We start from the raw sequence: 288,358 nt of genomic DNA on the forward strand, positions 1-288,358 counted from the left end.
TGATACATATTTTATGAGCTTCATTAGCTAAAGAGACATCACGTCATGTCTCATCTAAACGAGTCAGATGTAAAAGACATTCCTCTTTGGTGGAAGTGGTAGGAAGAAGTTCTACAACTAGTTTTAGTGACATAATCTCACATTCGATTGGAAGGATTCCTTACATAGCATAAACCAATTGAAAGGGTGTAAATCTGGTAGCAGTCCTAAATGAGGTTTGGTATGCCCACAAGGCAGCATAAAGAAGCAAATTTCAGTCTAATTTATGGACCCCTACAACACATTGAAGCATATTTTTGAGAACTTTATTGATAACCTCAACTTTTCCATTAGCTTGAGGATACTAGGGAGTGGAACTTTCATGGGAATGTCCCAACATAGCAGTTAGTTTGTACATCATATGATTTCAAAAATTCTTTTTGTGATCTGCAACCATGGCTTGTGGAACACCAAATCATGTGATAACATGATTGAAGAAGAAATATGTAGTCGTTTCACTAGTATTGTTAAATGTAGGCATCGCCTCGGCCCATCATAGTAAAAAAATCTATTGTGACAATGATATAACCATGCTCCCCTACCGAGTTAGGGGTTTCACTAGTATTGTTAAATGTAGGCATCACCTCAGCCGATCATAGTAAAACAATCTATTGTGACAATGATATAACCATGCTCCCCTGCCGAGTTAGGGTTACATGTCATGAAGTCATTACTGTCAAAAGGACTGATAGTGATAATCGGATGTAATGGAACATGAGGATCATGGGCCTTACTGTCATAAATTTTTCATGCATGACACTTATGGACAACATGAATACAATCTCAAGAAAAAGTAGGCCAAAAGTAACCAGTGCATATAATCTTTTGTGCAGTATCATAACCATACAAATGACTGCCACATTCCCTTAAGTGGAACTCATTAAGTACTTTCTCGACCTCCTCATGTGTGAGGAAGCTTTGTAAAATTGTATCAATACTGTGTTGATAAAGGGTGTCACCAATAATGATTTAATTTATGGGTTGTTATGGAATACGTCACTACTCGGAGCGAGAGGTATCATGCCGAAAAGTCTGGGTCTAGAGATATATCATAATGTCTCCATACCATGGGTCAGAGGATGAAATTAGAAACAATGACTCGTTATGGATAGAATCTTCAGATGTCAATTCAGAATCAGGGGAAGGAAGGTTGCACATAACCTCAACAAAAACTAGGGATTTCTTTGACTTGATTTTGATGAACTCCAGGTAAAAATCTTGCTGGATGATGATACATTTAGAATATTTTCATCCCAGAAATTGACATGAAAAAATATATGTCATAGGGTTGCAATCTGAAACAACTGTATTTTCTGGAGCAAAATGTGATGGGGGGATATTTGGATAGCTTGAACAACCACCAAAGCCAACTTTTATATGTGGGTAGACCTGATTTTGGTATCATTGAGATTCTAACTCAGATAATATATGGGACGTTCAGTCCCTACATCGTCTTCCTAGACCAATATCGTTGCTACAATAGAAATGCTAGCAGTGAGATACAAGAAATAGTAACATTGGTAATCAGGGGGATATAAGAGAGATTCCCAAACCAGTACATCTTTCATCCTGGAAAAAAAACACATTTTGAGTAGAATTATCCCATGGAAGGGAACCCATTTCGTAATAAGGTGGGTGAATCCTTTTGCCAACTCAACGTAAATAGGGAAAAACCTTCGCAAGAAGTTAACCTTCCCTTGGAGTCATTGGAGCTAAACAAGAGAAGAAGGCGTGGGCAGATCGATGATTTCCTATACTTTCAAAGGATCGATATGAATTCCATGTTTTGAAATGACAAAATGAAGAAGTCGACCAAACCTAGAAAAACACACATTTGTGCAGATTTAGTTGAATATTATAGTGTCTACACTATAATAAAATGGCCCTATGATGCATCGAGTGATTAACCCAATTTTTAAAATGAGCGGGGAGGTTATCCAAATAAGGCTACCCATTGTATTCAATGTCACAGAAAGTGTAATTCATTTCCCATTGAAACATGGCCCCAACGTTCTTTGAACCAAATGGGAGTTTCCAATAGGTGAACGTACCCGAAAGACAGATAAATGTAGTTTTAGATTGATCTATTGAGAGAATGTTTATTTTATTACATCCATAGAAACCATCCATGAACGAATATATTTTGCAACCAGAACTATCATTAACAATCTGGTTCATGAACGGGGTCAGGTAATTGTTCTTTGGATAAGTGCAATTTACATCTCGATTATCGATGCATACAAAGATTGTCCCTTGTTTCTTCATGACAGGGAAAAAATTTAATACCCAATCGGTCAAAGGAATAGGGTAGATGAAACCAACACGAAGATGTTTTTCAACTTTAGTCTTTATCATGACGACCTTCTTTGGATGGACTAGATGGAGGTGATGTCAAACTAGTTTAGCATCGGGATACATTTTAATCTCATGCACCACTATATTTGGGTCAATACCTAGAATTTCTTCATAGGTCCAGGCAAAGACATCTCAAAATTCCTGAATTAAGGATTTATAGGTCTTAATCTCGGATGGAAAGCAAGACACACTAATGTGTAGATTTTCAACAATAACCAGTTTAACAGAGATATCAAGAGGTTTCGTCTCTTAATATTCGAGAGATTATTTTTAGAATCCCCTTTGTGAATAGAAACATAATTTGTAAAATACTTGATGATATTGGATAGACACACATCACTGAGATTATGCTCAATGGAATCTGTTAAGGAGGAATGATGGTGATGATCATCACATGGCACATCGCTTAGAATCACGATCTCCATGATGCTCTCATCAGTAGAGAATGTACAAGAGAACTGATCAGAGGATGTGCCATAATCCAATGATCGATCAACCCAGTTGATCAAAGAGAAGGCATAATTCAAATAAGATGAATAAACGACTTTGTAATCAATTTGAATGGGGCTAAGTGGCACCCGATTGCTAAAACTATGGAGTTTGGTTTCATCTATTACGGTCCATGGATCAATCGAGATTAGTAGAAGATTATATCCTATTGATATAAGAAACCGATGATTATGTATCAGGAAGTGAAGGAGGAGGGAGTGAAAAAATTCCCATGAGTGAGGATTCCTTCGGTAGTCCAATGGCGACACACTGATAAGAGTGTAGAGTTTCCCCTACAAGAGGGACACTTCCAGTAACATGAGAATCATATGTGAAGAAGCTGTGTTGGTCGATGGTCACAATCCCACCATTATGAGGAAAGGAAATCATATGAAATAAAGTTGAAGCGACAGTAGCCATGGCATAAACCAGCATGCTACCCAATAGAATACTATAATCAAGAGGTTCGTCAATAACCTAAACTTCTATGAATAGAAATTTTCCCTCTAATTATACTTGCAAGGATTTCATAATAGCACAAGGTTTATACATTATCCCATCAAAATATTTCAATGTGGTAGGTGAGTAACTCAGTTGAGGAGAACCAATCACTTTCCAGCAAGACATAGACATGATACAGGTCAAACCTCCCTTGTCTACAATAGACTAATGCATGTTCTTATTGCAGATGATGACCTGGATGATAAAAGGAAATTGAGTTGGAAGTCAAGGGGTATAGTTTTCATGACTGAAAACAACTAGCCATGGAATCCAAAGGATCCACACATCTGATAGCTAAAAGAAAATCCTTCTTTCAGGTGGAAGAGTTTTACAACACCTCAAGTGTTGACATAGCTGGTGGATAATGAGGCAAATCATCAACTACGTTATAATTTTGAGTAGCCCTCATACGAGGGATGAAATAATATTTATGAATAACTCCCTTGGAAGGCATAATATTTAACTCCGTAGGAATCATGGGTGGAGTGGGATCCAATGAAGGTGATGTCAAACTAGCAAGTTGATCAGTAGCCTGACCGTTCAGGGGATTCACATTACCATATTCCTTATTCTGAGTAGAGACCATAACATTAGATTTAGGCTTCATGGAGGAAAGAATTAAGATCGTGTTAGAGGAAGAAGGGTCCCGAGTATCCATGTTGGTCTCTTAAATGGGAAACAGGTCAGTCAACACAATGGAGAATTGGAGGATTTCAGGAATTGGTTCACTTATGCACGGTGAGGACATTCATGAGTAAATTTCTCCTCATTTCAAATCAAGCATGGGTAACGAGGCTTTCGTTTCTCATAAGAGGATTGATTTATTTGTTTATCTTGTGGTGAAGAATATTTATTCATTTTTCCTTTTCCTTTCTTCTTACTTCTTCATTGTTGTTGATATGACTTTATCAGATGAAATGACATTTATCTCAAAAGAGGAAGTCGCATGAGGATTGGATGGAGAGTTTTTAGCAAATGCAGTGAGAGCAGCACCCTATGGTTTAATCACCGTATGTGAATTGGAAAGACCAATGATATCATCAACAACATGTTATTATCTACTAGGAGCTCGAGCAAAAACATTCGAAGGTCTCGAAGCATGTGGTATCTTCTCATAAAGCATGTCAGAATGGGTATAGATGAGTTCCAAATACTGGGCAAGAGTATGCACTTGCTCTTCATTCACAACCCTGCCCTTAGCTACATCCTCTATGATAGATGGCAACATGGATTTAGTGAACCATTATGCTAACAATTGATCTAAAACATAGGCCTTAACCAACTGGTGACGACGACGCTACTCATGAATGTGATCCGAGATGTGAGTAGCCTTAGTTTGTTTAAAGTTGGTTAAAATTTATGTTCCAATTTCATACTGGATTCGCAACTGGAAATGTGTGAGGAAGGTTGTAGCTAAGGAGTCGAAATCGTGAAATGAAGCTTTAGGTAATTCAATGTAATATTTAGATGTGGTACCTGTAAGAGTACCTTGGAAAAGATGTAATCGAGTAGAATCATCATTAAGGGAGTTCAAAGAACACCACACCTGATACGTCATGACATGGGCCAATGTGTATTCTCTAGAATTCCCATTGAATTTTTGGATATTAGAAGGAAATTTGGTACAAGTTATTGGCCACCAAGGAAAATAAACAATGGGATCATTGGTGAGCCGATTCAAGTCTCGAAATTCGAGAGTCACCACAAAAGGTAAATGCCTATTAAAATTTGGTGGAGGATAGCCTGGATAGGAAGGGATACCCTTAGAAACAAGTACTTGCATTCTCAGATAAGTAGGGTGCTTATAAAGAGGAACCTAGGCACCATAATAAGGAGGACTCTGGAAGCCATCATATGCATGACCTTATTGACTAGCTCCAAGGTAACCATGTAAAGGCTAGAATGGCTAGGTTTGGATGTGTTGGCCTTGAAAAGGCACTTGAGGGATATTCTCATAAGGTTTATATTGTTTCCTTGGGGGATTTTGTATCATCCTAGCATAAGGTGGGTTCAATTTACTTTATTCCATACCATACACAGTTTGTCCTACTGGAATTTGAGGAATACCTTGCCCAAGCGGTTGAGACAGTAAGGTACCTTATAAAGGTTGGGTAAGTGGAACATGAGGGGTACCATATACAGATGGAATAGGTTCAGATGAAATAAAAACCTATAAAGGCTAACTTACATGTATTTGGGATTTTTGAGGTACAAATTGAAGGGTAGGAATTTGAGATGAATACAAAACGGGCTAAGAATTCAACAATGGGTCCAAAATCGAACCACGTTGGATGGGAAAAGTAAGTTTCCAAACACTAGCAACCATTTTAGGATAAGGAGGATTATAATAAGTCTAATTACCGATTTGAGGTATACCAATGATATGATTCCCCCTTGCCATACAAGGAGGGGATGATGGAGGCAACTGTACACCAAGTGGAGGGAACCCAACATAAGGAGATTTAGGTTGTTGAAGATATCCTTTCCCACTAACATAAGGGAGAACCTTTTGTTCAACTGTAGGTGTAAGCGGAGGAGAAGGAAAAAGTTGAGTACTGTTCATAAGGGAAGTACCAGATGAAATTCTCGAAATAGATGACATGGGAGAGGTCCAAGGACTAGAAGCTGCACCAAAGAAGGTACCAAATAAACATTGATATCTAGGTTGGACGGACAGGCCACCATAGAGATGTGCCTCTGGTGATGTTGCGAACATGGATGAGGAAGCAACATTTGATGTTTCAACCATAGTGGTGGACACAGGTTGGGAAGTAATATCAGATCTAGTAATGGTTAATATTCCCAATGAATATTGTCGCGAGAAATCCATAGGTGAGTCAAAAGAATCACGTAAAGGATTTTGTGTTGGTTTTTGAAGAGGAGGAAGAGAATGAGTTTGATAAAAATTAATTCCAATCTAATGAACAGGAGTAAAAGGACGAGAATCTTCTTGTGGGATCTCTTCAATACTCATAATACCATATGGAAGAGGTTCACCATCGGGTCCAATATATATGGATGGCAGTTTTGTTTGAGACAATGGAGGAGAAGGGAGAGGTCTTAAAGTAATAGGTGAATATGGTTCAGGCACCTCAGGTTCAACAACCTCTGGTAATAAAGCTTATGACTCAGGAAAGTGAAGCTCAATTAAATCAGGCAATAAGGTTTTAAGTACTTCTATTTTGATTGTGTCAGATTCACTGGCAACAGTAAAGGTGATCTCAGGCTCATTACTCAAAGGGAAATATGATTCTGGTTGATTGGATTCAGGGGGAGGACCAAAACTAGTTTCTGAATTTCCCAATTCAGTATTTTTCTTCTTCTTATGCTTATGACGATGGCCAAGAGTAGCCTCAAGTGGAAGATGAGGCTTATTTTGCATTCTACGTGAACGTCAGAGTGGGGGATTTTGTTCTTCCACGTTGTATAGTAAATTTTAGAAATTAACAAAAAAACAAATCAAAGAGAGGGTAATCTAGGCATAAAGGATTACCAAGAAACCATGAACTACAATATACACCTTGGCGAATGAAGGACTTAACGTACGTGCAAGAAATTTCCTTGAATGTTGTTTTTGGTGTATCACGATATACAAGGCAGCCGACTCGGTTGCCTATGGCAAGTATAGAAACCTATACGGGACTTCTAAAATATACTCGACAATATTTGGAAGTGCAGTCCATAGTAGTGTTGCCTAATGTGTAACTGTTTGATGAGAGCGTTACCATATACTTTATGTGCATGGAACATCATACAATATACTTGAACATATGTGGAGAATGATCCTATACACTCACATACGTGGAACTAGATTTCATCCTCGGGATACAATGCTGGAAAACAATGAAAACTCCTATGTTTAACGACAGTGGAACATGTCTCTATCCTGGACCTCTAAATGTTTGCATTAATGTTACAAATTCTCCTTAGGTTGATTGAAATAAATTTTAATGTTTATCTTTAATTAAGTTTCAGTTTTGAGGCTCACCATGAATTGCACCTGAATATCCTAAAATGCAAACTAGCATGAGGAAATGAATATTTTCTCATTCAATGAAAATCCATCTAAGGGAGGGAAGAGATAAAGAATATGCGGCAAACAATATGCATCAAATAATGTGCAAAGTACAATTCCCTTTTTAATGCAACTGTTCCAATGTTGATGCATACACAAAATCATAAAAGCCAATGCAAATATTTATCTTTTTAAAACACTTAATTGTCAAAAATGATGAAAACTAAGTTGCAAAGTTTAATCACTAATTCAAACAAACTTTTTAGAGTGATGACTAAAACATCAATTCATCTAAGCACTCAATGATCAAACAAAATCAGTTTGCAAATAACCTAATGATAACAACAAAGGAAAATATAAAAAAATCCTTACCAAAGGAACTAAAAAACTAATGCAAACCAAATGAAGGCTTTAGAGAGACCATAAGACACTCAAAGACTCAAGGAAGAGCAACTAGAATAAGGATGATCAGAGAGAACATCAAGAAAAAGGAAAATTTGTGCATGAACATGGGCCAACATAGGTGCAAAGGAGGCACTAGTGCTTTCAAACACAGGCATAGAGAAGGCTCAAGTGGGATGCAACACTCTGTCTCAAGACCAGAGGGTGCGTTGGTCAATGGATGCAAGTTTCTGACACAAATATTGCAATTGAAACTTAGTGAAAGGTCTTCTAAGTATGTTCTTAACTGAATACATCAGTAAAGGTTTGAAGAATAGGTAATACAAGCACAATGGACAAAGAATCGCCAAGGGAATACATTGTTCCCTAGTATGATCACCAATTTTTTTATATGGAATCTACGACTGCAGACAAAATTATATTCCCTAGGCCTGGTGCACTAACCTAGAACAACAGAGAGACAAAGAAGTTGATGTTTTACTTAAAGAAAATAGATAACATGATGAAGCCTACCTGGAATCCTTCATATGATTTTCCCGTTCCTTGGCTTGTATGCTCCAATCCTAGCTCTGATCATTATAATTAGAACATGCACAATGAGAGAAGACAATCCAATGATCTATGGGATCTTTTTAGAATCATCTAATCACATTGTACAATAGATCGACATGGTATTGAAATACATGAAATCATAACATCTATATAGGAAAACAAAGAACTCTTTTCATTAATATAAATGGAGTTAAAATATGAAATAGGTATTGATCTTGTAGAAGAGATCCTCCAAGTTTACATGTCCTTTCCTTTCCACACAGGGCACCTCCAATCAATCTAATGCATGGAATGATATCTCTCACATCAACAACATAAGGGTAGAATCAATATCCAAAAGCCAACCCTTTGCCTATGGATGGCTATAAATATATAGATGGGGGAGATAGTTCATGAGTTCTTATCCTTTTACCAATATAGGCTTGACTTCCACTCTTGATGGGAGGATGAGCTCAAGGGATAAGGGATGAAAACTCAAAAGTTGGATAGGATAGGATTTGAGACTTTTATCTAATGCAAATAGTTACAACAGATCTTGGAAATTTCTAGAAGAGGAAGCTTCGAGATTATTTTTTGTTTTCTCAAATTTCTAGAATCAACACACCCCCAAGACTGAACAACCTATTGATGATCAGTGTAGGTGTAGAGTAGGAAAATCTAGTAGCCAATGCCAGTGAATGAGGGGCCAGGGTCCATTGGTCTTAAAAATGACTGAAATGAGGCAATTTCAAGGAGAAACTTGGGGATATGAGAAAATAATAATTAGGGCTTTGTGTAGGGAGGATGAAAAAGTGTTCAATGAATGTGAATGATCCTATTCGAAGGCCTATTGACAAAATGTGAAAAAATGGCCTATAATAACATGGACCTCTCCCTCAAGCACTACGCATTGTGTAGTCACAATGCTTGATCTTGTTATCCTTTCATCTTGGACTTTCCTAATGCACAATTCATTTCCTATCTCTCCTTTTCCATTGTGCATTGTGTAATAATAATGTCCATACCATCACTCCTTTCCTCTTGAATTTACACATTACACTCAACATGGCCTCTTCCCTCAACCCCTACACATTGTCCCATCATAGTCAACATTTGCACATGATATAATAGGTGATTTATGGACTAATATTGTCTTTTCACAAGTGAACTAAATTTGCAGGTGATATCATCCTATCATGGAAAGATGATGATCAAGGAGGTCAACAACAATAGGTTACAAGTGTTGGAAATAATACTGAGAGGGGGGGGTGAATCAGTATTATCACATTAATAAAACTTTTTCATTTCCATAATCAGATTCATATATGCTACTTCCACAACTTCTTATGATTCAGTTAGTTGAGTGTATTAGAACATTATCAATCATATTAACAGTAAACTGGTGCAGTAAAATAGAACAGATCATCACACATAAGTCACACACATGAACACCATGATATAAGGTGGAAACCCAATGTGGGAGAAAACCACCTGCTGCAAGTCATCTCAATCTTCTTCTTAATAAGAAAATCCTTTTACAATATTTGTACTGGTGCAGTCTTATACCAGTACGGGAGCTACAACCCCCTTTGCTCTTGTACTAGCCGATTCATTTACTAGTATGCAGTCTGCTACCTACTACAATGCTCCATAGATTTCCCTTAGCTCTTGTACTAGCTTAGATACTAGTACGTAGGTGCTGGCCTACAATCTTCTCTCCTCCAGGTACCATGTTTCATCAATTTTCAGACTGGATACACTGAAGCACAACACATAATCTGAAAGGCCACATTTCATCCAATTTTCATACTGGACCCAACAACAACATTGAAGCTCATAATCAAACAACCTACTGAATCACCCAATCACCAGATCAATACATATACAATGAGAGTTATCAACCAGATCTAGTCCACCAGATCATATAAGGATAAGTCATTATGAACCTGATCCATTCATCTATCAATACTGAAGCTAATCATAATCATTCAATCAATCACTGCTGTTATCAGAACATAATACCAGACATCACTTCAAAACCCAGAACACGACAATAATAAACAGGGGCAGCTAAATAGATTTCATGAAAACTTCGCAGCTTCACCCATAGACCACCTGCGTACATCCGCACTGTTTCCAACTGCTTTCCTGCACACCCACGCACTGTGTCTCACGGACTTCCTGCGCACCTCCGCTCTGTGTCCAATGGAATGCATGCGCCCCTCTGCATCTTCTGTAATTCTAGGCCTACCAACCTGCGCACCTGCAGCGCTTCTACGCCTGCGTATCTGCGCACCTGCAACGCTTCTGCGCCTGCGTATCTCCGCACTTTTCTTTCACTGCACTTGCGGTCCTGCTGGTATAGACAATTTTCAGACTTCAAGGATAACCCAAACTATCAGATCTACAGATCTGATCATGCGTCGAGGAGATATCAACCCATTAGTAGATCCGACTTGTAATTATCATGTTTCTCCTTGATATTGATTCAACTCTCTCTCACAAACCGATTACAAGAATTTCAGATCTAGCTTCTCTTAAGATCTTCTAATTTCACAAGTGTCTAGCCAAATGATCTCCTTTGCTTTATATAGGCAAGCTCTTGCTAAAACCATGAATCAATACCATAGATAACCAATACAAGGGGCCCAAAAACATGGGGCTCAATAATAATAATAATAATATAAAACAATACCACTGACCAAACCATAGGATCAAATACGTCGAGCTAAATACTATGGTCCACCATTGGATTCCCACGTGAGAATACTTTTTCACTGCATGAAAGTGCGTGAACTAGGGTCCACACCTTTTACATGGTGTACCTGCGGGTATGTACGCACTTTATCTATGATATTCCTGCGGGTCCGCACCTTTTGTACAGTGTACCTGCGTACCTCTTATTTTCTTCATTCTTAGTGAGCTGATCATCAATCTCTGCTACTGACCTGTTGTACTGGGATCTATCACCTGTATAAGTTTCCATCAAGGACAACGCTTTAGCCATAATGCCAACAATCTCCCCCTTTGGACTTGATAGCAAAGCTTACTTGTGAACTGTCATCTGATCCCTTTGAGCTGTCCGGTACCCCATGCACTCTGTCACATCTGTTATCTCTTCTTTAGATTCATCTTTTTGTATATAAGAGAGATGGTCTTCTATGAGTGGGTTGCCATCAAGTGCAACACATGCATCATAATGCCAACAATCTCCCCCTTTGGACTTGATGGCAACAACACCAAATCACTCTCCCCCTTTGACATCAAGGGCAAAGGGTTTTGCTCCCCCTAAGAACATGCTCCTCTTGACTATAAACTAGATCTGCTGAAGTCTCTGAATGAGCTCCCCCTTTGTATATGCCATGGTGCACCAATCTGATCATGCTCTTTCTGAGAACAAGCTGAAATGTCTGCTCTGCTATATAGTGTTGTTTATGCTCAAGCTTCCCCTGACTGTAAGCAAGGTCTGCAAAAAGATGTTCTATAAGAAGAACATGACTCTATATATCATAAATGACCTTCCTATCACCAAAAGACTCAATACATAAATCCATCACCCAACCAAGTGGGGACACATCAGGAACTAAATACATTACATCTTCATCCCAGGCATAGTGGGGAAACCAACATAGGTCGTTACATGACCTGAAGAGATGACTACAATAGATAGAGACACACTATTACATCATGAGTCGTGATATGACATTTATAACAGAGACCAATCACCTAAGATAAACATCAGCAACAACACTGTATGATATGCTCCATAGTATCTGTCAACATCAACTAGATCAGCAACTTGCATTAGTGCATGAATCATCAAGGTATGTCCGCATCAACAGAATTTCACATTCTATGTGAGAAACACCATAGCCATCATGAACTAAGTATCATCATATGTATGAAACAATCCTATCATCATAAGAGCTCACAACGCAACTTTGAATAATCATCCCTGTATCCAGCCAACAATCCTCATCCATTTGTGCCAAGAATGAAAGGAATCATGCATCATAACTGTAATATATGATCTTTATGCATATGTCAATAGCAGCATATGAGTGACTCATCATCAAGAAGATGTGAATTCAAGCTAAGTGTTCTCCTTATCCTCATGAAAGTTACCATGTAAGCACCATTAGAGAATCAACCACAAATCTGATCCAAGAACCATGTGAACAACTCATAGCAAGATGAATCATTTATCTATATAAGCATCATCACCAAGGACTATTAACCATAATGCCAACAATGCATTAAAAGCATATGCTCCCCCTAAACTGGTGCCATCTGTCAGATCTTATCAACAAGAAAAGTCAGCCAATAAATGCCTTAAGACAGATCCGTAGTTTCTCATTATATGGCCTGCGTGGCTCCGCACTTCACCTTCCGCTCCTCTGCGTATCCCCGCACTTGACTTTCTGTGTTTCTGCGTATTCCCACAGAGAGCCTTCTACTACAACGCGTACCCACGCACTGTTTCTTCAATCACGCCGCGTACTACTACTGTGGCCACGCACCCTCAAATGCTATTGCGCCGCGTATCTACGCACCTGCGGCTTCTGTAGTGCCGCGTACTTTCACTGTGCCTCCGCACCTGAACCTCTGCCATGCCACGTACCTTTACTGTTCTTCCACACCTGAACCTCTATCACGCCGCGTACCTCCGCACTGGAACTGTGCCTTCTCTGTGTATGCTCGCACTTTCACTGTGTATCACCTGCGTTCCTCCGCACTGGAACTTTCGCTCTGCTGCGTGCACCCACACTTTCACAGAGAATCATCTGCGTACCTCTGATTTGAACCCAATTAAATGGTCCTCCAAGGTGCCTCTGATAGTCATTTACACATATCTGATCTTGTGCTCGAGAGATCATACTTCATAGATTCACTTCCAACTTCACTTTCCCTACTGCCTTTCTTCAAACAATCATATACACGATTGTGCAGTATCCAATTCGCGTATATACGCGACTTCCCTTTATGGAGTTTGCATATGAGATTCAGGACACTGAAGTTTTGTACCTTCATCTCCCTCTGATTCTGGTATGTCTGTACGTTGTGCTGTGCCGCCTTTTTCTGACTGTACTTCCTTTTTCCTCCATATCTTCAAGCGTGATGATGACATTTTCTCCTTTTGATATGGTGCCCACACTTTTTTCCTGCATTCCTTAGCTATATGTCCAAGCTTGTTACATGCATAACATCTTACATGTTTCATATTCCTCCTGTAACAGTCAGTAGCTTTATGACCATACATATTGCAAGCAAAGCAATATCCATTAAAGTACCTTGAATGTGATGATCTTTCTGCATAATGGTCTTGAACCCTTCTTCTTCTACATCTAGCTGCAACATGTCCAAGATTATGACATACATAACATTCAACATTATTCATAGGAGGAGTAAAGGATTTTCTTTGAGGAATCTCTTTCCTTGGTTGATGATGAGATTGATCTTTCATTTCTTCGTTGATCACTTTAGATTTCTCTTTAGAGTTCCTTGCCTCACCTTGTGAACTAGATTCACCTTCAACAGATTCATGGAAACCAAGACCAGTCTTTATAGCAGGAGACCTTTGACTACTAAGAATATCATCCAAGACTTTAGAACTATCTTGAAATCGTAAAAGCTTATCCTTTTCTTCTAATTTACCTTTCAAGATTTTTACCTCAACCTGAAGCTGTTCTTCCTTTTCAAAAGATTGCTTTTTCAAATCTTCTTCAGCTTTCCTTCCTTCTTCCATTTGTTCCCTTAGTTTGAGAATCTCCTTTTCTTGTTCTTCATTCAGATCCTGCTGCATTTGACGAACTCGGAAGACACATTCCAGCTGAGATTTTAAGCTGATGACTTCGTTGTCTTGTTTTTCAATTGCTTGATGTAGATCTTCATTCTGCTTCTTTGATTCTTCAAGATCTCCTTTTAGTGAGAGGATTGTAGCTTCAAGATTTTCATAGTAGCTGGATCTATCTTTGAGTTTCTTGATGGTTGTGCTTCTTTCGTTGACTTCTTTTCTTAATGATGTCACTTCATGCTGCAATTTTTGAAATTGGTCTTCCTTGTCCTTGAGTAGTTTTCTTACCTTATTTCCTTCTTCTAGTTGGGCCTTTAGTTTGGTAGCTTCTTCTTTGAAGTCACATTCCCTTTTCTTCAATAGATCTTGTTGATCTGTAATTTTACCTGTCAGCCTTTTAAATTTTGCCTCTATTTGATATCTTTCTTGTTCACCCATAAGAGCAAATTCAGTAGTTTCGCTATCACTTTCATCTCTTCCAAAAGGAAAGATAGCTGGAACATCAGAGGATAATATATTCATACCTGATAATGATTCTGAATCTGATTCTGAATCTGAAGAGCTTCTTATACCTAATCCCCAATCGATTCTCCCACTGTCATAGTTCTTCTGAGATGACTTCTTTTTCTTAGGTGCTTTCTTCTTAAGCTTCTTTCCCATTGTTCCATGGATCTCCTTCAAGCGATCAAGCTTCTATCAAAGGACCTGGCTCCGATACCAATTGTTGGAAATAATACTGAGAGGGGGGGGGGGGGGGGGGGTAAATCAGTATTATCACATTAATAAAACTTTTTCATTTCCATAATCAGATTCATATATGCTACTTCCACAGCTTCTTATGATTCAGTTAGTTGAGTGTATTAGAACATTATCAATCATATTAACAGTAAACTGGTGCAATAAAATAGAACAGATCATCACACATAAGTCACACACATGAACACCATGATATAAGGTGGAAACCCAATGTGGGAGAAAACCACCTGCTGCAAGTCATCTCAATCTTCTTCTTAATAAGAAAATCCTTTTACAATCTTTTTACTGGTGCAGTCTTATACCAGTACGGGAGCTACAACCCCCTTTGCTCTTGTACTAGCCGATTCATTTACTAGTACATAGGCTGCTACCTGCTACAATGCTCCATAGATTTTCCTTAGCTCTTGTACTAGCTTAGATACTAGTACGTAGGTGCTGGCCTACAATCTTCTCTCCTCTAGGTACCATGTTTCATCAATTTTCAGACTGGATACACTGAAGCACAACACATAATCTGAAAGGCCACATTTCATCCAATTTTGATACTGGACCCAACAACAACATTGAAGCTCATAATCAAACAACCTTCTGAATCACCCAATCACCAGATCAATACATATACAATGAGAGTTATCAACCAGATCTAGTCCACCAGATCATATAAGGATAAGTCATTATGAACCTGATCCATTCATCTATCAATACTGAAGCTAATCATAATCATTCAATCAATCACTGCTGTTATCAGAACATAATACCAGACATCACTTCAAAACCCAGAACACGACAATAATAAACAGGGGCAACTAAATAGATTTCATGAAAAGTCCGCAGCTTCACCCATAGACCACCTGCGTACATCCACACTGTTTCCAACTGCTTTCCTGCGCACCCATGCACTGTGTCTCACGGACTTCCTGCGCACCTCAGCTCTGTGTCCAATGGAATGCCTGCGCCCCTCCGCATCTTCTGCAATTCTGGGCCTGCGAACCTGCGCACCTGCAACGCTTCTGCGCCTGCGTATCTGTGCACCTGCAACGCTTCTGCGCATGCGTATCTCTGCACTTTTCTTTCACTGCACTTGCAGTCCTGCAGGTATAGACAATTTTCAGACTTGAAGGATAACCCAAACTATCAGATCTACAGATCTGATCATGCGCTTAGGAGATATCAACCCATTAGTAGATCCGACTTGTAATTTTCATGTTTCTCCTTGATATTGATTCAACTCTCTCTCACAAACCGAATACAAGAATGTCAGATCTAGCTTCTCTTAAGATTTTCTAATTTCACAAGTGTCTAGCCAAATGATCTCCTTTGCTTTATATAGGCAAGCTCTTGCTAAAACCATGAATCAATACCATAGATAACCAATACAAGGGGCCCAAAAACATGGGGCTCAATAATAATAATAATAATATAAAACAATACCACTGACCAAACCATAGGATCAAATACGTCGGGCTAAATACTATGGTCCACCATTGGATTCCCAAGTGAGAATACTTTTTCACTGCATGAAAGTGCGTGAACTAGGGTCCGCACCTTTTACATGGTGTACTTGCGGGTATGTACGCACTTTATCTATGATATTCCTGCGGGTCCGTACCTTTTGTACGGTATACCTGCGTACCTCTTATTTTCTTCATTCTTAGTGAGCTGATCATCAATCTCTGCTACTGACCTGTTGTACTGGGATCTATCACCTGTATAAGTTGCCATCAAGGACAACACTTTAGCCATAATGCCAACAATCTCCCCCTTTGGACTTGATAGCAAAGCTTACTTGTGAACTGTCATCTGATCCCTTTGATCTGTTCGGTACCCCATGCACTCTGTCACATCTGTTATCTCTTCTGTAGATTCATCTTGTTGTATATAAGAGAGATGATCTTCTATGAGTGGGTTGCCATCAAGTACAACACATGCATCATAATGCCAACAACAAGAAGGACACTTGTGGAGATGAGACACATAGATGTTTTCATGCTAGAGTAAAGGAATATTGAACTAAGACAGACAGATGGAAACTCATGTTAACTTAGAAGGTTCCAACACTTATCCAGACCCATTGGAGGATGAAGATGAAGTACAAGATAGATATATAATGAAGGATTGGAGACATATCAAAGAAAGAGGAGAACTTGGAACTGATACAAATGATGTCTCATGTCATAGTCACCAAGTCATGGCTTCTCAAAGTGTCACCACAAAAGTCTTATGCTGTCTATATATTTTGCCACAATTTGTGGAATGTAATTTTGTATTTCCATAAATGAGAAAAAATAAAATGTGTGGAAGCCCAAGGGTCACATATGGAATGTGGAAAGTCACTAGAAATTCCTCCAGTCATGTAGAATCTCAAAGGTCACACAGAAGTTCAAAATTCATAGGGGAGCTCAAGAGTCATGAGGGAGGTCAAGAATCAAATAGGAGGTGAAAGGTCACTTCATTTTTTATAAATAAAACTCTTGCCTCAAGCAAAAGGACTTTCCACCTTGGCTTGTTTGCCTTGGGATAGGAGAGAGTATCACTCTTTGAAGCTGCGAGTGGTGACTTAATGTTCCACTATTAGGGGTAGTGTTTCCACCATTGTAATTGTGTATCTTGGAACATTCACTTAACATCTAAATCTCTTGGATCAACTGCACTTTCATACATGTATCATGGATGTTGTAAGACCATTCCTTTACTATTTGTGGTATATTTTTATGTTCATACATACTAAAGAAAATGAACTTTTTTTTTCTCTTTGGTATACATATAGTTACATATGCATTGTTAATTTCTTTTATGATCATTGTCACCTTGTGACCTATTTTGCACGTTAATTAATGATTCTTTCTATGCTCATGTGTGTCTTTATTAGGATAGTACTATTACTTTTCATCTAAATACTGATTGTCTCTTCTCGTTAATAAAAGTACCTTATCTACATTGCAATTGTATGCATCACAGTGTCAACTTGCTTGTTTTAAAGGTTGTTTGCATACTCTCTTATGATGTTTATTGTAGCCGCAGAAAACCTTTAAGTTATGGTGGTCAAGACTATTACCCGAAAGGGGCTTCTATTCCAAATAATGTGAGGTCTAATTAGGACATCATACTAAGGACATCCCCTACTGTTGGCATCATCCAACACCGTTAACAACATCATTGCCCAATTTTTTACCAAACATGATCTTAACTCTAGTTATCACCAAATTTGTATGAAGGAGGATGATATTCTAAAGGCTAACTTTCATACTCATGAAAGTCAATATGATTCCTTGGTCATGCCTTTTGGCCTATGTAACACCGTCTCCACTTTCCAAAGCCTTATGAATCACATTTTTTTGTCCTTTTTTATGCCATTTTCACCTAGACTTCTTTGTTAGAACCCTTATTTAGAACAACCATAAGAAGTTGACCTCACCCATGTAAATATGGTCATCCAGTTACTCTCATCATCATCCTTTTCTTAGAAGGTATAAATGTACTTTTAGGGCCCAAAAAGTGGGATACATAGACCATATTGTTAGTATGTGTGGTGTATAAGTGGACCCCGTGAAAATAACTATGAAGGATTTACCACAACCTAAGACCCTTAAAAGCTTAAGGGGATTCCTAAGTTTAATAGGTTACTATAAAAATATTGTCCACAACTCTGTTAAAATTTTCCTTACATACAAAATTACTTAAGAAAATGTTTCGATTCGATTGAGGTCATTGGTCTTAAATTTCAATATTTTAAAGATATTATGTGCACCATTCTAGTCATTTCCCAACCTAATTTCACTAAGAATTTTTTCGTGGAATGTGATGCTGCTAGAAAAGCTATTAGTGTATTTCTCGTGAAATAAGGTTTCCCCTTGGCATTTTATGCTAAATAGTTCTCACAGAAACATTTGGGAAAATTCATATGAGAAAAAAATGATGGCCATTTTTCATGTTGTCAATATATGGCATTCCTACTTGCTTGGGAAATGTTTTAGTATTAAAATGACTCATCATAGTCTCAAATATATTTTGGAGATATGGATTCATCATAATGGAAACCAATATGGGTCAAAAATATGTTTGGTTGTTATTATGAGATCATATGTAGAAATCACAAAGAGAATGTGGTATGTGATGCTCTTCCTATAAAATATGAAGAGGATGGGTCTATTTTCTCCATCTCTTTCATTGTAGTCAATCACTTGTGAGTATTTTACTTAGAATGGTTCCAATATTTCAGTACTTTGACACTAATATACTAGCTTAAGTAGAATTCTCAAGCATTTCCTGACTTCACTTGGAAAAATTAGGAGCTCTCTTATAAAGGTTGCATGTATTTGCTTCCCTAATCTAGTCATAAATCCACTATGCTTTTAAAATTCCATGCTTCAACAATAGTGAAGCATACGAGATTTCATAAAAAAATGAGAGTGTATTTTGGGATGGCGTGCAAGAGGATATTTGCAAGTTTGTTATTGAATTTTATGCTTGTCGATGAATCAAGGGTGAAAACGTGAACACATTAGGAAAGCTACGACTTCTACCTACCTCACATACTATATTGACCAATATATCTATGGAATTTATTATAGGCCTCCCTATATCTAGTAATAAATTAGTCATCAGGTAGTGGTTGATATAATTTCAAATTATGCCCATTTTTTTGTTCTTTAACATCATTTTTAAATTTCCATAGTGATCCATATTTTCATTGTCAATATATTCAAACTACATGGGATTCCATAATTGATTGTCACTAACCATGATCCTAGTTTTATTGGTCGCATCTAGAAAGAATTATTCCAACTCTGAGGCACCCAATTACATCTTACATTACATATCATCCCCAAACTAATAGTTAGATAGATGTTTTCAAAAAATGCATGGAATTTTATTTTGTAACAACCAGGAGTTAAAATTTCATGTAATAAATTTAATAAAGCAAAAATAAGACTAAGGCCATGGGACATGTATTCCAATATGAATGTTGGGAAAAACATCCTAGTGGGCATCATTTCAATTTATTCTGGATAAGGAAATTGGAAAAGGCATTGGAAAAGGAGAAGAGGCATTATTTAGCATTTTATTTATGAAAATAAGGAAAAATAGGAGAAAAGGGATATCAAAGGTTATATATCTGCATGAGAGGAATATTGAAGGAAAAATAGAGGCCTCAATGATAAAAAGGCCTCTGAGGATTAGTTCACAACTTTTATTGGTTTACCTTTTGTCATTTTAGTTTTGGATCTCTCCCTTTATTCTATCATGCTATTCCACACTTAGAGAATTATTGGAGCACTCTATCATAGTAGAAAGCAAGCAAATGAAGGTAAAATGAGGACAAGGGAAGCAAAGGACAAGCAAGGAAGGTTGGATCAAGTAACTTTAGTAGGAGGACTTGCAGGTGACAGGTTGCATGTCTGATTTCCTAGTTGGTTGGTGAATGCATGGTACATTCATTTGTCTATTTGGTTATATTTTTTTCATTGGCATGGGGTTTTTCGTGTGTGACAGTGGTTTTAGCCTCGCCTTGTCATTTTCGGATAGCCATGGTGTGATGGGATTCTTTTATTTGGTTGAGCGTTGGATTTCCAGAATGTTTTTGAATCGGGTGAGGTGGCCTCAAGAAAATTACAAAGGGTTTGGGGTGGAGGTGGTTTAATCTCTTGGAAGACCTTAATAGGTGGGTGGAGATAGGAAAATTCCTCAAGGTATTGGTTAAGAAACTTTGAGGCATCCAAGCTTGTTTTGGGCTTAGTGATCTCTTGACTGATTTTGGTGGGATTGCAGTAGCCTAAGGGTGAACGTGGTTTAATTTTGGGAAGCCCTAGTTGTTTGTTTCTTGATATCCCACATTCATGCTTAAAATATGGCATGGGGGTGATTAGGTTGAAGAAAAATTTGGTTCAACCGAGTCTATGATCGAGTGGTACATGGAAGTCCCTAACTCGGTTGGCTTTTTCATTAATTAATAAGAATTATTTTCCTATTGTATTCTATGAGAATTTTTGCTTATTATTATGGTGATTTGATTGTTGTTATGTCATAGTTAGTAATTTGGTTATATTTTGGTTATAAACATGGATTTGCAATTTACTCTAGCTATGTCTTATTCAAGATTTGATAAGTATTTGATGGCTCATGAATGCATGGGCTAAAACGCGTTATAGAAACTATTATGAGAGGGAATTAGAACTTCTTGGTGATTCTCAGATAATTTTCAGACTCCTATGTTCAGATATGCATTCATGACCTTTAGATTACATATTTACCATATGTTTGGCGAATTGAATTTCATGGTTAGGCCTGGTCAGGTCAAATTTTAGATTCAATTTTGCATGTTTATCATTGTATTCAAGTATTTTATCATTCTGGAAAGCCTTAAGAAGTTATGGGCACTGCTCTAGAGGTTGGCCTAGAAGTGTGGCTCAGATGTCGGGACCGCGGGCACTAAGCTGAGGAATTTGGGTCACAACCACACTCAAGCAGGCTTGTGCATGCAGTTGGAGGGTCAAAACCACAGTCATCTAGGCTTATGCATGCAGCTGGGGTGTTAGGTCACTAAAAAAGTAGTTTAGCTCAACGTTTGGTCAACTAGGGTGGTCTTTTGGCCCCAGAGTGTCGTGTAAGCCTTGTAGGATGCTAGGTTGTGGTCAGTAAGTTTTAGTTGTCAACTCCATGTCCATAAGTGAAGCTTGGAGGTTATGTCATGTCATAATAACTCTTTGTTTCATGTTTACCATGGAAGACAGGTGAAATTAGGTAAATTTAGGATGGGGTAGTTACATATTGGTATCAGAGCTCTCAGGTTCAACACTTGGACTAGATGGGCATAATGTGTTTGTCATACATGCAGGTCAATGTCTATGTGGTTGTTATTCATGTATTTTCATGGTTATGGTTGCTATGCATGAGGTCACTGTATGTAGTTGGTGTTATCATGCATGATGTCGACATATTGATATGATTATATATATGCATGTATCGTACTAACTTGGATTTATTTCACAAACAAGACAGCCTCCCCTAAAATTCATTGAGGTATGTTGACTATGTTTATATTTCATTATCTAACATGGTACATTTTTAGGAAGAAGAGGATCAGAGATGACTAGAAAAATGGTAGATTATAGTTCACGAGACTCTCCTTATAGATCAAATGAGAATCAAAAAGATGATTACTCTCTTCACATATTAGATACCTTGAGAAGTCTAAACATAGAAATTAGAAGTTGCAAGGTGGATAACGAGAGGATCATTCAATCATAAGAAAGACTTGCTAGGTAACAGGAAATACAAGTAGAATTCAATGTAGTTATACTTTATAGATTATTAGATTTGTAGAGATAGGGACAACCATGGATCAGTTATGGAGAGTACAATAGGAATAATGGGGCAAATGGTAGTAGGTCTCATGGTGGGAATAGTTCAGATAGGGATGACATAGTCAAAGACGATAGGTTTTTAAATACACCTGACTAGAGAGGTAGTGGCCATACATTCTATTCTAGTTCTGGTTCAGACATGTATTATGGTCATCATCACTATCATCCTTATAGGAGGAGTTAGAGGATATACTTTCCATATGAGATCAAGAAAGCCAAGCCTCCTACATTTAATGGAGAATCAAAGAAATTGGTGCTCAGGCATGGTATCTTGGAATGAAGAAGTTCTTTGAGCTGCATGACTATATAGAGAACATGAAGGCCACGATAGTTATTTTTAGTCTCAAATGGAAAGCAAACATATAGTGGGAAGATGTGAAGCGTGTCAGAGACATCATGATAGAGGAATTGACTTAGCATGAATTCAAGATATTCTTCAAGAAGAAGTACTTGTCAAAGATATACTATGATGGTAAGCGAGGGAGTTCTATGAGCAGAAAATGGGATTTATGATAGATGAAGAGTACACGACCAAGTTCCTGGATTTTTTGAGGTATGTGCCTAATCTTATGAATGAGAAGGAAAACGTGTAGATATTTATCAGTGGAATCCCATTAGTGTTCAAATATTAGATTGAGTATGATGACAATTGGTTGTGGAAGAAGTCATTGGGAAGTTGAAGCACTATTATGTGAAATCAAAGTGTAAGTACGAGTATAAGAAAGGTTGGAAATGGAATGAAAATACTCAAGGAGCTTGGCCACTGAAGCGATGAATACCTTATGATGCAGGTGAGAAGGAAAATGTTGTTTCTTACAAGAAGTTTAATGTGATAGTGAAGGGACATTGATCTCAACCTAGATAGCTACAAATTAAAGGTAGTGGCATGGAACTATTGCAATTTTTTATATGTGGCAAGGATCATCGCAAGAAGGATTTTCTGTTGTATCAAAGTGGAAGATCTCAGATCTACAATGCTAAAGAGGCACAAATACTTGGGGATATTGGATAGATAATTCCTCAAACTTATGCAACATTTGATAAAAAGAAGGAAAATCATTGGGCATCCATTATTGAGATGTTAGGTAAGCTTTGTGATTGACTTGTTTCCATTTTGATTGATCCTAGATCTATTTATAGTTATGTTAACCCTAACCTAGTGTATAAGTGTGGCTTGATTAAAGAAGTACATGCAGAGTCTTGGTTGGTGCAGTTTGCTACAAGTACTAAGAAAAGAGTTCACCATTGGGTGAGAGCTCGTGAATTTGAGCATAATGGTATGGTTACATCAATGCATCTAAATGTGTGTCCATTAGGTTCATATAGTATGATTCTAGGTATGGATTGGTTGTACCTTCATAGAACTAAGGTGGATTGCTATGAGAAGGCTATTGAGTGCTTGGATGACGATGGAGAGAAGATAATATTGTAGGGTAAGAAGAAGCCTACATCATTGAGAATGGTTACATCTATGTAGGCAAAGAACAATTACATGAAAGGGTGTATAGTGTTTGCAGTGCATATTTCTAGTGATAAAGGTAAGGATGTTGAGGATGTTGAAGTATTGAAGAGGTGTCTAGTCTTGCAGCAATTTAAGGATGTATTTCCAACAAATATTTCAAAATTTCCTCCTCACATGGATGTGGACTTTTCTATTGAGTTGGTACTAGGAGAAACACCAACATCAAATGCACCTTGCGGGATGAGCACTCCAGAGCTAGTGGAATTGGAGTTGCAGTTGAAGGAAATGATTCACAACGGATACATTAGGCCAAGTGTGTTGTCTTGGGGTGCACCCATGTTGTTTGTGAACAATAAGGATGGTACTCTCAAGTTGTGTATTGATTACATGATATTGAATAAGGTGATGATCAAGAACAAGTATTTGTTTCCAAGGATTAATTATTTGATTGATCAGCTGAAATGAGAAACATTGTTCTCTAAGATTGATTTGAGATTAGGATATCATCAGGTATGCATCATAGAATATGAAATTTACAAGAGTGATTTTCATACCAGGTATGGGTATTATGAGTTTGTTGTGCTTCTTTTTGCTTTGACTAATGCTCTAGCTACTTTCATGTGTTTGATGAATAGTGTGTTGCATCCTTATCTGGACAAGTTTGTGATAGTATTTATTAATGATATATTGATATATTTTAAGAATGAGGAAGAGCATGAAGAAAACATGAAAGCGGTATTAATACTATTGAGAGAGCATTAGTTGTATGCCAAGCTTAGTTAGTGCAGTTTCTTTCAGATAGAAGTTTGTATTTGGGACATGTTGCTTACAAGGAAGGCATAGCAGTGGGCCTGGAAAAGATCAGAGCTATCATGGAATGCGAAGATAATAGGAATGTGGATGAGATTAGATCATTCATGGGGTTAGAAGGTTATTATAGAAGGTTAATTAGGAACTTCTCATGGATTACCTATCCTATTACATCATTGCAGAAAAAAAGAGAACTTTGAATGGACAAAGGAATCTGCAACCAATTTTGAGTGGTTGAAGAAGTTACTTACAAATGCTCCAATTATAAAGATTGTAGATCCATAAAAAAAAAGTTATTGATGTGTACATATGGTTGCAAGAGAGGACTTGGTGGAGTCTTGATGAAAGAGGGTTAGGTGGCATGCTACAAATCAAAGAAACTGGATGAGCATGTGGAGAATTATGTGATGCATGATCTTGAGTTGGCAGCGATCATTCATGCATTGAATATGTGGAGGCACTATCTTATTTGTTGGTGGATTTTTTGTATGAGTGATCATAGCAGGTTGAGATATTTATTTGACCAACCTAATCTGAAAGTCGGTCAAGCTAGATGGTTGGCAATGCTTAGTGAGTTTGACTTTGAGATTAGGTACATCAAGAGTAAGGAGAATAAGGTTGCAGATGATCTTAGTAGAAGAGTGCAGGTAAATCATAAAGCAACTATGAGTTCATTTGGTACAAATTTACAGGATCAGATCTTATTGGAAGGACAACAGGATGATAGGTACCAACAACTTAAGCTTATAGCAATAGGGAATAGGTGAACAAGATGTGTATTGTCATCTAACGGGAAATGGTTTGGTGAGATTTAAGGACAAATATATGTGTCGAACAATAGTGAGATCAAGAATATTATCTTGAGGGAATTTCATGTTAATCTGTATTTAGGTCATTTGGGATATCATAAGACGTTGACAATTGTGAAGAAGTTCTATTGTTGGGTGAATCTCAAGAAAGAGGTAGTTGCATTCATCATAAGGTGTTTGGATTTTCAACAGGTTAAATCAAAATGTAAGCATCCAGGTGGTCTATTGCATCTGATTTTGATTTCAGAATGGAAATGGTAGGTAATTTCCTATTGAAAATAGTAACAAGAAATGTTAAAAAAAAAAAAATAGCATCAAGAAAAAAAAATTAATTTGTCCTTGAATTAAATTATAATTCTAATTCTCATAGCAACTTGTAATAGTTAACTAAGTTAATTTTACTTAGTTGAATCAGTTAATTCGAGTTGGGAGTCTATCTAGAATCATGAGAGTGGTTCCTAAATTTTAAAGGCCCAGGTTGAGTTCTTTTGAGTTGTAATTATTTAATTCAGTTTAACTGAGTTAAATTAAGTTAAACTTGTTCCAACTGATGGAGGAATTAGTGGGGTGTAACATGTAGAAGTGGGGTGTAACCAACACTGCTCAACCAATAAACTGAAGATTCACTGATAATTAACTCATACATGTCAGATCAAAGAAAGACCCAGTTGATATTGGAGTTCAGGGACAATGTACTATCAGTGGTAAAATCATATAAATTAAACAGATGGTGCATACAATCAGAAGAAGGAATAAAATAAATCATTCCTTAATTAGAAAACTCACTAATTTTAGTCATTCGAATTTCCTTTAAAAGGAGGAATGAAGGCATGGGTTTAATCATTGTTTTGGTGAGCAAAAGTTGGTGAGATCAAGAAATAGGAAGCACAAGTTTGTGCGTGAAGCTTGTGAGAGAAAGGTGTGCCAAGAGAAGCTTGTGCACAGGTTGGTAGTGAGATAGATAGATATAGTGCAAAGGTTTCCTGGGCTTGAGAAAATAATTGTAACCTTCTCATATTTTTTGATTAAAGAAATATACAGATAGAAAGGGTTTTTAACTTTGTCTTTCCCCGTAAAATTATTGCGTTAAGTGTGATTGAATTCTTTCTCCTTTATTCTTCGTTATTTCATCGATCGTTTATTGTTTCCGCTAATGAGTAGAGTATATTCAAGTCAATTTTTTTAGCATATTACAATCTGCAGTTTGAATCTATAAGAAATTTCTGCATTTCCATGGATTTCATCATAGGTTTGCCAAGGACATATTGACAACACTATTCCATCATGGTTATGGTTGATAGGTTGACTAAGGTAGCTTAATTCATTCTAGTAAAGTCTAGTAATTCAGAAAGTGAGGTAGCTTAGGCCTTCATCAGTGAGATAGTGATATTGCATGGTATTCCTAAGAAAATTGTATCTGATAGAGATGAAAGTTAACTTCCAGGTTTTGGAAGGAGTTGTTTGCAGGTTTGGGGACAGATTTGGATTTAGTACAACTTACTATTCACAGAAATATGGATAGATATAGTGGCTTAACAATATTTTGGAGGACATGGTGAGGATGTATGTTATGCACCAATAGAGGAGGTGGGGGGAGTATATTCCACTGGTATATTTTTCTTACAATAATGGGTATCAAGAATATACGAATATGAGTCTGTTTGATGGACTTTGTGTATGAAGTTGTAATATTCCCATCAGCTAGAGTGACCTAGTGAATAAGGTAGTAATTAGACTAGGCATGTTGGTGGAGATGGAACATGAAATGAAAGTTATCAAGAAGAATATAAAGGTAGTAGAGGATAGGAAAAAGGGTTATGAAGATCAACATAGGGCATTTAAGGAGTTCCAAGTTGAGGAGCATGTGTACTTGAGCATCAAGCCCAATAAAATCTCCTTGAGTATTGGGTCATGTGCTAAGTTGGCACCTCAGTATTGTAGGCCTTTCAAGATGCTTAAGAGGATTAGACTAGTGGTCTAAAAACTTGCACTCCCACTAGCAGTGAATTTCCTTGATGTTTTTCATGTTTCATTCCTTAAAATATATGTGAAGGATGTTGATCATGTGATTGACTGGTATGTGTTGCAAGTGGATCTAGAAGGAGAATTCTAGCTAGTAACTCAATGCATATTGCAGCAGAAACAACTCATGCTCTAAAACTGAGCAATCGAGCAAGTTAAAGTGCAGTGGAAGCACTTTGGTCTTGATGAAGCTACATGGTAGATGGTTGTTCAGATGTGGGATTTGTATCCTTCATTTGTTTACCAATTGAGGCAAAAGAGTTTTGGTATATGTACATATTTATGTTTGGTTGTTATTGTAAATCCCAAAATGAGTTTTGTTATAAAGATCCAATAAGAAGTATGGTTTTCATGTTGTCATGTTTGTCATATTTGTTTTGATTGTCAGCAGGTTATTCATTGTAAATATTGCATTGAGCTAAGTTATAAAGCTTCATGGGTAGTATGTTTTGGTTTTAAATGGTTTTTCTCATCATTGGTGTTATAGAACACTGAGGATGGTGTTTACCCAATGGGGAGGGGTTTGTAACATCCCCGGATTAAAAGTTCATGCAATAAAGTTAATAAAGGAAAAATAGGATCAAGGCCATGGGACATGTATTCCAAGATGAATGTTGGGAAAAAGATCTTAGTGGGTGTCATTTCGGTTTACTAGTTTATTATGTCAAAGCAAACTAGCAAAGGCATTGGCGAAGGAAAAGAGGAATTATTTGGCATTTTATTTATGAAAATAAAGGAAAAAAGGAGAAAATGGAGATGAAATGTCATAGATTTAAATGAGAGGAAAATTGAAGGGAAAATAGAGGAAAATGAAGAAAATATAGACCTCAATGATGAAAAGGATTTTGAGGATCAGTTCATAGCTTTTGCTAGTTTACCTTTTGTTAGTTCAATTTTGGAGTTTTCTCTCTATTTTCTCATACTATTCCACACTTAGAGAATTATTGGAGCACTCTAGCATTGGAGAAAGAAATAAAAGGAAGGAAAAGGATGAACAAGGGAAGAAAAGGATAGGTAAGGAATTTTGGATCAAGAAACATTAGCAAGAGAACTTGCAGGTAACATGTTGCATATGTCATTTCCCAACTAGTTAGTGAATGCATGGTACATGAATTTTTGTATTTGGTTCTCTTTCTATCATTGGCATGGGGTTTTCCGAGTGTGATAGTGGTTTCAGCCTTGCCTTTTCATTTTCAGATACCCATGGCGTGATGGGATTCTTTTATTTGGTTGATCTTTGGATTGTTGGAAGTTTTTGGAACTGGGTGAGGTGGTGTCAAGAAAATTCCCAAGGGTTGGGGGTGGAGGTGGTTTAATCTTCGAGAAGCCCTGAATAGGTGGGTGGAAACAAGAAAATTACTAAGGATATTGGTGAATAAAATTTGAGGCATCTAATCTTTTTTTGTCTTAGTGATCTCTTTAACAAATTTTGCGGGATCACGAGAACCTGAGGGTGGAGGTGGTTTAATATCGGGGATGCCCTGGATGTTTATGTCTTGAGATCCCACATTCATGCTTGGATTATGGCACGAGGTTGATTGGCTAAAAGAAAGATTTGGTTCAACCCAATCTATGGTTGGGTGGTACAAGGAAGTCTTTGACTAGGTTGGTTGTTGCATCAATTAATAAGAGTTATTTTCCTATTATATTTTATGATAATTTGTGCTTGTTATTATGGTGATTTGATTGTTGTTATATCATGGTTATAAGCATGGATTTGGAATGTACTCTAGATATGTCGTGTTCAGGATTTGATAAATATTTGATGGTTAATGAAGGCATGGGCTAATAAGTGTTATGGAAGTTATTAAGAGAGGAAATTAGACCTTCCTAGTGATTCTTAGATAAGTTTCAGACTCCTATGTTCAAATATCCATTCATGACCTATAGATTACATGTTTACCATATGTTTGATGCAATGGATGTCATGGTTAGGCCTAGTTAGGTCAAGTTTTTTATTCAGGTTTGTAAATTTAGCATTGTCTTCAATTATTTTATCATTCTTGAAAGTCTTAGGAAGTTATGGGAAGTGGTCTAGAGGTTGACCTTGAATTATGGCTCAAAATGCGAGACCGCAACCACTGAACTGAGGATTTTGAGTCACGACCACACTCATGTAGGCTTGTGCATGTAGTTGGAGGGTCACAACCACACACATACATGATTTTTCATGCGGTTGGGGTGGTAGGTCACTGAAAAAGAAGTTTAGCTCAGGTTTTGGTCACATGGGGTGGTATTTTGGCCCTTGATTGTCCTCTAAGCCCTGTAGGATTTCAAGTTATGGTTAGTAAGTTTCATTTGTTGACCCCACTTCCATAAGAGAAGTTTGGAGGTCATGTCATGTCATAGTAACTCTTCGTCTCATGTTTACCCTAACATACTAGTGAAATTGGGTAAATGTGGGAGGGGGTGGTTACATATTTGAGGTATTTTACATTTGAAAGACGATCTCAATGGGTTCACTAGCTACCACTCACTGAATTGTGGCACAATACAACTAATCACGGTTCCACTTCAATGAATACCTTTGATATATATTATGGTCAAAAAGAAAATTCATTCCTATCTTGACAACAAAGTGTCTCCAACCTACAAGAGGTGTACAAAAATATTATATTTTAGCATGATATTCTTGACACAGTCAAATATAATTTTGTCATGGCACATAACTAGGTCAAGTAACAAACTAATAAATATACCTTAGACTTCAATTTGTTGATCGGTCTTAGAATTTTCATCATATCTGACAATATAAGAAAACCTACCTCAATTTTAACCATCAATAGAAGTTGGATCCAAAACTTTTAGCCCACATTCAATCATTTATGTATCATTTAACCTATTAGTTAAAAATTATGGCTTCCTCACCACTAAAAGATCCATCTAACTTTCCATGTGTTGGATCCACATAGGGAATTATGAGGATTCCTTGAGGGATGGCATGGTAAAGGAGGGGGTCCCAATATGATTTCCAATATTTGTTACCATGACAATATGATTTACAATGTACGTTACCATACATGTGTAATCCATCTTACTAGAAAAAGGAAGTCTTTTTGAAAACCCCAAGAAACCCCCTTCTAAGAGACAAGAAGGATTTGAAACCATAAAATACAAGTTGATCTATGAACCCTAGTTCTGAAGCCCTTAAGATAAATGCTACCAATCATTTCTCTAACAAATCATTGACTAGTTAAAATAACTCAGGATTTTTTTTTTACATACGTATGTGAAAGAAACAATCCATCTGGTTAGCAAAAGGAAGTCTTTTTGAGGACCTCAAGAACCCCCTTGAAGGAGACAAGGGTTTTAAACCATAGAATACAAGTTGATATGTGAACATAGTTCTGCAACCCTTACGAGAAATGCTACTAGTCAATAGTTTGATAGATCAATTGAATAACCTAGAAAATCCTTTTAAAAATCCTTGTATGGCATCAAGCAAGCACCATGAGCATGGTACGAGAAGTTGACTAAGAATATTCTGAAACACAATTTTAAACATTATGATCTTGATGATGCAACTTTTTTTCAAGAAAGTTGGAAAAATAGTTGTGTAGCTTGAGGTGTACGCAGATGATATTTTGATGATAAGGAGAAATGAGAACTACATTGAATCCATAAGGAAAGAACTGAGGAAAGATTTTGAAATGACAAATTTGGGCTATGTTCACTACTATATTAGTATTGAAGTAACCCAACATCTGAAGTTTATATTCGTCTCTCACAAGAAGTACATTGGAGATATGTTGAATAGGTTTGGCATGGATGAGTGCAATCCTTTACCTAATCCATTGGAACATAATTTAAATCTCACGTCCATTGAAGGAAAATAATTTGAGGATGCAACAAAGTATAGACAACTCGTAGGAAGTATTAGCTACTTGAATACTACCAGACCAAACATTTCATTTGTTGTTGGAATCCTCTCTAGGTTTATGCAAAAGCCTTATGAGGGTCATTGGTCTATTGCAAAAAGAGTTCTAAAGTACTTGAAAGGAACTCAAGACTTTGGACTCAAGTATGCATAGGTGGGTGACTTTAGCTTCATTGGATACTCTGATTCAAAATTTGATGGAGATAAAGAAACTAAAGTATCTACTCCAAGTTATGTTATGAGTCTTTGATTAAGAGTTGTCTCGTGGAGGTCATGCAAATAGTCAGTTCTAGTAGATTCCACAACTGAGGTAGAATATGTGGCAGCAGATGAAGCAACAAAGGAAATTGTGTGGCTCAGGAAAATTTTGGAAGATTTGTAGGAGAAAAAAGTACATTCAACTCCTCTTTTGATTGACAACACTTATGTAATAACTTTGGCCAAGAACCCAAAGTTCCCTGATCAAACGAAGAAAATAAATACAAAATACCATCTAGTTCGATATAATGTTGAGGCCAAAACAATACACCTACGACATTGTTCCACAAATGAGCAGATTGCAGACATATTCCCCAAAGTGCTTGGAAGGGAAAAGTATGAAATACTTAGAATGATGCTTGGATTCACCAATATCCCTTCAGATTAAGGAGGGGAATGTTGATAGCTAATCCTTGGGATTAGGAAAACTTATGTAAATATTGTAAATAGAAAATAATAAAGGAAGTTAGAAGATGAAGATACATAGGGAGATGAAACCCAATAGTCTCCCTCTCCTTGGATATATTCATATTCTCTCTTAATGCAAAACATAATTTAACTCGGATTTACAAACCTGGTCTGGCAGGAAAGACACTTAGAATAAGCATCTTAGGTAAAAGAGAGCAGTAAACATATTAGGGAATGATAACAAGAACAATCCTTAGACATTTGATTTCCCTTTTATGACATGCAAAGCATCAAGGGGCTCACAGAAGATGATTGAACAAGTCTAGTTTGAAGACAAGGGTAATGTGTAGCACATGGAATGAATGGATGAGAGTATCATCCAAACATGTCTAGAGGCACCCATTTGAATGATATGAATCAGCTAGAGTGGACATGGTGGGATATCGCATGATTCAGGTGAGCACATAGGAGGACATATGACTATTGAGACGGGCTGGGCCAAACTATCATTTGGGAAAAGCATGTAATAATGAACATTGAACCATTCAAAATGGAAGGATGTAACCTTCTTCAATGATCCAGATCTTTTACCTCAAGGACACATACAAAATTGCATTCAAAAGTGCATGTAACCAAGTTACATAAACACATAAAAGAAGTGGAATTCAAAGGAAACCATGAGATCAAAGGTACAAAAATAACTTGATCACAAAGTTCACCCAGTGTAGGCTACATCTCTAGGCCCTTCTCAATGTGGGGAGGCCTCTTTCATTAATTGCTAGTGAAATCAAATTACAAGAAATTATTAAATGACACCTTATACCTCCACTTTTGGGGATGGCCTCAAAATGTAGGCCTTTGCTGAAGAAACAAATTGCACGGTTGGATTCCTGGCACCAATCCATGAAGAATGATTGTAAATTTGACCTTGTTATAGACGATGACCTCTGGGGCCCTAGGGAATATTTTAGATTCCAAACAAATTCCCCCACAGGAATATTTCTAAAATATTCTAGGGAATATTCCCTCCTCAGCTCTCGTGCACACGAAGGGTTCTGTTAGCCATCGCAGTTTCGATCTTTGTCCCTCAACCCTCAGAAAATGAGTGCTTTAAATATTTGAATGTGGTACTTTGCTTGTATTGGGCCACTTGGCCTAGTGGAAACTGACCTAGTTGGTGGGCCGAAGGTTGCGGGATGGACCTGCCGGAACTCGTTATTGCTTTGTTTGATTTATATTGAAATGTATATATATGTGTGTATGTGTGAATTGGCCATTGTTTACTATTCCAACCACCCATAGTTCTGTGTTGTGTTATATGATATATATGTGTTAAACACCGTTGTCCACCCCACAAGGTTTGACCGCCTGCCAGTCAGCAGTTAATTTTTTTTTTGGTTTTAATTAATAAGCCCATGGGGTCATTTTTCCCGCTGATATTTTTAAGGGTCATTAGACATTTTAAGTAGACAATGAATTTTCCTTCGCCAGTTGCCAAACTAGTCCAATTTGTCATCTCCTTAGCGAAATCTGGAACGCTGACTGGGCTACCATGTGGTGTGTCCCAATTAGCCGGTATGGTTGACTGGGCTATTGAGGTCATGTTGAACTCAGCTGACACATGTCACTCTATGATTGGCTCTCCTCTAACTATACAACCATGTCACCCTGTTGATGTCAGCATTCGTACGGTTGATGTCAACATCCATACGGCTAATGTCAGCATTCGTACTACTGATGTCAGCATCCACACTACTGATGTCACTGCTTGCAAGTTTTTTAGCTATTTTGGAAAAACTTTAGTGGTCAATAACTTCTTCATACGATGTGGGTTTGATGTGCCGTTTGTTCCATTGGATTCAGAATGATGAGATCTTCAATTTTCAATTGGTTTCACTACATTTCGAGGACTTTGAAAATTTGGCCTTTTAGGATCCTCCTGGATCATTCCTCCCCACTAATGAGCTTTTGGACGACAAAAATCTTTATCAGTAAATTGAAAAGTGAGGGAATTTCTCCCTCACTTTATACTTTTCAATCCAATGGGCCTCATTTGGATGCATTCCGTTGAAACCAATATGAAAGTACTCCATGTCTCCCCGTTGTGAGGTCCTAGTTCTCTTATCAAGAATCATATCCTCAGCTAGCTTGTCGAAGTATTTTAGTGTAAATTCATCCACTGTAGGAACTTGTACAACCTCTTGGGTGTCCATGATCAAAGGAGGCTCATAAATATTCAAGTTTTCAACGTTCACCACTAAGTACATCTACATGTATGCTGGTAAATCGAGATGAAAGGCATTGTCTCCAGTCTTCTCTAATATGGTGAATGGGCCATATCAGATTGGTCTCAACTTATCTCCTTCCCATTTCATTCTGTATTTACTAATGTGGATCCACACCCTATCTCCAACCAAGAATTGGTGATCAACCTGGTGCTTGTCATGTCGAGCCTTGTATTGAGCTTGACTCTTCTCCAAATTTTCTTGCACTGTCGAGTAAATCATCTGAATTTGTTGAATGAAATTTTGTGCTTTGTCCCCATCATATTTCTCATTGGAGTCTTCATATATCCCAAAGACCATGTCTAAGGGACCCCTTGGAAAATATCCAAAGCATGTCTCAAACGGTAAGCGTTGAGTGGAAGAATGCACTTCCTTGTTATATGCATGTTGTATATAAGGAGTTATTCATCCCACAACTTGGGATGCTTACCACAATATACCAAAAGTAAATGTATTATTATGTGGTTGACAACCTATGTTTTTCCATCGGTTTGCGGATGAAATGTTGTGCTTCTCTTCAGTTTGGTGTCCATCATTCTCCACAAACTTATCCAAAACTCCCCAACGAAACAAGAGTCTTGATCAGAAATGTTGTCACCTTCTGAAAAAAGAGTTCCAGATGTACAAAGAGGGCAAAATAAATGAGAATTTTTCAGCCATATTCTAAGCCACAGAAGCTCTCAAAGAAAAATCAAACCCTCTCCACTGCATAGTGCTCAGAATAAGATTCCCAACAGTACATGGAAGTCCAAAAATGGACTTTTGGATCAAAAGTTAGAGAAGATTGAAGCTACCCTTTGAAAGCTAGAAAACAAAGAAAAAAAGACCAAGGGTAAGGCTCATCACAAATTGTAATCAGAGTTTCCAGTAGCACCAAGGGAGGGTAGTGATATCAAGGATCAAGCTATCACTGATATTGCAAATCATAGATCAGAGGTCCTGACAGTCAAGAGATATTGGCATATCAACAATCAATGATTGTTGATATCTCATATCAACGATCAGGGGTTTCAAGGTCCAAGCATACCAGTGATTGAGGCTTTAAGGGTTCAGAGCATCGCACATCGATGATCGGAAAATTGGCACCCTGACAGGGTTACAACTCCAAAAAGTTGTGATATCGCAAATTGCGATATGTGATTGGTAGAGCGTCAGGAGGACCGAAAACAATTTTACAAAGGATGGTAGTGAAAGGGCAAGGGTAGGTGGGACATTTCTCTCTCCTCTAGGGGGCCACATGGTAGAGCACTATTAGTCCCAATAAAGCCACATGACACTGATGTCATCATGACGTGGCAGTACGAAAGACATGTGGCACGCTGATCTGGAATTTTCAGGGACCTATGGGGGGCATATCCAGGTGAGGCATGTCACTAATCAGGAAGTGACATGTGGGAGTGATGATGGCATCAATCGACCATCCACGATCGGTGAAAAAATGCACCACTCTGAAGCATCTGATCACGATCCTCCGATTGAGGGTCTCCAAAATAGGGACTAGCACGCAATCAAAATAAGTCAAATAACCAAGGGCTAAGAAGTAGGGGGTGATCACATATTAGCAATTGCAACCATGAAGAAGCATGTAATTAATGTTCTATAAAGGCCCATATCAGGGAAACACTCAATATCATGGGCCCAAAGTGAGGCAGACAGGTGGCATAAGGCGGGTGGCATGATTATGTGCACTTTATGTTTCAAACCAACGGTTGGACGAAGAAGTTGCTAGAGGATTTTCATGTGTTAAATCCTTTGCTCTGGCCCTCCCTTATCCTCTTTCCACGTGGGAAAAACCACGTTGTATATCACAATCGCAAGGATTAGAGATTCTTGATCTCTAAGCGCTAATATTGCAAAAGGGGCCCAAGCGCATATGTAGTTTTGTCCTACATATTATGCATTTGGACCAGTTAAAATGTGATATATCAAAGAACCGGCCCCCATCCAAGCTAAAGGACTTTTAGCTCCATAAGTATTAGGCCTTGAGTCCCTAGGTTTCTACCATGCAGTTTTCACCTAAGTCCCCACAGCTAAGGCATAAGGGGCCAAAGGAGATCGGTGATTGCATATTTATGAATCATGTTTAGTTTAAAGTTCCCAAACTTCCTGATCCTCAATACACTTGCATAATTTTTTCACAGGGTGCGATTAGTTCCGTTGATTTAATAAAGAATGTAAGAAGGGATGGATGAGTTGGAAGCAGTGTTCAGAATTTGTTGTGACCATCATGGGTGATCACTCTCACTTCCTGTGAGAGAAGAAGAAAAACTATTAAGACCGAAAGTGATGGGGAGTCGACCAAGAGAGCATGAGGTGTGATTTAGCAGAAACTTGTTTGGACCAGAGGCCAACAAAGAAGAGTGGCGTGGAGTATTTACGGGACCATCATTTCAGATCACTTGTGAATTATGTTTTATTCTTTTTTATTGATATTGTTATGTTGTTTTATTTCCAAGAAAGGTATCTTTCTGTTGTAATAATTGGAGGCGACTGAGCCAACATGCTGAGATAGCTAGTCATGCAGGTAGCTAGAAGTTCAACTGAATTTTTTTGTAATTTTCCTATTCTCCCTCTCCCTATAAAAGGGAGGAAGAAACACTCAGAAAAGGTTCTGAATTCTAAAGAAAATGACATGTTATTTCTAAAATTGTATGACTTCCAGAGTTGCATATTACAATATATAAATGAAATAGTGGCGATTCCAACCTTCAAGTACTACAGTATGTTACCTCTCTATTAAATTCCATTATGTTCACATTTCCTCTCTGATTTCATGTCATTGTAGCTCCCAGAAATATTTCATATGTCCTTACAAATTCATTTGTATTTATTTGTTAATGCAGATGCATGTATGTATCTTTGAGATTATATCTTTAAAAGTGTGCTCCATGAGTCACAGTATCCAATCCTCTTTCATCCATTATGTCTATCTTTAAATAAGAAAACTGTAGATTTATTGATGTGTCAAGCTCTATGTGATGATTTAGTATATCTCCTTCTCTTCTTTCATTACTCTGCAAAATATGATTAAATTGTAGGTCCTCAAATTACTTGCCTTCACTAGTTTATACCTATATTCATGTGAGCTGTATATGTGAAAGGATACCAAAAATACATGGCTTATGTCCTTGGATGAAGGAACCAACCCATGTTATTTAATGCATATTTTTATTTACATATGTGTATAAAATGTATACGATGTATCTGGTTTCCTGAAGATCATATAAGACACATAAAAATCTAGATATTACGAGGCACTAGTCTTGTAAGCAATCTGAGTTTGTCTCTAGAAGTGACAACATCTTTTGGCGTCATTGCTGAGGAACTGTATTGAAGGATTTTTCCCATGGGATACGACAAGTTAAGCTCTCTGTGTAGGTGAGAAAATACATTTTGATTACATCCTCATCACCTTGGCGACTCCAAAAGTCCCAGCATCATTTATCATCCTGACTTTTAGAAAGCCTCACATTGACCCAAATATCTCTCAATAGAAAACTCCTTCTGTATCTGACCCAAAGAAATTAATTTTCAAGAGAGTCTGGAAAGAGAAAACTCCTACTACCTGTGCTACTATCTCATCCTTCTTTGAAGCTTCCTCCTCCAGCCTCAAACATGCTATCATCCACTACTCATATTTTACTCCTAAGGTCCTTACATACCTTGCAGAAGATGAGCTAGAGAATTGTGCCCCCAAATCAGACATCGAAGAGAAAGAAATCTTAGTTACGACTACTTTATTCTCATTTCCTCCTCCTCTTGATATTGGAAAAGGTAAATATATCCTCAATAATATCAATATCCACTATACACTCAGTCACACTACTCTCAACCTAGTTACTCCAACCACTGTGGTTTTGGCCCAAGTTCCTCCTGTAAATCTTAATCCTCCCCCATTAATCCAGATGGATGTTTTGGGTTTCTTACTAAATAAATATTCTCCTCTTGAGTTACCTCAACCCCTAAGTGCTATGCCTCAGGACTACCTAAAGATTTTTCCTAGATACAATGGGGAAGATGAAAACACTGCACGGAGACACAATGAAACCTTATGTGATTTTGTTGAGAATTTAAATGTAGAACAACTGGATGTGGTCTTGAGACTCTTTGTGCAATCCCTTGATGGAGAAGCTAGAAAGTGATTTAAAGCCCTACCCAATGCATCCATCACCACCTTGGAAGAACTCGAAAACTCTTTTACACAAAAGTGGGGTGAAAAGAGAGATCATGAGTATGTCCTCACAGAGTTAAATGTTATAAGGAAGAAGCCAAAAGAGGATATTTTAGAATTCATAAAAAGGTTCAATAAGAAGTATAATAACTCATCTATTGAGATAAAGTCTCCTCAATTTTCTGCTCATGTAGTATTTGCGGGAGACTTTGAGTCTGAATTTGGCTTTACCCTAAGGTAGAGGAAGTCTCGTACTTTGGATCTACTCCAAGTTGACCCACTTGAGGTGGAAGAAAAGTTCACCTCGGCAAGGAAGTCAAGAGGAAAGAATGAACCTAATGAGAAGAAAAATGGAAAGAAGAAACTTCCTCCTTTGGTCAAGCTAAATAATTACCAGATCCAAAGTGGGAAGGAATGGATAAACTCATTAAGAGTTTATCTCACAAGGTGGTGAAGCTTGAGCTTGAGAACAAGAGTCTCCCGAAACAGAATGCTCAAGGTAACCACCAAGGTTACAACCCACAGTACAAAAGGCCACCATTGAAAATACTTGGAAGGGAAATAAAATATCAACTCAATCAAATCCATCCTCCTCTATATATAGAAGATTATCTAGATGATCAATCATCGGATACACCTGAGATGCAAGGAAACTTGTATTCCTCCTTCTTTGAAGAGGAACAAAAAAACATGGCTCACCATGAGATGTGCCATGATAGAGAAGCATTAGTAAATGAGGAAGACATAGCGAATTATTGTAAGAAATTTGTGGACTTCATGCAAGCACATCTACATCGAAAGTATGACCTCAGATCTTCAAAAAATAGGTTGAGGGAACCTGAATAGCAAGAGGAAACTGCTCCCCAAAATGTTCCCCCAGTGTTAAATAAGGAAGAGGGAAGCTGAACCCTGACTTATCCAAAGTAAAAGTCTCCTTGACTAAGGAATGAAATAGCTCGGAGGAACACATAGAAGAGAAGGCACCCATTATGATAAAAGCTACCGGTGATAAAGAAAGAGGGGTAGAGTTGGGAGGCGTAGAAAAGGGCCAGTCTACATTCAATTTTCAGAAGGAACTCGAGAAGGTAAAAATCCATGTTCACCTAACTGAACTTCTAAAATAGACCACTTACAAAGCTCAAGTCTCCCAGTTCATGCTCGTATCTACCACGATACCGACCCATGATTATTTAAACCTTCAACAAGAGAGACCAATGGTTGTCTTTGGGCCTCATGTCGAATAACTCAATCATTCCATTACACCCTTCTATGGGACCCTGGTAATTCATGACCTCTTATTGCAAAACTGTATGTTGGACTCTAGACCCTCGCATAACCTCATGCCCTTAGTTGTGATGGAACAACTTGGCTTGCAAATCACCAGACCCTACAAGGACCTATACTCCTTTGACTGCATGTTACACAACATTTTGTCATTGTCCCTGTACTCCTCGTCTACGATCTCGAAGGACCTCTATAGTGTACCTGACATGCTTTCCCATCATGACGAAACTCCCTGTATGCCCCTCTTCATGAGCAGAATAATTCCCCTTTGCATCATTTCCCAAGGATCTTCCTTCTATCCCAGTTTACAATATCGGTGCTAATGGCCAATTTTCTCCTCACACCAATTTACAGAGGTTAAAACTAGACCTTTCACCATTTAGATCAACTAAGTCTTTTTCTAGTCACGTTGATCCTCTTTTGGAAGGTTTTTTTAAATAAGAAGTCGAAGCTTCCATGTCTAGAAGCTTCGCAATGGAAGTCTGGTAGATGGTTGGGTTGGATAGAGCCGAGGAGATCAATTTGGGTTCCTTTCCCATATTAGGATGGAACAACCTCAAGAGAGAAGACCTTCTCCCATGATGAGTGGAACCATCTCCCATCCATCCAAGCTATAAAAACCTCTTTTTTTCCCAAGTGAAATCTAGTTGGAGTTTTTGAGCAAGTTTGAATAACCAACAAGTCATTTATATCTTGTAGCTTTCTAGTGTATGTTTGAGGGAGAATAGTTTGATTTTGGTTTGGTTTGAGACTAGACGGAAAGAGGCCTTAAAACTTCCATTGTTGGGGCTATCCATGAAGTGCTAGCAGAAGTGTGGGAACCGAGATATGTTGGAGGACACCAGCAATGCCAAGGCACCGGTTGTAATCTCTTCCTGATTTATATAAATGCAACTATTGATTGATTTCCTACATGAAGTGTCATTTTACATCTTTATGGCTTAATGTTCCTTGACCTATTAAGTAGGTTTAATACAATATTGTATGGTATTACGTTTGTTGTTGTTGTTGTTTGCTTGTTTCAGGTATTCGAAGGAAGGAAATGGAAGATAGTTGGAGTGAGGAAGCAGGATCATCAGCAAGCGAAATAATGTTCTAAGACGTAGGCCCTCTTATTTGATTCTAGGTTCAGGAGATTTTCCATAGATTGTTTGTTTGTGGCTAGACCCACTTTCTCGGGCTAGAGGAATTGTTTGTGTCTGCATTGAGAATTTACTTGCACCAAAAATTCGCGACTCCACTGGGGACCCAATCCTTCTGTTTGATTAATTGTCATTTTCTGGTTTTCTGTGAACTTTTCTAGTATCACCATTCCCCTTTAGTGTTCTCTTCTTTGCTTGGTTTATTGCTCTGAGCCTCAAATTTACAGTGGAAAGTCTGGTCTTAGCCTTTGAAATTTTTTATTTTTTCCTTGAATCCTCGGTCAGCGCTTTTATTTTTTTGACAGTCATGTCGATCAGCGCAAGTTTCTCAAAAATAGTTGTACTAACCCCCTTTTGTCACGTGTTGTCAGTTAGGCAGTCATGCTGATTCCTATAGGTGAAGATCAGGGTTTACCCTAGATCATAGCTAGTGTGTCTTGCCCTTCTGATTTCTTCCTCTTAGCTTGTTTTGACTGTGTTCTCCCTGGCTGGAAAGCCATTTTAGCCTGGTTTGTATGATTAGTTGATTTTCATTTTCTTCACTTGGTTTCTCGAGTTCTTGGATGGTGTATAACCCAAGGGCATCTAGGTTTCCAACCATTCACTTGTTTGGCTACTCATAAAGTCAAATCAATAGTTAAATTTTCTCCTTGCATTTCATTTTATTAGTCCTTTTGTTGCTTTGATTTCCATATAACAAGTTTGAAAAGTTTTGTTAGTGTTTGAGCATCTCTTTTCAGGCACAGATCACATTGTCCATCTTGTTTTAGGTTCAATCTTTGCTTCATTAGTTTTTAAGGAATTCTCTTTCGTGCTTTATGTTTGCTTGTGATTGATTGTATTGGGAATATTTCATTGAAGTGTTTGTGAAAGCTTCATTCCATCATTTGATTGAAAAATACAAAATTCTAGTTTGTTGAATCAATATGTTACATTAGTTAGCATCATTGAAGGCTAGAGTTGCGTCGTCACTTGCATTGGAAAACAAATGAATTCTCTTTACTAGTGAAAGGGCTACTTGAAGTGAACTTGATAGGAAAGTTAGGAATTGGAAATATTCTTTTCATCACTTTTCTTTCAAAAAGCGAAATAGTGAAAAATTCATTTTTCTTTCAATTTCTTATTTTGTTGCATTTGAGTGTGTTTTCTACTCTCATTTGTGTAGACAATTCATCGAATTGAAAGGGTCTTGTCTCATTTAGCTACATATAGGTGTTTTTCGAGTCACATTGATAAGGCCTGAAAACCGAGACCTAATTTCAAGATAAACTCTAAAATGTACTCAACTAACCTAAGGCACATTTGAAATTTAACGATCACATCTTAGAAAGTGTAGGCTAGAGATGTGTTCCGGCATCTTAAAGCCTAGCAGTTGTCATTCGCTTTGGCACTAGATAATGCTAGTATGGACTTGTGCTCCCCGTACCGTTGATTATATAAAGGGAGATCTCACTAGGTTGCAATCCTTTATCCATGGGAAACCGATTCTGTCGCCTTGTAAACGTGATACACTAAACACATCATTCGGGGAGATTGTCTGCCCGTACTTCTCAGTTCACCTGGAGGTATTCTGTGGTTCAAGGTTACCTGGTAATCCTTTTTACCTAGATCATCATGAGTAGTCATTTTGATATTTTTAACTCCCTAAATATAAAATATCACCCAAGCGCTTGTCCTTTCGAGATCATTTCAAACCGAAAGTGCTAGAGTCATCTTTACTTCTTTCTCGACTCTTAAAAGATGAAAGAGAACCAGTTTGTTTTTGCATCTTAAAAAATTGTTGCCCACGATCTTATAAAATCCCTGTTAGTCTTTTTAGACCAAATCATGAATATACATTTAAATACATTTTAAATCCCTTGAAATAAATCTTTCTTTTGGTTATTTGAAACAAGATCATCATTGTTGAACTAACTGGTTCGCATAGTTCCTCTTCCTCTCCTCCATATGAAAGATTGTCTGAGGAGCCTTTTCCCGAATTGTTGCATTTGCTTGAGGACCAAGGTGTTGAGCTTGGAATTGTTCTGAGTATTCAACCTTTGTCATCTCGTCCTCCCCCTTCAGATACTGGGTCACTTTCTGACATTGGCTCAGAATCTCCAGATAACTCTATCCAGACTCCCAAGAGTCCACCGACTTCTGAAGGTCAGCTTCGACTAGTTATTTATCCTTTGAATCCTGTGTTCGATCCTGCTTTCATATCACTACAACATCTGTAAAATCCGTATGATTAGCTGGGTATTCCTTTGGAATTATCCCCTCAAACATGTTTAGTAGTTTTTCATCATTGGTTCTCACCCATGGAATCAAAAGGCGAAATCCCAGTCTCCTCTCTCGGTCACTCGGAGGTTTCCACTCCACACACAATCGAGGAGCTGGAATATCCCTTCCCTCCTGAAGGTTTCACTTACAAGGGAAGCATTTCGACTAGTATTAATCCTGAGTTACCATGTAATTACATGACTTTAGCTCAGTTGGTTTCAGGCATGCCTCCTACCTCATCATTGTATCATAACCCTATTTGGGCATCTAGTGCTATGCCTACCACAGGTCCGTTCATTCAGAACTTGACCTCCCAGAAGATGGTCATTTCTGTAGTTACTTCAGTCCCGGTGCAACCCACCATTCCCAATCCTCTTATTTCATCGGTCCAAGTAACCCACTCGATTCAACCGACGATCTCAAGTCATGTCGTTGTTAGTTCTTCAATTGCTCCAGTAAGTGGACAGGCTATCCCATTGCCTGGGGGGAAGAGTCTGAATGTTTCTATGATGTCTGGCACAACCAATGTGAGTGGCTCACAACCTCACATGGTTGGGATGAACCAACCCTCTTTGGGTGTAGGTCCTACTGGATCAAGTAATTTCTAGTACCAATAGCCCAATGTTGGTCCGTCTAGGTCAAGTCATGTCCAGTACCAACAACCCAATGTTGGTATGTCTGGGTCAAGTCACGTCCATTACCAGCAACCCAATATGGCTCAAGGTCAGTACCAACCTCCTTATGTTCCATATGGTTCACAAGCTATGGATAATCTTTCATACATCCCTCAACCTGGACCTTATGTCCATCCTAGTCCATCCGCCGCACCTGGTGTGTATGGCTAGATACAGTTCAGGAACTTTTAAGTTGTCATTCCATGAACTGTTCAAGTACCTTTGCAGCAGCAATGACAACTATAACAACTGCAAGGGAAACCCTTGCAATAGTTACAATAAACCATGCAACCGCAAATGTAGTATGCACTACAAGGTCAACCTCTACAATCGCAGGGACAACCTTTACAGCCACAAGGTCAGCCCTTGCAATCGCAAGGTCAACCCGGGTAGCAAAAACCCTTATACTCATATCAACAAGGTAAAGCCTTGCAAGGACAAGGCCAGTGTCAAGTCCTACAGCCGCAGGCACAAAATCCTTATGTCCAAGGGAAATAGGTTCAACCTCCTTTCGTCCAAGATAACAAGTCCAAAATCCTTATGTCCAAGGATGGCAAGTGTAGAATCCTTCTGTCCAAGGGTAGCAGGCTTAAAACCCGTTTGTTGAGGGGCAACAGGTCCAAAAAACTTATGCTCAAGGACATCAGGTGAAAAATCCATATGTCCAAGGTCAGCAGGCTCAATAGCCTTTTAACCAGTATGTTGATTATCAACATCATCAGCAGGATAGTTCCAAGGTTTTCAAGGTCAGAATCCTCCCTACAAGCAAGGTAACCTACAGTGGGGGGAAAATCAAATTCCTTATGGAAAGAAATCCTCCACTTTGGGGACAAAATACTTCCCAGTAGGGATGGGCCCCGCTAGTTGGGCCCCCTTATTGACCTCAAATTCCTTTCAATACTCAATTTCCATTCTTGGCCACACTGGAATTGCTAGATGTGTCTAGAGTCATGAGCGACCCGATTCTTCATTCGCCATACTAGCCTCCAGTTCCATCCAATATTTCGAGCAATTGTTTGAAGTTTAAGGGAAAATAGAAAGGGGATCCTCAAGCCCACGTGATGACATATCACCCCTGGTGCTCCTCGAATTCCTATGTTGATGATTCCGTCCCTCTTCGTCTTTTCCAATGAACTCTTACATGGGCTCCAGCAAAATGGTATATCAAGCTACCTTGGAATACCTATAATGACTTTAACACTCTCTCCATGCCCCTTCTCACACACTTCCAGCTGTTGGTTCGCTATGAAACTGGCACCCATCTGTTAATGTTGCTCAAGCAAGACATTGCGACCCACATCTCTGATCACATCCATGAATGGAGACGTAGGCATCATCTGATTAAGTTTGAAATTGTTGATCAGTTGTTGACCTAGTGGTTTACCAAATCATTTGTCAACAAAATTACTGAGGACATTGCTATGGGTGGATGTGTGTTTCTAGGAAAACTAGTATTCCTAAGGAATGCTAGCCCTCTAGGTTTGGTAGCTACCCTAGAAACAACAATTTAAAGCAATTCAACAATTTCTTCTATGTGTAACAGATAAGAGAAAGATAATAGAACCAACCTAGAACTTCCGCTTAATCCCTTGCTTGATCTCTCTCCCCTTTGATAGAACCCGCAACTCCTCCTTGTACTTAACACGCTAGGAGAGTACCTACACATGTACAGCAACAAAAAATAGTTAAAGCATCATGATCTATTACAACATAAACATTACAGAATCAGATATATAATGAACAAGTGATAGCATTCACAAATGATGACATTCACAATTGCACAATCATATGGAAGAAAACTTGAAGAACTTTATTAATAGAAGGGAGAATTACAACCCAGTTGTCTAATCTAGCATCATCCTCCCAGCTTCAATCCTTCTTCACCTCCTGAAATAGCAAGATCACTCCAACAATACAATTCTCTTTCCTCAATTACAAACTATCAGCCCTTACTTGCAATTCAACCCATTCCAGCCTCTAGATCTCTTGGATGAGGGATCCATTTATAGATGTGTGCAAGGGTGTGAGTCATCCATGGGGTTTGATTAGTTTCATTCCACTTGTTACAATTTGTTCCATGAGAGAAGGGATAATTGAAGGTTTAAGATCCCTTATTCATTCTTGGGCGAATTCAGAGAGGCAAGTGGCATAGGAGAAGTTTCTATAAGATTCCATGAGCATCCACTTATAAAATTGTCCCGGACATTTGTCCATCCTCGCCCATTGCACCCTATAAAAGGCCTAAATAGTATGAATCACACCCTGGTAGTGGAGCAGTTAGTATGCATCGCACTTTGCCAGTGGAGCAGTCAGTATGGTTTAGTTTAGGCAACTTCTGGATGGTTTCTCAGATGGAACTTTTGGGGAATGATGTATTCAGATGATTATGTTCCTTTACAGTATGAAACAACTCTTTTAGGGGTTGAATGAGCCCTTTACATCGACATATAAGTTGGGGTTGATGTGCATAAATATGTCTATAACAGTGGCCTCCTAAAGTATGAGGTCGTAAATATTCATTTCGGGTGAAATGCTTTATCATGAGGATCTGAAGTTTCGAATTGGAAGGTGACCTGCATAAGTTACAATACAATATGTCATCATAATATAATTCCATGATCTAGCTGAGGGAGGCATTCTCATGCTCAGCTTTATAAATTTCATTTCATGTACATAGATCAGATAGTCTTCTGGAGATACAGACTAGTGATTCTTCAGATATAGAGTCATCATTCATGGTTAGGATGACTATCTGTGTAGATTCTTTGTACATTTGATGTTTTTATATCCCTGAATATATCGCAGCCCAGATGGATGAAACTAGATCTGGGGTCTTCAAACTCGTTCAATCTTCACTCGATGTAAAAGTCAATCCATGTGAAAAGATGTTCTGGAGTCGAAGATGGAAAGACATCACTTGATTACTAGCCAATGATGTAAGTTGTTAACAGACGCGAGAGGAATCACCGATAATGATAATGACCCTCAAGGTACTATAGTACAATTCGTGTGGTGTGAATATATGATTCGATGTCGAACACCACACAAAATCTTTCGGTCGAAGGCCATTGATGTCAACCTGTCACCGGAAGTGAGAAACTTGCCATTGATGTATGCAAGCTTCAAAGCACTGAAAGGGTTGTTTCTAAGTCAATCTTCTTGGATAATGAGCTGATTTCGACAAGAAGCGACTCATCTTACAAAGGCATTGATGCATCCCACATCTACAACACAAAACAAAGCAAATGATTTCTAGAGGTGAAAAACAAACTGACGACACAAGGTTTAGGAATGGCGGTCATGAAAAAATGAAGGTTGGAGGTATTACAGTGGATGAGACATTAATTCGATGGTGATTTCTCAACTGAATGACTTCACTTGAACATGTCTATGACACTAGGATGAATTGGTAGCATTAACTCCAAAAGATGGATGGTATGAATACCAATGGTGAGATGACTGGTGAATGAAATAACCCAACCCAACTCAATAATGGAGATGAAGTGAAAGTGTCATGTTCAAGACCGACCTGCTACCATAAATTATTCAAGTTTTTTCCCCTTTTTCCCCAATCATTGCTGACCAGTACCTCTTTATTTTTGTCAAGCTTGAGGAGGATAACATATGCATGTTCTATAATTTTCCCTTCGGGCAAACCTATCGCTATTTTATGTTTTAACGAGTCTAGCGACAGTGAAACTCAGTCTCGTCTAGAATGGACAAGTTTGTCGCTAATTTTTTAACGAGTTTAACGACAAGGATAACTCGGTCCTTTTCATGCTTAGAGAGTTTGAAAAGGGATGAAAAGAAAACTCCATAAGTTCTTTTTCATAAAGTAATCCCTCAGGTGTGAAAAAGGATAAAATAATACAGGAGGGATGACATTTCCAATCACTTTAACGAGCTAAAAATGACAAGTGCTCGACAATCTTTTCATTTTTAACGAGTCTAAAAAGGGTTTAAAGAGGACTCTTTTTCTTTTTCATAAAATAATCCCTCAGGTCTGAAAAAGGATAAAATAATACCAAAGGGATGACTTTTCCAATCACTTTAACGAGCTGAAAAGGACAAGTGCTCAACAATGTTTTCATATTTAACGAGTCTGAAAAGGGTTTAAAGGAGACTCGATTTTTAGAAATGAGTGGTGTCTCGAGTAGCAACTGGTTCCAGTGATGTTGGAACTTCTCAAAACATTTTGAATTCTGTGAAGAGGCTGGCTAATAAGACCACTCGTTGCATCTGTTCCTCAAAAAGGGTAAAACAACCAAGTGAGAGCATATGATCAGCCAAAGGGATGGTGGTGATGGGAGGTACACAACCAAGGCTCAAAAGGCTGATAGAATGGCAATCACAAAGGTTAATGGGTTCATTTTTAGACAATATTGAACCATGGGGGAACTATGCTTTGATTCGGTTTCATTTTTACATAAGCTCGAAACAAAGAAACTATGCTTGAAGTCAGTTTCATTTTTACACAAGCTTGAAAGGACAAAACTATGCTTGAATTAAGTTTCACTTTTACACAAGCTCAAAACGACAAAACTATGCTTGAAGTCAATTGCATTTTTACACAAGCTTGAAAGGACAAAACTATTCTTGAATTAAGTTTCATTTTTACACAAGCTCGAAATGACAAAACTATTCTTGAATTAAGTTTCATTTTTACACAAGCTCGAAACGACAAAACTATGCTTGAAGTCAGTTTCATTTTTACACAAGCTTGAAACGACAAAACTATGCTTGAACTCAGGTTGCATGCCCCCAGCATGATGAAAAGGAGAGTCTCCTGTAACTAGATGGAAAGTCACTGCAGTGAAGCAATACAGCTATCCAACACCTTCTTGGTTTTGTCCAGAATAGACAAAGGTGGATGGTGTGATAGACCTACAGGGAAACTTTTCTTTACCATTAGGTGCATGCCCCCCAAGCTTCATTACATTCACCCTACTACTCATGGCTATTAGGTGGATGGAATGAAGGTTCAAGTGATATTGTTGATGTAAAATGACTATTTAGGGATGATGATTGACTCGGATCTAAGCTTGGACCAGGGAATGAAAGCTAGTCAATGGTGACAATCTTGCCTTCATGCAGGAAACACATTACTAGGAAGAGTGTTGAAACAATAACTTCCATGTTATAAACATAGTCATGCCCAAGAATTAAATTGTACTCTAAGGGTCCTGGGACTACCATCACATTCAGATAAACAGTCTTTCCTCCCAAAGTAATAGGTAATTTAGGAAGGATCCCTAACGGTCAACTGATTCCTTTGTTAAAGCCTAACAGATTTTGTGTAACAGGCATGAGCGGTGGTGAACCAAGCGCTTTCCAAGAAGTCGAGTAAAGGATACTCACTGATGCACCTTCATCTATAATAGTGCCAGACGTGATCATTTTACAAACTTGTACTATGATCCGGAAAGGTATATAAGAAGGAAGGCAGGATCTTGCTAGTCGATTCCAATCAAAGGAAGTGACTAGACTACTTGGAGGGGGTACCAAAAAAAGGGGAGAATTAACTCCTTGAGTTACGAGAACTGGAGGATTTTCCTCCTATCTTGAAGGTATAGGGAGATTGCCTCTAGGCTCATTAGAATCTGAAGTAACAAAAAGAACTTGAACAGTATCATTTTCATTCTCTTCAGGAAAGGTACGATTAGATGAAGGTGAAATTGGGTCAACTGTTACCTTGACCTGTTGACTTTGGTCGGGTATAGACTCATAAGATTCACTTTTAGAGAGAGTGGTTTTGACTGACGGTTGATTTAAGTCAGTTGGTTTTTCAACTAGTGAGGGATTTAGGGAGAGTTTCTTGTAACCAGATGGAAGTCGCTGTGGTGAAACAGGACGGTTATCCAACACTCTTTTGGCTTCATCAAAAAAAGGACAAAGGTGAAGGGAATGATTACCTTCACATAACCTACATGGAATCCTGACCTTTCCCTTTTGTCCATGAACTTTACTATCACTAGTTGATGGTGTGTTATCAACATGATCTCCAGAGGTTGATGACACAAGATGGTGTGAATAGGAAGACCATTCTTTCAAGATCCGAGGAAAGCAAGGACAATCTCGATGAAAATGGTCTCCCACAAAAATTATGCATGGAAATTTAGCTTTGGGAACATTAATGGATGGATTCTCATTAGACAATGCATTCAAAGCAATGGTTGCTTGGTTGTCCCCTTACTGAATTGGCTTCTTCTTCTTCTCCTTCCCTTTCTTCTTCTTCTTAGCCACTTGGTTCCTAGTATCACTACTTTCACCAAGCGAAGAGGAAGAAGTGGAGGGAGAAACAAACGAGGAAGAAAGCAAAGGGTCTATTTCAGGTTCATCTGGAGGCGTACTCGATTGCAGAGAAATCACGCATTTTTCACCACAGAAGTTGAGAACAGCCATACTGGCAGGCCAATGGTAAGTCCTCGAAGGGATAATGTAGCCATATAAGGAGCACCAATATTTCCCCAAGAAGGAAAAGGACTAGGATTCCCCTCAAAAGGGATTCCTTGATTAGTGGACTCTGTATTCATCACCATATGTCTCAACCTAAGATCAACTAAGGAACAGGGATGTTATATCGAATTCAATTAATTTTAAAGATGCTTGGACACAACTTTGATTTTTCAGTTTTTAAGAGTTGAGAAAAAGCTAAAGATGACTCTAGTCTCCTTCGATTTTTAATGAGCCTGAAAGGACAAGTGCTCAGATGGACCTTTTCTTTTAAAGAGTCGAAAAGGAACAAAAGTGACTAGTCTAGAATATCTAGACAGAGGGATTACCAAACCAATCACAAAACTGAAATATACACCTTCGTGATAAATTAAAGAGAAATTACCAAGGACTTATGTACGGTAGTCAATCTTCCCGAATGCTATGTTCAGTGCATTGCGATCAATAAGGCGGTAGACTCAGCTTCCTATGGATAAATGATTTAAGCCTATTGTGGTCTCCCAATATATACACGATGGTACAGGGAGCACAAGTCCGTGTTAGCACTTGTCGTATCCAGGAAGAGAAATCACCCAACCTTCAATGAAAATGATAGCCACTAGTTTTAACGACGCCGGAACACGTCACTAGCCTAGACCTCTAGATATGTTGTGTTAAGTTCCAAAGTGTTGTTAGGTTCATTGAAGTTCATTTTAGAGTTGATCTTATTTAGAGTTTGCCTTTCAATGGTTCACTGCGTGATGATGATCTGAAATTCCTAAGATGCAATCTATAATGATAAACAATCGTTGTTTATTTGAACAATGAAAATCCTAGCTACTAGGGAAAGAAGATAACAATGCTTTTAAGCAAAGAGCAAAGAGCACACACTAGTGCATTTCCATAAATCTTCTTTTAACACAAAAATAAAAAAAATATTCTAAATGCAAATACATGTATTTGTTTTCATTCTTCTTAATGTGAATATCTGCAAAGATCTGAAATATTTCACTCAAAATGACATTTTTGACAATTTCTTCTTCAAAAGAGAAAGGAAGACTTCACGACACTTTTCAATTTTGAATAAAATTGCTTTTCACACTTCGAATATAAACAAATTAAATCAAAAAAGGAAAAATAAATGCATGAAGAAAAAGTTCAATCGATTATCAAGGGAAGGAAGAATTCACGACACTTCTCTTTTTGACACAAAATGACAATTATGACACTTTTTGTACCAAAGCAACAAATCAATTTAAACAACTTTTCCACAAAAGGTTGCAAATTAAAAACAAATACACAAAAAAAAAATCATTAATCCTAATGTAACTGAGGTTGATCTAAGTGATACAAGGGAGTTTCAGTAAAGAGGCACTGTTCATTTGCTGCAAAACAACCAAACAAAACTGAAAACAAGGTCAAAACCCTCAATTTTTAGAATGGAAAAAGAGCTCAGTCAATCATCGCACCTAGGCTTTACAGAATATGATATTCATCGCACTTACTACACTCGGGAGGTGCTATGCATACTGAGTCACAGTGGGAGAGTGCGATGGTCCAGGGAGCGCAATTGAGATGGGTTTTGGCTCAACTATGGTGCTTTTTTCAATGAGTTAAGGTGGGCTTTGATGAAAAATGAAGAGAAAAGTATGATGGAGTGACTTGAGAGGTTACTGAGCTACCAAAAGGGCATCTAGATGTGCTTGCAAGTCAGATGTTCAATTCATAAACTAAACTAGAGATTGACTGAAGCAGCATTCATCTACTATGCAATTACAAAGCAAGAGCAGTTCAAAGGCTATCTAGCTGACTTCAAGCTCTCTCTATAGCTTATCAAATTGAACATAAAACAAACAATAACAAAAAACAAACATCTATTCATTCCCTAGCGGAGTCGCCAATTTATTTCTGGGAAAACTAGTATTCTTGAGGAATGCTAGCCCTCTAGGTTTGGCAACTACCCTAGAAACAATAGTTTAAAGCAATTCAAAGATTTCTTCTATGTGTAACAAATAAGAGAAAGATAATAGAACCAACCTGGAACTTCTGCTTGATCCCTTGCTTGATCTCTCTCCACTTTGACAGAACCCGCAACTCCTCCCTGTACTTAGCACGCTTGGAGAGTACCTGCACATGTACAACAACAAAGAACTGTCAAAGCATCGTGATCTATTACAACATAAACATTACAGAATCAGATATATAATGAACAAATGATAGCATTCACAAATAATGAAATTCACAATTGCACAATCATATGGAAGAAAACTTGAAGAACTTTATTAATAGAAGGGAGAATTACAACCCAGTTGTCTGATCCAGCATGATCCTCCCAGCTTCAATCCTTCTTCACCTCATGAAATAGCAAGATCACTCCAACAATACAATGCTCTTTCCTCAATTACAAACTATGAGCACTTACTTGCAATTCACCCCATTCCAACCTCTAGATCTCTTGGATGAGGGATCCATTTATAGATGTGTGCAAGGGTGTGAGTCATCCATGGGGTTTGATTAGTGTCATTCCACTTGCTACAATTGGTCCCACAAGAGAAGGGATAACTGAAGGTTTAAGATCGCTTATTCATCCTTGGGTGAATTCAGAGAGGCAAGTGGCATAGGAGAAGTTTCTAGAAGATTCCATGAGCATCCACTTAGCAAACTATCCTGGACATTTGTCCATCCTCGCCCATTGCACCCTATACAAGGCCTAAATAGTATGCATCACACCCTGGTAGTGGAGCAGTCAGTATGCATCGCACTTTTCCAGTGGAGTAGTCAGTATGGTTCAGTTTAAGCAACTTCTGAATGGTTTCTCAGATGGAACTTTTGGGGAATGATGTATTCAGATGATTATGTTCATTTGAATACATCAACTCTTTTATGGGTTGAATGAGACCTATTACATCGACATATAAGTTGGGGTTGATGTGCCTAAATATGTCTATAAAAATGTGTCACTAAGGAACAAGCCATTGCGCGTGCCCAGTACCTAGACCTTATCTATTCATAGTCCAACACGTTATATGATGTGTTACCCGATGCGCCCAGAGCATCATCTGATATGACAACATCTAAGTCTCTGGCTACCCCTCTTATTGATGGAGTAATTGGTTCAGGGACTTAATCCCCTACAAAATATTCTTCCAAACAGAAGTTGGTCTCCAACAATTCTCTGAATGATTCCTCTTGCAATGCATCTGGCCCTCGTAAAACCTCGGAGGTTCACGTTGTCTTGTCTACCGCAACCGATAAATCATCTAAAGGTAAGAAGAAAGGTAAAGGCAAGGGTAAATTCGCTACCCCAAAACAACATCCTCCTAAATCATCTGTTGGTGATGTTTCCCAATGGAAACCCAAGTATCCATACCTCATCTGTGAGGAGGATCACTATACTAAGGATTGTCCCAGATGGTCTGAAGCTAGTAGTTTCCTCAAAGGGACACCAGCTTTCTTGAAAGAGCCCTTTCTGTCCCATCAAACTCAAATGGTAGTCCAACCTCATTCATCCACTTCCTCGGGCTCACAAGTGTTCATGATGAGTACCCTGATCAACGTGGCTACTAGATCAAAATAGTATCAAACTCCTATCCTGTCGGTAGGGAAATAGAAAGATGGTACCCCTTCTTCTTCTACCCTATCCAGTTCTGGTCCTCTCCATAGAGAGCGACCTAATCTTGATTCCACCATTTGACCACCTTCTCAAGGTGTGCTTCGAAAGTCCTCATACAATCCTAACGCTTGAGCCGCTCAACATTATAACATTGTTGAAGATTTGGGTCAAACACTATCAACTTTGTCTACTCTTGAGGTCCTTTAAAGCTATCCTTCTCAATAGAAATAGTTATTGTTGACTATTGGGGGTATTGATCCAGCTGGCTCTAATCTCATCTGGTTTGACTTGGAAAACCACGTTTCGCATTTACCTCATCAAATTTCCTTTCTCATTCAAGTAATCATAAATGAGAAAACCATTCATAGGACCGTCATCGATGAAGGTGCTTCTACCTACATCATGTTTGTCACTTGTGGGAAAGAAATTGGTTCTCCTACTTTGAACTAGTCCCCTAACACTTTGGAAGCTTTTGACGGGTGCAATTCATGACCATTCAGTGTCCTTCCCAACCTTGCCATTACGTTGGAGGGCAAGACAGTACATGTTAAAGTAGAGATCGTTGACGCTAATCTTAACTACAATCTTCTACTCGGATGGAGCTAGACCCATGCCATGCATGTTGTAGCCTCCTCCCTTTTCTATGTGATTCATTTTCCCCATCAAGGGAATATAGTCACAGTTGACCAACTGTCCTTCTTTGCCTCTTCCTCCTCGGATGGAAATGTTCTATATGTCAAGCACACTGGTGCTCCTTATGAGAGTGCGCATGTAGGAATTTTCAAAGATCCTGCCTTGATGGGCATATTTCTGCTCCCACCTCCTCATGTTTCCTATGTCAACATGATTTCGGTCAAGTCTAATCCTTGGGTCATTCCTTTGCCAGATCTTGTTGATACATGGGGCGAGGTTATGCCGTTAATTCCCGTTGAAATTGATTACGTAGAAATTGTTTCGGCTTCACCTTCGGTATCCTCTGATCATCCTATTTCACGTTCATCTCTCGACATGTCTTCTCATTCCCTGTGGCTTGGTTCTAGCCCAGTGGTCATGTCTATGTGTCTTGAGAAGTTCTCTTCTCGACTATCTATTGACAGGTCAGTTTCTCCTGACATTGTCAAGATCTTTCAACTGAGGGCAAGTTTATCTCTTCATGGATTCAAGTTTTTTCTCCCTCCCCCAGTCTTTACCGATTGTCCATTATTGCAATGGGGTTGTCATCTTATGACTCGTAACCCTCCCTTGCCCAAGGGACATGGGGGCACAGCGTTATATGAGTTCTACTCTATTATTTGGCTGAGTCAATGCTTACTTGTCATGTCAATGGTAAAACCCTAGTTTTCATCTGTGTTGATTGATTCCTCGAGTTTGAGCATGGACTCTCTCAAAAAGTACTATGCTTAGGTCATCTTGCATGGTTACTTTTGTAGAATAGTTTGTCATTCATTTTTGTACAGTGTGGTTTGGTGTGTTATTTTGCAAGCAGCTTTCCTGCTTATTATGTTTTTTTCCTGCTTTGCAGATGTTGGTGTCTCCTCACATCAGTTCCGCTAATGGTGCTTTCCGTAGTACCCGGAATCTATCATCCGCGGCATGGACCATTTATGACCCCCATGGTGAGTTGATTGATCTTCAACATATATTTCTAGGTTGAACAACTAGTAACATTACTAAGTATAGCGCGGTTATAGAATTGATGCCAGAAGCTATTGCTCTTGATATCCGAGAATTGGTTGTCAACCTTGATTCACAACTTGTTGTTCTTCAACTTAGTGTGCAATATTCCATCAAAAACCCTCAGATATTGAGAATGTATCTATGTGTTCGTCTACTAGAGAGAAATTTTGATTACTCCTATACACATGAATACATTAACAGATGCATTAGCTAATTATGCATTGGATATACATTTGCAAAACATGTAAAAACTCAAACAAAAAAAACATTTGTACCATAGTAAGCAAGGAAGTACAACCTATATATATGTGTGTGCCGGTAATGTTTGTCATACATCAAAACCTCAAAAAATAATATGTGTTTTCAAAATACATCAGTGGCTCATAGACCTTATACATCCGTGGTTCGCAGGCCTAAAAAATGTGGAATGTTAGACATATGCACTAAACAGCAGGATGCTCATGATAGTATGTGACTGCCTGGACTAGGCGAGTCTATAGTCAACGGATCTGATCTGACACCCCCACTATATGCCTCTGGTACCGGTGTGGGACATCACCCATCCGAGTATACTCAGAGATCCCATGGGTCAAACCCTCAAGATCCCGCATAATCTCCTCCTCGTTGTTTCTTCCCTCCTGATAAGTAATAACATCAAACTTCTAAGTGACGTGCTTGGCGATTGGGGACATCATGACAGGGATTTCTGGTCCAACATCTGCATTCATAAAATCAAAATGTCATGAACACATATATCTAAAAAATAATAAAAAAAAATCAAAAAATCAAAAATTGTTTATTTTCTACCTCCATCATCAAAATCCTCCCCCTCTGGGAGCTGCATATCTGAATCTCCACAGAAGTTGGTACCACTTTAAGGCCAATCCTCCACTATGATCAGCTGTCATCATAGCCATGAGAAAAAGGTAGGCTTATAGGACATTTGCTGACACCCGGAAACCCTTGGCGTCAACTAACTCCAACGGACCATCTGTGGGTCTCGTGGCATCAACGGATCCACCTCAGTCAGCTAGTATTGGAACAACGGAACCTGCTCTAGGAAGAAGGTCACTAGCACAGACCCAAGGCAAAACTGCTTCAGGTTTCCCGCCTTAGCTTTTGATAATTGGCGCTTCATGTTGATTTCATAACTTCCGCCCAGTTAAAGATAGTGGCCTTCGTGTAGTCGATAACATACTAAAACTTTGATTTCTTGGTCTCATGCAGCGCTTGGGACCCAGCCGCTCCGTTTATGGTCAATAGTAACACTCTCAACATGAGATACCAAACAATCATAATCTCGATCTTGCCACTTTTTGATTTCAGAGCTTCTAGGAAATGTTCAGCAAGTAGAATGGTCACACTTTCCCCAATCGACCTCGATCGATATAGATTAACTAGTTCCCCTCTCCAGGATAGTTTTGTGATGAAATAAGTGTCTAAAGTTTCCAACTCCAGCTCTTGGTCACCAATGATGAAAATTTCCCGATTCACGCCCCAGAGAATGATCAAGTATTGTAGCAACTTAGGTTAAGACCGTAGACCTTGTGTAAGAAATAATTTGAGGAGCCCATAATTCCTCAAAGCCTCCAAGCAATTTGGGTCAACTATTTGTTGAGTGTCAATATGCTCATGCTCACGTTCTTTCCAATCCACCATTTTTCATGATTTTTTCCTACAAAAACAATATAATAAAGTAAATGATCATCTTTGGCCAAAAACATTTGGATTCAAACGATCGAATTGAGCAAAAAATATGAAAATTATTTTCTCACTGCACTGATGTGAATTTTAAAAATAGTGGCATGGACGACGTGGTTGGCAGTCTTAGCAACCCCTGATCGACGCGATTCCATTCCCTAAAATCGTCTTGACCGAGGGAAAAAAACGTTTTTCCAAAACTTCCCCGTGAAATCCAAAAAATGGATAAAAACAGGTAAAATTAGTATGAAAATGGAGCTTAAGGTCTTCGCTCTTACCTGCAACTGACGGCTCAGCGAATGACCTCTCAGATCTCCGGCAATCTACTCCAAAAAGATTAGGGCACAAGTGGGTAAAATACTCTTCACACAAAGGTAAAATGGAAAATGGTAAAAAATAATTACTTTTGCCTCATTTTATTCATTTTTTCATAAAATATTATAGTTTTGAGTATTTTTTGATCTATTTTGCCTCAGAATTGGATAATGCATTTATCTTTTTGTTCAGCGACAGGTGACAGATTGTTGATGATGATAATGGAGTTTTGTTTCAACTCTTTTCTCAACTCGTAAAACTCAAATGAAAATATTGCCGAGTATTTTTCCCTTTTTGGCTCATAAAAGAGAATAACAATGGGGGGTTCACTTTCAATCTCTTTTCCGACTCTTTAAACATGAAAAGGTTGTTGAGCTCTTGTCATTTAGAACTCGTTAAAGACTGTGAAACGTCGTGCACCCAACATATGTTTACCCCTTTTTCAGGTTGGGATGCACTATTTATGAAAAAGGTACTCCTTAACTGAAATGGTCGAGCGATTCTCTTTAAGTATCATTTTCTACCTTTTTAGGCTCAAGAGACACAAATGTACAAAAAGGGACCATGTGGAGTTTTTTTTCGGTGTCTTTTTGAAACTCTCTAAACATGAAAAAGATATCGAGTTACCCCTTTGTCGGACTCATTAAAACATTAAACGACATTGGATTCATCACCATGACGAACGTGATCTTCTCCTTCCTAGGGCTCATTTAACTTACTAGGTCGGATTTGTACGAAGGATGAACTTATAGTGCAAGCATATGCTATCCCCTTCAAGCCCATGATAAAAAATAATTGGGGTACCTGCCAGAAATGGTGGGGGAAAATTTGGAAATTCTATCAGCCATGTAGGCAGCTCACTCTTGAACATGACACTTTCTGCTTCATGTCAGATTGGGATATCCTCCTTTTCATTTGACCTTCCTGGGTTGGGCCACTCATTTTTTCCTTCCATTTGATCTCTTCCACGTCATCATGACCACCAATCCTATGGATCCAACAATTGCCAAACTCCGGAATCATGTCACTGATATGTTCAAGAGTCAGTCCCTCTCTAGTTACACTTACTCCTGATTCTTTGTATCATCTGAAATCATTCACATCCATTTGTCTCGTTTCGATGATGTGGGATACATCATGGCCCTCCTTCGACACGGTCGCTTCTTGTCGACTTTAGATCATTATCCAGGAAGCTGGCTGAGAGACTCCCTTCCAGTACTTTAGAGCTTGCATTCCATAATAACAGGTTCTTCGCACTCGACGACAAGTTCACATCATTAGCTTTCAATCGGGTGATTTCACGGGTGTTCGACATCAGTTCCTTTATTCACATTCCATGAACTGTGCTGCCAGTACCTTGAAAGCCATTGTCATTATTGGTGGTCTCTCTCGTGCTTGTTAACGATTCACGTCATTGACCAGTAATCAAGTGACTTCCTAGCCTGTTCAACTTCAACACATTCATTCACATATTAGGATTTGTACTTTTATCAGGTTGTTTGGAGTGCAAGACCCTAGGCTAAGATTACACAAGTCCAGGTTGCGAGGCAATGTGACATGGTCATGTTGATATACATGTCTCTTTCAGATGGATGGTTGTGACCATACCATGAGTTGTTATATGTGATCCTTCTCATTATTGGATGGTTCCGACCATACCTAGGTTTTGTTATGATCTTTTATGCTGGATGGTTGTGCCCATGCCTTGGATCCATTTACATGATCATTCTCTAGATGGTTGCATCCATACCACAATTCATGTATCATTATTCATAGTTTTCAGTGATGTATATGTATCTATGCTTGCTTGTAGGTTTTCTGATGATGGACTTTGGTTCCCCACTTCCACTTGTAAAGCATTTTACCCCACTCTAGTTCGGCCTTCACGCTTTAGGGGGCATCTATTACACAACATTTTGTCATGTCCCTGTACTCCCTGTCTATGATTTTGGAGGACCTCTAGAGTGCACCCGACATGCTTTCCCATCATGACGAAACTCCTAGTATGTCCCTCTTCATGAGCAAAATAATTCCCCTTTGCACCATTTCCCAAGGATCTTCCTTTTATCCTAGTTTACAGGACCAGCACTACTGACCAATTTTCTCCTCGCGTCGATTTACAGAGGTTAAAACTAGACCTCATGTCGTTCAGATCGACTAAGCCCTTTTCAAATCATATCAATCCTCTTTTGGAAGGTTTTTTTATGTAAAGAGCTGAAGCTTCCATGTCTAGAACCTTCATAACGGAAGTCTGGTAGATGGTTGGACTGGATAGAGCTGAGGAAATTAGTTTGGGTTCCTTTCCCCTATTAGGATGGAACAACTTCAAGAGATAAGACCTTCTACCATGATGATAGGAACCATCTTCCATCCATCCAAGCTATAAAAACCTCTTTTTTTCCCAAGAAAAATCTAGTAGAAGTTTTGAGGAAGTTTGAATAACCAGTAAGTCATCTATAGCTTGTAGCTTTCTAGTGTATGTTTGAGGGAGAATAGTGTGATTTTTGTTTGGTTTGAGACTAGAGGGAAAGAGGCCCTAAAACTTCCATTGTTGGGGCTATCTATGAAGTGCTAGTAGAAGTGTGGGAACCGAGATATGACGGAGGAGACCAACAATGTCAAGGCACCATTGTAATTTCTTTCTGATTTATATAAATGAAATTGTTGATTGATTTCCTACATGAAGTGTCATTTTACATATTTATGGCTTAATGTTCCTTGACCTATTAATTTGGATGAATACAATATTGTATGCTATCACATTTGCTCTTTTTGTTGTTTGCTTGTTTCAAGTTTTTGAAGGAAGCAAACGGAAGATAGCTGGAGTGAGGAAGTAGGATCATAACCAAGTGGAATAGTGTTCTTAAAGGTAGAAACTCTTAATTGATTCTAGCTTAAGGATATTTTCCATAGATTGTTTGTCTATGGCTAGACCCGCTCTCTTAGGCTAGAGGAATTGTTTGTGTCCACACTAAGAATTTACCTGTACCACACTCCAAGAGGGTCAAATACTTGATAATGATAAAATATTTGGTGGTAAACCTGGCTCAGATCCCTTTGAAGAGCATAGTGATGCACATAGTAGTGGAATATATTCCCCCTAGATTCAACATGCTCCTATATAGGTCTTGGGGTTCCAAGGTGTATGTTTGAGGGAGAATAGTGTGATTTTTGTTTGGTTTGAGACTAGAGGGAAAGAGGCCCTAAAACTTCCATTGTTGGGGCTATCCATGAAGTGCTAGTATAAGTGTGGGAACCCAGATATGTCAAAGGAGACCAACAACATCAAGGCACCGGTTGTAATCACTTTCTAATTTATATAAATGAAACTGTTGATTGATTTCCTACATGAAGTGTCATTTTACATAGTTATGGCTTAATGTTCCTTGACCTATTAATTAGGCTGAATCCAATATTGTATGCTATCATGTTTGTTCTTTTTGTTGTTTACTTGTTTCATGTATTCGAAGGAAGGAAATAAAAGATAGCTGGAGTGAGGAAACAGGATCATAACCAAGCGAAATAGTGTTCTTAGAGGTAGGACCTCTTAATTGATTCTAGCTTAAGGAGATTTTCCATAGATTGTTTGTTTGTGGCTACACCCGCTCTCTTGGGCTAGAGGAATTGTTTGTGTCCGCACTGAGAATTTACCTGCACCACACTCCAAGAGGGTCAAATGCTTGAGAATGATAAAATATTTGGTGGTAAACTTGGCTCAAATCCCTGTGAAGAGTTTAGTGATGCACATAGTAGTGGAATATATTCCCCCTAGATTCGGTATGCTTCTATCTAGGTCTTGGGTTTCCAAGGTGGGGAGCTCTATCAAACTAGATCTAAATTATGACACTATTGCCACATTTTGAGGTGAGAAAAGGAGTTTGTACAAAGAGTCCATATTTGTAAAATTTGTGACCCCAGCTGAAGGTTCTAGGAATTCTCCTGTGTATGGAAAACAAAGTGACCTATCCTGCCTATTCTTAGAAGAAGATGAGACCATCTTAGAAGAAACAAAAGTACATCTAACGATGCAGTTAGACAACCAACACACAGATAAAAACAAAGTATGGAAATTATACTTTGATGAAGTGAATTCAAAAGATGGAAATGGAGCATGAGTATTGTTGGTAAGTCCTTAGGGAAGCTTGATACCCCTCTCATTCAAGCTGGAGTTTGAGGAAACAAACAACGTGGTAGTATGAAGCATTGCTCCTTGGCTACAAACAGTGAGAAATATGAATATTGAATGCTTAACTGTGCATGGAGACTCTAAGATTATTGGAAAGAAGATCTGAAATCAATGCCAGGCTAAACACCCTAGATTCAGGACTTACCGGAATGAAGTATGGGATTTAATTGCTAACTTCTTCCTGGCCTTTAATATCCAATTTCTACCTAGAGAAGAGAATAGAATGGATGATTTCCTTGCTATAGCAACAAGCACTTTTAAATCTCCTCAAAATCCACTTCTTAAGTACGAGGTGGAGGTCAAACATAGACCCTCTATACCTGATAATGTCAAGAACTGGTAGGTATTTGAGGACGATGAGAAGATCAAATGGTTTATAGAAGTAGTTGGGGAGTTCACTAGCTCAACTATTGATCAGGAAGAGGAAAATTATGCGGATCAAGAACCAACTTCATGGGAGAACACGGTCGTCAAACTAAAAATTATACAAATGGAGGGGAATACTATTCCTCGTGGGTTAGTTCCACTTGAAAGATTATTTCACTAGAATGATGCAGCCTCCAAAACCATGGCTTCGGAGATGGACGAATAAGTAGAAGATTGCAATATCAACTCAGAAGATCAACACCAGATGGTCAAGCTATCAAAGGGAATCCCCTCATACTACAAACAAATGTATTTAAATCTCTTCCGAATCTATAGGGATGTTTTCGCTTGGTCTTATGAGGATTTAAAAGCATTTGATACTAACATCATACAACATAAGATACCTTTAAAGAGGGGAATAAAACCATGCAAGCAGAAGCTCGGGAAAATTAATCCACTCTTACTCCCCTCTATTGAAAAATAAGTGAGGAAACTTCTACAGGCTAAAATCATTGTGCCTTTAAGGTATGCAGAATGGATAGGCAACCTAGTCCTAGTCCGAAAAAAAATGGATAAATAAGGTTATGTGTAGATTTTCATAACCTTAACATGTCATGTCATCTTTGAAATACAATTACCCACTACCATAGATGGATTATATATTGCAGAAGGTAGTGCAATCAATTAGAATGTCTGTGATAGATGGGTTCTCTAGTTACAACCAAGTGGCAGTCCACCCTGATGATCAGAAGAAGACTGATTTCACCACCCCTTTGGGAACTTTCATGTATGTTCGCATGCCTTTCGTTCTTGTGAATGCAAGAGCCACTTTTCAGAGAGCTATGGATATAGATTTTGTAGGGGAGAAATACAAGTTTGTAGTGGTATATTTGGACAATATCATAGTCTTCTCTAAGATCGATGAAGAGCACATCCTCCACTTGAAGCTCATCTTTCAAAAATGTAGGAGGTGTGGACTATCTTTGAATCCCAAGAAATCTCAGTTTTCGCTGAGTGAGGGGAAGATACTAGGAAACATAGTAGCACAAGAGGAAGTGAAGATTGATCCTAAGCGAATCGAAGCTATCAGTCACATTCCTCTTCCCTTTTGGGGTAGAATCAATTTCTTGAGAAGGTTCATACCCAACTATGCTGAAATAGTGAAGGGTATTAAAAATATGCTTAAAAAGGAAAATGAAGTCAAATGGAGCCTTACCTCTCAAGATTCTTTTACTAGAATTAAAGAATCTTTTGTTGAAGCACCAGTACTAGTTAGCACTGACTACTTAATGCCTTTGTATATATTTTCTTTTGCTTCTCCGCATACTATTGCTACAGTTTTGCTACAGAAGAATAAAGATGGTTGTGAGCATCCCATCACCTTCTTCAGCCAAGTCTTGAGGGATGATGAGCTGAAATATAACATCTCAGAGAAATAAGAATATGCACTAGTCAAAGGTTTGAAGGCATTTCGAGTGTATGTGTTAAAGTCAGAATTCACAACATTTTTCCCAACGACAATGGTCAAGGACATCCTTGTGCAAGGAGACAGTGAAGGAAAAATGGGTAGGTGGATAACAAAGATACAAAAATATGATTTAGACATAAAACCCACTAAGCTCATAAAAGGTCAGGGGTTGGCTGATATTTTATCAGAATCTAACTACTAATCTTTGGGAATAAACTTGATAACAGAGGAAGAAAGAACAAAAGTTCAGTAGAATGGGATTAAAACAACAGAGTCAAAGATCTATGCTAAATATGAGGGATCACACTAGGATAAGAATATCATTCATTATCTCTTATTGCTAAGGTTCCCACTATGGCTGGACAAATCCAAATACACGACGTTGAGATTGCAAGCTCAAAAGTATATCATATCCAATGGTCAACTCTACTGGAAAGACCTAGTGGGATTTTTGTTGTTATGCTTAGTAGAAGGAGAAACTCATAAAGTGATTGAAGAATTTCATGGGGGAGTTTGTAGAGGTCATTACAACTGGAATACCACATCTCACAAAATCATCAAAGCGAGATTCTACTAGCCTACTTTTTTTGGAAATTTTCATTTACAAGTTAGGTCATGTCAGAAGCGCCAAGTCTTTTCTGAGAGACAAAAATTTTCTCCTCTTCCCTTGATCCCAGTGCATGTGGATGAACCCTTTCGATAGTGGGGACTAGACTTCATAGGAGAGATAAACCCACCTTCCAATGGCCAGCATAAGTGGATGCAAATCGCAATCAGAGTTTCCAGCAGCAGCAGAGGAGGGCAGTGAGATCAGCGATCAATCGATCATCGATATCACAAATCGCAGATCTGAGGTCCTGGTAGTCAAGGGATATCAGCATATTAGCGATCAGCAATCGTTGATATCGCATATAAGTGATCAGCGATCGTCGATATTGCATATCAGCGATCAACGATCGAGGGTTTCAAGGTTTAGGCATACCGGTGATTGGGGGTTTCAAGGTCCAAGCATATCGATGATCGGCGAGTCCAGGGCATCGCACATCGACGATCGGCGAATCGGCATGCCGACAGGGTTACAACTCCGAAAAGCTACGATATTTTGATTTGCGATATGTGACTGGTAAAGCATCGGGAGGGCCAAAAACAATTTTACAAAGGATGGCAGTAGAAAACTAAGGGCATGCAAGCCCTTTCTCTCTCCTCCATAATGCCACATGGCAGAGCACTATTGATCCCGATAAAGCCACGTGGCGTTGATGTCATCATGACGTGGCAATATGGAGGACATGTGGCACGCTGATCTTGCATTTTAAGGGACCTATGGGGGCATATCCATGTGACACGTGTCACCAATTCGGAATTGGCATGTGAAAGTGATGACATCATCAATCGGCCAACGACGATTGGTGAAACAATGCACCACTCAGTAGTAAAGCCTTCAATCACGATCCTCTAATTGAGGGGCTCTGATATAGGGACTGGCATGTGGTCAAAATGAGTCAAAGAACCAAGGGCTAAGAAGCAGGGGATATCACATATCGACGATCACAATGATGGAGCACGATGTAATCAACATTCTATAAAGGTGCATATCAGGGAAACACGAACACCCGATATCATGAACCCAAAGTAAGGCGGACAGGTGGCATAAGGTGGCTTGTATGATTATGTGTGCTTTATGTTTCAAACCAACAGTTGGGCAGAGAAGTTGTTAAAGGTTTTTTATGTGTTAAAGCCTTCACTCTGGCCCTCCCTTATCCTCTTTTGACATGGGCCAAACCACATCACATATCGCAATCGCAAGAATTGGGAGGGTGCATCCAGAGGCAAGGATTAGAGATTCCTGATCTTTGAGCACGATATTGCAAAAGGGGCTCAGGCACATACATAGTTTGGTCCTACGTATTATGTGTTGGGACCAGTTACAATGTGATATATCAAAGAATCGGACCTCGTCCTAGCTAAAGGACTTTTAGCTCCATAAGGCTTAGGCCTTGAGTCCCCAGGTTTCTACCATGCATTTTTCACCTAATTCCCCGAGGCTAAAGCATAAGGGTCCAAAGGAGGTAAGAAACCGTAGCTTTATGAATCCTGTTCAGTTTAAAGTTCCCGAACTTCCTGATCCCCAATACACTTGCATGATTATTTCACAGGGAATGATTGGTTCTCTTGGTTTAATAAAGAATGTAAGAAGGGATGGATGAGTTGGCAGCAGTGTTCAGAATTTGTTGTGACCGTCATGGGTGACCTCTCCCGCTTCCAATGAGAGAAGAATAAAAATGGTTAAGATCAAAAGCGACGGGGAATCGACTAAGAGAGCATGAGGTGTGATTTAGCATAAACCTATTTGGACCAAAGGCCAACAAAGAAGAGTGGCATGGAGATAATTACAGGACCATCATTTCAGTTCACTTGTGAATTTTGTTTTTCTTTTTTAATTGATATTGTTATGTTGTTTTATTTCCAAGAAAGGTATATTTTTATTATAATATTTGGAGATGACAGAGCCAACACGCTGTGACAAATAGTCATGTAGGCAACTGGAAGTCAGCCTGAGATATTTTGTAATTTTCCTATTCTCCCTGTCCTTATAAAGGGGAGGAAGAAACACTTAGAAAAGGTTCTGAATTCTAAAGAAAAACGACATGTTATTTCTGAAATTGTATGACTTCCATATTTGCATATTCAAAGATATAAATGAAATAGTGGTGATTCCAACCTATGAGTACTATAGTATGTTACATCTCTGTTAAATTCCATTATGTTCACATTTCATCTATGATTTCATGTAATTGTAGCTGCCGGAAATATTATATATGTTCTTACAGATTTATTTTTATTGATTTTCTAATGCACATGTCTATATGTATCTTTGAGATTATATCTTTAAAAGTGCGCTCCATGAATCACAACATCTAATCCTCTTTCATCCATTATGTCTATCTTTAACTCAGAAAAGTGTAGAATTCTTGATGTTTCAAGTTCTTTGTGATAAGTTGGTCTATATCCTTCTCCTCTTTCATTACTCTGCAAAAGTTGATTAAACTGTCATTCCTTGAATTACTCAGCCTTCACTAGTTTATACCTATATTCCTGTGAGTTGTATATGTGAAAGGATATCAGAGATACATGGCTTATGCCTTTGGATGAAGGAACCAACCCATGTTGTTTATTGTATATTTGTATTTACATGTGTATAAAATGCATATGATGTCTCTGGTTTCCCGAAGATCATATAAGACACATAAAATCTAGATGTTATGAGGAACTGGTCTTATAAGCAATCTGAGGCAGTCTCTGGAAGCGACAACAAGACACAATGGATGTGGGAAACCCAAAGTAGACCCATACAAATTGGAAGAAGAGATGAGAAGTATTCTCTACAATGATCTTCTTTTTACAAGGAATTAAGACACATTTTGCTAAATCGATCCACAATGACATACAAATAGTGATGACCTCTCCCAGACAAAGTAAACAACCAACAAAATCTATTGACAGACATTCCCATTGACGACTCGGAATAGGGGGTGGTGTGTAAAGCCCCAATTTTATATTAGTGGGTTTGCGAACTAAAATCAGCACACATCCCTTTACATATCGAGTCACAATTGTTTTTCATGTGTGGCCAAAAACAAAACCTCTCCAAATGACACAATTGTTTCCCTACACCAAAATGACCATACAGAAAATAGGTACGGGCTTCTCTGATTACATGTATTCTTTGGTGGGGATAAAAAGTTTTCCAAGATGGTACAACAATTTTCCCTACAAATGGTAATTATCTACCTGCGATCCATGAGTCAGTTTTTCATAAATTTCCTTAAAATATTCACCATTAGCATATTGTTCAACATAACTTTCTAAAGAAGCATTTTGAAAAACTATAGATGCAGAAATAAGAGGGAGATAAAGCATATATGGTACTTTGTTGCTAGTGCCCTTGTATTTTATTACCAAGTGAAATTGTTGGAGGAATCCCATACATATGAAATGACATGCTTGTTGAATCTTGGTTTGTGATTGGAGGTACTACAAGGGATGGTGATCTGTGTGAATGCTGGTCTCCTTGCTAATAAAATAGTGCTTCACAAAATCTTAGGAGAATGTCTCTAAATGGTAACATACAAGTTTCGTCTGTTGCATCAACACTGGCCCCATGGCGTACCCATTGGCATCTGTCTCAATCTCAAAAGGCTTCTAGAGGTCAGGTAAGGCCAAAACTGGTGTAGTATTGATCTTCTCTTTCAGTGTATCAAAGGCTCTTTGTTTCTTTCCTCCCCATTGAAAGTTTTTCTTCACACTTTTCAATGCATGAAAGGGGAATGAAATGATGGAGAAGTTGGTAATGAACCTTCTCCGATATTTTATTGCACCTAAAAAGCTACGAACCCCGATAACATTGGTGGGATTAGGCCACTTCACAATGACATCAACTTTAGAAGGATCTATTTTTAACTTTCCACCTCCAACAATGTGACCCAAGTAAACCAAATAGGTATTACCAAATTCACACTTAGACAATTTGACATAAAAAAAATTATTTTTGCAAAAACATCAAGTACCTTTTTAATATGACTCACATGATCTTCCCATGTCCTACTAAAAACAAGAATTCCATCAAGATACCCAAGTACAAAATCATCAAAAACAGCCCTGAAAATATCATTCGTCACCCTCAGGAATGTGGATGGAGCATTGCATAGTCTAAATGGCATAACCAACCATTCAAATAACCCTTGTTTTGTCTTGAATGTATTCTTCCATACATCTTGTTCTGCAATCTTGACCTGCTGATATCCACTGAACAAGTCCAATTTTGTGAAAAAGACAACAATTTTCAATTGGCCTAATAAATCATCAATGCGAGGGAGAGGGTACTGATTGTTCACCATTATTTTCTTGAGTTCCCTGTAGTCTATGAACATCCTTCATTTTCCATCCTTCTTTGGCACCAACAAAATGGTTGAACTGCATGGAGAGGAACTTAACCTTGTGACCCCTCCGTTTAGCAATTCCTGCCCCTATTTCTTTATCTCACCCATCTCAATGGATGACAACCTATACATACCAATATCTAATAAAGGAGCATCCTACTATAAGTGAATTTCAGGTTGGATCTCACACTTTGGAGGAAACCCACTTGGTTCTTGGAAAAGTCCATTATAGTTAGAAACAATTTCATACAATTCTTTTTATGAGTGGGATCACAACCTTGGAAAGATTCAGATGTGTCCGCATATTTTTATCTCACAACAATGAGCATGCACCCTTTCCTAGAATTGATCACTCTCTTCATTTGACTTGCACTTACAATACTGGCATTGATCTTGGCATGATGAACTCAAACAATTTATTCCACCTCAACTTTCGTGAGATAATACTCGTTTCAATGGCGACAGAAAATTGATTTTCTCTCATACAAATATGGACTCCCCAATCCAATGCCACAGATATCAAAAGGTACAACATCAAGGTCAACCTCATCTATTAGTTTAGATTCAACCACAAATCTGGCCCTACACTGTTTGGATACATGTAATTTGGCTTTGTCACATGCCCAACCAAGGGGCAGGGTTTCAAATGAGGCTTGGTCTCTAGCCCTAATTTATTAGAGATGGATTACGAAATCAAATTTTCTTGTGATCTTGGATCAAACAAGATTTCCACTGTAGTATGTTTCATTAGAACTTTAATAGGGAACACTTCAATCCTCTTTCGTTAATTAACGAGAGACTCATTTGAAGAACTTGTACTTGTATGCAATTCAGAATTTTCATTAGCATGAAGAGAAAGGGAACATTGTATTCCAACTGTTGTGGTCCATGTCTCATCACCAGAGTCAGATCTAACGTCTTATTGCACGTCTTCCACCGTCTTTTTCTTTCTCTTTCCACCAAATCTCTTTGGCTTCAACTATGGATGTAACTTCCAATAGTGTTCATCATCATGACCTTCCTTCTTACAATGTGTGCAAGATATATTTTCTCCTTCTTCCTTCTTGGTTGTAGTTTCCTTCTTGTCGTTTCCCTTGCCTCTTCCCTTGAACTTTCCATTATAAGATTTGAAAGACGATTTCATGAGTTGATATTATTTGTCATTCTTGCCCCTGATTTCAAGGTGAATGGCCTTCAAACTAGATGCATAAATACTAGTAGGCTCAAATAGAGACAAAGAATGCCTTATGTAACTATGTAAATCACCAATATACTTTGTTTCAGTTTCTCGTGAATCAAGTGAAATTCCCAAATTTAAAGTTTGTTTTCTAAACTCTTATGTGAATCTTTGTACATTTTGACATTTTCCTTGTCTGAAATATTTCCATTCCATTAAATCCTTTTGTCGATAACCCAAACGATAAAACTGACCTTTTAATGCAGAAACAAAATTGGACCAAGAAGAAAGGAGATTATCCAATTTTTTGCTTCCTTTCTGCAACTTTCTCTCCCACCAAACAAGAGTGGTGCCACTCAACATAAGAGATGCTAATTGGATCTTTGCCTCATATTCCTCGATCTGCTAAATCCAACAATAAATCTTGATCTGTCTAATCCAATTGTTTAACTTCTCTGCATTACATTCTCCATTATACGTGGGAAAATCATACTTTGCGTCTAACTTTAAAAATGGCTTTTTAGATGCATTCCTATCATGCATGTTAGAATTATGAGAAAAGGAAGAAGAAGAACTGTCCTTGGTGGATGGAGAGGGAGGGAGGTCTTCTCCTCCACCTCCATGGTTTACCGAGGCATGATCATCTGGATCTTTCTTCTCAGGATTAATTGTCTTCTCATATGCTGCAAACAACTTGTCAACATTCTTTGCCATGGTGAAGAAGATCTAGCTATAATTTTTCTCTTCCTCCATTTGAGCTTCCTCATCTGCCATGTTTCATCTTCGTGTTTCATGCCCCACTTTGGGATCAAAGGATTTGAGTTTTCCTTCTCCTCTTTGGTTCTTTATCCTTGTTATAATTCACTCATGCAACTGAAATCAAGAATGCCTTCTCTGGTATCAAACTTGATCCAAATATTTTACTTCAATGATGCATGCATAATTGAATTTAAAAGAGCATGTAACCAAGTGACATAAACACATAAAAGAAGAAGAATTAAAAAGCAACCATGAGATCAAAGGCAAAAAAAAAATTGATAATGAAGTTCACCCTGTGTGGGATACGTCTCTGGTCCCTACTCAATGTATGGAGGCCTCTTTCATTTATTGGCAGTGAAGTAAAATTACAAGAAATTATAAAATGACACCTTATACCTCCACTTTAGGCCTCTGCTTAAGAAACAAATTGCACGGTGGGATTCCAGGCAAAATAATGTGAAAATTGACTATAAAGTTGACCCAGTTCTATGCTAGTGACCTCTGGGGCTCTAGGGAATCTTTTAGATTCCTCGTATATTCCCTCATAGGAATATTCCATCCTCATCTCTTGTGCACGTGCAGGGTTCTGTCAGTCATAGTGGTTCCGCTCTTTGTCCCCTGACCCTTGGCGAATGAGCTCTTTAAATATTTGAATATGGTTCTTTGGTTATATCAGGCCACTTGGCCCAATGGTAACCAACTCGGTTGGCGTGTCAAGGTTCGGTCAACCCTCCATTGGTTTCTCTTTTTTGTATATATATATGAATTGGTTGTCATTTGTTGTTCCAATCGCTCATGGTTATCTGGTATGTCATATGACATATATGTTTTAGCCATCGTGGTTCGGTCGGTGGGGTTTGATTGCCCGCTGGTCGGTGGTTAATTTTTTTTGTTTTTAATTAATAAGGCCACAGGGCCATTTTTCCTGCCAAAATTTTTAAGGGTCATTATAAATTTTAAGTAGGTAACTGATTCGCCTCCACCAGTCACCATATTGGTCGAATTTGTTGCCTCCTTAGCGAAATCTGGCATGTTGATTCGGTTGCCACGTGGCACATCCTAATTGGTCCATATGGCTGACTAGGCTACTAATGTCATGTTGATGTCATATGACACTTGTCACTCTATGATTATCTCTCCTCTGACCATACAACCACATCACCCTGCTGATGTTAGCATCCATACGGATGATTTCATCATCTATACTGCTGACGACTACATGCCAAGTGTCACTGTGTGCAAAATTTTTAGTTGTTTTGGAAAAAATTTAGCGGGCCATAACTTCTTCATATGATGTTAGTTTGAGGTGTCATTCATGACATTGGATTCATAAAGAGGATCTGTTCTATTTGAGACTAGTTTCACTACATTTTCAGGACTTTGAAAAATTGGCCTTTTAGGATCCTCCTGGATCATTCAATTTGGAATAATTTCTTGTAATTGCAACAAGAGAGTTGGGTAAGGCAACAATAATTTTACCAAGTACCATTTCTAATATAAGTGCCAACATGAGATGAAAAGTTGGTGAAAGTGTTGGAGGCGCAAAACATACGTTTATATGGGTTTGGATAATGTGCAAGCACCCAATGTCTGGCATGATTGTGTGGGTCATTGCACAAGCCATGACAAAATTTTCTTACATGAAAAAGTTTAGGGAGATAAGTTTTTGTTAGTTAGAGGAAAAGATAAGCATTCAAACCTACGACAAATAATTACGCAAGCTTGTGCTTGAATAAAGAATTTCTATTCATTAATTATTCTCTCATATACATCCATTGAGCTATGACTATTCTCTCTTCTTGATTCACATTATAATGGCGCAACCACATGTATATAAAAACCAAAAATTTTAAATATGGAATCATGCAAACTCTAACATTCCTTTCCTCATGCAAACTAAGACTTAACACTTTAACTAAAATTTTCTAATTTTCCTTTAACCTAACTCAACATTTTTCTTTTTCTTGACTCAACTTTTCTAGGCAAGGCATTAACCTTCTACATCTGTATCACTTTACTTATAATATTATACTCGAATTGATTTCCTTAACATAACTCTACTATTCATGCATTTGGGAGGAACCACTGTTTGTAAAACTCCCCCTTAATTATGACCAGATGACTCAACATTAACTTAATAATGACTCAACTATGCATGCTATGCTTCCAATAAAAAATTGGCTCAAATATTTTTACAATGCAGCTTTTTCTTTTTCATTTCTTTCATATTCTATACCCTTGAAACTACTTCATTTTCAGTTGCACTTTCTTGATGTAAGCTCCATATTTCTTCACTTATTTCTACTGCAATTCTTTTTTGAATGCTATTATATTTATTCTAAAAAACAATTTAGGCTTTCAGAGCCTATCTTCTATAGCTTCGTCTTGAAATAATTGTCCACTCATGGACTACTACCACAACTCTTCATCTTCAAACTATGAACTTTTCCATGCTTCTTCCGCTTCATAATCCTGTTTTTCTTTCTGCCATATTTCTTGATAGTATAATTTTATCTCTTCTTGACTCCATTGTATAATGCTTTCTTCTTCATCTTCAAAAACTTCCATTCCCTTTCCTACATATTTTTCTTCATCTTCTCTTTTAACTCATGAATCACTTTACCCTCTTCTTAATCATTAATTGTTTCTATATCTTTCACTGATTCATGAGAAATTCTAACTATTACTTCATAACTTGCTACTACTGTCATAGCTTCAACATTCAATTCTTCATCAAACATGGTACTTTCCATATTTCCACAATCAGTCCTTGTTTCAAAAAAGAGACCACATATTCCATCAACATAATTTCCATCCACTTTATGGTGAAGTATTTGAGCATGCATGTGCTCATTAACAATTTCAACTTCACCAAATTCATCATTTGTTGATGGATTCATGAGAGATGAATTTTCATATCTACAAACCATTACTTCATATGAAAATTTATTTTTGTTATTCTCAAATTTAAATTCCTCAAACTCTGTTGCAAATAGGTCATCATCAACTACACTCATATCAACTAGATCACACATGTTATTCACTTATTTATTTGAAGCTTCACCATCATCAACAAGGTCTATTGTTGGATTCACCAATTCACAACTCACATTGCAGTCACCATCCACATGTGTCTTGTCATAGTGGGATTCACCATCATCTTCACCATCCATGTTACACTGGGGTTCTCGAGCATATATATGCTCTTGCTCTACTTCACACATAGAATCTTTCACTTCTCACTCTGTAATATTTTATGTGTCTTCTTCATCCATATGCATTTCTACATGATGGGGTTTCACTTTTATAGTATTTATGACCATCATCCACATTTGGGTGGGAGTCTCCTAGATTTTTTTCCTCCTAGAGTCTTTCTCATTTACTCTCAGGCCTAAAGTTGAATTTCTAGTAATTATTCAACAGACTGTAATATAATTTGTCGCTTTATGTCACTTTCCGTTACACCAAATTCTACTTCCAGGGTCTTTCATGCTTCCTAGGAAGATGTAGATTTTGCTACCTTGCACAAGGAATTCTCATCTAATGCATGTTTTATAAGATCCAATACTAAGGCATCACATACTTCATCATATGGGTTATTAGACCAATACTCAATCAACTCTTTACATTGAAGAAAAGTTTTCATTTTGACAGTTCATAAACTAATTTTTTTATTAGTAAATTTTGGAAGTGTTACCAGATTTATCCTGATCCATTCATCCTCTAATTTTTCTACTTCATCTCCTTGTGTTTTAGATGCCTGATTTTGGCAGTCATATCTATGATCTCTCCAAAATACTTTGGCTATTCCTTTCGATTTCTTTTCTCGGTATGATTTGGTCTTGATTTGTGAGCCATGACTATCGTCTTTCTTTTATCTTGTGTCTTCTTTCCTTATTGTGTCAATATTCTAGAAATGCATGTCACATACACTTGGTTATCTTTAAAACTAAACATTTTAACCTTCATTTTAATGGTGGCTCCCAACAACTACTAGCAACTTTTCTAATCTCTTCTATGCAAATTCTTATGGAGGCTCATGGCTACAACTTATGATGGAGCCTCCTTCTTTAGTCAGTGGTGGTGGCTCTTTCCTCTTGATACAGTGGTGGCTATGTATTCTACCCAGCCTAATGTTTTAGTATTTGGGTTTACATACTGTCAACAAGCTCTAGTTTCTACTTATGGACCAATGGATGCAAACTTTGATTTGGAGGCTACTCACAATAGCCAAGGCTCTTAGCATAAGTATCTCATGACCTTCTTAACTCCTTTGGCTATTTGAAACCTTGCTAAACCTTTCTCTAATAACACATGTTATTTAGAGGAAAAGATAAACATGCAAACACAAGACAAATAAGCACAAAAGATTTTGCTTGAATAAAGAAGTTCTATTCCTTAATTATTTTGCCATATATATCCTCCGAGTTACTATTCTCTCTTCTTACTTCAAATTACAATGATCCAACCATGAGTATATAAGCACTAAACTTTCTAAATATGGAATCATGTAAACTCTAAATTTCTTTTCCTCATGAAAACTATGACTTGACACTTTAACTAAACATTTCTAACATCACTTTAACATAAATTGACATTTTTCTTTTCCTTAACTTATCTTTTCTTGACAAGTCATTATCTTTTTAAGTTTGAGTCACTTGAATTCTAATATTAGACTTAACTTGTTCTCCTTCACCTAACTTAACTCTGCATGCATATGAAAGTACTTACTATTTCTATTAAGTGAAAAGATTTTGATCTATGACAAAGTTGCGATCGATGCAAGTAAATCAAATAGGAAATTTGGGGATAAGTTTGTATGAATTGTGTGCTCTTATAATTTTTAAATTTCTATATGAGACTAGAGTTCACTTGGTTGTAACACATTTGAATATTTGAAAAATATTAGGCAAGTTGGGTTGTTGATTCTACAAGATTACTTTCATTCATATAATTTGCATATTGGTTATCTTAAGGAATAATTGTATGTAATGATTATCTACATACTTCAATAATTGTTAAACTTATGAATTTTAATAAGCAAGGTGTATTTTGGAATCACCTAGTTTGAAATTGAGAAAATCGATGAGATAAAATTAGTCACATGAACAAAAAACCTAAAGTGATGGGCCATCTAGGTGTGCTAAGTCAACCTCCCATGTGGGTGACTACAGGGGCATGACGATGGATTTTTAGGTTAAATTAAAGTTTATGATAGAGGTACTCTTTCAAACTCCTTATATATATATATATATATATATATATATATATATATATATATATATATATATATATATATATATAAAGTGAGGAAGATAAATCAAATAGTTTTTATTCCCTTGTTTTAAATGATATCAATTACTAATATTACTTGGTTTCTTAATAATGTATTCATGGTTTTCTAATTACTAGATGAAAATATTTACCAAATTCTTAATACCTAACAATAAATTAATATACAAAAAATACTAAACTAGTACAACCACACTAAAAATATTAATGTCATTGATATAGCAGAAGGCTTTATAAATATAGCAAAACAAACTATTGCAACATGAAGAATGCCTTACCAATATACACATTTACCTAATTAACCATGTATAAGAAGGTTATGTGCCAACTTTAACTCAAGAGAAAAAAATAATTAGACATATTTTTGTAAAATAGACCATTTTTCTAAATAAAATTTGCTTATATATTAATTTCCCCATCTAATTAGAATATGAACTTATTAGAATTTGAATAATCTCAAATCCCTAGGAAATTGGTGGGGAATGAGCCATGTGGCATGCATCTAATTTAATTTTAGAAGAAAAGAAGAAGAAGGAATTACACATATTATTGTAAAATGTACCGTTTTGCTAAATAAAATTTGTTTATATATTAATTTCCCCATCTAATTAGAATATGAACTTATAAGAATTGGAATAGTCTCAAATCCCTAGGAAATTGGTGGGCAGGGAGCCAACATGGATCTACTTTTTAAAATTTATTAAAAGTCAATGCAACCTGGAAAGCACTGCAACAACAGTTGATAAGCATTAAGACTAAGTAGATACAAAAATATTATCTAAGAAATAATTACATTATTTTTATTCATCTCTTTGATATATTTCTTTAATAGTAAAAACAAAATTGAGATGTGAGTATAAAACATATGCAAGAATCAAATTTCTAACTTTTCATTTAAGAATAAGAAAAAATTTAAATACTAAAATATTATCTAAGAAATAATTAAATTATTTTTATTCATCTCTGCGATATATTTGTTCAAGAGTGAAAACAAAATTTGAGCTGTGAGTATAAGACATATGCAAGAATCAAATTTTTGACTTTTCATTTAAAAAGAAAAAATGAAAATTTAAAATGCATATATTGATGAATTTGTATCTTAATTTTTTTGGGTTTATATATCTATCTATCTATATATATATATATATATATAAACAATTGAGAAAATATTTTTTTTATATATCAATTTTTTAGTTGAACTAATTGAAAAATTTTCAAATATTTAAAAAAATAAATAATTTTAACTTAAGGAGTGTAAATTAATTGACAATCACCTTGTTCTGAAGTATTATGTAAAAACATGAGCTTCAAAGTTCAAATCACAGCCAACGAAAAAATAATAACTTTATCTATTTATTTATTATATTTTTAGAATGTGGTATGTATAGTGTATTTCTTTTGAAATCAATTATCCTTAATTTATTTCTTTTATGTAATTTTTTATATAATTTTCAAACAAATATACATTAAATTAAATACTTAAAAAATTGTTAAAAATATTTTAACTTTTCAAAATGTTATATTTAATTTTATAATTAATTAAAAAAATAATATAATTAGCATATTCTAATTTTATATTTCCTTAAAAATGATTAATGAAAAAATAAAAATATAATATAAAAGAAAGAAATGGATATGATTAAATTTGATGTGGTTTTAATATTTATTTTTAAAAATCGAAAATTTAATTATCCCTTATTCATTTATGGAATTTATGTGCAAACTTGCCGAATACAACAAGAGACAAGTTGTCTCTAATTCTATCAGCAGAGATCAAAGGAACTACAAAGGAATTGATATGTGTGGTGTTCTCCAGAGTCGGCTACCCCCACAAAATGAAGAGACCAAAAAATTATTGTCTCTATATAAGATAATGTGAATGGTAAGTGAAATAGCAGCCTCAGTATAGGTGCAAGACACTAGTAGTTGTGTAGTAGCCTCGATATAGGTGCAAGACAGTAGTAGCCTCGGTATAGGTGCAAGACAGTAGTAGCTGTGTAGCAGCCTCGGTATAGGTGCAAGACAGTAGTAGTCATGAAAGACAGTAGTAGCTTGCAAGCTGGCAGAGTTAAGGTGCACTGTCAGAGTCAATTTTGTAGGTGTTATATAATATTGTATGAAATTGATATGGTTTTGTCTTAATTATTAATTGTTTTAAATGGGTTTTTTCTTAATTGTCGTTGTCTTAAGTGGTCATTGTCTTAAATATAAAGTTTTGTCTTAGAATATTTTTGTTTAAAATATAAAGTTGTCTTAAAATATTTTTGTTTCAAACTGTTTTTGTCTTAGATTTTATATTTAAGAGAATTCAATTAATATTAAGACAATTCAATTGATGTTAATTTTTAATGTAAAATAACAAAAGTAAAAAGTGATTTTTTTGTCTTAAAAGTGTCTTTCCTGTAGTAGTGTGGGATTCCTGAAGCCTTTTAGGTTGTTTAGTGAGACAAATTTATGGATAGGCCTCATGAAAAGTTAAGCCTGGAAAGAAAATGTGTTGAGGGGAAGGAACCTTATCCTTAGATATATAGTTGTTTTGAGGTATCTAAATTCCCCATGATACTATGTGGGGAAGATTTTATGACTTTTGATATATTTTTTGTTGAGCCAATCTTTTAAATCATCCTCAATAGATGCACCCTCCCTACATAGATAGGCGTTGAAGACCAAATTTGCTTAAACCTCCTTTGCAAAGGAGCCTATGAGGAAAAAGTTGAGATTTCATCTTAATATCCTGACAACATAGACAACATCTACCATGCACATGAAATGATATCTTCTACAACCTGTCCCTCATAAGCATTTTATTGTGTAGGAAAAGTCACGTGAAGAATTATGATTTTGTTGGGCATTTTGCCTTCCATAATCATTTTCCCACCAAGGAGCAAAGTCTGGCCTATTTTCCTAAGCAGTGGATACGCATCTAATTATTAGAGCATATCCTCATATATAGTTGGGGGACGAGAGATTGCTCATTTTATTCCAAAAGAGAAACAAAGACCTATGAAGCACTCGAGTATAATTGTCCCACATGGGGGTAAGATCCTTCCTAGGTCATCCATTGTTAGACCATTTACATAGTATAATCACATCATGTTATTTAGATAGAACAAACCCTTCTTGTTAAGCCTTCTTACTAGGGGTAAAGGAAACAAGAATTTATTTAAACATGTTATCCCAGACTTCTTTTCTAAGTGGACTTGAGTCTCATTTTCACCATGCCAAACCAACCATTGTTTCGATGAGGGAAATCACTTTTATGATGGATTTGAAAAAGATGGACTAAATACTTGCTCTTTACATCTCATTATGAGGGAGAATTTGTAATTCAATCAATGTTTAACATGGATTTAGAAATAATTATTTATAACAAAAAAATATTTCAATGTTTGCCATAAATAAAAATATTCCATGTCATCTCTCTCTTTCTCCAGAGAGTTCACATGGCTAAATCATAGATATATAATTATTTTCTTCACCTCTAAGAATTTGATACATACTTAATTATGATGATGTTAGGAATTATTTTAAATTTTATTTCTATTCTCCAAAAGTATAAAAAAACATTTCAATAATGGTTTGTTTTGATTACTTAAATGGTCAAGAAAGTTGGTAGTGTGACAAATATTTAAATGGTCAAGAAAGTTGGTAGTGAGAGAGAGAAAGTTCATATGGCTAAATCATAGATCTATAATTCTTTTCATCTCCAACATTCTCTTAGCCAATTTAAATACATATAGACTGTAGAATTAAAATGTGCCTAAAGAAATCATATCGCTCAAAGCTCGAGATCTTTTCTCAATTTTTATTTTTATTAATTTTCTCTTCACCTCTAAGAAATTGATACCTATCAATACTTATTTAAAAATTTGATACCTATCAATACTTAATTATGATGATATTAGGAATTATTTAACATTTTATTTATATTCTCCAAAAATATAAAAAAAACAGTTCAACATCACTTAATTTTGATTACTTAAATGTTCAAGAAAATTGATAGCATCACAAAAATTTGAATAAATTGAATGTGAGTATAAATTAAACAATTTAAGAAAAATTATTTTTTATCAACTTTTTTAATTAGATATAAATTAGGTAAAAATAATACCATATTCTTTCATGACACCATATTTTAAGAATGGGCAAATATCTACTTTTCACTACAAAACTTATAAAAATAAAAAATTATTTTAATAATACTTATTTTCCTTTTCAAAAGTAAAGAAAAAAAAATATATTTTATAAAACTAACCATTTTATTTCCAACTTTAACAATTTTTAATAATTTACTTCTGGCAAGTGTTCTTGCAAACAAAGGCAATGGTACTGGTAGTGCGTTCTATGTGTATTTCATAGATTTTTAAATTTTTAAACACAGATTTTATTTTGATGATAGGTTTTGGGCAAAAGCAATATATAGCGTTGGTGGATAATGACTGCGGCGTTAGTGGATATGTTTTTTCAAGTTAGATATCTTCATTTTTCCTAATAATTCCTTGGCCATTCGGATAGAGGTAATCACAAGTAGCATAATTGCTTTTCGATATTATTTTTAAATCTTTACCGAGAAAACGAAAGATATGTGTGTGCTTTTGTCATTTCTTCATAAAATCAAGTGGCCCACTTCCCTCCCAGTCTTCCGTGTAGGCTTTTCCAACTTACATGTTTAGTGTCGCCTTTCTTGACTTTTTCATTGGGATTTGAAAAAAAAAAATCGTTGTTTTCTTGGTTACCAAATTTTTCTCTTTTTTATATTTTTAATAATATTTATGTAATTGGTTGGTTACCAAGTTCTTATTTTTTTATATTTTTAATAATATTTATTTAATTTTTTTATTAGCAAAATTTTGTTTTTATATATTTAACAATATTTATTTAATTAATGATATGATTAATCAAAAGTTATTAGTCTTTTATATTTTTAACAATTATCATTATCTAATTAATAATGTGATTAATTCAAAAAACACTATTATTTACAATATTTATTTAATTAATTATTTGATTAAATGTAATTCATTTTGTTTAATATTTTTTTAACTTTTTCAATATATATTTTTAATATAAAATAGCAAAATATTTATTTGATATTAAAAATACACTCACATTGATTATTATTTGTTATGGAGAAGATTTGAGAGTAAAAATTATAATTATTTTTCAGGGAAAATAAGACTTCACTCTCACAAATCATTAAATGTTCACCCAATATAATCATGATTCACACAATTTAAAGATGAAATGTTAACAATTCCACTTGTATAAAAGCCTTGTTCGTGGCTACAAACCAACCCTATAGGAGTCTAACTTAGATGACAAAGCATGAGGCATACAATTCCAGATGACACGCCTTCTCTGTCTATTTCCCCGAGGAAAGTTCTCAAATCTGTCTAGGGTTTACGGCACGTAAAAGCCAGCAATCACTGCAAGAATTTGAACCTAACCTTATCTTAAAATCAAGTTAGTTGCGTGACGTAATCGGATGTTTTTCCTTTGGAGAAAAAAATCGTTGTTTCCTTTGTTAAGTCTTTGCGTTTTTTATATTTTTCAACAATGTCTATCCAATTAATTATTTGATTAAGTGTACTTCCCTTTCGCTGGTGTTTAGTATTTTTAAGTCTTTTCAACATATTTTTTTAATATAAGTTGTCAAAATATTTATTTAATTAAATGTTGAAAGATTAAAAGTATACTCATATTGATTATTATTATCTTTGTGGCTTTTTAATGTAAGCTTTCAAAATATTTATTTAATTAAATATGGAAAGATTAAAAATATATTTATATTTATTATTATTATTATTTGATTGACAGTTAGATTGAACATGTTATTGTTAAGTAGTTTAAACTTAGTGCTTTGCATTTATGTTAATTGTATAATGATACAAGTAATTGTAATTGTCAAATTTTTAATATTTTGTTTTAGAGATTCATGTTATTAGTAAATTTCCCAAAATATTACATAAATGCAAAACTCAACCTTGTCATGTAAAGCGCTTTTATATCTTTCTCCAGTAAACATTTCTTTATATCTGTCTCCAGTGAACATGTTTGCACGCCAAAAGTGGTTTCCCTCTATTGTCCATTGACTTGCTTGAATGGAATACGTATTTCTTCAACAAATAGTTGTTTTCTTTAGATCCAAGAAACACATTATAACTGGTTTAAGAGTTGGGGATCGGTAGTAGAAATATTTTGCCAAATTTAGCTTTATTAAAATTGAATATATATGTGGGTACAAATGTAGCAACATAATTTTTTTATTAAGATTATATTATATATATTATTTTTATTCTAGATTTATAAAAAAGAGAAATTTTTGGTGGTTTATCATCAGGACCACATGAAGAGGCAGGACAAAGACTTAAATGGAGAGCAATGTAGAGACTATAATTTAAGTAACTGCTATGTTTGAACAATAATATTTAAATTTTTCTGATTTATATGGAAAGACTTTTCTTAATTTCTACTTTATCAATTTCTTTATATAAATCTTATATCAAATAGTATTTTCATTGATAATGTATTTAATTAATTTTAAATATAAATTAATTAATGATTTTTTTAATAAGTTTTCAAATTTAATAGAAATTACATTTTAAAACAAATATAAATTTAAAAAATAATTTGTTAATTTAATAAATTATTGGTATTTATATTATAGGTTTTAATTATTATTTTTATTATTTTTATAGTCAGTCATATATATATATATATATATATATATATTATTAATTTAATTATGTTTAAATTAGGTGTAATCTAACTCATAGATGAAATAGTCTTTTTTCAAGTTTAATTTTAATCAATTTGACAGGGATTTTTAAAAGCTTGAGTTTAAATTGTTTAATCTGCATAATTTCACTGCTCCAGGGATTTTAGCTATTTCGTCTATAAATTAGACTACACCTTTAAATTCAACACAAGAACCAACTAATATACAACACTAGTTATATATAATTTGGGTTTCCAATTCTTTTTCTAGTTTGAAAATAACACTTATAAATTAAAAATTATATATAATTTTCAAATACAAAATTATAAATTTTGCATTGATAATTCTGAGATACAACATTATTAACACAAGGACATTAAATGTTTGTCCATATACAATAATTTCTTCAAAATCTTGAAAAATTAAATGAGTAGAAGCTCTCCTCAATACGTGGAATGTTTAGGGCCTACATGATTTGAGTAATGTTTAAAAAGATAAAACCAAAATATATTTTTCCATGATTTAAGCTTTTGTGGTAGCACCTAATTAGTTTGTGAAGTGTTAGTCTTAAAACTTTATATATATATATAATTTATTTTAAAAATAAATATAATCTCTTAAACAAATTTACTCATTTATTATCTTTTAATTTAATTGTATTGTATTTAAAATAAAGGGCAAAGACTACCTCTATAGAACATGTTCGTTATGAATTAAATTTTTTTTCTTAATTCTAAAAGATAAATTAATAATCTAAAACTCAAATATTCACGGAAAATAAAACTTGGCTCTCACAAATCATTAAATATTCACCCAATATAATCATGATTAACACAATTTAAACGTGAAATGTTAACAATTGTACTTGTATGAAAGCGTTGTTCGTGGCTACAAACCAACACTATAGGAGTCCACTTAGATCACAAAGCATGAGTCATATAATTCGAGATGACCAGAAGGATTTCAAAGTTGTCAAAGATGTCCAAGGGTTACGGTACGAAAAAGCCAGCAATCACTAAAAGAATTTGAACATAACTTTATCTTAAAATCAAGTTAGTTACGTGACGCTTTCGGATGTTTTTCCCCTTCCACATTTAACTACTACATAAATAGATCGTCTCATACGGTGTGCATTTTTGGAAGTGTTCGGTTACGTGGTTGGACCTAGTCTAATTAGCTTAATTTCGGTAGCATTTTTATAAAATTTTGTGGAAATTTTTGGAAATGTAATTTACAGTTTTTAAACATCAAAATTTTAGTAGACACCTGATTTTTGAAAGTGGAGAATCTTGAAAAACAAGATTCAAGATTCAAAGACTGCTAGTATCCAATTTAAAAAAAGAAAAAACAAAATTCGGCAATTTTTAAAAGTACAAGCGCCTCGGTAAACGATGCCACTTTTTCATTCTTTTCATTAATGTGTTCCGGTTGGAATTTCAGATTGAATTATTTGATCACCAAATACCCTGGTGACAGACCAGTCAAATTCCGGCCCCATAGGAATCCATTCTTTCTTAGTCTCGTGTGCTTATGTGTTACTATGTGTTACTTATGTTAACGTCACAGCGTTTCAGGAAAATCAGAAGGCTGGTTTTTCATCCCTCAACTCAAATCTCTCCTCAGAGGGCTTCGCTACTTCAAATAAATATGGCAAAACGGATGCTGTGTATGGTCTTGCAGTGTGTCGGAAGTACTTAACCGCCAACGAGTGCTTGGAATGCGTAATGGAAGCGGAAACTCATGTAAAGGCATATTGCCCCAAATCTAATGGTGGTCGGGTTCATTTGGACGGTTGTTTCTTCCGCTATGAGAATACTAGTTTTTACGGTCAGGATGTCGACCCTGGGGCTTCCCATGTCTGTGGCTCCACAAATGACACCGATCCGCAGACGTTCTCTCAGAGAGCCACTGCCTTATCCGGGAACCTCATAGAAAACGCTTCTGCAAATAACGGTTATGCGACTGGCTCCATTGATGGCTCCCTATATGGTGTCACTCAGTGTTGGCCCACCCTTACAACCAGTAGTTGCCAAGGATGCCTGATAGAAGCTCAGAATGAACTACTAACCTGTCTTCCCAATCGTGAATCTCGGGGTCTCGAGGCAGGCTGTTTCATGCGCTACTCAATTTACTCGTTTTTCAAGGATAACCTGACTACGCGTATGAGCTTTCTAGATCTGCTGCGACTATTTGCTGTTTGATTCTGATATAACATCTATCTTGATTGCTTTGTTTTAATTCGAAACGCAGCATTGGCTAATCTGACACCGTCGTCGGGGAAATCGTCATCGAAACTAGTGCCTATACTGTTGGGATGCATTGGCTGAGCGGCGTTTGTTGGAGTACTACACACCTACATGTGGACACTTACTTAGAGCATGGGACTACATTCCTTCTGCATGATTTACTACCTGATTTGCTCCTTCTTTAACTCCGCAACTGGCTAGTTCTTCTGCATGATTTACTCCCTGATTTGCTCCTCCTTTAACTCTGCGACTGGCTACTTCTTCTCCATGATTTGCTCCCTGATTTGCTCCGCAACTGGCTAGTTCTCTCCGGAACTTGTTGTAGGTGTTGAGTCCTCTCATTGATCACCACTATGGTGCATTACCTTGGGATCTTCACCTAGTAATGCTATATTGTGAGCATTGTAACCTATTTTCTAATATATCATTCTTTTGTTTTTTCGATTTTCTTTTAGTGTTTTTGCTCTGCAAAGCTATGTGTTCAACATTTACTAGCTAGATTCATCTGTGCAGCTTTTCTAACACATTTACATGGTATTAGAGCCCACAGGTTGCTAGATAAAAGGTGCACCAGTACTTTATTTTGCAGGAATTATAGCTTGGAGATTGAAGATCGACAAAAAAATGGAGTTTCCCAAAGCATCGATCCTAACACCATACAACTCTCATGAATGAAAGGACCAAATGGCTCGATACCTTCGTCAAAAAAGGTTGTACAGGATTACCATGGCTGCAGAAGTGGAACCCACTTCATCCATAAAGAAATCCACGTACCTCAACCGCATTGATGAGGCACACGGATCCATATGCATGTGCATCTCCCCAGAGTTGCAGTTTCATCTATCTACCTGCAATACTCCCAATGAAATTTGGAAAAAGGTTGAAGAACTCTACGGGAAACAGGATGAGATGAAAGGACATCTGCTTGAAGTGGAGCTGCTGTCATTGGATCCATGGAACTATGATAGAATTCAAGACTTCTTCACCAAACATAATGATCTATTGCTGCAACTCAAGGGTTGTGGAATTGACAAATCCAAGGAAGTCGCCAAGTTCTCTCTATTATGTCAAAGCTCAAACCGGAATACTCTGTCTTTGTGTCTACATTTCATTCAGTAAGGCTCGCAACAGGTAAATCCTACACTGTGCCTTCTCTCAAAGAGTTCATGGAGTTCCTTACTTTTGAGCAAGATAAACTAATTGGCATGGGGAAAATCAAACCTCCAAAAGCGCATGCAGTTGCTGTGCATGATGGCAGCCACAATAAAAATTACAGATCTGATTTAAATCAGAAAAATCAGCAGCAAAAAGACAAAGGAAAAGCGCATTCCCATCCAAAGAAGGAAGGGTACACCAAGCCCTTCAATGACTCCTCTGACTCGAGAAATGAGAAAGGGAAGAAAGGAAACAAATGCACCTACTGTCAAAGAGGATTCCATCCAGAATCGTCTTACATGAAGAAACAAATTGACCAAATGGCAGAAATCCTTCAGAAGCACAACCTTGGGGACCACATCCCTCAGGATGCCAAGAAGAAAACTGAGGATCCGCCACACGGGAAAGGTAACAATTTTCATGCTTTAGTTGCAATTAATTCTTCCCCTGATGCATGGATTATAGATTCTGGTGCATCACATCATATGGCTGCTGCAAAGGAAGTCTATTCCTCTTTGGATGTATGCAAAGGACCTCCCATCCTCATGGGAGATGACTCACCTATTGAGGTCACCGGAAAAGGTAGAGTGGAACTTTTACACGGAAGCTTTGAAGATGTGCTTCATGTTCCAAAACTTTCGGTAAACCTGGTTTTAGTTTATCGAATCACTCATTTCGGCACCGGAAAGAGAGTGGAATTCACTCCAGATGCAGTGAACATATATGACCTACATAGCAGCTCCAAAATTGCAACCGGTGAGGTAAACAATGGAGCCAGACTGTATACATTTTCTGAATTTATTGAATCTGAATCCTCCTTATTACTTACACATGCTGATGATAGTAGTAGGCTTTGGCACGAGAGGTTTGGTCACTTAAATTACAGGTATATGCAGTAGCTAAGCAAGCATGAGATAGTGGAAGGCTTGCCAAATATCAATTTCTCCAAAGGAGTTTGTGAAGGGTGTGTCCTTGGCAAACATCCTAGAGAAAAGTTTGACACCGGTAAGACTCACAGAACATCCTCTCCTCTAGATCTAATCGATAGTCATCTCATGGGGCCTTTTCCTCACCCTTCCATCAACAAAGCAAGGTATGTGCTTACATTTATTGATGATTTCTCACGGTGTACTTAGGTGTATCTTCTTAGGGACAAATCTGAATTTTTTGCGCACTTTGAAGATTTCAAAGCACTAGTTGAGACACAGTCAAAGAGAAAGATCAAAGCCCTCCGTACAGAAAATGGGGGCGGAATATGTTAACACAACACTTCGGAACCTTTGCCTTGAGTCTGGTATATAGTTGCAGTACACAGTTCCATACACTCCACAGCAGAACAGAGTTGCTGAGAGAAAGAACCGATCTCTCAAAGAGATGGCTTCTTGCATGTTGCATGCTAAGTCACTGCCTCATAAGCTATGGGCTGAAGAACTTAATTGTGCTAACTACATCCAAAACAGATCTCCTCGTAGGTCTGTCAAGGATCAGACTCCCTTTGAGGCTTGGAGCGGCACTAAACCAGAGGTCACCCACTTCCATGTTTTCGGATCCCGAGCATGGGCTAGGATCCCCTCTGAAAAGAGGAAAGCTCTTGATCCACAGAGCATTGAGTGCATCTTTGTTGGATACCCTGATGGTGTGAAGGGATACCGACTCTTGATTTCCTCTACGGACAAGCTCATCATTGAGCGAAGTGTCAAATTTGAGGAAAGTCTCTCGCATGCACCTCAATTGTCGCATGCAGACACCTTTTATCTACCTCATGTCTGGGATGATGGCTCAGTACACTCAGATGCAGATACAGAGCATGCAAATGCTACAATAGAGCATTCAAATGTAGAGACAAAGTCTTGAAATACAAATCTAGTGCATGCATATGATGATCCACATCCAAGCCCGGATCGGGCTTCCAGCAGTGAATCAACTTCCCTTGTCATAAATTAGAGAACAAGGAGCTTATGTGAGATATATGCACAAGACCACCCAGCTGCTAGAAATGGTCTTGTGGGGGATAATTCTAATCCGTAGAGGACTAGCCCAGAGTTTATTGAGCCTCCTCTTGCCCTCACTGCCACTGAACCAACACCATCCTGGCATTGTCATCTGGTTCAGTCTTCTGATCCGCAATCCTATGTTGAGGTTGCTAGGCATCCATCTTGGGAGTTCGCCATGGAGGAGGAGTATAACTCCCTCCTCAAGAACCAGACCTGGGATCTGGTCCCCCTTCCTTCAAGAAGGAAACTTGTCCAACGCAAATGGGTCTACAGGACCAAGAGTGTTATAGATGGGCAAATCACCAGACATAAAGCTAGGCTAGTAGCCAAAGGCTTCTAGCAAGTGGATGGCATTGATTATGATGAAACCTTTGCTCCAGTAGCAAAGATGGATTCCATACGCCTTGCACTTTCCATTGCGGCTGCCCAGGGATGGGAAGTACATAATATGGATGTGAAGAATTCCTTTCTTCACGGAGACCTATCTGAGGAGATCTACATGTAGTAGCCATATGGTTTCATTCATGATTCATCTTTAGTCTACAGACTGAAGAAATCTCTCTACAGACTTAAGCAGGCCCCGAGAGCTTGGTACGCGAAGATGGATTCTTTTCTCTTATCACAAAACTTTGAAAGATGTAAGTCTGATCCGAATGTTTACATGCTCAAGACACATGATTCTCTTCTTATCTTAGTTTTGTATGTGGATGATCTCCTGATCACCGCCAGCTCGACTTTAGCTGTTGCTGCAGTCAAGAGGGCCTTGCATGATAGGTTCTTGATGACGTACATGGGTCCATTACACTTCTTTCTCGGTCTTGAGATCAGCCAGGATGCCACAGGCATCAAACTCTCTTAGGCTAAGTATGCATGGGATCTTCTCGAGAGATTTCACATGACTAACTGCAAGCCAGCTGTTATAGACATTTTTGTGCCCTACAACTCCAAGCATGAAATGTCCATAAACCAAGGGCTCCTAAGTACCTAAAAGTGTTGTTCTAACCCCTAAAGGAACAAGGTCAACAGATTACAGCTTCTCCCAGAAGTTCTCCATGAAAAACTACTCAAAATTGGTCAAAACAGGATCATTGCAGCTGCTCCACTGGCTAGGTGCGTTGCATCTCACCCAAATGCACTGTGAGGGTGCGTTGCATTTCAAAACTCCCTTCTATGGGGTGCGATGGGTGAGAAATGACAAATGGCAGTGTCATTCCGTGAGGTGGAGAGGCAATGGAAGATTCCAGAATCTTCTCTTGTGACACTTGCCTCACTGAATTCGACCAAGGATGAGTAAGAGGCCCTCAGTCTCCAAGTGGAAGCAAGAACTGACAGAGAGAAGACACTAATCAAATCACAAGCTGACTCATCCTCCTTACAGATATCTATATATGGATCCCTCATCCCAGAGATCCAGAGGCTGGAATTTTGCATATTGTAAGGAATTGCTGTTGGTTTCTAAAGACAAACATCAGACTGTTGGGTGATATATGCTTTGTTTGAGGTGAAGAGGGGCTTCTTTGCTGGGAGGTTGATGCTGGGTCGGAACCACTAGTTGTAACTCCTCCTGGATCTTTTCTTGTTTATCAATAAAAGCTATTTGAGTTCTCCTCCATGCTTTTGTATCATTGATGCTTGTTACATTTGTATGGTCAATTTAAATCTGATCCTAAGTTGTTTATGAATATAGATCCATGTCTTTGTATAGTGCTATGCTTCTGTGATCTTACAGGTACTTTGTGAAGCTGGGCGTGCTGGTGAGCAGGTAGCTGGAGACTATCAAAGAAGAGAGGGATCAAATCAAAGGATTAGCACAAGACACAGGTTGGTTCTTTCTATTCCTCTCTATCTATAATTCATAAAGGAAATACAAAAGTAGCTTTTCTCTGTTTGTTTCTAAGGTAGCTGTCACACCTTAGTGGGATAGAGCAGTTCTAAATAGACACTTTTCCCTGTAACAAAATGGCGACTCCACTGGGGACATAATTAGTTTGTTTGTTTATCATTCTTTGTTGTTTGTTTCATAAACTTATAAGTAGCATTCGAACTGCATTTGCCATAACAAATGCAAAGTAGATAACTGCTGCTTCAATCCATTCACTGGATCTGTTTATGATTTAAACAGCTGATTCACAAACTATCTGATTGCCCTTGTGATAGCTCTTAGATCCTCCTTAGATCTACCCCTGATTGTTGCATTACTGATTGCTTTTTACTCGGCCAAAAACCAAGGACTGAACTGCAAACTGTGACCCGGAACCCGGACAGAGTCTCGTTTCTGGCCCAGCACAGGTACTGTTCAGAGATTCTGAATTTCAGCGCACTTCCCAAAGGGACAACCTGCGCTGCATTTCAGATTCTCTGTGTTACAGGTGCGCTGATCAGACTAGCTCTGTGCAGCTGTGGTTCCTGTGCTTCATTCTTTCCAGTTCTATCCCTGAATTTTGCTGCCTGTGATCAGTATATGTCTGTTTGAAACCCCTTTTCCTTGCTGTTATTCTGCCTCCTTTGTACAAAAGAACTGTAGATGTTTTTGTGTGTTTGTTGAGTCGTTTACAGTTTTCCTTTGCAAAAGTAGCATAGTCGTACTGTCATCCTTTGATTTGAATCTGTCGCAAGTGTCGATTTCGATCATAGGAGAAAGTTTGATTGCTGTTGATGGTCGATTATCCTATTACTCTTGCCTTTGGTCTGAATTTCTAATTTTCTAAGTGTCAAGAACGAGTGTTCATTTCAAAATCGTAAGGTGTCGTAATCATCTCTATTTTTTATTTCGAAAAAGAGCTTGTTTATATTTGTCGCTTGAAAAGAAATTCAGATTTGTACATCAACTTTCTTTTTAGCATCAATACTAAGAAAGTCGAAAACAAATACATGCATGTGCATTTGCATATAGACAGTCTGTTTGGCTTGATTTAGGAAAGTGCATTTACAGTGTGCTCTTTGCTCTTTGTGAAAAGATTTTGTCTTTCTTTTCCCTAGTAGCTAGGATTTTCATTGCACAAAAGAGATAAAAAGTTTGTTTATCATCTTTAGATTGCATTTTAGGAATTACATCTACATCTCGTGGTGAACCCGAAAGGCAAACTTCATAAACAAGATCAACTTAAAATAAATTCAATGAATCTAACAACGCTTTGAAACTTAACGCACAACATTTAGAGGTCTAGGCTAGAGACGTATTCCGGCGTCGTAAAGCCTGGTAACTGTTGTCCTCACTGATGGTTGGGTGATTCCTCCACCTTGAGATGATAAGTGCCAGTACGGACTTGTGCTCCCACATATCGTCGAGTATATTTTGGGAGACCCCTATAGGCTTAAATCCTTTATCCATAGGAAGCCGTGTCTGCCGCCCTATCGATCGCAATGCACTGAACACAGCATTCGGGAAGATTGACTGCCGTACCGTAAAAAGTATTCTCCAGTTTTGCGATTGGTTTGGTACTCCCTCTACCTAGACCTCCAGAGCAGTCCCTTTCGTTCCTTTTTAGACTCCTTAACGGAAAAGGTCCATCTGAGCACTTGTCACTTCAGGCTCATTAAAAATCGAAGGCGACTAGAGTCATCTTTTGTTTTTTCTCGACTCTTAAAATCTGAAAAAACAAGTTGTGTCAAAGCATCTAAAAATTTATTTTAAACGGAAATATTCATTACCCCTTTCCTACGTTGATCTTGGGTTGAGAAAATGGAGTCCACCAACCAAGGAATTCCCCTTGGAGGAAATCCTAGTCCCTTCTCCTCTTGGGGAGATGTTGGTGCACCACATATGGCCACATTGTCGCTTCCAGGACTAACAATTGGTTTGCCTGTATGGCTCTTCTCAACCTCTGTCGTTCAAAACACCACTATTCCTAAACAATCGAATCAGCAATTAGACGAGTCCAGAGTTACCCACCAACCTTCTACTTCCTCTAATTTTTCCTCTCCTCCTTCCTCTTCGCTTGATGGGGCTGGTAAAGCCAAAAGTCAAGATCCTAAGGAGAAGAAGGAAAAGAAGAAGAAAGAGAAGAAGAAGAAGGAGCCAAAAGCAAATGGGGGCAAACGAGTGTCGTCTAACGAAAATCCACACACTGCACCGACCAGGCCTAAATCGCCATGTGTCATTTGCAAAGGAGACCACTTTCACAGAGATTGTCCTTGCATCCCTCGGATCTTAAGGGACTGGTCTCCTCGTTTGCACAACCCGGTGTCGTCAACCTCTGTTGATCATGTTGAAAACACATCGTCAACTAGTGAAAGTGAAGCCCCAGGACGAAAAGGAAAATATAGATTTCCTTGTAAACTGTGCGAAGGTGATCATACCGTCCACTGTTGTCCCTTCTTAGACGAAGCTAAAAGAGTTTTGGATGATCGTCCGGTTTCACCGTTACGACTTCGTCCTGGATATAAAAAACTCTTGTCGAGTCCATCACTAGTTGAAAATTCGGCTAACCTGCTCAAGTGGTCGGCCGAAGCATCTGTCATTGAAGATGAACCATCTGAATCCATACCAGACGAAAGTCAAAAGGTCGAGGTGGCAGTTGACCCGGTCTTGCCTTCAGAGGTTCCATCTTCAGATGATACAATCGCTGAAGAGAACGAGGATGACACCGTCCAAATTCTTTTCATAAGCACAGACTCCAACGAACATGGGGGCAATTTACCCGTTCCTTTACCGCAGGAAGGAAGTTCGTCAGAGTCGTACCCGGCCGTCTATTCGGTCCCACCTCCAAGCAACCTAGTTGTCTCCTTCGACTGGAATCAACTAGGCAGACCCCATTTACCAGCTAGTGTACAATTCCGAATTATTGTTCAAATATATAGAATGGTTATGGCTGGTACCATCATAGATGAGGGGGCTTCTGTGAGTATCCTTTCCTCAACTGCTTGGAAAGCGCTTGGTTCACCATCGCTTTTGCCTGAAATGAGAAATCTGATAGGCTTTGATAAAGGAACCAGTCGACCATTAGGGATCCTTCCCGATGTGCCCATAACATTGAGAGGGAAAACCGTTCACATTAACGTAATGGTAGTTCAAGGGCTCCTGGATTACAATCTACTCCTTGGATGACACTATATTTATTGCATGGGAGCAATTGTCTCCTCACTCTTTAGAGTAATGTGTTTTCCGCACGAAGGAAGAGTGGTCAAGCTCGTGGACCAGCTTTCATTTCCCAGATCATACAGAGAAAATAGTCATATACCATCCCTAAATGGTCTTTTCACGCAAAAAAAGTCTCAATCTCTAGTCCGTCCTCCCGATGAGCGCGAGTGATACGGAGGGATATGACTGAAACCCAGGGGGCATGCACCTTGGTCTGCTTCGGCAGGAAAACTTCGGGTATAGGGTAGGTTTCCGCGGGAGAATATGACTAGTCTGTACCCCCTTCCATGATTGGAAGAGGGGTTATTCTAGAACAAGATTCTCTTGTCAAAGTTATGTGAGTTGGCGGGCATCGCCGCTCACCTTTGTTTATTTCGGTAGACATCGCCAGAGAAGTGTTTTGTTTACGCCGTGAATAGAGCAATCTTTGGGTAACCTGTAAGAGGTAGGCCTCTCTCGGTAAAACAAATGTTTTAACGGACTAAAGAAGGGGTAACCTTGAAACTCTGTTTTATACCTGGGGGCATGCAAACCTTTTGGAATGCAAGCGAAGAGCGACTATTTATTTTTTAAATTTTTAGGACCTCTAACCCTTTAAACTCGTAGGATTGGTCGTTTCCTAACTTGCATAAAGAAAGGATGTGGGGCAAATCTCTAAAAGTTTCCGTTTTTATATGAGACATTCTTATCACAAGACTGGATTAATCGAGCAGTGTTACCGCAAGGTTCAAGCTCGTTAAAAAATAAACCCGCATCGAGCAATTTTAGCACATAGTTCAAGCTCGTTAAAAAATAAACATAAGACATGAGCAAATGTTTCCACCCGTGTTTAAGCTCATTAAAAAATGAACTATTCCCCGGTAAATAACCATCGTGAATGTAGTACTTCAGCCATTAAAGCCTTGGTCGTGTTTGCACCGTCACCTCCACTTTTTCATTGGCCGATCATTCACCTCCATTTGATTGTTTACCTATTTTGAGGAACAACTGCGAAGAGTGATTTCACTAGCCATCCTTGTGACACTGTCGTGATTGGAAAATTCCAAACCTTACCTGGAATCAGCTGCTACCCGTTTTATCACTCGTTCCTCAAAAGACGAGTCTCCTTTAAGCTCTTTTCAACTGACTCGTAAAATATGAAAAGATTGCCGAGCCATTGGCCTCTCCAGCTCGTTAAAGGGACAGGAAGTGCTATCCCTCCTCTAGATTTTAATCTTTTTGGACCTGAGGGATTATTACACAAAAAGATCGAGCGCTTGTTTTGTTCGGCTCGTTAAAACTATCGAAAATTCATCCCTTCTGTATTATTTTATACTTTTTTGGACTTAAGGGATTAGATGACGAAAAAGGAATTTTGGAGTTACCTTTACGTTCCTTTTCAGACTCTCTAAAATTGAAAAGGACCGAGTTATCTTTGTCGTTAAACTCGTTAAAAAGATTAATAGCGACAAACTTGTCTTTAGACGAGAATGAGTTTCACTATCGCTAGGCTCGTTAAAACATAGCGATGGGTTTGCTCGAAGGGAAAATTATAGAACAAGCATATGTTATCCTCCTCAAGCTTGACAAAAATAAAGAGGTACTGGTCAGCAATGACTAGGGAAAAATTGGGAAGAAAACTCAAAGAAACTTTTTTGGTAGCAAGTCGCTCTTGAACATGACACTTCCACTCTGTGTCCGAGTCAGGTTGGGTTGTTTCATTCACCGGTCACATCACCATGGTCACGCCATACCATCCACATTTGGGGTTAATGCTACCAATCCATCACATCAGTGTCGCCGATATGTTCAAGAGAAGTCATCCAGAGAAGTCACCTGTGTCTCACCCACTACCATACATTATACTCCATTATTTCATGACCGCCACCCTGAACCTTATATCACCAGATCATTTTCACCTCCATCAAAATCAGTTGCTCCATTCCGTGTCATTGATGTGTGATTCATTAAGGCCCTCCTATGACGGATCACTTCTTGTCGACATCAGCTCATTATCCAAGAAGTTGATCTAGGAACACCCCATTCAGTACTTTGAAGCTTGCATGCCTCAATGGCAAGTTTCTCACTTCCGGCGACAGGTTTACATCAATGGCCTTCGATCGAAAGATTTTGCGTGGTGTTCGACGCCAAGTCCTTTATTCACACCACGTGAATTGTACTGCAGTACCTTGAGGGTCATTATCATTATCGGTGATTCCTCTCGCGCTTGTTAACAATTTACATCATTGACTAGTAATCAAGCGATGTCTTTCCATGTTCGACTTTAGAACATTTCTCACATGGATCGACTTGTACTTCGAGTGAAGATCGGACGAGATTGAAGACCCCGGATCTAGTTTCATCCATCCGGGCTGCGATATATATTCAGGGAAATAAAGACATTAAATGTACAGCATTGTAGCACAGATAATCATCCTACCAAAAGGATGATGGCTCTATCAGAATCATCAGTCTACACTCAGACAGTTGTCTGTCCTATGTACATGAAAATGAATTTATAAAGCTGAGCATGGGAATGCCCGCCTCAGCTAGATCATGAAAATATTATGAAGATAATGTATTGTATTGTATCTTATTACAGGTCTCCTCCCAGCATTGAAAGAACTTCGGATCCTCATAATAAAGCATTTCACCCGACACCAAAAGGTTAACGGCATCATACTTTAGGGGGCAACTGTTATAGACATTTTTGTGCCCTACAACTCCAAGCATGAAATTTCCATAAACCAAGGGCTCCTAAGTCCCTAAAAGTGTTGTTCTAAGCCCTAAAGGAACAAGGTCAACAGATTACAGCTTCTCCCAAAAGTTCTCCATGAAAAACTACTCAAAATTGGTCAAAACAGGATCATTGCAGCTGCTCCACTGGCTAGGTGCGTTGCATCTCACCCAAATGCACTGTGAGGGTGCGTTGCATTTCAAAACTCCCTTCTGTAGGGTGCGATGGGCGAGAAATGACAAATGGCAGTGTCATTCCCCGAGGTGGAGAGGCAATGAAAGCTTCCAGAATCTTCTCCTATGACACTTGCCTCACTGAATTCGACCAAGGATGAGTAAGAGGCCCTCAGTCTCCAAGTGGAAGCAAGAACTGACAGAGAGAAGACACTAATCAAATCACAAGCTGACTCATCCTCCTTACAGATATCTATATATGGATCCCTCATCCCAGAGATCCAGAGGCTGGAATTTTGCATATTGTAAGGAATTGTTGTTGGTTTCTAGAGACAAACATCAGACTGTTGGGTGATATATGCTTTGTTTGAGGTGAAGAGGGGCTTCTTTGCTGGGAGGTTGATGCTGGGTCAGAACCACTGGTTGTAACTCCTCCTGGATCTTTTCTTGTTTATCAATAAAAGCTATTTGAGTTCTCCTCCATGCTTTTGTATCATTGATGCTTGTTACATTTGTATGGTCAATTTAAATCTGATCCTAAGTTGTTTATGAATATAGATCCATGTATTTGTATAGTGCTATGCTTCTGTGATCTTACAGGTACTTTGTGAAGCTAGGCGTGCTGGTGAGCAGGTAGCTGGAGACTATCAAAGAAGAGAGGGATCGAATCAAAGGATTAGCGCAAGTCATAGGTTGGTTCTTTCTATTCCTCTCTATCTATAATTCATAAAGGAAATACAAAAGTAGCTTTTCTCTGTTTGTTTCTAAGGTAGCTGTCACACCTTAGTGGGATAGAGCAGTTCTAAATAGACACTTTTCCCTGTAACACCAACACTGACTCCATTTCTGTTTGGGGTCCGCCTTGAGGATGGAGGTGACACTCCATTAGTTGACAGTACTCTCTACTAACAGCTAGTGGGGAGCTTATTGTACCTCACCCACTCTAGAGCAGATCTCTTATATGTAGTAGGGGCAGTTTCTAGATACATGCAGGAGCCGCATGAGCTACACTGGAATGCTGCCAAGTGCATCCTTCGATATTTGAAGGGCACCATCACCTTCGGGATTCACTGTGCAGCAGGCACTGCATTGAATCTCCTTGGCTTTACTAATCTTGATTGGGCAGGCGACAACATTGATCGCAAGTCCACCTCTAGATATTCGCTTAGTGTAGGGTCTGGCCCTATCTGTTGGTCGAGCAAGAAGCAGGCTGCTATTGCTCTATCTTCAGCTGAGGCCGAGTACAGAGGAGTAGTCAACATCACCATTCAGGCTTTGTGGCTACAACACTTCCTCACTGAGTTGGGCATCCAGTTCCACCAGCCCATTGTCATCTAGTGTGATAGCCAAAGCACTCTCAAATTTTGTAGGGATCTAGTACAGCGGCAGCGGACGAAGCACATAGAGATCCATATGCACTACATCAGAGACTTAGTACATGATCGGGTCATTGATTTGCAATTCTGTCCTTCAATAGAATAGACTGCAGACATCTTCACCAAGACATTCACTTAGCAGAAGTTTCGCTCTCTGCGCGATCGTCTTGGAGTGAAGGACACTGTTGCTTAGCAACTGTCTTGTCTTCCTCTTTTCTTTTGATTACACTGTATTTTGAGGGGGGGGTTTTTTCCACAAGGTTTTCCCTCTTTCCTCAATTTTAGTACAACTTGCACTGTATTTTGGGTGACCTTTGGCCTTAGTTTCCAGGGCCCATTTTCTTTTTTTTCCCCATAGTGATGTTCAGGGGGGTTGTTGGAGTACTACACACCTACATGTGGACACTTAGTTAGAGAATGGGACTACATGCAAGATTCCTTCTGCAAGATTTATTCCCTGATTTTCTCCTTCTTTAACTCCACAACTGGCTAGTTCTTTTGCATGATTTACTCCCCGATTTTCTCCTTCTTTAACTTTGCAACTGGCTAGTTCTCTTTGGAACTTGTTGTAGGTGTTGAGTCATCTCATTGATCACCGCTATGGTGCATTACCTTGGGATCTTCACCTAGTAATGCTATATTATGAGCATTGTAACCTATTTTCTAATGAATCATTCTTTTGTTCTTTGAATTTTCTTACAGTGTTTTTTCTCTACCAAGCTGTGTGTTCAACCTTTACTAGCTAGATTCATCTGTCCAGGTTTTCTAACACATTTACAACTTTGGTTGTGGTGATGTGCTTCATACTTTTCTATCGACGTATTAGACATCGCAAGAATAATGATAAAACAGGTGATTATACAGCTATTTCCCACATTCTTCTGACTTCTTGGTTGTAATCGAACATTATGATAAAATTATTTTTATGATGCTCTGAGCAGATGATAATTTTGCTGCGAGGGAAAATTTCCAGCAATTTGTCTTTGATTACGAGGTTCTCAGACAAGCGACTCATGACTTTGATGAAAACAATATGCTCGGCAAAGGAGGATTCGATGAAGTTTATAAAGTATAATATTAAAAATGGTTTTGACAATTTTGTCTAAATATAAGCTGTATTTTCATACTAACTCTAATGAATTAATCGATGAGCAGGGGATACTTCGTGATGGGACTGATATCGCAGTTAAGAAACTGAATGGATGGGAGAATACTCAAGCTGTAGAGGATTTTTTTATAGAAGTGAAGCTCCTGACCAGCGTCCGTCACCGTAATCTTGTTCGTTTACTAAGATGTTCCATGCGTTCGCATGACCGGTTGTTGGTATACGAGTTCATGTCAAATAACAGGCTTAACAAGCATTTGTTTGGTAGGTTTCTGTTGTTTATTTTTTCCACTATTCAAGTTTTTTTTTAAATTATCTATGCTCTTTCAATTATTGATGTGGAACCAAGGCTTTTATTGGAGATCCGTAGGAGAGATACGAAATGTTTTGAGTTGGGAAAATTGTTTAAATATTATAGTGGGTATAGCTAAAGGCCTTGCATATCTACACGAGGATTCCAATGTTTGAATTATACACAGAGATACCAAATGTGAAAATATACTTATGGATGATAGACTCCATCCTAAAATAGCTGATTTCGGAATGGCTAGATTCTTTCCAGAAGGCGAAACCCATGTTTCTACCAGAGTCGGAGGAATAGTGTAAGATATCCAATTCATTTAAGTACTCATTAATGTCTCAAGTTGTACAAATCAGTTATTTATTGTTTCCAAATTTCTTTTATGAGGCAGAGGCTACACTGCGCCTGAGTATGCCACCTATGGGAAATTAACGGAAAAACCTGACATCTATAGTTATGGGGTCATGGTACTTGAGATCCTGAGTGGGAGAAAGTGCGTGGATGCAAGATCAGATGCCTCTATGTAGTTAATATTGGAATGGGTGTGTCTCTAGTTTATTAGATAAGTTTAGTTCCCACGATTATGATAAATAAGCTCATTTAAAACCATGTATTGAGAATTTTGCTGAATTGTTTAGGCTTGGAATCGATTTCAGAATGATCATGCTTTGGATATTGCTGACTCGTTATTAGAGGGGAACTACCCAAAAGATCAGGCGCTAAGAGTGATAAAAATTGTGCTTCTCTGCACTCAAGGCCAATGGGCACTGCGGCCAGCAATGTCAGAGGTTTTGTTGATGTTAACCAACCATTCAGAAGTTGCCGCTGAGCCAAAAGAATCAGCATTCATAAATGACGGTGCAGAGAGAAACACACATTTCACTTCCACAGTAAACTCAGATTCTGCATCTCACAGATTTATTACAGTGTCTTTCTTTCCTCATTAATTTAGACGCTGAGCCAAGACAAACAACTTTCATAAATCACGGTGCAGAGAGAACTGCCCATTTGACTCCCACAATAAACTCACATTCTGCATCTCACGAATCTATGACGATGTCACTGTTTCCTCCTTAGTCTAACTAACAAGCTTAGTAGACGGAAGTGGCATGCCTATATATTTTACTAGTGGCATGCTTGAGCATGATATTCATGGCATGCTTTTCTGTGAATCGGAGATGAGAATGTTTGGTTTGAAGAAGTTGGGTATTATCTTCCTGTCTTATAGGTGGATGGTGAATAGTGGGATCAAGATAGGTGCAAATTATTACTTGTCATTAAACATTGAAAAGAAGCGATTTTCGGAGAAAACTGTGTGATGAAAAGGTGAAACTTCTAACATTTCAGATGAATGCACTCATTATCAAGAAAAAGAAACAATGAACGTAGTGTTAATCTATGTTGTGTTAATCTATGTTTATTGGTTTTTGATGAGACAAATTCTATGTTTATTACTTCTTGTCATTAACTATAAACTGAAATTGAAAAGAAGCGATTTTTGGAGAAAACTGTGTGATGAAAAGGTGAAACTTCTAACATTTCAGATGAACGCACCCATTATCAAGAACAAGAAACAATAAACATAGTGTTAATCTATGTTTATTGGTTTTTGATTAGAGAAGCTCTATGTTTATTATTTCTTGTCCGTGATGATGAGAGATGCTTCTTGTTCTTAATAATGGGAACTGATAGGAAAAGTTTTATGTTTATTACTTCTTGTACCTAATGATGGGAGAAGTTCACTCATAGTTTTCTTTTCCCAAAAATAAATTTTACACCATAACACATACATAAGTTTATTGGATATACATCGAATATACATACCTGATATACCGATATCATAGCCAAAGATGGAGCCCCCAATCGTAGCAACCATGCATGCAAAAACAACATAGAGCATTACTCGGCCCTGGTATTGCTGTGCTCTTTCGTCTGATACTCCTGCTCCCTCTACACAACCCCCTACCATCCTCTACTGCAAATTAAAATGAAGGTAGAGATGGAGGTGGGTTTGACCAATTTTCAACCACTCAAAAAGCTGGGATATAAATCGTGACGGAGTTATATAATATCAATATTTAATCGACTGGTTGCTGACGTTCGATCACTTTCGTCAGCAGTTTGAACCTTTTCCAAATCCCCCACATGGGCGTGGGTATTTTCAGAAAACTAAGGGCTGGAGACATTCGTAGAGGGTGTATAGGTTCACAAAGGGTGTGAGGTAGTTAAGCTAAAGATTTTAGTCCCTTTGATAGAGTTAATCAAGAATGAAACCTACAAAACACAGATAAACTAGACCCTGAACCTCGCTGAAAATGAGGATTATGTTAACCTGTTTGATGACCAACTTGAACTTATATTTGGTCCAGATGTCAATGGCAAACCACTAGAAGGAGGAATACCACTTTTCTACATTAGCCTTAGCATCCATGACAAAATCCTTCATAATGCAATGTTAGATTCTAGGGCCTCCCTCAACTTAATGCCCAAATCAATAATGGAAAAATTGAACCTAGACATTACAAGTCCTTACAAGGACTTATTTTCGTTTGCCTCAAGCCAAGTAAGTATCTGGGGTTGATTAAAGACCTGTTTGTTGCCTTAGTTCAATATCCTGCCAAGAGCATCCTTATGGATATTGTGGTTGCTGACATCCCACCGAAGTATGGCATGCTGTTATCCAGTTCATGGGGAGCAAAACTTCAAGGATCTCTACAACTTGACATGTTATATGCAACAATTTTTGTTTTTGGACAACCCAAGAAGTTGTACCAAGAAACCTTAAGGAAATACATGGTGAGTAGCCAGGATCGGCCTTAAAACTTTCCTATCTACTCTGTACATTCAGACATTGATTCTTTTATTTTGTATAATATTGATGAAACACAAGAAACTCTTTTAAACAGTGTTGATATAGAACCAAAAGAAATTGCAGTTTCAAAACAAGAGGAAATGATCCAAACTTTAGAACTTTCCACTAAACAAAGTAGTCAAGATGAGGAAAAATTGGTGGAAACAGATGATGATAATTATGAACATGAGATATTGTGGCATCTTGAGATTGATGGGTTAGTCAATAAGTTTGGAGCAGGAGCAGGAGTTTGGATATACAATCTGGAGAATGATTACTCAGAAGGCCTTGCATACAGACTAAATTTTAAATGTACTAACAATATGGCTGAGTATGAAGCACTAATTTTAGGTCTTAGATTAGTTAGGAAGATAGGAACTATAAGAGTTTATGTCATGGGAGACTCTGAATTAGTGATAAAACAAATTAATGTTGTATATATGACCAAAAACCCTAGATTAAGTTGTTATAGAGGAACCATTGTAGAAATACTAAACACTTTCTTAGAAACCAAAGTTACCGTAATTCCTAGAAAACCTAATATGCAGGCTCATAGTTTAGTAATGTTTGCTAGCACCTGCAAGTTACCCTTTCAGCCTAACTATCAGTACACTGCAGAAGTAAGGCATAGGCCTACAATTCCAGATAATTTGAAGAACTAGAAAATATTTGCTGATGATAAACAAATAAACAACCTTTTGATCTCAGAATAAGAATTTGCAAATAGCAATATAGATACTAACACATCAATAGATTCTAACACTAAAGATAAAATAGAAGCAAATGAGATAGAAGGTGAAGAGATAGATAGATTTCATCCCACTAAATTCACAAAATCAGATGTAGACAACCTAGAGCAAGTTGAGATTAATGAGATAATTAACGAAGGCACTGAAGTAATCAATCTCAAAGACAATTTCTTACCTAGAGGATTAACCCCTTTGGAAGACTTGTTTGATTCAAATGATATTCCTAGAAAGCCTAAAATGGAACCTTTGAAATCTGATATGGAGGAGTGTAATATAGGCACTGATGAAGATCCAAAATTGATCAAACTTTCTAAATCATTACCTCCCACTGAAAGAGTAAAATACATTGAATTATTAAAATAATTTCAGGATGTCTTTGCTTGGAGTTATGAGGACCTCAAATCCTATGACACCAGCATCATACAACACACAATCCTTATAAAATAAAATCAAAAAACCTTTTAGACAAAAACATAGAAGGATAAATCCTGTCCTATTACCTTCAATTAAAAAAGAAATCCAGAGAATGTATGATGCTAAACTGATTGCACCAATTAGATTTTCTGATTGGGTTTCGAACTTAATACCAACTAGGAAGAAAACTGGGAGATCAGAATCTGTGTGGACCTTAGAAACCTCAATAAAGTATCCCTTAAAGACAATTATCCTCTCCCCAAAATGGACTGTATTTTGCAAAGGGTAGTTGGATCAACTAGGATCTCATTATTGGATGGCTTTTCGGGTTACAATCAAATCTTAGTTCATCCTGATGATCAATCCAAGACTGCCTTCACTACTCCTTGGGGCACATTCATGTATGTGAAAATGCCTTTCGTACTAATGAATGCGGGGGCCACTTTCCAAAGGGTTATGGATATAGCCTTTGCTAAAGAAATCCATGATTTCCTAGTAATATATCTAGATGACATTACTGTATTTTCAAAATCTGACAACCAGCATTCGGATCATCTAAGGCAGGTTTTTATTAAATGTAGGAAATATGGAATTTCTTTTAACCCCAAGAATTCTTTGTTTGGGTTAGAAGAAATAAAGTTACTAGGTCATATAATTTCAAAAGACGGTATTCGAATAGACCCTGCAAGAATAGAAGCCATCTTATAGATACAACATCCAAGAAACATTATAGAATTACAAGCTTTCTTAGGGAAAATTAACTTTCTTAGGAGATTTATTTCTAATCTAGCAGAATTAATTAGATCACTGAACAATATGTTGAAAAAAGATTCGACCATAAAATGGATTGTTGAGGCTAAGAAATCCTTTGAAGACATACTAGCCTTAACTAGAACACCAGTTTTCATCAGTCCAACCTTTGACAGAGATTTCATCTTATTTTCCTTTGCTTCTGAGCACACAATTGCTGCAGTTTTGCTACAGACCAGGGTGATGAACAACCTATTGCATTTTTTAGCAAGGTGCTGAGAGATGCCCCCTTAACATATAACATAATGGAAAAACAAGCTTTTGCTTTGGTCAAAGCTATCAAGGACTTTAGAGTATGCATTTTATATTCTCATATAGTAGCCTATGTTCCCAATTCGGTAGTCAAAGACATCCTAACTCAGGGTGGTCCAGACGGAAAGAGGGGAAAATTGATTGCTACTATTTTAGAATATGACATAGAAATCAAGCCAACTAAGTTAATTAAGGGCAAAGATTTAGCCAAGCCCATGGCTGAGTCAAACTGTCAGGCCCTAGATATAAAATTAACTGCACAAATAGATAATGAAGAGGAGATGGCGACTCCAGTAATCAACCAGGCCTTTATTGAGTCACCATGGTATGCTGATATCATTTATGTTTTACAAAATTTACAAGCTCCTTCTGGATTATCAAAGACCAAAAGTAGATTTTTGAAGATGAAGTCCTTAAAATTTTGTATATTAGACAATGCTTTGTTTTTGAGGAATCATGAAGGTATTCTTCTCAACTGTTTATTAAAAGATGAATCTAACAAAGTATTGCAAGTGTTTCATGCAAGTGGCTGTGGAGGACACATTTATTGGACAACCACTGCAGATAAAATTCTTAGAGCTGGTTTCTATTGGCCAACTTTGTTTTCTGATGTCAAGAAAAATGTGAACTCCTGTCACAAATGTCAAATTCTTTACAGAAAGAAAAAGCTTCTACTGTTACCCCTCAAGCCAATCTCTACTGAAACACCTTTTCAACGATGGGGTCTAGACTTCATTGGTGAAATTCACCCACCCTCCTCTGCCCAACACAAATGGATCCTCACTGCCACAGACTGTTTCACCAAATGGATAGAGGCCATACCTTCAAGGCAAGCCACTGACAATGTTATCATAACCTTCCCTGAGAATAACATTCTTGCACAAATTGGATGTCCAACTAAGCTCATTACTGATAATGCAGTAGCCTTTAAATCCAAAAGAATGATAGAGTTCTGCAAAAAGAACCATATAACCCTGGGCCATTCCATAGCCTATTATCCTCAAGGAAATGGACTGGCAAAGTCCTCAAACAAAAGCCTAGTGAACATCATCAAAAAGTTGTTAGAGGATAATAAGAAAACATGGAACAAAAATCTAGTCAATGCCTTATGGGAAGATAGACTAACCACTAAGAAATCAATTGGTACTTCTCCCTACCAGCTAGTTTATGGAATGGAAGTTGTTTTTCCATCTTCCTTGGGTACACCAGTGATGAATTTGCTTCAAGAAATGCAAGTTGAACGAAATAGTATCCAAAGGAGAATCAACCAAACCATTGACCTTCAACAAACCAAGGAGGAAGTTTATATTAGGTCTCAAATTGTGCATGAAAGGATTAAGAAGATTTTTGATAAGATAACCAAGGCTGAATATTTCTACCTTGGTGACAAAGTACTTAAGTGGGATTCAAGGAGGGAAGACAAAGGTAAACATGGGAAATTTGACTTCCCATGGAAAGGCCCATATATCATTTATGCTTTTAAAGGTAATAATGCTTTCTTCCTCAGAGAAATGGATGGTACAGAAGCAGAATGAGGACCAGTGAATGGTCAAATGCTCAAACACTATTTTGGACCTAACTATTGATTTTTACTTTCCATTGTACATATTCAATTTTTATCCAAAAATTTTAGTTTGGATTGGATGGTGATTTTTTGAAGTTGAAGCCTGAAGAGAAGGCCCTAAGCTTTGAAAAAATAAATGTCATAAGTATTAATAATGCAGAAGCATAGAGGAACATTTGGCAAGGTAACATCAACAGAAATTCAAAGGCTACTGATCTACAAAGTCCTTGACATTTCACCAGGAAATGCCATCCCCAAGTGGAGCCACTGTTAGGTTCCTATACCAATAGGGATCATAATTTTGATTGACTGAGATTAAGCCTTGTAATATTGTACATACCTTTGCTTTCCTAAAAGAATAATCAAAGGACAAAAGGAATGAAAATAGGTCAAAAAATAAAATATATGAACCCTAAAAGACAAAATAGACCATGGAAAGTGTGCAAGTCAAAATGCCACTACTATTTACTTTTATGCTTAATAAATGATTGTGTGCAGCTTGTTACTTATGCCACAATCCATGAATAGTAAAAATGTTTAAACTTGGCTATTTCATGATTTGAATTTTATGTTTATAGCTAAAGAATAAAATTTGACCAAACAATGTAATCTTCGAAGATAATTAGATAGGTAGAGTAAATAGCAGGATCTCAACTATTTAATCTAAGCCCTTGGATGATATAAGGTTATAATGATTTGATAATGAGATCTTAGACTAAGATTAAGGTATTACAGACTCATGTGCATGGATTTGCCTATATTATTTAGTGCAACGGACCGATAAGATTGTGAATAATGTAGACAATGAAGCAGTTAAAGAAACATACTAGATACATACATAACACAACAAATAATCAAGGAGTTCACCCAAAACTCTTGGGCTACATCTCCTGGTCCAGCCTTTAGTGGTGACCTCTCTATTATGTCTTCAAGAGAAAAGTTTTACAAAGTGAGTTCAATTTGAGTCTCAACACAATAGATACAAAACAACAGGAGTTTACTTGAATTCCTCAAGTCTCTCTGAGTACACAGACTCTCCCTCTCGCTTTCTGTCTCTGTCTTCTCTCTATCTCAACATTGCCTACTTTTGTCTCTATCATTCAGTGGCTTTTAAGCCAATCGGCGCCGTCTGTCTGTTTCCTCTTCTGGGCTCTCTGGCTTCTAGCCTCTGTTTGTTCAAATCCCCTATGAGTGTTAACTAATCATGGTATAATGTCTTCAGGTATGGTGGCCACCTGTTATGAAACGGAAGGGACCATCGGTGCCTTTGAAATCCCCAAAATAGTCGTTCTCTATTTACACAGAGAAATACACAAAAACACGGGAAAATCCGCCTAAACACAATCTATCGGACCTGAAATATTATCAATTCCGCCCTATAATCCCTTCGGGTCCATATTTGGGCGCTATGGAAAGTCTACCATTGATCTATGTGATCGTTGATCCAATGGTTGTTATTGATTTCGGGTGGCTTATGCACCCGGAGATTACCCGCCCGAAAGGGGTGGTTTTCTCTCTCTGGTGCCTAGCCACATGTCGGCCAGTGTATGGGCTCGGGTGGAGCCCAGCCAATACCACTTACTACCTAAGGCCCACCCGAAATCCTACTCGTTTCGGAACTCAAAACACATATCGCTGCATATAAAAACCCTTTCGGGTCCGTTTTATCACCCAATTCGCATTTCCTTTGTTTTTCATTTATTTAATGAAAATGCGATTTTACATAGAAAAAGCCCTTTTTATGGAACTCAAATTATATTAAATTTCATCCATAACCCCGTCGAGTTCGGCTATCACAAGTCGCAAGTATATCGGCCCCGCTCCTTTGTATTGATCCGATGCGATAATGTGATGTGATATATCGCAATCATATATCGCATAGTCCTCAGGTCGTTGGTAAGTGCTCCTTTATATTATGCTGATGAGATATCACGAGTTAACCTACGTCATTGATCTGCGCGCTTGATCGATGGTCCTTGTTGGCTCACGTTAATCACTATCGCAACTGTCATATGGTCGCCTTCGATAACCTCTGCTTACCACCGCCAATTGCGATATGCCGATCGGATCTGGACTGTTCATTGCCTAGATCTGATGGCTCTCACGCAAAGTTGTTTAAGCCCCTGATAGCTTTGCTTTTCACTGTTTCTTCATGTTTTCCACTCCCGATAGTGTTTTCCGCCATTTTGAAAGGTTCATCCTTTGAGATAGTTTTTTCATTTTTGAAGACTTAAAGGGTTTTTAGGATCCATTTTGGATCACGCCTTCCCACTGAAGAAGCTTTTGGACAACCAAAAGTTGGTTTTTAAGCATCGATCAAGTGAGGATACAACTTTCTCACTTGTCCAATCTCTATCCATCTTGCACTGCTTAGTTTCGAACCTTTGAGCCCGATTCTTAGGTACTCAACATCCCCTCTACGTGTAGTTCTCACCTTCCTGTCGATAATTGTGTCTTCTTGCAACTCATTGAGATATTCAAGAAACAGATCATCAATAGAAGGAAACTAACTTTTCTCTTCGGGATCTTCAATCAATGAAGGTTCATATAATCTCAAGTTCTCTGCATTAATGACTGAATAGATATGCATATAAGCTGGCAAATCAAGGCGATTTCACCAATTTTCTCAAGTATCTTGAAAGGCCCATACCTTATCGGCTTTAGCTTCTTACCTTCACCTTGCATTGTGTCTTTGCAGATGTATAGCCAGACTTGATCACCAACTTCAAAGCTATGTTCAATTCGATGCTTATCATGCCTTGCCTTGTACTTGGCTTGGCTTCTTTCCAGCTATTCCTGCACTGCCTGGTGAATTTTTTGTATCTATTCAATGAACTTGGTTGCTTTGTCCACATCACTGTGTCCATCAACTGCTATGTGCTTTCCAAAGACAAAATCCAACGGAGACCTTGGTGTAAAACCAAAAGAAGTCTCAAAAGGGGATCTTTGTGTAGACGAGTGCTTGGCACGGTTGTAAGCATGTTGCACGTAACACAAATGTTCATCCCAAAGCTTGGGATGCTTGATGAAATAGCCCATGAGCAAATGGATCACTGTCCTATTGACTACCTTTGTTTGGCCATATGTTTGTGGATGAAATGTTGTGCTCTTCTTCAATCTGGTGTCCATCAATTCCCACAGACTTGACCAAAACTTCCCAACAAATCGGGAATCTCGATCAGATACAATAGAAGTGCGTAACCCAAAATGAACCCATACATGCTGAAAGAACAACTTCGTTGTTTGTTCAACTGTAATCTGCGTGTTACAAGGTATTAAAATACACATTTTTCTGAACCTATCCACAATAACATATAAATAATCATGACCTTTTCTAGACTTTGGCAATCCCCCAATAAAGTCCATGGAAACACTTTCCCAAGGATGAGAAGGAACTGGAAGTGGAGTGTACAAGCCTAGTTTTCTATTGCTGGGCTTGCTTTTGGCACACATGGTACACCCTTTAATATATCTAGAATCTATTTCATGCATTCTTGGCTAATAACAGAATCTTTGCCGTTGTGCAACTCTTTTACTTACACCAAAATGACCTGATATTAGAGAAGTATGTGCTTCTCGGATTATGTTAACTCTTTCAGTTTGAGGAATGCATAACTTTCCCAAATGATATAAGAGTTGGTCCTTAACATGATGATCCAATTCTTCTACTTGTTTGGCATGACTTAAAGTTGCATATACATCTTTAAAATCTACATCTTGAGCATATTGTTCAATCTGGGTTTCATGCAATACTGAGTTATGCTTAAGTATAGTAGATGCATTTATGATTGGTCTTGATAGCATATATGCAACCTTATTGTGTATGCCTTTCTTATATCTGATGACAAGATGAAACTGTTGTAGAACACCCATCCACCTATAGTGTCTTGATTGATGCAATTTAGTTTGTGAGTACAAATATTGAAGTGGTTGATGATCTGTATGTATAATTGTTTCTTTTCCCATTATGTAATGTTTCCACTTTTTCACATTTTGTACTAATGCATACAATTCTTTATCATATGTGGGATAATTAACTACTGCAAACGTAAATGTCTCAAAATGATAACAGATGGGTTTACCATGTTGCATCAACACTGCTCCCATGGCATAGTCACTGGCATCTGTTTCAATCACAAATGGTCGTTGAAGATTTGGCAATGCTAGTACTGGTGTTGTACTAATTTTTTATTTCAAGGTGTCGAAGGCTTTCTGTTGTTTGCCACCCCACTAAAACACCTTGTTCAATCCTGTTAAAGCATGTAAGGGCGCTGCAATCAAGGAAAAGTTAGCAATAAAATTTCTCCAATATTGTGCTGCTCCTAACTTCTGTAGCAGATTTGGGTTTAGGCCAGTTCACAATGACTTCAACCTTAGAGGGATCTATCTTCAATTCATCACCCCCTACAATATGACCCAAATAATTTAAATATGTTTTGCCAAATTCACATTTTGATAACCTTACATAGAGATTTTCTCTTTTCAAAACATCTAAAGTCTTCTTTGCATGCTTCAAATGTTCTTCCCATGTTTTACTGAAAACAAGAATGTCATCTAAATATACAATTACAAAATCATCAATAAAAGGTTTGAGTACATCATTTATAACTCTCATGAAAGTGGCAGGAGCATTAGTTAAGCCAAAAGGCATAACCAGCCATTCATATAGCCCTTGCTTTGTTTTGAAAGCAATCTTCCATGCATCTTGTTCTGCTACTCTGACCTGATGATAGCCACTATGCAAGTCTAACTTGGAAAAGTAAACTGCTTCTTTCAGCGGATCTAATAGATCATCAATGCAAGGAAGAGGATAACAATTCTTGATCGTTATTTTATTCAGTGCTCTGTAATCAATGCACATCCTCCACGAACCATATTTCTTTCTCACCAGTATAATTGGAGATCCCCATGGTGATGTGCTTGGCCTGATGGACCCTTTATCGAGCAGCTCCTATACCTGCTTCTTGATCTCTGCATTCTCTAAAGAGGATAACCTGTATATTCCGATGTTAGGCAATGGATCATCTTGCTGCAAATGAATATCATGTACTATTTCCCTTTTGGGTGGAAGGCCTTTAGGTTCTTGAAATAGGATATCATATTCTGAAACAACTTTATCTAAATCAACTTTCTGTTTAGCATCATAGCCTTCAAACACATTGGTTTTATCAGGGGTCTTTTCCTTTACAACCATTAGTAAAAATTGCTTGCATGAATTTACAATTCTTTTCATCTGCCCTAAGTTTATGAGAGAGTAGTTATTTTTGAGTTTATGAGCTCTTACAATATATTCTATTCCATCTTTAGTGAGTTGATACTTATTTTCAGCTCTATAGAAAATGGCTTTTCTATCATACAAGTAAGGACTTCCTAAAACAATACCACATATATCCAAGGGAACTATATCTAACTCAACCTCATCTACAAATGTTGACCCAATAGAAAACCTAAGTTTACATTGTCTAGTCACTTGTAGCTTTGCTTTATCACATACCGAACCTAATGGATATGGTTTCTTGTGAGGTGTTGTTAGTAAGCCAAACTTCTTTACAATTGTTTCAGAAATCAAGTTTATTTGTGAACCACTATCAAATAAAGTATCAATCTTCTGATGCTTGGAAATAACTCTAATATGAAAAATCTCATGTTGTTTCCTCTCATTATCTTCATTATCAATAGATTGAGTAGAATTACTTGTAGATGCTTCAGAATTTTTAACTTTTATACATGTGACTATGACTGTTGTTTCATCACCTGAGTCTGACCCCAAGTCCTTCTGAATAGCAGCAACAATCTTATTCATCTTACCACCGAATTTCTTAGGTTTCAGCTCCAGATGCAAAGACCAGTAGTGTTCATCATCGTGTCCATCCTTCTTGTAGTGAGTGCATGAAGGTTTGTCTTTCTGTACAATGTTTGCCTTCCTCTCTTTCCTTTTGTGCTTCTTCTTTTCCTTGTTCTTGCTTGTAGAGGGTTTTGATGATCCCCTAATATTTGGGTTCACATTCTTGCCTCTAGCCTTTGGATGTGTAGCCTGAACTAATACATCATCTAGGCTAGTGGGATTGAACATGAGAATGGTGTGCCTCAAATAGCTATGTAGACCACCTATATACTTCAATAAAGTTTCAGGTGAGTCTAGAGATATGCCTAGAGTTAAAGCTATTTTTCTAAATTCCTAGGTATATCTTTGTACACTTTGGCCCTTTAATTGGCGAAGAGTTTGCCAACTCATCATTGCTTGCTGCATATAAGCTAGTGGATAGAATTGTTTTTTAATGGCAGAAACAAATTCATTCCAAGTAGAAAGAATTTTACCATGCTTCTTAAAATCAGCTTGTGTCTTGCCTTCCCACCAAACTAGGGCAGTTCCTCTAAGGCGAAGGCTAGCCAGCTAAATATTTCTCCTCTCTGAATCAATGTTTTGCACCTTGCAATATACATCAATCTGTCTAATTCAGTTATCTAGCTTTTTTGCATTTAATTCTCCAACATAGATTGGCAAATCAAATTTCACATTTAATTTAATCACATATGTTTTCTTCTTTTTCTTTTCAGGGCTACGAGATGAGGATGATGGAGGTGATGGTGGAGGAGATGATGGAGAAAGTTTTTCCCCTTTCCCTTTTCCCTCTGGGGCATATAGAGAAGGTTCCTATGCTCCTTTGCCTTGTTTGGAGGTTGAAGTACTTTCACCTCGACCTTTCTTAAATTCTCGATACATCTCTTCCACCATGGCTCTCATGGTCATGAAACTGTCCATGAACTGAGATTCTGATTCCAATGGGACTTCTCTGGCCATTCTCCTCTTAGGATAGACTCTTCCAATTTCTATATTAGCCTCAACAAGTTCTCCTTCTCCTATTTTGAGCTTTGACCTAGTTAGCATTCAACAATCCAGCACAAGCTTGTCTAACCTTAGCAAACCTAAAGCTCTGATACCACTTGATCTGATAATGAGATCTTAGACTAATATTAAGGTATTACTAACTCATGTGCATGGATTTTCCTATATTACTTAGTGCAATAGATCGATAAGATTGCGAATAATATAGACAATGAAGCAGTTAAAGAAACATAAGAGATACGCACATAACACAACAAATAATCAAGGAGTTCACCCAAAACTCTTGGGCTACGTCTCCTGGTCTAGCCTTCAGTGGTGACCTCTCTATTATGTCTTCAAGAGCAGAGTTCTACAAAGTGAGCTCAATTTGAGTCTCAACAGAACATATACAAAACAACAGGAGTTTACTTGAATCCCGCAAGTCTCTCTGAGTACACAGACTCTCCCTCTCACTTTCTGTCTCTCTATTCTCTCTGTCTCAGCACTGCCTGCCTTTGTCTTTGTCATTCAGTGGCTTTTAAGCCAATCACTGCTATCTGTTCGTTTCCTCTTCTAGGCTCTCTAGCTTTCAGCCTCTGTCTGTTCAAATCCCCTCTGAGCGTTAACCAATCATGGTATAACGTCTTCAGGTATGGTGGCCACCTATTATGAAACAGAAGGGACCATCGGTGCCTTTGAAATCACCAAAATAGTCATTCTTGTTTACACAGAGAAATACACAAAAACACAGGAAAATATGCCCAAACGCAGTCTATCGGACCTGAAATATTATCAATTCTGCCCTATAGTCCCTTCGGATCTGTCTTTGGGTGCTATCGCAAGTCTACCGTTGATCTATGTGATCGTTGATCCAACAGTTGCTATTGATTTCTGGTAGCTTATGCACCCGGAGATTACCCGCATGAAAAGGGTGGTTTTCTCTCTCTGATGCCTAGCCATCTGTCGGCCAGTGTATGGGCTCGGGCGGAGCCCCGCCAATACCACTTACCACCTAAGGCCCATCCGAAATCCCGCTCATTTCGGAACTCAAAACACATATCACTACATATAAAAACCCTTTCGGGTCCATTTTATCCACCAATTCGTATTTCCTTTGTTTTTCATTTATTTAACAAAAATGTGATTTTACATAGAAAAAGCCCTTTTTTGGAACTCAAATTATATTAAATTTCATCCATAAAGCCATCAGGTCTGGCTATCGCAAGTCGCAAGTATATCGACCTCTTTCCTTTGTATTTCTCCGATGCGATAATGCGATGCGATATATCACAATCGCATATCCCATAGTCCCCAGGTCATTGGTAAGCGCTCCTTTACATTCTACCGATGCGATATCGCGAGTTAACCTGGGTCGTCAATTTGCGCGCTTGATCGACGGTCCTCGTTGACTCACGCTGATCACTATCGCAACTGTCATATGGCCACCTCCGATAACCTCCGCTTGCCACCACCGATTGTGATATGTGATCGGATCTGGACTGTTGATCAGCTAGATCCAACGGCTCTCATGCAAAGTTGTTTAAGCCCCCGATAGCTCTGTTTTTCATTGTTTCTTCATGTTTTTCACTCCCGATAGTGTTTTCCGCCATCTTTAAAGGTTCATCCTTTACGATAGGTTTTTTTTTTTTGGAAGACTTAGAGGGTTTTTAGGATCCATTTTGGATCATAGAATTAGATAGTTTATTTTGTAAAGAAAAGAAAAAGATTGATAAGGGTTTGCTAGCCTAAATGCACCCAAATAAAGTGAAGAGAAAATGGTAGGATGAGTAAGTGGGTAAGTAGTAGAAAGGTTGCAGAAATGTCTTGTGATTACATGAAAAGCACTTATGATATTTTTCCAAATGCATTTTTTTAAATATGCATAAGTGGTACATAAGCAAAGGCAATGGCTCACAACATGATTCATTTAACATCCTTATCTTTCATTTTAACCCCTACATCACTCTTTAACTTCCCCTTCATAATAAAAGATTAATATCTTTAGCTCCTTAAGTCAAAGAGGCTCAGAGAATTTCTCTGACTTCTAGAGGGACTGGACCCTCGGCTTGATGACTTAGGAAATAAAGGTGTTAAAAACCCCTTGCAATTCATTCATCCCCCCCAAAAAAACCCTTTTCCTAAAGGCTAAATCTTTTGCCTAGGGAAAACCCATAACAAACATGTTCTATGTTAAAAAAACCCACCATGTAACATTTATCCTAAGTCAAGTCCCCCCCGTTCATTTCACTTCATATTAACTTTTATTAATATATACAAAATCCCCGAAAAACCCAATTTCCCGTATATATTTAATTCCTGTGTATAAATTAACCCCACCCCTTAGTTTAATTATAAACTATATTACTACCTATATCCCACAAAAATATATTAATAACCCCGCCTTAGCCCTTAATCCCTCATTAGAGTGCCCTGGTGAAATTAAAGGTTAAGATAATCTTATACCACCATGATTATGCCCATGCGCCCCCCCCCGCGAAAAAATTGTGGTTAAATCACCGCGCAACTCCCATCTCCCAACCACCGTTAATCGTCCCTCCTTTACATCCAATGCCTCTCATCCATATCAGGCCAACCTGATGTCCGCCCTTTACTCGCCCGATGAGGCGGTTTTCCCCTTCGCCCCCGACGCTATGTGTCAAGCACTGAATGGAATCGGGTGGCCCCTCCCGAATACTACCTGCACCATAAAAGCAGTGCGATGGACCTCCCAAACCACTTCCCCTTTCCAACCAAAAACTACCACTATTCATCCATTATGGAAAACCCGCCAAAATTGACCGTTTTCCTATAAAAGCCTTATTAGCCCTCTTTTCGCTCTTTTTGCGCGTTTGCCTTTGAAAACTCAGAGCATCTTTGCAACTCCTGCAAACTGCAGAAATAGCTCACGAACCTCAGCAATTGCTCCACAAAAGTTGCAGACAGTCTGACACAGTCATCCACCCATACCAAAGCCATACAGACCCCTGCGAACCCCTGTCAAGTACCAGTTATAGTCAGATTCACCCAATTCCAGGTATTTAACCATGGAAAACCTGCTCAGTTGTCCAATTACAGTAAATTTCCCTCATAACACTTTAAGTTAAGTAGAAAATAATCAGATTTATTTTGGTTTTTACACTTTAGACCAAAACCTTATGCAAGAACACCATTTCCATAAAAACTTAAAATTACCCCCCATACTCAAATCCATAAGAACTAAGTATGGCTTCTCCAATTGCTATGGAAGTGAGAGCCATCTCTACACCCCATTTAGACCTGGACCACCTTCCCATAGTAGATAAATATTCGCAGATAAAAGATACCACTGTCATAGAGCTCTTGCTCAAAATAAATTGCCAAAGTAGGGACGAGTTCCTGGACCATGCTGATGAATTCGGCCTTTTGGAGTCAAATTTGCCCAAGTACCAGTTCCCGCAAGTCCACATTTTTCCTTAAATTGTGCATATGTGCTATGCTTGTTACGTCCCAAGTTAGAGAACCATCATGTCTCATGACCAGAAGGTCCTTTTCACCATCACTGCTGAGTCTATAAATGAAATGTTGCAGCTCCAACCAGGGCCAAACCTAACTCCCCTCTCAATTGGAGATCTGTTGGATTTATATACTAAACTCAGCTCTGCAAAATTGGCCCAATTACTCCAAACCTTCATCAGAGAAGAGAAGCACATCCCTAGAGACCCCCCTCCATATGTAGCAACTATATTTTCCCCTTGGGGCCGAAATATTGTAGCCATGATATATTGTGTTTTGGGTTACTCCACAAGTGAGTATATTGATGAAATTATTCTGGATTTCATGTCCATATATATCCCAAGACAACCTCCTGCAACCATTTATGACATTGCCACATTCATAGCTGACAGAATGCATGAGTAGTTCACAATAATGGGAAATGAAAGGGTTCTCAAATACTCCACACTTTTATACCATATGTTCTTATATCATCAATCAGAGAAATTCCCATTCACCCTCCAAAAACTGGACACCAAGGGTCAACCCAAGTCAGTCATTTTTTGGACCTCATTAGTCCACGAGTATCGGTCTCCATACTCTTATTCAGACTTCATTGGCTTATTTGTACATCCAGTTATGACAATGTTGACTGGAAACCCTCCTCCAAGAATCAATTCAGAAATAAAGAGAGTCTTTCAACTGTCAAAACAAAACAAAGTGGGTGACTGGTACCTTTACTAGAACCACACAAAAATCAGGATATATGGTTGCATGCTTGCACCATATAAGTTGCCAAGATACCTCCCTATGAGGTTGTTTGCATTAGAATACTATAGGCAAATTATCAATGTAGATGAGGTAAACTTCGTCAATGCCAAGAAGAAGGCCAATTTCAAAATAAAAGACCAACTAGGCCCCTTCATATGCAACTCTAGAGAGGCTAGAAAAGAGGCAGATTTGATACTACAGAATATGAAGTTCCAGAGAAGTTTTGTCTGGAGATATGATCCTTTGGAATTTATCACAAAGAAGAGACAAAAGGTCAAGCTAGGACCTTTCATCCACCATCCCATACCTGAAATAGAAGCATATACAAACCAAACAAAATGGGTGGAAGGTACCCTAGTGGACCAAGACAACAACATAATAGATGTGGAGAATGCTCTCATTGATTTAGAAAAGTAGCTTGATGACAACTCTTTTCTGCAGGTACCAGACAAACACTACAACAGACCAGCGATTTGCGCTAGATTTAGCATCAGATTTTAGTGCATTTTTTTTGTAATTGTGATGAGCAACCTGGCGCTAAATCTAGCTCTATTTTACAATTTTTAAAGCGTCCTTTTTTGCGTCTGATTTTGCATCCTTTTCCACGCTAGATTTTGCATAATTTTTTACACCAAACTATGCATCATTTTTTGCGTCAAATTTTGAACCAAGATTTGCATCTTATTTTATGATAGGTTTTGCTTCTAGTTTTGTGTCATTTTTGCATCTATTTTTTATCATCTTTTTCTTCCTATTTTCTGTCATTCTTTGCTTCCATTTTTGTGCCATCATTTGCATCAAGTTTACATCATATTTTGCATCCAATTTAACGTCTTTTTCTGCATCCATTTTGTGTCATTTTTTGCATATAGTCTTATGCCAGGTTTTGCATCTAGTCTTACACTAGTTTTTGCTTCTAGTTTTGTACCTATTTTTGCACCAGCTTTGGTGCCTATCTTTGCACCATGTGTTGAATTTGATTTAGCACCAAATTTTGCATCCATTTTTGTGCCCATTTTTTCATCTTTTTTTGGACCATTTTTTACGTCCACTTTTACGTTTGATTTGTCTCCATTTTTCCCATCCCATTTTGCACCATATTTTGCATCATTTGTTGCATCCAATTTTGCTTCGTTTTTAACACCATTTCTTGCATCCAATGTTACATCATTTTGAGCATCCAAATTTTCATTTATATTTGCATGTTATGTTGAGTCATGTGTTTTTTCCACCTTTGCATCTTATTTTGTGTCTAACAGTACATTCAATTTAGAGCCATTTTTTACGTCTACTTTTGTATTTGTTTTTGCATCAAGTTTTGCATAATTTTTTGCATTCAATTTTGAGCTATTTTTATGCCCATTTTTGCCCCTTTTTTGTGTCTACTTATGTCTCCAAGGTTGCACCATTATTTACGCCCACTTTTTCATCCAATTTTGCATTTTTTTGGTGTCTAGTTTTACATCATATTCACCATCCAAATTTGCATCTTTTTCTACCTCATTTTCTGTCCACATTTGTATATAACTTTGTGTCTAAGTTTGAGCCTATTTTCGCATCTGATTTTGCATCATTTTTTACATCCAATATGGCATCCTTGGTTTCACTTTTTCTCAGCCCCATTTTGCATCTTGTTTTATGTCTTTTCTTACATCTTTTCTTTTTTTTTCCTTTTTTGCACCCAACTTTGCATCCCAAATTTACACCATTATTTGCATCATCATTTGGCATCTCAATTTGTAACATTTTTTGCTTCTTTTTAGCACTCAACTTTGCATCTTATTTTACATCTAGTTGTCTATCTTTTTTTGCATCTAATTTGGTGTCCATTTATGTGTCCTTGTTTTTTCCCAACTTGATATCCTTTTGTATGCCATCTTTTGTTCCCTTCTTTGTGTCAACTATTGCACACTTTTTCACTTATAGTTTAAAACACTTTGTATGTCATTGTTTGCATTTTGTATTAATTCCTAGTTTAACATCCAATTTTACTTTCAATTTTGCATCCATGGCTACATCCACATTTGACTTCTTATGTAGAGTATATTTTTCTTTACATATGTGACCCCCTTTATAGATTCATTTTACTAATTTCAATTGTATAGTGAAATATATCATAGTTTCTAAATATCATTAAAGAACATATCACAATTCAAAATCATTTGTAAAGAAATTTAAGGGAAATTGACAACATCCATCCAAAAAAATAACAATGTCATCATATACAATGATTCATTGACAATTTTCAACACATATGTATAAAATAGCAACATAATACTAATAAGATCAACATTATTTTTAATCAAAACAACTAAAATTAAAATATGATTAACAGATCAAAATATTTCATGAATATCATTATTCTACGATAAATTAACAACATACATCCAAAGATGGTAATATCTCCATACATTATAATTCTCTATCAAAATAATGATGATACTTTCCAATATATAAATCAAATAAAAATATAATAAAAATAATATCATCATCATCTTTAGTCAAATCAAAGTCATCGTATGATTACCAAATCGAAATGTTTCATTGATATAGGGTAAATTCACAACACCCATCTAAACATAACAATGTCATTCTACACAATAATTTCTTCATAAAAAACAATGCATGTGCATGCCTACCTACCACCACCAAGATCATCCTCATGATCATCTTGACCATCCTCATTAGTCTCTTCCACATCATCACCAACACCACAACTATCATCGTCATCTCCTCCTTCACCACCATCATCCTCATCCTCATCATCTCTTGATATATGTTGAGCATAGTTTGGATCATCATCGTGATCATCATCTTGGCAATCATTACCTATAGCATTCTGGCAAAAAAAATCAATATTACATGTTAGTATTAATTACATAACACAATGCATGTTTTTGTTATACAATGCTAACCTTAAAATGAGGTAAGATATAATATCTAATAGTACTAAAAAATAAAATGAAAATACGGTTCAAAAGTATATTGGAAATCCAACTAAGATTACATACCATAGAGTCCATCCAAACAACAAATTCATCCCATCTCTTTTGCTGCAGTGTCTCCTTTTCCAAATAATTTGGAGGTCTTCCATATTTTAGTTCCTATCAATCAGTAAATAGGGAGAAATTAGATAACAATGACTTTCTTCTAGTATAAATTTTATTAGAAAAATATCACATGTTTAATATACTTACAAAGGTTGTTATCAGTGCTTTTAAACCTTTCTGGCCACTACGATGAGTGACTTTTGTCTTGGTTAACCTCACCTTGGATGCCTTGTCCTTAAACATAAACCAATTCAATTTGTTTTCACACAAATACACATCTAAGATACTTATAAGTATTAATACATTCTAAATAACGTTTAATGAAAAATTCAGTACCTGAATGCTTTCATCGCTGGCCTTTCTTTGTGGATCCAACTTCTCATATGATTTTACAAGTTCTTTCCATACTTTAAAAGGCATGTCAAATGGTCTTTGTTTCAGTGTTTGATCTTGAGGCATCTTTTAATTTTTCTTGTTTGGTTGCAATGAAACCTCTTACAGTTGAGCGACATTTGCAATTTTATCTTCTTAACTGACCAACCAATACCAAATTCATTCTCTATGTCCCGTACCACCATCTTTTTTAGGTAATTGAGCACAAAGGAGTCATAGAGGTAATAAGGCAAACTTCCATGAGTCATTTCAATAGTTACACAGAACCAAATGCAATGAGGGAGACAAAGATAAAAGAAAGTCCACTCTACAAACTATTACCTGCGAAAATTTCACAACTGAAATTCTATTGCAGCAACTGAAATTAATTCTTCTAACTGTTAATCAGTTTAGTAGTTTATTGCTACAGTAACAACGAATTAATCACACTGCAATCTTCACAAAATTAAAAATTGTGGAAGATAAACTGGAAACTGAGAAAATATTAGCATACACAATTATAACAACGTTATTTTTGGACAAAAGTCCCCAAAAAAACCCAACATGGGAAAACCGGTGCAGCAGTGGAAGGTTTTTATTATTAAGCAACAGTGAGAAATTCTGAGTACAACTCGATGTTGAAATTTGCTAATCCTACAAAGAAAAATGTTGGTAAAAATATTGTGAGGAAATTTTCCTCATCCCCACAAGCAATCCTGGCTCAAACAAGCCAATCGAACTAGCTCTCCAATGCCTCTTCACAAGCCCTGCACCAACTCCACGCATGCCTGAAACTCACTGGCCTGGAACTGCCTTCGATTAGTTTTTGACTGACTGTCATTGGTCTGGAAGCCTTTGGCTTGGCCCTTTGGAATTTCTTTCAGCCACTAGCACTTGCAATGACCCTTCCTCTAGCTAAATTGAATTTCCCTCTAGAGACGTATGCACAACACCTACGTCATCCTCTCTGTGGCTATCTCTGCCTCTCTGCAAGCTACTCTCAAGATCTAGAAAGTTTCCTCCGAACTCACTGTCTTTACCTCTCTCTGTCCCTGCTTCCCTTCTTTGGCTCGAACTCTTCCAACAAACAATTGTTGCTCTCTAGAAAGTCAAACTGCCCAAGGAAATCAATCTCAAGTGTATTCCTTCATTTACCCATTGGCTTCTTCCTATAATCTCTAGTTGGGACTCCAACGACCAACATTAAAACTTAATCAACAAATAAGATTATTTCCTAGTCAATCAATGTGAGTTTCTAGAGAAATATCACCTTCCTCAATTAATTACTGTTAATTAATCCTTTTCCCTAAGACTTAGGAAAATTTTAATTACTAATTAATTAACTTAATTAAGGCACTTCTAGGTGGATTTTCCTAAAACTTTTTATGGGTTATGGAGTCCTAGTGTTTCTTAGCCTCTCTGACAACTGCAAAGACTAGAACACCATCCGATGCTACAAAAACTAACATTACCCACCAAAGTCGGTACCCCTATAGGGGAAGAAAATTCTCCCAATCTTCACATCCATCTGACCAACCATGCAGCCACTAACAACCACCACTAGCTGACAATCTGCCATTGTATCCCCACAACCTGCATTAGTCATATACATTCTCACCTATCCAACAAAAGGACATGAACGAAGGTTGGCTTCCAATCAAATGTTAATTTATTCGTTTTGTGATTTGGTGCTTATTCTTGTTTGTATTTGGGCATTTTATATGTATTATGGGATGACCTAGAAGAAAGAGGGGATTTGACTGTGATCTTGTTCCCTCACCTTAAATTTGGGGGGGGGGGGGTGTTAATCTTCGATCTCAGTCCAATGGGGCCTCCCCTAATGGCCTAATGGGTATAGGAGGGGTTGATTGAGATAGAATTGTTCCATTTATCCCTATTCCATACTTTCCACTTTTCATCTTACATTAAAAGCCCATGTTCCACCTCCATTCTTCAGGTTCCATTGACCCTTAGTTTTCTAGGATTTGACACCCATACATCTACATACCTAGGTTGGGCTCGAAACTTTTCCCTAAGAGGTTGATGCAACTAAAAGAAAAATAAAGAGCATATCATGGCCACAAAATAAAATAAAAGGAATATCAAAATGCCAACCCTCAAATGATAATTCTAGGAACCGTAGAGTGATATTGATGGATATTTGAGGGCAAACCCTGAAATAATGATTTTTAAAGGCTTCTACATCACACTTGCCACCCAAAAGCCTCAACGCATGCCACATGGAGCTCATTTATTGGATGACATCATCCTTTTGAGGCCTCACTGCTCACACATGTGGGCTCTCATTTGATTTATTATCTAAGCTAGGTTGACTTGTAACCCAATGCATCATTATGATTTTACTTGTCTTTTAGGGGCTTTTAGACTAAACATTATACTTGTCCTCCTGATATAAATAAAGGAAAGGATTTTTTCATTTTTCATCATCATCACTTGTGAATTCAACGTCTCTACTTGAGAATTTGAGCCTCTTTTCCTATTGGAGAGATGTGATCTATGGAGAATACTTTATATTGGAGCTATATTCTTGTCTTTGGAGAAGTTTCCTTCCATAAATGATTGGATTGTGCATGCACATTGTCTTGCAAGTGCTCTTTTATTGAAAAAAATTGATTTCATGTCTAATATACAGAATAAACCGGTGATCTAGATTAAATATTGTGCCTTAATTTTTTTGAGTATCAACTTTGTGGATGCTAAGTCATATTATTGCATGCATTACTCATTGTATGATATGTGAATGGAAAGCCCCTTGGTGATCTTACATTAGCTCTCCTAAGTGAATTTTGGTCCTACACAAAGAAAATACTTAGGGTTATGATGTTAGGGCATCAAAATATCCTTACTCCTTTGCAAGTTTTAGCCAACCTAATGAATCCATACACTCCATCAACACTAGGACTAGGCATCGCCCATCCTTATTTGGTGATAAAGTCAATTTTCAACCATAAAGTTTACTTTCTCTCTCTTACCTATCTTGGTCCTCTAAATGGCCAAGCGACCAACTAGGGCTCTCAATGACAAGGAGAGGGAATTTGGGTAATGGAAAGTCTAAACATCGAGGGTTGAGTGGTTGCCACAAAATCATTCCCCTTGGTGGGCATTCATTCTATTTTATGAATAATCTCCCTTGCCCTAGGTATTTTCCCTAGCGTAAACCCTATTTTAGTTATAGCTTCAACTTGGGGGCCTTTGAGGGTTTCGTGTGTCTTAACCTTGTTGGAATATGTTGTAGGAAGCCCTTTCTTGGAATTTTGACCTTTATTCATCCCAAATCTCAAGCTAAAAAAATCAAACCCTAGGTCTTATGTTGCCCTAATTTGGCCTTTTCAAGGAAAGTGAACTTCTTCCTCTTGATGCCTTATGCCCAAATTGTGCCTTTCCCTTGGAGGCCTCTTTGTCACCTTATACCTCCAGGCTTAGAACACCTATTAGGTGACTTATTATATATAGGGACTCCTCGCATTGGTGAAAATCCATAATGAGCAGGGAGTTTTGGTTGTGGTGACAATGGGCCACCACACCATTGTTGTCACTTAGTCTAGTGCCTTCCTTGTAGGGTACCCCTCTCCAAGGCCTGATGGATTTTGCGGCAACACAAACAAAAGAGGTTAAAAGACAAAAGAGGTTGCAAAGGCAAAGACCACTGCTTGCCATTGTCATTGGCCTGGTGCAGTCTCCAAAAATTTTAGAAATAGCTCTACAAGGATAATAATAAAGGTTGTGATGCCTCTGAAGAGGGATTGAGTGCATGATGTATAATAGAGGTGTTAAACAGTATACTCCATGGAGGAAGAGAGTGCTCAGACACACAACAAATTGATAGTATTAGTAATTATATGCATATCAATAACATCAGCATATTTCTCCGTGTAATACCTATGAATGTTCCTACTGAGAGCCAGATGCTTGAATATGCATTGAGAGGCCAAGAGGGGGAATATAAATGATCAATATGTGTGCATGGGGATATGATATGTGTATTAGAGAAAAGAAAGAAATATTTCTGAGTGAAACTATGTCTGTATTTGTGTGAAAGCAAGCCCCTTCATTGGTCAGAACAAAGCAAGCCTCTTCATTGGTTAGAACAACTAGGGATAGGTTGTGTAAATGATGTATATTCATATGATAGAGGTTCTACTTGTATGTGTATGCCTTGGTTATGTACTGACCAACCATTGCAGGTTTGTTGCTGAGGACATGGTACAAGGTCCCAACAATGAAGAATGCTACACTAGACACCAAGGACTCTTACACAACCTTTGTCTACCGGTAAGAATAAATTCTACTGCAAGAAATAGTGAGCCATTGGTGCCCAAATAGGACATGAAGATACCTGTGAGCATGTGATATGGGCATGCAAGCACACAGAAGGAAAGATAAAACCAAGCTCACTTCTTTTGAAGTTCAATATTTTTCATAACACATTCTCAATCAGACAAAACATAGGACTTAGAACATATGAATAAATGTGGACAAGAACAGAAAAAATATTTAAAATAAAAAAGACAGCAATTTTGTTCTAAAAATATCCAATCCAAACATGCATGCATGTTCTCTTTGAAAATATTAAAAAAACAGCAATTCTATACTCAAAACATCCAATCTGGACATGCATGTCTGTTCTCCTCTGAAAATAATAGATCTACTTGCAAGCAAAAATAATGATCGCTTGAAAGCAGAGGATGAAAATTATAATAATAATCTAATTTTAGGGTGTATGAGACCCCCTTGTTTGTGGGACAAGTGACCCACCTCCGTGCAGTGATTTGACTGCTAAAGTCTACTGAGGTGTACATACTCTAACCCCATGTGGTTTGACTTTGAACCTGTGACCTCTTACAAGGAAGCACACGTTATCAACTATTAGGCCCACTCAAGATGTACAAAAAATAGTTTTCTCTGATGTTAGAAATGAAATTGACAAATTTTGCTTCATTTAGGGTCATGTTTCTTCTGCAACTGATGGTCAGAGAGTTGCTCTTATTTATGGATAATTTTCTACAACATTCATTGTTATGCTTCTTCAGAATGAGACAGACTGTATAGAACTTCCCAGACTATAGTTATTGTGTTCCATCATCAAGTATATCAATACAACATACAATTTACTTACCTAGGTCTAGGTCTTCTTTACTAATATCAACAAATTTTTTGTCTTTGTATGTCTGAAGATTTTGAATAGCGACCTCATCAATTGGGTCTAAGAGATAGAGGACCTATAAAGCAACATAGTACAGTACATTTGTCACTCTGTATGTACTATCAAGGTACATGAAATATATAAATCATTTATGTGGAAAAGTAAAATCATACCTCAATATCCTTCTGTAAATTTTTTTCCAAGAATGGTGCACTCTTGGCACTTTTAATGCTATCTGAAGCAATATAAAAAATACCATTTTGTTTTTCAGTCATGTTTTCAATATAATCATCCAAGCTAATCATCTCCTCATCATGCATGGATGAGAAGAACTGTAAAAGAGGAGCAATCCGTTTATGATTATTTGAGTCTTCGATACAACCCAATTTGATATACTTTCCAAAGTTCTCCCAGAATTTCTTGTAATCCTGCATTAATAATCCAAATTTTTAGTCATGTTTTCAATATAATCATCCAGGCTAATCATCTCCTCATCATGCATGGATGAGAAGAACTGTAAAAGAGGAGCAATCCATTTATGATTATTTGATTCTTTGATACAACCCAATTTGATATAATTTCCAAAGTTCTCACAGAATTTCTTGTAATCCTGCATTAATAATCCAAAATAATGTAAATTCCTTTTACGGAAGCTTCAAAACGCATTCACTCAATAAACATCAAAGAATATGACAGAAGACAATGCAATAATACTTCAATTTTATTAAGTTGACAAGAATCAATCAACATTACTGTCACAAAACATGATTTCCATTTCTGAGAAGAAAGTTCAAGAACATAAAGATGTAAGGAGTCTATAAACAACTCAAATTATGGCACAAATATTAACTGGATTCTACTAATCTATGAAACATAACTCCATTCAAATAGATAGTGTTTAATGAGCACCTCACATTGAATTTAAGGTGGAAAGTAGGATAGCATAACAATATTTCTTGGACCATGACACGGTTAATAACTTTCCTCTAAATTTACAGGTTGTGAACTTACATCTTTATTCTCACTTTGCACAATGCCCTGAATCATATCAAATGTCTTTCGTACATGATGCTTCTTCATTATACGCACCTGACATGCACATTCAAGGATTTAGTCACAACTAAACTCAACAAGGGAAGCTGCGAAGCAGCATGTCCCTGCATTGAGTGGGGTAGTTATGGACTCGGAGTGAGCAGTTTAATGCCCAGTGAGAGAGCAAGCTTGTCTTTGAGATAGATACCTGGAAACTAACCTACATGTTTTCAACAGATCCATGTAAATTTGAAAATGATTGCAGGTGAATGTTTCAGCTAATATGTTTCCAAGTTTCATATGGAAGCTAACATCAGGATCTAGGTAAACTAATAAATATTGGTTGAACAAATCTAGCAATAGCAGAAAGCAAACTTGTACCTCTTCTTCATGAAGCTTTCTAATTCGCACATTTCATTGCTTAGCAAATGATTATCTTGAGTCTGAGTAGAGGATGAAGTAACATACATATCCTTTTCTTTGAACTGATACCTTGTTTGCTACAGAAGATGAAGATGAACCCAAAGGTTCAACATTATGAACTTCTGAAGAAACACTATCAGCTGGAGTGAAAAGTTGTTCTGATGAATCCAATGGTTTACTTTGGGGCATGTCAGTTGCATTGCTTAGAAAATCAGTATCTTGAGTCTAAGTAGAGGATGAAGTAACAGACATATCCTTTTCTGAAGTTGATGTAAGGGGAGTTTGTGTTATGCCATGACCCCTTGTCAAAGAAATTGGAACTACAGCACCGTGAAAGCTCAGTGCTAGAAGCCCCGGAAGTTTCAAGCTTGGGAACAATGCTCTATGAGTTAAAGATGTACTACATGCAATCACCTTTTGTTAGATGCAGCTCGCTAGTTGTTCTTTGTGTAAGATGCACTTTGATATTACTATTTTGGAAGTATTGGGGATGTTGGTTGCAATACCAGTGTTAAGGTTTAGATATAAGATATGCTATTTTATCTTTAGATTTTGGAAATGCTACCGATGACTTAATGCCATGCCAAAATTCTTCTTAATAATTCCTAATGTCAACGGTTTGCAATTGCATCTCTAATGGTGCATTATGAGATCACTTTGTGTCCACTTCATGCAATCACAATGGATCGATATCTCTCCTCTTGATATAGATATCTCTCCTCTTGATTGAGAAAGAACTTAGACTTTATTTAAGATGATGAAAAGAACCACTAAGTTAACGATGACCAATGCTCTCTACTATTAGAAAATAGGAGGTTTCTCTATAGGTAGGAGTAGGAGAACACCTCCTGTTGAATGAGTGAACGGGAAGAGGGAGGAGGACACCTTTGATTGATAGCATGTGTTCTTGAGTACTCATTCTCTTGATCTTCAACATTGTTTCGCCTCCTTAGAATCAATCATGTTGAGACAAGGACCTACGTCCAACCACAAAAGATCAGTTATGCTCTAGTAACAATGATCTCATCCATAGGTCAATGGTGTTGTTAGGGTATTGATTAAAAGTTTTTTTCATTTCATTTATGCTAATGTAGAAATAGTAGCATCGGTTCCATGCCATTTCTTGAAAGATGAATACCCTCAGTTATTTGGTTCAATGCCAAAAGAAGTATCCTTCTCCAATGTCATAACCAAAGAAGATGCATTCTTAAATGCAAAGATAATATAGCTACTTTAATGAATGACTTTAGATCTTTTTTATTAAGGATATAGCTTTAATGCACTCTTTGGGAGGGACAAAGAACTCTAAATATAGGGAGAGGACTGTGTCAACTTCTTGCAATTGCATCTCTAATTGTGTTGCATTTTGCTTTGCTTTCGAATATCTAATGCTAGTGAATTTTATGTATTTTGTTGTCTTAGCTCTAAGAAATATAATAGGGAAAATTACATGTATGAATTCATGGGAATTCCTACTTTATTGTCTATGTATCCATGCGTCATTTAACCTTCAGAATTCATGGGAATTCCTACTGTATAACTAAGCTATATAGTACAAGTTATTACTTATTAGCCAATCACTTAATTACCATATATAATAAGTAAATAAACTGATAGTTATTGCAAAAGAAACCAACATCACCAGTTTATACAATAGAGATTATAATCACATAAAAAAGAAATAGTCAATAGTTTAGCAAACATGCAGTTTTAAAAAGAAAGACCTGGTGGCCATTTTGCTCATCAAGTTTGGGAGGTGCTGAGCTAGTTCGAGCAGGTATCTACAATCCAACGGACATATCAAAAGGAATTCAACAATTAAACTCCATTTAATGTGTGCTAATTAAGATCACTAGGATAGAGAAAAGACCGTCAATTCTTGCATCCAAACAATGAAAACAATCCAACTCCATATCCCATAAACAGTCTTCTAATGGCACATTTAATCAAGTTCAGGAACATACAGTAAAGCAAGTAAGTCTAACTCCATATCCCACAAACAGTCTTCCAATGTCTAATAGGAATTCCTTCTGTACAAGAGTATAATATAAGTACATTATACTCATTCTTGGAAACCATATTTCCTGAGAGAAGATAGGACTATGAGTACATTGTACTCTTTCTTCGAAACCATATTTTCTGAGAGGAGATAATAGTCCTAAAGTTATGAACTATTAACTATCATTGTTCATAAAGTTTCTTTTGAAGAGAATCAAATTATATCAATAAATACGCAGAGAACAGAGACAGTTCATCTCTTCCTCTGCTTCTTTCAACTAAAATCCAAATGACATTTAACAACAAAGCTAACTAGATAAGCTAAACTTATTTTGACAATAGGATTACAAATAAGGATAAGTATAGAGTTATACTTAAGCCCTGAGCTTTACCAACTTGAAAACAAAATCATCTTTAAGAGCTTGAAATTGGATGACACTACCAAAGATGGATGGTTGAGGCATGACACAAAATTTTCACCACCATAATACTCCCCTATTCCCCTATACAACACTCTGTTGTAATATCTAGCTGAACTAAACAAAAAGATACAGATACTCTAATTTTGAAAGAAGTCCAGTTAATTTTCATCGAGTCACTATTCAACCATAACATCGAATTGGATCATTGTATCCTTTGGCCCCAGATTGTTTTGCACCAACCGATATCTTTTCCAGGTATTGTTGATGATACTCCTCTGCTCTGTAAAACTTCTTCGCTGGCAGGATCTCTATCACAACCTCTTTATGCAGTGACATTTGGTGCCTTTCCATTGATTCCCATGTAGCTCTTTCCTACTCAACTGAATAGTAATATATGCTAGATCTGTACTGAGTGCCTTTATCATTGCCCTGCAAATATATGCACATAGTGCTGACAATTCATGTATCTGATGCAATTTCTATACACCAACCAGATACAAGTGTCTTTATATTTTTTTTCTTCTATGGTTATGAAATAGGAAAACCACATCAGGATCCAATTATATTTTCTATAACCCACCCTGCACCCCTATAGCAGGATCCAATTATATTTTCTATACCCCGCTCTACACCCCTATAGCAAGTATGTTAACAAGCCATTGAAATGAAAAGTATATGGTAGATACATTGCCAAATACCTGGATTTGGTTTTCATTAGGAGTTTAGCTTTGAAGTACAACTATAGAATATTAATGGGACTCCATTCCCCACTGCATCGCTTCAAACCAGAGAAATGAGGACAGGTATACTGAAAACCCATCTCTGCTTAAAGCACCAGATATATATCACAACCTCGAGCCTACAAATATTTTGAAGCACAAGCCATAGAATTCAAATACATTAAGAAGCCCAAATCTGATTTAGTCCGATATTTGAAATACAGAGAATTCTAATGGCTTCCATTTATTTTTTTAACTAACTGATGCTTCTCAAGAAAGTTGATTTGTCATAAAAGTATGTACATGATTTTGACCAGTAATGAAAATTAAATTCCAGAATAGGGTTTTTAAGATTTTCATATAAAAGTAAAAATGATGAACAGATTCATTAAAATAGAATACAACTTCTAGGATTTTCTTCTTTTAAATTAGAATAGGGCTCTAGAGGGAAGCTTCACCTTGGTAGTGTCGTTATCAATATTGTGGCTAACGATGATAACTTAGTCTCCAGAAGTCCTAGCAAATGAATCCCGATTGTCGACATTCTGTTCCATGTTGCAAACAGTGGCTCCCTCCAGAATAGATCTCAAAGGCAACAAGTTACTAGTCAAATTGGCGTTCTTTCTGCAATAAACAAACTGTCCCGTGTAAATACCTTTAGCAGCTAATAAGAGCTCTCTCTGATGCTTGTAATGGAATGGGTGCCCGAAGTTCACCTTGCAGAGGGGAGCGCTGCGGCCAGGCTTCCCAAACGTGCAGGTCCCTTCCTGTGATGGGTGTGGGATCTGAGCATGAAGCCTGCTCCTTTTCTCTATGAACGAATAGTGGGACCCATGTTTGCAAACTAGAGCAGATCACTACACACGGAGTTTGTATTTATTGTGCCTCCAAAATTGGAAGTAACAAAGATGGCTATACATACAACCTATAGGTTTACAAGAATAATTTATAGTGTGCCTGTAAGGAAATTCGGTTGAGAGATTATGCTATATCCACATGCTTAAACCCTTGGCCACTAAAGCCAAAATAAATGGCTGCCCGATAGCAAAATCTGAGTTGTGAAGTCAAAAAATTTTGTGTAATGGAAATTAATTGAAATTTTAAATATTTTTGTATTAAAGAAATTTTATATATTTTAATATTTAATATTTAATTATATATTAATTATTAAATTTAATAATTTAAATTTTTAATAGGTTTATATAAGAAGAAATTTTATATCTTTTCAATATTTCATATTTAGATTTACATTAAAGTTTTAAATTTTGAAAATAAAATAATTTTTTGGAGGGAGGAGTGAAATATGGTTTTTTGGTGAATTGTAATTTTAAAATTGTTTATATTTGTCAAAATTTATATAAATTATTTAAATTTCAAAATTAATGGAAGGAAATGAGCAAAAGAATTGTTGTTTAGAAAGAAAACTACATATTTGTTAACCTTTAAGATGTATGATGTTGAATTTTGTTGGAATTGAAAATTTCTTATTCAAATTTTTACCGTATCGTATGGAATTCGAATCCGAATGGTAACTATGGTTTAAAGAAATGTGATTGAAGAGGTTTTGTCTGTATCTAGCGATTGTTTGACACAAATTCAGTGATTCCTCTACTCAGGACCCGCAATGCAGGGATTGCACAGAAGATGAACTATTGCATGATTTAATAGCGTGGACTATGGATTTTGTAAGGGTGTAAGAATCAATCACGCAATGGACACTACAATTCAAATTCAAACTATGCAAACAATCCATCGGCAAAGGATGACTACACTAGTACAATGGGGAAATTCCACAATACAACAGATATGGAAGATACGGAATTGGTAGTTCCTAACTAGTTGTCCCTAGTTCAATTGCTATTATAAGCACTGATAGAATATGAAATCACTCAGGTGGTTGAGATTTCGGGCTTTGGGGGCACAAAACATGCAGATATATCGAATATCCGGCCGCACCATAGAGATCTGGATCGGCTAGGTTCTACCATTGCAGAAACAGTGACAAGTTGTCAAACAATGTCAATTATCAAGGAAGAATCTATGATTTATAACACCTAGAGTTTACCACCAAAGCACCCAAAACCCCAAATTCATGGCATCTACAGTTTAATCATTTTTTCCCTTGTGATCAACCAATTCTAGTCCACACAGTTATACCATGACGGAAAACCCCTCTCAATGAGAGCTGAAATTTCGACGAGAAATTAAAAGTAGAGGAAGAACTCAAAAAATAAAGCAAGAAAACTGAGTTGCGAAAAAGAGAAAAAAACAAGGAGAGTGAAAAACACCTTAGAATCCCAACAATTTGAAGTGCAAAAACAAAGGATTCGAGCAGGTGTCGGAAGATGGCTAACAGATGGCTAGTAGAATTATGTAAATGGGAGAGGCTTATTGATCTCACATGCATGTGTTTCAATTGGGCCAACCTGAAGCCTTTGTTTGTTTCATATTAGCCCCATGTTCATTGCTTTCGAAATGTTGATTTTTACCCATAACATCCAACCTGAAAATTTAGTGAAATATTTGTTTATACTCCTCTCACTTTCAAAAGAGTCTTATTTGAGCTGACTTCCTCAAATTAGATATCAAAATTGATTTTCAAATAAAATAAAATGGCTATATTTTTTAATATTAAAAGTTAGTTTTAATTTGCCCCATGGTGTAGATCGTGATAGAATGGGTTGTTAAGGCATTTCTTATGACGTTGTTGGTTTAAACATTGATTAACTCAGTGTGCCAGGTGTGAGGCAATGTGGGTACACTTGGAGGTGATTGTGGTAGTGGATATGATAGATCCACTCTAACATAAGTACAAGCTCGCTATAGTTGTAGATTATGCCATATACAAAAAATAACAATAATAATATTAATCTTATTTTGTTTATTTTATTAAATTATTTATTTATCAAAATTACACATTATTAAAAGAACATGATTTTATTGGAAGTATTTTAGGTGACGGCAACAAGGGAAACTAATTTTCCTGTAAACATTTTCTAAATTAATGCGTCTCCACTCAAACACTATCATAGAAAAAAAGTCTTGACCCCACCCAGAATGCTTAAAAGGTAACTCTCAAGAAACCCAACCAATGTCACCTTGGTGGCATTCTCTCACTATTTAGACTACAAGAAGGATGTCATTGTCCAGAGGGGAACCCTTAAAGATCAAGCTAAGCTAGGTCATTGAGTAAGGAAGGAAAGTTCCTTAACAAAGACTAGTGATTTCGCACTACTAACTCTCAAAGTAAAAAGCCAGGGATAAGTGTGTGAATAGTAAAAAAAGCCATGAATTATTAACAAATTTTGAGTGATTTTAATTAGACAACTATGCTTATTCATGCAACGAAATTATACTTGAAAAATGAAAGATAAAACTTGCTCAATTAACCATATAACATGAGATCCTAGTGAAGCATATATACAATGGCACAACAAAAATAGAAAATGAATCATAAATTGTGTCCATACAAGTAACACATTAGATGATTTAGTGATCATATTCATGAGCATTGGAGATTGAGAGTTCATTATCATCATCAAGAAACCATTCCACAATTAAGATATCAGACACAAATAGTATTAACTATGCTTGGGATGACAACGAGTTGTGTGTTTGCAATGATAAATAAAGGAAATATTCAAGCTTTTTGTTGTTACTAAGGAAAATGAAGACAAAAGAGTTGAATGTGGACTACTCACACATTCGTAACATTCAAATGTGTCCATTTATCATCAATTTGTCACTATTTATAGTTGGATAGTTTGTAACCATAGAATTGTGACCTAAACGATATATTTGTAATATTCCAAAGTGTGTAATTACAACTAATGAACCATGAGCAATACCATTAGCATGTGATCACAATAACCACTAGGTATTTAGAACAAAATTCCATTAAGACTAGAGATCAATGTAGGTTTTAAATCACCCCTAAACAATAAGAAATTCCATATGTCAACATCAAATATTCAATAATTATGTGCATTATCTAAATTGTGTGCACAGTGCACCAATAGTGGCACTATTGGGATTCTATCACTATCTTGTTATGTGTGTTAGGATGTGGCACTTCAAATTGAAAAGTGATCATACATCTACAAAAAGCAGGCAAGTAAACCATCAAGACAATCTTAAAAATAGTGAATTGTTAGCCTTATGAACCAAGTCATTTCACATTCCCATGACTTGATTTGCATAAGGGTGTGGTTAAAATGTCAACTGTGTTAAAAAATGTAAGAAATAAATGTATCAGGAACAAAATTTCACCATGATGGAAATTTGTAAACCCTTTTCACAATTACTAAAGAGCTTAAATATCAAGGTGTTTCATGTATTCATGTACTCATGTGAAGCTTATGTGTGTTTATTATGAACAAATGGAGATGAATTTTGGAAAACAAATGGAGGTTTTAGTTAAGCATGGAACCAAACACAATAAATTCCTTTAGTTTTTTCATAGATGTTATGGTTTAAGAGATATGAGTTTGTCTTCCTTGCTGCTCTTTTCACTGCACTTCTGGATGGTCAGTTTTGGAATCAAGTTTGAAGAGGTTAAAATGGTGTTTTTGCATGTTTAAGGGCTCCAGGGTGTAGTGGACATCTCCAAATTTCTTCACAGGTCTTCAACAACACTCAAAACCTCATTCAAGTCATAAAAATTTCAAGTCAACTATTAGTTGTGCTTCTGTTGGGATTTGTTGTGTTTTATGTGTGACCAACTTCAAGCTTGGATTCTGAACAAATGGGAAAGTATTTTTGAAAACGAGAGGATGCTTTTGTTCATAACATACCCAAAAACAAAATCCTCTCTCATTGTTTACACAATGGTTATTGTCTTGGTGTTACTAGTGGCACTTTGAGACCTATTTTTCACAATTTCACCAAGCCAGAATTGCTAAAAGGGTTCTAAAAATTTTTGAAATTTGACTTGGTGGACCTCCAACTTGGCATGGTTGACCTCAAATCTATTTGGATAATGAAGTTTGAGGATTTTTCTATCATATCCCATGATTAGATCTTCAGTTATCACATTTTTAGTTAGTAAAAAAAAAAACTAGATAGTAGGATATGGGCAAATTTTGCAAATATTTTATCCATGCATGCTAGGAAGTGTGAGGGCCAAGTGCCAGGGAAAAAAAAGGGAGCACTCATTTCAAATGCATGGAAATTAATTGTCAGCATGTTCCAGGTGTGCTAAGGATAGAGTGAAAAGGTATACTAGCCAGTGCCAAGGCATCACAAGGGAGAACAAGGTCAAAATGCTTGAAATGAACAAATAAGAGTGCAGTGTGCCAAGGAGTGTCAGCAAATTCTAGGTGTCCCAAGGTCGAAGTGTGTTAGGATAAGTTCATAATAGTACTTGAAGGAGGAAATCCTATGGTTGTGATAAGGTGTGTACAAAGTAGTTTCATAAAAATGGATAATTTGGGTTGGACACAGCATTGTTTTGTCAATGACTTGGTTGGGTTCCCAAGTCGAAAAGAAAGTAAGGCTATCTATGAGCGCATGATAGATAGGGAGTGCCAAGGTGTTCCAGGGAATGCTAGGAAGTGCTAGACATTTCCAAGGAATTTTAGGCATGCCAAGACATGCCAAGTGCTAAGGTATTCCAAGAAGTTCCAGGTGCCAGGGTGTGACGCCAACACATGCTAGGGAGTGTTAGGGCCAAGTTCTAGGGAAACACAAGGGAGCATAGTTTCAAATGCATGGAAATGAATGAATAAGAGTGTGACAGAGAGTGTTAGCTAACAAGTACGAGGTGTTATAAGTGTTAGGGAGTGTTAGGGAGTGCCAAAGCATGCCAAGAAATGTAGGGGATGCTAACACGTGCTACATGGTGCCAAGGGACTATCAGGCGTGTCAGATGTTATGGCATGTCAAGATGTAAAATTTGTTGCTTAGCTATTTAATTTTATGACCATGGTTGGATGTGAGCGTTGTCTTCGTAACCTTTTAAGTTGGATAAGTTGAAATTATACATGAGCAGCCTAATATGAGTTATAGGAAGTTCTTAGGTGAACAAGGCATAGTCTAGTTGTAGTAATTGTAACTTGGTCAAGCTGTTGTTATAATTAAGTTGTTGTTATAGTTGAAGTAGGATTTTGTTGGGTTCCCATGTTGCAAAAATGTAAGGGTAGTTGTGAGGGCATGATAGCTAAGGAGTTCTAGGGCGTGGTAAGGAATGAAAAGGCATGCTAACATATTCTAGACAGTTTTTTGGTTTGATGGTTTGATTTAATTTTATGGTGTTATTTTTACTATGTGCTTTGCATAGCACTATTTTTCCTAGTTTGGAACATTACATTCAACGAGTTCCAGGTGTGCTAAGGAGGGAGTGACAAGGTATGCTATGCATTATTTCCAAGGCATGCTAGAGTGCTAGGGAAGCATACCAGGATGTGCCAAGCACCAAGGTGTGCCAATGCATGCTAAGGAGTGTTAGGGAGTGCCAGAGAAACATAAGGGAGCACTAGGTCAAAATGCATGGAAATGAATGAATAAGAGTGTGTGACAGGGAGTGTGAGTGAGTTCCAAGTGTGCTAAGGAGAGAGTGACATGGTATGATAGGTTGTGCTAAGTCATGCTAGATTGCTACGATGACATGCAGCCAAGATGTGCCAGATGTCAGGGTGTGTCAACATGTGTTAGGACGTGTTAGGGAGTGCTAGGGAAACACAAGGGAGCACTAGGTCAAATTAGTGCATGCAAATGAACAAATAAGAGTTTGTGACAGGAAGTGTCAGTGAGATACAGGTGTGATGAGGGAGTAACAATGTATGGTAGGCAGTGTTAAGGCATGCTAGAGGCTACAGAAACATGCCAAGATGTGCCAGGTGCTAGGGTGTGCCACTTCATGCCAGGGAGTATTATGGAGTGCGAAGGAAATAAAAGGGATCACTAGTTTCAAATACATGGAAATGAATGAATAAGAGTGTGTGACAGGGAATGTTAGTGAGTTCCAGGTGTGGTAAGGAGGGATCAACAAGATATTTTAGGTAGTGCCAAGTAATGCTAGAGTGCGAAGGAAACATACCAAGATGTGCCATGTGTCGGGGTGTGTCAATGCATGCCAACGAATTTTAGGGAGTGCCATAGAAACATAATGGAGAACTAGTTCAAAATGCATGGAAATGAAGAGATAAGAGTGTGTGATAGGGAGTGCCAACAAGTTCCAAGTGTTCTAAGGAGGGAGTCACAATGTTATATGTTAGGCAGTGCCAAGGCATTGTAGAGTGTCAGGGCATGTCAGAGAGTGCTAGGGTGTGCTAAGGAGTGCAAAGAATGCAAAAAAAAGTAGGGGATGCTAACCCACACCACATAGGGCTAAGGGATTGTTAGACGTGCCATGTGTTATGGCATGTCAAGATGTAAATTGTGTTTCTTAGTTGTTTTATGGCCATTGTTGATCGTGAGCCTTGAATTGGTCACTTATTAAGTGGGATGAGTTGAGATTGGACATGAGTAGCCTAAGATGTGTTATAGGTAGTTCTTAGGTGAGCAAGGCATAGTCTAATTGTAATAACTATTATTTGGTTAAGTTGTTGTAGTGGGGGAGGAATTGGTTGGGTTCCGACCAAGTCTTAAAAAAAGTAAGGGTAGTTGTGAGGGCATGATAGATAAGTTGTGCCAGGGCATGCCAAGGAATGAAAAGGTGTGCCAACACATGGTAGACAGTGTCAATGGATGGTGAGGAGTGTTAGGGAGAGTCAAGGGAACACAAGGGAGAACTAGGTCAAAATGCTTGGAAATGAACAAATAAGAGTGTGTGCCAAGGTGTGTCAGTGAATTCTAGGTGTCCCAAGGATGAAGTGTTTTAGGAGAAGTTCAGAATAGGAATTGCAGGAGGCAAGCCTATGGTTGTGATAAGGCATGGACAAAGCAATTTTAGAGAAAGGGAGACTTTGCGTTGGGCACAATATTGTTTTGCTAATGAATTGGTTGGGTTCCCGAGTTGCAAAAAAGGTAAGGTTATCTGTGAGCGTGTTAGTGTCATCAGTTCAGCCTACCACCAATGATCAAATATGCTATTACAAGGTGTTATTAGGGTGTCAAGTCAATTTTTTTTCGTTTCAGTGAGTCTTCAAACAAAAAATTGGTCACTAGCTAGTGTGTCTAGGGCTATTTCCACTCTCTCAAGAATTTCATATGTCGGTCACTTTCATCACTCAGTTGAGTCTACCATCATTAAAACATCATTAATATCACTTCGTTCACATCATCATGGTCTCCATTCAGCTCAGTGTCACCATTAGGTCATTAGGGTTAAGGTCACAAAATTAGTCATTTCATGTATAAATCAGAAAATGAGGAGTAACAATATGTAAATTTGTTCAATAACACTTGATTTCAAATGTAATTTATGTTTTTAAATGTAATAATGTTCATAAGGTTATAAAGTTACAAGAAGGGGTCCTAAGGCTACAAAACTAAAAAAGAAAGTGAATTGGTAAGGTGGGTCATCCCACCTCATTAATCACTTAGACAACAAAAGCAAATTATAAAAGCACATGGAGCAGCTCATTCACACTCATTTTCACTTGTCTACCATCCTAGCATCGAGCTCCCCCCTCTCCTTTGCAAAAAAATGTGATTCCATAGCCGTCACTCCCAAAAATTAACTCTCGTGGCACATAGAGAACCTTCGTTGTGCACCTAGACAAGACAATGCACACGGGGTAGAGTTGTCCAAAATTGTTGTTTGACCACCAAAATTCATTTTTCAAAGCTCCTCTTCAGCCATTTCATCCTCCATGCTCTATAACAAGTAAGTTTTATCATTTCCATGTCCTCCTTTGCCTCATATGTCAAGAAAATGATCAAATACTTCTTCTTCTAGGGTTTATATGATTTTCATGGTTTTGATCCTCAAATGATTAGTTGTTTCCTTAAACCCTAGATTCCTTGTCCCTACACCTCTGTTTGCAGCTAATATACCATTTCCATCCATCACAAAGCCTTATCCCCTCATTTTATATCATTTTCCTCTAAACACTAATCTATCCTATCTCTTTCTAGGATAGGCCTATGTTTTGGCGTATCCACCCTCTCCCCTCACTCATTTCCCAAAATTCCTTTTTCCCCTACTCACTGACATCATCCCCTACCCTCCTAAATTTCCTTACAAATTTGGGTAACTCCTAAGTCCATCGTACCACCTCATTCCCTCACAACAACAAATTCCATTGTTCTTGCTTACCTTTCACCTAGGGTTTGAAATATGGAGCCTGACTCGTCACCATCAGAAAAGAGGAAGTACAACAAGGGGGAAAGATATTGAGGTTTGAGCCCTCTAATTGCAATGAAATCTCCTCCTCCCCGTTTGTCATGAAATTCTTTTAAGGTGTCAATTGTTTAGAGTTTTGTCGAAGAGTAGAGGAAGTAGGTTACCATGAGCATCTCACAGGTATATTTTCCCTCACCTTGAAGGAAGAAAATATCACCATTGCATGGACTGATTTCATGTTTTCAGAGGATTCCATCTCTCAAGCTACAGGCATACCAAACCATGGTGAAAACTGGTTCAAAGGCATGAACCTAGACCTAGAAGAGTACAAACCCTAATTGAAATCACAATGCAAAGGAGCTCACTCACATGTTTTCCCATTCAGATACTTGTTGGAGAGATATGCACCATTGATGAAGGTTGTCATGAAGTTCTTCACATGTGAGGGTGAATTTTCCAGGCTATATCAATGCCACATAAGATTGTTCATGCACTTTACAGCTGTCAGGTCTCTAAATTTGTCAAGCTACTTGTATTGGAGCCTAACCAAAATGTCTGAAAGGGTGCAATTGAAAGGAAAAGTGAATTATCCCAGCCTCTTTCACCATAGACTGATAAAGGTTATAGTACTCCATCAGTTGATATAGAAGAACATGCCATGGGACACCTTCATTAAGGCAGCCTTGAAAACGCATATAACCACTTTGCCAAGCCAGCACCAAACCATGTCAATACATCCCATGGAGGTGGGGTCATCAAGTAAACATGATGAGGTTTCCAAGGAACCTAGGACTGAGGTGATGAAGACATATCATAGAGGCAAAAGGCTTGTGTTTTCTCCTCAAATTGAGGAAAGGGCCAAGCCTACTACATCAACTAAACAAGGATCACCATCACATCATGAGGAGCCCATTGAGCATGAATTTGACCTAGTTGACTTGGAGGCACATGATTAGCACTAAACCCTACAACAAGTCATCAAAGAGAAGGATTCTTAGATCATGGAGCTCAAGGACCATTTGGAAAGGGCCAAATTCATCATTTCATTCTTGAGCAAGAAAACAGTAAAGTTAAGGTAAAACAACTAGTCATGGAGAAAGAGCAATTCAAATCCAAGAAAAAAGAGATGAAAGGTAAGGAAGTGATGGAACATGAGGGCACTTAGCAGCATGAAGGAAATGTGGCAAGGAACAGAACAAGGACAATGGGTCTTAGGAAGGCACTTCAAAGGGAAAGAGAACAAAAGCCACCAATTGAAGAATTGACCTTTGAAGATAGGATAGCAATGGAAATAAATATGGACAAGGATTTTTGGCTAGGAAAAGTAAATTTCCACCTTGAGAATATCCTTAACAATTCCAACAAGGATAACAAGTTGCAAAAGAAAATGGCCATCCATTATTACACAAGGAATCAAGTTGCCAAGGTCAAAATCAAGTAGTTGAAGGAAAAACTCAAGGAAGCCCTAATCAGCCAAGAGGAGAAGGGTACATTAGATTGCTTGTTAATTCATCCATTATTGCATAACATACCTCATCATGCATCTCTGGACAAATTTTTGAGGATTTGGAGAAAATTTTGTGTTTTGGTGCAAACTAGTGCAGACTTGAAAATTTTTGGCAATTTAATGTCTAAGAGCATAGCAAGCTAACATTGCGCTTCTTCCTTAGTGCTGCAAATGATGGAAAATCAAAAGTTTTGGAAATATTATGATCCCCTCGCAAAACCCATTTTCCCACTTTCTTGGTCTAGGGCTCTGTTTTTGAGAAATTTGCAAAAACGAGGCCAAAAATCACCTTTCTGCCCCTCTTTTTCCATTTCGTTGCACACCCAGAGACACCTTGGGAGAATGGCCATATCTCATAAAACAATGGGTCCTTTTGAGTGAACAAATACTCATTAGCATCATCATCATCATAATCACAATTCATGTCATTGCCATCATCTTCATTTTCATCATTGTCAAGATTATTGACAATGTCATCAATTGTTCATAATAGCCAATGCCATAAAGAATATCATCAATGCAGAAAATATGATGAGTGTTGGAAGAGGAATGCAAAAGCGAACACAGAAATGGGGGCAACAATAGAAGTAAAATTGGATGAAGAGTGGATGCAACATAAGTAGATGCACAACAACATGAAAGACCTGACACAAAAGTGGATGCCAAAACAGATGCAGTTGTCAATGCAAACTTGGATGCAAACATGAATGCAAAAGGGAAGCAAACATGGGTCCAATGGTAGGCGTAAAAATTGGCTCAAATTGTGGTGAAACAAATGTGGATGCAACAACGGATGTAGAAAAGGACACAAACTTAGATGCAAAAAGAGACAAACATGGATACAAAATAAGATGAAAAAAGGGATGTAAACATGGACACAAACATGGGTGCAATAGTGGACACAAACTTAGATGCAAAAATGGATGAAACAAAAGTGGATTCAATAGGGGATGCAAAATCATACACAATATTCGATGCAAACTTGAACACAAAAGAGGGTGAAAATGTGGATGCAAAAGTGGAAGCAAATGTGGTCGCAATGTTAGGCGCAAGATATGGCGCAACAAAAGTGGATGTAACAATAGGAAAAAAAAATATGAAAAATAAGATGCAAAAAGGGATGTAAAAGTGGAAGCAAACATTGATTCAACAAGCGAAACAAAATTGGATGCAAAAAATGGATACAATGGAAGTAGATGCAAAAGTAGATACAAAATGAGATGCAAAACCCAATGCATAAACCTGACACAAAAGTGGATGCAAAAAGAGATGCAATATTTGATGCAAATATTGGATGCGAAAGAGGATGTGAACATGGATGTAAAATTGGAAGCAAATGTGGGTACAACAGTAAGTGCAAAACATGGTGCAAATTGTGGCACAACAAAAGTGGATGTAAAAGTGGATTTAATGATAGATGCATAAAAAGAATCAAACTATGATGCAAACGAAGATGTAAAAAGGGATGCAAAAAGTGGACTTTAAAATGGGTGCAACAGTGGATGCAAAATTCTATGCAATAGAAGTCGATGCAAAAATGGATGCAAAACGAGACACAAAACCCCATGCAAATCCTGATCCAAAAGTGGATACAAAAAGGGATGCAAAAATAGATGTAAAATTTCATGAAAACCTAGAAGCAAATGAGGATGCAAATGTGGATGCAAAATTATAATCAAAAGTTGGTGCAAAAGGAGGTGCCACAATAGGCACCAATTGTGGCACAAAAATATTAGATGCAATAGTGGGCACAATAATAGATGCAAAAGAGGATGTAAATATGGATGCAAAACAAGATGGAAAAGTGGATGTAACAAAAGTAGATGCAAAATTATATGCAAAACTAGACACAAAACTCGATGTAAAACTTGGCGCAAAAGGGATGAAAAAATGAATGCAAAAATGTGTTGGAAATAATACTGAGAGGGGGGGGGGTGAATCAATATTATTAATTTCTTTTCAATAAACCATCCAGATTTATGCTTTAAATTATTCTTCCAAAATTCATAATTAACTTGTATGTCAGTACCATATAATGATGAACAAGAACAGTAAAAAAACAGATTGTCACACAATGGAACACCAGATATAAGGTGGAAACCCAATGTGGGTGAAAACCACCTGCTGCAATATGTCTCTATCTTCTTTCAAATAGAACTTCTTTTAAAATGAATTTGTACTGGTGCAGTCCTTTACCAGTACGCAGGCTGCAACCTGCAGAGAGCTACAACCCTCTCTCGTTTTCCAGTCTCTCCTGGAAGGGAGCTACAACCCCCTACTTCGTTCAAGGACCACGTTTCATTAATTTTCAGACTGGATCCAAGAAGATCGAATGGTCATCAAGTATAAACAAATCTTCAGAATTACCCAAGCATCAGATCAATACAGAGGCTAAATATCAAAACCCAATACAGAGGATCAGAGGCTAAACATTATCACTACACAGGAAGAACTTAATATTGCGCATCCAAAGCCCTTTTAGAAAACAACAGAGGCCAATTTCAGAGCCCAATTATAGAGGATATACATATTACAGTGCACCCGAGGCTAAACATGATCAATACCGCCGAAAGACTTAATATTGCGCACCCATCAACCTGCAGATTGATAAAAGCCAGAAACGAATCTCTACCGGGGATTGCGACTTCATTAAGGCATCCATAAATATCTGCACCTGTGCCCTTTTTATTTGTGGGAATATGTGCTTGCACAGTCTCCTGCAATTTATGATCTTCAGACTTCAATCATACCAGACAGCGCCGATGAGATCTCAGCCAATACTTCCCAACCGATCGAAAGTCTTTCAGAACTATTCTTTTTATCGGATCTTTAACACCCACTCCCCTTATATAGCAAAGCTCTTTTTAAAAACAAAGAATCAAAACCGATATTAACAATACCAGGGATCCGAAAACCTGGGGCTCACTTGCTTTGACCGATCACTTAAAGAATGACTTAAGTGATAAAAACAGTGAAAATATGATGAAAACGGTCCAAATGGGCAAAGAGGTGGACTTTAAACTAAATTCACTCATAACAATAATATATCGGGTCCGCTTCTTATCACTATCGACGCATGCCCATATCATAGCCTATCGCCGACGGCCGATCCGATGGATCGGATGCGACATGCCCCATTAACCAGCCTATATTATATATATATCGGGTCCGCTTCGCATCGCTAACAACGCATGCCCGTATCATGGCTTATTCCCGACTTCCGATCCGATGGATCGAATGTGACATGCCCATTAACCCTCCTTTTTTATATATATCGGGTCCGCTCTTTTCATTGCTATCGGCGATTTGAAGTGGGAGGCTTTTATAAACTGTGCGATGGATGCGATGTTTTATAAAGTCCCTTTAAAGTTCCCATCGGGTCCACCACCTCTTATCGCAATCGGAGGATTGGGGTGGACGGCCCTATATACATTGCGACATACTGTTGATGTGATATTGTTATAAACCAGTTTTAACGTCGCCATCGGGTCCACGGAGTTATCACAATCGGAGGATTTGAGGTGGGTGACCCTATATACCTTGCGATATACAGCGGATGCGATATTATTATAAACGATATTTGAAATGCCATCGGGTCCATTGCAATCGGGTCGATATTCCATCGGGTTACTTAGCCGAAACCCCGATGCCGATATGCCAAAACACATATATGCGATATTGTTATGCGATATGCCGTCGGGTCCATATGATATCGCAATCGGAGGATTGGGTGGTGGCACAAGGCTGAACCCCTGATTAGCGATGCGCCGATATGTGCCGAGATATATATTAATACTCATGTAACTAGGATATTTCCGCCAAAAGGGGAAAGTGCATACATCCTATTGCTTATTGAATAAAGCATATGTATATGGGTTTTATGCACCCAAACCACTACCGATAATATTAATGCATGCATATATGGGTTTTAATAAGCCCGATACCTCCCGATAAGCATATATATGATAATGAGCCTCTATTGCTCCGATAAGCTCCCAATGGCTCAATGGTTCCGATAACTGCTTCTTTGTGATATAAACATATGTAAATGGCCCCTCTTCTCTCCTCTTAGCTCCTCTTGGCTCTTCTTTTCCCCATCAAGATGTATATAAGAGAGATGTCCGTCTGTGAGAGGGTTGCCATCAAGTTCAACACATGTCCATAATGCCATAATGCCAACAATCTCCCCCTTTGGACTTGATGGCAACAACACCGACCAAAAAGCACTCTCCCCCTTTGACATCAAGGGCAAAGGGTGGATATCTGCTTCTCCTGACTATTTCTCCCCCTGAGAGCTTGCTCCTCCTGATTTCTCCCCCTGAGAATCTGTTCCACCTGATTATGAACCGGATTCTGAAAGTGACATCAACTTCAGAGTTTTCTGGCAACCATTTCATTCCACAGCAGTTGGCGACACCATGTTCTTTATGATAGAAAGGCGAGCTATTATGGCTACATATAATACAGAGACCGCCCTATTTCTCCCTTCAGCTTGTGCCGTTAATTGAACTCAGCACCTTTATTTCCATGGATATTGAGACAACCAAGAACTTACCGAGGCCCGAAGGCTGCCCTGTTCGCTCCTACTGAAATCAAATATGATGCACGCCTTATTTACAGCTCATCTGCCAACATATTACTCCTTCTGTAATACTATAATGCCAACAATGAATTATGCTCCCCCTGAACCTTGTACGCGTATGCCCCATAAGAACCTCGCGTACAAGCACCAATCTGAGAATTAACAACAGGATGATGCGTCGACAACCCACAGCTTTTTCCTGAGGTATTCAAAAGTCTCCCTGGGCAATGGTCTGGTAAATATATCAACCACTTGTTCCTTAGAAGAAACATATTCCAACTTGACCTTTTGTTCAAGCACTTGTTCCCTAAGAAAATGATACTTGATCGGTATGTTCTTGGTTTTGAATGCATGACTGGGTTCTTTGAAATGCTGATTGCACTTGTATTATCACATAAGATGGAGATAGGTGGAGTACAAGTGATTTGAAAATCCTGCAAGGTCTGCATCATCCAAAGAAGTTGAGTGAAACAAGATGCAGTAGCCACATATTCTGCTTCAGCTGTAGATAAAGCAATCGAACTATGTCTCTTACTGAACCATGATACTAATCTGGAACCCATAAAGAAAGCACCACCACTTGTGCTTTTCCTGTCATGCACACTTCCGGCCCAATCTGCATCTGTTTAAGCATGAAGTGTGAGATCTGTATCTCTAGGATACCATAAGCCATAGTTTTGAGTTCCTTGAAGCTATTTGAAAATTCTCTTTACTGCCTGAAGATGAGATTCCTTTGGATTTGCCTGAAATCTTCCAACTATTCCAACTGCATGCATGATGTCTGGTCGGGTACCTATCAAATAAAGTAGACTTCCAATCATAGATCTGTAGGTTGGTTGATGAACTGCAGCTGATTCATCATTCGCACTAAGACTGCATCCTGTAACCATGGGGGTACATACTGGTTTTGAATCTTCCATGCCATACTTCTTCAAAATCTGCTTGAGGTACTTGGTTTGAGACAAGAAGATACCGTCTTCATTTTGTTGGATTTGTAATCCAAGAAAGTATGTCAGTTCTCCTAGCAGGGACATTTCGAATTCTTTCTGCATTACCAAGGCAAAGTTTTGACTCATAGCTTCTTCGTTGCTGCCAAAGATAATATCATCTACATACACAACAAGTATTAGCAACTTGTCATTTTCAATTTTTATATAAAGATTGCTATCTACTGATCCTTTTGAAAAACCTTGTTGATGAAGATATTTGTCCAAACGGTAGTACCAAACCCTTGGAGCCTGTTTAAGACCATAGAGAGCCTTTTTCAATCTGCATACAATATTTGGATCATTCCCAAGAATGAAACCATCTGGCTGCTTAATGTATACTTCTTCTTCTAAGTCTCCATTCAGAAAAGCTTATTTCACATCCATTTGAAATACTTTGAACTTTTGAAAGCTTGAGAGAGCAAGGAACATTTGGATTGTCTCAAGTCTTGCAACAGGAGCAAAAGTTTCTTCAAAATCTATTCCTTCTTGTTGGGCATACCCTTTACACACCAATCTTGCCTTGTTTCTAATTACTTCCCCATTTTCGTTCAACTTATTTTTGAAAATCCATTTTGTTCCTATGACATTCTTATCCTTTGGTTTAGGAACCAACTCCCAAGTGTTGTTCTTTTTTATCTGTTTAAGTTCTTCATCCATTGCCTTGACCCAACATTCATCCTTGCATGCCTCTCTTACATTTTGTGGTTTAGTGGAGGAGAGTAATGCCAAATAGCTTGAAGCTTCTGCAGTTGATCTTCTTGTTTGTACGCCTGCCTCGTTTTGTCCCAAAATTTGAGATTCTGGATGATTCTTCTGTACATACCTGGATGGAGTCTTCTCTTCTATCATTATCTATTCTTCGGGTGCCTCTTGAGGTTCCTTTTCTTCACAATTGGTCTGATTTGGAGGGTAGTCTTCATCTTCTTCGATATTTTCATACCTTACTTGCCTAGGAATGTATCCCTTTTCATCAACCACTACATCAATGCTGTCAACAATTCTTCCAAGTCTTTTATTGTAACACTTATATGCTTTGCTGTGAGGAGAATAACCAAGGAGAATGACTTCGTCTGCTCTAGGCTCAAGTTTGCCAAGCTGTTCATCAGTATTCTTAATATAGAATTTGCTTCCAAAAATTTTGAAGTTCTTTACCGAAGGAGTCTCACCATACCAGAGCTCATGCGGAGTTTCAGTGTTGTTCACTCGAACATTTTTTTTGTTGAGAATAACAACTGCAGCAAATGCAGCTTCACCCCAGAAGGTTGCGGGAGTTCCGGACTCATCAAGCATAGCACGAGCCATTTGTTGGATTGTTCTGTTCATCCTTTCCACAACTCCATTCTGCTGAGGAGTCCTAGCTGTAGAGAATTCCCTTCTTATTCCATGTTCTTCACAAAAATTGAAAAATTCATTTGAGGTAAATTCCCCACCTCTGTCAGACCCAAGGCACTTAATTTTGTAATCTGATTCATTTTCAACCAATGCTTTGAAAGACTTGAACTTTTCGAATGCTTCGTCTTTGTGCTTCATAAGTCCTAACCAAACCATCCTAGAGAAGTCATCAATGAATAATATAAAATATTCTTCTCCTCGAGGTGACCTTGTCCTAAATGGACCACATACATCTGCATGTACCAGCTCAAGAGGCCTGCTAGCTGATCCTTGCTTTTCAGGAAAGTTAGTTCTGGTTTTCTTACCAAGCTGACATGATTTGCATATTGTGTTGTCTGGAATTTTGATGTCTGGAAGACCACGAACTGCCTGGTATTCGCATGCTTTCCTTTTTTGTGAAAAGCTTAGGTTCCCCAACCTCCGGTGCCATAACCAATGTTCATCATCATTGCTCAAATAGCATTGTTGTTGTCCTTCTTCAAATATGTACAAATTATTTGGAGTTCTTCTGCCTTTGATCACTGTTTTTCCTGTATCGAGATCACGAACACTACATCCATTTGATCGAAATATTACCTCTGTTCCTTGATCGCACATCTGACTGACACTCAGTAGATTATGCTTCAAGCCATCAACATACAAAACATTTCCAGCCTTGACCTTTTCTTTCAACTGAGCAGTGCCTTTTCCTTTTATGGCCGCAGGAGTATCATTTCCAAAAGAAACCTTCTTTCCCTTTTCTAGAGTAGTATATGATTCAAGTTTTTCTTTATCACCTATCATATGCTTCGAACATCCGCTGTCGATAAACCATAAATTTTCTTGTCCTTCTGCATAAAAATCTATCCCACATCTTTCTGGTTTTAGTTCTTTTATTCTCCATGTTCTGGTATTTGAGGCTTGTTCCTTTGTCTGCCAAAACCTGCTCCTGCATTCAGCATCTTCATGACCAAAGTTATTACAAATAGAACATTCAATTTCACTTTCAAGGGCGGAAAAGTTGTTATAGGTCCTCTTCGTGATTCTAGACATACTTCTTTGTTTTTGAGCTTCTCTAGTCATGATTGTCTTATAGGCAACACATTGAGCTGCTTTGTGACCAAAGTTATGGCAAGAGAAACATTGGCCATTGAAGAAACTCCTGTGATTATCAAATCTATCATCCAATCGATTGTAGTTTCTACTGACATCCATTCTTGAGGCAAATTGGGAAGGTTTTACCTGTGGCTGGTTGTAGCTTCTGTTTGTAGCTTGCCCCCGATTTTCTTGATAGTTTTTGTTTGTTCTTGAGATAAACTGTCCCTGATTTACTTGATGATTTCTATTAGGCCTTTGCTCGCTCCTCCTTGCCGCATCAAGATAACTTTTGGAGGTGGATGCTTGAGATGCTTCTCCACTATATCCCAGACCTGTCTTGATTAATGGAGAATGCTGCACATTGATGATCTCATCCAGAGTTTCAGATCCTTTAACAAATTTAAGATTAAGAGCTTTTGTCTTCTCAATCTCTTTTCTAAGACCAACAATTTCACATTCCAATTTTTCAAGATGTTTTTCCCTTTCAGCTAGTTGACATTGCAGAGATTCAATAATCACATTCTTCTCTTCTAAGAAAATTTTGAGATTAGACATTTCTTCATAAAAACCTTCTTCATCTATAGCATCCATGTAGTCATCATCCTTAAAAGCCATTAAGATTTTATAGTCATTAGCTCGTTCATCTTCGTCCCTATTTGAGAGTCCATCACTATCTTCATGAGTGTAATAGCTTTTCCTGTTAGCATTCTGTTTCTTGTTCCATCTAACAGGTTCCTTTCCCTTGTCATTCTTTTCTTTATGAGGACATTTGGCAGCATAGTGACCCACTCTTCCACATGCAAAGCATTTGAAAGGTAACTTACCTCAGAATCATCCAGCACCCCGTTGGAGATTTTTGACAAAATTTGATTCTTCTTCTTCTTCTGACACGTGTCCTGATTCGTAGTATTCTCCTTTGCCTGAAGCCTTGAAGGCAGCTTCTCTCTAGTCTGATGGACCTCCTTTCCTCATTTCATAAGAAGTTAGAATTCCGTGTAGCTGTGACATTTTAAGACTTTGTAGATTCTCCTTTTCTTCTATTGCAAAAACTTTAGATTCAAACCTAGGTGACAAAGATCTTAGAACTTTTTCAACCACAACAGCCTCTTTTATTTCTTCACCCAAGTTTTTCATACAATTAACAATCTCATCTACACGAAGAAAATAGTTAGCCACACTTTCATCATTATACATCTTGATATTTTCATACTGAATCCTGAGGGTTTAAAGTTTTGCTCGTTTTACCTGATCATCTCCTTCATAGCTTAGGACAATCTTGTCCCATATTTTTTTTGCGGATTTATACTGCATAACTTTCATGAATTCTGATTGAGATAGACATCCTAGAAGAGTATTGACCGCCTTTGCATTTGTTTCATATTTCTTCTTCTCAGCTGGATCTGTAGGAGTAGCTGATGGAAAAGTATACCATGTTTCTATGATGTCCCAGACTTCTATACCCAGAGATTGAAGATAGGCAGTAACTCTTACCTTCCAATATACGAAGTTTGTCCCATCAAAAATTCGTGGCTTGATTGATGCTTCCCTCTCGTAGTTGCTCATGATGAACGATCTCCTTCAAGCGATCAAGCTTCTTCAGAAGGACTTGCTCTGGTACCAATTGTTGGAAATAATACTGAGGGGGGGGGGTGAATCAGTATTATTAATTTCTTTTCAATAAACCATCCAGATTTATGCTTTAAATTATTTTTCCAAAATTGATAATTAACTTGTATGTCAGTACCATATAATGATGAACAAGAACAGTAAAAAAACAGATTGTCACACAACGGAACACCAGATATAAGGTGGAAACCCAATGTGGGTGAAAACCACCTGCTACAATATGTCTCTATCTTCTTTCAAATAGAACTTCTTTTACAATGAATTTGTACTGGTGCAATCCTTTACCAGTACGCAGGCTGCAACCTGCAGAGAGCTACAACCCTCTCTCGTTTTCCAGTCTCTCCTGGAAGGGAGCTACAACCCCCTAATTCATTCAAGGACCATGTTTCATTAATTTTCAGATTGGATCCAAGAAGATCGAATGGTCATCAAGTATAAAAAAATCTTCAGAATTACCCAAGCATCAGATCAATGCAGAGGCTGAATATCAAAACCCAATACAGAGGATCAGAGGCTAAACATTATCGCTACACAGGAAGAACTTAATATTGCGCATCCAGAGCCCTTTTAGAAAACAACAGAGGCCAATTTCAGAGCCCAATTATAGAGGATATACATATTACAGCGCACCCGAGGCTGAACATGACGAATACTACCGAAAGACTTAATATTGCGCACCCATCAACCTGCAGATTGATAAAAGCCAGAAACGAATCTCTACCGGGGATTGTGACTTCATTAAGGCATCCGTAAATATCTGCACCTGTGCCCCTTCTATTTGTGGGAATATGTGCTTGCACAGTCTCCTGCAATTTATGATCTTCAGACTTCAATCATAACAGACAGCGCCGATGAGATCTCAGCCAATACCTCCCAACCGATCGAAAGTCTTTCAGAACTATTCCTTTTATCAGATCCTTAACACCCACTCCCCTTATGTAGCAAAGCTCTTTTTAAAAACAAAGAATCAAAACTGATATTAACAATGCCAGGGATCCGAAAACTTGGGGCTCACTTGCTTTGACCGATCACTTAAAGAATGAATTAAGTGATAAAAATAGCGGAAATATGATGAAAATGGTCCAAACGGGCAAAGAGGCGGACTTTAAACTGAATGCACTCATAACAATAATATATCGGGTCCGCTTCTTATCGCTATCGGCGCATGCCCATATCATAGTCTATCGCCAACGGCCGATCCGATGGATCGGATGTGACATGCCCCATTAACCAGCCTATATATATATATCGAGTCCGCTCCTCATCGCTAACGACGCATGCCCGTATCATGGCTTATTCCCGACTTCCGATCCGATGGATCGGATGTGACATGCCCATTAACCCTTCTTTTTTATATATATCGGGTCTGCTCTTTTCATTGCTATCGGTGATTTGAAGTGGGAGGCTTTTATAAACTGTGCGATGGATGCGATGTATTATAAAATCCCTTTAAAGTTCCCATCGGGTCCGCCACCTCTTATCACAATCGGAGGATTGGGGTGGACGGCCCTATATACATTGCGACATACTGTGGATGCGATATTGTTATAAACCAGTTTTAACACCGCCATCGGGTCCGCGGAGTTATCACAATCAAAGGATTTGAGGTGGGCGACCATATATACCTTGCGATATATAGCGGATGCGATATTATTATAAACCATATTTGAAATGCCATCGGGTCCACTGGAATCGGGTCGATATGCCATCGGGTTACTTAGCCGAAACCCCGATGCCGATATGCCAAAACACATATATGCGATATTGTTATGCGATATGCCGTCGGGTCCATATGATATCGCAATCGGAGGATTGGGCGGCGGCACAAGGCTGAACCACCGATTAGCGATGCGTCAATATGTGCCGAGATATATATTAATACTCATGTAACTGGGATATATCCGCCGAAAGGGGAAAATGCATACATCCTATTGCTTATTGAATAAAGCATATGTATATGGGTTTTACGCACCCAAACCACTCCCGATAATATTAATGCATGCATATATGGGTTTTAATAAGCCCGATACCTCCCGATAAGCATATATATGATAATGAGCCTCTATTGCTCCGATAAGCTCCCAATGGCTCAATGGTTCCGATAACTGCTTCTTTGTGATATAAACATATGTAAATGGCCCCTCTTCTCTCCTCTTAGCTCCTCTTGGCTCTTCTTGTCCCCATCAAGATGTATATAAGAGAGATGTCCGTCTGTGAGAGGGTTGCCATCAAGTTCAACACATGTCCATAATGCCATAATGCCAACAAAATGGATACAAAAAATGATTTAAAAAAGGATGCAAAAAAGGGTGCAAAAGTTGATGCAAGTGTAGGTGCAAAAAGTGGATGCAAATGAGGATGCAAAATTATGTCAAACAAAATTAGGTGCCAAACTTGATGCAAAACCTAGAACAAAACCTAGTGCAAAGGATGACAGAAAACTTGGCATAAAATTTGGTGCAAAACCCAATACAAAACCTATTGCAATACTTGGTGCTAAACTTTGTATAAGATTTGGTGCAAAACTCGATGCAAATTTTGTGTCAAGTTTTGCACCATATTTGATAAATGGATGCAAATAGCACCAAAAATGGGCTCTAGATGCAAAAAAAGAAGTAAAAAGGGATGTTAATCATAGGGATTTGTTGTAGTGAAACCAGAGACTTCTATGAGTACTCCTCCAATCATGCAGACTCCTCAGAATGAGGAGAAGATCCCAAAAAGAGACAGAGAAGGGATTTCCACTTCGGGAAGAGCCGCCTCTGATTTGCAGCAGGAATCAAACAAGAGGCAAAGGCTAAATCCAACCTCTGAGCAAGAATATAATGAAGACTCAGTTGAGGCCACTAATACAGGAGTAGAAAGAAGCAGACTTACCACTCCATCTTCAGGCATGCAAGAGCCTTCCACATCACAAAATCATATGTTGGAAAGGCAACTCAATGTGGAAGTATCTTCTTTCAGAATGCTAGCTGACAAATACCAAGATATCAAGGAAAGGTATAAAGAGATCAAGGCTAGGAATGAGAGGCTTAAGGCCCAAACATATGCACAATATCTGAAGCTAACTCCTACCAATCAAACAAGGCTAATTTCATCCTTTGACATTAAAGAGGGGGAGCTGTAGATGACCTTTATGAAGCCTACAACCCAGAAACCAAAGACATCATCAGATTTCAAAAGGGTAGATTTTGAAGTGATGGCAAGGGATATTCATCCCATAGACCAGATTGAATTGCATAGACAAGGTGGAGAGATGATATACTCCACCCTGACAGGTAAAGCCATAGCTGCCCATCAGCTACACAACTCCCTAAACATCTTAGCACAATTCTAGTTGGAGAAGGCCTCCTCATAGGCCAAGGGCACAAGGATCAAGTCCTTAGAGGACTTAGTAATTGAATTGGGACACTATCCCAAGGATATAAAAGCCACAGAACAACTTATCAAAAAGAAGAATGATGACATAGCTGCATTGAAGAAACAAATAAAAATACCTCAGCTACAACATCCACAAACACTATAAGTCCTAGAAGCCCAGCAGGGGCATGAAGAACTCATGGACTTAGTCTTGAAATTGAACGATCAACTGAAAGAAACTAAAAAGGAATTGGATGCTTTGATCCAATTAAAACAAGCAAATATGGCCACCTCTTCAACAAATGTTATCCCCACAGTCTCTACAACAGTGCCATCCACACTAACATCATCTTTGGCACCTACAGCTCCACTTGCAACATCCTTGCCAGAAACAATAGAATCTACATCAGTAGTAGGTGCATCAAGAGAGAAAGCAGCATAACTTGTAAAATCCATGGAAGAAATGACCATCCAGGCTACAGAGATGAAAAAGATAAAGGAAAAGGTGGCAAAGTTGGAAACTGATTGCAAACTAGCCCAACTCAAGCAAAAAGAAGAAACACAAAATGCACAGAGAATGGGTGAGAGAATGAAAACCCTAGAGAAGGATTTAACACTAGAAAAACCACTTGGACAAACCAAGGAAATGTTGTGGGCCAATATCATTGACTCTGTCAATGATATGTGGCCATCAATCCAAGTTATTTTTTAGAAAATAGAGCTAGTAAAGGTAGCTACTGAAGCCATCTAGAATGTGTTAATGTTAGTCTTTGCAGCCTTCCTCCAGTGATCAAACATGCTCTTACAAAGTGATTATAAGGTTTCAAGGTCAAATTTTTTCATTTCAGTGAGTCTTCAAGCAAAATTTGGTCACTAGGAATTAGGTCTAGGGTTTGCTTTTACTCCTTCCAAAGTTGTCCAAATGTCATTCCATGTCACCATTCAACTGAGTCTACCATCATTCAGAGGGTTGTCATCATCATGTCAAGTTCCACTGGGTCATTTTACACCTCGTTCATGCTTCAATTGTGCCTAGGTAAAGTTCATTTCCCTCTCCTAGGGTTTTGAAGGTAATTTCTCTTGGATGGTCAAATCATCAGCAAAAATTGTATCCTGATGTTCATACACCTTCCCCTATCCTTAATGTACCTTATTAAACACTTCCCATCACTGAGATCCCCCAAATTCCTCATTTTTCCACAAACCCTAGTTTCTTGCTACAACTTGGCAATTTTCTAGGTTGGGCCTGTGTTTAGCCCTTTTGGACCCCTTCCCCTCACTCAATCTTTGAAATTCAACTTTCTTCAGCTTCCTAACATCCCTCCCTACTTCCCAAAATTTTCTCAAGAATTTAGAAGCCCCTTATCCCCTTCATTTCGATTCATTTCGACAAATCCCCTGTTCCACACATTGGGATAGGTTTTACTCCAATGATGTTTCTGAGCAATAAAAGATCAATTTGGGAAAAATGAGAGATTTTTTTGTCAAAAATAGGCCAAGGAAGAAAAACCTCCTTCACTTTTTACACAGCTGTCATGGTTTCAGAGAAATGTCAAAAATATAGTTGCCTCGGGAGAATTGATGCACCTCTGAAGTGACCTTGGGAAAATCAAGTTTTATCCTAGCTTGGTTAGCCAAATGAATTTTTTGATGAGTCAAAAGATAACTAGACACAAAGATATTTCCAATGAGCTATCATGAGCTCAATTTCGAGTTGAGGAAGTCCTTCCAAAGTTGACTACAAAAGCACTATACCTTTAGGCAGCCTCATTTGGCACATTTTGACAAGTCTTGGGAGATTTGATTTTTGATAGGGAAAACAAACTCCAAATTGAAAATTTCCAGTTGGGTTAGAAAGTAGACTCAAAGAAATTTCCAACTAGCTATCCCTTGCTCAATTTGGACATCAGGAAGGCCTCCAAAGGTCTCTTGTAAAAAGCGCTACGCATAGGGTTTGGTGGCGTGGTGCATTGGGTATGCTGCGCAGCACACACAGCCAGGACGCCCGAAAATTGCCAAATTTGCCCCAAACTCACCCAGAACGCATGCATTGCCATCGATACAACTAGGTTGAACTTCTCTCATGGTTTTTCATCCAAGATTGATGGTTGTTGATGGTGCTTGATGAAATGGTGAAGTGTGTTAAGGAAAGCAAACCCTATCCCTTCAAAGTTGTCAAAGGAGATTGCTGCTAGGGTTTTGTGTTGGTCATTTTACTACCAAGTATCCCCCCACCTCATCACTCCCTAGTTCCATACTCCCCTTGCTTCCCTTATTTCCCAATTTTACATACCCCTTAATTCACTAATCATATACCCCTATTCCTGTTTCCTAAAACCCAAATACAAACCACAAAATTTCCTAAACCCTAATTGCTTTCCCAAAATCTAAATATCATTCCATAAAACCCCCTCATTCCCTCAAAAGCCCTACAAACAATCTACCCGACCTCTCATACAAAGTTCTTCCACATTCCCTCCATAGCCCCTCATACAAACATACCTTTGGCAGCAAAAACCTAATCACCATAAATCTCATCAAGAAACCTTACACATTAGCAAGCATCGAGAGTCTTGGCTTGAAAGAGTCAAAATTCATCTTGAGAAGCTGTTGGCGAAGGCAAACAAGGACAAGGACATGCTCAGGCACATGAAAAACTATTATTGGACACGAACTCATGTTTGCAAAACGAGGATCAAAATCCTGAAGGCAAGACTAAGGAGGGCACTAAAACGACGCAAAAGGCATGATAGGTTCCAAATCTTGGTCGAAGCTTCTTTGGCTGAGCATGATACTTGATGATGGACCCGCAGTCCAAATTTCAGCAAATTTGGAGAAAATTTTGTTAATTTTGAATTTTTTGGCTTCAAAACAGATTTTCCTGCCCAACACGTACCGCCACTTGGCGCGCGCTTATAATTGGGAGATCCTCTGGAGAAAAACTTTGCATTTCTGGATTTTTTATGAAAATTTATGCATGCTTATGAATTACCTAAGGATTTCATCAAGTTCTGGGTTGCCTAAAGGGTCAAAAACACACAAAAAATGACCTCTTTGCCACCTTTTGCACCCACAGGAAGTAGTGTTGGGAGATTGAATTTTTTGAGGGGCAAATGAACACCAAATCTAGAAATTCCACTTGGGCTGGAAAGTAGACAGGAAGGGCTTTCCAACAAGCTATCATGAGCTCAATTTGGACTACGTGAAGGCCCTCAAAATTAGCCTCGATTTTGTGCTACACATACAGGTTTCAAGCGCGGCGCATAGGGAAATTTGGCCTATTTTTCACTCAGTAGCTCAGAATTTCACCCAGTTTTGACTAGTTTCATTTTTTCATGTAACTCTTGATTTATCTTGATGTAAATTCATGAATTTGACGTAATTTTGGCAGATTTTTACTCATCCATGTAGATTCATTCACTCAAATGTGAAAAGATAGTGAATGAATCAGTTTCCTTTTATATAGAGGCAAGTTGTTTCATTGCCTATTTTTCAGTTTCTTGTTTAGATATGGTTGAAACAGCTCCTAGAATGATGAGCTCGACCCCTCGAGGCATGGGAAGGAGTTAGGCTTGTCTATATCATGTAATTTCTCAGTCATTTTCAGGGTTGGACGCTTGGGATTGCTTAGCACTCCATTGTACATTTGATTTCTGCATTTTTGGCAAAGGAAAGACCAGCGTTTGCAGCACTTTTTGGGATCCCTGTGGCTCTGTGTTTTGATGGTGTTGTTCTCTATGTAATTTTTGAGTTCACTGATATTTATATGTACCATTTCCTTTCTCTTTTGCTTCTGAAATTAAACAAATGAGTGATAAAGGTAGAATTCATTAGCTTGTTGTGCTCTGCCTTTTAGTTTTGTTTAATTTTCAATGTTTTCTTCAGTTTGAAGAGGATTCTTGATACCCTCTCGCCCTCTTCAGCTTCTCACCAGTCTGAGCCCTCCATCTTTACAAATCAAAGCATCAAAACGATTGCCTTTCTTGCCCCAATCAGAACTCTGCAAAACTAGCCTTCATCCTCGGACCCAAATTTACCTTTCCCTTGATTCCAACAAGACCCCATTTTATCAAATCAAATCCTTGCACTTCATACCTAACCTAAAATTAGAATATATTTCAGTCATCTCAAGCCCCATAGATCATTATTTGTTGAGATTGACCCGAAGAGAGCCCTCTCCTGACCTGGTAGGGCTAGCTACCAGGCTGAGCGTGGTTTGATGTTGGCCCTGGATCCTACCTTTCCAGCCTGAGGTAAATCTAGGCACTAACAGAATGTAAAGGAGGAGTTGGGAAATAAGCCAGAGGATGCAAATAGACTCATCCACTTCCTCAACAACAAGAATAGATATGAGCTCCAAGAGCTAAATATAGAAGACAGGACTGCTGCCATTTTAGAAATAAGGAAGGTCCTTTCCAAAAAGAACCTTATGCTTAATTTGGAAGAAAAGTGCCACAATATGCAAGTAGTCATTGATAGGTTCATGGCTAAATTTCATATTTTTAGGGAGAAAGGTCTGCCCAGTCCTATGGTCATCCATGATAAACTAATGACACAGTTGGACTATGTTGATAGACTTAGAAAATTAGCTAAGGAACAAGCCATTTCTTCATCCATTAAAGCCCTGCCAACAGGCAAAGTATTATATGACACATTTGAGAACTTGTTTTTCCTTGAGCATGAGGTAAAACATTTGTTCCTCACCAAGCCCAATTTTGCAAAGTATACTGAGGCTGATGAAATCTACAGGAGAATGGTAAATGTGAGATTACCAGATGCATAATGGTGGGAGAAAATGACAGATTTACTATGATAAATAAACAGCTGAAAGTTACTGCACAGTAAAAATGAAGGCAACAGGGTGAAACAGGTAAAAACAGCACAACAGGGTCAAAGAGTATCAAGGTTAAAGAGTATCAGTTGAAAGATGAAAGAAAAGAATATTCTAGCGTGAAACTCCACAACTGTAAGCCAGCATAAAGGGCTACACCTCAACCATAAAGGCCAGCATAGCCATAATAAAAGAAACAACAAGAAACAGTTCATTAGCTGTCTCTATCTTCTTGCAAGAAGATATTTGTATTTCCTAAAATAAATCTCAAGTTTTTTTGAGATATTTTGTAATAAGTTTTTGTATAAATACTTCACAATTCAAAGTATGTAGTGTGGATTCTTAGACATTTCTATAGTTTTCTTGATCAAAGACTGTAAGCTATTGTATCATTGTTGGACCAACAAGCTAGATTATTGAATAAAGCAAAGCCATTTCACTGGATTCATGTGTAGTGCATAATAAAGACAAGTATTTTTGAGTTGTCAATTTTCTTTAAAATTTTTTTCCATAATATTAAATGTATCTGAAATCTAAATGCTTAATATGGAATGATATCTTAGAACTTGCTTCACTACACTCTATTTTGACTATTAGGCATTTTGTATGTTTTTTGCTAAAATTATCTAAATTAAGGAATTCTTGAGTGCTCCTTAGTTTAGGTAGTTTCCCTCTGGTCTATAGTAAAGGATTCTTAACTACCCTTTGCTCATGATCATCCTCTATTCCTCCTTTTAGTCTCGGTTTGAGGATTTTGAGTGCCCTCTCACCCTGGTGAAGATCATTTCGTCCATTTGACCTGAAAACATGTGTCTCACTCAGCTTGCCCATTGAACACTCCCTTTAATGATTTAATCCCAGTCCTGCTGCCCTTCTTTGACTCCATAGCCCAATAGTCAGAGACTCCATTCTATCCATCTACTTAAGGATTCCACCATCCAACTTTCAATACAAATCCAAAGCCTCCCTGAACTTTAAGAACTAGCCTAAAATCTCAGTAAACAAAGCTAAAACATATAGAGAGAGCCCTCTCTAAGTCATAGGTTGGCTAGAGCCTATACTTAAAAGATTGGTTTGTAGTTGCCTCGGTCTTTTCCTTCTTCTGATAACTCCTAGGGAAAATTCTGAGTGATAACAGTATCGAAAATCAAGGTTGAGTTCAAATTATAGTTTATTGGTTATGGATCTTCGATCTCTTATAGTATTTCTTTGATCTGTTGAATTCCTTTCCTTAGGGTGTGGGGGGAGGGGGAATTTTCTCTTTTTCCCATTTTGTGCCTTGTATGTTCAATAAAAAGAATAATTAAGATTTTTTTTATTAAGACCACTCTAATTCAATAAAAATAAACCTTTTGAAATATCACCACTTACTAGAAAGTGCAGGTTATAGAGAGAATTTTCACAACTTAGGTTTAAGTCCAAGTTTTCAGGTTGTGGTTTCAGAAAATAGTTCACACATGAGGTTTAACTGAAAATAAAAGATTTTGAAAGAGTCTAATGCAAAACACTTCATGTTTTTGATTAAATATTGGAGTTTGAGTTGTTTAATTCACATAACACAAAATGAATTTCAAATTAATGTGAAAAGACCTCTCAACCATTTTTTGTAAAATGAGGTGAGATCGGTGTTGGAGTCAGGAAAATATTTATTTAAAACCTACAACTAAACATGACAAAAAAATCCTTTTATTACTTAAAAGCAACAAGAATTTAAAAATAATGAGAGGAGCTCAAGTCAAGAAAAAATATTATTTTATTCGCATACGAAGAACCCAAAAATTGGATAGACGGACAGTTAGAGGTACTTCAAAAAACCTAAATAGATTTACTCATTCTGACACTAGCTCAAAATTGTGTTGGGGCAAGGTCCAGGTCAGGGGAGGCGGGGGGTCACAACAATTGCTAGGTTGGGAGGTCGAAGGTTGGGAGATGAAAACTTTTAAAAGAAATCGTTTTATGCCCCGCCTTTGATGTAAAGTTCGAAAGTCAGAGGTTGGATTTTCTATTACTGCTATGAATTTTTTACTAGGCTTGACTTCTCAAATTCATTAGTTTATTATCTTCGATTGATTTTTATAGTTTGTTATGTTTATTTTTCAATTTATTGAAAAAGTCTTATGCAAAAAAAATAATGAAAAATTTGGGGCCCCCCTATTAGTTATGGTTCAATCCGGGCTGATTATAGTTGGGCTCGATGACGATTTAGGTGTGTTAAGGGAAAACAAACCCCACAAGTATTGTCCACATGGAATAACTTGACTTGTAAAGGGTGTACACTCGTGATATGTGGTTTTCATTTTTAGTTTATTTTTCCAAATCACTCATCTCTTTAGATAAGTTTTAAGAATGAATATCGTACCAAGTATTTTAGTGATATTAACCATGTTTAATATTGGAAATAATGCTTTAATACTTAAAAGAAAGTATTAATAAATTACTGATATCATAACCAATTAAATATTAAAAGTATTTTATATTTATTATTATGAAATTATAAATTAATATCAGTCATTTACAAAAAGAAAACCATCACATAGGAGGGAAATGACACCAGCTTGGTCTCCATGTATTTTGTGTCCATGCAATGGGTTATACCACCAATGGATGCCTCTTCAAAGCTATGAACTACTGCAAGCAATCCTTTTTAATTAATAATCAATTTACTTATTGCTATTATATAGGAAAGATTGGCAACTCGGACATCATCAACATCTCTATCATAAGATCGATCATGACTCTCCAGTTTAAGTGAGTGGACAAACCTTGCACAACAAAGGGATTGTTGAACGAACCTCATATTTAGGCTTGAAGCAAAGTCGAGTCGCAAGAAGAGATACAAGGTGAACAAAGACCCAACCTCTCGACCTCACGTTGTGGGCCCAATCATTAGTCGAAATTTAGAGGTGCATGGACACAAATAAAAGGGACAAGGAAACTCCATTCCTGACCTCAATTCAAGCTCGACCTCCTGATCTGTTCGAGTGGCACCCACAATATTTTCCCTTGGGACCCACAAGTATTGTCCACATGGAATAACCTGAGTTGTAAAGAGTTTATGCTCGTGATATGTTAACCTGAGTTGTAAAAGGCGCATGCTCATGATATGTAACATGACTTCTCTTTAGATAAGTGTTAAGAATGAATATATTATCAAGCATTTGAGTCACATTAATCATGTGAAATAATGGAAATAATGCCTCAATACTTTTTAAAAAATTATTAATATCATAACCAATTAAATATTAAAAATAAATTATAATTTCTTTTTCTTTTATTACTATGAAATTGTAAATTATAATTCCTTTACTAACAATTCATCCATTAATTGAATTGGATTATTTGTCCTACAAGATAGATAATGGTCTTCGATAGAGTAACAAGCTTCAATCCCGGGTTATATTACCAATGGATGCCTCTCCAATATTATGAGCTACTGCAACCAATCGTTTTTAATTAGTAATCAATTTAATTATTCCTATTATATAGGAAATATTGGTGACTCAAGAATCATCAACACAACTATCCCTAGGAAAAGTGGTGAAATAGACCCCTCCTTTCATAGTGGAGGGACCATTGGATGTACCTCATAGTCGAGCTTGAACTAAAGTCCAGTCGCAAGAACAAATACAAGGTGATCAAAGACCCAACCTCTCGACCTCATGTTATGGTCCCAATAGTTAATCGACAGTAGAAGGTGCATGGACAAAAAAATAGGGAGAGGGATGCTTGATTCCCTACCTTAAGTCAAGCCCAACCTCCAAACCTATTCTAGTCAGACCCGCAACATTGAAACTTATGAAGGGTCTGCGAAAGCTTAATCTCCTTGGTTTATTTTAAATTTATTTATTGAAATAACAATGAGAGGAGCAAGACTGACAAAGTTTAGGATTCGTGCTTGCAATAAACTGAGATAAAATAAATCACCATTCAGAGAAGAGTAAAGGATGGTGAGTAAACTCAATTGGGAATCACACCAATAGAATTAGAGAAGTTTGATGTCATTGATGGCAATCCTTTAATATTTATGAATGTAAGAAAGGGTGACAATAAGAGCTCAGTGACTTAATTAAAGACCATAACCTGCAAATGGTACAAGGCTAGAGTGAGCAGTACAACCTCAAACCATCTGACAATGCAAATAATCATTATTAAATAAGACTCAAGACTTATACACCAATTAGAGCATCAATAAATATAATTAAAAAAAATAAAAAATAAAAGTATTTTATTTCCTAATGTACAGTTTACATATTATTTTTTATTTTTTAGTCAAGAGAGGATTAATACAAGGGTTAATGAATATCAAAGGCATAAGTGGGCAGTCCTTGCAAAGCGAAGGGACCATTGAGAAAACCTCATAGTCGGGCTTGAAGCAAAGTCGGGTCACAAAAACAAGGTGAAAAAAGACCCGAATTCTTGACCTCATGTTGTGGACCCAACAGTTAGTCAACAATCGGAGGTGCATGGGAAAAACAAGTTAGTTAACAATCAGAGGTGCATGGGAAAAACAAGGAGAAGGAGGCTCTATTCCTAACCATAAGTTAGGCCCGACCTTAAGTCAGGCCCAACCTCTCAACCTTTTCTAGTGGGACTCACAACTTTGGAACTTAATCTCGATTTCTTTTTAATTTATTCGATGAAATAATAAGTAGAGGAGGAGGACCGGAAAATTTTAAGACTCGCACCTACATTAAACTGAGAAAAGAATTTCCATTGTCTAGAGACAGGTGAAGGATAATGAGAAAGCTAAATTGGGAGTCACACCAATACAATTAGAGCAGTTGATGTCATTGATGACAATCCTTTAATGCTTATGAATGTACATAAGGGTGACAATAAGAGCCCAATGACGTAATTAAAGATTGCAAACTACAAATGGTACAACCCTGGAGTCATCAGTATAACCTCACACCATTCGGCGGTGCAAATAATCATTACAAAATAAGATTCAAGTCCTTTGCACCAATCAAAGCATCAATAAATAGAATTAAAAGATTTAGAAAAATAAATTATTTTTGCTTCCTAATATAGATTTAACATGTTAATTTTTAGTTTTTAATCAATACAGGATTATTACAACGGTCAACACATATCGAATGTGTAACATCTTCCTAGTGACACTGATAGTAAGCAAAATTAAGAAATTTAATAATTTAATAATTTTAGATACAGAAATTATTTTGAAATATATATATATATATATATATATATATATATATATATATATATATATATATAATATTAAGTTTGAATATATTTTGAGATGTTTATATATATATATATATATATTCTATAATATTAAGTTTGAATATATTTTGAGATGTTTTTATGTATATATATTGAAAAGTTTAGATTTTCAATATGATTAGATGGAAAAAATAGTTAATATATTATTATTACCATTTAGATAAAAATAACCAAGTTGTTGAATAGAAGTGTGGGAACAAAGTCATTTAATATTAAAAAGAATGAGTTAAATTGTTAATAATATATATAATTGATATTTTAAAAATATAATTTCTTAAATATGTTTAATAATATTATAATAATATGAGAATGCGTTAAAAAGGAATATTGGTATTTTAAAAGTTAGAGTTCAAAATTTAAAAAATGAATTTAATATGGATTTGGTTGATTTGTCATGTAAGATGTTATTATTTTTGTATCAAGATTTTATTCTCTTGAAATTTGAAATTCATATTTGCTGTATATAATTTAACATAAACAAACATAAGTTTGAAATCATAAAATAAGTATAAACATATTATAATGATAACATAAAGAAACATAAATTTGAAATCATAAAATAAGTCTAAACAAATTAGAATGATAATTAACTCCAGATGATTTTGTATATCATATTATATTAATCTAAAATTCGAATTTAAAAATAACCTTTTAATCAATTAACCATTAATTATATATATATATATGATTGTCTTTCCAATCATGGTTAGTAATTTATGATTTGTATGGGTGACACAAAGTTTAAAAGAAAGACTACTTATATTTCCAACCATGACTAATATTCCTTTTCTAAGGTAATGTTATCAAAAAATTTAACCATTGATTATAAATTATTGGATTGATGAAGGATATCCACAATTATAAGAAAAGTGAACATGTTGAAGTAGTTAAATAAATTGACAAATTGGATTGTACATAATACTAACAATCACTCCATATCACTGAAGTAAGGGGATCACATCACTTAAGAAGAAAACCCTTTATGCGTAGGTGAAATTAGTTTCCTCTTGAATTTCTCGTAACATGGATGTCTTATAATTCAAACTTTTAGGAGCTTACATGCACTCTAGAAATGTGCATCCATTCCTATTTGAATTACATTGCTCCTTGCTAAACCTCTACACGTTCCCCATGCATGCTTCTCCATATTTCTTTCCATGTACTTTGTAATAAAAGCATGTGTGTATTTTTAAAATAATGCATGCATTATGGAATGCACATGTTCTTAAAAAGACGTGCATTTCGCTATGCAAAAAACACATGTCTTGAAGCATAAACGAAGTTAGGGATGTAAGAAAGGGGCTTAATCTCTAAATGAACCTTCTTAAACTCAATTTTGTTGAAAAACCCATGGGCCTCAAGCACTAAACATAGTTTCTTGTGCTAGCTTGATATGAAAAACCTACAAATCACAACATAGGCCCACTTTAAGGTGTCTTTGAAATCAAAGACAGAAGTGGATGTTATGGTAAGCTTTTTCTCAATAAGGATGGGTCATCGGTCCCTATCCATGTTTAAGGAAAATAATTGCCTCATGATATTGTTGAACATTATAGGGCTCAAGGACCTTGAATGTGTGCTTGAATCAACACATGAGTCCTCTACAAGGGTTGTCTACAAGCCTTCAATTGGAATATAGGTGCCATATATAGGTTCTATGCCTTGCAACTGGGTGTCAAGGCATAAACACAGTCGCAGGGGAAATAATGGCCTTAAGGATTCAATTAACTTTATTGATCTTAAGTACCAAGAAAAACACATAAAAATCCTAATACAAGCCCTCTCAAGATATTATTTAGCATCCAAGTTAAATATTAGTGTCACTATAAGGTCTTGGGCATTATGGATGGGTCTTAAGTCCTTGACCATAGTGGATGGACATAAACAAGAGCCTTCAATTCTAAGGCTTTCTTCCTAGAATCAAGAACCATGGATGAGTCCTTGAACCAACATACCGAATTTTGTATTGTATCATTCACATCAAAGAGAGAAATGGATCTTATGACTAGGTTAGTTATTAACCAGTTCCAAGTCAAGTGAGCATAGTAACAACATTGTGACCTAAACAAAGCTTCATAGGTTTAAGCAATATGAAGCACATAGAGAACCATGAATCTTCTTGAGGTATATGTATGCCATGAATAGATTCTTGAACCACCCCATGAGACCCATGTATGGTATATTTAACCTACTAATTGGATATGGGTGCAATGATTAAACAACAACATAGGCCTTAAATAGAAATGTATCATAAAACCACACCAAGAATGTTTCCATGGGTCATGGCTAATTTTCATTACCATCCAATTGGGATAAGGGAACCATAAGTTTCATGTAGTGAAAAGTTGTCTTGGGGATTAAACATGATTAGTGGGAAACACGAGGCTTAAACCCTAGAAATGAATATCTTGAAATTGAGCACCATGGTTATGGGAGGAAAGCACTTGGATCTTGCAACATAAGTGTATATTTTATATCTTGATTGATAAAGAAGACACCCATAAACCATAACACATATACTCTCTAAGGGTCCTTCAACATTAGACTTGGATAAAGATGCAATTAAGAGGTTGTGTGTACTAAGGATGAGTTTTGGGTCCTTAATCATGGTCAAGGAAGGAGAAAAAATTCCTTATGATATTTCTCAATCTCTCAACATTAAGATATTTGAATAAATACCCAACCCAACACATGAGTCTAATTTGGGGGTTCTTTTAAGTCTTATAGTGAGATACATGTGCTAGATTCAATTTTTAGGAATTCAATGCCTAAACATGGCAAGGGAGGAAACAAAAGACTTTAGCACCAATTGTACCTTCCCAAACTCAATCCCCATGAATAAGAATTATAAAGCATGATGTGATCCTTTCATAGGGAGCCTTTTTTATCCAAGTTGAGTATGGATGTCAATACATGGACTTATGCATCATGGATGGGTCTCAAGCCCTTAACCATAAGTGAGGGAAGGAAATAAAAGGTTCTAACCATAAAACTTACATTTTTTCATCATTATTTGAGGGCACATCTCTTGGAATGATATTTTCTACCATTTCCTACGTTCATATTCCTAGAGACTTTAAGACATTGTCCGATTCATTGGCTAAATATGCCTTGGATTGCAATTTGTCTCATTAAGATAGTATACCATGTATATATTACAGTCATAAAAAAAAATCAAAGGAAACAACATAAAAATGTCATATATAAGTGAACACCATCGTAACCATCATATATATACCATATATCCAAAAAGAGTTGTTTACATCATAAACATTTTGGACACATAAGTCAAAATAGGGCATATAAGGCTCATGCTTGTAAACCAGTATATATTCCAAAATATCATCCTAGGAATAGTAAACTACGAAGTTAAACCTCCCTATGTCATCTATAACATAACATGGAAAACACTATAGATTGAAGGAGACTTGAACGACGAGCATAGAAAACCCCTACAATCTGCCTTTGTAGTTTTTGTGATATCTCATTGATTGATAAGTGTTGTATCCCTAATTTCAATCCCTCCACATTGCATGTGAACTCATGTAGCTCATCGCACTCCTACTCATACTTCTCATTAAACACTTTGTGTCGAACTTTCAGAGTAGATGTTTCTTGGTGGTGTAAGGGTGATTGACCCATGGGTTGGGTTGGTCCCACATCCGCATTTCAAATCAATCAAGTATTAGCCATTATGTATCCATAAAAAGAAACACCCAAAAAATTACATATTTAAAAAACCTAAAAACATTTAAATATCCCAAAAATCCAAGAATGCATTTGCTTACCAAGTATACTATTGTGCATGTTGGAGGGAGGACAAAATATATGTGCTTCATGAAGGTAGCTCCTCCATATGCATAACCATAAATTATTGTGACAAGATCATTATACCACTTGGATAACCTATGATCAAACCCTATTGTGAATGTCCTCCCTCTAGTCTGCTCCAACTCGGTCCATCACACCATGCAAGTATCTAATGCGATGTCTTAAGGGTACAATAGCCTTGTTCTCAACATTGAAACCCATTGCAACAATAAATATACAGGAATGCTTCCATAGTTGAGTTGTTCTTGCTATCCCATCCAAAAATGGCTGAGTTGGTCCTTTATTTTGGTCAACAAACCCTTGCACCAGTTGAATATGGTTGGTCACACACACCATTTCGCTATATCCATCTATGTCTTAGAGGATAAATGAGGCACCGTGGAGCCTACTACCCTGGTAATAATAAATAGGATGGTGTTGAGTGTGAAGTCCACTACTTCTCTTATTGATATCATGATGCTAACCTTACGTTCCCATGGTCCACAATATTGAGCCACATACTTATATAAAATATCTTCTTATATACTTTTCTCATTGGCTAACATTGTTAAAGATTATTTCCTTGACAACCTGGTAAGGAAATAAATGTCCTCTACCTCCAACTACACAATTTATCCTTTATCGAAAAGTTTTGATCATTAGGGGAATTTTGAGGTTTAAAATGATCCGCCTAAGAAAAATGGACAACCAAAATAAACTTTATAAGAACCAATAGGATTCAAAATGATGATGTCAACCCTGGGAGGTGATTCACCATTTTTGAAATAAAAAATCAAAAAGATTAAAAAATAATAAAATAATAAAACTACCTTTTCAACTCATATTTTCAAATTATCCCCAAGATTTTACTCAAATTTGAGTGGGAGTACTCATTGGATGCAAAATTTAATTCCCCATCCAAGGAGTACCCATGTTGCATAATTTCGATGGACCTTGCTACACGGAAAGTGAGAAATACATGAAAAAACATGATTGCAATAACATTTTTCATGTATTTCTCATTTTTTGTATAGCAGGATCCATCAAAAGCATGAAACATGGGTACTCATTGGATGAGGAATCAAATTCTGCATCCAACGAGTGTTTTCGCTCGAAATATGAGTAAACCTATAGGGAGATAAGTTGAAAATACGAGTTGCAAATTTTTATTTGTATTTTTTCCCTCTAAAATTTGATGATGTAATCTAATATTATTTTATTATTCCACTATTATTTTATAATTGTCTTATGAGGCCCATTTTAGACATAAAAACTCCCTTAATTCTTATGGACTCCACATATCAACTAGTTACTGAAGGAGCTCTACTTTTTCTTCCATAATTTGAGTCTTGAAGAACTTAAACAAGCCACAATTCCTGAGAGAGTGTAAAGTAGGGGGTGAGATAATTATCTCATATCATATTCTTGGTTCTCTCTCCTTCTATACAATCATATTTCATAATCACCTACATAAATCAAGAGTTATAGATTAGATTCACCTTGAGGAGTAATAACCATTTCAGAATTTTTTTCATCTTGCATAGATCTGGGGCTGAGTTAGGCAGTCACCCCTAAATTCTCTCCCATAAGGTGACGACTGCTCCTAGGATTTGCACCTCAGGGTGATAACCTTCATTGTGGGCACCCTTAGGGACTCTAATTGGGAGAAATGATGCACTAGCCCCATAAGAAGGGTCTCCTCAATGTCAAAATTTGGTCAAAGTGAAAAATAAACCAATTGAAATGATGAGGAGCATTGAAGAATTACTTGGTGAAATCATATTAGTAAATGATGGCCTATAGACTTTGAGATCACAATCATAATTTTTGGGAAAAAAGAGGGGTTTATCCACTAGATACACTCTCAACCACTAAATGAGAAAATTATCTCTATGTTGGCCTACCTTATTTATATCTATCACCTAGGAGTGTATCTATACACATATACCCTCCTAATGCACAAAGTGTATCATTGACCATCATTTCCATACATAGTGAATCATTTTATCCACTAGATATACTCTCAACCACTAAATGATATTTCTATACACTGTGTATGGCAATGATGGTCAATTTATCTATAGACACTATGCATGGAAATGATGGTCAATGATATTTGTATGTATCATTTTATCTAATTTATGTCCTACTCTAGGGAACCTCTCTTTCTTGTGTCCCTAGTTCTATGGATGTATACTATGACATAGATCCACATTGTATTTGTTGGTGGATATGGTCTTTTGATACATGACATGGATCCATTGTGTATGTATCGTGGCCATCTACTATCATTTCTTGTCATGGATCTGCAATGTATGACTGGTAAACATGTTCAATTTTCCTTTATATATGGCATGGGTATAGACACCTTGGGGATGATAAGATTATGATTAAGACTTGGTTATAATTGTGAATTCGATATAGTCCTTTGGTATCGAATCCTTCCTCACATTTTCATACATGTTTTTGTAATGCATTTCAACCATTAGTTTCTCTTCTGACCTCATGCATTACTGGGTAGATATTATAACCCATTTTTCCCACTTTATATTAGATAAAGGAACCCTAGTTCAATCTCCTAAATTGTTGTTCTGAATGGATCCTTATCCCTCCTTGATTTTTCACTTTTATCAACGCATTGATCCTATATACCTACCATACTAACACCCATTACTCTATTGCATTGGGTGATGTTGACACCTAAGTACCCTACATGCCTTTGGTATGGGAGTGATGGAGGTAAAATTTCTAGAATAAGTCACTCCCAAGGAGATCAGCTTAACCCACTTATTCCAGAGTTAGTCGTTGCCAATTATTAGAGAAGTTTCTTAACTTTTCATAGTGTTAGGTGTCTATATACATCCTCCTAAGTCAAAAAATTCCTATATATAAAGACATTGTCAAGAGGAGAGGGGAGTCATATAGAGAGTATAGCTCAATGATACCAGTGGATTTCTGCTAGAACTTCTCTTGCATGTGAGATGAGCCTAGCCTTCTCATAAGTTGAGGGAAATATAATGTTGAGGATTGGGGATGAGATCACACTATTACTAAGGTATATTGTCCCTCGTACTTTTTATATTGATATGAATGCAAAAAAATTCCCTTCCAATTTCTTGTTTATGATATTGAAAGCATGATCATGTGGTTGCTCCACAACTTGTTGAGGCTACTTTTGAGGTTGAATTTTAAGAGGTTGCATGTTGAGAGGCAATTCATGCTCCCTCTCAACCACCAAATCTCTCACCTTTTCCTTTCTCCTCAAAGTTTTGCATGCATCTTCGACCTCGAGAACATACATGATCTTGACTCGCACATTGATCTATTTCATTTGTCTTGTGAGATGTGTCTAAGGAAAGCCTTCCATTTTCTAAATATCACATTATTTGGGCACTCTAGAAACTAAAATCTGTGTTGTAATTGTACCGCTGTCACAAAATTTTCTGAAAAAATAGTTGATTTTAAATCGGAAACATCTCCCTCATCCGAACTTCGATTCAGCTGATTTTTTTTTTGGGTATTTTTTCACAAGGAATCCAGATATGTTATTTCTTTTTGAAAACTTTTCACAAAAATTTTCAAATCTGCTCTACAAACTCGCCGTCCAAAAAATTCCTGCTCTGATAACATGTATATTTTTACTGTAGATTCAAACTTCTTATGGGACATGCTAAAACAAAAAACATGAATCTACTATACTCATCAATGGAAACAAAAATTGATCACTGAAAACAATAATAAGAAAAGGAAGAATTTCAATTGCACATAACACAATATTTTTCTAGGGAAAACAACTGCTCAAAACCTCAACTATCTATATTTCATTAACTAGAAGATCTGACAAGAAAATACAATTCTTTTTCAACTCGAACAATTCTTATACAAGTACAATGTATCTCTCTGCTTCAAAGACCAACTCAAGCCATCACTTAGCCAGTTTTGCTATCTGCTGATCCCCTACTTCCTTGCGCAATTCCTGAGAGAATTAACACATATTTAATTGGGAAAATTCCTCACCATCACCGCACAATCCATCATAGGCCTTCTACTGATTGAATGCACCATCTATACAACTCAAAAAATTATACAATTGATAGTACACTATCCCTGAACTCGAATCTCAACTGGGTCTTCCTATGAACTGACATGCATGAGTTATTTTTGAGTGAATTATAAATTATCTAGTTTATCACTGCACATGAATTAAATCCAATTTAATTCACTTGACCTCTCAATAGTTCCTCCGTCAGTTAGAACTAGTTTAACTAAATTTAACTCAATTAAACTGAATTAAATAATTACAACTCAATATGAACTCAACCTGGGCCCCTAAAATTTAGGGACCACTCTACATGACTCTAGATAGACTTCCAACTCGAAATTACTGATCCAACTAGGTCAACTTAACTTAGTTAATTTCTATAAGTTGTTATGAGAATAGAATTACAATTTAATTCCAAATTTAATTCAAGGACAAATTAAATTATGATTTTCTTGATGCTATTTTTAACATTTCTTGTTGTTATTTTCAACACTCCCTCTACAAAAGAAAGGAATTCAACTCTTTCCTAATTGAGTACCTTTGGAATGTTCTACATGCAACAATTGTCACTATTGATATTGCTACTGCAACATCTGAAACCAAAAACCATCCAAACAAAATATACTGAATGAATTGTGTCTGCAACTGTCTAATGGGAAAATTGTGCAGTTGTTGACTCTGGTCGTGAGCCCCCTTCTCTACTGTCAAAACTGCTCTTCACTCCTCAGTATTTGACTTACACTTATCCTCCTACTACTGAATATTGTGCCCCCCCATACCAAGGGTGATCATCCATGAGATAAACACACCTCAATGGACCCTGCCCAATTTATGAACTCCTCGGACTATTGCTTCACATCGCCCCACCTCATCCCCGATCACCCATGTGCTATGCCTAATGTAATGTACATAAAATGTGTACTTGGTAATGCAAAGACTATAACACGCACCCAACATATAAGATTTTTTTGCATCTATGAGCTTTCAATGCCTTTCATGCCATCAATTATGACATTCATTTACTAATATTTCAAATTTCTAGTCAAATTTTTCAGTGGAGTATTTTGAGGTTTATTTTGAGCTCCTTCTATCCAATAATTTTTTGAAGTGAATTTCTAATGTTAATTGCATTATCATGTGGATACTCAAATTTGAGAAGGATTTTGCGAAACATTGATTATGATTATAGGAATTTTGTTGCATTTGTGCTTACTTTGGATAGTAGTGAAAGGGTTTAGATATATAAAGTCCTCTTCCAATATATTTAGAGCTTATTATTCTAGAAGTCATCATAAACCAACATCATTTCTCAAAGATTATTGTTGTAGATATTTTGTTCTATTTGAAGATGCGTTCCCACACCTCCATTACTGGGGTGGTAAAAAATGGCAAGAATAAATACAAAGAATGGTCCAAAGGGATAAGGAACATTTTCATCCTTAATGATTTGGGGAATTTCATCTACGAAGAAGATGTTGTCACTAGAAAAAGAGAAGAGGAAAAAGCACCTACCAAGCCTACATCAGGTAAGGAGCTATCCATATGGAAGAACAAGGAGAATAAATCATATTTCCTAATCACTACATTAGCAAGTAAAAAAGTGATCCTTCATATTGCTTCCATTAAAAATTCTTATGGTATTCCAAAGAAGGAAAAAAGTATCTATGACTTAGACTAAAAATTAGAGATTATACAACTAATGGTTAAATGTTTCCAGCTTAATTTGAAAGATAATGATCCCTTGGCCCTATTTTTTGGTATTAAAGCCATCATATATGACATATATTTCACTAGAGTGAAGTTAGACATGTAGGAAATTGGGTTCAGTGCTCCTTGCATGATTCACGACATGGACTAACCACCTCTCATGGATTGTAACTTTGGTGATTTTATTGATAACTAATGCCTATGGGTTTTAGTCTAATGAAAATCATGATTCCAACAAGTGGTATTAGAGTAACAGGTCTTGAGTTTGAAACTAACCAGATCATGTTGGGGGGGAACCGTTGGACATTGAGTTCAATTCTCACTGTGTGTTTCACAACATAGACTAACCACCTCTCATGGATCCTAACTCTGGTTATTGTAGTAGATATTAATGCCTACGGGTTTTTTTCTAACAGAAAACATGATTCCAACAATAGATTCCTTGTACAACCTTCGTCAAGGCCCTTTACCCTACACACTCTCACTATCTTGAATCCCTACAAGATAGTGACCAACTAAAGATGATTACTCAGGTAGAAAAAGTTATGGAATGAGAACAAGAATTTGTGAAGAGGAATATAGTAGCTTAGCTCCTTGAAGAAACAAAGTTCCTTTCTTATAAAGGAAAGAACCAGTCACTTGATTTTTCTAAAGGAATTGGCATTAAAAGACGACATGGAAGAAATAATTATAGAATAGAGGGAGGTAATCACCATCACTGAGAGATACCTAATCAACATTAAATTCATTGTGGAAAAAATATACATAATGCAATAAGACATAGAATCCCTTGGGAGAATAATAAAGACAAATAAGATAAAAGAAACAAGTGAGAGGAATTAGCGAAATTTTGATGTCTAAAATGGGCTTCCTAAGGAAAATTATAAAATAATAGATAACATAATAAAATAAAATATGGGTTTTTAAAGAAAAATAAATGAGACTACGTTTTTATGGTATCTCCAACTTATATCCTTATAGGATGACCCAAATGTCAAATGTAGACATACATTGGATGTTGTATTAAATTCTACATCCAATGAGTACCCACTCTGCATACATTTGAGTAGACCCACACAAAATATACATGAAAAGCACATGACCAACACATTTTTCATGATTTTTCAATTTTCCCATTATGGGTATTCATTAGATGTGATATTTAATTTTGCATCGAACATGACTCTACACTTGACATTTGAGTAAAACAATAAGGTGATAAGCTAAAAATGCAATTAGAAAATGGAGTTTTCTTCTTTTCACTCCAAAATATTTTTCGTGGGAATGACATCATCATATTGAATCTTATTGGTTCTTTTAAAGTTAATTATGTTATTACATTCTTTCCTTTGAGGCCCATTTTTTACCTTCAAATTTCCCTAATGCAAAATTCCAATAAAACAAAAGTTAAAGCAGTTGAATTTACTCATTATATTTTTTCCCATTGTAATATTGGAGTAAGTAAAGTTTTCTTTCAAAATTAATTTTCTTCTTAGAGAAATGGATGGTTGTGTTACGCAGGTGAAGCATGCCACATGATCCTTCAAAGAGCCTTCCTTGAATACTTTAGTGGAAATGTAAATGAAATGGTTCATTTTTCAGATAAATCAATTCTCAAACCCTCAGGACTTGGCACCATTAAGCTTAAACTACCTAAATTCCATGTTTTCTTTTAGATTATGTACTTTATCTTTCAAAGTTGTGAAGAAATATGTTGTATCTTATGCACATTCATTGACAAGGCCACTATATTAATATATTTTATACTAAATTGGAAATAAGGAAGGCTTCCAAAAACATGCTTGTTAGGACTAGAGTGGAGAATGAAATACCACTAGAGCTAAAAGGAACAATTAATAATATACACAGTTATGCATACCTTTTTCATCACAATGATGGTAAATTTCCATGTAGTCTTATATGACATACTAGATTTGGACATGTTAATTATAACATCCTTCATTTATTGAAAAATAATGGTGTTTCTATTTTACCGACTATTCTTAAGAAATTGAAGCAATGTAATGCTTGTATCCTTGGAAATCACATAAAACAACTCTTTCATGATTACGCATCTAGAGCATGTAGAAAACAGGGATTGATACATTTTGATTTGTGTGGACTTGAAAATAGACATATGATGAATTTTATTGATGATTACATTAGGATGTGTTTGATGTACTTATTTAAATATAAATCTCATGCTTTTGAAACCTTTAAAAAATTGTGTAAATGGATTTAATATGAAGAACAATCACATACTTTCTTTCTTCATAATGGAGGAGAGTATACATCTAATGATTTTAAAAATTATATTTTTCCACATTGGCTTAAACATTCGACCACAAAACCATATAATCCTCAACAAAATAGTGTAGATGGGAGAATGAATAGGGTTGTATTGAATATGGTTCATTCCATGACATTCTTCAAAAATGTAAATTTGATATTTTTGGCTAATGAGGCTATATGTACATTATAAGTGAAACATAAATTTCCATCTCATGGTCTTAGAAATAAAACTCATTATGGAATGTAGTATGGTTTCATTTATTCATTGAGGCATCTCAGGGTCTTTGGTTCCACCTACTATGCCTTGATTCCTAAAGAGAAAGGAAACAAGTTTGATGCAAGGAGTAAGAAGTGAATATTCTTAGGTTATTTAGATACAAAAAAGGCATATCATATTTTAATTTAAGTAAACAAGAAGTTTATTCTTCTTAGAGAAGTAATTTTTCTTAATCTTCTAAGACTAATACTATTGAGTGGTAGCTTAATTGTTTGGGTAGATTCACACATGTAGAATAATATCATGAATTTGATAATGTTAGAGCCACCCATGAAAATACACAATATAGATAAGCGTGAGTTTCATTTCCCATTCATATTAATACATTATATTAAGACCCCTAGTTTCATCATGGGGGTTTCACTCATTGAACCTCTAATATATCACATGCATTTGTGGCATACTAAATAATACTCTTAATTTGACTACAAATTGGAAAATACTTATAAAAATCACATTATTTAATCCCCTACCAATACGAACCCAATACACCTTACCAATTTAAAAAACCCCTACATTCACTAGATATTTTAGCTATCTATGTTTTCATTAACATTTTTTGTACCCCTTTATATTTTTCATTAACTTTGAGGTCCATTTTTTATACTTGTCAATATAAAAACCATTTACCCCCTATTATATGCTCAATATATTATGTCATTTTTTCCTCAAAATATATCCCCCAATATGAATCCACGTGGTATGGTATTTCTCCTGTAGTGAATCCCCTGTGAGTTTTGTATTCCAAGAGATATCTTGGACTCCTCAAGACTCTTCAACTTCACTTGAGGCTTTTCTCCTCCCACACAAGTTGATATTCCAAGTTTATGTAACCAATAAGAACTATGTTTCCGACAAATAATAAAATTCCGCATCTTGAATGGGGGATCCTTGCCATGGACCAATCTACTAGATCTATTTTGTGGCAACGTCTCTCCCTAGTGAATTTACAACCACTTCATTAGATGAGGAAGATACGTTGAGTGATGTTATTGAGAGGATTGGAAAGTTAAATCTTCATGCAACTACATCTCAATTAGTAGAGAAACCTATGCCATCTTATAAAGGTACCCCAGAATGGTTCATCAAAACACTTGAAAGTATTCATCTTGATGAGATCAGAAAGATAAGAGCTAGGGGTACCACTAAACATGACGGAGGTGATATAGATAATTTTGATTCCGTTTATGTAAATAATATTTATGCTTCATATAATTTTGAATTGAATTTATCTACTAACTTTGAACGAGGTTCCTTTATATTAGCTTATTCTCATGATGAACATAATGAAGCAATGCAAGAACACAATTCTCTCATAAATAACAGAACATGGGAGTTGATAGACTCTCCATTTGGAACCAAGCTAATTAGTCATAAGTGGGTCTACAAGAACAACTACAAATCAGATGACTCACTTGAAAACAACAAAGAAAGGCTTGTGGAAAAAATATTTGCACACAAAGAAGGTATTTATCTTGAGGATACTTTTGCCACTACAAAAAAATGGGCTGCCATTTATAATCTTGTTGCCTTAGAAACTCAATGGATGGAAATTTCATCAAATGGATGTGAACGATGCTTTATTGAATGGATATTTGAAAGAAAATGTCTTAATGTCTCACCAAGAAAGTTTTGTTAAGAAGATATAAGTAAATAAAGTATGTAAACTCATCAAATCCTTATATAGAGTAAAAAAAACACTGCGAACCTAGTATGAAATGTTAACTAAACATCTTTTGAAATTGAATAGGAAAAACATTAATATTGGTGATGCAACACTATATGTTAAAAAAGTTGGAAAATGTGTTTATATCTTGTAACATATGTAGATGATCTACTGATGATAGGAAATGATGAAAGAAATATTGCACCCATAAAAAAATAATTAAAAATGACTTTGAGATCACAAATGTTGGACACCGTCAATACTACTTGGGAATTGAACAGAGCCAACATCCAAAGTACATATTCATCTCACAAAAGAAGTACATTGGAGAATTGTTGAATAGGTCTTGTATGGCTTAATGAAACCCTCTTTCTACTCCTATGGAACAAAATTTGAACCTCACGTCCAAAAAAGGAGTGGATTTGAGGATGCAAACCAAGTACAGACAACCTACCAAATTACTACTAGAACAAATATTTTTATTACTTGCTAGGATTCTTTCCAAGTAAAACTTTGTGAACAACATTGATGTAATGAAAAATATCTCATGAATATTCGGTCAACAAATGTCTCCCAGAGGACATGTAAATAATGGGTTTCAACCATGGAAAATTTGAAGGATGGAAATTTACCCTAATACTTAAAAACCTTGGCCAATCTATATGAAAACTATAAAGTGTTTTACGATATTTATATAAAAAATATTTAAATTTTTAATGATATTATACAGTCTCAATAACATTTTAGCTAATTTTAAATTAAAATAAATACTATAAAAATTTAAATAATCTTTTTGGAAAAATCATGGAAAATTAGCCCACGTACTAATACTAGCCTCTAAAATTTTCAGTGGTTTCAACAAATTCCACAATAGAGGCAAAATATGTAGATGACATAGAATTAACAAAAAAAAATTGTGTAGCGTAAACAAAATACTTAATTGTTGGCAAGAGAAACTAGTAAATTATACTCCTCTTATAATTGAAAATAAACAACTAAACTAGTAAACAGCGCTTATTGTGGTGGTGTCCCTGGTGTTCCCATTCAACTTGCACTTCATTCACTAGCAGTTCAATTCTGTCAGAGTGACCCTCTTCAAAAGTTATTAGTGGCGACTTGCTTTTTGACCTTCAATAGTATTGATTGTGTATGAGGATTCCCATTCCCCTTACACTTCATTCACCCCCGGCTCAATACTGTGAGCGCAACCCTCTCTGAAAGTGATTAGCAGCAACTTGCTTTTCGAGCCTCATCTATATTGACGAGTGATGACTTCCTTTACCTTAGGACGAGGATTTCCATTTACCATGCACTTCGTTCACAAGCAACTCAGTACTATGAGCGGCACCGTCTTCAAAAGTGTTTTGCAGCAGCATGCATTTCGACTTTTAAAAATATTCATCCAAGTCGTTATCCTATTTACCGATCTTGTAAGTTTATCGGATTAAGTTCTAAAATATTGCAAGTATATAGTGTTTTGAGAAAGGAAAATTTCGAGTAATTATATAGTGGTTTGAGGAAGGAAAATTTCTAGATTCATTAAATTCATCGGGTGCAGAGCCGGACCGCTAAAAGCAGCTTGAATTATGGAAAAGAAAATTCAAAAATTATTGTAGTACTAGTGTTTGAATTATGTTTTTGATAGCGAAAGTGGATTCACCACCATCAAAACCTTTAGGGCACTTAAAATATTGAAAGTTAACAATTGTATAACTTGTATTTACAAAAATCCCTAATGAATTTTATCAAAATATTACCAAAATTTCACTAAATTTTCAAAGCAAAAAAACATTCTAATTAGACTACTACATTTTTCAAATAGTTGATCGTACCAATAATCAGATGCTCGTTTAGAAAAATAAATCAGACATATTTAAATATAAAGTAATTCAAACTTAAAAAAGGAATAACTTTAAATACGATGGTATTTGCAACATGACACATCATCAAATTAAATATCCCATTATTACACCACTCAAGAACATTTATTTTTCATCTTATTCTTATTTTTCATCTTATTACACCATCATAATAATAATAATAATTATTATTATTATTATTAACACAATATTATTATTATTAAAATAATTGTTCTTATTACTACCATTCTTATAATTATAATACTATTATTTTTAAAATAGTTATTATTATTATTAACATTCTTATAATTATAATGATTGTACTTGGATTCAAATAAATTATCTCTGTTAGGGAGGGAATTACCATAATTTATAAACCTATTACTAGAGTTAAGGGTATTATCGAAATTCTGAACGGAATCAAAAGAGGGCAAACCGAGAATGGAAGAGGGGGAATTCTCGATAACATGAGAGACAATGCCATAGGAAGTTTTAGGAGGGACACGAGGGTAGAGAATTCATAAAAGTCAACATTTGAAGAAGAGAAAGGATCAAGGTTAAAAGAAACACGAGATAAGGAAGATAAAGGGATGCAAGGTGAGCCACACAACCCGATCGACGAGGAGGGCTGACCATCCACAGTGGAGGCAACTGAGAAAATAGAAATTGGAGATAAATGGTTCTGATCCATGCTATGAATGTCGCTTGTCGAGGAGGGTTGATAGTCCCCTGAGCAGGAAACTAAGCTACGCGGGAAAGGAGTAGGAGACGAGAAAAAAATGGGATGCTCAGGAAAGGAGCGACATAAATCAACGTCCAAATTTTGGTGTTCTTAGAGGGAAGAGATTTCATCAACATTGGAAAGACGAGGAGAGAGGGGACAATTTCGCAAATTCCAAGGGAGGGATCAAGTTGATGGACGTAGAAGAAGGATCCAAAGCTGAGTTAGAAGTAAGGGATAAGGAGCATCAATTGCTAGGAGTGCTAGAGGTTAAGGTCGTGCAGGAGGGAAGCAAGCTTCGCATCAATGGAATAGGAGAAGGGTCAGATGGGGAAGGAACACTGAAAAAGTTAAGATCAGGGTAGGCAGGCCCTTTCTCTCTATTTCAGGGGCCATGTGGTAGAGCACTATTCGTCCCAATAAATCCACGTGGTGCTGAAGTCATCATGACGTTACAGTATAGAGGACACGTGGCACGTTGTTCTAGCATTTTCAGGGACCTATGGGGGCATATTAGGGTGACACGTGTCACCAATTAGGAAGTGACATGTGGTAGTGATGATGACATCAATCGGCCATCGGTGATCAATGAAACAATGCCTCACTCCATATTGAACCCTCCGATCGTGATCCTTTGATTGAGGAGCTCCGATACAGGGACTGGCACACATTAGAATGAGTCAAAGAGCCAAGGGCTAAGAAGCAGGGGGCGATCGAATATCGGCGATCAAAACCATGGAGCAATATGTAATCGATGTTTTATAAAAGTGTATATCAAGGAAACACCCGATATCGTGGGCCCAAAGCGAGGCGGACATGTGGCATAAGGAGGGTCTCATGATTATGTGCACTTTATGTTTCAAACCAATGGTTGGGCGGAGAAGTTGCTAAAGGTTTTTTTATGTGTTAAAGCCTTTGGTCTAGCCCTCCCTTATCCTCTTTCCATGCAGGCCAAACCACGTTGCATATCACAATTGAAAGAATTGAGAGGGTGCAACCAAAGGTAAGGATTAGAGATTACCGATCTCTGAGTGTCGATATTGCAAAAGAGGCCTAGGTGCATATGTAGTTTGATCCTACGTATTATGCATTGGGATCGGTTACAATGAGATATATAAAAGAATCAGCCCCCGTCCCAAGTAAAGGACTTTTAGTTCTAGAAGGCTTAAGCTTTGAGTCCCTAGGTTTCTACCATGTAGTTTTCACCTAAGTCCCCGGGGCTAAGGCATAAGGCACCAAAGGAGGTCAACAATCACATCTTTATGAATCCTGTTCACTTTAAAGTTCCCAAACTTCCTGATCCCCGATACACTTGCATGATTGTTTCAAAGGGCACAATTGGTTCCATTGGTTTAATAAAGAATGTAAGAAGGGATGGATGCATTTGCAGTAGTGTTCAAAATCTGTTGTGACCATCATGGGTGGTCTCTCCCACTTCCTGTGAGAGAAGAAGCAAAAATGTTAAGACTGAAAGCGATGGGGAACCATTCGAGAGAGCATGAGGTGTGATTTAGTAGAAACCTGTTTGGACCAGAGGGCAGCAAAGAAGAGTGGTGTGGAGATATTTACAAGATCATCATTTCGATTCACTTGTGATTTTTTTTTTTGTTATTTTTGATTGATATTGTTATGTTGTTTTATTTCCAAGGAAGGTATCCTTTTGTTGTAATAATTGTAGGCAACAGAGCCAGCATACCGAGACAGCTAGTCATGTAGGAAACTGGAAGTCAGGCTAAGATATTTTGTAATTTTGTTGTTCTCCCTCTCCTTATAAAAGGGAGGCAGAAACACTTAGAAAAGGTTCTGAATTCTAAAGAAAAATGACATGTTATTTCTGAAACTGTATGACTTCCATATTTGCATCCTTCAAGATATATATGAAATAGTGGAAATTCCAACGTTTGAGTACTATAGTATGTTACCTATCTATTAAATTCCATTATGTTCACATTTCCTCTTTCAGTTCATGTTATTGTAGCTGCTAGAAATATTTCATATGTTCTTACAAATTTATTTGTATTTGTTGGCTCAATTTACTATGAAAATTAACTCAACAATTTAATTATCAATATGGGTTTGTGGAACTTAGAAGCATGTTGAAAGTCTTTGGATTCCAAGGGTAGTCAATGTTAGAAGACGAAATATAAATATTGAAAGAAAGTAATTTATGATTCACTTATGTAATATGTGAGGGATGAGGCTTCTCACTTAGGAGAACCAGGTTGTCCTTCCCTACAATACTACTTTCATGAAGAGAAATCCAAAAGCACTAATTAACAATGGTTTATGATGCTGAAGATGTAAAAGAAGAGGCTCCTAACTAAGGAGGACCACGTTGTCCTTCTTCAAAGTTCTTGCTTCAAACCAGAAATGCAGAAATAACTTCAAATAAGAAAAGGAGAATGAAATTCAATTTTAGTTCAAGATCAAATAGAAGGGGAATTTAACTTAAATTCCTGCGTGTCCCTTCATATGTAGATTAGAATTAAACCAATATCAATTCAGCAATCATCACACATCCAAATACATTTGAAACGAGAACTAATTTATGAAAACTATGAAAATTTAACCAAGAAGTGCACTTAGCTTGGTGTGGGGGTCCTCCACCCTTGCCTTGCACACTTGAAGAAATCTCAGCTACATCAACTTCAGTAAAACAACCAAGCATGAACAACAAATTGAAATGAAATAGGTTCTTCAATTAGCTTTCAGTGTTCAAAGAGTGTCAAACTCAGAGTACATAAATTCTACATGCTTAATCCTTTAATAGTCTTGGCTTAAATAGAGAAAATAATAAACAAACTTAACTAAAAAGTCTCTAACAACCTTATCTATCCTAATCCCATCTATCCTAGTCGAATCCACCCATTCAGTTACACAAAATTTGGAAAAATCCCAAAAATCACTAATTTTGACCTATTTCCTAGGGATTTTCTAGACAACAGGTCATGTTTGACCAGAGTTGACCGGGCCTGTTTAAGCTCAGTTTGACTGAACCAATAGGAATTCATTCAATATTAGTTCCCAAGCTTTCTAGAAATGTGCTCAGCTCGTGCCCAGGTGTCCTGCAAGTATGACTTCAATGGAGCCATTACGGGAATTTCTGATCCTGTCCAAAAATGCACTTAAAACCCAATTTTTGCAAAAATATCTAAAAATTGAAAAACATAATTTATTTTCCTGAATATGCATAATAAGGTCAAAATAGGTCATATGTGGATGGTATAAAGTGGAAAATGATGGAAATTAGGTGGATTTTAATAAGAAAAATTTGATCAAAATCGAGGGCCAACATCTCCCCCTTGCTTAGTCTCAAGCATGTCCTCATGCTTGCCTCTGTCTCCTTGACCTTCTGCTTCTATGTGTTGACTCGCCTACTAATGTTGTTGTGGCTCTGGCCCTTGAAGATGAATCTTCATGTTGAGCTACCTGTAAAAGGATATCTATGCCTTCATGTACTTCTTCTCCTTCGTTGTAGATGGCATTCTTTATTTTTATTTTTTTTCCTTTCATTTTCTTTGTTTTTCTAAAAGGAAATTTCGTCCTTTCTCTTTGAAGTGTTGTCCTCTGTAGTATTCTTCACCTATCAATGGCAAACTTATGACTTGGGCTATGTATTCTGGAGTGATGGGAACAAAATGTCTCTGATGTGTGATGAGGTTTCACCACCAATAGACAAATACAAAAACTTTACACTTTTCTTCCTCTGATGATAAAACACCAATAAATCATTCTCAATGAGTAGCTTCAGAAAAGACAACAAATACAACTTGAATTTTGTAGTACATTCTAACACATCATTTGTGTCCCATTCAGATTGGCAATATCAACAACTTTACTTAAAGGAGCCAATATCCATTTTCCCTCACATCTTCATTGAAAGAAGCCAATCTTGCATTATTGCACAGTCACAGAGAAAACACCAATGGAACAAATTAAATCTTATTTCACTTGTGTAGGGGGTTTTCTTCTTGTATAATTCCATTACAATATAACTTGTGCCAATCCTTTTAATGACTAGGCATTCACTTTTAATTTAGCAACTATTTTTCCCATGTAATCTACAAAATAAGGGTTGAAAGAACCATAAAAATATCCCAAATAGCAATGGATTTGAGAAAACAGTCCATGCGGAGCCTAATTGGGTTCATTCTCAAGAAAACCCATGTTTTAATTTTTCAAATTTTACTTTAGTTTGCTTAGAAAAAGCAATGAAAAATAGTGGCTTCTTAGCAATTTCGTTTTTTTTTTTTAGAATATATGGTGCCTAATTCCTTACCTGTTACCTCCACTGGCAGTTGGATCAATTCCTTCTATATTTTGACTGCATAGGTGTTTGCTTCTTCTTAAGAAATCAAAATCTTGGAGGAAATCGATTTCTTCCTTTACCATACACAGTCCATCTCCAGTAATGAAATCGATTCCTCTTTTCCACGACAGTCTATCTTCAACACTAAAATTGATTTATGGAAACACACATGTATCTCTTAGTTTTAATTCTGAATTCACTCAACAACATCTCACACTTTGTTCATAATTTTTTTAGAGCTCATTTCTCTCATTATCAACGCTGTCACTTGGAGTTTGAAAGTCAAATTTAGGTTGCCCACTGTTTTTAAAACTCAGAGTTATTATCTATGCTGACAACCATTTTTTTTAAACTTAACCGACTTTTACCAGACAAGGCCGATATTTCTTCAAGAACCATCAAGGCCATGGTTTATGCCCTTGGCCTTCGAAACTAATGTAGCATTGTCCTTCAGCCACCGATTGAGAGTAGACCGGGGATGAAATAACAGATCCAGGCAACATTGATGGAGTGTTGTTGGAATAGCTAAAACTGGTATCATATTTTGGTCTCTTTTTTATTAATTTTGTCACAGCCCATTGTTTTACTGGGAAATTATTTCAATGCCTTACTAACTAGAATGAGAAGCATATAAAATTGGGAATCTCAGTGTCTCCATCCCAAAAGTCTTGAGTTGTTGGCTGCTATTCTCAGGCATCTTGTCTTCTTCAGAGGATAATTTTCTCGCCTTCTTCACAGGATAATTGAAAACAACAATAATTATTCGGATCTGTAACAATTAATTGCTTAAATGTAAACATGAAAGAACTCTTTGTTCTTCCTCTGTGCTGCTGTAAGATGAATGATTTATCCTATAAAAAAAAATTCATTATGTAAAATCATTTTACAATATTCATGAATTCATGCCCTATTTTTTTTCAAAAATCCTTCACTGTACATCGTAATTTTTATAAAAATGCACTCATGGCATATGGAAATCATGTTATTGTGTATAAAAATATACCCGTTGTTTCATGCATGGAGAGATTTCGAATTTAATGAAGAATCAAATCTCTGAGTGATCTTGTGATGACTTGAGTTAATCCTGTGTTGACATAACAAGAATGCAACTAAGACTCCTGTTGAATCGTTGCGAAGGATTTGTTCTTCTCATAGGTGGCAGAATTTAGACTTGGAGGTGGCAACACTTTCCACTAGTGATAGAGACCTGATTTGTGACACCTCTTTAAAATAAGTCTAAGTTCATTTATCCTCTAAATTCATTCAATAACTCAGCAAAATCTGGAATTTATCCTTACCTGATTCTCCTGCGCAATCCATGGGATTCAACTGAGCGTTAAATCTTATGTCTAGCTTCCTTATTTCTCCACAACTTCCTCCTTTTATTTCTATGATGCCTTGCTTAGCTCTGGCTTTTTCTTCTTAGCATTTCTCTCTGCTTTTTTTTATATGGCTCTGACTTCTTTTCACATGATGTATAGGCTTGTCAAATCACCATATCATATCATCCATGGCAGCCTTCATTAGTTCATATGCATGCCTTCATTATTTCGTATGCCCACCTTTCCATTTGTTTTGATTTCGTTCCTTTGCATATATCATAGGCATATATCATTTGTTTTATAATCATGCATTTTTTATATTGCGCTCCTTATGTCATACAATATGGTTTGTCATTTCATTTTATCACTATAATTTGTTTTTAAAAATGACCATAGGATAGGTCATTTTTTTAAAAATCAAATTAGTATTATTATGACATTAACCTTTGTTTAGTGTGTATAGGTCAACCAAAAAAAAAAATTGAAGGGGAGAAACATTGAGTCCTTTATTTCTAATCAAAATTGTTTATAAAATATTTAGGATTAATGTAATGGTATATGGAATGATGAATAGGAATGGGGTTAATCTTGGAAAGGATAATGGATAGGAATTTTGTAGGGATTATAATGAATGAAATATGATTATGATGGATAAGATAATGAGTATAGGTATGAATATAAATGGATATAAATGAAGATAGGATATAGGATGTAATAGAATGCATATCAAGCTAAATTAGTCTTAATAATTTCTAGATTTTTTTTTTTTTTAAATCAAATGTTCTAAGAGCAATTTTTTTACACTTACTATACTTTGTACTTCCATAATAGCTTGATGTCAATGCTAACTGATGATGTCCTTCGCTGGTTCATTTTTTACTCATGATGATGGTTCTTCAAGGATATTCTTTGATGGAATGTAGACACTAGTTTTTGCATCTGATATTCAGGTCCCTTTTATACTGTCATTGTTCAGGTCCCTCACTGATCAATGTGGATGCAGGTTCTTTATTCAGGTCCCTAACTAATAAATGTGAATGTAGGTGCTTTACTCAGGCCCCTTATCAAACCATTTCATGGTTTGATTTTTATGAATCTTCCCCCTTGCTAATCTTGAGACTTCTCCTCAATTCTTGTGGAGAATGATCCTACAAAATGACCAAAGAAAAAGTATAAGAAAGTTGGGAATTCACATTGGCCAAACTAGTTGGTTTTCCCATATGAATTCAAGTTTGTATTGTGCCAGTTTCCTGGATTTTCACAACCAAACTCCTTTATTATTTTTTATTTTTTCTATATTTTTTCTTATTCTTTTCTTTTCTAGATGGAGGTGGGGTGTAACGGAATAAGGAAGTATGAAAAGCTTATGAAAATAGGCTAGGTTGAAGTCATGATCTAGTAGTAAATGGATAGATAATAAGTTTGGACTTCAACATGCATGATCGTGGAGCTTAAGATACAATATGGATGATGGATGAAAACATGAACAATATGGCTTATGAAAGGCTTCTTTGGCAATGGATGTGATTATCTTCATGCCTTTTTCTACGATCTCGATTCATGTTGTACGGTCTGTTGGTGTTGTTGGTCAGCAACTAAAAGCGAGCTTCCCAAATTTGAGTTTCATTGGATGAACTCAATATCGGGTGAATTCCCACTTCATTTTCACTTGAATACTTTCATTTAATATTCATAGATATGACTTCTTAAATATTGATTTTCGAAATCCTTCATCTATGAAATTAACCTCTCTAATCTTCCGGGGACCTACTAAAACATAGCATTTGCCTGCAATAAAATATTAGATGATGGAGGAAGAGAGGTGTACTGTATCTCTTCTTCCAAGAAATATATATAATAATTACAAGTAATGCTTAAAAACAAGTCCAAAGATGATATTCAAAGAAATTGCATTTGTTTACCCTTTGAGGAATGATTGCCAGCCTAGACCTCCTAGCAGTATTGCATTCACAAAATCTTTGTCTTATGTCCAATTAGAGTGATTCCAAAGCCAATTTAAAGTTAAGTCATTTAGGTACTTCCACTATAAATAGGTTTTTAAAATGGTTTGAAATGATATGCTAAAAATGATAAAGAGTACCATGTTTAATAGAGCTGCTTGTGAATTGTTTACTAGACCAACAGTCACTATTTGAAGTGTAACTTCTTCGCTAAAGATCGTATCGATGTGATTCAACTTGGAGATTAAATTAGATTCATTTTTTTCTTTCCAGTAGAAACAGGTTTTAAAAATTCTTAGGCTTGATATCACAAAAGTGGTGATGAACAGCCATAGGAGGTAGAGTTTTACTATGCTGATTTGAAGACATGCAGTCATTAAATGTGGCATATCTTTTTCATTTGACCTCCAAATAGGATCATTAAAATTGTTTACTGATATAGACTTGAATATATATTTCCCATGTAAACAGGTTTTGAAAATAGGATGATTTCGTATGTTAAATATTCCAATGAACAGACAAGACCTAGAATTGTCACCATGTAGATTTTTCGACAAACAGTTAGTATTTTAAGAATAAAGTTTTCATATGATACCTAATTGAGGTGATTCAAATTTATTTGGAAACTAGATTCTGAGGGATATCTTCCCTATGAATTTTAGGTAAAAATGTTTCCATTAGACACTTAAAATCAAGATTGTACTCACTTTGTCCTCAACATTTCACTTGAGACCTAGTTTTGATTTTGATCACATTTTTATTTGTGATATAAATTGAAAATTTCAAAATAGATTCAAAAACTATATTTAAATAGATATAATAAAAAAAACATGATTTCAAAATGAGCCTATATGGTTGCCCAAAATAGGATTGTTCTTACTGCATTTTTCCATGTAATCCTTTCAAGTGAGTATTGAACAATGATGTGAAATTTTATTCATGAGAATTTAAACCAAAAGTCTTATTGTGAAATCATTCTACCTATTTATTTATTTATGTTATTCTATCATACTCTATTGTAGAAAAATAAATCATTCTCTCAAGTATAAGAGAATTTACAATGCATCCATTTTCGTAAAAAGATCATGAGTAAACTGACATCCAAATTTGAAAAATATACATTAATGAATATTTGGACATGAAAAATTATTTGATCATAAATATTTGATGCCAAATAATGTTGAAAAATAGAGTAGTGTTGTGACCTAATGACTAGTTGAAACCAAGTTGTAAGATGATATTTGTTTTCTTGGTTCTCGTTAATTGTCATAGCACAAAACTCTTCTTGTGGTACTTATTCAAAATATTGCATGCACAAGGGATCTTGTGATATACATGCTAGAAATTCTTCAATTTCTGGCTCTAATGTTCGATCTTCATTGCATGTGATCCATGACTCATTCACCTCCTCACCAATATAGCTAGAAGAAAATTCTAGATTATCTTCTTGAGGATCATCTTCATGGATGCTTTGCTCCTCTTCTATATGTTAAAATGAAGATTCTTCCCTAGTGACCATTCTAAATTGTGGACAAGGGTTTAAGAAGATCCTTGTGGTGGCATACCCTCCTTCTCTAAATGACTTCTTTAACATCTTTTTCTTAGATCTTGTATTGCAAATGGATTTTGTAGTTATTTATTTATTTATTTGTATTTTTTTTGTTCGGGGTTTTGTTTTGGGAAACTACTTTTCTGATTTCTATGTCTAAACATAAATAACCACAATGAAAAGTGTTTTTGTTTTTTTATGTGTTTGTAAAAAATCTTCCTAATTGACAATATTGAAGTACGCTTCCCCGAAAATGACACCAAAATGTTGGGTCAATTTACTATTCAAATTAACACAAGTATTTAATTATCAATCCGAGTTTGTAGAAATTAGAAGCATGTCTAAAGTCTATGGATTCCAATGGTAGTCAATGTTAGAAGATGAAATATAAAGATTGAAAGAAATGCATATTACAAATACAAAATCTAATTAAGTAATTTCTTATTCACTTATGTAATATGTGACGAATGAGGCTCCTAACTTAGGAGAACCAGGTTGTCCTTCCCTACAATACTACTTTCATGAAGAGAAATCCAGAATCACTAATTAACAATGTTTTATGCTGCAGAAGATGTAAAAGAAGAGGCTCTTAACTAAGAAGGGCCAGGTTGTCCTTCTTCACAATTCTTGCTTCAAACCAGAAATGCAAAAATAACTTCAAATAAGAAAAGGAGAATGAAATTCAATTTTAGTTCAAGATCAAATAGAAGGGGAATTTAACTTGAATTCTTGTGTATCCCTTCATATGTAGATTAGAATTAAACCAATATCCATTCAACAATCATCATACATTTAAATATATTTGAAACAAGAAATAATTTATGAAAACTATGAAAATTTAACTAAGAAGTGCACTTAGCTTGGTGTGGGGGCCCTCCACCCTTTCCTTGCAGACTTGAAGAAATATCAGCTACAAAAACCTCAGTAAATCAGCCAAACACGAACAACAAATTGAAATGAAATAGGTTCTTCAATCAACTTTCAGTCTTCAAAGAGTCTCAAAATCAGATTACATAAATTCTACATGCTTAAGCCTTCAGTAATCTTGGCTTAAATAGAGAAATAATAAACAAACTTAACTAAAAAGTCTCTAACAACCTTATCTATCCTAATCCCATCTATCCTGGTCAAATCCACCCATTCAGTTACACAAAATTTGGAAAAATCCCAAAAATCACTAATTTTGACCTATTTCCTAGGGATTTTCTAGACAGCAAGTCATGTTTGACCAGAGTTGATCAGGCATGTTTAAGCTCAGTTTGACCGAACCAATAGGAATTCATTCAATATTAGTTCCAAATCTTTCTAGAAATGTGTTCATCTCGTGCCGAGGTGTCCTACAAGTATGAATTCAATGGAGCCATTATGGGAATTCCTGATCTTGTACAAAAATACAATTAAAACCCAATTTTTGCAAAAATATCTAAAAAATGAAAAACATAATTTATTTACTTGAATATGCATAATAAGATAAAAATAGGTCATATGTGGATGGTATAAAGTGGAAAATGATGGAAATTACGTGGATTTTAATAAACAAAATTTGATCAAAATTGAGGGCCAACAGTATTGATTTGTTAATGCACATGTTTGTATGTATCTTTGAAATTATATCTTTAAAAGTGTGCTCCATGAATCACAACATCCAATCCTCTTTCATCCACTATCTCTACCTTTAACTCAGACAAGTGTATAATTCTTTATGTTTCAAGCCCTATGTGATGAGTTAATCTATCTCCTTCTCTTCTTTCATTACTTTGCAAAAGTTGATTAAACTGTAGGTCCTCGAATTACTCGGCCTTCACTAGTTTATAGTGATATTCCTATGAGTTTTATATGTGAAAGGATACCATAAATACATGTCTTATGTCCTTGGATTTTGGATAGACTTCTAAGTCTAAGTGTTCCTCATAGAGGAGAATGAAAGTCCGAGGATGTTCCTGGAAATAGCCCCATTGCAGAGATCGTTTCATTCTGAATCTACTGCAACTTGAATGGGATTAAATGGACTTTGGATGCAGAAGTTATCACAAAAAGAATTTGCCCTTTATCCTTTGAAAACGAGGCAAAATCTTCAAAAAAACGGCAAAAAACCCTTATAAAGGGAAATCGCATCAGAGATGGTCCAAGAGGTGATCTTAAGCGGAGGCGAAAGAGACCCCCAATCACTGATCTCTAATATATCAGGTCAAAGATAGGCCTGTATTTGATGGCAGGACCCCGAACAATGCCATTACGATTGCTAATATCGGCGGATCGGCATCTGCGATGGCATGAGTTAAGGGAACGACCCCCGGAGCTATGCGACATGTGATTGTGATATATCGCATCGCAACACTGCATCAGAGTGATATAAAAGGGGCTGATACATATGCGATATGAGATAAAGTGATCTGCAGCATGCAATCTCAACCGTCAGATTGGAAATGAGATCAATGGCCAAGATTAAATCGGTGGTCGAGAGATCGATGATCCCCAATAATAGGGCCAATTTGATTTGCGATAGCGATAGCTAGACCCGATATGATTATAGGGCAGATTTAATGGATTTTGAAGTCCGCTAGAAATAATTTTATCAGATTTTTTCAGTGTTTTCCCATGTATTTAGGATTTTACCCAATCCGCCTCTGCGGTGCGATATGCTGCCTAATGGCAGACTCAGTAGGGCTTTTAGGGATGATTTGATGGAATTTCACGTCCGGAATTCATGCCCAACAGTGTATTTTCCAGTAACTCTCTGTGTATTGGATTTTTCTCCATTTTCAGCTTTTTTCCTGGAAAGTGTCTCCGATCCCTTTGTAACAGATCCTGCTCATCATTCAACGCTACAAGCGGGCATTTTTGGCAAACAATGATGCGTTTGAAGCCACAGAGCCAGATGGCAGTCGAACAGACAACCTGCAGAGAAGCCGCAGGGCTACAGAGGGATGATTATATGTAGAGAAACAACAAGGGAAGCTGGAAAGCTGGAAGAGTGCCTCAAAGGAGCCATAGAGCACAATTGAGAGGATAAGCTGGTAGTACAGAGCAGCTAAGGGAGTTTTTGGGAATCGCTTGGAGGTCAAGAAAAATACTAGAGAGTTGAAAGTTGTTGAGACAGTTGCTTGGAGGTCAAGCGGACTGCTGAAGCTCACAAAGCCAGAGCCAGAAAGCTGAGAGCTTCAGAGCTAGGGATGAAATGGTGTTCTGAGCCCATTGTTTTTGTGTAAAATAGTGGAGTTGAGCATGGAGCTTGTAAAAGAACTATTGCCATAATCCCAGAGAGCCTAGTCGATTGACTAGAGCTCATGGAGATGTAGCCCAAGATTTTTGGGTGAACTCCATATTAAACTTGTTGTCTTATGTGTGATTCTGATTTGCTGCATTGTTTCACTGTTATATGTTTTATATCAGTTTAAGCAAATCAATTTACAACACATAAACAATTTTAAAAATAAACATAAGCATACACCTTATTGTCAAGCACATTATTAGTTCCGCATTGGTTAATCATAGTTGTTTTGGGAATAATTAAGATTTGGAAGTGGGAGAGGTTATTGTAATCTCACAAGAAGCCTTAAGTGCCCCATTTTCAAATCAGGTGGTATCAGAGCTTGAGATTGATTAGCCCCGCCTTCAAAGAAGGTTATATCAGAATTCTTTATTGACAGAGGAAAGATTGCTTGTCTCAAAGGTGTTTGCGCAGTTAAGGATTGATTTTCTGATTGATTGTATGCTTGTTACAGACTGACTATTTTTTGAGTTTGCAGAGGTGAAGGGAAAGCTATTGATAGCTCAGACCAGGAAGGACAAGAAGGAAGAGGGGTTGAAGGCATTCTTCTATCCCAAAGGACCTCAAGGCAATCCTTGAAGCACAAGGGGTTTGTTGCAAAAGGTTGCTTTAATAAGCTCTTTATTAATCCTGTTTGAAGTTCTTTGGTTCGTTGGCATAATGAAAAATTCTACAAGTGAATCCTCAAATTCCTCCTTCATCACAAGAGTCTTTGATGAAGACATGAAGCAAGACTTGTTCATCATGATGGACATGGTGAGAGAAATGTATGAGGATGGAAGGAAAAGTAGCATACTTAGAGTGCAATTGAATTCCGTGGAGGAAGAGAAGCAGTTGCTTTCTGACAAATTGCAGGAAATGGAGAGGCAACTTCATATTGCAAATATGAACCTGAAAGGGATGCCTGAGTTGGAGTCACAGCTCTTTGTTGCCAAGGAAGTCTTAGTCAAGTATCATCTTGAAGAAGAGGAAAATAGTTCCTGTTTGTCTTCAAATTCTTCTAAGAATTATTATATTGGTTCTTTTGAAAAGCATACCAGAGGCATAGGTTCCAAGCTAATGTCCAAGATGGGCTATGAAGGAAAAGGATTGGGTGAGCATGCACAAGTTATTTTTGAGCCAATAATGGTTGAGGAAAGGCCTAAGTATTTGTGTCTTGGCTATGGGCATTCTTATGGAGAGAGTTCCAAAGCTGCCACGAAGGCCATTGAAACAGTTCCAAGAAGGAGTTTCATTGCAGGTCCTCTACCTTAGAAGTGTGAAGATTGTATTAAGGAGGAATGCAATAGCTTGAAACATCATTTGCAGGATGCAGGTGTTTAGAAGCACACACTTGAAGCAGATAGTTATGGAAAATCTGAAAGCCTTGAAGAGGTTGATGGTGTTCCAAATGGAGCTACTTCTTCATTCAATTCACCTCCTCATGAAGGCAATAAAGGTGAAAGAGAAAGGTATAAATCTGGTTCTAATCATCTTCCTTTTGATTTTGTAAAGCATGATAAATTTCCACCTGGATATGGGAAAAGAATTGCATGTTCCTTTTTTGGTTTGGATAACCATGATGTTTGTAGATGTTGGAAGAGAATAGCCACATACAGGAAACTTTTGAAGGAAAAGAAGCAAGAAGCCAAAGGTCCATTGGACAAGGCAAATCATGTTGTCAAGAGGATGTAGATGTGTTTCACTTACTACCATAAGCAAGGGCATCTTGCTGAAAAGTGTTGGACTCTGAATCCATCAATGCTTCCACAAAAGCTAAAGAAGGTGGAAAGAGAAGATGGCAGAAATGGAAAGGAAGTTTCCATGAATGATGTGTTTCAGAATGATTCACATGTTGATGTTGATGTGCAGACAAAGGAAAGACCTATGAAATGGGTTGGTAAGAAATGGTTAGAGTTCTTATCCAATTAAGATTGCATGTATATTGAGGCATCTATTTGCATTTCTTTGTTAATGGAATGCAAGTTGCAGGATTTTACCAAGAAGGTGAATGGAGAAGTTGAGTAGGAGACTCACTTTGTTGCTGCAACATTATATTTAATTTCATCTTCGAAAGTACAGTGTGCATAAGTGAAAGTTGAAAGATGAAATGCATGCATGAGCTTGATGTGCATGAACATAGGGATGTTGATGATTTCCTTGTATTTGAACATGTATGTGTAATTAACTTGCAGGGTTGATTTCTTTGAAATGCATGTGATGCAATGTTGACTTGGGAGAAGTTAACATGGTCTCCAAGATGGAGATAATAATGAAGTGTTTCATCTTTTGAAAAAGAGTCCTAATGGTCTTTTTCTACATGCTTGACTTGAAGGGTCATTTGTTTTTAAAGGCATGTTCTGTGGGCTTGTTATCTAGTCCATCATTTGTATGTAGATGTAAGGCATGGAGGTATTCACAAGATGTGAAATCTATTTCTTTTGTGAAGCAGGAGTTTAGACCATCCAGTTGTTGTCTGTTTTTCTATTGTTGTTAACAGTTGTTATTGACAGCGTTTCAAACAAGTACAAATGAAAGTTTTTGTGAAGCAGATGTACTTCACTAATGTTTGAGCCACCTTGGATCAATGATCAAGGAAGAGAAGTTCAAAATACCTTATGTGACCTTCTCAGCAGGAGTGCTGCATGAAGTCAAGGAGGAAAGCGATTCTTCTAAGGAGGACCAACACATCCAGGAAGGAAAGTGGTCAGAGACTTCAGTTTAGAGGCACTACGCAAAGACAAGTGTATGAAGGATGAAAGAAGAGGGTGTCGTTACTTTCATTTACTATTCAGATTAGTATATTATTCTTTTGGAGACCAAAAGTTCTTTTTAGTGGGAAGGCGTGATCCAAAATGGATTTTGGTTAGACTTCTAAGTCTAAGTGTTCCTCAAAAAGGAAAATGAAAGTCCAAGGATGTTACTGGGAATAGCCCCATTGTAGAGATCATTTCCTTCTAAATCTACTGCAACTTGAATGGGCTAAAATGGACTTTGGATGCAGCAGTTATCACAAAAAGGAGTTGCGCTTTATCCTTTGAAAAAGAGGCAAAATCTTCAAAAAAATGGCAAAAAAACCCTTACAAAGGGAAATCACAACGAAGATGATCCAAGAGGCGGACTTAAGCGGAGGCGAAAAAGACCCTTGATCACTAATCTCTAATATATCAGGTCGTAGATAGGCCTGTATTTGATGGCGGGACCCCGGGTAATACAATTGCGATCGCTGATATCGGCGATCGGCGTCGGTGATGGCATGAGTTAAGGGAAGGACCCCAAGGGCTATGCAACATGAGATTGTGATATATCGCATTGCAAAATCACATTGCAGCAATATAAAAGGGGCCGATACGTATACGATATGTGATAAAGCGATCCATGGTGTGCGATCTCAGTTGTCGGATCGGAAATGAAATCAATGGCCAGGATTAAATCGACGGTTGGGAGATCGGCGATCCCTGACAACCAGGGCCGATGTGATAGCGAGATGTGAGGTGATTTGGACTGTCTGATCATGGATCAGATCAACGATCTAGATTAAATTGGCAACCAGCGATTGACGATCCCCGATAATAGGGTCAATGCGATTTGTGATAGCGATAGCCGGACCCGATATGATTATAGGGTAGATTTACTGGATTTTGAAGTCCGATAGAAGGTGTTTTATCTGATTCTTTTAGTGTTTTCCCGTGTATTTGGGATTTCGCCCAATCCACCTATGCGATGCGATATGCTGCCAAATGGCGGACCAGATAGGGTTTTTAGGGATGGTTTGATGGAATCTCACATCCGGAATTCATGCTCGATAATGTATTTTCTAGTAACTCTTTGTGTTTTGGATTTTTCTCCATTTTTGGCTTTTTTCCTGCAAAATGACCTCGATCCCTTTGTAACAGCTCCTGCTCATCATGCCATGTTGCAAGCGGGTGTTTTTGGCAAACAATGATGCGTTTGAAGCCATAGAGCCATAGAGCCAGATGGCAGTCGAACAGACTGCTATCACTCAGGTTGTTCCCAAAAGTTGTAAGAAAGGGAATACGACCGAGGTAACCATAGACCAATCTTTTAGATATAGATTCTAGACAATCTGCATCCAGAGAGGGCTCTCTCTTTATGATTTAGCTTTATTTTTAAAAATTGTTAGGCTAGTTATGAAGTTCAAGGGTTTTGTCTTGAGTTTAGGTGGGGAGATTCAATAGAATAGTGAGGCAAAACTGAAGAGTTTCAGTCCATTGGGCATGATGGAGTCAAAGAAACAGGCTTTCTAGATTTGGTTTCTAACAGAGGATGGCATCACAGAGCAAGGTAGTCAAACAAGGAACAAATAAAGGCTGGAATCAGATGGAATGAGCTCAAATGGGTGAAGGGCAGTTAAGAATCCTTCAACATATCGAAAGAGGGAAAAATGGATGATTATTGATAAGGAGCAGTTAAGAATTCCTTAGCAAATAGTCAATATGAGAGAATCAGGAAACAAGAGCAATTAAGAATTCATTGTTTATGCTAATTCTGAAGAAAACACAGAGAATAATAAACATTGAAAACAGAGTGCAGCTAAGCAAATTCTGAATTATCCTTTCTCTTTGTGATTCAGATTATGAAAACACAGATGATATAGTAAACAAGAAAACTGTAAAACACAAGATATAAGGGACTTATTGATTCGGAGGATGATTCAAGAATTATGTGACAAGTCCTCTGCTTCAATTCTTCATCGAGTAGGTCAGACAACAGTTTGATTCCAATGGCCTTTTATTCCAAAGTTCAATATTACAACAGAGTCTAAGGAAATCTACACATACCCAACCTCCTCAAAACTCTGATGAAGGGGGTATTTATATAACAAAATATGTACAACAGATATCTCATAAAATCTATGAGATGATATCTGGATTTTAACCTAAAGTAATTTACAAGTAACATAAAATCGACTCGAGAAAGATAACTGATGTTGTGTTGGAGGCAGGCCTTTAGGGTTCGGCTTGCAGCGGTCCTGTAGTAGCTTTGCACATCTACCGGTCTTAACTGCGCTCTTAAATTCTGATCTGCTTCTCCTTATTGGCTTAGATACTCTTTAATTCTGACTTGATTTGCCTTTAATTCTACACTGATACTCTTTAATGTTGATCTGATACTCTTTGACTTGTTGCGTGCCCTGTTTAATGCTCCTCTAATACTCTTTATCGTTGATCTGACTCCTGCTCACCGCCTTTCTAGCAAAATGGAACTGCAACGTGTCTTTACACCGCCTCTCCTCTGTGATTGATTTCTCTGCAGGTTCCCATTGGCTAGGGTAGTGCATATCTCTGTTTTTTCTTCTGTGGGCTAGGAAGTCCTTCAGCACTGGCTCGAACTGTATTTAAAAGGAAGAAGACGGTACAATGGCAACTTTGGTTGAGGCTGGGAGCTCATTGTTTGGAGCTTTTCTGGTTGGAGGTAGTCAAAACAGCTGAAAATGCGATCTTGGTCCCTTTTACACCTGGACCGCAGGGGCGCTGAATGAAAAAACATAACAAAATGACCTTTTTTTACCATGTATTTGACAAAAAGAATTTTGGCGGGAAAATTTGATTTCAAGGATGGATGACGTTAGCATGACATTAGCAGGGGGGTACGTGACAAATGATGTGGTAGGTGACATGGCAGTATGGATGGTGACATGGTGGGTGATGTCAGCGAGGGGTGATGTGGCAGGGTGACATCAGCGAGGGTCAGTGGGAGGGTGGTAAGCTATTTTTCCCCCATCGCTTTTGGGCTTGGGTGGTTTTGGGCGGAGGGGCAGCGAACAACGCGTGAGAGTGATGTGTGTCCACTGTATGGGAGCAAAACCACTAGTTTCCCAGGAGGTAAAAGTCGGCAGTGGAGGTGGTCGCGATATGATTATGGACCATTGGATGTGGAGGTCCAGATCAGACGGTGGACGATCGCTGGAGATGGCGAAGGTTTAGTTAGGTTTATTAATTAACCAAAGTTTAATCAATCCCGAAGTTTTGCGCGGCGGAGGCTATTAATAATCTCCTGATGAACTATTAATCCCTCTATTAAAACAGTAATATGGTCGTAATCGACCGGGGGCGCGATATTTAAAATATATGGGTTTTTGTTATATACATAATACGGGGAGGGGAACAATTTTAAATGAGATTTATACAATAACGTTAGAGTTAATATGAAAGAATAAATGAAAACGCTAAGTTTAAAAGGTTAAAAACTTAGGCTAAAGGGAAAAAAGAGTTTATGTGGGAAATATCGCTAATTTCCCTAAGTAAAACAGAGTTTTACTCATGCAACATGTTATGAAATGAAATGAGTGTTTCAAGGATATTAAGCAGATCCTAATACCTTTGGGGGGAGTTAGTGAATGTTTTGGGGAAAAACTGAAGGGGAGTTAGTTATAAAAGTTGCCTCACTTGAGCTGCATAAAAATACCTGCGTTGCACTTGTGATAGGGATAAGATTAACACATTTTTCAGAGACAAAATCAATCACAAGTGTGTTTCTATAACACCAGTCTACCTACCCTGCCTACCTTGGCCTAACATTTTTTCTTCTTTCTTGGGTGCACTTAGACTGGCAAATCCTCATAAATTTTATTTTTCTTTTCATGGGAATCCTACCTAAGTCTGCACTTATTACATCCAAAGGCTCAGATTAAACTATTGAGCTCCTTTGCTTCTCTACCTATCTACTCATCTGCCAAGATTAAACAGTTTGGACAGATTTTATTCTCTATCTCTAAAGCAGGAAATTCAAAACATGAACTAGCCAAGATTAAGTTGTTTGGCCATCCATCAATTGTGGCAAAAAAAGAACAAACTGCACACAATGCTTATTTGCAGAAAATAAAATAGTAGTGGCATTTTGGACTTGCACACTTTCTTGGTCTATTTTGTTTGGGGTTCATTTCTTCTAATTTTTTCTTTTTTGACCATTTTTTTCTTTTTACCCTTTGATTTTTCTTTTAGGGTATACCCTCTTTACATTTTTTTATTTTTTGATTTTTGATAGTATGGAAACCTTTACAACAAGGAAAGGATGAACATATTATAGAGCTCAACCAGTCAATCATGAAATATGACACCTACAACTATAGGAGTATAACACTGGCTCCACTTGGGGATGGCTTTCCCTAGTGGAAAGTTAAGAACAACAGGTCGGATGGCCTTCTGCATAACTTTTGCTCTGAAATTTTCCTTTTCTGGTTGTTTTATTGTATACATTACAACACACTTGTGAAGCTTAGGGCCTTCTCTACGGGCTTCAACTGCAGCAAGTTACTATCCAATCCAAACTATGACATTATCAAGGATATAGTATGTACATGTTAGAGTCAAAATTCATCAAAAAAGTGGATCAAAGTAATGTTTCAGCATTCGACCGTTCACTGTTCCTTCTTCTGTTTTCTAGGCTATTTAGGAAGTAAGTATTGTTCCCTTGCACTGCTTGAATGATAAATGGCCCTTTCCATAGGAAGTCAAACTTCCCATGCTCTCCTTTGTCTTCTCTCTTGGAATCCCACCTTAGAACTTTGTTTCCAATGTAGAAATCTTCAGCTTTGGTCCTTTTATCAAATATTTTCTTGACTTTTTCTTGTAATACTTGAGATCTTTGGTGCACTTCTTCTCTGGTCTGCTGCAAATGGATGGTCTGATTTATTCTTTTTTGAATGCCATTAGGTTCCACCTGAGCTTCTTGTAGTAATTTCATCATAGGAACTCCTAAAGATGAAGGAAACACAGCCTCCATGGCATAAACCAACTCATAAGGGCTAGTTCCAATAGATCTTTTTGTAGTAAGTCTGTCTGCCCACAGTGCCTTTGTGAGTTTCTTGTGCCAATTTTTCTTATTCTCTTCCAGCAGTTTCTTAATAATATTGATCAGGCTTTTATTGGAGGACTCATCTAGACCATTACCTTGAGGGTAATAGGTTGTGGAATGGCCTAAAGTGATGTGGTATTTGCTACAGAAATTTATCAGGTTTTTGGATTTGAAGGCAACAACATTGTCGGTTATGAGCTTTTCATGACAGCCAAATCTAGACAAGATGTTGGTCTCTAAGAATCCTATGATCACTGTGTCATTGGCTTGTCTAGAAGGAATGGCTTCTATCCACTTGGTGAAATAGTCTGTGGTAGTAAGAATCCATTTATGTTGGCCAGAAGAGGAAGGGTGTATTTCTCTAATGAAGTCCAAACCCCATTGTTGAAAAGGCTTTTCAGTGGAGATTAGTCACAAGGGTAAGGGTAGCAGTTTTCTCTTGCCTTCAAAAATTTGGCATTTGTGGCAAGCAGTGACAAACTTCTTTACATCAGCGAACAAGGTTGGCCAATAAAATCCAGCCCTTAGGATTTTGTCTGCAGTTGATTTCAAGTACAGGTGCCCACCGCAATCCCCTATATGAAATTCTTTGAGAACTCTGTCAGCTTCTTCTTTTATTAAAAAATTCAATAAAATACATTCATGATTTTTCCAAAAAAGAGCACCATCTAAAATACAAAATTTTGAAGCTTTCATCTTTAAAAACCTTTTCTTTGTTCTGGATAACCCTGTAGGAGCCTGCAAGTTTATTAATACATGGATTATATCAGCATACCAAGGTCATTCTAAGAAGGCCTGGCTGATTTGTGGGGTCGCCATCTCCTGTTCATTATCCAGTTCATTGATGTCTAGGGCTTAACAGTTTGTTTTAGTCATGAGTTTAGCCAATCCTTGTCCTTTTACCAGCTTTGTAGGTTTTGTTTCAATGTCATACTCCAATATTTTAGCTATCCATCTACCTCGTTTGCTTTCAATTCCATCCTAAGTCAGGATGTCTTTGACCACAGCATTTGGCACATAAGCTATTACATGTGAGTAAAATATGTAGACTATGAAGTCTTGAATAGCTTTCACAAGTGCATAAGCCTGTTTTTCCATGATTTTGTAATTCAAAGGTGCATCTCTAAGTGCTTTACTAAAAAAGGCTATGGGTTTTTCACATCCTTGATCATTTTTTTGTAGTAAAACAACTGCTATGGTGTGTTCTGATGCGAATGAGAAATTATGAAGTCTCTGTCGAACTTTGGACTTGTGAGGACTGGTGTTTTGGTCAGAGCCATTTCAATTTCTTGAAATGCTTGATTGGCTTCTACTGTCCATTTTACCTTTGAATCCTTTTTTAACATATTGTTCAGTAGTCTAATTAATTCAACCAAATTAGGTATGAATCTTCTCAAAAAGTTAATCTTCCCTAAGAAAGCTTGAAGTTCTTTGACATTTCTGGGGTGGGGTATTTGCAAAATAACTTCTATTCTAGTAGGATCAATTCTGATGCCATCTTTGGAGATGATATGGCCTAACAGTTTGCCTTCTTCTAGACCAAACATAGATATTTTAGGATTTAATGAAACACCATATTTTTTGCATTTTAAAAACACTTGTCTTAAATGATCTAAATGTTGTTGATCTGATTTGGAAAACATAGTGTGGTCATCTAGATATACAACCAGGAAATCGTGAATTTCTTTGGCAAAAGCTATGTCCATTGCTCGTTGAAAGGTTTCTCCTGCGTTCTTAAGTCTGAATGGAATTTTAACATATTTGAATGTACCCCATGGTGTTGTAAATTCAGTCTTTTCTTGGTTATTAGGATGAACCAGAATCTGATTGAAACCTGAAAACCCATCCAACAGTGAAATTCTAGAAGCACCTACTACCCTTTGTAAAATATGATCCATTTTGGGTAAAGGGTAGTTTTCCTTCAAAGAGACCTTGTTTAAATTTCTTAAGTCAACACATAACCCGATTTCCCCTATTTTCATCCTTGTAGGCACTAAATTAGACACCCATTTTGAAAATCTGATTGGTGCAATTATCCCTACATCATGCATACATCTGATTTCTTTTTCAATTAAAGGAAGCAGTACAGGGTTGATTCTTCTGAGTTTTTGTTTGAATGATTTTTGATTTTCCTTGAAGGGTATTGTATGCTGAATGACAGAGGTGCCATAAGACTTCAGGTCTTCATAGCTCCAGGCAAAAAAATCCTGGAATTCTTTGATCAGTTGAACATACTTAAGCTTTTGATCAGGGGGCAAAGATTTGGATAATTTTATCATTTTTGGATTCTCTGCAATTCCTATGTTGTAGTCTACAATGTCTACTTTAGGAGGTTCAATTTGGGGTTTTTTTGGGATATCATTGAAATCAAAGAGATCTTCCAAAGGAGCTAATCCTTTGGGCAAATGATTGTCTTTCAAATTAATAATTTCAGTTTCTCCTTCAATAATTTCATCAACATCTGTTTCTTTTAGAACCTGTATTTCCTCTTTGGTAAATTTTGTTGGATGAAGCATTTGACTTCTATTTCTACTTAAATGTCTATTTGTATCTGATTAGCTGGATCTAACTCACTGACCGTATCTACATTTGCATTAGTGCTGGAAAATTCCTCTTCTAGGGTCAAAAAATTGTTGATCTGTTTATCACTGTCAAACACTTGCCAGTTCTTTACATTATCAGGTATGGCTGGCCTGTGTCTAATTTCTGTTGTGAATTGATTATTTGGTTCAAATGGTAATTTACAGGTGCTAGCAAACATTGCTAGTCTGTGAGCTTGCAGGTTGTGTTTTCTCGGGATTTTGGCAAGCTGAGTTTCCAAAAATGTGTTGAGGATTTCTATGGCTATTCCTCTGTATTATTTTAATCTAGGATCATTACTCAAGAACTTCCCTTTAATCTGTTGAATGATTAAATCAGAATCTCCCAGGACTCACACTCTAGTTTCCCCATATTTCTTGATTAGTTTAAGACCTAGCAACAGAGCTTCATATTCAGCCATATTATTAGTGCATCTAAAGTTTAACCTATAGGCATGGCCTTCAACATGATTGTTTTGAAGATTGTGCACCCAGACTCCTGCCCCAGCTCCTAATGTTTTCACAAAATTGTCAAACTCTAAGTACCAAAGGATTTCATGTTTATAATTAGCATCTAGAGTTTCAGGGATCTGTTTTACCAGGAGATCTGGTTTTTCAGTTGCTTTTGATTTCTCTGATGTTTCATGATTCTCAGAAATTTCTTGGATTTGGACACTAGACTTTTCATTTGTTGTTTCTTCTATTTCACCTACCAGAACTTTCATTGTATGTGGGGGATCAATTTCAGTGTTGTAAAGGATGAAAGAATCCATATCAGAATGTATTGAGTAGATAGGGAAATTTTGCGGTTTCTCTTGACTACTTACTACATACTTCATTAAGGTTTCTCTGTACAATCTCTTTGGTTGACCAAACATTGAAATAGTAGCATAAGACATATCCAACTGTAGAGATCCTTGAAGCTTTCCACCCCAAGATGTAGACAATAACAGAATATATTTTGGAGGAATATCAGCTACTACTATGTCCATTAAGATGGTTTTGGCAGGATATTGGACTAGTGACACACATAAATCTTTGATTAAACCCAGACATTTGACCTGACTTGAATCAAAGGAGAAAATACCTTTATATGGCCTAGTGATGTCAAGGTCAAGCTTCTCCATTACAGATTTAGGCATTAAGTTATGAGAAGCACCAGAATCGAACATGGCATTATGCAGTATCTTATCTTGTATTTTTAAAGCCACATAAAAGGGAGGAACTTCTCCCTTTCCTGTTTTTCCATTCACTTCAGGGTCGAATATCAGTTCAAGCTGGTCATCAAAAACGTTTACTGAATCTTCGTTGACAAAAATTTTGAGTGATTTGCAGATTTGACTTCTGTAGACATTATGTTTGGCTAATTCTGATAAATAATAGCTATCTTTATTTTGCCTACTTCTGTCTCAAAATTGAAAGGTTTCTCGGTTTGAGTTTTTGTATTTCGGACAACTGAATTTTCTATGTTTTTCTCTTCTTCATGACTGTGATTATGGGCTGGAATTGTTTCCAAATCATGTTCTAGAGGCTTTTCTTCTGTTTCTTTAGCAGGAATTGCAGTGGAAGGTTGTCTGTTAGGTGGTTGATTGTCTGACATGTTTTCAACAATTGGGCCGTTTGGGTTAGGATCTGTTTTAGAAAGAATATGTACAGGGGGGTTACTATTCTTACCTTTGTTGGGTTGCTTGGTATCTTTCAGTTTATTGTTTTCAGGGACATCAATTCTTCTGCTCCGCATATTGTATTGTTTGTGGACCTCATAAATGGCTGTATCATATCCCTCCCTAAATTCAAATGATTCACCTGACTGAGTTTGGAATTGTTTCACAATGTGAGCTTCTTGATCCTTTTGGGTCAAGAAAACTTGTTGTTCATTGTTGAGTCCCATCAAATTGATTTGAGTGTCTTCTTTTGGTTTGTCAGAAGTTGAAGCTTCAGCATAATTTTGTTGAAATGGGGGCCTAATGTTTTGGTCAGGCACTATCTTCCCAGTGTTAGGATTTTGATTCTTCCTGAAATTTGGATTTCTCCCAGTGTTGCTTGGTTGACAATCCCAAGGGGATTTTCTCTCAATTGTTTCTACTCTATCTCCAAGTTTATCCATTCCTTTTATGATTGCATCTAATTTCTGTTCAAAGGCAGAAAGTTCTTCTTTGAAAGGTTTCCTTCTTTCAACTCTAGCTCTAGATCATTTAGATATCAGGTTGGCCTCAACGCTGACAGCTATACTCTGCATTTCTTCTAAGTTTCGGGGATCTCTTTCCCTAAGTTGGTATGCCATATCAGAATCAAATGTATCAGGGAATTTAATCAAGGCCAAATCTGGAGGAGCTCTGAGATTCTAAGGAATAGCATTGTAGATATTATTGAATCTGGTATAGTAATCTTGGACAGTTTCTTGTGTGCCTCTCCTTATGTTCTCATATTCTGATAAAATATGAAGAGGATCTTTCTTCTTTTCCCATCTGTTCAAGAAGGTCTGATAAAGAGCTTGTGGGTCATTGATACTGTTTGCAGGGAGGGCTCTAAACCAGGTTCTAACGTCTCCAGTTAAGCTTTAAACAAATACTTTCATTCTAACATCATCATCATCAATCTCATAGTTTTTGAAATAATCGGTCATTTTCTTGGTATGTTGTTGATCTGTGTAAGTGCTAGTACCATCAAAATAGGTGATTTTTCTTTCATAATCTTGAGGCATAGCCCCTAGATTTGCAGGTAAGTTTAGGGGAGTATACCGATTTTCCATGATTGCAGAAATAGATGTAACAAATGGAAGAGTAGGGATAACAATGGAAATGTGTACTATGGATGGAAGAGTGGAAAGGGTGACTTGAGGTGCTGATGGTGAACTTGGAGAAGTTGTATTAATCACAGAAAGGTTTGATGTTTTTTCAGAAGTAAGCTCAGATTGAATGGGGTTCTGCAAATGTTTGTTAAGGTGTGAACTAGCAGAATTTTCTTGGCTCTCTTGGCTTCTAAGGATCCTAGGAATCAGATTAGGATTTTCAAACACAGGTGGAGGATTAGGATCAGGATTTGATCTGGTGTAATGAATCTTTTCTGAAGCCAGTTTCTAGGTTTGTTTTTGGTTTTTTCTTGAAATAGATTTTTAAATACAACTTTAATAGTCTCTTCTAGGAAGTTTTGGATATGGGAGTTTTGAACTATCCTAAAGATTTATTTGAAAAGAAGAACTGATCAATTATTTGGAACTAGATGTTCAAGCCATAAGCTAGACCGGAGAAAGACTGAAGCAGCATTTATTTACTTCTTCAATTGCAAAGCAAAAGCAGTTTCAAAGGCTACCTAGCTAACTTCAGGCTCCACCTATAGCTTATGAAATAAACAATAATAACAAATAATTATTCAGGTCCCCAGTGAAGTTGCTAATGATGTTATCACTCAGGTTGTTCCCAAAAGTTGTAAGAAAGGGAATACGGCTGAGGTAACCACAGACCAATCTTTTAGATACAGATTCTAGCCAATCTGCATCCAGAGAGGGCTCTCTCTTTATGATTTAGCTTTATTTTTAAAAATGTTAGGCTAGTTATGAAGTTCAAGGGTTTTGTTTTGAGTTTGGGTGGTGAGATTCAATAGAATAGTGAGGCAAAACTGAAGAGTTTCAGTCCATTGGGCATGATGGAGTCAAAGAAACATGCTTTCTAGATTTGGTTTCTAATAGAGTATGGCATCACAGAGCAAGGTAGTCAAACAAGGAACAAATAAAGCTTGGAATCAGATGGAATGAGCTCAAATGGGTGAAGGGCAGTTAAGAATCCTTCAACATACTGAAAGAGGGAAAAATGGATGATTACTGATAAGGAGCAGTTAAGAATTCCTTAGCAAATAGTCAATATGAGAGAATCAAGAAACAAGATCAATTAAGAATTCACTGTTTATGCTAATTCTGAAGAAAACACAGAGAATAATAAAGATTGAAAATAGAGTGCAGTTAAGCAGATTCTGAATTATCTTTTTTCTTTGTCATTCAGATTATGAAAACACAGATGATATAGTAAACAAGAAAACTGTAAAACACAAGATATAAGGGACTTATTGATCCAGAGGTTGATTCAAGAATTCTGTGACAAGTCCTCTGCTTCAATTCTTCATCCAGTAGGTCAGACAACAGTTTGATTCCAACAACTTTTTATTCCAAAGTACAATATTACAACAGAGTCTAAGGAAATCTACACATACCCAACCTCTTCAAAAATCTGATGAAGGGGGTATTTATACAACAAAATATGTACAACAGATATCTCATAAAAGCTATGAGATGATATCTGGACTTTAGCCTAAAGTAATTTACAAGTAACATAGAAGTGGCTCGAGAAAGATAATTGATGTTGTGTTGGAGGCAGGCCTTTAGGGTTCGGCTTGCAACTGTCCTGTAGTAGCTCTACGCATCTGCCTGTCTTAACTGCGCTCTTAAATTCTGATCTACTTCTCCTTATCAGCTCGGATACTCTTTAAATTTGACTTGATTTTCTTTTAATTCTGCATTGATACTCTTTAATTTTGATCTGATACTCTTTGACTTGTTGCGTACCCTGGTTAATGCTCCTCTGATACACTTTATCACTGATCTGACTCCTGCTCACCGCCTTTCTGGCAAAATGGAACTGTAACGTGTCTTTACACTGCCTCTCCTCTGTGATTGATGTCTCTACATGTTCCCACTGGCTAGGGTAGTGCATATCTCTGTTTTTTCTTTTGTGGGCTAGGAAGTCTTTCGGCGCTGGCTCGAACTGTATTTAAAAGGAAGAAGACGGTACAATGGCAACTTTGGTTGAGGCCAGGAGCTCATTGGTTGGATATTTTCTGGTTGGAGGCGGTCAAAACAGCTGAAAATGCGGTCTTGGTCCCTTTTATGCTTGGAGTGCGTGGGGGCACTGAATGAAAAAACATAACAAAATGACCTTTTTTTACCATATATTTGAGAAAAAGAATTTTAGGGGGAAAATTTGATTTCAAGGACGGATGATGTTAGCATGGTGTTAGCTGGGGGGGTACATGATAGATGACGTGGCAGGTGACATGGCAGTACGGATGGTGACATGGCAGGTGACATCAGCGAGGGGTGATGTGGCAGGATGATGTTAGCGAGGGTCAGCAAGAGGGTGGTAAGCTATTTTGCCCGCACCGCTTTTAGGCTTGGGCGGTTTCGGGTGGAGGGGCAGCGAACAATGCGTGAGAGCGACGCGTGTCCACTGTACGGGAGAAAAATCGCCAGTTTCCCCGGAGGTAAAAGTCGGCAGTGGAGGTGGTCACAATATGATTATGGACCATTGGATGTGGAGACCCAGATCGGATGGTGGACGATCGCTGGAGATGGCGGAGGTTTAGTTAGGTTTATTAATTAACCAAAGGTTAATCAATCCTGAAGTTTTGCGCGGCGGAGGCTATTAATAAGCTCCTGATGAACTATTAATCCCTCTATTAAAACAGTAATATGGTCGTAATCGACCGAGGACGGGATATTTAAAATATATGGGTTTTTGCTATATACATAATACGGGGAGGGGAACAATTTTAAATAGGATTTATACAATAAATTTAGAGTTAATATGAAAGAATAAATTAAAGCACTAAGTTTAAAAGGTTAAAAACTTAGGCTAAAGGGAAAAAAGAGTTTATGTGAGAAATATGGCTAATTTCCCTAAGTAAAATAGAGTTTTACTCAGGCAACATGTTATGAAATGTAATGAGTGTTTCAAGGATATTAAGCAGATCTTAATACCTTTGGGGGGAGTTAATGAATGTTTTGGGGAAAAACCGAAGGGGAGTTAGTTATAAAAGCTGCCTCGCTTGAGCTGCATCAAAATACCTGCGTTGCACTTGTGATAGGGATAAGATTAACACATTTTTCAGAGACAAAATCAATCACAAGTGTGTTTCTGCAACACCAGTCTACCTACCCTGCCTACCTTGGCCTAACATTTTTTCTTCTTTCTTGGGTGCACTTAGACTGGAAAACCCTCATAAATCTTCTTTTTCTTTTCATTGGAATCCTACCTAAGTCTGCACTTATTACATCCAAGGGCTCAGATTAAACTGTTGAGCTCCTTTGCTTCTCTACCTATCTACTCATCTGCCAAGATTAAACAGTTTGGACAAATTTTATTCTCTATCTCTAAAACAGGAAATTCAAAACATGAACTAGCCAAGATTAAGCTGTTTGGCCATCAATCAATTGTGGCAAAAAAAGAACAAACTGCACACAATGTTTATTTGCAGAAAATAAAATAGTAGTGGCATTTTGGACTTGCACACTTTCTTGGTCTATTTTTTTGGGGTTCATTTCTTCTCATTTTTTCTTTTTTGACCATTTTATTCTTTTTACCCTTTGATTTTTCTTTTAGGGTATACCCTCTTTACATTTTTTAATTTTTTGATTTTTGATAATATGGAAACCTTTACAGCAAGGAAAGGATGAACATATTACAGAGCTCAACCAGTCAATCATGAAATATGACACCTATAACTATAGGAGTATAACACAGACAACGCGCAGAGAAGTTGTAGGGCCGAAGAGTGATGATTATACGCAGAGAAATAGTTGGGGAAGCCGGAAAGATGGAAGAGTGCCTCAAAGGAGCTAGAGAGAATGATTGAGAGGATAAGCAAGTAGCATAGAGCAGCTGAGGGAGTTTTTGGGAATCGCTTGGAGGTCGAGCGAAATACGAGAGAGCTGAAAGTTGCTGAGACAGTCGCTTGGAGGTCAAGCAGACTGCTGAAGCTCACAAATCCAGAGCCAGAGCCAGAGCCAGAGCCGGAGCTAGAAAGTGGAGAGCTTCAGAGCCAGGGATGAGATGGTATTCTGAGCCCAATGTTTCCGTGTAAAACTATGGAGTTGAGCATGGAGCTTGTAAAAGAACTATTGCCATAATCCCAAAGAGCCTAGTTGATTGACTAGAGCTCATGGAGACATAGCCCAAGATTTTTGGGTGAAATCCATATTAAACTTGTTGTCGTATGTGTGATGCTCATTTGCTACATTGTTTCACTGTTATATGCTTTATATCAGTTTAAGAAAATCAATTTACAACACATAAAAAGTTTTAAAAATGTACATAAGAATACACCTTATTGCCAAGCACATTATTAGTTCCACATTGGTTAATCATAGTTATCTTGGGAGTAATTAAGCTTTGCAAGTGGGAGAGGTTCTTGTAATCTCACAAGGAGCCTTTAGTGCCCCATTTTCAGATCAATTGTATATTTGTATTTAGATATGTGTATAAAATGTGTATGATGTCTCTGGTTTCCCGAAGATCATATAAGACACATAAAATCTAGATGTTACCAGGCACTAGTCTTGTAGGCAATCTGAGATTTTCTTTGGAAGTGACAACAAGACACAATGTTGGAAATAATACTGAGATGGAGGGGGTGAATCAGTATTATTAAGTCAAATATTTTTTTGTTTCACACCCAAATCATATACGCTACTTCAGTTAGAGAAAACCATGTATATACGCAACTTCAGATAAGAAAACCAGCGTATACCATGTAGACTTATAATTTAATGTATTCTACAGATGTTGATCATTAATCTCTGCATCAAAGTTATATAAACAGTAACCAGGAACAGTAAAAACAGAGCCGAAAACAATCACACACAAGAACACAAGATATAAGGTGGAAACCCAATGTGGGTGAAAACCACCTGCTGCAATTCATCTCTATCTTCTTTTAATTAGAAACTTCTTTTTACAATGATTCTGTACTGGTGCAGACTTATACCAGTACGCAGGCTGCAACCTGCAGAGAGCTACAACCCTCTCTCGTTCTCCAGCTTCTCCTGGAAGGGAGCTACAACCCCCTTAGTTCTTGTACTAGTTGAGATACTAGTACGTAGGTGCTGACCTACAGAAGGCTACAACCTTCTCTTCTCTTCCAGGGACCACGTTTCATCAATTTTCAGACTGGATCCATGAATATCAAACAAACATCAAGTATATGTGCATCAACCAATCTCCTTTCCACAAACAACTACTGAATCAACCAATAAATTTTCAGAATGCTCTAACCAGAAAACAATACTAGTAACCAGACACCAATGCTGAACCCAGAACACTGCAGTAATCCACAGAAGCAACTAAAACATGTTTCAAGAGACGTGCGCTACTTCACTGTGTATAAACCTGCATACATACGCAGCTGAATCAAGGTCAACCAGCGTATACGCTTTCTTCTTTTGCTGAACCTGCGTGTATACGCGCCTTTGCAGAGCCGAACCTGCGTATAGATCTATAAAGGACAATTCACCCTTTACACTTAAATAGACTTTAGTTATACTCAGATTATCAGATTTATAGATCTGTTTATGTGCTGATTATAACAGATCAAATCACAAAAAGATATTACTATTCAAGCCTTGAGATCTCGACCCATCAATAGAACTTATCTATCTTGTAATGCTCAGGTTCCTCCTTGATTCATATCCAGCCACAGAAACCAATCACTTGCACGTCTTCAGATATTCAATACATCAGATGACCCTTACCTATTGATCTCCTTCCTCTTTTATAGTCTTAGGCCTTTCACAATACCACGGTCCAAAACCATAACAAACCAATACCATGGACCCAATACTTGGGATCAACACATCTAACGAGATACCATGGCCCAAAACCATAGGTCCACATACCAAGGACTTAATACCATCGACCAAAACCCAATGTACGTGCCTTCCCTTGCATGAAAGTGCGTGTATACACATACGCGCCTTTTGATCAATTATCCCGCGTGTGTTAGAGTCGGTCTTGTCAGTCCTCCGTCAGAGATCAAAACTCTTTTTGCATTTCATTTTAGGTTTCTCATTCCGTCATTCATCTGCATTCCACTAGGGTCATGCCATAATCTAACGGAAGGGCTTTTGTCACTCATTCCCCTCATGTTTTGTACCCACTAGCTCAGGTCTTTTCATCAAGGTCCATCAAAATAATTTTCCAATCAATAACAGTCAACATTTGGCCTCTTGTCAGCAAAGAGTTCTTATAAGATTTTTAGGTCTTTTAGGTCTAGGATTTAGCTGATTTAAGTGCCCAATTATGCCAGCAGGCCAGAGAGAGGTTCAAAAATATGTTTTCATTTCGAAAATTTCATTGTCATACTGATTGATCATGACTTTTCTTCAAAACCCTGTTTTGAAGAAAAAATCATCTTTTCACCTTCTGAAATAATTTCCATATATAGTTTCAAGGTTTTTCAGTTGAAGATGTTCACATGCAGCCTCTCCTAATCCTTTGTTGAAATCTGATGCCACCATCCCTGCAAAAAATCAACCTAAAAGCTATCGTTTTAGCCAGGAAAATGAAGAGGAAGTTGCTGATAGTGAGCAGGGTGAGAACTAGTTTTCTCTTACAACAGCACAGAGGATCTGAGGCCATTCAGGAATGAAACATATTTGTTCCATACCTGCACTGTGTTTTATTGATTGTACAAATCCCATGTTGCTGATAGTATATGAAGCCATATTAAAAAATTGGTGACACCCCTGGCAATCTCTATCATAAATATGATTCGTTGTAATATGTACGTTCAGTTTAAGTGGACAGCTCATAAAATGACACAAAGAAATACAATATCAGCATGTATGACAGCAGAGCTACTGACAGTCATTGCAAGGTTTCAACTGGCATCTTTAAGGAGAATATTTGTCACAATGTTAAGACTGGAGAAGCAAAACATCAACTAAGGTATCTGAGTGTCATATTGTTGCAGGCCTGCAACTGTGAAGGACTGCCTAGGACACAAACCAGCCACTAATCTGGTGCAAGGAAGTGCTCAAATTTGAGTACCCTATATACATGCCATCATCTCTGGGAAAGAAGACTTGTAGCAGCGATGATCACTTCCCTTCAGTTCACAGTGATATTTTGAAGACTGAGGATAATTGTTTCAGGACTATGGAACACTGCCAGTTGGAGGACAGACCTAGCTACAGTAAGATCTAAATTTCAGAAGCGTAGGCAGAATGCTCCATTCGGCATTCTGAAGGAAAATCCTGTAGCATGCCTCAGATCCTAAATTGTACCAAGAGAAAGGCTGTGTAGCCAGTCTATGTTGATCAATGTCATTTTGCATACAAGGGATCAATTGAAAGCCGACTCAAAGTGGTGAGAGGGCGATTTTGTCATTGTGAAAAACCAAGACTGTGTTCAAAGCCGGCGCGACGCATAGAGTAGGTGGTGTGGTGCACATGGGCCGCGCGGCGCACTGGTCACGATCATCCAGTGCGAAATTACACGGGCGCGGTGCATCCAGGAGGCACGGCACACAACCAAAGAGCCTGAAAACTCCCAGAAAGCGCCCAAATCACCCAAAAACGCATGGTGGCCTCACATGTTGAGTTGGCTGGGCATATATGGAAGTGCATATATGGTTCAAGACTGGGTTAAGAGTGGGGGTTCCCTTTTTAATTATAGAACTTTCAGGTGTTGGGAAGACCACTGTAATTAGGTCATGATAGAAGCAGTTGAAATCCATATGCCTCAGATCATTGTATTTGATGAAATCGGAATAGAGCTTGAAGCCTTGGCTGCCAGTACGATTGCTCAACATGGAATATAGCTAAAGGGCCACCTTCTTTTACTTGTGCTGTGGAGATGATACCACTGAGTGAATGGCGAGTTCATCATAGCTTAGAAACAACTGTGGATGCTATTCTTGTAGGGCGATCACCTTTGGTTGAAGTTTGTAAGATGGGTAGTTCTGGGGTTATAGTTAAAAATTTCTAATATTACCACAGATGCAAATCTTCAAAGCACCTTTGGCAACACCAATAAGAAACGTAAGGAAGATGTCAACGAAATTGTGTTGAAGATCAGTGCGAAGCACACTAGGCAACTGGCGCGGCGCACTGGGCACCTCTGTACAATGTATTTTTACACGTGCACGACGCATCCAAGAGGCACGGCGCGTTGGGTGTTTCACGCGGCGCACAGAGCCAACACACAAAAAATTAGCTTTTTTTCCATAAATCCAAAACAACTCGATCTCCTCGGCTCCCTTTAAGTTCAAATCGTCTTGTTATTGTTATCAACCCAGGTTTGGTGTGATTGGATAAAGAGAGTGTTGTGGATCTTGTTAAGTTTACCGATGAAAGAAATTAAACAGCGCATGGAGAAATATGTGGATGAAATGGGAAAAATTGCTCGCAATATCAAGCAAAAACTTGAATCTCTTGATGCCGATAATGTAGCCAACAGAAAGAAACCTGGAGGTGAGAAAGGCACTGGTGTTGATCGCTCTTGAATGACGATGACTACCACCTGAGAAAAAAAAAAAAAAAAAGTTAAAGGATCGCATGTCGGATTTTCAGACACTCAGGCAGATGATTCAGGAGGAATATCGAGAAGTAGTTGGACGAAGATTTTTTACAATGACTGGGATGAAAAGGCCGATGAAGAGACAATTGATCGCTTGATAGAGACCGGGGATAGTGAACAGATCTTCCAAAAGGCTATGCAGGAGCAAGGTGTGAAGGATGGCAGAATGTTACCGCATAACTGGCTTATCGTTATTACAAAGAAAAAAGTATTCGCTGGTATTGAAGGAGGTATGGTTGAGTTCAGCGAAATTGTAGCTGGGATCGTTCATGTTTCCCGTCATAAAAGGCAAAATCAAAACCATTTTTGTTTATTAAAAGTTAATTTCTATTCAAAACGGAAAAAAAGGGAAAGCGAACGGTCAAAGACCGAACGCCTAAATTTAAAACGTTCTGCCTGCTCATTGGTCATAAATTGAACGTTGCTCTCTTTCAGAACGAATGGTGGCTCTTCAGCTTCAGTTTATTAATGATGATTAAACAACTCCCTATCTTCATCAATTTGTTTTCCCACCTCTAAGTTTATTTAATGTATTGAAAATCATTTATAAAGGGTTGGAGTTTCTGGGAAATGGTGGGAGAGAAAACTCAGCTCTACACTGTACATTTTGGCCATGAGATTAATAAAAATGATGCAGCTCTGATTCATGAGATCCCTGTGGTGTGTGTTTAGCAATGTGTTTTTTTTTCTCTGTTTCATATGTATCCTGTTATGTTTACAGTTCCTTCATTATCATTTTCAGTTGAATTTTTTTTAGTGAGAAAGGTAGAATCCATTTTATTGCTCTGCCTTGTAAAAGCGTTCATCCTCTGTGTGTCTTCTTCTGTTTGAAAAGGATTCATCAGTTATGCCCCTTTCAACCTCTCAACAGTCTTTCCACTCCATATTACTTAAATCTGATTGCTAAACCTCTTGCCTATCTTGCCTCACGAAATATTCTGTGTCTTTGATTTAATTTCCCAGCTCATGTGGTCCTTTGGTCCTGTACGGCCCAGAAATTTCAGTCATTCAATCAATTACCTCTTTTTCATATCTATTTATTAGCCTAAAATCAGTATTCATTTTGAGTCATCTCAGACCCTATCTTTATTTTTACTGAGAGTGACCTAGAGAGAGCCCTCTCCTATTCTGGTAGGGCTAGCTACCAGACTGAGCGTGGTTTGTGGTTATCCTGAATTTTGCCTTCCTTCAGCCTAAGGCAGATTTAGGCTTTAACAGCATGTATACGCAACTTTGATAAGAGGAACCTGTGTATACCTTATTTTCTTCATTCTTTGTAGTCTGATCATCAATTCTTTGCTACTGACCTGCTGCACTATGATCTGTTATCTGTGTGATTTTCCATCAAGATCAACACTTGTCTCATACTGCCAACAATCTCCCCCTTTAGACTTGATGGCAAAGCTAACTTGTCATTACTTGAGAACTGTCATCTGATTCCTTTGAGCTGTCCTACATCCCATGCATTCAGTCACATCTGATATCTCTTCTGTAGATTCATCTAGTTATAAATAAGTGAGATGTTCTTCTACGAGTGGGTTTCCATCTAGTACAACACATGCATCATAATGCCAACAATATCCCCCTTTGGACTTGATGGCAACAACACCAAATCACTCTCCCCCTTTGACATCAAGGGCAAAGGGCAGACCAAGATATTCTCTTTCCTTGATAAACATTCTACTATCCGTACTCCCCCTGAGTACCTGCTGAAATCTCTGAATGTGCTCCCCCTTTGTATATGCCAAGGTGTACCAATCTGTGCATGCTCCCTCTGAGTTCATGCTGAAAGCTCTGTTCTTGCTGAAGTGTGCTGTTCATGCTCCCCCTGATTGTATGCAAGGTCTGCAAAAAGATGTTCTACAAGAAAGAACATGACTCTATACATCATAAGTGACCTTCCTAGCACCAAAGACTCATACATACATCCATCTCCCAACCAAGCGGGGATATACCAAAAATTTACATATGATAACCAAGTTCATTACATCATTCATCCCAGACATAGTGGGCAAACCAAAATAGGCCGTTACATGACCTTGATAAAAAAAAGGATATACATGACATAGAGACGAAATATCTAGAGCAAGACTATGAAAGTCACCAATAACTAATATCAACAACATCTGTCAAACACTATTCAGATCAGCAACCATGTTCTCCTTCTGTTCTCCTTTTGCAGCTGATCCACCTGAACCCAAAAATAGCTTGTGTACTCGAACCAAGAGCTTCTAATGTAATGCCAACAAAGCATTATTAGAAATTTATCTGCTCCCCCTGAACCTGTGCCAGATGGTCTCTCATCAGACCCATATCAGACTCTCTTCAACCAGAGTCTGTCCCCACTGATTTCCTTCAAACCACCATATACGCGACTGTATCTGCATAAATCAGCGTATGTACGCGGATCCTCCTCATGCAACTCGCGTACAACCACATTTCTCTGAAACAGACAGGTTCCAACAGCAAGATGATGCATCAACTACCCCCAGCTTCTGTCTGAGGTATTCAAATGTTTCCCTGGGCAGTGGTTTGGTGAGAATATCAACAACTTGTTCCTTAGAGGGAACATACTCCAACTTGACCTTTTGTTCAAGCACTTGTTCCCAAAGAAAATGGTATTTGATAGGTATGTGCTTGGTCTTTGAATGCATGACAGGATTCCTTGAAATGCTGATTGCACTTGTATTATCAAAAAAATGGAAATAGGTGGAGTACAAGTGATTTGAAGATCTTGCAATGTTTGCATCATCCAAAGGAGTTGTGTGTAGCAAGATGTAGCAGCTACATACTCTGCTTCAGCTGTAGATAATGAAATGGAACTTTGTTTCTTGCTAAACCATGATACTAATGTAGGACCCATGAAGAATGCACCACCACTAGTGCTTTTCTTGTCATCCATGCTACCTTCCCAATCTGCATATGTATATGCATGAAGTGTGATATCTATATCTCTAGGATACCATAAACCATAGTTTTGAGTCCCTTAAAGGTATTTGAAAATTCTCTTAACTGCCTGAAGATGAGTTTCCTTTGGATTTGCCTGAAACCTTCCAACTATCCATACTGCATGCATAATGTCTGGTCGGGTACCTATTAGATAGAGTATACTACCAACCATGGATCTATAGGTAGGTTGATGTACAGCTGCTGATTCATCATTTGTGCTAAGATTGCATCCTGTAACCATAGGAGTGCATACTGGTTTCGAATCCTCCATCCCATATTTCTTCAAGATATACTTGAGATACTTGGTTTGTGATATAAAAATGTCGTCTTTGTTTTGTTGGACTTGTAAACCAAGAAAATATGTGAGCTCACCAAGCATAGACAATTCAAACTCCTTTTGCATTACCAAAGCAAAATTTTGACTCATGTCTTCTTCATTGCTGCCAAAGATGATATCATCAACATACACAACAAGTATTAGAAACTTTTCATTGTCAACCTTTATATATAGATTGTTGTCTGTTGATCCTTTTGCAAAACCTTGTTGATGAAGGTACTCATCCAACCGAAAAAACCAAGCCCTTGGAGCTTGTTTAAGACCATAGAGAGCCTTTTTGAGTCTGCATACAAGATTTGGATCATTTCCAAGGATAAACCCATCTGGTTGTTCAATGTACACTTCTTCATTCAAGTCTCCATTCAAAAAGGCAGATTTTACATCCATCTGAAATACTTTGAACTTTTGAAAGCTAGAGAGAGCAAGGAACATTCTTATAGCCTCAAGTCTAGCCACTGGTGCAAAGGTTTCTTCAAAGTCTATGCCTTCTTGTTGCGCATATCCTTTACAAACAAGTCTTGCCTTGTTTCTAACCACATCTCCATTTTCATTCAGCTTATTTTTGAAAATCCACTTTGTCCCTATGACATTCTTATCTTTTGGTCTAGGAACCAACTCCCAAGTGTTATTCCTTTCAATCTGCTCAAGTTCTTCATTCATTGCCTTGACCCAGCATTCATCTTTGCATGCTTCTCTTACATTTTGTGGTTCGGTGGAGGAGAGAAATGCTAGATAGCTTGAAGCTTCTGAAATGGTTCTCCTTGTTTGTACACCTGCCTCTTTCTGCCCCAAAATTTGAGATTCTGGATGATTCTTCTGAACATATCTGGATGGAGTCTTTTCTTCTATTCTTATTTGTTCTTCTAGTGCCGCATGGGTTTCTTCATCATGAATCTAATTTGACATTGAGGGATAGTCCTCATCATCTTTGAAAACTTCAGATCTTTCCTGCCTAGAGGTATTTCCTTCTTCATCAATCACTACATCAATACTTTAAATAATTTTTCCAAGTCTTTTACTGTAACACTTATATGCTTTGCTATGGGGAGAGTAACCAAGGAGAATGCCTTCATCTGCTCTAGGTTCAAACTTGCCAAGATTTTCATCAGTCCTTTCAATGTAGCATTTGCTTCCAAAAATTTTGAAGTATTTCACTGTGGGAGTCTTACCATACCAAAGTTCATGAGGAGTTTGAGTGCCATTTACCCGGACATTTGTCTTGTTAAGAATAGTTATTGCAGCAAATGCGCCTTCACCCCAGAAGGTTGCAGGAGTTCCAGATTCATCGAGCATCGCACGAGCCATTTGTTGAACCGTTCTGTTCATCCTTTCCACTACTCCATTTTGTTGGGGTGTCCTCACAGCAGAAAATTCCCTTCTTATGCCATGTTCTTCAAAAAAATAAAAAAATTCATCTGAGGTAAATTCTCCTCCTCGATCAAATCTAAGACATTTGATTCGTCGATCTAATTTCTTTTCAACCAAGGCTTTGAATGATTTGAACTTTTCAAAAGCTTCATCTTTATACTTCATGAGTCCTAACCAACACATCCTTGAAAAGTCGTCAATAAACAATATGAAGTACTCTTCACCTCGAGGTGACTTCTTCCTAGTTGGACCACATATATCAGTATGGACAAGTTCAAGTGGCCTGCTAGCTGATCCTTCCTTCTCAGGGAAATTAGTTCTGGTTTGCTTACCAAACTGACATGATTTGCATATTGTATTGTCTGGAATTCTGATGTCAGGAAGATCATGAACCGCCTGATATTTGCATGCTTTCCTTATCTGAGAGAAGCTAAGATGCCCCAATCTTCTGTGCCATAGCCAGTGTTCATCATTCTTGCTTAGATAGCATTGATGTTGTCCTTCTTTGAATATGTATAAATTATTTGGAGTTCTTATTCCTTTGATCACTGTTTTTCCTGTATCAAGATCACAAACACTACACCATTTGATCGAAATATTACATCAGTTCCTTGATTGCACATCTGACTGACACTCAATAGATTATGCTTTAAGCCATCAACATACATAACATTCCAGCTTTGACCTTTTCTTTCAACTGAACAGAACCTTTACCTTTTATGAACGCAGGGGTGTCATTTCCAAATGAGACCTTCTTTGCCTTTTCTAAGGCGCTATATGATTGAAGTTTTTCTTTATCACTTGTCATATGTTTCGAACATCCACTGTCGATATACCATTGATTTTCCTGTCCTTATGCATATAAGGCTATCCCACATCTTTCCGGTTGCAGTTCTTTCATTCTCCATGTTTTGGCACTTGAGACTTGGTCCTTCTGAGTTGTCTGCCGAAACCTACTCCTGCATTCAGAATCTTCATGACCGAAGTTGTTACAAATAGAACATTCTATTTCATTTTCAAGAGCAGAAAAGTTATTGTAGGTCCTTTTCATGATCGCAGTCATACTTCTTTGTTTTTGAGCTTCTCTAGTCATGATTGTCTTATAGGCAACACATTGAGCTGCTTTGTGACCAAAGTTATGACAAGAGAAACACTGGCCATTGAAGAAACTCCTACAATTACCAACCAAATGATTGTAGTTTCTATTGACATCCATTCTTGAGGCAAATTGAGAATGTTTTACCTGTGGCTAGTTGTAGCTTCTGTTCATCCTTAAAGTAGATTGCCCCCGATTTACCTGGTAGTCTCTGTTCATTCTTGAGGTAAATTGTCCCTGATTTACCTGGTGATCTCCATTGTGCCTTTACTGTCGATTGTCAATTTTTTCACTCCTCCTTGCTGCATCAAGATAACTTTTGGAGGTGGATGGCTCCTGTGCTTGAGACGCTTCTTCATTATATCCCAGACCTGTCTTGATTAGTGGAGAATGCTGCACTTTGATAATCTCATCTAAAGTTTCGGATCCTTTAGCAAATCTGAGATTAAGGGCTTTTGTTTTCTCAATTTCTTTTCTAAGTCCCACAATTTCACATTCTAACTTTTCATTGTATTTATCTTTTTCGGCAAGTTGGAATGTTAGAGTATCTATAATCATATTCTTTTCCTCTAAACAAACTTTAAGTCTAGAAATTTCTTCATAAATACCTTCTTCATCTATAGCATCCAAGAAATCATCATCTTCAAAAGCCATTAAAAGTCTATCATCATTACCTCGTTCATCTTCATCACTATTTGACAATCCATCACTGTCTTCATGTGTGTAATAGCTCTTCTTATTCTGCTTTCTGTTCCATCTGACAGGTTCCTTACCTTTGTCTAGTTTATCTTTATGAGGACATTTTGCAGCATAATGACCGACTCTTCCACAAGAAAAGCATTTGAAAGGCAACTTACCTCTGAATCTTCCAGTTCCCCGTTGGAGGTTCTTGACAAAATTTGATTCTTCCTCTTCTTCTGACATATGTCCTGACTCATACTAGTCTCCTTTTCCTGAAGCCTTGAATGCAGCTTCTCTCCTGTCTGATGGTCCTCCTTCTCATTTCGTAAGCAGTTAGAATTTCGTGCAACTGTGACATGGTAAGGCTCTGTAGATTCTGCTTTTCTTCTATGGCATAAAATTTTCATTCAAACTTAGAAGACAAAGATCTTAGAACCTTTTCAACCAAAACAACCTCTTTTATTTCTTCACCCAAGTTTTTCATACAATTAACAATCTCATCTATACGAAGGAAATAGTTAGCCACACTTTCATCATTGTGCATTCTGAGATTTTCATACTAAATTTTGAGGGTTTTCAGTTTTGCTCGTTTTACCTGTTCATCTCCTTCATAGCTCAGAACGATCTTGTCCCACATTTCTTTTGCGGTTTTGAGCTGCATAACCTTGACGAATTCTTTTTGAGATACTCCCTAATAGAGTATTGACAGCCTTTGCATTTGTTTCATACTGCTTCTTCCCAGCCGGATCTGTAGGAGTTGCTGATGGAAATGTGTACCCTGTATCTATGATATCCCAGACTTCTGTACCAAGAGATTGAAGATAGGCTGTAATTCTTACCTTCCAATAGACGAAGTTGGTCCCATCAAAAATTGGTGGCCTGATCGAGGCTTCTCTCTCGTAGTTGCTCATGATGATAGATCTTCCTTCAAGTGATCAAGCTTCTTCTGAAGGACCTGCTCTGATACCAATTGTTGGAAATAATACTGAGAGGGTGGGGTGAATCAGTATTATTAAGTCAAATATTTTTTTATTTCACACCCAGATCATATACGCTACTTTAGTTAGAGAAAACCGCGTATATACGCAACTTCAGATAAGAAAACCAGCGTATACCATGCAGACTTATAATTTAATGTATTCTACAGATGTTGATCATTAATCTATGCATCAGAGTCATATAAACAGTAACCAGGAACAGTAAAAATAGAGCAAAAGACAATCACACACAAGAACACAAGATATAAGGTGGAAACCCAATGTGGGTGAAAACCACCTGCTGCAATTCATCTCTATCTTCTTTTAATTAGAAACTTCTTTTTACAATGATTCTGTACTGGTGCAGACTTATACCAGTATGCAGGCTGCAACCTGCAAAGAGCTACAACCCTCTCTCGTTCTCCAGCTTCTCTTGGAAGGGAGCTACAACCCCCTTAGCTCTTGTACTAGCTGAGATACTAGTACGTAGGTGCTGACCTACAGAAGGCTACAACTTTCTCTTTTCTTCCAGGGACCACGTTTCATCAATTTTCAAACTGGATCCATGAATATCAAACAAACATCAAGTATATGTGCATCAAACAATCTCCTTTCCATAAACAACTACTGAATCGACCAATAAATTTTCAGAATGTTGTAACCAGAAAACAATACTAGTAACCAGACACCAATGTTGAACCCAGAAAACTGCAGTAATCCACAGAAGCAGCTAAAACATATTTCAAGAGACGTACGTTACTTCACTATGTATAAACCTGCATACATACGTAGCTGAATCAAGGTCAACCAGCGTATACGCTTTCTTCTCTTGCTGAACCTGTGTGTATACGCACCTTTGCAGAGCCGAACCTGCGTATAGATCTATAAAGGACAATTCACCCTTTACACTTAAACAGACTTTAGTTATACTCAGATTATCAAATTTATAGATCTAATTATGCGTCGATTATAACATATCAAATCACAAAAAGATATTACTATTCAAGCCTTGAGATATCGACCCATCAATAGAACTTATATATCTTGTAATGCTTAGGTTCCTCCTTGATTCAGATCCAGCCACACAAACCAATCACTTACACATCTTTAGATATTCAATACATTAGATGACCCTTGCCTAATGATCTCCTTCCTCTTTTATAGTCTTAGGCCTTTCACAATACCACGGTCCAAAACCATAACAAACCAATACCATGGACCCAACACTTGGGATCAACACATCTGATGAGATACCATGGCCCAAAACTGTAGGTCCACATACCAAGGACTTAATACCATGGACCAAAACCTAATGTACGTGCCTTCCCTTGCATGAAAGTGCGTGTATACGATACGTGCCTTTTGATCGATTATGACTTTGATAAGAGGAACCTGCGTATACCTTATTTTCTTCATTCTTTGTAGTTTGATCATCAATTCTTTGCTACTGACCTGTTGTACTATGATCTGTTATCTGTGTGATTTGCCATCAAGGACAACACTTGTCTCATAATGCTAACACACAATGGATGTGGGCAACCCAAAGTGGACCCATAGAAATTTCAAGAATAGATGAACAACCTTCTCTACAATGATCTTATTTTTACAAGGAATTCAGACACATTTTGCTAAATCGATCCACAACAACATACAAATAGTCATGACCTCTCATAGACAAAGAAAACCACCAACAAAATCCATTGACACACTTTCCCATCGATGACTCGGAATAGGTGGTGGTGTGTAGAGCCCCAATTTTGTATTAGTGGGCTTGCAAACTGAATACAACATACATCCCTTTACATATCGAGTCACATTTTTTTTTCACGTGAGGAAAAAAGAAAAGCCTCTCCAAATGACACAATTTTTTCCCTACACCAAAATGACCATATAGAAGAGAGTATGGGCTTCTCTAATTACACATATTCTTTCATTGGTGGGTATACAAAGTTTTCCAAGATGGTACAACAATTTAATCTACAAATGATAATTATCTACCTACGATCCATGAGTCAGTTTTGCATAAATCTCCTTAAAATATTCATCATCAACATATTGTTCAACATAACTTTCTAAAGAAGAAAATTGAAAAACTATAGATGCAAAAATAGGAGGGAGATAAAGCATTTATGCTACTTTGTTGTTGGTGCCCTTCTTGTATTTTATTACCAAGTGAAATTTCTGGAGGAATCCCATCCATATGAAATGACGTGCTTGTTGAAGCTTGGTTTGTGACAAGAGATACTGCAAGGGATGGTGATCTATGTGAATGATGGTCTCCTTGCCAATAAAATAGTGATTCACAAAATCTTAGGAGAATGTCTCTGAATGGTAACATACAAGTTTCCTTTGTTGCATCAACACTGATCCCATGACGTACCCACTGGCATTTGTCTCAATCTCGAAAGGCTGCTGGAGGTCAGGTAAGGCCAAAATTGCTGCCGTACTAGTCTTCTCTTTCAGTGTATCAAAGGCTCTTTGTTTCTTTCGTCCCCACTCAAAGGTTTTCTTCACACTTTTCAATGCATGCAAGGGGGATGCAATGATGAAGAAGTTGGTAATGAACCTTCTCCAGTATTGTATTTCACCTAAAAAGCTATGAACATATGTAACATTGGTGGGATTATGCCACTTCACAATCACATCAACTTTAGAAGGATCTATTTTTAACTTTCTACCTCCAACAATGTGACCTAAGTAAACCAAAGAGGTCTTACCAAATCAACATTTTTCTTTTTCTTGACTCAATTTTTCTAGACAAAGAATTAACCTTCTAACTCTAGCTCACTTTACTTCTAATATTAGACTCGAATTTCTTTCCTTAACTTAACTCTACTATTCATGCATTTGGGAGGAACCATTGTTTGTAAAACTCCCCCTTAATTATGACCACATGACTCAACATTAACTTAATAATGACTCAACTATGCATGCTATGATTGCAATAAAAAATTGGCTCAAAAAGCCTTTTACAATGAAGTTTTTCTTTTTCATTTCTTTCATATTCTATACCCTTGAAACTGCTTCATTTTCAGTTGCTCTTTCTTGATGTAAGCTCCATATTTCTTCACTTGTTGCTACTACACTTTTTCTTTGACTTCTTTTATATTTGTTCTAAAAAGCAATATAGGCTTTCAGAGACTATCTTCTATAGCTTCCTCTTGAAAGATTCGTCCACTCATGGACTACTACCAAAACACTTCATCTTCAAACTATGAACTTTTCCATTCTTCTTCCGCTTCATAATCCTGTTTTTCTTTCTGCCATATTTCTTGATAGTATAATTTTATCTCTTCTTGACTCCATTGTTGAATGTTTGTTTCAGTGCTTTCTTCTTCGTCTTCAAAAACTTACATGCCCTTTCCTACATCTTTTTCTTCATCTTCTCTTTAACCTATAATTGTAAGTGGATTGTTGTCTAGTCTACTTGCACACTCAAAATAAATGCAAAAAACATCTTCATTATTCTCTATAGTGAGAGCTTTCTCTACTTCTTCTTTCTTCTCTACCTCTTCAACTACATTGAGGCTATCTTCCACCGTTACGCTATTAGTGGACATTCTCATGAAAAAACAATGAATCAATTATCCTCTTCTTAATCATCAATTGTTTCTAGATAGTGCATTGATTCATGAGAAATTCTAACTATCACTTCATAACTTGATGCTACAGTGGTAGCTTCAAACTTCAATTATTCATCAAACATGGTACTTTCCATATTTCCACAATCAGTCCTTGTTTCAAAAAAGAGACCACAAATTCCATCAACATAATTTTCATCCACTCTGTGGTGAAGTATTTGAGCATGCATGTGCTCATTAACAATTTCAACTTCACCAAATTCATCATTTGTTGATGGATTCATGAGAGATTCATTTTCATCTCTTAAAACCATTACTTCATATGAATATTTTTTTATGTTAATCTCAAACATAATGCCTCAAACTCTTATGCAAACAGGTCATCATCAACTACATTCATACCAACTAGATCACACATGTTATTCACTTATTTATTAGAAGATTCACCATCATCAACAAGGTCTATTGTTGGATTCACCAATTCACAACTCACTTTGTGGTCACCATCCACATGTGTCTCGTCATAGTGGGATTCACCATCATCTTCACCATCCATGTTACAGTGGGGTTCTCGAGCATATATATGCTCTTGCTCTACTTCACACGTAGATTCTTTCACTTCTCACTCTGTAATATTTTTTGTGTCTTCTTCATCCATATGTATTTATGCATGATGAGGTTTCACTTTTATAGTCTTTATGACCATCATCCACATTTGAGTGGGATTCTCCCAACTCTTTTTTCCTCCTAGAGTCTTTCTTATTTACTCTCAGGCCTACAGTTGAATTTATATTGAATCTTCAACAGAATGTAACATATTTTGTTGCTTTATGTCACTTTCCTTTATACCAAATTCTACTTCCAGGGTCTTTCATGCTTCCTAGGAAAATATAGGTTTTGTTACCTTGCACAAGGACTTCTCATCCAATGCATGTTTTATAAGATCTAATACTAAGGCATCACATACTTCATCAAATGGGTTATTATACCAACACTCAATCAACTCTTGACATTGAAGAAAATTTTTCATTTTGACAGTTGATAAAATTAATTTTTTTATCAGTAAATTTTGGGAGTGTTACTGATTTATCCTGATTCATTCATCCTCTAATTTTTCTACTTCATCTCCTTGTCTTTTAGATGCCCTAATTGTGGCGATAATATCTATGATCTCTTCAAAATACTTTGGTTCTTCCTTTCGATTTCTTTTCTCGGTTTGATTTGGTCTTGATTTGTGAGCCATGAATGTCATCTTTCTTTTATCTTGTGTCTTATTTCCTTATTGTGTCAACCTTCTAGAAATGAATGTCGCATACACTTGATTATCTTTAATACTAAACATTTTAACCTTCACTTTAACGGTGACCCCAACAACTACTAGAACCTTTTCTAAGCTCTTCTACACAGATTCTTTTGGAGGCTCATGCCTACAACTTATGATGGAGACTCCTTCTTTAGTCAGTGGTGGCGGCTCTTTCCTCTTGATACAGTGGTGGCTTTGTAGTCTACCCACCCTAATCTTTTAGTAGTTGGGTTTACATACTCTCAACGAGCTCTAGTTTCTACTTATGGACCAATGGATGCAAACTTTGATTTGGAGGCTACTCACAATAGCAAAGGCTCTTAATGGAAGTAGCTCATGACCTTCTTAACTCCTTTGGCTATTTTAAACCTTGCTAAACCTTGCTCTAATACCACATGTTATTTAGAGGCAAAGATAAACATGCAAACACAAGACAAATAAGAACACAAGATTTTGCTTGAATAAAGTAGTTCTATTCATTAATTATTCTGTCATATATATCCTTTGACTTACTATTCTCTCTTCTTACTTCACATTACAATGATCCAACCATGAGTATATAAGCGCTAAAATTTCTTAATATGGAAGCATGCATACTCTAACTTTCTTTTCCTCATGCAAACTATGACTTGATGCTTTAACTAAATATTTCTAACATCACTTTAACATAAATCGACATTTTTCTTTTCCTTAACTTAGCTTTTCTTGACAAGGAATTAGTTTTTTAAATTTGACTCACTTGACTTCTAATATTATACTTAACTTGCTTTCCTTCACCTAACTTAAATCTGCATGCATATGAGAGTACTTGTTATTTCTATCAAGTGAAATGATTTTGATCTATGACAAAGTTGTGATCGATGCTAGTGAATCAAATTTGCTTAAACCTCCTTTGCAAAGGAGCCTCTGAGGAAAAAGATGAAATTTCATCTTAATATCCTGAGAATAGAGACAACATCTACCATGCCCATGAAATGGTCTCTTATACAGCCTATCCCTCATAAGCATTTTATTGTGTAGGAACAGACACATGAAGAATTTTGATTTTGTTGGGCATTTTACCTTCCATAGTCATTTTCCCTACTAAGGAGCAAAGTTTGGTCTATTTTCCTAAGCAATGGATGTGCATCTAATTACTAGAACATATCCTCCTATGGAGTTGGGGGATGAGAGAAATTTCTCATTTTATTTCAAAAGAGATTCAAAGAGCTACGAAGCACTCTAGTATAATTTTCCCACATTGGGGTAAGCTCCTTCCTAGGTCAACCATTGTTAGGCCATTTACATAGTATAATCTCATCATGTTATCTAGATAGAAGAAACCCTTCTTCTTAAGCCTTCTTGCTAGGGGTAAAGGAAACAAGAAATTATTTAAACATGTTATCCAAGATTTCTTTTCTAAGTGGACTTGATTCTCATTTTCACCATGTCAAACCAACCATTGTTTTGATGAGGGAAATAACTTTTATGATGGATTTGAAAAATATGGAGTAAATACTTGCTCTTTACATCTCATTATGAGGTATAACTTGTAGTTCATTCAATGTTTAACATGAATTTAGAAATAACTATTTATAACAAAAAAAAAAAAAAAAATCAATGTTTGCCATAAATAAAAATATTCCATGTCATCTCTCTCTTTCTCTAGAGAGTTCATATGGCTAAATCATACATATATAATTCTTTTCATCTCCAACATTTTGTTAGCCAATTTAAATCCATGTAGACTCTATATTCAACATGTGTCTAAAGAAATCATATGGCCTAAAGCTCTAGACCTTTTCTCAAATTTTATTTATATTGATTTTTTCTTCACCTCTAAGAATTTGATACCTATCCATACTTAATTATGATGATGTTAGGGATTATTTAACATTTTATTTCGATTCTCCAAAAGTATAAAAAAAACGCTTCAACATCAGTTTGTTTTGATTACTTAAATGGTCAACAAAGTTGGTCGCGTGACAAATATTTAAATGGTCAAGAAAGTTGGTAGTGAGGGAGAGAGAATTCATATGGCTAAATCATAGATATATAATTCTTTTCATCTCCAACATTCTGTTAACCAATTTAAATCCATCTAGACTCTAGATTTAACATGTGTCTAAAGAAATCAAATGGCTCAAAGCTCCACACCTTTTCTCAATTTTTATTTTTATTAATTTTTTCTTCACCTCTAAGAAATTGATACATATCATTACTTAATTATGATGATGTTAGGAATTACTTAAAATTTTATTTCTATTCTCCAAAAATATAAAAAAAGCATAGTCAAGAAAGTTGGTAGTGTGACAAATATTTAAATGGTCAAAAAGTTGGTATTGTGACAAAGATTTGAATAAACTGAATGTGAATGTAAATTAAACAACTTAAGAAAAAAAAAATTCATCATCAACTCTCTTAGTTGGATGAAAATAATAACATATTCTTTCATCCTACAATATTTTAAGAATTAACAAATATCCCCTATTCACTAAAAAAACTTATAAAAAATATTTTTATTTTAATAATATATTTTTTTCCAAAACTAAGGGAAAAAAATATACTATAAAATATATTTTATAAAACTAACCATTTTATTTCTAACTAACAATTTTTAACAATATACTTCTTGCAAACAAAGGCAATGGTAGTGTTAGTGGACATGTTTTTTCAACTCAGATATCATCATTTTTCCTTATAATTCTTTCGCCATTCGGATAGAGGTAATCTGCCGCATACCAATCAGAAGTAGCAGAATTGCTTTTCGATATTATTTTTAAATCTTTACCGCGAAAACGAAAGATATTTTTGTGCTTTTGTCATTTCTTCGTAAAATCAAGTGGCCCACTTCCCTCCCAGTCTCCCGTGTAGGCTTTTCCAACTTACATGTTTAGCGTCGCCTTTCTTGACTTTTTTACTGGGATTTGAAAAAAAAAATCGTTGTTTTCTTGGTTACGAAGTTTTGCTTTTTCTTTTTTTTTAATATTTTTAATAGTATCTATCTAATTTCTTGGTTACCAAGTTTTTTTTAGCGGCTACAAACCAACAGTATAGGAGTCTAACTTAGATGACAAAGCATGAGGCATACAATTCCAGATGACCAGAAGGATTTCAAAGTTGTGCACACGCCTTCACGAAGTCAAAATAGGAACCCATCTTTTTCTTAGTCTCGTGTGCTTATGTGTTACTATCGATTAACTACACCATCACGGATCCGGGCAATTAAAAACAATATAACCCTTATTTATTGCTAAAGATGTATTGGTTTCAAATGCCATTCGAGTCATTGGTTATTGGCTGGACTGATGGCACATCTTGCACATTTTCCATTTCTGGTGGCCATGATGATTGCAGTAGGTCTGGCAGCCGACGATCCCCAGTCTGCACTACTGGGCGAAGGTTGCAGCAACCCAGACACATATACCTATGTTAACGTCACAGCGTTTCAGCAAAATCAGAAGGCTGTTTTTGCATCCCTCAACTCAAATCTCTCATCAGATGGCTTCGCTACTTCAAGTAAATCTGGCAAAACGGATGCTGTGTATGGTCTTGCGGTGTGTCGGAAGTACTTAACCGCCAACGAGTGCTTGGAATGCGTAATGGAAGCGGAAACTCAAGTAAAGGCATATTGCCCCAAATCTAATGGTGGTCGGGTTCATCTGGACGGTTGTTTTCTCCGCTATGAGAATACTAGTTTTTACGGTCAGGATGTCGACGCTGGGGCTTCCTCTTACTGTAGCTCCACAAATGACACCGATCCGCAGACGTTCTCTCAGAGGGCCACTGCCTTATCCGTGAACCTCATACAAAACGCTTCTGCAAATAACGGTTATGCGACTGGCTCCATTGATGGCTCCCTATATGGTGTCGCTCAGTGTTGGCCCACCCTTACCACCAGTATTTGCCATGGATGCCTGACAGAAGCTCAGAATCAATTACTAACCTGTCTTCCCAAACGTGAAGCTCGGGGTCTCGAGGCGGGCTGTTTTATGCGCTACTCAACTTACTCCTTTTTCACGGATAACCTGACTTCCCGTATGAGTTTTCTAGATCTGCTGCAACTATTTGCTGTTTGATTCTGTTATAACATCTATGTTGATTGCTTTGTTTTAATTTAAACGCAGCATCGGCTAATCTGACACCGCCGTCGGGAAATCGTCATCGAAACTAGTGCCTATACTGTTGGGATGCATTGGCGGAGCAGCTTTGGTTGTGGTGATGTGCTTCATACTTTTCTATCGACGTATTAGACATCGCAAGAACAATGATAAAACAGGTGATTATACAGCTATTTCCCAAATTCTTCTGACTTCTTTAACTTGGTCGTAATCGAAGATTATGATAAAATTATTTTTATGATGCTCTGAGCAGATGATAACTTTGCTGCGAGGGAAAATTTCGAGCAATTTGTGTTTGATTACGAGGTTCTCAGACAAGCGACTCATGACTTTGATGAAAACAATATGCTCGGCAAAGGAGGATTCGGTGAAGTTTATAAAGTATAATATTAAAAATGGTTTTGACAATTTTGTCTAAATATAAGCGGTATTGTCAGACTAAGTCTAATGAATTAAGCGATGAGCAGGGGATACTTCCTGATGGGACTGATGTGGCGGTTAAGAAACTGAATGGAAGGGAGACTACTCAAGCTGCGGAGGATTTTTTGACAGAAGTGAAGCTCCTTACCAGCGTCCGCCACCGTAATCTTGTTCGTTTACTCGGATGTTGCACGCGAGGGCATGACCGGTTGTTGGTATACGAGTTCATGTCAAATAACAGTCTTAACAAGCATTTGTTTGGTAGGTTTCTGTCGTCTAATTTTTCCACGATTCAAGTTGTTTTCTAAAATTATGTGTACTATTTCACTTATTGATGCTGAACCGAGGCTTTCAAACACTTTTATTGGAGATCCGCAGGAGAGATACGAAATGTTTTGAGTTGGGAAAATCGTTTAAACATTATAGTGGGCACAGCTAGAGGCCTTGCATATCTCCACGAGGATTCCAATGTTCGCATTATACACAGAGATATCAAATGTGCAAATATACTTCTGGATGACAGACTCCATCCTAAAATAGCTGATTTTGGAATGGCTAGATTCTTTCCAGAAGGCGAAACCCATGTTTCTACCAGAGTCGGAGGAACAGTGTAAGATATACAACTCATTTAAGTACTCATTAATGTCTCAAGTTGTACAACTCAGTTATTGCTTTATTTTCAACGGTTACACCCAACCATGAATTTATTGTTTCCAATATTTTACGAGGCAGAGGCTACACTGCGCCTGAGTATGCCACCTATGGGCAATTAACGGAAAAAGCTGACGTCTATAGTTATGGGGTCGTCGTACTTGAGATCCTGAGCGGGAGAAAGTGCGTGGATGCAAGATCGGATGCCTCTATGCAGTTAATATTGGAATGGGTGCGTCTCTAGTTATTAGATAATTTTAGTTCCCATGATTATGATAAATAAGCTTATCTAAAACCATGTATTGAGAATTTTGCGGAATTGTGCAGGCTTGGAATCAATACCAGAATGATCAAGTTTTGGATATTGTTGACTCGTCATTAGAGGAGAACTACCCGAAAGATCAGGCGCTAAGAGTGATCAAAATTGCGCTTCTCTGCACTCAAGGCCAATGGGCACTGCGGCCCGCAATGTCAGAGGTTTTGTTGATGTTAACCAACCATTCAGAAGATACCGCTGAGCCAACAGAACCAGCTTTCATAAATGACGGTGCAGAGAGAACCACGCGCTTCGCTTCCACAGTAAACTCAGATTCTGCATCTCACGGATCTATTACAGTGTCCTTGTTTCCTCGTTAATTCAGAGGTTACGCTGAGCCAACACGACCAGCTTTCATAAATCACAGTGCAGAGACCCATTTCACTCCCACAGTAAACTCACGTTCTGCATCTCACGGATCTACGACGGTGTCTTTGTTTCCTCCTTAGTCTAACTAACAAGCTTAGTAGACGCAAGTGGCATGCCTATATATTTTACTAGTGGCATGCCTGAGCATGATATTCATGGCATGCTTTTCTGTGAATCGGAGCTGAGAATGTTTGGTTTGAAGAAGTTGGGTATTATCTTCCTGTCTTATAGGTGGATGGTGAATAGTGGATCAAGATAGGTACAAATTATTTCAAGTATTTAGTTGCATGTCAGAGCACCTGTTCCTTGTCAAAGCACGTGATTACAAATCAGATAGTTCCATGTCAGAGCACATCTCTGTCAAATATTTTATTGAATGTTTATTGTTATGTTACAATACGTAAATTTCGAGTTGAGGGAGCGGAGGACCGGGCAGCTGGAGCCCTAGACGCTTCGGCCCTCTGGTTCGTCGGCGTTGCAAGGGCTTTCTTCCTGCTGGTGCTACTGATGATGCCTTGTTCTCTCTGCGGTGTGGTCGTGCGCTTTGGCGGTCTTCTTTGCATGATTGGGTTCTGGTCTTCTGCTTGCGCCGGGGACCCTCTGCTGCTGCCCGCGGTCTTTAGTGGTACCGCCGTCGTCCTGTTCCTCCTGCCGTCTCCATCTGTTTTCGGTGTCGTTTTCTGCTGCGGCTAGTATTGTTGTGGCCACGGTTTCTCGACGGGCTTTGCTGCCCGGATTGATGTTGTTTGGGCTTTCAGGGCGGCCTGTGCCCTGTTTTTCCGTTCTGACTTTGGGGTTTCTGGCTCGTATATTTGTTTGACACTACAGAGCTGTTGGATTGATGTTGTTTGGGCTTTCAGGGCGGCCTGTGCCTTGTTTTTCCATTTTGATTTTGGGGTTTCTGGCTTGATATTTGTATCACATTACATAGCTGGTTTATGTTTTTGGTTTCTCTTTGCACTCTAGTTGTTTTTTTCCCATATTTTTTTTTTTACTTGTTTTTTTCCTATATGTTTTTTTGGGCTTTCTTTATATTGATAACATATACCATCTTTATATCAATTGCTGATTGGTTTAATATTTGGCAATCAGATGGCGTGGTAAGTTATTTGACCGCGTTTGTGTTTATTTGATTGAGCTGTTAATTATTTGACTGTGTTAATGTTGGGTTTTTATGTTTGTATGATTGCGTTATTTGATTGTGTGGCTATGTCTATTTGATTAGGAGAATCAACCATAGAGATAAATATTCGGAGAATCAACGATCAGTTAAATTGAGAGTGCTTTTTTATAAGTGGAAAAGTTTATTATAATTTAATTGTAAAATCAACAGTGAGAATATTTTCCCAATACCTCTATAAAAACTTTTTCAACTGTAATTTTATCCTTTTAAATAAATAAATAAATAAAATAAATTTCTTTCTTTCCCGCTGTCTATTTGGAAGGTAGTTTTTTTATGAAGTTACTTGTCGAGTTCATGAGGTTTGTCAAAGTATTCTGCATTAAACTTTATAATGGTTATTTTAATTTTATTTTTATTTTTTTAAGAATTTTTAATGCATGTGGAATTAAAGTTTCCTATGCTCTCATTCATATATATAATTGGTGTTCCTATTGCAAAATAGCTCCAAATTAGTTCTCATAAGATCACCATGATCTGCAACCAGCAATGCATGAATGTGGAAGAACACCCATCTTTATTGAGAATAGAAACAACTTTTCATTTAATTTACGTTCACAGTATAAACGTTTATAAGCTGTTAAGGAGATCACAACGTATATGGATCCATTGCGAAGCTTTAAAAAAAAAATCATAGGGTTCATAATAGTGTATTGGACTTTTTGAACGAAAGTATTAAAAAATGATCGAGTGAAGGAGAAAATTGAAGATAAAAATTGTTAAGAGTTCAAAAATGGTTGAAATCTGAAAAGTAAGTGTTATATTTGAATAAAGGTTTTATTATAGATATTTTGGTTTGGTTTGATATATTGATAAAAATGAACTATTCATTGGGATGATTGAGAGATGTAATTATAATAATGATAAATGTAAGTTTGAGTTTTAAATTTTATGTATATGAAGTGTTGAGTTTGATTAAATTAATTTTTTGGTAATTATATTTTTTTAAATGAATTTAATTATATTAATCTTTCATTAATCATTTTCTTTAGCATTTGGATACTTAGTAAAACCAACTGTTTTATACCATAAAAAAATGTCCATCCAGATATATGTAATGCTTCCTCGTATTTACATCAACCTTTAAAAAAAAAAATTTCTTATTATACTAAAAAAACATGAAAACATATTACCAACTTATTAATAATAATAATAAAAAAAAACTATAATTCCTCCGTCAGGGATTCATCCATTAATGTAATGGAATTATTTAACCCAAACGACGGACAAATGTAGAGTAACATGCTTAAGCGTGGCCTCGGGTGATACCACCATTAAAGGCCTCTTTATTACTATCAATTATTGCAACTAATCTTTTTTAATCAATAATATTTATATGTAATATAAAAATATATTTTAATATATTAAAAAAAAATATAGAAATATTATATTATTATTATTATTATTATTATTATTATTATTAAATTATAAATTAGAATTCATCGATTAACTAATCATGCATTGATTGAATAGAGTCGGTTGAGTAACAAGACTTAAGCCGACTCCATGGTTTTCATGTCCATGCAATTGGTGATACCACCCATGGATGCCTTTCCACTTCTTTGAAGTGGTGCAACCAAATCTTTTTGATTAGTAATCAATTTAATTATTTTTTTTATACACAAGAGACTCGTTAGAAATCAGCTGTATAATCATCAATATTGAATTCTTCAACATTATTTTGATTGGAATTTGGTGGTTGGCTTCTACTAAAAGGTATCTACATTCTTTTTACACCAAGTATTTTAAAAACAACATTCTTGACATCAATGATTTTATTAAACATTTATTTGTTACATTTTGTATAGAGTTTAAGTTAACAATTTCTTTTTTTTGTAATCACTAGTTACTATTTAAGTTTTTTTTGTTGTTAATAATGGCAAAAGCCATATTTAGGGAAGGCAATACTATAAATTTTAGTTAAAACATTATTTCCTAGTCTTCAATTTGTAGGTATGAAATTAAGAATAAAAAGGATTTTTCGGTTGAAATCTTCAATTGATTCGTCATAATTCATTCTAATATTTGAGATTTTTAAATTAGCAATGGAACCATCGTAACATTTGATCAAACTCCCGAATCTATAAGAAAATTGTGAATATCTGGATTGCTAATTTCAAAAGTCAAAAGAAATCTAGTTTGCACAACATTAAATTAAATTCTTCTCATTACCTTAGGGAAATCCATCTTCTTTAGGGACAAAGACAAGGTTTGAAAACAAGTCAAAGCGTTTATTTGGTGGGTCCTTTGTTACTTTTAGGAAACCTACAATAAATTTTCATAACCTTTGAACTAAATCACCCATAGGTTCATTTACATTCCTATGTGTTCTACCAAATTCACTATAAAGTTCATCATAATCATACTTTACTTGACAAATGATAAATAGTTCCATGAATTCTTTCCAATTATGAGCTTATTTGGCTAGTAATGTCCTATACTTCGAGTGTGTGGCTAATCAATTGCCATATTTCATTTTGCTAAAAATAAATAAATTCTAATGCATAACATTATAATTGATTAATATGCCTAAATGCAAAGACTTCCCTTCACAATCAAATCTCAAGTTTGACAAGAGATTAAGTTAAATTATTACAATGTCACCTAAGGGTCTTAGAAAAACTCAAAGGGTGATCTGATATAGAGTTATGAAGAGGAGCTATTGGTTTATTAGAGTAGTGTCTTGAAATGGCTCCACATCAGTTGGCTTCCTTTTGTTGATTGGTCAAAATGACCTTGGTCAATAGCATGCACAACACGTAGTGAAAACTTACAATTAGATATCATGCCATTTAGAATAGGGAACTCCTAATGTATCTTTGTGGCCATTACCGGCTGGGGGTTTTACCAAGTTTGGTTGGGATCAAGCATTGACTGTTTTCTTAACTAAATCATTAAATGTATCTAATCTAAGATGTAAATGCATTTGTCCAGCCCTGAATAAAGAAAAAGGGAAACAAAGAACCATACATGCTCTTATCAATGACCCATTGATTTAGATTCCTAAGAGTAAATCCAAGAATATGAGCAACTAACAAAAAATCTAGAATAACCTAGCATTAAAACGACTATCCATAGACCTATGCTCGCATATTTTGGCAAACATTTTTAGAGGATAGAAATAAGAATGCAACAATTATACACATAAGAATAGTTTATAGTGTGATATATATTATCACAAAAATCCAGCATCGAGTAAAAGAAATAGAAAAACTTTCAACATATACAACAAAGGATTGATCTTCATGGTAAACTGCTCCTCGTTTCAGTGATAACATAAACTATTTAATGTGCTCCTCAACAATGATGAGTCCATGTGGATTAAACTTAGGAAGCCATTCGTCAAAATCTTATATTTAAATAGCTATATACCCTACAAAATCAATGCCTAGTTAGCTATTCTAACTTAAACAATAACTAAACTAAAAAATCCAAAAAATTAAATTAAATTAAAAAATAGGGAAAGTATATGACATGTGTTTGTACTTACAGTTATCTATAAAAGATATACAAATTGTTGTTGACGCGTAGTAATTTTGAATTGATGGGACAAAGAACAGTGAAGGTGGTAGGATGAATGATTCATTCAAACTATATATTCAAGAGAAAATATTATGTGTTTTTTAATATGGTTGGAATCTGTCGCAAGCTACCCACACAAGATGTTTTTGAACTACAATTTTATTTTATTTATAAAAAAATATCAGATTTCACCATCAAATAAGAACATAAACAACAAATAATTCATAATATTTGTATGTGTAGAAAATGGAAAAAAAAATTGCTACTGCTAATGAATTGAAACTGAAATCAAGAGACACAAATTTCTTCTACTATTATGTGGAAGGGAAAACACACGATAGAGACACATGCAATAACATGCAACAATCAAAACACAAAGAAAATAATGATTTTATAGGGGAACTTAACTACGAAAAAACCCTCTGCTGCTTTGCATTAATTTAGATAAGAATATGGATCAATTATAATCGTTGCTTCACACATGAAGCACACCCTACACTGCAACTTTGATCTCCTGCAAATTAACCTGCTTTGACAACGCATAGCCAAAATATCCCTTAACCTTCCTCTGATTTCCTTGTGCAATCCTTGAGGAAAGTAGCCCCTAAAAATTAATAGAGTTCCCTATTTCCTTGTTCAAATCTTGAAGGAACTGACCACTTGCAGCAACGCAAAACCTATACACTCAACTAATATACAATTGGTAATTACAATGTGCCTTTTCTGCCACTCCAACTAGGCAATTCAAATTACACTCATGACTAGGACTATTTTTAGTAAATTGATTAGTTCACTGAGAGATCAATGATTTAACAATTATTATAACTAATCAATTGAACTCCTACTAACTCTATTCATTACCAGAGCTCAGATAATTGAGTTTAACTAACTATAACTCCACTATATTGATATATATCTTATCAATCAACCCATGTGCAACTCTACTTCTAGCATACAAACTCGAATTTACTGATTTAACTAGGAGACAAATCCACATCACTCCAACTAACTTCAATCCAAGTCATCTTATTGATGTGGAAAAATGAATTTCTCCATTTGCTAAGGCACAAGTCAAATGAATCCTTTTATTGCTACAATTTAACACTCCCTCTTTGCAGGAAAAGGATTTTGCACAACCCCAATTCTGCTCCAGTGTAGGAATGTATTATAACACAATTAATGCTCCGTCTCACTATTGTTGTTCTTACTACAATAACGATAACCGAGAATCATCCTAAGTATTGAATCAATTGTGTTTATGATATGCAAGTATCTCCTAATTCTTTGAATGTTACTATCCTACAATTATCACTCAATATTTGACTACATCAACTAACACTAATACTTCTGCTACTGAATACTATGGAACCTTATAGCAAGGGTACTGATCCATGAGAGAAATATACTGCAACTTCTACTTCTGTCCTATGGACCCTACCGAAATCTTTTAGACTAATGATCTACATTGCCGAACCTCACTCTTTGAGGTATAGCTGCATGCATGGTGAAATTGAGCTCTAGTTTGTAAAGTTTTCTTACTCAAGCACCAATTTGTTTTACTTGCCCAGTAGTAACATGCTTCAAAAAAGCCTTCCCTTTACTGAACAACACATCATATCCACAGAATTCAAGTACAACTACAAAATGTGGATTATCATTTAGGCCACACGCATACATTACATCATGCTGGTGAATATGGGAGCTTGACTCCATCTTAAAAGTGATAGTGCCAATCGTTTTGGTATTATACCTTCCATAATCTCCAAGCTTTATGTGTAATTTTAGGTTCTTCTCCTCTAGGTTGTTGAAGAACTCCTTATTTCTTGTCATATGATATGAAGCACTAGAGTCTAGGTACCACTCACACCCTCTTACTATTCTTTCTGTGCAAGAAATGAGGGTGAAATCCAACTCGAATTGTGATGCAAGAGAATCTTCTCCTGCTCTTGATGTAGGCCATTTACTGGATTTCTTATGTGGACACTTGGTTGCATAGTGTCCATAATCATGGAAGTGAAATCATTTAATTTTGCTGCAGTCTTTCTTCTTGCCATGGATCTGGATGGATTCTACCTCACCTTGGGCCTTATTTCCATTGGAATTATTTCCTTTACCAACTTGAGCATATTTTTCTTCCTTATCAGATTTGGATGTGACACCATCTTCAGTCTTTCTTCTAATCTCCTGCTGCACAAAATCAGACTAAAGTCTCTACCAATTTGGAAGCTTATCTCTTCCATTAACTGAATCCTGATAGTTGCGCCATGACTTTGGAAGATGAAGGAGTGCTAAGCTCACAAGATACGATGGTGGCACAGTCTCTCCTATGCCTCCATGTTCATCTATGACCTGAGTGAATATGGATAGCTACTCAATAATGGTTTCATTTTTATGCATTCGAATGATTCTGAGTTTATCTTTCAATGCCAGTTTCTTGACATCATAATTATTTTCAAATAACTTTGTGAGCGATTTCCACAATGCATAAGAAGTATTCTTACCATTCAAACTCGAAACCACATGATATCTGACACCCTCCAAGATAATATTCATGCCTTTTGTTGTGTCTTTCTTCCACTAAGCAAGTGCTTGTTCATTTGATGCTACTAGTTTTGGCATATCAATTTGTGTGTATTTGCATACTCCGTTTTCATTCAACACAACTTCCATATTGTCTTTCCAAGCTATGAATTTTGAAGTGCCCTCTAATTCTTACTCAAGCCTCAATCCATCGAAGGTCATTTTTGTTGAACTGAAGAAAATTACTGCACCACAAATATGTTATTCAAAATTTCTCTGAGAGAAGATCAGGAATTTGGTTTTTATGTGGTTTTCAATAGATTTGATACAATGTAGAAAATGGAAAGAAATTTTCTACTACTAATGAATTTGAATTGAAGTCAAGGGACACGAATTTCTTCTACTATTATGCGGAGAATAAAACACATGATAGAAACACATGAAATCATTAAACACAAGGAACACAATGATTTTACAAGACAATCCAACTGGGAAAAACCCCTCCACTACTTTGCATTAATTCAAATGAGAATATCGATCAATTACAATGATTGTTTCACACATGAAGCACACCCTACATTGCAATTTTGATCTCTTGCTAACTGACCTGCTTTGACCAACACTTAACCAAAATAGGCCTCAATCTTCCTCATATTTTCCCGCATAATCCTTGAGGAAATTATCCCCTAAAAAATAGGAGAAATCCCTATTTCCTTGTGCAAATCCTGAAGGAATTAACTACTTGCTCTAATGCAAAACTTGTACATTCAACTAGTATAAATTGATAATTACAATGTGCCTTTCCCTCCACACCAACTAGGAAATTTGAATTCCATTCATAACTGGGACTATTTCTAGTTAATTGATCAGTTAACTGATAGATTAGTGAGTTAAAAACTATTATAACTACTCAACTAAAATCTTACTAACTCTACCCATGACTATAGCTCAGATAATTGAGTTTAACTAACAATAATTGCACTAGATTGCTATATCTTAGCAATCAACCCATGCACAACTCTACTTCTAGCCTAAAAACTCGAATTTACTGATTTAACTAGGAGACGAAGCCATGTCACTCTAGCTAACTACAATCTAAGTCATCCTGCTAATTTCAAAAATTGAATTTCTCCATTTGACTAAGTCACAAGTCAAATGAAGCCTTTTCTTGCAACAATTTAATGGCATGACAGTAAAAATACACAGCAACATATCTTAAGAAATGTTAACAGAACATCCGAAGATTGAATCAGAGTTGAATATGAATAAAGTTAGAAAATGAGCATGACATGCATCCATCAACTAATCAAAATGATGATAGTACATCAGAAGCATAACTCACAAACAAATTCGATTCTGAATTTGGTATTCAAAATATCTTAGCCTCAAAATTTTATTATAGCATGCAAGTCTTCAATTCCACAATTCGTGGACCCTTACACTAATGTAAGAGGCCATATAAGTACTAAAATAATTAGAAAATATTCAAGATTTTCTTTAATTAGAGATGATGCTAAAAATAAAATACTATCCTTATCTAAGGATACTTTCTCAAGAAAAGTGGCAAGCTCTTTCAAACTTTTTCTTCATCTTGAGAGTCCTTATAATCAATGTTGAGAAGAGACAGAGCATTTCTTTGGATAAAGTTTACCTAATCTCTATGCACCTGAGAAATTGTTGAAAAGTGAATCAAATGGAAATGAACAATGTTGACTTGGAACAATGACACCAAACTTTTTATACACCTTTTATTTTAACTATACTTAGCAACAAATTTTGAAATTATTTTGACCTATTCAAAAGGAAATTGCAGAAACTTTTCGAAAATTTGTTGCATCCAATTTTTGGTTTTAGTTATCACTTTTAGATCTTCTATTGTGCTATCTTTTTTCTGCTATTGATTGAGTGATCCAGGTGGATGTTGGTGTCCACCCACCCATTCCACTGGGACCCCCACCACTGTCACTTTCAGCTTTTTAGTTTCCTTAATTATAGCCCAGTTTATTATTTTTGGCAATTTTTCAGGTCTTGAACTTCTGGGGCCGTTTTGAGGCTCTAAACAATGTTTTTTGTAACACCAGGACTAATAAAGGATTGGGACTATTTTTGGACGATCAGAAGTTGTATTCCTTGGATAAATTTTTCTAACGAGGTATTTTGCGCATCAAACGGAAATTGTATGCCAAAGTTATGACCCTAGGAAGTTCATGTACCAATTTACCCAAATAGGGCCATAGTTTTGGTTCTTCATCTCCTAGTGTTAGATTTTCGGATGTTTGGGATTCTCGATTATTTCTCAATAATAAATAGCCCTCTGAGCCTCATTGTCACATAGTTCAGAGGCATGTAGATGCCACATCTCTTCTCAGAGATAAGCTACCATTGCCCGAGCTAATCTTATTTCCATTATTTTTGTAAGTATATTTTAGTATTTGATATTAATGAAATGAAGTGTTATTTCTATTACATCTCTATATTTACGGTTATATCTGTAATTTGTTGCATTCCTCTTTAAATACAGATCATTGAGAGATCCGGGCATTGCCTCCTTTATTTGTTTAGATCTAGGAAGATCAAATTGTTCAATGAAGTTTGTCCCTATCTCCCATACCTTGATGCAATGTTTAATGGATTTCTTGGTCCACACTTGGATTTCATTTTCTCTTGATTATCTGTGATTTAATGAAGTATACATGAGTGTCTTGTACTTCTTAGTGGTTTCAGGAATGTCCTCAACTTGTAATTGTTTTTCCCATTCGAGAATTAATGAAAATCTTTCTTTAACACTTCTATCTTCTTCAACCAAAGATTCAATAATTTCATTGAGATTCACAGTCTCCTGATAATGTTTACAAATTGTATCCATTCTTCTGTAGAATTTAGCTCTACCTTTTTCAGTATCTGGTTAATGTGCATTGCCTATTCTTTGAATACATTCAGACTCTATTTAGCATTATGACCTTGTTTCAGTTAAGACTTCAGAGTTTCAATTTATTATTTTATTCCTGCAGTCATACCTTCAATGTTGCTTTCATATTCTTCTTTCAATATATGGTTTTGTTCTTCATATTCCTTTCTAATTTTCTCAATCTACTAGGAATACTTGATTTCTATTTCCTTATATTGATTTTCAAACCGACTTTGTAAGTTTTCTCCTTCAATAGTAAATTCTCCAACCAGAATCGCATAATGCGCTTGCCAAATCTCTTCACTAAATGCTTTTCTCTTTTTTATTTGAAATTATAACTCTTTAGTTATTTGCAGCTTACTTTGATAAGTTGCTCCAAGTTCATTGACATGATATTGTTGATTGTTAAAAAATGATCCAAGTTCCTATGAATATTCATTAAATTTCTCTCTCACATCTCCAATAGTCTACCAACTATGTTCAGACAATGTTTCAACAGTGTGAAGCTTCCTCTTCTTAGTCCTTATTATAACCGATTTTGTCTATTTATTAAACTAATATTCAATTAAAGATGGAACAATTTTAGATATTGGCTCCATTTTAATAAGAATCTTAAGAAGAAACAAATTTAAAGGGCTTTTTATGGAGATGGAAGTAATGGAAGTTATTGGGGGTGTTTCTGGTATTGAAAGGTTAATGTTTTTAGTGTGCTATTCAATTTAATCTCCCATTTTATTAAGACTCTATTTAATTGTCAAATGAATAATCACTTGTTCATCCTTTTTATCCGTCTCCATCTCTTCAGTTTTTTGAGCATATCTTTTAGCTTGTAAGTCTTCTTGGATGGTTTCCTTAGTAGAATTTAGGAAAATAATGTCTTCGGGGAAGAGATTTTGCTTGGTTACTTGATCATCTGCTTCTTGTTTCTAGTCATTAACCTCTATTATTATCTTTCTTTATTCAATCATATGGCCTTGTTGTTGATGTTATTTAACATAACATTTTTTCTATCCTCTAAAGTCGTTCATCGTTGGAGTGTAATAGAAACATCAGACATATTTTCAATTTGAATTTCTTGAAACTACTCATAAGATGACACTGGTTATAACAGAAGCTAAATAAAATTAACTTTTAGACATTCAAAGGATTTCACATCTTCAATTGGAATAGAACGCAATAAAAAATTTTGTTTAAGAAAATCTTCATAAGTGTTTTCTCTAAATTGCAGAAGTTTTTCCTTGTCCTCAACATTCATTAGATTTCCCCTTTCAATTACCTGATCAAAACTATCAATTTCTATGAAAACATCATCAAAAGAAGGCTTTTCATGTGTACAAGTTTTAATATAGCTTACAACCCTATAATGATCATTTATTATTACATTAGGGCTATAATAAAAATGGGGTAATGAGTGAAACCAGACACTATTAAGTTCATCAGCTTCCTTGAATGCATAACCTTTGTACTTCAATTTTATCCTTGCAAACATTATTGGAAAATTTGGCCAAATTTTCTTCTAAAGTTTACTCTTCCTTCATGCTTGACCATTTAATGTTGTTTGATTTGCTACTTCTCTAAGAGAAATTATCTCAGGATTGTACCTTGGAAATACATGTGGACCAACCTCACTCCCATATATTCTGATATAGGAAAACAACTCTTCAATGAACTAGTGTCCTATTTAATCAAGTGCCTCTTTCATATCTTTACTAATCCTTGGAGGAGTAACCCCAAAGATGAACTCATGTAGGGGGATCATTACATAATTGAAAATTTCATAAAAATGAAAGTTATAATTACTTTCCCATAACACTAAAGCATAATTTTGAATGGGTAGCTGATGGCTAGTGGGATAATTACACTTGAGAGGGAAGAGGATGAAGGAAATCACAATGTGCAAAAGATAAGTCGACATACAAAAAATGTGTTCATAGCCGAAGGGCATGCAACTGCCAACTTCAAAGTATTTGTCAAGTTTTCAGAGAGAATGTCAACCCAATTAAAATTTGTGAGTTATGGTGGATATTGTGAATCAATAACATCTACTTAATTTTGCAATGCTAAGGGTCCTTTTCACCATATAACCTGGATAACATTTTTACAATGAACCTAAAAGTCCTTTTGAAGATAAAAATAGGTTAATCCTTAGATAATTTGAGTTTGATGCCCTCTTTCTCTTCCTGGAATCAGTCTTCGATAAGTTTATCATATTTTTTTCCATTTTTTGTGAAACTGTATTATTGAAATTATCAAGAAAATGAGAGATAATGGAGAGTTCATGATAGTTGAGCTTATAAATTATTGAAAGGGTGTTAAACTTCCACAATGTTATGACATTTCTATTAGAATCTGTAATTGTGCATCTATGAATGTCAATATGACCCAGAATCCATTGTTTCATGTCATAATAAGGAAATATTTTAGCCATAGTAACAACCTTGTGTAATTTGTCCTTCTAATGTTATCATACTATGAATTTTTCTCCATACTATAACTTTATGACTTTAGCCACTCCCTATTCTCAAAGTAATTATAAATTTCCTCCTATTTCGTCATACCTATTCCCCGTGTTTTGAAAGTGGTATCAAAATCAAGTCTAAGTTCAAATTATAATTTATTGGTTATGGATCTTCCATCTCTTTAGTGTTTTTTTAATCTGTTGGATTCCTTGCCCTCGGGTGGGGGGGGGGATTTTCTTTTTTTTCCCATTTTGTGCCCCATGTGTTCAATAAAACAAATAATTAAGATTTTTTTATTAAGACCACTCTAATTCAATAAAAAGAAACCTTTTGAAATATCACCACTTACCAGAAAATGTAGGTTATAGAGAAAACTATCACAACTTAGGTTTAAGTCCAGGTTTCCAGGTTGTGGTTTTAGAAAATAGTTCACACAGGAGGTTTAATTGAAAAAATGTTTTGAAAGCGTCTAAGACAAAATGCTTTCAGGATTTTGATTAAATCTTGGACTTTGAGTTGTTTAATTCACATAACATAAAATGAATTTCAAATAATTTGAAAATACCGCTCAACCATTTTTTGAAAAATGTGGTGAGATCGGTGTTGGAGTCAGGAAAATATCTATTTAAAACCTACAACCAAACATTATAAAAAAAATCCTTTTATTACTTAAAGACAACAAGAATTTAAAAATAATGAAAGGAGCTCAAGTTGAGAAAAACTATTATTTTATTCACATATGAAGGACCCACAAATCTGGTAGACGGAAAGTCAGAGGTACTTCAAAAAACCTAAATAGATTTACTAGTTCTGATACTAGCTAAAAATTGTGTCGGGGCAAGGTCCAGGTCAAGGGGGGTAGGGGGTCACAACAATTGCTAGGTGGGGAGGTCAGAGGTTGGGAGATGAAAAATTTTAAAAAAATTGTTTTAGGTTTGACCTTTGATTTCAAGTTCGAAAATCAGAGGTTGGTTTTTCTATTATTGCTTTGAATTTTTTACTAGGCCTGACTTCTCAAATTCATCAATTTATTATCTTTGATTGATTTTTATTGTTTTTTGTGTTTATTTTTCAATTTCTTGAAAAAGGCTTATGCAAAAAAATGAAAAAGCTGGGCAACCCTATTAGTTGAGGTTCTATCCAGGCTGATTATAGTCGGGCTCGATGACGATTTAGGTGCGTTAAGGGAAAACAAACCCCAATAAACCTTGATTTGTGACTCGTTTCCCTTGGGAACCACAAGTACTGTCCCCATCAAATAACCTTACCTATAAAGGGTCTACACTTGTGATATGTGGTTGTCATTTTTAATTTATTTTTCCAAATCACTCATCTCTTTAGATAAGTTTTAAGAATGAATACCGTAGCAAGTATTTGAGTGACATTAATCATGTGTAATATTGGAAATAACGCTTTAATACTTTAAAAATAAGTATTAATAAATTACTAATATCATAACCAATTAAATATTAAAAATATTTTATATTTATTATTATGAAACTATAAATTAATACCAGTCATTTTAAAAAAAAAAATCCTTCAGATAGGAGGGAAATGGCACCAGCCTGGTCTCCATGTATTTTGTGTCCATGCAATGGGTTATACTACCAATGGATTCCTCTCCACTGGTATGAACTACTGCAACCAATCCTTTTTAATTAATAATCAATTTAATTATTACTAGTATATAGGAAAGATTGGCAACTCAAACATCATCAACATCTCTGTCAAAAGTTCGAACATGACTCTCCAATTAAGTGAGTGGACAGACCTTGCAAAACGAATGGATTGTTGAATGAACCTCATATTCAGGTTTGAAGCAAAGTCGAGTCGCAAGAAGAGCTACAAGGTGAACACAGACCCGACCTGTCGACCTCACATTGTGTCCTAGTCATTAGTCAAAATTTAGAGGTTCATGGACACAAATAAAAGGGGCAAGGAGACCCCATTCCTGACCTCAAGTCAAGACCGACCTCCTGACCTGTTCGAGTGGCACCCGCAACATTTTTCCTTGGGACCCATAAGTACTTTCCACATGGAATAACCTGAGTTGTAAACTGCATATTCTCGTGATATGTTAACCTGAGTTGTAAAAGGAACACACTCATGATATGTAACCTGAGTTCTCTTTCGATAAGTGTTATGAGTGAATATACTATCGAGCATTTGAGTGACAATAATCATGTGAAATAATGGAAATAATGCCTCAACACTTTTAAAAAAAGTGTTAATATCATAACCAATTAAATGTTAAAAATAAATTTTAATTTCTTTTTCATTTATTATTATAAAATTATAAATTATAATTCCTCTGTTAACAATTCATCCATTAATTGAATCGAATTATTTGTCCTCTAGGACAGATAATAGTCTTCGATAGAGTAACAAGCTTCAATCCTAGGTTATATCACCAATGGATGAGATACTGCAACCAATCATTTTTAATTAATAATCAAAATTAATTATTCCTATTATACAGGAAATATCGGTGACTGAGGAAAAATCAACACCACTATCCCTAGGAAAAGCGGCAGAATAGCCCCATCCTTTCATAGTGAAGGGACCATTGAACGTACCTCATAGTCGAGTTTGAACTAAAGTCCAGTCACAAGAAAAACTACAAGGTGAACAAAGACCCAACCTCTCAACCTTATGCTATGGTTCCAGTAGTTAATGGATAGTTGAATGTGTATGGACAAAAATATAGGGAGAGGGATGCTCGATTCCCACCCTTAAGTCGGGCCCAACCTCCAAACCTATTCCATTCGGACCCGTAACATTTGAAGTTATGAAGAGTCTACGAGAACTTAATCTGCTTGGTTTATTTTTAATTTATTCATTGAAATAACAATGGGAGGAGCAGAACTGAAAAAGTTTAGGATTCGAGAACTTAATCTGCTTGGTTTATTTTTAATTTATTCATTGAAATAACAATGGGAGGAGCAGAACTGAAAAAGTTTAGGATTCATGCTTGTAATAAACTGAGAAAAAAAAAATCACCATTCAGAGAAGTGTGAAGGATGGTGAGTAAGCTCAATTGGGAATCACACCAATAGAATTAGAGTAGTTTGATGTCATTGACGATAATCCTTTAATATTTATGAATGTACAAAACGGTGACAATAAGAGCTCAGTGACTTAATTAAAGACCACAACCTGCAAATGGTACAAGGCTGGAGTGAGTAGTATAACCTCACACCATCCGACGATGCAAATATTATTAAATAAGACTCAAGACTTGTACACAAATTAGAATCAATAAATATAATTAAAAATAAATAACAATTATTTCCTTATGTACAGTTTACACGTTATTTTATATTTTTTAGTCCAGAGAGGATTAATACAAGGGTCAATGAGTATTGAAGGCGTAAGTGGGCAGTCATTGCAAAGCGAAGGGACTGTTGAGAAAACCTCATAATCGGGCTTGAAGCAAAGTCGGGTCACAAAAACAAAGTGAAAAAATACCCTAATCCTTGACCTCACGTTGTGGACCCAACAGTTAGTCAACAATCAGAGGTGCATGGAAACAAACAAGGAGAAGGAGGCTCTATTCCCGACCATAAGTCGGGCCCGACCTCTTGACCTGTTCTAGTGGGACTCACAGTGTTGGAACTTAATCTCAATTTCTTTTTAATTTATTCAATGAAATAATAAGTAGAGGAGGAGGACTGAAATTTTTTAAGAGTCACACCCACATTAAACTAAGAAAAGAATTTCCATTTTTTAGAGACAAGTGAAGGAAAATGAGCAAGCTAAATTGGGAGTCGCACCAATATAATTAGAGTAGTTTGATGTCATTGATGAAAATCCTTTAATGTTTAGGAATGTACATAAGGGTGGCGATAAGAGCTCAATGACATAATTAAAGACTGCAACCTACAAATGGTACAATCATGGAGTCATCGGTATAACCTCACACCATTCGGTGGTGCAAATAATCATTACGAAATAAGACTCAAGCCCTATCAAAGTATCAATAAATAGAATTAAAAAATTTTAAAAAATAAATTGTTTTTCTTTCCTAATAAGATTTAACATGTTTTTTTATTTTTATTTTTTAATCAATACAAGATTAATACAATGGTCAACACATATCGAATGTGTAACATCTTCCTAGTGACAGGTATAGTAAGCAAATTAAGAAATTTAAAAATTTTAGATATACAAATTATTTTGAAACATATATATATTATTTTTCCATAATATTAAGTTTGAATATATTTGAATATATTTTAAGATGTTTTTATGTATATTGATATATTGAAAATTTTAGATTTTCAATATGATTAAATGGAAAAAATAGTTAATATATTATTATTACTATTTAGATAAAAATAACCAAGTTGTTGAATAGAAGTGTGGGAAGAAAGTCATTTAATATTATAAAAAATGAGTTAAATTGTTCGTAATATATATAATTGATATTTTAATAAAATAATATCTCAAATATGTTTAATAATATTATAATAATATGAGAAAGTGCTAAAATGGAATATTGATATTTTCAAAGTTACAGTTCAAAATTTACAAAATGAAGTTAATATGGATTTGGTTGATTTGTCATGTAATATCATATTATTTTTGTATCAAGATTTTATTCTGTTCAAATTTGAAATTCATATTTGTTCTATATAAATTAACATAAAGAAACATAAATTTGAAATCATAAAATAAGTATAAACAAATTATAATGATAATCAAATCTAGATGATTATGCATATCAGCTAAAATTCAAATTTAGAAATAACCTTTTAATCAATTATATATATATATATATATATATATATATATATATATATATAGATATGATTGCATTTCCAATCATGGTTAGTAATTTATGATTTGTATTGAGGACACAAAGTTTAAAAGAAAGACTACTTATATTTCCAACCATGACTAATATTCCCTTTCTAAAGTAGTGTTATCAAAAAATCTAACCATTGATTATAAATTATTGGATTGATGAAGGATATCGACAATTATAAGAAAATTGAACATGTTGAAGTAGTTAAATAACTCAACAAAATGGTTTGTACATAATACTAACAATCACTCCATAACACTGAAGTAAGGGGAGCACATCAATTGAAAACGAAAAACCCTTTCTGTGTAGGTGAAATTAGTTTCCTCTTGAATTTGTTGTAACATGGATTTCTTATAATTCAAACTTTTAGGAGCTTGCATTCACTCGAGAAATGTGCATGCATTAATATTTGAATTACATTGGTCCTTGCTAAACCTCTACACATTCCCCATGCATGTTTCTCCATATTTCTTTCCATGTACTTTGCAATAAAAGCATGTGTGTATTTTTAAAATAATGCATTCATTATGGAATGCACATGTTCTTAAAAAGACATGTGCATTCCTCTATGCAAAAAAAACATGTCTTGAAGCATAAGAAAAGTTAGGGATGCAAGAAAGGGGCTTAATCTCTAAATGAACGTTCTTAAACTCAATTTCGTAGGAAAACCCATGGGTCTTAAGCACTAAGCATAGTTTCCTGGGTTAGTTTGATATGAAAAAACCTACAAATCACAACATGGGCCCTCTTTAAGGTGTCTTTGAAATAAAAGTCAGAAGCGGATGTTATGGTGAGGTTTTGTTCAATAAGGATGGGTCATGGGTCCCTAGCCATTTTCGAGGAAAATAATTGCCTCATGATATTGTTGAACATTATAGGGCTCAAGAACCTTAAATGTGTGCTTGAATCAACACATGAGTCCTCTACAAGGGTTCTCTACAAGCCTTCAATTGGAATATAGGTGCCATATCTACGTTCTATGCCTTGCAACTGTGTGTCAAGGCATAAACATAGTCGCAGTGGAAATAATGGCCTTAAGCATTCAATGAACTTTATGATCTTAAGTACCAAGAAAAACACATAAAAATCCTAATACAAGCCCTCTCAAGATATTATTTAGCATCCAAGTTAAATATTAGTGTCACTGTAAGGTCTTGGGCATTATGAATGTGTCTTAAGTCCTTGACCATAGTGGATGGACATAAACAAGAGCCTTCAATGCTAAGACTGTCTTCCTAGAATCAAGAACCATGGATGATTCCTTGAACCAACATACTAAATTCTGTATTATATCATTCACATCAAAGAGAAAAATGGATCTTATGACTAGGTTAGTTATGAACCAAGACCATGTCAAGTGAGCATAGTAACAAAATTGTGACCTAAACAAAGCTTCATAGGTTTAAGAAAGATTAAGCACATATAGAACCATGAATCTTCTTGAGATATATGTATTCCATGCGTAGATTCTTGAACCATCTTATGAGACCCATGTATGGTATATTTAACCTACTAATTAGATATGGGCACAATGATTAAACCACAACATAGGCCTTAAATAGCAATGTATCATAAAACCACACCAAGAATGTTTCTTTGGGTCATGATTAATGTTCATTACCATCCAATTGGGACAAGGGAACCACAACTTTCATGTAGTGAAAAATTTCTTCGGGGATTAAACATGGTTAGTGGGAAACACAGGGCTTAAACCCTAGAAATGAAGATCTTGAAATTGAGCACCATGGTTAGGGGAGGAAAGTACTTGGACCTTGCACCATAAGTGTATATTTTCTATCTTAATTGATAAAGAAGACACCCACAAACCATAACACATATACTCTCTAAGGGGCCTTCAACATTAGACTTGGATAAGGATGCAATTAAGAGGTTATGTGTACTAAGGATGGGTTTTGGGTCCTTAATCATGGTTGAGGAAGGAAGAAAATTCCTTAGGATATTTCTCAATCTCTAAACCTTAAGATATTTGAATAAATACTGAACCCAACACATGAGTCCTGTTTGGGGGTTCTTTACAAGTCTTATAGTGGGATACATGTGCTAGATTCAATTTTGAGGAATTCAATGCCTAAACATGGCAAGGGCGGAAACAAAGGCCTTTAGCACCAATTGAACCTTCCCAAACTCAATCCCCATGAATAAGAACTATAAATCATGATGTGAGCCTTTCATAGGGAGCCTTTGTTATCCAAGTTGAGTATGGATGTCACTACATGGACTTATACATCATGGATGGGTCTCAAGGCCTTAACCATAATTTAGGGAAGGAAATAAAAAGTTATAACCATAAAGCCTACTTACATTTTTTCATCATTATTTGAGGGCACATCTCTTGGAATGATATTTTATACCATTTCATACATTCATATTCCTAGAGACTCTAACACATTGTTTGATTCATTATCTAAATATTCCCTAGATTGGAATTTGTCTCATTAATTTAGTATACCATGTATATAATACAATCATCAAAAAAATTAAAGGAAACATTATAAGAATGACATATACAATGAACACCATCGTAACCATCATATATATACCACAGATCCAAAAAGAGTTGCTTACATCATAAACATTTTGGACACATAAGTCAAACTAGGGCATATAAGGCTCAAGCTTTTAAGCCATTATATATGCCAAAATATCATCCTAGGAATAGTAACCTAAGAATTTAAACCTCCCTATGTCATCTATAGCATAACATGGAAAACACTATACATTTAAGGAGACCTCAATGATGAGCTTAGAAAACCCCTACAATGTGCCTTTGTAGTTTTGGAGGTATCTCATTGATCGATAAGTTGTATCCCTAATTTCAATCCCTCCACATTGCATCTGAACTCATGCAGCTCATCATGCTCCTCCCCATCATTCTCATTAAACACTTTGTACCCAACTTGCAGAGTAGATTTTTCTTGGTGGTGTAAGGGTGATTGAACCATGGGTCAGGTTGGTCCCACATCTGTGTTTCAAACCAATCAAGTATTAGCCACTATGTATCCATAAAAAGAAACACCCAAAAATTACATATTTAAAAAACCCCAAAACATTTAAATATCCCAAAAATCCAAAAATGCATTCTCTTACCAAGTACACTATTGTGGATGTTGGAGGGAAGGACAAAATATATGTCCTTCATGAAGGTAGTTCCTCCTAATGCATAAACATCAATTATTGTGACATGATCATTATACCATTTGGATAACCTATGATCAAACCACTGTTGGGAATGTCCTCCCTCTAGTCTGCTCATCAACTCGTTCCAGCACACCATGCAAGCATCTAATGTGATAGATTAAGCGTACTCTTATTCTCAGCATTGAAACCCATTGCAAAAATAAATATACAGGAATGATACCATATATGATCTATTTTTTCTACCCCATCCTACAATGGCTGAGTTGGTCCTTCATTTTGGTCAACAAACCCTTGCACCAGTTGAAGATGGTTGGTCACACACACACCATTTCACTATATCCATCTATGTCTTAGACGCTAAAGGAGGCCTCGTTGAGCCTAATACCCTGGTAATAGTAAATAGGATGGTGTGGAGTCTGAAGTCAACTACTTCTCTTATTGATATCATGTTGCTAACCTTACGTGCCCATGGTCGACAATATTGAGCCACACACTCATATAAAATATCCTCTTATATACCTTTCCACTAGCCAACATTGTTAAAGAATATTTCCTTGACAACCTGGTAAGGAAATAAATGTCCTCTGCCTCCAACTACACAATTTATCCTTTATTGCAATGTGTTGATAATTAGGCGAATTTTGAGGTCTAAAATGGGCCTCCTAAGAAAAATGTACAACCAAAATAAAATTTATAAGAACCAATAGGATTCAAAATGATGATATCAACCATGCGATATGTTTCACCATTTTTGGAGTAAAAAGGTAAAAATATTAAAAAATAATAAAATAATAAAACTATTTTTTGAACTTATCTCCCCAAGGTTTTACTCAAATTTCGAGTGGGGGTACTCATTTATGCAAAATTTAATTCCTCATCGAGGGAGTACCCATGTTGCATAATTTTGATGGACCGTGCTACATGAAAAATGAGAAATACATGAAAAAACTTGATTGCAATAACATTTTTCATGTATTTCTCATTTTTCATGTAGAAAGGTCTATCGAAAGTATGCAACATGGGTACTCCTTGGATGAGGAATCAAATTCAGCATCCAAAGAGTGTTTCCACTCAAAATTTGAGTAAACCTATAGGGAGATAAGTTGAAAATATGAGTTGGAAAAATATATTTTTAATTTTTCCCTGTAAAATTTGATGACGTAATCTAATATTATTTTATTATTTCCACTATTATTTTATAATTTTCTTAGGAGGCCCATTTTGGACCTCAAAACTCCCCTAATGCTTGTGGACTCCATATATCAACTAGTCACTGAAGGAGCTCTACTTTTTCTTCCATACTTTGATTCTTGAAGAACTTCAAGAAGCCACAATTCCTGAGAAAGTGTAAAGTAGGCGGTGAGCTAATTATCTCATATCATATTTCTGGTTCTCTCTCTCCCTCTATACACTCATATTTCATTATCACCTACATAAATCAAGAGTTATAGATTAGATTCACCTGGAGGAGTAATACCCATTTGAGAATTTTTTTTCATCTTACATATATCTAGCATTGAGTTAGGTAGTCACTCCTAAACTCTCTCCCATAAAGTGGTGACTTCTCCTAGGCTTTGTCCCTTAGGGCGATAACCTTCATTGCGTGCACCCCTAGGGACTTGGGAGACATGATGCACTAGCCCCATAAGAAGGGTCTCCTCAAGTAAAAGTTTGACCAAAGTGAAAAAGAAACCAATTGAAATGATGAGGAGCATTGAAGAATTACCTGGTGAAAGAAGATCAAGAAATGATGGCCTATAGACTTCGATATCACAATCATAATTTTTTGGGGGAAAGAGGGGCACTCTCAACCACTAAATGAGAAAATGATCTCTATGTTGGCCTACCTTATTTATATCTATCACCTAGGAGTGTATCTATACACATATAACTTCCTAATGCATAAAGTGCATCATTTACCATCATTTCCATGCACAATGCATCATTTCATCCACTAGATATACTCTCAACCACTAAACTATATTTCTATGCATTGTGTATGGAAATGATGGTAAATTTATCTATATACACTATGCATGGAAATGATGGTCAATGATATTTTTATGTATCATTTTATGTACTTTAAGGCCTACTTTAGGTCATCTCTCTTTCATGTGTCCCTAGTTCTATTGATGTATGCTATGACATAGATCCACATTGTATTTGTTGGTGGATATGGTATTTTGATTTATGAAATGGATTCATTGTGTATGTATCATGGCCATGTACTATCATTTCTTGTCATGGATCTGCAGTGTATGGTTGTTAAACATGTTCAATTTCCCTTTATATATGGCATGGGTATAGACACATTGGGGATGAGAAGATTATGATTAAGACTTGGTTATAAGTGTGAATTCGATCTAGTCCTTTGGTATCGACTCCTTCCTCACATTTTCATACATGTTTTTGTAATGGATTTCAACCATTATTTCCTCTTCTTATCTCATGCATCAGTGGGTGGCTATTATAATCCATTTTCCCCAATTTATATTAGATAGAGGAACCCTAGTTCAATCTCCTAAATTGTTGTCATGAATGGATCCTTCTCTCTCCTTGATTTTGCACTTTTATCAACCCATTGATCCTATAGGCCTACCATGCTGACACCCATTACTCTATTTCATTGGGAGAGGTTGACACCTAGGTACCCTACATGCCTTTGGCATGGGAGTGATGGAGGTCAAATTTCTAGAATATGTCACTCCCAAGGAGATCAACTTAATCCACTTGTTCCTGAGTTAGTCATGGCCAATTAGTAGAGAAGTTTCTTAATGTCTCATAGCATTAGGTGTCTATATACATTCTCCTAAGTAAAAAAAAATCCTATATAGAGAGACCATATCAAGAGGAGAGGGGAGTCATATACAGAGTATAGATCAATGATGTTGGTGGATTTCTGCCATAACTTATCTTGCATGTGAGATGAGCCTAGTCTTCTCGTAAGTTGAGGGAAGGATAGTGTTGAGGATCAGAGATGAGATCAAACTATTACTAAGGTATATTATGCCTTGTACTTTTTATATTGATATGAATGCAGAATATTTTCCCTTCCAATTTCTTGTTTATGATATTGAAAGCATGATCATGTTTATGTATTTAGTATATATGTTGATATATTATTCTTCCACAAAGTAAAGCATCATATTGATATGTGTATGCTTGTGTGTAGGAGATTAGGTGTAGTAGTTGAAGCAATATCTTTGAATATGAGAAAGACCTTCAATAACCAAGGATTTGAGAAATATACACAAATTTGTGAGGGTTATGGTACAAACTTTGTCATTGTTTGTCTATTTTTGGTATGTTTATGGTGATAGATAGATAATTGGGATTGAACTTGAATATTCATGCATTATATATCATATCTTGAGGTAAGATCCATGGAGAAATAACTCCATGGATTTTGAGTGTATTTGGAGCTAACAAAATCCCTTAGCAACAAAGACATCCCTTTGAAGCTAAAACTGCTCATATAGCACACGTAGGCTTTAACCCTATACAAGTAATTACTAAAAATAGGTTCTTAATAAATATAGAAAGATGCAATGTCACACACATACATGAAGGAAAAATATTTACCACAAAATCCCAAATTGGGAAAACCATAAAGATTTTAAATATATTCATCTATGTGGTATTACAATAAAATATGCATATGATGTCACATCCAAAAAAATAGCAGTCTATTTACCCTATATTAGAATGCAATAATAGTTCCTCAATCAAAACTAAAAGAACACGAGATGAATTAATGTGTCACAAAATTGGGAAAAGTCAAAACATTGTGGTGAAAACTACAAAAAATAAATGTAATAAACCATGTAAAAATTATTTTAGGGAGGGAACTACCCTTGAACCCTTGCATAATGAGGAATTTATCCCCTATGACCCCTGTGCTATTCCTAACGTAATGTACATAAAATGTGTAGTTGCTAATGCAAAGGCTATAACACATACGAACATATAAGATTTGTTTTGCATCTATGAGCCTTCGATGCCATTCATGCCATCAATTATGATACTCATTTACTAATATTTCAAATTTCTAGTCAAAATTTTCAATGGAGGAGTATTTTTAGGTTTATTTTGAGCTCCTTCTATGTGATAGGTTTCTGAAGTGAATTTCTAATGTACATTGCATTATCATGTGTATACTCAAATTTGAGAAGGATTTTCTGAAACATTGGTTGTGAATCATTATAGGAATTTTGTTACATTTGTGATTACTTCGAATAACAGTGGAAGCGTTTAGACATATAAATTCCTCTTCCAATACATTCATAGCTTAGTATTCTAGAATTCATCAAACACCAACATCATTTCTCAAATGTTATTGTTGTAGATATTTTGTTCTATTTGAAGATGCATTCCCCCACCTCCATTACTAGGATAGTACAAAATGGAAAGGATAAATACATAGAATGGTCCTAAGGATAAGAAACATTTTCGTCCTTAATGATTTGGGGAATGTCATCTACAAAGATGATGTTGCCACTAGAAGAAAAGAAGAGGACAACATGCCTAATGAGCCTACATAAGTAGCTAGCCATATGGAAGAACAAAGAGAATAAATCTTATTCCCTAATCACTAATTAGCAAGTAAAAGTGTGAGCCTTCATATTGTTTCCATTAAAAATTCTTATGGTATTATAAAGAAGGAAAAAGCTATCTATGAATTAGACTAAAAATTGGAGATTATACAACTAATGTTTAAACTTTTCAACATTGATTTGAAATATAATGATCCCTTGGCCCTATTTTTCGGTATTAAACTCATCATATATGACATATACAGCACCAGAGTGAAGTTAAACATGTCATAAATTGGGTTCAGTACTCCCCGCGTGTTTCACGACATGGACCAACCACCTTTCATGGATCCTAACTTTGGTGATTGTATTGGTGACTAATGCCTATAGGTTTTGGTCTAACAAAAATCGTGATTCCAACAAGTTGTATTAGAGTGATACATATTGAGTTTGAAACTCAACCAAATCATGTTCGGGGGGAGACTATTGGAAATTTGGTTCAATTCTCCTTGTGTTTTTCACAAAATAGACTAACCACCTCTCATGGATCCTAACTTTGGTGATTGTAGCAGAGAGTAATTCCTGCAGGTTTTTTTCTAATGGAAAACACGATTCAACCAATACATTCCTTATACAACCTTCATCAAGGCACTTTACCCTACATACTCTCACTATCTTGAATCACTAGAAGATAGCGACCAGCTAAAGATGATTACATTTTACACTTTGGTAGAAAACGTTTTGGAATGAAAACAGGAATTTGTGAAGAAGAATATAGTAGCTTAGCTCCTTCAAGAAACAATTATCCTTGCTTATAAAGGAAGGAATCAGTAACCTGATTTTTCTAATGAAATTGGCATTAAAAGAGGACATCGAAGAAATATTTCTAGACTTGAGGGAGGAAAACACTGTCATCGAGAGATACCAGATCAACATTGAATTCCTTGCAGAAAAAATATACATGACTCAATAACATGTAGAATCCATTGGAAGAACATTAAAGATAAACAAGATGAAAATGAAGTGAGAGGAATTAGGGAAATTTCGATGTCTAAAATGGGCTTGCTAAGGAAACTAATAAAATAATAGATAATATAATAAAATAAAATATGGATTTTTTAAGAAACAGAAATGAGACTATTTTTTTTTACTATATCTACAAGTTATATCTTGATAGGATGACCAAAATGTCAAGTGTAGACACCTATTGTATGTGGAATTAAATTTCACATTCAATGAGTACCCACTTTTCATACATTTGAGTAGACCCATGAAGAAAATACATGAAAAGCATATGTCCAACACATTTTTCATGATCTTTCAATTTTTCCATTGTGGTTATTCATTGGATGTGGTATTTAATTTTGCATTGAACATGAGTCTACACTTGACATTTGAGTAAAACTATAAGGAGATAAGCTGAAAATGAAATTAAAAAATGGAGTTTTCCACTTTTCCCTCCAAAAATATGTTCCATGGGGATGACATCACCATATTGAACCTTATTGGTTCTTTTAAAGTTAATTTTGTTAATACATTTTTTGATTTGAGGCCCATTTTTCACCTTCAAATTTCCCTCATGCAAAATGCCATTAAAACAAAAGTTAAAGCAGTTGAATCTCCTCATTACTATTTTTTCCCATTGTAATATTGGAGTAAGTAAAAATTTCTTTCAAACTTCATTTTCTTCTTAGAGAAATGCATGGTTGTGATATGCAGGGGAAACATGCCACATGATCCTTCAGAGAGTCATCCTTGAATACTTTAGTGGGAATGTAGATGGAATGTGTCATTTTACAGATAAACCAAGTCTAAAACCCTCATGAATTGGCACCATTACGCTTAAACTACCTAAATTCCCTATTTTCTTTTAGATTATGTACTTTTCCTTTCAAAGTTGTGAAGAAATATGTTGTCCCTTATGCACATTCACTAGAAAGGCCACTATATTAATATACTTTATAGTAAATTGGAAATAAGGAAGGCTTCCAAAAACATGGTTGTCATGACTAGAGTGGAGAATGAAATACCACTGGAGCTAAAAGGAACCTTTAATAATATACAAAAGTTTGCATACCTCTTTCATCACAATGAAGGTAAATTGCCATCTAGTATTATATGACATACTAGATTTGGACATGTTAATTATAACATCCTTCATTTATTGTAAAAGAATGGTGTTTCTATTTTGCCTAATATTCTTAAGAAATTGAAGAAATGTAATGCTTGTATCCTTGGAAAGAACATAAAACAACCTTTTCATGATTACACATCTAGATCATGTAGAAAACATGGATTCATATATTTTGATTTGTGTGGACCTGAAAATAGATATATGATAAATTTTATTGATCATTACATTAGGATGTGTTCGATGTATTTATTGAAATATAAATCTCATGCTTTTGAAACCTTTAAATTTTTTTGTATATGGATTCAATATGAAGAAAAATCACATATTTTGTTTCTTCGTATTGATAATGGAGGAGAGTATACCTCTAATGCTTCTGAAAATTATACTTTTCCACATTGGATTAAAAATTCGACTACAAAACTATATAATCCTCAACAAAATGGTGTATATGGAAGAATGAATAGGACTATATTGAATACGGTTCATTCCATGACATTCTTAAAAAATGTAAATTTGATGTTTTTGGCTAATGAGGTTCTATGTATACTATAAGTGAAACATAAATGTCCATTTCATGGCCTTAGAAAAAAAAATCATTATGAAATGTAGTATGGTTACATTTCTTTGTTGAGGCATCTTCTGGTCTTTGGTTCCACCTACTATGCCTTGATTCCTAAGGAGCATGGAAACAAGTTTGATGCAAGGAATTAGAAGTGAATATTCTTAGGTTGTTTAGATACAAAAAAGGAATATCATATTTTCGATTAAGTAAAGTAGAAGTTTATTCTTTTTAGAGATGTAATTTTTCTTAAGTTTAACACTATTGAGTGGTAGCTTAATTATTTGGATAGATTCAATGATATTTTTATGTATCATTTTATGTACTTTAGGGACTACTGTAGGGAAACTCTCTTTAACGTCTCCCTAGTTCTAGCGATGTATACTATGACATAGATCCACATTGTATTTGTTGGTGGCTATGATCTTTTGATTTATGACATGGATCCATTGTGTATGTATCGTGGTGATGTACTATCATTTCTTGTCATGGATCTGAAGTGTATGGTTGGTAGCCATGTTCAATTTATCTTTATATATGGCATAGGTATAGACACCTCAGGGATGATAAGATTATGATTAAAACTTGGTTATAAGTGTGAATTCAATCTATTCCTTTGGTATCGACTCCTTACACACACATTCATACATGTTTTTGTAATTCATTTCAGTCATTAGTTTCTGTTTTGACCTATGCATTAGTGGGTAGCTATTATAAGCCATTTTTCCCACTTTATATCAGATAGAGGAACCCTAGTTCAATCTCCTAAATTGTTGGTATGAATGTATCCTTCTCCCTCCTTGATTGTGCAATTTTATCAACACATTGATCCTATAGGCCTATCCTACTAACACCCATTACTCTATTGTAGTGGGAGAGGTTGACACCTAGGTACCCTACATGCCTTTGGTGTGGGAGTGATGGAGGTAAAATTTCTAGAACAGGTCACTCCCAAGGAGATCAACTTAACCCATTTATTCTTGAGTTAGTCATGGCCAATTGTTAGAGAATTTTCTTACCTTTTCATAGTGTTAGGTGTCTATATACATCCTCCTAAGTCAAAAAAAATCCTATATACAGAGACATTGTCAAGAGGAGAGGGGAGTCATATAGAGAGTATAGCTCAATGATACTAGTGGATTTATGCCAACACTTCTCTTGGATGTGAGATGAGCCTAGCCTTCTCATAAGTCGAGGGAAATATAGTGCAGAGGATAAGGGATGATATCACACTATTACTAAGGTATATTGTCACTTGTAATTTTTATATTGATATGAATGCAAAAAAAATTACCTTCCAATAACTTGTTTATGATATTGAAAGCATGATCATGTGGCTGCTCCACAACTTGTTGAGGTTGCTTTTGAGGTTGCATCTTCAGAGGCAATTCATGCTCCCTCTCAACTACCAAGTCTTTGACCTTTTCCTTTCTCCTAAAAGGTTTGCATCCGTCTTTGACCTCGAGATCATACATGCTCTTGAGTTTCACACTGATCTATTTCATTTGTCTCGTGGTGATGTGTCTAAGGAAAACCTTCCTTTTTCTAAATATCACATCATTTGTGCACTCTAGAGACTAAGATCAATGCTGTAACTGTACCGTTGTCACAAAATTTTCTAAAAGAAAGAGTTTATTTTAAATCGGCAATATCTCCCTCATCTGAACTTCGATTTGAATGATTTTAATTTTTTGTGGTATTTTTTCACAAGGAATCCATGTCTGCTATTTCTTTTTGAAAACTCTTCACAAAAATTTTCAGATATGCTCTACAAACTTGCCACCCAAAAAATTCCTGCTCTGATACCATGTAGATTTTTACTGTAGATTCAAACTGCTTATGGGTTGTGCTAAAACAAAATACATGAGTCTACTCTACTCCTCAATGAAACAAAAATTGATCGCTGAAAACACTAAGTAGAAAAGGAAGAATTTCAATCGCACATAGCACAATATTTTTCTGGGTAAAATAACTGCTCAAAACCTCGACTATCTATATTGCATTAACCAAAAGGTATGAGAGGAAACTACAATGCTTTTTCAACTCAAAAAATTCTTCTACAAGTACAATCTATCTTTTTGCTTCACAAAGTTACCAACTCAAGCCAACAATTAGCCAATTCTGCTACCTGCCAAGCCCTTGCTTCCTTGCATAATTCCTGAGAGAATTAATACATATTTAATTGGGAAACTCCCTCACCATAACTACGCAATCCACCATAGGCTCTAATGCCTCCTTCCTTCTCCTATTGTGTCATATTTGTACATCCTTCAATCCTATCCCAAGTTGTTCTTAAGGGGGGATGTTAGGATATTCCGATACATAGGAAATAGTTAAGTATAACTTGGTCTAGTGTAGAGTTAGGTAAAGTATGTTTCTTTACTATGTACTTTTAGAACTTACCTTCCGACGATCATGATATGTTCTAGACATGAAGTGATCCGACGAGTTATTTTCTCCTTGGTATTACCAATGATTGATCTGTGGCTTAACACCTGATTGGTCCATGATCTCTATTTAAAGAGAATGGAGGGTCATTTGTAGGGTGACCATTCATGAAAGAAGCTTATGTAAATTTTCTTTCTCTTACATTAATAAATTTCCTAAAATGGTCGTGTTAGCTCAAGCTATGGACTATTTCCCTATTTGAGGGTTTTAACCATGTCAAGAATACTGGTGTATTGATCTGTGATCTATTTGTGAGCGATGTCCTTTGGTGTTCTATCTGAGGAACTTACCCTGTAAATTCCTACATGGTATCAGAGCTATTTGAGGACCGCATCCATTGGTGATCAAAATCCGAAGCTGGTACAAGTGCATGTGGCTGTCGTTTCCTAGATCTACTGTTTTTTACTGCTTTCAAGCCAAGAGGACTGCTCTATTGTGTTAGGAGCATCTGTTCTAGTGCGGAACCCCTTTCGTTTTACGTGAAAAGGTTTCAGGTAGCCCTAACTACGTCATTTTTAAGAAGTGGAGGTGTGTAGTCTTTATTTGCAGTTTTATTTATTCATCTATCTGTTTATTTCAATTTATTTAGCTCTCTTTTTTTTAATTATCGGATCTATAGCTTTCATTTCTGCGTATTCTCTTTGCCCTGCGACTCTGTGCGATTTGTGCATATCAGAAACAGAAAGGAATAATTTTTCTCATGTGTATGCTCTTTTACATCGCGCCTTAGTGTGATCACGGAAAATCAGAAACATTGAGGAAAATATTTAGTTTCTGGTGAAAGTTAACTTCAATCCACAAGGTTTGGTTTTTTTTGTATGTCAGTGTTGGGTTGTGTGGATTTTTTTTTTTGTAGGAAAAAGCAACTTTTTTCAAGTAAGCACACACTCCAAAGCTTCAACGACTAAAAAAAAAAACCCTCTCTCTTTTCCAAAAATTACTAACCTTTTAAACTACTCACGTGGTCCAAAGGTACTTTATGAGAATAGAGGTCTTGAGTTCATGTCTTTCTTTTTTTGAGTTACTTTTTCAAGAAGCACATGTAACTTATGTTTTAAAGTTACTTTATGTAAAAGTGTTCTCACCCACTATAAAAAGTGAATCACTTATAATTCTAAAGTCTCTTTATCTTTTATTTAAGTTACCATTTTGTGGGCAGCTCATAAAGTACCATTGTAAAAATGACGTTCACTTATTTATAAAAGAGGGTCACATAAAATCTTTTTTTTTTAAGTGAACTAATTAGATTAAGTTTTGAAAGGGCCGAGGGGGGATTTTTTTTTTAAATATAACATTATCATTCACTTCCGCACATTCACGCACTACATCGACATCTTTAACAACTTTTCTTCAAAAATCCATAACTTCTTCATCCAAAAGCCGGTTTCAGAGTCATTTTTCTAATCGGCCTAATTTTTTGAGATATTTCCATTGGAACACTTAGATTTAGCATCTACAGCTTCAGTTTCTGTTAAAATGGAAATTCCATCCCAAGTTATTCTCGACAGCACCAAATAATTCCAATGGTGGTCCTACATTATGGATTTACTTAGAAGTAAATGTCTTTACAAAATAGCCTCAGGCCAAGAAACTAAGCCTAAAGATGAAGATAAGGCAACCAAATTGGAAAATAAGCAGGATCAAACACGTGGGTTGGTAGGGATGTCTATTTCTCCAAACCTTTAGATTCCATATTGCAGAACTTGATACCCTTAATGAGGAAATGAAACAACTCACTAAATTTTTTGGAATTAAAAATGAAATTAGAGCCCATCAACTCGAAAATGAGTTTCTTATGTTGGACCCAATAATTTTTCTTCTATTGAAGATTTTTTGTCCAAGTTCAAGATCCTTAGACTTCTCTTGGAAGGTGTTAAGGTTAAGAAAGAAGATGGTAGCCTTATCTATTCCATTCTTACTAAGTTGGGACCAGCCTACTCTGTGTTTGTTTCCACCTTCAATTCTAATAGAGAAGCCTTTATTTCTCAAGAACAAGACTACAAGTCCCCCTCTTTTGATGCCTTTTGTGATTATTTTATAAGATAACAAGAAAAACTCTTACATATTGGTCTTCTTAATCTTGGAAACTCTTTTAAGAAAGCCTTAGCTGCCCATTAACAACCAAATTCAAATGATCCTAAGAAGCAGTATCCTGAAAAGAATGGTCCTAAACCAAATAAGGGTCCTAAGAAATTTCAGTCTCAAAATGAAAAATCAATTCAACAAAATGATAAGGAAAATAAAAACAAACAGAAGAAGAATGATAGACATTGCAACTTTTGTAATCGAGATGGCCACTTAGAATCCAAATGATTTAAGAAGATGGAAGCCTTGGAAGCAACAATGAGGAAGCATAACATCTATTTGGAGCACTCTTCAACTTTAACTTCATCTTCAGGAATAACATTTCTACATGTGGTTATCAAGTATCTTGGTCTGGTTATGCACTAAATGTATCTTCTTCTTCTCATTCTCATGACTAGCTCATTGATTCTGGAGCTTCTTATCACATGGCCAAAAACAAAGCCATGTTTTCTTCTTTAAATGATTGTAACACCAAAAATATATATTTTGGTGATGATAGATCTCTTAGTGTTGTAGGGACTGGAACTGTTCATCTAGACAATGGTCAATTTAATAACGTATTATGTGTTCCAACTTTATCCTACAACCTTCTATCTGTATATCAAATAACTCATTCAGGTGAAGGTAATACCGTTAAATTTTGACCTCATGATGTTGTAACTAAGGACCTAAGAGAACCTAAACATATTTTAGCTACTGACATCGCTAATGATTCTACAAGGTTGTATGCGTTTAAAAACTTTGGGTCATCAACTCTTCCCTTGGCATTTGTTTCTCATAATGATGATGTGAGCAAACTTTGGCATGAGTGTTTTGGTCACTTAAACTATCACTCCCTTTAAAATCTATGTAAAGAAAACATGGTTACAAGTCTTCCTAGGGTACCTTACAGAGATGGTGTTTGTTCCAGATGTGTACTCGGAAAACTTCATCGAGATAGTTTTCAAAAACGTGCCTCTTGGCACGCCTCAACCCCTTTACAACTTCTGCATAGTGATTTATGTGGTCCACTTCCAATTGTTTCACTCTCTGGCTACAAGTATTTCTTAACTTTCATTTATGATTTCTCCAGACGCACTTAGGTATAATTATTAAAACTCAAGAGTGAAGTATTTAACATGTTCTTGGCCTTTAAGGCCTTTGTTGAAAAACAATCTGGACATAAAATTATTCAGCTAAGTTTTGATAATGGCAGATAATATGTTAACAACAAATTCATCAAATTTTTGCACAGAGCATGGAATTCAAATGCAACCTACTGTTCCATATACTCCATAATAAAATGGTGTAGCTAAAAGGAAGAATTGCATCTAAAAGGAAATGGATAATTGTATGCTTCAATCTAAAGGACCTAGTCTTAATTTTTGGACAAAAGAAATTAACTGTGCAAATTACATAGTAAATAACACTCCTACTAAGGTTTTAAAGAATATCACTCTAGAAGAAGCATGGAGATCAAATAAACCAGATGTCAGTCACTTTTGTTTTTCTTGGAAGTGAAGCATGGGCCCATATTCCAGATGAGAAACATAAAGCATTAGAACCTGAGAAAAAAATGTAATTTTGTTGGATATTCTGAAGATGTCAAAGGATATAGGCTTGTTTCACCTAAATCCAAAAATGTTATCATTAGAAGAGATGTAAGGTTTGTTGAAAATATATCAGCCTACAAGCCTAGTTCGGTGGATGTGCCACCTCTCTCTATCCCTTGTAATTCTAAAAATATTTCTTCTTAAGATGATGACAGCAAGTATGAAAATCCTCCCCCGCCTTCTCGGGATCCTCCTTTAGCTCCTCAGCTTCCAAAATGGGTATGCACTATTCGGGATGTAGCAGGTGCTCTTGTAGGTGATCCTACAGATCAACGTTGCACTCGTTGTCAGTTTGATAGGTCCTCTTCTTTATTGGATCAAGCTCTAGCGAATTATGATCTTGAAACCTTTGGAGAAGCTTCAGGCCATCAATATTGGGATGCAGCTATGAATGAAGAATATCGTTCATTATTGGCAAATGATACATGGGATCTTGTTCCTATTCTAAATGGATAGAAACTTGTTAGATGCAAATGGGTTTACAAAACCAAGTATGAACCAGATGGAAAGATTGATAAACATATAGCTTGTCTTGTTGCTAAGGGTTTTTCACAAGTTAAAGGCATTGGCTATACTGAAACCTTCTCCCCTGTTGCAAAAATGAACTCTATCAACCTTATTCTTTCCCTTGCTGCCTCTTTCAAATGGGAAGTCCATCAGATGCATGTTAAATCTACCATTTTGCATGGGGACTTGCATGAATAAATCTATATGGAACAACCTTCTGGCTTTATACAAGCAGTCTCCAGCATTGTACCTCAGCTTAAGGAATCCCTTTATGGTCTCAAGCAAGCCCCTTGGGCTTGGTATGCCAAAATGGATAGCTTTCTTTTAGACACAGGCTTTTCTAGGTGTCATTCTGACAATACTATCTACACTAAGAAAGTGGGTAAGTCTGTTATCATTCTAATTCTTTATGATGATGATATTATACTTACTGGTAGTGATCCAAACCTTATAAACCATGTGAATTTCAGCCTTAAAAAGCAGTTTGAAATGATATAGTTAGGACACTTGCATTATTTTCTTAGTCTTCAAGTCTTGCAATCCAAGGAAGGTATTTCCCTTTCCCAATCCAAGTATGCCTGTGATCCTCTACGCCACTTTCAAATGGAAGACTGTAAGCCAACCCCTTCTCCCTTTCATTCTGGAGCCAAAATTTCAGTCACTTGTACTTCCTCTGAAGTTGATGCTACCTTATATGGTCAGCTTGTAGGAAAAATTTTGTATCTGACCCATACCCATCCTGACCTTTCCTTTGTTGTTAGCCTTATTTCTCGGTTTATAAAAAACCCACATGAATGTCATTGGAAAGCAAAAAGAATAATTTGTTATGTTTGAGGTACAGTTCAGTTTGGGATTCATTACACTGCAAAAGCATCTCCTCTATTGGTTGGTTTCACTAATTCCGATTTGGGTGGTGACCCTTATGAGTGGAAGTCTACTGGAGGTTATGTCTTCACTCTTGGTTATGTACATATTACATGGGCTTGCAAGAAACGAAGTGCCATTTCACTTTCTTCAATAGAAGCAGAGTATCGTGGCGATGTAGAAGATAGTAAGGAAGCCTTATGGCTTCATCAGATCTTGTCAGGGTTTGGCTTTTAGAAACAACATTCGAATACACTTTGGTGTGATAATTAAAGTGCCATTCAACTATGCAAATATCTAGTCCAACATCAGTGCAGCAAACACATTGAACTACAAATGCACTTCATCAAAAATCTCATTCATGACCATGTTCTTGAAGTGAAATATTGATCAACAATGATCAAGTTGCAGACATCTTTACAAAGGCTCTCACAGAGGCGAAGTTTACTAAAATTCGATTTATGGTTGGAGTTTAGGAAATTTTCACTAAGGGGGGATAGGCACTAATGCCTCCTTCCTTCTCCTATTGTGTCATATTTTTACATCCTTCAATCCTATCCCAAGTTGTTCTTAAGGGGGGATGTTAGGATATTCCGACACATAGGAAACAGTTAAGTATAACTTGGTCTAGTGTAGAGTTAGGTAAAGTGTGTTTCTTTACTATGTACTTTTGTAACTTACAATCCTACGGTCATGATATGTTCTAGACATGAAGTGATACGATGGTTCATTCTCTCATCGGTATTACCAACACTTGATCCATGGCTTAACACCTGATTGGTCCATGATCTCTATTTAAAGAGCATGGAGGGTTATTTGTAGGGTGATCATTCATGAGAGAATCTTATGTAAATTTTGTTTCTTTTACATTAATAAATTGCCTGAAGTGGCTGCGTTGGCTCAAGCAGTGGACTGTTTCCCTCTTTGAGGGTTTTAACCACGTCAAGAATACTGGTGTATTGATCTGTGATATTTTTGTGAGCGATGTCCTTTGGTGTTCTATCTGAGGAAATTACCCTGTAAATTCCTACAGAATGCACCATCTGTACAACTCACAAAATTATACAACTGATAGTACACTATCCCTAAACTGTAATCTCAACTAGGTCTTACTCTGAACCGACATGCATGAGATATTTTGAGTGAATTATCAATTATCCAATTGATAAATGCACATGAATTAAATCCAATTTAATTCACGTGACCTCTCACTAGTTCCTCCAATAGTTAAAACTAGTTTAACTAAATTTAACTGAGTTATAATGAATTGAATAATTATAGCTCAACAAGAACTCAACCCGGGCCCCTAAAATTTAGGGACCACTCTACATGACTCTAGATAGACTTCCAACTCAAACTTACTAATCCAAATAAGTCAAATTAACTTAGTTAACTGCTACAAGTTGTTATGAGAATATATTTGCAATTTAATTCGAAATTTAATTCAATGACAAATTAAATTAGGATTTTCTTGATGCTATTTTTAACATTTCTTGTTGTTATTTTCAACACTTTCTCTCAACAAGAAAGGAATTCAACTCCATCCTGATTTGATACCTTTGGAATGTTCTACATCCAACACTTGTCACTGTTGTTATTGCTACTGCAACATCTGCAACCAAAAAACATCCAAAAAAAATAAACTAAATGAATTATGTCTGCAACTGTCTACTAGGAAAACTGCGCAGTTGTTGACACTTGTCCTGAACCTCCTGCTCTACTGTCAACACTAGTCTGCACTCCTCAGTATCTAACTTACACTTATCCTCCTCCTAGTGAATATTGTGGGCCCGCCATACCAAGGGTAATGATCCATGAGACAAGCACACCTCAATGGACCCTACCCAATTTATGAACTCCTGGGACTATTGCTTCACATCACCCCACCTCATCCCTTATGACTCATGTGCTATGCCTAATGTAATGTACATAAAATGTGTACTTGGTAATGCAAAGACTATAACACATACCCAACATATAAGATTTGTTTTGCATCTATGAGCTTTCCATGCCATTCATGCCATCAATTATGACATTCATTTACTAATATTTGAAATTTCAAGTCAAAATTTTCAATGAAGGAGTATTCTGAGGTTTATTTTGAGCTCCTTCTATTTGATATTTTTTTGAGGTGAATTTGTGATTTAAATTGCATTATCATGTGGATAGTCAAATTTGAGAAGGATTTTGTGAAACATTGATTATGTATCATTATAGGAATTTTTTACATTTCTGCTTACTTTGGATAGCAATGGAAGGGTTTGGATATATAAAGCCCTCTTTCAATATATTCAAAGCTTATTATCCTATAAGTCATCATAAACCAACATCATTTCTCAAATATTATTGTTGTAGATATTTTGTTCTATTTGAAGATTCACTCCCCCACCTCCATTACTGGGGTAGTACAAAACGGAAAGAATAAATATAGAGAATGGTCCAAAGGGATAAGCAAAATTTTCTTTCTTAATGATTTTGGGAATTTCATCTATGAAGAAGATGTTTTCACTAGAAAAAGAGAAGAGGAAAACACACCTACCAAGCCTACATTAGATAAGGATCTAGCCATATGGAAGAATGAGGAGAATAAATCTTATTTCTTAATCAGTACATTAGTAAGTAAAAAGGTGATCCTTCATATTGCTTCCATTAAAAATTCTTATGGTATTCTAAAGAAGGAAAAAGGCATCTACGAATTAGACTAAAATTAGAGATTATACAACTAATGGTTAAATGTTTCCACCTTGATATGAAAGATAATGGTCCCTTGGCCCTATTTTTAGGTATTAAAGCCATCATATATGACATATATTGCACTACAGTGAAGTTAGACATGTAGGAAATTGGGTTCAGTGCTCCTCACATGTTTCACGATATGGACTAACCACCTCTCATGGATCGTAACTTTGGTGATTGTATTGGTGGCTAATGCCTATAGGTTTTGGTCTAACGAAAATTGTGATTCCAACAAGTGTTATTAGAGTAACAAGTCTTGAGTTTGAAACTAACCAAGATCATGTTGGGGGGGAGATTGTTGGACATTGAGGTCAATGCTCCCTGTGTGTTTCACAACATCGACTAACCACCTCTCATGGATCCTAACTCTGGTTATTGTAGAAGAGATTAATGCCTACATGTGTTGTCCTAATGGAAAACATGATTCCAAAAATAGATTCCGTGTACAATCTTCATCAAGGCCCTTTACCCTACACACTCTCACTGTCTTGAATCCCTACAAGATAGTGACCAACTAAAGATGATGACAATTTGACACTCTGGTAGAAAAATTTATGGAATGAGAACAAGAATTTGCGAAGAGGAATATAGTAGCTCAGCTCCTTGAAGAAACAATGTTCCTTGCTAATAAAGGAAAGAACCAGTCACCTAATTTTTCTAAAGGAATTGGAATTAAAAGAGGACATGAAACAAATACTTATAGAACTGAGGGAGGTAAACACCATCACAGAGAGATACCTGCTAAGCATTAAATTCATTATGGAAAAAATATACATGATGCAATAAGACTTAGAATCCCTTGGGAGAATAATAAAGACAAACAAGATAAAAAACAAGTGAGGAATTAGTGAAATTTTGATGTCTAAAATGGGCTTCCTAAGGAAAATTATAAAATAATTGTTAAACACACATGGACAACAAGAGAGATATGAAAGATAAAACATGCAAGTACAATTTTTATTGACAAATGATATACATTTATAGTACATTATGTGACCGTTGGGTTTCACATCCCAAGGTCTCTTGGACTACTTAGTCTATTCAGCTTCCACACTAACCCATTTAGGATTAGGTGTCCAACATTCCCCCCTTAATCCAAAGGGTTATGTATGAGTCCAAGAAGAGAGCTGAAATACAAAATGTGCAAAAATGCATGGCAGCACTACGCTGAATGTGCTCTCTGAAATGTTGGTATAAAGGGCGGTGGTTTAAGGATGACCACCAACACTGGAATGCTTAGTGCAGTTCCTGGAACTCTTCCAAAACTGGCAAGAAGCTGAAGTCTTCTACTAGAGGAAGTGCTCCTATTATTTTGAAGAGGGAAACCTTCAACCAATAAAGGGAGGTCTCACACCACATAAAAGGGAAAACTTCAACCTGAAAAGGGAAGTATCAACCTGTGATGGTTTAAGTATGACCAACAACTCTGGAATGCTTAATGGAATTCCTGGAACTCTTCCAAAACTAGCAAGAAGCTGGAGTCTTCTGCTAGAGGAAGTGTCCCAGATTGCCAACTGAAGGCATCTTTAGGGGCATCTTTGTCTCTGGCTACAACTCTGAAACTGGTGTGGCAGGTTGTGGCTCAGGCTCGCTTGATGTGACTTTGAAGCTTGTAGATGACCATCATTTCCCCCCCTGTCAGATACAAGGTGAGATGATGGAGAAAACTCAACTGCAAGACTGTTCAATACTCTAGAACAAGTTTTGGTATGTGATTGGAATATCTTCTTGGCTATTGATGCCCATTTCCAAGAAGCGATCCATCCAAGATGAATCTTTGTCTTGCAGGAAATTTGTTTCTGAAGCATCTGTGTGAAGAATGACTGGTTTTATGACAGTGCTTACAAGGATGAAGATGAAAACAGTGATCTTTCAGATGGCCAACTTGGTCACAGTGTCAGCATTTTACAATCTGTGGTTTTTGTTGTTGCTGTGGAAGAGGAGTAGAATGTGGAACAGCTGGAGGTGAACTGTCATGAGGAGAAGGTGAACTATCATGAATGAATCCAGCACTCTGAAACTGAATGGGCTTTGAGTAGTCTGGAATATGAAAGGACAAGTCCTTGTCATATCCAAGACCAGTTCTATGCTTGTTGTGGACAAGCTGTTCCCAAGGTCTGATGATGGGCTTGGGAAGTGCAGACTGAGTTTCTGCATCTGTGTGTACAACTGCTGCTTTATCTAAATGCACTGTAACATTATTGTCTCGCTGTTTATGGGAGTCTATTTCAATCTTCTGAACAGAAACAGGTTCAGAATGATGACTCCATTGCTGTAGTTCTTCTTGCTGCAACTTTGTCTCAAGCTGCAAAAACTCAATATTCTCATGTGCATTTTGGAGACAAATTTTAATATTGGAAAGAGAGGTTTTGTTGATCTTAACCATCTCATCAATAGTGGAAAGTATTAAATTATTCAGTAGTTTCAATACATCATCTATTCTATCCATTTCAGACCAATATAATCAGAGAACTGATGTTATCTTCAGCTACAAATTGGTCTATAAATACTTGCAACTATTAGATGAATAACAGGATGCCAATATCACAAAGTCACTGTAGCAGACAACACAGTACCAATTTCAATGTAGCAAATGACTCGCTGCTTTAATGTACTTCTCAAATTATTCAAACTACTCACACTGTGAAAAAAAAGAGTCAATCTTTGACTTTCTTTGCAAATGAAATTTGTCGACAGTCTTAGTAGAGCAATCTCAACCATGTTCTGTCCATTGCAACATTGCCATAGCAATGATCAAACCAACAGTGGTAAAAATATAGCAGTGTATCAAGGCTTGTCAAGCTCTCTGACATAACACTTAGCCCGTCAATTCAACATCATCATCAGAGTCTATCCATCAGCATATTCAGTCAATAATACTTGGTAATGCAAGACTTATCTCTGAAACCCTAGAATGTGAAATCATACTCCACTTCATCAATACATGTCTATAGATCAACAATGTCAACAGTACCAACTCAATAGTTGCTTTATCATAGGCATTTACAAAGAATAATGTGTCAATACTATCATATCAAATCTCTAAATCTAATCTCTGTTTAATGCAAACAGTCAACAACACTCCTTGCATCAAATTAATAGATTACATCAATTCATAGACAAGTTCACACAAAACTTTGCCCTTGGTTGTTGTAGATGACACTGGCATACGTCGACCCCACAGCCACACAATTTCTGGAAGAGTCTCTCCGCAGAACTTTAACACAAAACAGATTCTATAGTTCTTTGCATGAATGGGTGGATTTCTTGAGAAAAAGAGAGCCTTGTGGGTGGATTTCTCAAACAGAGAAAACTTTGGATGCACAGAACGAACTGACCTCTATATAAATATATAGCCGAGAATACCCATAAAAATGGTATTATTCGTTGTTGAGCAGATTACGGATGAAGCCACATCTCTGGTTGATTTCTTCCATGCATAAACAACACTCCTTTGCAAGAAAAAATGAATGTCTTCCACAATCTGCAGTTGAAGTACAAACAATTTGAGCACTCCTGAAGGTAGAACCAACACGCTAGTGAAGAATGAGTTCAGCTCACTTACATAATGCACAATTCATGTGTTAACTTCACCATCTACGTTGGACCGCTACAAGCAGCTGATCCAATCGCGGCCTTTTCATTTCAACAACTTATTCACAGATAGAATCTCGACTGCTACCTTCTTGTTTTAGTTCAATCCTGTCGTTGCGGGTTTCTGAAATAAGGCATAGGGTTTCATTTTCAGCCTGACTTGATTGACCTATCGTAAGAGTGATGGAATTGAGATTTGAAGGCGGATCTGCATAAATCTGGACTGCCATGAGAGCCGCGTCATTTCACCCTATCTCATTGGGTTACCTGGACGAGCCGAGGCTTCTCTTTTCTGGGGGAGGAGCTCTTGATATCCGTTCCAGGTCAAATACATCATCAAAAGATCGGATTTCTTTCACCAGGCCATGCGAGGTCGTCCTTTTCCAGAACAAATCTTTCTAGAATCGCATTAATGGAAGGCGTTCTGGACATGGATAAGTGCTTTATCACCTCCCTGGATAACTCTTATGCTTGCTCATCCAACGCGGCTGCAGGCAAAACGGTGCAGGATGAGGGAAAACAGTCTGATACTCCCAACGTTGCAGCTTTTCAAAATGCGGATGACTCTTGCATCTGTGCGATTTGCCTTGATACTATACAACCAGAAGAGAATGGCCAGCGTGAGCTTCTTATTCTCATTCTCGACGAAAGAATTGATTCATTGGATCGTGCACCAGCCAGGCTGCAGAGGCGGATATCAAGGCTTCTTTGGCGAGCGAGGATTGTATTAATTAAAGAGGAGCCGAAGCCTATTCTTTGCAGCACAAGGAAATGACACTCGATGAAGAAGGCGACTCTGCGATTTCATGCAGTATACAGATAAGAAATTCGATCAGGCGGAATTCGATCACTATCCTGTTCAAGCTCACGGCCCTCTTACCGTTGTAGGCACCTGGGATCGTTTGAAGGAAGCAGGAATAAAGGGATTGGACAGTAAAACGCACTTGAAAATACTGTTACGATGGATGTAAGAGAGACAGAGAGTGAAACTGATATTCATAGAAGCGTAGAGAGCAAAATGTGCTTGGACAGGTCTGCATAGAGGCACCAACGCATATCTGGGCATGTCAGGCCATGGACAGAGGCAGAGCAGCGCTATATCTGGTCAGGCAATGGACAGAGGCAGAGCAGCGCTCAGGACAGAGGCAGTGGCAAACTATTTCAGGACAGATGCGTTAATTATGGACAGAGCCCAGTTTGCAGAGAATATGAAACGGTTTTGAAGTCTGAGCGTATTCAACTGAACAGGGCGCAGGAATTATAAATAGAATATGTCAGGGCAGCGCAGGTGTGGCAGACAGAGCGCAAGTATGGCAGACAAAATTAATGGAGCGTCACAGGTAATGGGCAGAACTGGCAGGTCTGCACACAGTAAAACGCTTTACAAGGTGACAATTCTGCTCAATTTTGATTAGGAAAAAGGCAGAACTGACATATATATAGAGACCACAAAACAAGTGGCTCAAATTGGAGCAGGACCAGCAATCGCCCGCTCTGATACCATGTTAAACACACATGGACAGCAAGAGAGATATGAAAGATAAAACATGCAAGTACAATTTTTATTGACAAATGATATACATTTATAGTACATTATGTGACCGTTGGGTTTCACATCCCAAGGTCTCTTGGACTACTTAGTCTATTCAGCTTCCACACTAACCCATTTAGGATTAGGTGTCCAACAATAATAGATAAAATAATAAATAAGAGATGGATTTTTTAAGAAAAAGAAATAAGACTACTTTTATATTGCATTTGTAACGTATATCCTTATCGGATGACCCAAATGTCAAAAGTAGACACACATTGGATGTGAAATTAAATTCTACATCCAATGAGTACCCACTCTGCATACATTTGAGTAGACCCACACAAAATATACATCAAAAGCACATATACAACACATTTTTCATGATTTTTCAATTTTCCCATTATGGTATTCATTAGATGTGGTATTTAATTTTTCATCGAACATGAGTCTACACTTGAAATTTGAGTAAAACTATAAAGTGATAAGCTAAAAATGAAATCAAAAAATGGAGTTTTCTTATTTTCACTCAAAAAGATTTTTTGTGGGGATGACATCATCATATTGAAGCTTATTAGTCCTTTTAAAGTTAGTTTTGTTAGCACATTCTTTGCTTTGAGGCCCATTTTTTACCTTCAAATTTCCCTAATGAAAAATGTCATTAAAACAAAAGTTAAAGAAGTTGAATTTGATCATTATATTTTTGCCCATTGTAATATTGGAGTAAGTAAAGATTTCTTTCAAAATTCATTTTCTTCTTGGAGAAATGGATGGTTGTGTTACACAGGTGAAACATGCCACATGATCATTCAGAGAGCCTTCCTTGAATACTTTAGTGGCAATGTAGATGAAATGGTTCATTTTTCAGATAAATCAATTCTCAAACCCTCAGGACTTGACACCATTAAGCTTAAACTACCTAAATTTCCTTATTTATTTTAGATTATGTACTTTATCTTTCAAAGTTGTGAAGAAATATGTTGTATCTTATGCACATTCACTGGCAAGGCCACTATATTAATATCTTTTATAGTAAATTGGAAATAAGGAAGGCTTCTGAAAACATGGTTTTCATGACTAGAGTGGAGAATGAGATACCAATGGAGCTAAAAGGAACCGTTAATCATATACACAATTCTGCATACCTCTTTCATCATAATGACGGTAAATTTCCATCTAGTGTTATATGACATACTAGATTTGGACATGTTAGCTATAACATCCTTCATTTATTGAAAAATAATGGTGTTTCTATTTTACTGACTATTCTTAAGAAATTGAAGCAATGTAATGCTTGTATCCTTGCAAAGCACATAAAACAACTCTTTCATGATTACACATATAAAGCATGTAGAAAACAGGGATTTATACATTTTGATTTGTGTTTTCCTAAAAATAGACATATGATGAATTTTTTTGATGATTACATTAGGATGTGTTCGATGTACTTATTGAAATATAAATCTCAAGATTTTGAAACCTTTAAAAAATTATGTAAATGGATTCAATATGAAGAAGAATCACATATTTTCTTTCTTCAAAATGGAGGAGAGTCTACCTATAATGATTTTGAAAATTATATTTTTCCATATTGGCTTAAATATTCAACCACAAAACCATATAATCCTCAACAAAATAGTGTAGATGGAAGAATGAATAGGACTATATTGAATATGGTTCATTCCATGACATTCCTCAAAAATGTAAAGTTGATATTTTTGTCTAATGAGACTATATGTACATTATAAGTGAAATATAAATTTCCATCTCATGGTCTTAGAAATAAAACTCATTATGGGATGTAGTATGGTTGCAATTCTTCGTTGAGTCGTCTCGGGGTCTTTGGCTCCACCTACTATGCCTTATTCCTAAAGAGAAAGGAAACAAGTTTGATACAAGGAGTTAGGAGTGAATATTCTTAGGTTCTTTAGATACAAAAAAGACATATCATATTTTCATTTAAGTAAACAAGAAGTTTATTCTTTTTAGAGAAGTAATTTTTCTTAATATTCCGAGACTAATACTATTGAGTGGTAGCTTAATTGTTTGGATAGATTCACACATGTAAAAGAATGTCATGAATTTTTTAACGTTAGAGTCACCCATGAAAATACACAATATAGATAAGCATGAATTTCATTTCTCATTCATATCATACATATTAATACATTATATCAAAAACCCTAGTTTCATCGTGGGGTTTTCACTCAATGAACCTCTAATATATCACATGCGTTCGTGGCATACTAAATAATACCCTTAATTCAACTACATATTGGAAAATACTTATAAAAATAACATTATTTACCCCCCCTACCAATACAAACCCAATACACCTTCTCAATTTAAAAAACCCCTATGTTCACTAGATATTTTAGGTATCCATGTTTTCATTAAGATTTTTTGTATAAAAATCACATTATTTAATTCCCTACCAATAGAAACCCAATACACCTTCTCAATTTAAAAAACCCTACCTTCATTAGATATTTTAGGTATCCATGTTTTCTTTAACATTTTTCTACCCCTTTATATTTTTTCATTAACTTTGAGTTCCATTTTTTATACATGTCAATATAAAAAACATTTACTCTCTATTATATGCTCAATATATTATGTCATTTTTTCCTCAAAATATATCCCCCAATATGAATGCACCTGGTATGGTATTGCTCCTGCAGTGGATCCCCTGTGAATTTCATATTCCAAGAGATTTCATGAACTCCTCAAGACTCTTCAACTTCACTTGAGGATTTTCGCCTCTCACACAAGTTGATATTCCAAGTTTATGTAACCAATAAGAACTATGTTTCCCACAAATAATAAAATTTCACATCTTGAATCGGGGATCCTTGCCATGGACAGGTCTACTAGATCTATTGTTTTAGGAACATCTCTCCTTCGTGAATTTACAACCACTTCATTAGATGTGGAAGATACTTTGAGTGATGTTATTGAGACGATTGGAAAGCTAAATCTTCATGCAACTGCATCTCAATTAGTAGAGAAACCTATGCCATTTTTTAAAGGTACCCCAAGATGGTTCATCAAAACACTTGAAAGTGTTCATCTTAATGAGATCATAAAGATAACAACGAGGGGTACCACTAAACATGATGGAGGTGATATAGATAATTTTTTATTCAGTTGTTGTAAATAATACTAATGCTTTATATATTTTTGAATTGAACTTATCTACTAACTTTGAACGAGGTTCTTTTATATTAGCTTCTTCTCATGATGAACGTGGTGAAGTTCTTCTCATGATAAACATGATTCTCTCATAAATAACAGAACATGGAAGTTGATGGACTCTCCATTTGGATCCAATCTAATTAGTCATAAGTGGGTCTACAAGAACAACTACAAATCAGATGACTCACTTGAAAACAAGAAAGCAAGACTTGTAGAAAAAAAATTTAATATTTATCGTGAAATACTTTTACCACTACAACAAAATGAGCCACCATTTATAATCTCGTTGCCTTCGAAACTCAAAATGGATGAAAATTTCATCAAATAGCTGTGAACCCTGCTTTATTGGATAGATATTTGAAAGAAAATGTCTTAATGTCTCACCAAGAAGGTTTATTTCAGAAGATATAAGTAAATAAAGTATGTGACAATCGGATTGTGGGGGTGTGAATCGGGTTGAAATTTAACAAGTAAATTACTCGTCAAGAGGCAATCTAGCTCTCAAATACCGACAACACTCCAATGTATTTGTATGTAAAACGTTAGCAATGGTTATAGACGTCAACTTTGATGGGTAGCATCGATTTTGAAATTGCAACCCTAGCCGGAAGATTCAGGTCACATTCCTTGCTTGTTGGAATGTTGCTTCAAACATTGTTCCTAAATCGGGTTTGGCTTGGCTTCAGGGTTGGAATTTTAAAATAGATTTATTCTTCGAATTTGATATTTTTCATAGTTTCTATTCTCTTTTTATAGTTAAAAAGAAAAAAATAAAAGTTTTTGTAATTTTTTTAACTGTATTTTACTTATTTGTGAAAATTTCAAATTCCATCTCTGGTAGATTCCATCGACATAAAAAAGATTTTGATGGTTTTACAAAATTTTAACTGTATTTTGCTAACCCGGGAAAATATCAAATTCCATCGCTGCTTGGTTCCATTGGCATCAAAATTATGAGAGATAAAATGTTTAAATTAGTAATTTTGTTTCCATTTTGATCGCAGAATCCACAAATTTGGCACCATCGTCCTGAATATAGAAGCCTTGGCGGAACAAATTTTATTGCGGTGGTGTCCCTGGTGTTCCCATTCACCTTGCACTTCATTCACCGACGACTCAATTCTGTCAGCGTGACCCTCTTTAAAAGTTATTAGCGGCGACTTGCTTTTTGACCTTCAACAATATTGATTGTGCACGAGGATTCCCATTCGCCTTGCATTTCATTCAGCCCCGGCTCAATATGTGAGCGCAATCCTCTCTGAAAGTGATTAGCGGCAACTTGCTTTTCCAGCCTCATCCGTATTGACGAGCGGTGAATTTCTTTACCTTATGATGACGATTTCCATTTACCATGCACTTCATTCACCGGCGGCTCAATACTGTGAGCGGCACCGTCTTCAAAAGTGTTTTGCGGCGGCATGCATTTCGACTTTTAAAAGTATTCATCCAAGTTGTTATCCTGTTTACCGATGTTGTAAGTTTATCGGATTAAGTTCTAAAATAGAGTAATTAGATAGTGTTTTGAGAAAGGCAAATTTCGAGTAATTATATAGTGTTTTGAGAAAGGAAAATATCTAGATGCATTAGATTCATTAAATTCATTAAGTGCTGAGCGGAGGAATTGCATGGTTTATTAAAAGTGGCCAAGTTTCAAAAAATTTTACAGTATCAATATTTATTAATTATGTTTTGGATAATGGAAATATTTAAAACATTTAAAATATTACAGAATAACAATTGTATAACTTATATTTATGAAAATCTCTGACAAATTTTATCAAAATATTACCAAAATTTCAATAATTTAAAAAAAATATTCTGGTTAGACTAATACATTTTTCAAATAGTTAATCGCGTATCAATAATCATATGCTCGTCTAGAAAGCGAAATCACACATATTTAAATATAAACTAATTCAAACTCAAGAAAGAATAACTTTAAGTACGATGCTATTCGCAACATGATGCATCATCAAATTAAATATCCCATTATTACACCACTCAAGAACATTTATTTTTCATCTTATTCTTAAGTCCTAAATTTTAAATGAGTACCTCCAACAATTTAAAAGTGGTGATTGAACTGTATTCTCTAGTAAACGTGGTTTTGAGAAATGTTTCTGTATAATGGTGTTTTTTTAAATAGAAATTATAAATTTATAATAAATTGTGCTACGTTGTTATTTTTCCAATAGTATCCTGCGCAAGTTGAGTTAGCCACAGACTTTGAAAGTATCATCCTAGAAAACCCATCAACATCACAACCTTGCAAATGAACACACAAGTAAAAGAATTTTAGAATAAAAGAAATCTAAAAGAAGACAAAAGCCCTTACAGAATTATAGAGAATAATAATTTGAAATCTAAAGCACTCTTCAAATTTCTCTGACGGCCATACAAATCCGAATCAATCATAGAAGATAATAATTTCAAATATAAAGCACTCTTCAATTTTTTTGCGTTTGTTTCTACCATTTTAGTAGAGACATAACGCGTAAGGAGTATAAAAAAATTTGGTCCGGGGAAAACATAACGCGTAAGGAGTAATCTATTAATCAAATTCTATCCTCGGCATAGAATAGGATTCTATGCCATGTCCTATCATTACCCTTAAAAAGAACGCCATTGTCAGTGTGTCTTCACTGTGAATTGCATGGAAAATTTGTTAACTGCGACTGCATAGTGGATCTATTAATTCAAAGATCAGAATCATTATACTTTATTATACATAGTTGAATCAATCATAATCACTAAGAATCCATTAGCTACCATGATAAAAAAATAAAAATCATTTACAAGATTGCATATTATTTTTGACAATTCCATCTTAACACTTCTTTGGCTATCTTTAAAATTCTACCACTATGCTATTTTATGTTTAATTTTGAAAATTCCACCATAACACCTGTTTACCTATCTTTAAAATTCTACCACTATGCTATTTTATGTCTAAATTGGTCATTTAGGAATTTTATAAATGGACTTCACTTTCTAAAATTTAATATAGGTATAGTTAATTAAAGTGGTAAGAAGTAAGATAACTTGGATGTCTCTGAAAAGGAAGATTTAATTTTAGCAATTTACATATCAAGTTATTGCATAACCCTCCAACCTCTTTTTCTCCCTCTTTCTCTCCTATATGTTGGAAGTAATGCTTCCATGTTATGTGTTCCATGTGTATTACAAGTTGTCAGTGAGTATTTTGAGGTGTTATTTTAGATGTGGTTGTTTCCCACATGTATGAGTTGTTGTGTCATGTTCCAATCATAGATCTACTTTCCTAAGATCTAGATTGATCGAAGTCAATAATTTGAATCCTATATATATGTAACCTCTTTTATCAATAAAAATATGAGAGTGATTTGTGTTGTTTGTAATTTTTCTCTCTCAATTTTTTCTAATATGGTATCAGAGCCTATTCTGGCTTGACTTGCTCAAGGGAGGGCCAGGAATATGTGAGGGGTCTTGAGTGCTATTGTTTCTGTACATATTAGTATAGATGTGTGAGAGTTTATTTTTAGTGTGTGAAATTTTCTTTATGATCTTGTGTATAGATTTGTTTTTTTGCTTTCGTCTTCATCAAGCATCATCAAATCCTTCCGTTATCGTGCTATCGACAAAGTTTTGTTTGTGCTTATCTGCCTGGAACTTGCAAAGGAGTTAAATTCATGTCTGGATGATTTTTTCAATATTATGTGCACTGAAAAGCATGCCCATGAAATGTACATGTTGTTGCATGAATCTGGATTAGAGATCTGGATTTGAGATCTAGGGCAGAGGAGTTTCAACTGGCGAGTGATATATGTCAAAAGTGTTAAAATTGGAGGCAAATATCAATTTTTCTCTTCTATGGAGAAGAGATCTATGCGTTAGATGTTTCTGTTGCATTCTTGTTCTGATCTCAAATTTTGGAGTTTGCATTTTAAACATATTGAGTCTGGTCAACTCAATATGTGAGCGTAAGTTTGTTGGAATTGACCACTCTAAACAATGTTGCTTTGAGAAGATGAGAAAAATCCAAGATAAAGATTGAACGAGATGAACAACTTTTGACTTGTGCTAAGGAGGGACATGGTGACTTATTTATGCCTTAATGACAACTGATAGTTTGATGATTATTGAGTTTGTAGTTGTGAAATGTCTTTGTTAACTAGTTTTCTATTTCTTTCAATTCTGGTTATAAAAAGGGCTGGAGGTTTTAAATTGGAAGCCCGAGTGTCTGAAACATCAATTCTTGTAAGGTCAAGTTGTTTGATCAACTTTTGACAGATTCAGTATCCAAACCTCCATCCTAACAGCTTACACATAACCAAAATTGAAATATCCAACAGATGGTGGTTGGTCAATAGGATGGTTCATTACTTGACGACTCTTATCATGGAAGCCCCGACGAGATGAGGTGTCAATATTGTTGATATTGCAATGTTCATTAATGATGTTCAAAGGTGGTTACATTTTAATTGTAGGTCAAGTGGCAACTCAAAGATGTGGTGGTGAAAGAGTAGTGTTTGCAAGATTCCAGAGTGGATGTGATTGCAAATGAAGACCAGTGAGACAAAGATTATCCTTGTTGTTGTAAAATGGGTTTTCAATATTCTGCATGTAAGCATTACGAAAGGGTGTGGATGTAATGCTTGAATGTCATGTGTTCCATGTGTATTACAAGTTGTCAATGAGTATTCTGAGGTGCTATTATAGATGTGGTTGTTTACCATGTGTATGAGTTGTTATTGTTTCATGTCCCAATCATAGATCCACTTTCTTAGGATCTAGATTTATCGAAGTCAGTAATTTGAATGCTATATGCATGTAACCTTTGTGATCAATAAAAATATGAGAGTTATTTGTGTTGTGTGTAATTTTTTCTCTCATTTTATATATATATATAAAGTAATTTGATCCCTCTCAAATTTTGGTAGTTCGGAAGTTAAGATGGATCTAAGTTGGTATTTCAATATTAAAATAAATGCATATATTAACTTAATATAGAATGCAAAATTCATGATGTCAGTGTTCTTCAATGCCCTTTGAATTAGGCTCTACTAATAAGCATGTTGGATGTGATACCTTTCGGTGGATCTGCAATGATATTTCCTCATATATATATATATATATATATATATATATATATATATATATATATATATTAAAAAATAAAATAAAATAAATTTAATTGCTTTTTAAACTTTGAGAATTTTTAATGAATTTTAATTTCAAACAAATTCATGAATCAATTAAAATAAATTAGTTAATTCATCTACATTTTTTTTTTGTGTGAACAAAGTGAAAACACTCCCTAAATCTAGTGCTTCTGAAGCTTTTCTTGAGTGTTTTTATATTATTTTAATCAAATCTAAATTTTATCTATTTTAAAATATTTAATAAATTTTAATTTAAAGTTCACTGTATCAAAATAATCAAAATAAATCAATTAATATTATTCATCTTATTTATTGTAATCGTACATTAAAATAACCATAATAACATGCAAAATTATCTAATATACAAATTAAAGAAAGCATGAGCATCCTAGAATAACAACTATCACACAAGTTGAAGCAAGAATTAGCATTCTGCAATAACAATTATTAAAATGTTAAGGAAAATAAAATCTTTCACAAATTAACAACACCCATTTAGTACAAATATATGCTCCTCCTCTATTTGTTTGTTAGTAGTATATAGAACATATATTTTAAAAAATGACCATAATCAAACATAAAATTTGCATATATTTCTCTATCTAACAAAGTAGATTGCCCCTGATAGATAAATTCTACTCTGTTTGTGATGCACAAAGCTAGATATGGCACATAAACCTTCCCCATCTCCATTGCAAAAAACATTGCGGCCAAGGAAGTGGATCAATCTGCTATGATCTCCTCTAAAGAAAAGTTAGCTCTTCCATGAATTTCTAGGCACATAATATATCTATATCTATATCTATATAGATATTATTATTGTTGTTGTTATTTTATTTGTATTAATTTGATTGAGTCAATTTTTTTACATGAAATAACAAGACAAGATAATATCTCTTTCATATTGGGCTAGAAATAGAGTAGTCTTTAAGTGAGACTTTTTGGAGTTATCAGAGGATTTTGGGCCGAAATCGATGAAAAAATTTGTTATCAAATCTTGATTTTTGTTGTTTAAATTTGATTTTTGATTGCATATATAGATTCAACACCCTAAAAAACCCTTATCCACTTCGAATGTGAAAAGTTCACTGGTAAAACTTTTAATTTCTATGAAGCACTGAGGGATTCTTACAAATTTGACCGAAAATAAACCGATTTTTTTCTTCATAAAGTTGCACTTATGACTACTATGCTAGAAACTCCTTTATATATATATATATATATATATATATATAAGTAAAAATATTATATTCAAAATCTAGAGTTAAATATTTTACTTTAATTATTATCTATTTAATTTTAATTTTATGTAAGTTGATCAAGTCAAAATGTAAAACAAGAAAACACATTACAACATCTCTACTATATTGGACTAGAGAGTGCCTCTAATTCAAAATTAGTTAGAGAAAGAGTTTTGTAAGACAAAGTCATTTTTTGTGGTTAGGTATCTATGGTTTCCAAATGTCCATGCTTTGAAGGAATTTGTAAAAAGAAGAAGGAATATATCTACTTAACTTACTTACAAATTAGGAAGTTTTTAAATATGCATGTGAAAATATTTAAAACTAAAGATATTTTGAATGGAATTAACATTCTAATCTTTTGGTACTAAAACATGTGTGGAGGGAAAATTGCAAGGTAAATGTGGTAGATGGTTATAAGAGATTTTTGAATTTATCAAAATATTTATGAAGTTTATTTTATATATATATATATATATATATATATATATATATATATATATATATATATATATATATATATATTGGGTCGAGAAACCCATTTTATATAGATAAAAAAACTACAATATAATTCAACACAAAGAATCAAAAATCCTACTCCAAAATATTTTAATATTTCTTTCAAATAAATATTTGTAAAATGACTCTTTAAAAGGAAAAACCATATCCTACGGATATATTAAATATTTAAAGACATAAATATTTCCATGTCAAAATTGTAATATTTGAAAATATTAATTTGATGTAGTTCTATTATAAATTTTTTATCATGCCATGTAAAAAAATCATTAAATATAATATTAATATTATTATTATATCTAATATTAATATTAATATTATTACATATAATAACTTTTGATCAGTAATTTCCTATGTTTGCATCTCAAGGGATTTGATCCCTGTGGGCACATGATAGATTATGAGTTAGATAGATCTAGGTGACTTATATTTAAAAATGTGATATGTTAGTAGTGTATATTTTAATCATTGAGGAATAAGAAAATGTTAACAAAAAATGATAGTAGAATAAAGCTAAAGTGAAAAGAAAAAATTAATTCATAAAGTGGAATTTACGTGGAAAACTTCATTTGGGAAAAACCACTAAGAAAAGGGGTTAGAGATTTTTATTACAATAACAATAAAACTATTACATTTCACTTGCTACTTTTTACTCATGGCCCTATAAAAATATTTTTTCATTACAATAACATGGGCTCAATATCATTTGATACTACTATTTCACAAATTTGACTTTGATTTGGTATAAAACCTAACAATCTCCCACTTGAGACCAAATAGAAGCTTGAGAGAGTATTTTTGAAATTGTCTCTATCTCATGTGTACTAATTCTCTCCCAAGATGTCTTTCATCATGCTTGCATTATAGTAATTGATGTTCTACAATGATCTTGCTTATCCCTTGGAAAAATATCTGTTAACATATTAGCTAGATTGTCTTTAGTGTGTATTTTTGCCAACTGTAACAACCCATCATCTAACACTTACAAATCCAATGATATTGAAAATAAATGTGATTTGTCTTTGAATGATATATTGGGTTTTTTGTTAAATGAATGACACTCTAGATAATCAATGTGCTTTGTGTTAGAATGATATGTTGTGTTTTTTCACTAAATAAATGATGCTTTGGCTAATACAACACATATTTTTCTTGTTTTATTACCATTTGTTTGGCATGGAACACATAAGTAGGATGATTTCATTTCCTCAGCCAAAACAACTTTGACACAGCCAATATGACTAGTAATTATATTAAATTCATTCAAATTCTTTGCAACTGAAGCACCCTCCTTCATCTTGAGGTTATATAGCGTATTGATCAAATCACTTATTATATCAGTCTCCATGTTTCTATGTATACCTAACTTACACCAATAATGATAAGAACCTTTAGCTCTAGTTGTTAAAAAAGGGACAACAAAATAAACTAAAACAACTTTGACAGAGGAAATATGACTGATAATTATATTAAATTCATTCAAATGCTTTGCAAACGAAGAACCCTCCTTAATCTTGAGGTTATATAGATTCTTGATCAAACCACTTATTATATTAATCTCCATACTTCTAAGTAGGGCTAACATACACCATTAACAATAAGAACCTTTAGGTCCAGTGTTAAAAAAAAGGACAATAAAATTGTTGGAAATGTATTCACTACTGAGAAGGTGGGTGAATCATTGGTGATGGCCTTTATACCAATTTTAAATATTTTTTCACAACCTCAAATATCCATAAATACCCACAATGTTAGATCATCAAAACATATAAGAAGTAATAAACTCAAACATAATAACCATAAGAAATAACCATGAGTAATATCAATACAAGAATGCACACATAAGAATACAAGTTCTTTTTTGGTGGAAACCCTTTTGAGAGAAAACCATCCTGTTATTGCAGTCATGCTCAATTATTTTATTTATATGATGAACACATTTTACATATATTAGCTTACAGCCATAAGGAGGAACACTTGGCTTCCTTTAGAGCTTGCTTACATCTATCAATTCAAAATTTTGTTTCTCTCATGGATCTACGGAAATCTATCCCCTAGAAACTCCCATGACTAACGATCCTCGCCCAACTATCATTAGATTGTCAAAATCCTATTGGATGGAGAAATATCTTCGTACTTCTGAATCTACCAAATCACTGTCTATTCTGAAGCCTCCACACCTTCACTCCCTCCATGTGGACCACATTTCAGAATATTTCACACTGGGTTCTAAATTTCCTCAACATTAGCAACTTAACAACACCATCGTTATGCACATCAAATTTGAATAAAAAAATTTCCCTGGAGAGGTTTATTTCTTCTCTTCTTCTCACACCAAAACATTGCTATCAAACACACTACAAGCTGTCAATTTTCAGCCACAAACGACACACAAATTCTAAATCCTATTCTCAACTCTAACTCTAACTTATGCTCACAATTCTCTGATATCACTTTGCAAAACAATGTGAATAGCTGCTGCAATCTCTACTCACTCACAATACCCCCAACAATAGCATACTGTCACACTCTCATAAAACCAACCAAATAGACTCAATGCCTTCCTCTATTTATCATTTTTTTGAGTTGAGTCACATAGTAAATGCTACAACTTATGGATTACTCAAAAATCCTATTCACACACTTGAGATTTGGTTGAGATAGCTTTTTTGACCAAATCAACCACTAACGCCAGTATCCCTTTGATATCCTCAAACTTAATCAACTTCTAGAGGCCCCACGCATGTTTTGAACATAAACCAAAAAGTTTCAAACAACAATGTCTCCATGACATCAAAATTAGTTGAGCAGTGTGAGGAATGCGGATATATTCTCATGAAAAACCTTGGTTGTTCCCACAACATAGTCTCCATGTGATTGGAACTCCTTAGTCACTCCCATGGGTCTTCTTTCCAGTAATTAGAGCTTTTTAGTCGCTCCCATGACTCAACATCCATGCGACTAGGGTAGAGGATAAGGAAACACATCTTTCCTCAGCTCAAAAACTACTCCACCTTCTTCCAGAGCTTGAAACATCTATGTAGGAACTTTGGAAGTCATTGGAACCTCCACAACACTTAACCAAATTACTTTCACGTCAAACTAGGTTGGCTAGGATGTCGACTAACAACCATACTAAACATTTGGGCCATCGAAACTGTCCACAAACACTCTCTCATCAGTATGTAGCTCCAGAACATGTCAGACATCCTCCAAAACCTATACAACCATATCAATAATCCATT

At 36.5% G+C, this 288,358-nt stretch overlaps 3 protein-coding genes and 1 pseudogene across 3 annotated transcripts; all 4 read left to right on the forward strand.

Moving 5' to 3' along the window:
- Nucleotides 1-98,742: 98,742 nt before the first annotated feature.
- LOC149183198 (cold-responsive protein kinase 1-like) lies at nt 98,743-99,447 on the forward strand. The gene is made up of 3 exons (XM_089414865.1): nt 98,743-98,801; nt 98,892-98,967; nt 99,157-99,447. The coding sequence occupies exons 1-3, from the start codon at nt 98,743-98,745 to the stop codon at nt 99,445-99,447; spliced, it is 426 nt and encodes a 141-aa protein (XP_089270991.1).
- A 181-nt stretch (nt 99,448-99,628) lies between these two features.
- LOC149183199 (uncharacterized) lies at nt 99,629-232,845 on the forward strand. Its single transcript, XM_089417087.1, has 2 exons — nt 99,629-99,757; nt 232,140-232,845. The coding sequence occupies exons 1-2, from the start codon at nt 99,634-99,636 to the stop codon at nt 232,571-232,573; spliced, it is 558 nt and encodes a 185-aa protein (XP_089273213.1). The 5' UTR covers nt 99,629-99,633; the 3' UTR covers nt 232,574-232,845.
- Nucleotides 213,503-214,211, forward strand: LOC149183200 (putative syntaxin-131 pseudogene; annotated as a pseudogene).
- LOC149183201 (cold-responsive protein kinase 1-like) lies at nt 229,260-232,845 on the forward strand. The gene is made up of 7 exons (XM_089417980.1): nt 229,260-230,041; nt 230,139-230,282; nt 230,378-230,505; nt 230,592-230,805; nt 230,923-231,154; nt 231,277-231,427; nt 231,523-232,845. Exons 1-7 carry the CDS (start codon nt 229,312-229,314, stop codon nt 231,829-231,831), a joined length of 1,908 nt encoding a protein of 635 aa, XP_089274106.1. The 5' UTR covers nt 229,260-229,311; the 3' UTR covers nt 231,832-232,845.
- Nucleotides 232,846-288,358: the final 55,513 nt, after the last annotated feature.

Source organism: Pinus tabuliformis, chromosome 3_2, assembly GCF_031772625.1.
Source record: "Pinus tabuliformis cultivar Carrire ecotype Pingquan chromosome 3_2, CPIR1, whole genome shotgun sequence".
In the NCBI taxonomy this organism is placed as follows: domain Eukaryota; kingdom Viridiplantae; phylum Streptophyta; class Pinopsida; order Pinales; family Pinaceae; genus Pinus; species Pinus tabuliformis.

Bases quoted from the DNA above. Each gene is read 5' to 3' on its own strand.
- LOC149183198 (XM_089414865.1), top strand. From the start codon at position 98,743: ATGGCTAGATTCTTTCCAGAAGGCGAAACCCATGTTTCTACCAGAGTC. The intron at 98,802-98,891 runs GTAAGATATCCA...TTTATGAGGCAG, and splicing joins ACCAGAGTCGGAGGAATAGT to AGGCTACACTGCGCCTGAGT. The intron at 98,968-99,156 runs GTACTTGAGATC...AATCGATTTCAG, and splicing joins TCTATAGTTATGGGGTCATG to AATGATCATGCTTTGGATAT.
- LOC149183199 (XM_089417087.1), top strand. From the start codon at position 99,634: ATGCTTGAGCATGATATTCATGGCATGCTTTTCTGTGAATCGGAGATG. The intron at 99,758-232,139 runs GTGCAAATTATT...GGATCAAGATAG, and splicing joins GAATAGTGGGATCAAGATAG to GTACAAATTATTTCAAGTAT.
- LOC149183201 (XM_089417980.1), top strand. From the start codon at position 229,312: ATGGCACATCTTGCACATTTTCCATTTCTGGTGGCCATGATGATTGCA. The intron at 230,806-230,922 runs GTAGGTTTCTGT...GGAGATCCGCAG, and splicing joins TCTTAACAAGCATTTGTTTG to GAGAGATACGAAATGTTTTG. The intron at 231,155-231,276 runs GTAAGATATACA...TTTACGAGGCAG, and splicing joins ACCAGAGTCGGAGGAACAGT to AGGCTACACTGCGCCTGAGT.